The 278,767-nt window shown below is 43.1% G+C and overlaps 25 protein-coding genes across 41 annotated transcripts in view; 17 read left to right on the top strand and 8 right to left on the bottom strand.

The window, feature by feature from the left end:
- Positions 1-788, top strand: part of cacna1c (calcium channel, voltage-dependent, L type, alpha 1C subunit) — a 252,518-nt gene extending 251,730 nt beyond the window's left edge. Inside the window, exons 47-49 of the mRNA XM_061252517.1 lie at positions 1-108; positions 348-589; positions 671-788. The exon at positions 1-108 is cut by the window's left edge and continues 231 nt beyond it. Coding sequence (XP_061108501.1) covers positions 1-108; positions 348-589; positions 671-788 — 468 coding nt within the window. The remainder of the gene's footprint in view (positions 109-347; positions 590-670) is intronic.
- A 9,411-nt stretch (positions 789-10,199) lies between these two features.
- On the top strand, positions 10,200-16,912 carry ccdc77 (coiled-coil domain containing 77). Of its 2 annotated transcripts, none has more exons than XM_061252571.1 (12): positions 10,200-10,381; positions 11,025-11,077; positions 11,531-11,717; positions 11,915-12,057; positions 12,614-12,710; positions 13,167-13,230; positions 13,392-13,486; positions 13,574-13,722; positions 14,000-14,237; positions 14,744-14,869; positions 15,306-15,458; positions 15,747-16,912. In XM_061252571.1, exons 2-12 carry the CDS (start codon positions 11,040-11,042, stop codon positions 15,891-15,893), a joined length of 1,437 nt encoding a protein of 478 aa, XP_061108555.1. In that variant the 5' UTR covers positions 10,200-10,381; positions 11,025-11,039; the 3' UTR covers positions 15,894-16,912. The 2 variants fall into 2 exon arrangements, with proteins under 2 accessions (XP_061108555.1, XP_061108554.1); XM_061252570.1 differs by having other exon boundaries at positions 11,022-11,077.
- Positions 16,913-17,477: 565 nt separating this feature from the next.
- On the top strand, positions 17,478-26,416 carry hdhd5 (haloacid dehalogenase like hydrolase domain containing 5). The gene is made up of 8 exons (XM_061251786.1): positions 17,478-18,045; positions 19,083-19,286; positions 19,558-19,670; positions 20,246-20,339; positions 21,953-21,986; positions 22,111-22,285; positions 22,698-22,886; positions 23,435-26,416. Exons 1-8 carry the CDS (start codon positions 17,929-17,931, stop codon positions 23,847-23,849), a joined length of 1,341 nt encoding a protein of 446 aa, XP_061107770.1. The 5' UTR covers positions 17,478-17,928; the 3' UTR covers positions 23,850-26,416.
- A 422-nt stretch (positions 26,417-26,838) lies between these two features.
- Positions 26,839-32,753, bottom strand: LOC133135038 (ras-related protein Rab-19). The gene is made up of 5 exons (XM_061251787.1): positions 32,560-32,753; positions 32,089-32,180; positions 31,163-31,351; positions 28,116-28,299; positions 26,839-27,986 (listed from the first exon to the last, which is right to left on the bottom strand). The coding sequence occupies exons 2-5, from the start codon at positions 32,143-32,145 to the stop codon at positions 27,712-27,714; spliced, it is 705 nt and encodes a 234-aa protein (XP_061107771.1). The 5' UTR covers positions 32,146-32,180; positions 32,560-32,753; the 3' UTR covers positions 26,839-27,711.
- A 950-nt stretch (positions 32,754-33,703) lies between these two features.
- Positions 33,704-45,024, top strand: slc37a3 (solute carrier family 37 member 3). Its single transcript, XM_061251784.1, has 15 exons — positions 33,704-33,809; positions 35,074-35,255; positions 36,036-36,150; positions 36,576-36,668; positions 37,081-37,164; positions 37,360-37,505; positions 37,798-37,894; positions 38,198-38,282; positions 38,465-38,664; positions 39,536-39,677; positions 40,169-40,270; positions 40,502-40,549; positions 41,122-41,273; positions 41,683-41,748; positions 42,205-45,024. The coding sequence occupies exons 2-15, from the start codon at positions 35,179-35,181 to the stop codon at positions 42,295-42,297; spliced, it is 1,500 nt and encodes a 499-aa protein (XP_061107768.1). The 5' UTR covers positions 33,704-33,809; positions 35,074-35,178; the 3' UTR covers positions 42,298-45,024.
- Positions 45,025-45,823: 799 nt separating this feature from the next.
- On the bottom strand, positions 45,824-52,816 carry cdkn1d (cyclin-dependent kinase inhibitor 1D). 2 transcript variants are annotated; one of them, XM_061251789.1, is made up of 3 exons: positions 52,684-52,816; positions 49,715-50,151; positions 45,824-49,457 (listed from the first exon to the last, which is right to left on the bottom strand). In XM_061251789.1, the coding sequence occupies exons 2-3, from the start codon at positions 50,139-50,141 to the stop codon at positions 49,402-49,404; spliced, it is 483 nt and encodes a 160-aa protein (XP_061107773.1). In that variant the 5' UTR covers positions 50,142-50,151; positions 52,684-52,816; the 3' UTR covers positions 45,824-49,401. The 2 variants fall into 2 exon arrangements, with proteins under 2 accessions (XP_061107773.1, XP_061107772.1); XM_061251788.1 differs by lacking the exon at positions 52,684-52,816 and adding an exon at positions 52,199-52,356.
- Positions 52,817-56,363: 3,547 nt separating this feature from the next.
- On the top strand, positions 56,364-76,368 carry smc1b (structural maintenance of chromosomes 1B). The gene is made up of 25 exons (XM_061251783.1): positions 56,364-56,472; positions 56,691-56,879; positions 57,393-57,505; positions 58,016-58,219; positions 59,210-59,448; positions 59,847-60,105; positions 61,987-62,127; positions 62,690-62,772; positions 63,407-63,614; positions 64,501-64,686; positions 65,678-65,863; positions 67,326-67,472; positions 69,229-69,366; positions 69,939-70,055; positions 70,339-70,445; positions 70,595-70,736; positions 71,230-71,375; positions 72,084-72,237; positions 72,331-72,429; positions 72,739-72,895; positions 73,370-73,524; positions 74,253-74,404; positions 74,665-74,734; positions 74,966-75,076; positions 75,454-76,368. Exons 1-25 carry the CDS (start codon positions 56,364-56,366, stop codon positions 75,541-75,543), a joined length of 3,702 nt encoding a protein of 1,233 aa, XP_061107767.1. The 3' UTR covers positions 75,544-76,368.
- Positions 76,369-77,578: 1,210 nt separating this feature from the next.
- On the top strand, positions 77,579-82,615 carry sapcd1 (suppressor APC domain containing 1). Its single transcript, XM_061253132.1, has 4 exons — positions 77,579-77,980; positions 79,858-80,100; positions 80,804-80,965; positions 81,648-82,615. The coding sequence occupies exons 1-4, from the start codon at positions 77,900-77,902 to the stop codon at positions 81,735-81,737; spliced, it is 576 nt and encodes a 191-aa protein (XP_061109116.1). The 5' UTR covers positions 77,579-77,899; the 3' UTR covers positions 81,738-82,615.
- A 7,933-nt stretch (positions 82,616-90,548) lies between these two features.
- prdm4 (PR domain containing 4) lies at positions 90,549-98,689 on the top strand. Its single transcript, XM_061252280.1, has 12 exons — positions 90,549-90,630; positions 91,645-91,696; positions 91,835-91,950; positions 92,060-92,248; positions 92,355-93,125; positions 93,316-93,465; positions 93,856-93,974; positions 94,432-94,517; positions 94,844-94,971; positions 95,359-95,763; positions 96,100-96,268; positions 96,822-98,689. Exons 3-12 carry the CDS (start codon positions 91,836-91,838, stop codon positions 97,183-97,185), a joined length of 2,496 nt encoding a protein of 831 aa, XP_061108264.1. The 5' UTR covers positions 90,549-90,630; positions 91,645-91,696; position 91,835; the 3' UTR covers positions 97,186-98,689.
- Positions 98,690-103,336: 4,647 nt separating this feature from the next.
- On the bottom strand, positions 103,337-109,356 carry LOC133134849 (aldo-keto reductase family 1 member B1-like). Its single transcript, XM_061251346.1, has 10 exons — positions 109,069-109,356; positions 107,754-107,921; positions 106,725-106,841; positions 106,307-106,387; positions 105,908-106,030; positions 105,193-105,299; positions 105,022-105,103; positions 104,194-104,277; positions 103,819-103,901; positions 103,337-103,685 (listed from the first exon to the last, which is right to left on the bottom strand). The coding sequence occupies exons 1-10, from the start codon at positions 109,126-109,128 to the stop codon at positions 103,643-103,645; spliced, it is 948 nt and encodes a 315-aa protein (XP_061107330.1). The 5' UTR covers positions 109,129-109,356; the 3' UTR covers positions 103,337-103,642.
- Positions 109,357-114,587: 5,231 nt separating this feature from the next.
- On the top strand, positions 114,588-121,943 carry LOC133134966 (aldo-keto reductase family 1 member B1-like). The gene is given in 7 exon segments (XM_061251629.1): positions 114,588-114,668; positions 115,292-115,459; positions 115,746-115,862; positions 116,953-117,030; positions 117,116-117,238; positions 118,979-119,085; positions 121,620-121,943. Coding segments are annotated over 7 exon segments (702 nt in total). The 5' UTR covers positions 114,588-114,602; the 3' UTR covers positions 121,663-121,943.
- Positions 121,944-122,401: 458 nt separating this feature from the next.
- On the bottom strand, positions 122,402-128,749 carry LOC133134841 (aldo-keto reductase family 1 member B1-like). The gene is made up of 11 exons (XM_061251324.1): positions 128,622-128,749; positions 128,470-128,531; positions 127,158-127,325; positions 126,144-126,260; positions 125,266-125,346; positions 124,876-124,998; positions 124,209-124,315; positions 124,038-124,119; positions 123,195-123,278; positions 122,814-122,896; positions 122,402-122,681 (listed from the first exon to the last, which is right to left on the bottom strand). The coding sequence occupies exons 2-11, from the start codon at positions 128,527-128,529 to the stop codon at positions 122,639-122,641; spliced, it is 948 nt and encodes a 315-aa protein (XP_061107308.1). The 5' UTR covers positions 128,530-128,531; positions 128,622-128,749; the 3' UTR covers positions 122,402-122,638.
- Positions 128,750-133,910: 5,161 nt separating this feature from the next.
- LOC133134963 (aldo-keto reductase family 1 member B1-like) lies at positions 133,911-142,433 on the top strand. Of its 5 annotated transcripts, XM_061251622.1 has the most exons (10): positions 134,062-134,192; positions 134,822-134,989; positions 135,276-135,392; positions 136,586-136,663; positions 136,749-136,871; positions 138,619-138,725; positions 140,945-141,026; positions 141,122-141,205; positions 141,489-141,571; positions 142,114-142,433. In XM_061251622.1, the coding sequence occupies exons 1-10, from the start codon at positions 134,127-134,129 to the stop codon at positions 142,154-142,156; spliced, it is 951 nt and encodes a 316-aa protein (XP_061107606.1). In that variant the 5' UTR covers positions 134,062-134,126; the 3' UTR covers positions 142,157-142,433. The 5 variants fall into 5 exon arrangements, with proteins under 5 accessions (XP_061107607.1, XP_061107609.1, XP_061107608.1 ...); XM_061251623.1 differs by lacking the exons at positions 134,062-134,192; positions 141,489-141,571 and adding an exon at positions 133,911-134,031; XM_061251625.1 differs by lacking the exons at positions 134,062-134,192; positions 141,489-141,571 and adding an exon at positions 133,939-134,011.
- A 521-nt stretch (positions 142,434-142,954) lies between these two features.
- Positions 142,955-148,494, bottom strand: LOC133134819 (aldo-keto reductase family 1 member B1-like). Of its 2 annotated transcripts, XM_061251268.1 has the most exons (11): positions 148,459-148,490; positions 148,305-148,366; positions 147,548-147,715; positions 146,668-146,784; positions 145,790-145,870; positions 145,400-145,522; positions 144,730-144,836; positions 144,559-144,640; positions 143,730-143,813; positions 143,349-143,431; positions 142,955-143,216 (listed from the first exon to the last, which is right to left on the bottom strand). In XM_061251268.1, the coding sequence occupies exons 2-11, from the start codon at positions 148,362-148,364 to the stop codon at positions 143,174-143,176; spliced, it is 948 nt and encodes a 315-aa protein (XP_061107252.1). In that variant the 5' UTR covers positions 148,365-148,366; positions 148,459-148,490; the 3' UTR covers positions 142,955-143,173. The 2 variants fall into 2 exon arrangements, with proteins under 2 accessions (XP_061107252.1, XP_061107251.1); XM_061251267.1 differs by having other exon boundaries at positions 148,305-148,494.
- A 1,092-nt stretch (positions 148,495-149,586) lies between these two features.
- On the top strand, positions 149,587-158,231 carry LOC133134964 (aldo-keto reductase family 1 member B1-like). 4 transcript variants are annotated; one of them, XM_061251626.1, is made up of 9 exons: positions 149,587-149,686; positions 150,471-150,638; positions 150,927-151,043; positions 152,230-152,307; positions 152,393-152,515; positions 154,263-154,369; positions 156,720-156,801; positions 156,897-156,980; positions 157,913-158,231. In XM_061251626.1, the coding sequence occupies exons 2-9, from the start codon at positions 150,588-150,590 to the stop codon at positions 158,051-158,053; spliced, it is 783 nt and encodes a 260-aa protein (XP_061107610.1). In that variant the 5' UTR covers positions 149,587-149,686; positions 150,471-150,587; the 3' UTR covers positions 158,054-158,231. The 4 variants fall into 4 exon arrangements, 3 of the variants coding, with proteins under 3 accessions (XP_061107610.1, XP_061107612.1, XP_061107611.1); XM_061251628.1 differs by lacking the exon at positions 149,587-149,686 and adding an exon at positions 149,726-149,851; XM_061251627.1 differs by lacking the exon at positions 149,587-149,686 and adding an exon at positions 149,734-149,847.
- Positions 158,232-158,645: 414 nt separating this feature from the next.
- LOC133134826 (aldo-keto reductase family 1 member B1-like) lies at positions 158,646-167,041 on the bottom strand. Its single transcript, XM_061251292.1, has 11 exons — positions 167,034-167,041; positions 166,882-166,943; positions 163,135-163,302; positions 162,581-162,697; positions 161,603-161,683; positions 161,213-161,335; positions 160,546-160,652; positions 160,375-160,456; positions 159,530-159,613; positions 159,149-159,231; positions 158,646-159,016 (listed from the first exon to the last, which is right to left on the bottom strand). The coding sequence occupies exons 2-11, from the start codon at positions 166,939-166,941 to the stop codon at positions 158,974-158,976; spliced, it is 948 nt and encodes a 315-aa protein (XP_061107276.1). The 5' UTR covers positions 166,942-166,943; positions 167,034-167,041; the 3' UTR covers positions 158,646-158,973.
- Positions 167,042-171,254: 4,213 nt separating this feature from the next.
- Positions 171,255-178,472, top strand: LOC133135618 (aldo-keto reductase family 1 member B1-like). 4 transcript variants are annotated; one of them, XR_009709419.1, is made up of 11 exons: positions 171,826-172,229; positions 172,491-172,658; positions 172,947-173,063; positions 174,151-174,228; positions 174,314-174,436; positions 175,643-175,749; positions 176,283-176,364; positions 176,460-176,543; positions 176,817-176,899; positions 177,318-177,459; positions 178,114-178,472. XR_009709419.1 is itself a non-coding variant. In XM_061252772.1 (10 exons), exons 1-10 carry the CDS (start codon positions 171,385-171,387, stop codon positions 177,358-177,360), a joined length of 951 nt encoding a protein of 316 aa, XP_061108756.1. In that variant the 5' UTR covers positions 171,255-171,384; the 3' UTR covers positions 177,361-177,645. The 4 variants fall into 4 exon arrangements, 2 of the variants coding, with proteins under 2 accessions (XP_061108756.1, XP_061108755.1); XR_009709418.1 differs by having other exon boundaries at positions 178,028-178,472; XM_061252772.1 differs by lacking the exons at positions 171,826-172,229; positions 178,114-178,472 and adding an exon at positions 171,255-171,450 and having other exon boundaries at positions 177,318-177,645.
- LOC133135619 (aldo-keto reductase family 1 member B1-like) lies at positions 178,173-187,410 on the bottom strand. 2 transcript variants are annotated; one of them, XM_061252773.1, is made up of 10 exons: positions 187,244-187,410; positions 185,787-185,954; positions 184,754-184,870; positions 181,807-181,887; positions 181,436-181,558; positions 180,745-180,851; positions 180,574-180,655; positions 179,745-179,828; positions 179,308-179,390; positions 178,173-179,175 (listed from the first exon to the last, which is right to left on the bottom strand). In XM_061252773.1, exons 1-10 carry the CDS (start codon positions 187,364-187,366, stop codon positions 179,133-179,135), a joined length of 1,011 nt encoding a protein of 336 aa, XP_061108757.1. In that variant the 5' UTR covers positions 187,367-187,410; the 3' UTR covers positions 178,173-179,132. The 2 variants fall into 2 exon arrangements, with proteins under 2 accessions (XP_061108757.1, XP_061108758.1); XM_061252774.1 differs by lacking the exon at positions 181,436-181,558.
- A 1,152-nt stretch (positions 187,411-188,562) lies between these two features.
- Positions 188,563-190,799, top strand: stmp1 (short transmembrane mitochondrial protein 1). The gene is made up of 3 exons (XM_061252790.1): positions 188,563-188,918; positions 189,544-189,597; positions 190,197-190,799. Exons 1-3 carry the CDS (start codon positions 188,904-188,906, stop codon positions 190,266-190,268), a joined length of 141 nt encoding a protein of 46 aa, XP_061108774.1. The 5' UTR covers positions 188,563-188,903; the 3' UTR covers positions 190,269-190,799.
- Positions 190,800-193,716: 2,917 nt separating this feature from the next.
- On the top strand, positions 193,717-195,511 carry LOC133134844 (cytochrome c oxidase assembly factor 6 homolog). 2 transcript variants are annotated; one of them, XM_061251333.1, is made up of 3 exons: positions 193,717-193,839; positions 194,129-194,300; positions 194,797-195,511. In XM_061251333.1, exons 2-3 carry the CDS (start codon positions 194,157-194,159, stop codon positions 194,890-194,892), a joined length of 240 nt encoding a protein of 79 aa, XP_061107317.1. In that variant the 5' UTR covers positions 193,717-193,839; positions 194,129-194,156; the 3' UTR covers positions 194,893-195,511. The 2 variants fall into 2 exon arrangements, with proteins under 2 accessions (XP_061107317.1, XP_061107316.1); XM_061251332.1 differs by having other exon boundaries at positions 193,727-193,945.
- Positions 195,245-214,905, bottom strand: slc13a4 (solute carrier family 13 member 4). The gene is made up of 16 exons (XM_061251334.1): positions 214,456-214,905; positions 207,784-207,912; positions 205,035-205,171; positions 204,094-204,272; positions 203,441-203,495; positions 203,011-203,044; positions 202,395-202,469; positions 201,713-201,894; positions 199,325-199,444; positions 198,756-198,857; positions 198,380-198,481; positions 198,156-198,268; positions 197,777-197,913; positions 197,415-197,576; positions 196,868-197,005; positions 195,245-196,446 (listed from the first exon to the last, which is right to left on the bottom strand). Exons 1-16 carry the CDS (start codon positions 214,573-214,575, stop codon positions 196,309-196,311), a joined length of 1,923 nt encoding a protein of 640 aa, XP_061107318.1. The 5' UTR covers positions 214,576-214,905; the 3' UTR covers positions 195,245-196,308.
- Positions 214,906-219,091: 4,186 nt separating this feature from the next.
- On the top strand, positions 219,092-227,006 carry zgc:162331 (uncharacterized protein LOC793007 homolog). Its single transcript, XM_061250702.1, has 5 exons — positions 219,092-219,559; positions 223,928-224,119; positions 224,565-224,721; positions 226,269-226,445; positions 226,778-227,006. The coding sequence occupies exons 1-5, from the start codon at positions 219,403-219,405 to the stop codon at positions 227,004-227,006; spliced, it is 912 nt and encodes a 303-aa protein (XP_061106686.1). The 5' UTR covers positions 219,092-219,402.
- A 6,746-nt stretch (positions 227,007-233,752) lies between these two features.
- Positions 233,753-250,406, top strand: c8h12orf56 (chromosome 8 C12orf56 homolog). The gene is given in 14 exon segments (XM_061252589.1): positions 233,753-234,252; positions 235,313-235,511; positions 237,462-237,543; positions 242,331-242,715; positions 242,801-242,886; positions 244,870-245,014; positions 245,155-245,261; positions 245,815-245,904; positions 246,176-246,284; positions 247,528-247,596; positions 248,010-248,087; positions 249,343-249,460; positions 249,463-249,520; positions 249,772-250,406. Coding segments are annotated over 14 exon segments (1,905 nt in total). The 5' UTR covers positions 233,753-233,988; the 3' UTR covers positions 249,887-250,406.
- Positions 250,407-252,803: 2,397 nt separating this feature from the next.
- Positions 252,804-256,526, top strand: ssbp1 (single-stranded DNA binding protein 1). Of its 2 annotated transcripts, none has more exons than XM_061252475.1 (7): positions 252,804-252,872; positions 253,575-253,656; positions 253,990-254,047; positions 254,402-254,533; positions 254,845-254,932; positions 255,206-255,294; positions 256,253-256,526. In XM_061252475.1, exons 2-7 carry the CDS (start codon positions 253,633-253,635, stop codon positions 256,294-256,296), a joined length of 435 nt encoding a protein of 144 aa, XP_061108459.1. In that variant the 5' UTR covers positions 252,804-252,872; positions 253,575-253,632; the 3' UTR covers positions 256,297-256,526. The 2 variants fall into 2 exon arrangements, with proteins under 2 accessions (XP_061108459.1, XP_061108460.1); XM_061252476.1 differs by lacking the exon at positions 252,804-252,872 and adding an exon at positions 252,896-253,129.
- A 638-nt stretch (positions 256,527-257,164) lies between these two features.
- Positions 257,165-278,221, top strand: creb3l2 (cAMP responsive element binding protein 3-like 2). The gene is made up of 12 exons (XM_061251947.1): positions 257,165-257,770; positions 268,895-269,123; positions 270,930-271,132; positions 271,421-271,505; positions 272,693-272,880; positions 273,007-273,153; positions 273,908-273,966; positions 274,226-274,294; positions 274,546-274,645; positions 274,734-274,857; positions 275,762-276,017; positions 276,472-278,221. The coding sequence occupies exons 1-12, from the start codon at positions 257,672-257,674 to the stop codon at positions 276,542-276,544; spliced, it is 1,632 nt and encodes a 543-aa protein (XP_061107931.1). The 5' UTR covers positions 257,165-257,671; the 3' UTR covers positions 276,545-278,221.
- Positions 278,222-278,767: the final 546 nt, after the last annotated feature.

Raw genomic sequence — 278,767 nt, 5'->3', positions numbered from 1 at the left:
GGCTCCAGCCAGCGGCCCCCCAGGCCTGTTTCACTCACCGTGCCCCCGGTGGTGAGGAGGGACTCTACCCTGCTGTCCCACGGCAGTGCCGGCAGTCTGGTAGAAGCGGTGAGGGAAGATGAGCCTTGTGCAGTTCACTCGAGTTGTGTTTTATTGCAGTTCATGTCACTTCAGTTAAATTGTGTTTTATTATTGTTGAATTGTGCACACAATTTATGTACGGGTACGTACAGTATGTCTTTTTGTACTATTGTGTCATCCATTTAGATATAAATCCTGTCTACGTGTCGTCAGTGCCCGCGGCTGTGTTTGTGTCTTCACTTGCTTGCTTTCTCTCACTTTTCCAGGTTTTGATATCTGAAGGTCTGGGTCGGTACGCGCAGGACCCATCGTTCATCGAGGTGACTAAGCAGGAGCTGGCGGACGCGTGCGACATGACCATCGAGGAAATGGAGAGCGCGGCCGACAACATCCTCAATGGCAACACCCAGCCCAGCGCCAACGGCAACCTGCTGCCCTATATGCACTGCAGAGACCAGGACGAACAGGGGCCCAGCCACAGCGAGGAGGCCGCAGGGGCCACTGGCGGGCAGACGGAGGAGCTTTTGGCTGACGTTCAGCAGGGCCTGGAGGAGGAGGAGGAGGAGAAGGAGGAGAAGGAGGAGGAGAGGGCGGGGGAGGAGGGGGAGGAGGAGGAGGAGGAGGAAGAGGACAGGGCCTCTTCCTCAGGCCATCGGGATTGTGGGTTATTGGACGACGATGACATGGATTGTGTCACTAGTTTGTAGGAACAGCAGCACAGAGGTCTCTCTTTCTCTCTTTCTCTCTCTCTTTCCCCCCTTCTCTCTCTCTGTAGTTCTGCCAGAGGCGTGACGGGATGTTGGCGGCCAATCGTTTTTAGCATTTTTATTTATTTATTTTAATTTAGCGTTAAATTTATCGTTTTTCTGTGAATTTGTGTATATGCATGTATGTGAGTGCGCATACGTGTGCATGCGAGTGTGTGTGTGGGTGTGTGTATCTGGTTGTGTTTCAAAAGTGCCTCACAGATTTTGTGCTCTTGAACGATGGTTTGGGGCAGAGATAGGAAAGCAAAAAAAAGGGGAGGAAGCAAAACGAATGTCTGTATTTGGCTTGTATATGTTTCGTTTGGTTTATTTTAGTTTTTTTGGATTTGTTGTTGGCCACCAGGCGGGACTATCTAGGGCAGGCTGAGCCCCTGGGAAACCTATGAGACTGTGCTGGTCAGTTTCCACCAGGTGTTCAGACGTCAGTGTGCCTCTTCATATGAGCTGCTGCCAGCGTTTCTGCTGAAGAACAGGAAAGCAACCTTTTCCTCTGCATCTTCTTCTTCTTCTTGTACTTCAGAGCTGCAGCACAATCAGCACCCAAAGGCTCTGTTGGCTGCTGGATGCAGACACAGGAAACAGGAAACGGAAAACACGGAGCAGGAGAGGCGGGCGAGGGCTGTGTTCTTCGGACCCTCCATTTTAGGAAGCGAAAGGCGCGAAAGACGTCGGACTGAACGGGGAGAACGCAAAAAGAGGAGACGCTGTGAAGAGGGAGCAGAGGGGTGCTGGGATTCAGGCTCTGTCTACCCTGATCTCTGTCCTCTTTCACCACGCTGTCCGTCACGGCAGCCACTTCCTGTCTCGAACAGGAAGCAGGAAGATTAAACTAAAGCTGGACCTTACAGGGACAGCACCATCTGCTGCCATATACCTCGACTATTCATCCCATTCTCCCACATTTCGGTTGTTTTTTTGGGTTTTATTTTATTTTTTATATTTTTTTTTTTAGGTATTTCTTAGACCTGCATTTGACCTGTCCTGCATTTGGAGAGCAGGTGGTTGGGGAGAAGGGAGGTGGCGGTAAAGTCCGGAAGCTGTGGTAGTCAATCTGAGCCCTCAGCTGGAGACTCCTCCACCCAAAACCACCTCTGTGCCAAGTGGGTGCAGGCTATCACACATGCGTGAAAATCCAAATTAGAGATTGTATATTTATACAGTGCAGTGTTGTGCAAAATTTAGAGACCAGCCTATATTTTTCACTGTTTCATTTGTTTTAATTTCCAAAAGGTTTTGGGTGTTGTCCATAATCAGTTCCTGCTTGATTTATTTAGGAGATTTAAGAAGTTAAGTAATCAACCTGTGGCCACAGGGTTTAGTGTTGTATTAAAGTGGGAATCATCTTTGTCAGTATACACCATACAGATTGTATTTATTAATTTTTTCCCCTGCAAAAAAGAAAAAAAAAGAAAAAGTTGGGAGTGTGTGAAATATTCTTGCTGTTAAAAGACGCACGTAAAGGTTTGCTGAGGGAGCTGAAGCCTGTTGTCTTTCACACCAGGGCAGAGACGGGGACTTTCAGAGCTGTGTACTCTGAAGAAGTTTTCACACTTTCTGAGTGTCCTTCTGCATAGTGAAGTACTGAGGTCACCCATAGGCAGCCACAGGAGCTGTGCAGTAGAGAGAGGATCTGAATGGAGGATGTCTATGAGGTGCGTCGTGTGAGCACTGCTGCCATTCTAACTTTTTCTGAGCTGGTCAATCTTTATTCAAATAATATTCTCTGTTATTTAATCGATTGTGAACGGGGGGCTATCCACATTGAGGGAAAACCAGTGCAGTGGCCCAGAAACCTATGCCTGTCAATTAGGTTGTCATCAGCAGGTAAAGTAGGAAACGCGCTAGGCTGGACGTTTTGACAATAGCCAAAGGGAAATGTCATTTTGTGCGTTTTGCATTGTGGGAAATTGCGTGCTTTGAGAAGAAGACCCATCAGGTACATATTATGAATTGGGTTGGGTTTGAAAAGCGGTCTAATGGAGTTTACAGGGCTAAATATATTATTGTGATTATTATTATTATTATTATTATTATTATTATTATTATTGTTATTATTATTATATTAACTTTTGTGTTGGGTTTCTCTGCTTTGTCCAACACTGTGTGTATACAACATACACACAAACACTGAAAACCAGTGGCATAGTACATGTGACCCAGAATGATTTATCAATTATGCAAATATGATATTCCAGTGTTATCGACAATACTGTTGTGTGATTGACATTATGTAATTAGGACCTGGATTTGCCATTTATATGAAGTATGTAATGGTGTTAAGCTTCCACTTGAAGAAATCACATTTTATACTTTGCATCATCAACATATGGAACACAGGTTTATTTTAAATTCAGCTGAAATTTTAGAATGAGTTTGCTATCATTGCAATCATAAAAAAAGATATTGCATGTTGGAGTGCAACAGTGTACGCTATGTGATTCTTGGACATTTCAACGTCTAATTTATGGATCGTTATTTTATTTGACTTATGATCATGTCAGTTATTAAACTGTCAGGATATTGGTTTATTTTTCTTTAATTCATCACATGTCCAATTTAGTTATGGGTGCAATACTGTCTGGTTCCCCCTGTGGATGATCTCTATAGCAGGCCTGTGAGTGGTCTCTGAGACTTTCCTTTCAAGTGACATACCATCTGTTTTGTTTTATAAGCTACAAATGTTCAATTGTAGTATGGTGTCTTCATATTGGGTTTCTTCTCAGTATTGCTATATACTGTACGTATAACAGTTGGTAAATGTTTACACAACGTAAGTCCAAAACTTATAGAATATCAAACATGTAGCCAGTTGTTGTTTCCCCCATTTTGTATAATTTTGTTTTGGATTTTTTTTTTTTTTTTTTTTTTTAAACGTGTGCCATGCTTCAAAGTTAAGTGGCATCCCTGATTGGCCTGGCTGAAATCACTGATCACTGATTGCAGTGTCTGTCTGATTCGTGTCTGTCTGTAGGTGTGAGTGTGGTTGTGGGGACGGTGTCCTATTGGGCGGGGAAGGGGGTGTGGGCGGGGCCTGTCCCTGCTTACCTGTGTGCATGGAGTCTGAGGAGGACTGTGTGGGTGCACACCTGCATTCCACAAGATATGCAAAAACAATGCAATAACGTGTATGAGTGTAAATGAGTCTCAAAAAAAGAACTAGCTGTATAAAAATGAAAAAGTGAAAAAAGATCAGATAATATATTCAGAGTTATTGTTTATTGAGTTTCAGATCTTTAAATTGAAGAAACCTGTTATACTTGAAATTGGGTGCATTTCAGTATTTAAAATATCTTGTGCCAGTTATTTTCTCCTGTTTTATCTTCTCTGACTGATAAATATTATACTGTTAATTGAACTCACTAGTTGTATATGCATGGGATTCATTTTGGTATTTTAGTGTGCCAAGTAGTGTGCCAAGTTACGATTTTAGTGCTTTTTAAACTGGGGATGGAACACAAATGAATGGAAAAGTCCAATTGTTTTATTTTTCTGTAAAATAAAGAAAAACTTGGAAATGTAAATAGCCTAGGTACTTGGGGGAGACGATGTATACATGCTTGATGTTAAATGGTTTTGCATATCTTGTGTTCATCCAGTTTGAAGATGGCTGTACATTTCTTTCATTTGAAACAGTCTCTCTTGATTTCTATTCTACACTGCATCTTCCTCTCTTTCTTTGGGTGAATCAAACATTGAAGGTAAAATCCCTATTTTATGCCTCCTTGTTTTCTCTCCCTTTCTCACACAAATACTGTGCACATGCACACTTATTTTAGAAAACAAATCCCCCTCCCACACACCCACCGACTCAACCTGCTTCTGGATTGGATTTAAGGCCTCGGAGGAGTTTTGTAAGGAGGGATAAATAAGTCTTATGATCAATGTGGTATTCTCTAACAATGTAGCTATGATGTATTATAGTATATACAATTGAATAAGAGAGGACATGGCATTTGTGGAGAGATTTTCTCACTATGCGATTTTGGTGTGAAACCATTCACTTATGAAAAAACAAAATTGAAACAAAGCATGACTGCAATTAGTGGCATTTAGTGCTGGATTGTCAAATTTTCCACTTGCTATTCAGAAAATGGTTACAATGACACAAGGTTACATTTAGCGTTTGTGCTTATATTTCCCATAAATGCAAAATAAAGTGTTTTCAGTTAATCGTTAGTTTCAGCAGTTGACTATTATGCTAATGATCTGATTCCACTCATTGCGACAAGAAACCTTGCTTCATTGTAACTGCTGTGCATTCAGGTGAAAAGTGTGGTCCATGTAAGCTTGGTTTTTTTGTTGTTGTTGTTGTACCTAATTATCTTGAACCCATCTCTCCCTAGAAGAGAAAGGCATACGTTTCTGAAGGGGCATAGTTTCTCACTGTAACAGGGTGGTTTAACATGCTTGGAGCTGTTATTTTTGCAGTGGTTTTTTCGCATACAGCAACAGTTACTGATTAGTCATCTTTGCCCTGCTTACACAAGAGTTTAATCTAGTGGGCTTTGATGTGCATGGCTAGAAATTTGAAGCAAAGTCAGTACTATTGATAGACAGAGGGGAACAAACTATGATGGCATGACTCCCTGGTAGGATGACTCAAGCCACTTGCTATTGTATTTGGTTTCCTCATTGAATTTTATGAAAAGGACAATCCAATAAGATTGTTAAATATGTGCATAATTGAATTATAGTGGAAGGAAAACTTGACTGGTGTAAAATGGTTATGAAAGTGTTCGGCACCCAATTTTAATTAGCGGGCAAATTCTCCAAACTTCTATTTGTGTGGAGTTGTCTGCTGGCAACGTTTTAGCTTTTGTGGGTCCTGTTGGAACAATTGCATCTGTCACTTTGAAACATTATCAGTCTCACTTAAGTAGCTAATGATTGTACATTTTTACAGAGTATATAAATTGATATGTATAAATGCAGTATATAATTGTTCTAAATGTCAGGATAAGAGGTGTGTCAGATTATTTTGAGAATGTACTAATTAGTGAAATCTCTGGATAATTATTGAAATGGATCAGGAAGTGAAAATGTTATTTATAATAGAAATATAGGATTACATTTTACTGTTTCTTATCCTTCTTTTCAAACTTTATCTTTCCCCTGGATCTTGTTTGATTGATTGAGAAATCAATAGGGAAGTGATTTGTGGCAATGATATATAATTAATATAACGAGCCTTTTGATGGTTTCATATGGCGGCTTTAACTTTGACCTTTTTCTTTTTCCTCTTGGAGGGACTGTGCGATTGAAGACCATACAGTGTATCTTCCAAAGCCATTGTGCTAATTGTAGTCTAGATATCTAGCCTTCTCCACCACCTAGCTTGCACAGAGCTTTCCGTATTGCCATACAGAATCCCTGCCCAAGGGTCGGTCCTGGCTGTGGAATTTCTCTGTGTGGAATGTCACGCATTCCGCTGTGATGCACATTCTGAGAATATTAAGAAGCCATTTCAAACATGCCTTTTCTATTTCAGTGAGTCACGGATGTTACCCAGTGGGCTTTTCATTATCTCTGTCAATTAGTCTATGGCACATTTGAGGAGGTATGTACAGATTTTGGTGGCAAAGGAAGTTATACATCTGAGATGTAATTAACGATTGGATCGCCAGAGAGAATAGACCAAAAATACAAATATTTTCACAAGCAAAAATCATCTCCATGCTATTTCCACTCACACACAGGAATGCTTAACTATAAATGCCCTGATGATGTAGGAGACTATAGCTTGGCTGCATCAGGGAACAGCATACATCATTCCTGTTTTCCCATTTTTAGAACGGGGCACAAATGCACAAATGAGTTAGGTTTTTAGATATTTATTTTCTAAAATTGCACCAAAAATCAGAGTAGTGGATGATTGTGACAGTGTGTCCCACTTCTTCTTCCACATTCTTTCCATGGTATGTTCTAGAGAGCCTAAATGTGTAGCTTTTTACGAGGGAGACATCAGACATTTGTCATTCAACTACCTATATGTTTGCCTTTTGGAGATCATGTTCATGTAGCTTAAAACGAAAGAAAAAGATTCATCTATTTCAAGTGGACAGAAAAGAAAATAACAGGATGGCCAATGCAGTGCAGAATGCTGTTCAAACCTAACTCATCTTGGGTTGTTCCAATTTATTTTCTGTCTTTTAATTGAGGTTCTTGGATGATGTTAACAAAGATGATCTTCTTGCTGTGGTATGGATACTCTAATAATATTTTGTCACAATATTTACATCACACTTTATCAGATGTGCATCTATCATAACAGAAATTTATTATTTTTCTTGTAAATGGATTGTTATTGATCATTTTGATCTGAACTAAAATATTTTAAGAAAATATTGAAAATATAAACTTTATTTTCATTTTTTAGCTGAATCAAAATGTAGTAGTGCGTACATGAGACCCGGACTTCCCTTTTTGAAAAACAAAAAAGAATGAAAGAATATCACATTCTTTAAATGTTTTCTTGTTTCTCATTGCTGTTGCACCTTCATTGTATTTTAACATTTAGGAGTGCATTATTTTATGGGGAAACAAGGCTAAAAATATCTTATGCATATTCATATTATTGATGTATATTATTATTTTTTAAATGGAGATGGGAATTTTGGATGACATGTTCATAAGTAGGAAAGGTTCATAAGTGGTTTGAAAGGTTTTAAATGAGTAACTTTTGACCCAAGATAAAAACTGCCAATTACAAATGAGAAACAACCCCAACTCTTCTTTATCTTGTTAAATAGGGGTTATGCTCCAGTGGGGTGCATCTAAACTCTCAAACAAACTTTAGTATGGGCATTTTTGTCAAGGGCATTCCCTTCTGGGACTTTATCAGACATTGCTTCTCTGCTTATTCAAGATTAATGTCTCCCATGTAAACGCCTGCTTTTACATTGTTTCTTACTTTGCTTGCATGTCTGTGTTTGGGTTTTATTGCTAGTTCACACTGTAGTGAAATCATTTGTGGTTGGATTTTTTCACTCAGGGTTGCTTGTGACTGGTCAGAAAAGACGCAGATTGTTGATGGGGAATGTTTGCATGTATAAATGGAAATGAAAGCATGCTCTGTCTCACTTCTAAAGTGCTTTAGAAAATAACCCTGATCTATAGAATCTGTATGGGACTATCATTTAGGCTAAACAAATGGAAATTCCACCCCATAACGACTCCATTATGAGACACATAGACTCTTTAAAAAGGTTGTATTTTACCCAATTCACACATTAGTATAAACCTAGTGTACCTTTCTGTATGTATTAATTCTAAAATGACTTATTATTATTATTATTATTATTATTATTATTATTATTTGCTGGTAATATTGTATACTGTTGTTGTTGGAGTGGAAAGAGCACTAGTAATGCAATAATCAGCATTTGCATAAATGAAAATGATTTGCACATCAACCATGCTAAATTGTTGCAGATGCTGGCTCTACATTTCCTTAGCCTCCATAAATGGGAGGTATATACTTTTCACCTACCTTTGACCCCTTTTTTTGTTTGTGTCCAACAAAATGTCACTTTAATGTTGGAATGTTCTGTTTCATTGTTTTTAAATAATATATTACATTTAAAATACTGTCATTGGACAAAATCCCTCATTTATGTAGCGATTTTGAAAGCTATATATTTATTTAAATATAATGCATTTGCACAATTACCAAGAATGCTTGACAACAAGCAGAAAACCGTCCACATATGTCCACATCTTATCATTTAATTGGGGTCTGCAGTTTATATATAAGCATTTAAAATTGAGTCATTTTGCGTTTATACCTCTTCATTTTTAGCGTTAGAACATATCCACACAGAGCTGATGAGTCGTTTTTAGATGTACATACAATTCCACGATAGGTTGAGATGAGGAATTATGGTTGTCGTATGGACAATGGCCCCATCCTCAGAAAAGGGTAATCTGTTGAAAGAAATGTTCCCATCACAGTTGTCAGACAGAAATGCATGCCATGTCATGGTTCTTGTCCAGGTTTCTTTCATTCTAAGCTCAGGCTCAGTAGCTCATGCAAAAAATGAAGAAAAAAAACTCAAATCCAAGAGTAGTTGTTGTATTTTAGCCTCAAATTTAGTTTGTTTCTAAACAGGCTTTTTTCAAAAGTACCACCACCAACACCCATGCATTGTGAATTTTTACTATTGAGTAGTGAGAGCAGTATTACACACGCATACAACGCCATATTGGAGAAAATCGTTGATAGGATAGTGTATTGTTCACGTGGTAGCTTTGGCATACAATCTTATGATCAGCTTTGTTGGGCTCAGTTGTCTGAATGTGTAATGGGTAAATTGTAGTTTTGAAGTTGCTACATTAACTTGACCTAACCCCACCTGCTCTCTCTTTCTCCTGCAAGAGAGGCCCTGCATGGTTTTTGCTCTCTTTCGAATTATTTTCATTCTCACTGTCCTTTTTCTTCTTTGTTTCTTCATTTTTTCATTCTTTCATTTAAATTTTAAAAAGGGAAAGAATAAAATTCAAAATCAGAAAATTCAATCACTTTTCTACTCTTGTTTTCAAAAAAAAGGAAAATTTTACAAAAAAAAGTTTATTTGTAAATAGGTGATGTACAGTTTGTATCTGTAACTGTCAGTCTGTCTTTGGTGACAGAGTCTGTCTTGCTTATAACGCACGCTACCAGTAAATAAAAAAGGAAAAAATATATTTAGACTGTATGGTCCTTGAAAGCAAGTTTTAAATTAATCTCTGATGTATATTCCTGTAACATTGCATTTTTATCTAAGGAATGATGTTATTAAAAAATGCAAATAAATTGAATTTCCTATTTTGTCTTGTTTCTCTGAATTTCTGTGACCATTGTTTGACTAGACCTGGTTGGGAAGCAATGTTAGATTTTTTTTTCCTGTCCAGGGGAATATTGTGAAGAGATGCAGTATCACTCATCTAATGAAAAACTAATTCTAGGCAATTATCGGCAATTATATCCTGTGACAGCTTACCTTACTTTTGTAAAAAAGCAACGGGTCACTTGAAGTCCCAGAGGAGATGAATTTGCCTGAATTTACAGAACATTACCTTGACCTGGACACATTGAAATATAATGTGGTATATTAGATTGCCATTTGTCATGTTATTGGCTACTATAAATACTATACGTAACTTAAATACTTTCTGGCCTATCCACGTTCTTCGTGGACTGTCTTTTAATCAGTCTGTTTCAAATAGATCACACACTTCACTGATACAATGTCCTGTTTCTGAACAATAAGCGATATGTTTAAAATACATTACCCAGAGAGCTGATCGCTTGTTCTTTGGAGTTCCTAAAGCGAATGGTGTCATGGGAAAGGTACACTTCCGGGTTATCATCGTTTGAAAGACATCTGTGGTAAATTACTCTTGGTTAGCTAACTAGCCAGTAGTAAGGCTGTAGGTCGATATCTAGCAAGTTGCAAATAAAATAGTTAATGGACAACCCGTTAACGGCCATTATTGTTTTCAGAACAGATTGAGTAGTTCGCGAACATTAGTCCGACATCAAAAAACGCTATTAGGTGAGTCAGTATTATATTTTGATTTGATTTTTATTAACTTATTGACCTCGGCTTCGATTTACTGTTTTCTTTTGGTGTGTGCAGGTTTGGTGTTTAATAATTCGGTTTGACTGTACTAGCTAACGGAAGCAGAAATTAAATCACATCTCTGCTGCATCGTCTAATCGGCAACTTTATGCCTCTTGCGTTTGGCAGTTTGAACAGCCCGCTGAAGGCGTCCCATAAACGCAAAGTTAATAAGTTACTTAGCAACACTTGTGGGAGAGACAAAATAATCTACCCCAGAGTAAATCGATGCACTTAATTTATCGGTGTTCAAAATGGATTAAAACCTGTTGCCTAATCCCTCGAGGTCATTAGATATTTGTGTTTTTATCAGTTAAACCCCCAAAAGATCAGATACTACTCTTGAATATGGTGTGAATAATTAATTTGGCATTCAAATACCCATTACATTGGTCTATAGATGATGTCAACCAGACATTAGCTTTTCAACTCACTCGTTCTCAATAATTATTTGTATACGTAAAATCCTGAGCCATGTCTGCAGATACTTAACCGAGACATAAATGCCTCTTTGTCTTTGTTCGAATCGCAGTATAAATCCGCATGTGTGACGTGATATTTATTTCACATTCAGAAGGATTTCTTTGCACTGATGGATTCTTCTCCAGGAAGAAGCAGCGGCCCTGAGCGGTTCGTCGTATATTTTCTATTTATTTTCTTTCATCGACAGAATTACGAATCAGCATAAATAATTTTCAATAATCTTTCTATATTAAAAGTAATCTTTCAATACCTTTGGTTTACTACAATATAATATATAAGCCCCAAGGCATAGACCAGGGGTGTCAAACTGAATTCCCAAGGGACCGCAGTGTCTGCTGGTTTTTGTGGCTTCCTTTCAATCAGCTGTCAATTAAGGCCTCTAGAACAAGGTGTGTCGATTGTTTAGCTAATCAATGACTTAAATGAACCACAGGTTCAAAACCAGCAGACACAGTGGCCCTCCAGGACTGGAGTTTGACACCTGTGGCATAGACTATGTACCAGTGCAGTCCTAAAACACAGCAAGTGGCTCCCAGTGCACACCTGTGCTAGGTGTGGGTGATGAGCCTGAAGCCATAACCACGGTTCCTCCTCCTCCAGGAGTGATTGCGACACCCCTGTCCCAGACAGTGACTCCCCGCTGCCCCCAGTGAAGGAGAGGCTGGCCTTCTTGCGCCCGTCGCGGGAGTTGCTGGAGTTTTACAGGCAGAAAGTTGCCCAGTTTGATGGGGAGCATGTGGAGCTCGTCGAGATGCTGGAGAAGTATAAGGCCACATCGGAGGACCAGGTACTGGGCTGGGACAGGTTTTGATTGACATCCCTATTCAAGTCATAGCTGTCTATTTGTGTGTGTGTGTGTGTGTGTGTGTGTGGTGGCAAAATTTACTATAACAGTTCACACAGCACTGGACATTTTGCAACCCTCCAGGCTTTGGGCCGGAGATCCCTGGGTTTGTTCTCCGCTTCATACGCGTCTCTTTCCAGCACAAGCTTCAGTGGGAGGTGCGTCAGCGGGAGAGCGAGATTGCGGAGCTGCAGAAGGCGCTGAGTGACATGCAGATCTACCTGTTCCAGGAGAGGGAGCAGGCTCTAAGGCTGTATGCTGAGAATGACAGACTCAAGATCAGGTGTGTTGGCTGTGTGAGCCCCATGCTCATTCATCCCGAGGTTCTTTTCTTGCGTGCACGCAAGCACAAACACACACACACACACTGCTGGGGTCAGGTTTATGGTTGTTAGCTGAAGTCCAAGGCTGGACTTGCTTGTGACATACAGTACTCTTACACCATCTGGGGGCATCTGTGGTCGTTCATATGAGGCAAATATTAACTAGTTGGCTGGCTGGTTAAAGGCTACGGTAATAAATAGAGGATCAAGAAATGGAACCAGTAAAAACCTTTTATAGGCCTTTTCCTCAATAGAATTAATTGCGTAGTTATCGAGCAGTGAGTCAGTGTTATCCTTTGAGTGCCTTTGCAAACTGGCAAAATTAATAAACTTGCTGTAGGCTTGTAGTTTAATTCACTTTAATGGCTAGTTTCTAACATAGCTAGCAACCAGAAGTAAATGTAAAATGGTCCCTTGAGAAGTTGGCAGAAGAATCACCTCGCATGTGCAGCTCTGTGAAAGGGTTTTGACTGTAGAGCTCACCCTGACTTTGGGACATCTGTGTCCCTGATCCAGGGAGCTAGAGGACAGAAAGAAGATACAGCACCTCCTGGCTCTGGTGGGTCCAGATGTTGGAGAGATCACTTACTTTTACCGGGAACCACCACACAAGGTGAAATATCTACTCTTTTATGACTTGCAACGTGTTGTCGTGCACAGTGCCGATTTATACAGTAGATGCTTATGTGAAACGGACATTTCAACCATAATTGTTTTGGATTCAAATACGTTTCTACGCTTTACTGAGCTTGTGTGGTGTATTGGAATCTGAATGAATCTCAGAAAGTGTGAACCCCTGGTACTCTTGGTTGGCGTAATTGCACCTGGCAAGATCAATCAAGCACAGTAAAGTATTTGAATCCAGCACAATTACGTAATAGACATAGGTCTGATCTCAACAGGGGAATGCATAGGCTGACTGCACAAGGCTAAGGATGTGTGTGCTTGTGTTGGGCTCTCTCAAATGAGTCGATGCTATCATGGCGACAGTAGAACCACCGGCATCGCTGGTATAAGTTCCATTTTTCTTTATGGAAAATGACTCCTGTTACTCTGGCTGGGTTTTTAGGTCACCATCCCTCAAAAGAAACTCCAGTCCAGCAGTCGAGACCAAACGAGGCCAGCAAGAACAGGTGACTCAACACTCATCTGCTGCAGAGATCAACAGCGAGTGAAATGTGATCTCTTTTGGAAGAGGGGGGCCTGTGCTGTCGTCCCAGTTACGATAGAATAATCCAGGAGTTGGTTTGTTCCTGGTCAGCACTTTTGCAATGTTTATCGCTCTGCCACTCAGCTCCACGCAAGAAAGTGGCCAAACCAGAAGCGGGACGAGAGACCGCAGAGTCCCCAGACCAATACAAGAGAGACAACCAGACCCTGATGCTGCAGGTATAAATACCCACACTCACTTTCTAATGAGCGTTTTGATGACCTCGGCGGTGTTGACAGCAGGGTGTCTCTCTGCCGTGTGTCCAGGTGGAGGCGCTGCAGGCCCAGATGGAGGAGCAGACGCGGCTGGCCAAGGAGCAAGCAGAGTCGCTCCTGGAGGACCGGCGCATCCAGGCAGAGGAGGCGCAGGTGCAGCGGAAGAGAGACGAAGACCGACTGGCAGCTCTCACCGACAAGTGTGTTCACACACCACCCCCCTGACCGTACCGTCAAATAAAGAGAATGACAGCTTATTAATGAGAAACTGACTCAACAACAGGGAGAGATGGCTGCAATCTGGATAGAAACTGGTAAACTGTAATGGTCAGTTGTTGTGTAAGCCAGGACTACCCCACACGTAACTAATTAATGGTTAATGAAACGAAATAGCCAGTGAAATGTTCCCACTAAAAGTCGCAGCACAGGGAAATCATTTGTGTCAAAATGGCCGCCTTTGCTGTGAACTCCCCTCAGGCTGCATCGCACGCAGAACCTGCTGTACGACAGCACCAAGGACTTCCTGCACCTGAAGTTCGAGACGCGGGCGCAGGAGAAGAGATGGATGGCCGAGAAGGACCAGCTGCTGCAGAAGCTCGACTCCTGTCAGGAGCGTCTGAGGGGGGGGCGGGGATTCGCGGTCGGAGACGGAACCTCCCTCATCGCACCTCCCGCCCCCAGGCAGTCCCACCAAGCCCGGCGGGAGGAAGTGAAGGTCGGTTTCAGTAAGGAATGCGAATATTGGACAATTTGACATTCAGACGTTCTGTTCAATTTGTACCTCAAAGGTAGAATGTTTAAAACCCCCTTTTTTTTTTTTCACCTCACGAAACGCTATGAAATTCATGCTTTCTGTGTAAATGATGACTCACTGCAGAGAGATCAGCATTCATTCTTTACCGGTATCAGCAAAGTGTAAATTCATGGAATTTTTGGGGTGTAGTGCAATTGTTTGAAATTGACAAGCATGTCGAGGCTGAACCAGGTGAGCACTGCGTCATCTCATGAAGATATTTCATCAGTCAAACGGTTCATCTCGCCTATTTTGTCCTCGAAGAACCCTGCGAGTGCCATCTCGATATTCTGCTCAGTCAATCATTTCTGTCGAGTTGCATTTAACAGGGAAATCGAGACATGATAAATGCTGATGCAATTTTTTTTTTTTCTCACTTTGATAATGCCTGGAGTGTTTGAGAGCAGGTAGTCCTGTCTTCCCCTCAGGCACTGGCGGAGGAGCTGAAGCAGGCCCACCGGCTGGCTGACATGTACAGGGAGCAGTGTGTCGGCCTGGAGGCTGACCTGTCGCTGATCCGGGAGGAGGGAGACGTGGGCAAGGAGCTCTTCAAGGTACGGCACACAGGAACCACTCCATTCACAGCGTGTACATGCCTGTATGTGCTTCCTTGCTGTACGGTCGTGTGGTGGTGCCAAAAGTGAGCATCATTTGGCGGCCTTCTCCCAGGCATTACCCCAGCCCACAGGGGTTCTCACGGGTCCTTTCCCACACAGTCAATGTTTGCATTCATGACAAACTCTGCCTTCGGCCATTATGGGCCCCTGCCTTTAGAACAGCCTGCCTGATGCCCTGAGGATGGCAGTGTGTGGACATTTTTTTTTTTTTTTTTGGAGGAAACTGACTTTTAAGTTAGGTTACATTTATTTAATGTTATAAAAGCAAATGTGATATATAAATAACTGGTGGCAAACCTGTCAAATTCTGACCACACGTTGTCTATTCATTTGCAATCGTTATGAGTTATAACATTGTCCTTTGTGACTCCAGGAGCGTTCGAGCAAGATCGCAAAAAGACTACAGCTGATGACCCAGCGGTACGAAGCCCTGGAGAAGCGGAGGGCCATGGAGGTGGAGGGCTTCAAGACGGACATCAAGCATCTGCGACAGAAGCTCAAAGATGTGGAGAAGCAGCTCTTCAAGGTGAGGCGGGTTCAGCATGCTGTAGAGCGCTGCTTCTCGTTCCACGTGCCCAAGCCACGTTGTTGACTGAGAGCTTACAGAAATGTGCGTGATTCATTTTATTAAATCTATCTACTCTCAGCAGTGGCAGTTTGTAATTAGATTTTTGTAGCAGAATGAATATATAATATGATTATACAATTTCGTTTTAAGGCATATTAGTCAATGCTAGGGGTGTTTTTTTTTGTGTGCGTCTGTGTGTAAAATAATGTGTTTTTGTTAGTGGCTGAAATCTTTATTTCTCTTTAGGTGGCACTGAACGTGGGGCCAGATCAGGACTTGGCAATTCTCCAAGAAGTGCGACAGACCAGCTCTCGCACCAGGAAGGTCCAGGGGGAGCTGAGGACACTGAAAGCCAAGATCTACGGACTGGAAAATGAGCTGAGATACTGCTGAGAGACCCCTGAAGCTCCATTTTAAGTCCTGCACTGTGCTCAGATATCCAGATCTGTTTTTCAAATGTTCAAAATGGCAGTTGCAATTTTTTTTTTTTTTAATGATTCCAAATTATGCTTTTGTACCAGCACAGTTTTACTAAATGCTATCTATTGTCACAAGACGAGTACTGGCCTGTGAGAAAGTATTTGGCCGCTTCCTGATTTCCTCCATTATTGCATATTTGTCACACTAAATGGTTTATGATATTTAGACAAAACGTAATACTACACAAAGGGAACCATGAGTAAACACAAAACACATTTTAAAATTCCATTTATTCCATGAAAAAGGTAAACAAACACCGAAATCCCCCCTGTGAAAATGTAATTAAACTTAGCTGGTTGCACAATCTTTTGCAGCATAAATGCATCTAAAATCAGTCCTTCACATTGCTGTGGAGGAATTTTAGCCCACTCTTTTTAGTACTGATTTAATTCAGACAAATCTGTTTGTTTTTCAGCATGAAATGCTTGTTTCAGGTCCTGCCACAGCATCTACAGTTACAGTCTACAGCGTGCCATTTTTTTCTCATGGGTGATTTGGGTGTTTGATAACTTTTTTCCTTTAACAAATGTAATGCATATATATTTCTTGTTACTCAGGTTTCCTTTGTCTATTATTACATTTTGTCTAAAGATTTGAATCCATTCAGTGTGACAAATATGCAAGAGGAAATTAGGAAGGGGGCAAATAACTTTTCATGCCACTGTACAAATGTATGGTAAGATCAGAAACCATCTAAGTTTAAGAAACACTAAGATATGTAATGCTATCTATGGTGTAGTAACATGTGTAGTTGTGATTTTGGCGCAAGAGAACATTTCCGGAAATCTGAAAATTCCAGCAAATGCACCTTTGAAACAATGTGGTTAAATTAAAAATGTGGCAGTAGATTTTGTACTACTATGCAATGTCATTAACTCGAATGTCCTTGTTTTTACTCTTAAGTTATTAATAAAAAAATATTTTTAAACATGGTTGTTTGATTGTTTCAAAAGAAGTACCTGTTGGATTGAAAGTGGGGTGTGTTTTTTAAAATTGCAATGGAACAGATTATTTCTACAGTTTATGTTTGTGGAAAATCTGTGGCATTAAGTGTCTAAATAGCAAAAATAAAACGAGTGACGCTGCTTTACACATTCTGCATAGATATTAAAATGATATTGTAATGTCACAACCAACCCCACATACTAGTTTAACACATCTCGATGCATAGATGGCTTCTTAACTATTCATACCACCCAAACGCTCTTACGATGTTCCCATCAGAAAATATTTAATTAAATCAAGGGACCAAAATGTTATGTAACAAGGTGGCTGTAGTATATTTGTATTGAACATATATCAACCTATATTGCCATTTAAAGTGCCTTTAAAGACAAAATCAAGGACAAGAAAGAAAGATTCTGCTGCTGTTGGCAGTACCCTTCAGTTATAGTACTTAAAGCATAGATCACAGCACTACTTCGCTTCCGGGGTCTAGGACTACAAACTGGAACCTTTGCGCTTGCGCTTTCTAGATATGAGCCGGCTGGCGCTTGTTGTTCAGCGCAACAGAAAGTGAGTGAATATGGCAGTCGCCTAAGCTCAATAACTTAAAATAAGCCGGCAGACCACGTTCTGCGTCCGATTGTCAGTACTCATTAGCAGGGCAGATATCTGGATGTATGATCGTACATGTATGATCGTAAATATTAGTCATGATGATTTGAACGGACTTTAGTTGAAGGTCGATAAGAAGTGTACGACTTGTTTTCAGTTTCACAGCTTCACAAAAGTGATTCCTAACGGGCCAGAGAAGGTAACTAAAAAGCTAGTAGTAGCATGCTAGCTGGCTGGCTTCTAGCTATTTTCATATCAAGCGAGTATCGACGGTAACAAGCCAGTGAAGTTAGAAGTCGCATCGATGCTATAACTAAACTAAAGCCGCTTGTTAGGTTTGTGTTATTGCCGCCAGTCCATTTCGTTATGCCAATTATTTTATCTGGAAGAAATGGCTTTTAGGCTGAACGCTTTTAAAGTTGGACGACAGGTCGTAAAGTCCATCTGTTTTGGAGAAAGGATTCCACACAGATGTTTGTCATCGACAGTTCCACGTCATCATAATCATGTAAGTTAATGTTGTCATTTACATTGATCTATTTGTTTAACTTACGTGGTCATATATCTAACGTTGCTTGTTTTATTATCTCCCACTTGTCTTATAACTTTACATTATCAAGGGGTTGTCCTTGTCTTGGAGGTTCACATGCCCTGCTGGTTTTCGTTGGTATTAAAGCACTTAATTTATTAATAACTCAGCTGGCTTCCCGGTCTGAATTGGTTGTTGAATTGGGTTCTGTCAGAATAGTAGAAAACGGTCCTATTTACGTAGTATGCCGTCAAACTATAAACTTAAATTGAAATGTTCCCTTCAAAACTGCAGGCCAAATTTCGAAAATGGTTTTGTACTGTTCGCATAAAAGGGCAATGTGTAGCCTGTCTCCGCTCTTTTACAGAAAGCTACATTTTTGTCTACATCGTGGCTACATCGTACCTACCAAGCTACAGACGAGCTATTCCCCAGTATTCAATTAGTCTACTGATTTTGTTGCAGCAGTTTCAGTCGGCAAAGTATTATCCGAAATTAAAATGCCTGAGCTATTTTCCCCTTTCCTCTTCAACCTTCTTTGCAACAGCTGAAGAAATGTAAACATTGCAATGCACTTGGCTTGGAAAATGCAATTAATTATTAATGTGTGTTTGAATTAATGTATAGATATTGCATGGGTGCTTCTTGCACGCATGGTTGTTTTGAACATTTTGTTTATGTGCCGTGTGTTTTCCATCTTGTTACAGTCTGTCAAAATGCTTTTGAAAATCACTGCTTTATGCAAAAATAAAATTAATTAAATAAGTAGCAGGGTTCATCCTTAACCTGACCCCTGCACACCCTGCTAATAGGTACTAGGAAGATAACACTCTAAATGTGAAACAAATCTAGTCTACTTGTCATTCAGTCTAAATTGTAACACCGTCAGGATTTTGGTGTACATGCTTTCTTTCTCCACTTTGTGTTTTTGTGTCTCTTCCCTTTAAAACTCTATATACTCATGTGTTTTTGCATGTGCGTGCACACTCGCACCCTTTTTATTGGGGTTTTGACAGGGCCAGCCCTCATTTGGACTGCTGTTTGACATCGATGGGGTTTTGGTCCGTGGCAAGACGCCTATTCCTGCTGCCAAGCAATGCTTCCAGAACTTGGTGGACAGGAACGGAAAGTACAGGGTTCCTGTGGTCTTTGTGACCAACGCCGGGAACTGCGTAAGGCAGACCAAGGCTGAGCAGCTGTCTGACCTGCTGGAGGTAGAGGTGAGCAGTACAATGGTGGGGGGGTTGGGGTGGGGGGAGAGGCACAGATGGTCACCAGATTCTCCAGATGTGCGTGTGCATCATCCAGGGTTCTTCACACGCGAATGAACGCCACGTATTTTTTTATGTTGAATTTTAGGTTCATTGTCAAGAAAATAAAATTGTACTTTTTTGGCGGCATTATATTTCTGATGGGACTTCTATCTACTGTTATTCTATTTACTATCTTCATTCGTATCAAGATGCGTTTCTTTCATGTTCCCTCGCCCAGGTGTCTCCAGACCAGGTTATGCTGTCGCACAGTCCCTTGCGAGTCTTCAGTCAGTTCCACAACATGTGTGTGCTGGTGTCAGGGCAAGGCCCGGTGCTGGAAGTGGCCCAAAAGTATCCTCCTCATTTATAGACCCCAGTGCTGATGCTGGAGAGCTCTCTTCCCACAGACTACTGCTCTTCTGCTACGAGCAGTCAGTCGTCCCACAGACTACTGCTCTTCTGCTACGAGCAGTCAGTCGTCCCACAGACTACTGCTCTTCTGCTACGAGCAGTCAGTCGTCCCACAGATTACTGCTCTTCTGCTCCTAGCAGTCAGTCTTCCCACAGACTACTGCTCTTCTGCTACGAGCAGTCAGTTGTCCCACAGACTACTGCTCTTCTGCTACGAGCAGTCAGTCATCCCGTGGGCTACTGCTCTTCTGCCCAGTCGTGTGTAATGTGCATTCCATGAAGTTCTGTGGTCTATTATTCCACATATTTTGCATTTGTTTTAGTCCCCCTCTTCAGTCTGTGTGGGCACCTGGATGTGATTATGCTAAGGTGGTTGCAGATGCATTCTTTCAGAGAATGTTGCCTCCCTTTTATCTTCGTTGCGTTCAAGGCTTGTTTAAACATTTTGCGTTTTATTGTTTCGGGAATGGTTTTTCCGCTTTGTGTTGTTTGAGACCTTAACTCAAGAATTCCAGTCTTGGGTTCCAAAATGTGGTCACCATTGATATGCTGCGGGAAGCCTACCCTCTCCTGGATGTTGTGGACCACCATCGCAGACCCAAAGACATGGTACTGTATTTTATCAGAATGGCTGGTGCTTGTGCTGTATAGAATTTAAAGGGGTAATAAACCATAAATCTGTCCAAAAAAAAAAAAAGATTTTAAGGCTGAGTGTCTTGCCTCCGTTTTATAGATAGCATTAATCCTATTGTTTTAAATACATATATTATATTTTTTATATGTGTATATAAACTCAGTGAGCACTTTATTAGGTATTTATTAGGCTTATTTTTTAGACTTCTATTGGTGTAGCCTATCCACTTAGATTTATGATGCGTTGTGGGTTCAGAGATACTCTTCGGCATACCACTGTTGTACTTCATTACACCTGTAACCTGTGTGATTATTTGCATTACTGTCACCTTCCTTTCAGCTTTGACCAGTCTGGCCATTCTCCTCTGTTATCTCGTATTAACAAGGTGTTTCTGTCTGCAGTACTGCTGCTCACTGGATTTTTTTATTTTTTTATTTCCACCATTCTTTGCAAACTCTATAGACCAGTGTGCGTGAGTGTGTGAGTCCCAGGAGATCAGCAGTTTCTGAGATACTCAAACCACCCTGTCTGCCACCAACAATCATTCCACAGTCACTTCTATCACATTTTGTCCTCATTCTGAGGGTTGATGTGAACATTAACTGAAGCTCCTGATCTATCTACATGATTGTATGCATTCCACTGCTGCCACACAATTGGCTGGTTAGATAGTCGCCTGAATAACTAGGTGTAATACAGTAAAACTGTTCCTAATAAAGTGCTCGGTGAGTGTATATAATTAAGCCGTGCCACTCCATTTTGTGCAAAAAAAAAAAAAAAGCAACCCTGACTGAAAAGTTTAGTTTGAGACACGCTCCAATCCGGTCCCAGGGTTAGAACCTGCATCAGTGTAAGCAAATTAACTTCCCCACTCCACCTCTCTTGTTGGTTGATGGGTAGGACGAGAGATCCAGTCAGCAAGAGCGGACACGCCCACAAAAACGTCATAATCTCTCAAGGCTCACACCCCGAGAGGGGAAGTCCGGCAGAGTTTCCACAGGAAATAAATGAACCGGTCAGTTACAAGTCTTTTAAATGAGCACAAAATGTAGTCATACTTATATTAAGATCATTTTCAAAACACCAGAAAACCGTTGTGTGGCTTACCACACAGAAAACGGGTTTAAAATTCATATTTGCATTTTTATTTCATTGGCAAGAAGCCTGTGGCTAACCGCTAACAGCATTTGCCTATAAAAAAAAAAAAAATTACATGTCACTGAATGCCAACCTCCTAACTGACACCCCCACCTTCTTTTAAAATTGTGCTATGGGCAAAGACTGGGCAAAAGCTGGGGTTTCATTACCCTTTAATACACGATCATTTTCAATACATTCTGGCTGCAGCCAGACTGATCGTGGAGCTGATCACACTCCAGTCCAGTAGGTGGCGGTAATGTATATTTGTTAAAATAGTATATTACATTCTTACAGACCTCATAGACAAGTCTGTAGGGTTACGCGTGAGTCAATGCTATTGCCATTTGTTGCATGTACAGTAAGTTCTCTGGTTGATTGCAACTGTAGGTTATACTTGCACATTGTTGTGTTTGACCTGTGTATTTAACACACGTCCTCATGTCCTCAGGTGACTCAAACTGAGGCCTTGCCTCCCATTGAAGGTAAGGGTTTCCTCAAACTCCTTGGTCACTAAAATGGCCAGCTATATTTATCGTTATATTGTTTAGTAAATTGTTCTGTAGTGTAACTGGTCAGTAGTGTAACCACTGTTCTGTATATCATCAGCTGTGGTTCTTGTTGGGGAGCCAGTCAGATGGGAGACCAACCTACAACTTATTGTGGATGTGCTTCTGACCAATGGGAAACCAGGGGAGGCTGTGACATCGCTGAACTACCCCCACATCCCTGTGCTGGCTTGTAACATGGACCTCATGTGGATGGCTGAGGCCAAGAACCCCAGGTCAGATTAGATCCCTGTCCACTGCATGGCCATAAAAAGAATACAAATGCATTCACTGCCTGCTTCATGTTAATAATATAGCATTTCTGAGATTAAATAAATAAAGCAACATTACATTTAAAAAACGAGTCTCATCAAATTGGGTGAATTATAGGGTGAATTCAGGTGATTGGGGACACTCAGTTTCTGCTTCTGCTTGTGTGGGCAGGCTCAGAAACTGAATTTACAAAGAAGTGTCCCAAATAACCTGAATTCACCCTCACAAATTTCCAAGTAAGCTGGTACACGAAGCACAAAATGCACTGCGCTGCCAAAGCTGGGCTGGATGCCAGGGCTAGGCTGGAGAGCACAGGACTCCTAATGATACACACAACACCCTGAACCCAAGTTGTTTGCCCGCGATCCTTCCCAGGTTTGGTCATGGAATGTTCCTTGTGTGTCTGGAGAACATCTACAAGAAGATCACAGGGTGCGAACTGAAGTACGAGGCTCTGATTGGGAAGCCGAGCGTGGTCACGTACAACTACGCAGAGCTGCTGGTCCAGCAGCAGGCAGAGAGTCTGGGCTGGACGGAGCCAGTGGAAAGGCTGTACGCCATTGGGTGAGTGGTGCCACTGGGGGGCAACATGCAGAGAAAGGCACGGATTCTGTCAACATTTGTCCTTTTACATTAGACTTGTGATTGAATGCAAGGAGTTACATTGTTTGGTGAGTTCAGCCATGATCATGATCAATTCGCCAAATGGTGTTTGTGAAGGAAAAATCTAATGCTTGCATTTAGTGACCTTTCGGAGGGCCACATTGGCTCAGGCGGTAAGAACAATCGTCTGGCAGTCGGGGGGTTGCCGGTTCGATCCCGCTCTGGGTGTGTCCCTGAGCAAGACACCTAACCTCCAAATTCTCCTGACAATCTCGTTTTGTGCCTTGCATGGCAGGCAATCATCGTTGGTGTGTGAGTGCGTGTATGAATGGGTGAATGAGAAGCATCAATTATACAGCGCTTTGGATAAAGGCGCCATATAAATGCCAACCATTTACAATTTACATAATTTAAGCATTAATGTCAATCATCATCAAGTCATACCTCTGCAGCCTTTTGTGAAGACCGGTTTCCCAATTAGCCCTGTTGTGTTCGCTTGCTTTTCAAAGGGACAACCCTATGGCAGATATCTACGGTGCCAACCTGTACAACCGGTACCTGGCCTCACAGCAGACCCAGAGACAGGCTCAGATGAAGGGTGGCCTGGGGCAGGCTGGAGCGCTGCCAAAGCAAGAGGCGGTGGAGGAGGAGGTAGGGGTGTCGAAAGACGTGGGCGGCAGGGTCCTGTGCGGGGAAGGCTGTCCGCCCAAGGCGTGTCACTCCATCCTGGTGTGCACCGGCGTCTACAACCACGACCAGCGGGACCTGCCCCCCGACCCTCTGCAGACCGTGACGGAGCGCATATTCCACGGCCACCGCGACTTCCGCTTCGACCCCAGCCTCATACAGCCATCCTTCGTGGTGCACGACGTCCGCGAGGCGGTGGAGCTGGTCTTTCAGCAGGAGGGCCGTCCTCTGGAATAGAGTCCACCGCTCGGTACCTCCCGGCGGTGGAGCGCAGTCACCCGGGCAGCCTGACCACCAGCCACTGTGCTGATGGTCAAATCCTCAACCTCGCCCACACCAACACCTTAATCTAACAGCATTTTGCGTTTGCGTACTGGGATACCTCTGACTGCTATCTTTTTTTAAATCTTTTTTTTTTTTTTTTTTAAGTGGTTTTATTTTTAGTGCTATGCTTACATTTTATCAGCACTTTTATGTTCTGATTCAAGTATGTTTTAAGCAGTATTTTGTCTGCCACTTATTTTGCCCAAGGAAATTCAGTGCTACCTCTCGTATGGGGCAAGTTCCAGCTGCCTTCTCACTTGTAGGCTCACTTCTCTACGAGCTTGTGAGGGAGGAATGTCTTGACTCACTCAGCTGTTACCTTCCAACAGGTCTGCAAATATACAGACCTCTTATCGAGAGAGCAAAACCTAACTGTCTATAATGGGGGAGACAGCATGTTAAATATAGATATGATATACACATATGCACAGTAGACAATTGCCTTATATTGTGTCTTCCATCAGCCTTTTTTGTACATTATGTACATTAATTATCTATAGCTTATAGTATTATGCAAAATGTCCTCTTTTGGAAAACAATGACTTGGCTGAGTAAAATACAGATAATGCATATGCACCAGCTGCCATAATAACTTGTAGTTATTATAATAGTAATGCCAATGGGCTGATTGTTTGCTCCAAAAATCGATTTGTCGATGTATGGGATGGCAAACTAACTAGGCATATAGGCTCATAGGTTTTCTTTGTTTGGTTTTCTGTGTTTTGTGGTACAGAAAGGTTTTCTTTTGCCTTACAACAGTCTAGGTGCTTAACACGGAAAGATTTTTTTCTGTTGTTATTATTCTCAATGTGATGAAATGGGAATAATCAGGACTGGGAATGTATCAGTTTGTCCCAGAGAAATGGCTTTAAACTTCCTGCACTATTTAACTCGGCCAGTGATGTTGGTTGAACCTCAGTGGACACATTGCTTTCAGTGTCCATACCATAAACCCCCCCCATTATAGATTTGATCTGTATCAGTCCTGTTGTGTCAGGGTAAGGTCCCATGGTCTTGTTATTTTTCCAGCTGATGGCCCTTACCATTTTACTGGAAAATGTCAGCTCCATGATACCCAATAAGAATTGATTAAGTGAATATGACCTCACAGGAGATTAGTCCATAAGCAAGGGACGCTGACCCTGTCCTTGAAAAGGATTAGAATTTGCCTCTTTAGAAATTCATATTGGATCCTTTGACACACAGAGAAACGTTGCAGGTTTTAACAATTGCATGTCATTTCAACAAGTGCAATTGGTGAAGGGCTATTTATGTAATTTGAGTATGGTAATGTCATTTATTTGTAGTTTTTACTATTTCTGTTTCTAAATTGATTATAGCGTTTTTTGATACTTTGTTGGCAACTTCCAGGGATATGTTTACCCAAGGTAACTTTTAATATCATGTAAAATTTGAGGCATGTTCAAGATTTTTTGAGTTATGCTTTGAAAGGCAAGTGCCTCATTTAGAGAACAAGCTATGTCTGTGGTTGTGAAAGACAAACTCCTTCCAGGTATACCAAAAACAAATAATATGATCAAAACCATGAATGCAAGAAGAAACTTTAGCAGTAAACATCCACAGGGTTTTGCATTTACATTGATGCCTGTCTCCTAAATACATTTTAGGAGACAGGCTCCCTTTTACATTTCCTTCTATTGTGGGTCTGCCTTTGGAGTGTGCAAATAGGATATGATATGAAGGGCAGACCTGGGTGAAACGGGTTTTAAAAACTTTGATTTGGGATGCTGATGAAATGTTAGAACACTCCTGCAGAGTCTTGAGACAAAACATGTTACTTAACGAAACAAAAGAATGTTGATGCTGATGAAAGTCGACGTTTCTTTTACATTCTGCAGGATTGTACTGGTTTATGGGTTAAACATTTCATCAGTATTTCACATAGGTTGGATGGAGGTATGTGGTTTTATAGGCATTGTAAAAATGCTTTCCATATTTCCATATCGTTGTTTAAGCAATGGTAGCAAATAAAATGACTTTCCAGTGTTTGCTGTTCTGTTTCATGTATGGAAAGTGTTTATTGTATTGACTCCTTTTACTGCCTGTCATTGTAACTGCTGAGATGCGTCTGACTCCTGAGCATTTATTTCACTGTAGACAATGGTGAATTCGCAATCGAAAAGATGCATTGAAAAATAGAACAACAATGCCAGTTACAGGTAAAGAAACCACGGACTCGAAGGATAGCTGGTCTAGAAAACTGGAAATGGATTTAGCGCTTCATGTTGGCATTTCTATGATTTAAACATGGGTTGTGCCGTGTCCATAAAATAATTTACATGAACAATGCTCTAAGCTACAGATCTTGTTTGTGTTGATATATTGCATTAGATATGTCAGACTAGCATATTGCTGCCAAATAATGGCCACTGCAGTTACTGTTGGTCTCTTGTTCTTCAGAACGTGTTCATTTAAGATAATTGGGTGGCATAAGGCTTCAAATAAAAATTATGGACTTATCAGTTTCCTCATAATTGATTGTAATATTGCCAAAACTGTTTGATAGTGTATATGAAATATAATGCAATTTTGGAACTTAATTAAAATTGTAATTTGTTCTGTAATGAAAATTTGTATTGCTGTATATGGGAAGCAGCAAATTTGTATAGGCACTCTACATTAAAGTGGCCGTTAACCCAAAAATGAGCTTTCATGAAGTAGTGAGCCGATTCAAATGCTTTCCTTTTCTGAAGAATAGGCAGATAAACCTTTCGGGAAGCTATTCACAAAGATGGAATTGTGAAACTCTTCATCTGAGAGCAGTAGGGAATTAAAATGGGGAGGGCTTGCTTTGCCACATGAAGATCCAGTCCAGTGTCTTGTTTTTGAGTGAATAGGAGATTAGGCCAACAGTGGAGGGGAAAAAAACCACAGGAACAAATCATTGTCATGTATTTATTGCAAATGAACAATGTTGTGATATGGCCATGTGGATGTAGTCTACAGCACAAATAAATAACCAAAATTGTGTAACCAAAAAATGTTTTTGACTGGACACAGTTCCAGTGTTATTGTGAATCTGTCTGCACAAATCATCACGAAGGGCATACAATAATGGGGGGGGGAGAGAATATGAGAGGAATCCACACCCAGTCTAAAATAAAGGCATTGAAACGGTTTCTGTTAGTAAGTAAAGCGTAACACATAAGTACACATCTGGCACTGAGAGAGTAACAGTCGTTCAGACAGAACGGAACATGCAACCAATAGTCCTGTCAGTGGGAGGACTTCTTCCATCTTGCCGCTCTTAGTAACACACATTCCACGTTTTCTCCTACTGTGTGTGTGTGATACCCGGCTTGTCACTAGGGCTGTGATCATGTGCAGTCGGCAAAACGGCATTGAGCCAAAGGGACAATGTCACCTTTAAAGCACGGGGTGACTTTAAAATAACACAGGAGCGGCAGTTTCCGTGTTCACAGCTTAAAATAAAATACACAAAAGTAATGGCTTGCACTTGCGGTAAAGGAGCTGAGTTTTACAGTACTTTCTGCTCTTGTAATTGCAACAACTCGAGCAGGCTTTGAATGACACCTTTCTTTTCCCCTTTCATATCACTATCAGTTGCATTCTTAAAGTCACGTGACCCACACTGGAGCCCAACTTGAGGGCTGGGCCATTTTTTGCGTCAAAGCAGCGACACCGGGCGAGGGTGAAGTGTCAGCCGCTGCAGGACAGTCACAGAAGGGCTCATTCTGGCCAGCGCTCCCCACACCCCTGGTCTCTCCCCTGCTCCCTTCCCCTCCCCGGCGTCTCAGCAGTCACATGACTTCTTCTCCGAAGGCCCCGGGCTGTTAATGGGGCGGGAGTTGGTGCGCAGGAGGACGTGGTCATGGGACCCCGGCTGATGTTGGACCATCATGCCGTTCCTGGCCATCAGCTCCCGGGCCATCAGCATGAAGGCCTCCTCCACGTTCTGGGACTCCTTGGCGGACGTCTCCAGGGCCGCCAGCACCCCCCGCTCCTCGGCCAGGTTGCACGCGTCCTCGAAAAGCACCTGCCGCTCGGACTCCAGGTCGGCCTTGTTCCCTGTGTGAGGGGCGAGGCGATGGGAGAGAGACGTTCAGACACGCGTGATACTCAGGGACGCCCGGTCTTAAGAGCGGACGGATGGACGGGACGGACGTCGTGTACGAACGCGCGGCCGGCGGCACTCACCGATGAGTATGAGCACCACGCTGGTGGCGCCGTACTGCTGCACCTCGCGGATCCAGTGCCTGACGGAGTCGAAGGTGCCGCGGCGGGTCAGGTCGTAGGTGATCATGGCGCCGTGGGCGCTGCGGTAGTAGCTCTGGGTGATGGTGCGGAACCGCTCCTGCCCCGCCGTGTCCCACACCTGCATCTGGGCGCCGCACAGACACAGACACGTCGTTAGGGTTTCAACAGCCCCCTAGCCCGCGGCAGAGACAAAGCACAGAGCCGACCCTGGGGTTTCGGTGGCCCCCGAAGAAGAATGGAGTTGCGATCCCAAAGTGCTCCAACCCGAAATCGCATCGCGAAAAAACCTGTGTGGCTCAGGGATGGTTGTGACTCAAAACAACTGCATGGGGTGTTAACATTTTATAATTTACAAGTCTTTTGTTGGGAGGGGTGTGTACCATTTTTCCATAATGGGGTTACGTTTATGTATAAGCAAAATTCCATAGAGTCGTTTCTTTATGACACTGGCTCTTTGGCAGACATGTTGGCAGCAAAGACACATGGAATACAGTCGATGCAGTGTCTGCTGGTATTTGTGATTTCCTTTCAATCAGCAGCCAATTAAGGCTTTGAGAACAAGGTGTGTGGACTTAGAAATGCGTCTCTCGTGCCGAAACACACCAAAAGCCAGCAGACACTGCGGCCTTCCAGGACTGGAGTTTGACACCCCTGCAGTAGACTATAAGATAGTACAAGTACAGTATTCTTAAACCATTATCCCCCTCCAATCAGGTTGCTGTTTAGATTGGTGACTGCAAAAGTACTAAATGATAAATGGCATTTGAATATGAGGTTGCCTACTGTGCCTCAATGACTATTTAAACTTTTGTGAGGGAAGGGAGGTTAGGACTGTTCTTCTAGCTAGGACTAAGAAAGAAAGGAATCCAGATCACTTGGGTCTAAGTAGGCCATAGTAAGTAGACAGGTGGAGGGTTATCAGTATCAGTTCTAACTTAATGTTTGCTTTCTTATCTTTTAACTTTCTTGTTTCCGAGGTTGATTATAATGAGAAAAAACAGTTCCTTCTTCTGTCAGCAGGGGAGGATATTTACATTGATTCTCTCTCTGGATGTGAAAGCCAGATTGTCTGACAATACAGTATCTGCGTACTTATTCCCATCGTGCCCAGATTTGAAACTAATACACATTATCCCTCTGAACTCCTTAACTTTTCACTCTTTCACTTCTGGTAGCCTCTAAGAGGCTATATTGTTCTCCAGGCAGATAAAACATGAAAATACGATACAAGGTACGATACGAAGAAACTGAAGGCCGTACGCTCTCGCCATTTTTTGCTTTAGGTCCACTGAGATTCCTCTCTGCCTCTCCCTGCTGCACTCTGCCTTAGTGAAGATATATTGCCATGGTGACCTACACACCTGACACCCTTGCATGCACTTATATTTGCACTTAGTAGGTGTCTGTCTGTCTCTCCCTCTCTCTCTCTCACACACACACACACACATACGGTTTACTCATTCCGTCAGCTCCTTGTGAAACCTAAAACAATGCACACTTAATCGCATTAATCTTTCACTAAAATGTAGAACAAATAATAAACATTCAATTGCCTCTAGTGATTAGATACTAAAGTTTACAGGATTATTTAAATACTATAATAATTATTGACTCAATCCATAATAAAAGGTGCATGGAGGCCCACAATCCAGCAATAACAACAAAACAACAAAACCAATAAAGATTAAACAGAAAAACAAAGACAATTGTTCAATTTTAATTTCGTTCAGTGTGGAGAATGTATTCGCCAATGTGACTGGGGAAAAAATCCAGAAGAACAGGATTGTTCTCTTGTGTTGAAGACGCATTCCTCGCGATCCACATCTCCTGCTACACCGACTGGTTCAGGAACAATACAGTGAACAGGCTATGGCACTGTGTGAGGAGTTACTTCAACACACACATGCACACACACCCACAATAGAAACTCACTACACTGAGACATAGACAGCAGTACTAGGTCCAGATACCGTATACTACAGAGATGGTTTCGCAGACATGGTGAGATTTGGAACAGGAAAGACAAGTGGGTCTAGTGTCAATGGGTGTGGGATCACAGGACAGATTTATTTCTGGTTTTACTGGATCATGCAGCCTCCTTGAGACGCCAGTGGCACCACTTAACTCATTCAAGTGTCATTCATACATGTGATGCCTCACTTTGCAATCTTTTGTCAAGGGCTTTATCCTGGATTTAGCTATTGTTTGTCCTTAACTTAATTTTAACAATAAAATGCAAGTATGACATTTTTTCCTTAACAAACACACTTTGGTGAGCTAATTTTGGTCATCAATGAATTTACCAAACTGTGAAGAAAAAAAGCTGAACTTGCATTTAATTAAATAAATGTTCAGGACAAATGTTGATTGAATCTTAGCCTAAGTCAGGCCTTTTTTTCGAATCTGTCCATTAACATGGGGCCACACTTGTATGTGTAAATATATACAGTAGATCATTTTCAATGATTCTCCCTTGTTAAATGGATCCAAAGGGGATTGATCCATCTTGTAAGGAGTATGGGGGGAAGAGTCCTCACCAATATGGGGAAAAAAACAAACCTTTTTTCAGAAATAAAAAAATAGTCATTTTTGGGTTTTTTTATTTTATATTTATAATTTATATTGTTCTAAATAGCTAGCTGTCTCATATAGACCCATCATTTAATGGCAGCAGGATTTGAACATTCTACTGTTTAGTACTGTGTTAAATTGCCGCTGTATTGCTGTCTGTAGTAGATGTTTCATAAAGGTGTGAAAATTTAATTGAGGGATATTTATTTTAGGGAATCATGAGATAAAAGTTTAAGGAACCTCAATCTTAAATAACATTCAACACTGGATCCAGTACTATAGCAGCACTCAAGCATAATTCATTCTCCTCACATGCGAAAGACAACAGTAAAGGGTCGTGGGGCAGAATGGATTATATAGGCAGGAGTAGGATAGCAGGAAAGAATAAACAAGGGGACAAAGAAGCTCAAGCTTACCTTAACCTTCTTTCCCTCAATGTCCAAGGTCCGAACAGTGAAGTCCACTCCAATGGTGTTCTGCTGTTTTTCGGTAAAGACCCCAGTCTTGAAGTTCTGGACCACGCATGTTTTTCCCACGTTGGAGTCTCCAATAAGGATGATCTTGAACAGGAAGTCGAAGGCATCGTCTTGCCCAGACCCTGTGGACTGCATAGTGAGGATAGGAAAGAAAGTCTAATGCTATGATTTTGCGTGCCTTCCCCTTCCTGGAAGCGAGACAATTTTTCTCTGTGAATGTAGCAAGAGCAACTACAATATTGTATGGCAACAGCACTTCTCAGTTCTTTCCAATTTCTTTATCGATGCAAAAAAGAAAACCAAATTCCTTTGCCTCAAGTCCTTGTGTCAGATTGCAGGAGGTAATTCAGAGGGGTGGGAGTCCTGTGACACAGCCACAGTAACCCTCAGGCCAGCTCAGGTGTCCCCAAAGAGCTGCGTAGCAGAACAAAAGACTCCAGAACCTCATACCATTCGCCAGCTCAAACGTTGACTGTTTGTTCACCCAGAAAGGTTAGTCAGTTTCTTCTCTTTTCCTTTCCTCCTGTGAATAACAAAGCTTAGCCCTGCACAAGGGGGAGGTTATTAGTCTCCCTCAGTAAGCCAGTGAAGTACAGGTCCAGTGAAAAGCTTCTTTCACCTCTAACACTCTCATTTGAGATCAGAGACTTAATCTCTCCCTCAAGTAAGGATGCCAAGTGCTGGCAGTGCTCGAAGACATACTCAGTGTCTCAATTCAAAATTGTATTTTTGTGTATCTCCTTTGCTCTCGTTCTTGTTGCTTTCTGCCTTTTCAACAGCTTCTTCAATGCACCTGTTGTCCTTACGCTCTCTTTCACCCTCCCCCACACATTCATTCACTCACAAACAATTGAGTCCCGCCCTACCTTTCCTGGCAGGTAAGACTGCTTCCTCCAACCCTCCGCCCACTGGCACCACTGCATTCTGGGAAGTGATGTTTCTGTACACCTTTCAGGTTCTGCCCAGACAGTATTAATGGAAAGTTAATCTGGGCCAATGATTAAGATTTTCTTTTCTGTGTTATCAGCAGCAGCTGGCGTGACAGCAAATAATTATGAAAGCAAGACTCACTATGTACACATAATTCAACAGGCAGAAGAGCCACTCCTAAGAACCCAACAGTCTCTAACCTGGTACACAACGATTGTGCCTGGAATGTTGCCCTTTTGGACTCCATAGGGCAGGGTTTCATACAAGCACGCCAGTCACAGAGACATATCACCCCCCTCCCACTATTTAACACTGACCTGAAAGGAAGCCCTAATGACATTCCATTATACTCCATTCCCTTATAGCAACTAAACTGACCACAGCCTCTGCATTGCAAATACACTCACCTCACACAATCCTCCATGGAGAGAACCTCCAGTAAAACACGGATCTTCAAAAAGGGGCTTTCTTTCAACAAAGTACTGGCTACGTTATATCATAAACACACACACATATCCACAACTCTCCCGTCATCTCTGCCCCAAATGCTCATCAGTGCACCAAGCAGAGCTGGACACAGAGAACAATGTGCATGGCTGCTGCCCTTGATTTATTCCTGTCTTCTGAGTGACTTTTTGTTCCCTGCAGTCAAAAGTCTGTAACAATGTCTGTAACTGAACAGTGCTGGGTTTGTTCCGTTAATACAGATGCATAGAATGATTTATTTGTGAGGGATAGGGACTGAGGTGGGGCTGTGGACAAGCCAATTGCCCTATGAATTATGACATACTTTATTGCATGAATATAATTTCACAAATATAACAATAAATATGCCATTTCTATTTTTGGGGATCATTCATTCTGATGAGGAAGAAAGTCAATCAAATGAAAGATGATAATCATCCAAAAAAGAAAACTAAAAACTGGGCACTTGAGCAAGGTACTAAAACCAAGTTGCTTCCATAAATATTGTAGAGTATGTATGTAAAATATAAGTTTCTCTGGACAGGAGTGTCCATAAAAAATATGAAAATAGTACTTGTTGCACAGCAATAATGCTAATATGATTTGTCACTGTTTGTGGTTAATCTCACCATTCTTAGTCCCAATTCTTTCCTAACAGCTATCCAGCTGACATATATGCAAGGGTGCTTGGCATCTCCAATTATCCTTCCGCAAAGCAATCGCACTGCACAGGGCATATGGGTATCAGACCTAAGCCTCTGCCCAATTGTATGTTGGTCAAAAGCACAGGAGTGGTTTTTTAATTTTCCATCTGTGAGATGAAAAAAGGACTCTACGCAAATGTACTTTGTTATTGATCCAGGGGCTGTTACATGTAAATGAGAATCGTTTGGACTGTGCTAAGAACGTAATGCAATTGAAATTGAAAGATTAAAAGTCTTAAAAATGAAAATATATTATTATTAAATATATCACAATATATTATTTCCTATTTTGTATTTTGCTTAGAAATTTATTCATTTTTGCATGCATGATACAAATTTAAGACCACAGTTCCCAATATGCATTGCGACATTGACCGGAAATATGATGAGTCGCTAACAAAACAATATCGTTAACGTGTTCCAATTCTGAAATGTTTGCAGCTAGCGATAGTAGGGTACATTCTATGAGATAAACCGAAGACCTTCTAGTAAGTGCAGACTGTTCGTTACATGCGTAATGCTTAAGGGCAATATGTACTCAAAAACAAATATATCTAAATATACCTGCGCTTTTGCCATGTTGGCAGTGGCAGATAGCTTGGTAGTTATCGGATACTAGCTTGTGAACCTTTGCTAGCTACCTAGCTAGCTGGGTACATCGACAACTGACCGTATGGCATAGCCCACTAACTACCCAGCTGAGGTTGGGCTCATTTTCTCTCAATTAAATTGAAATGACACTAGCTATGGCTTTTCCTTATATTGCTAGATAACTTTGCTAGCTAGCTACCTACCTATCTAACGTTACTTGCGAGGAACAGATCTGGCTAGCTAGCAATGTTCTTTGCTGTGTAATGTTAGGCTGATTGTATGTTACCAAGGCGCAAGGAGATGGGTACTGTGCTTTCAATTATGCCGTTATATTGTATTGAAGAATCCATGCAGAAAGTCGAATACTCCGCCGTCTAACTAGTAATTGGCTAACGTTAGCCTAATTAAATGGTAGCCAACATAGACAATAAACATGTGTGAATGATGAGTTTGTAGAGTGGTGTGGCGGTTCGTTCTAATATCACGAAAAATAGTTTTATTTCATATTGTATTTCTTCGAGGCATATAACCAGGCTAAGCAGCTTTACACACGCACATCAATACGTTGCCTGTAAATAAATGAAATGTTTGTCGATGGTAAACCATATATTTAGGCTAACAGTGGCTTGTTTACTCTTGCTGGATTGTTTGTGTTGTCCTGAAGCTTTGTCGCGGATTTGTTGTGACATTACAGCTGTGATTGTAACCAAGATGTTCTCTGACCAAGAACCTGTGAAATCATGTCAGTCGAGTGGTCGTATTCAATGAAACAAGTGAGACAACCAGTTATCCAGAAATGGACAAGTGCTTAGCCGTTTGAGGTGTTCTTACAGGAAGCAGGTGAACATAATCTCAAAAAATCTGGAATGACTCAGATTGCATCATTACTGATATTTATGTAATGTAACCTTGAAATAGCTCTCAAGCTGAGAGTCAAGTCTGTTGTTCTGAACCTCTGTGCGCACTGAGACTCTCCTCATTGAGTGTTGCCTCATTACAAATCAGTACAGTTTGTGCTTTTGGTACTTCTGTGCCAGGCCTCAATGCTTAATTTGTGATCTGCAGTAGTCTGGTTGGGCACTGATTTAATTTACTCCGATGCATATGTGAATTTTGTAGCTGGAGTAGGTGGGTGAATCCAGTGTGTTGTTCCCTCTGTAGCCCTGCTCTCTCTGCCTCCCCACCCCCTCCCTCTCCCTCTCCCGCCGCTGGTCCGTTCTCCCGTCCGAAGACCTGCACCCCCCTCCTTCTCCTTCAGACCCTGTGATGTCGCCCCTCTGTGATGGTTTCCTGTCACAGTACACCCACCACCACCTGGTTGCCTTCTTCCTCACTTTCTTTAGGTAAATACAAAGCCTGAATGGTCAAGACGCAGCCAGTTACTCACGGACACACATTACATTACATTACATTACATTAATGGCATTTGGCAGACGCTCTTATCCAGAGCGACGAACAACAAAGTGCATACCCATAACCAGGGATAAGTGCGCTGAAAGACCCTAGAGGGAAGTACAATTTCAACACACATCCTGGGTATTCATTAAATCGCTGATACCAGACTGTGCGGACTCCCATGGTGCAAGCTGTAACTAGGACAGATCTATGGGAAGATAAATGTTCTGGGGAAGACATTGTCACTGTAAGCCTTGGAGGCCCATGCACAGTGTCATAGGTCTTTCTTAAGGAAATAGAATTTGGAGGAGAAACAGGAGATGGCGGGCGCTTTAGTGAAGATTTCCTGTGTCTGCTCTTCTCATTTCCCCACATTACCCTTGAGACTGCCCTCGCCTAACCTTCTACTCTGACTTTTGACCCTTGACCCTGGCTCAGCCTTTCTGTGTGAGTGGTGTCATGAGGCAAAGTTACACAACTGTGAATAGCATTCCACTTGTTGGCTCTTTTTCCCATCATCCCCCCCAGTGTCCTTCATGCATTAAGCTGTGTTCCAGCACATAGCACTGTGTCATCCACACACAGAGTTTTCTACATTCCTTCAATTTATATCCACATTCTTTGGTAATGGGCTTCTCGGGCATGAATTCTCTGGCACATTGTGCAGGCTCGTACAGCAGAGGGCGCTGTTGTTTACAGTGTTTTGGTGGATTTCTCCCTGTCTCCAGCTATGTGCTTCTGCACTCCTCGAGGAAGACCTTCAGCAATGTGAAAGTTAGCATCTCGGCACAGTGGACGCCCTCTGTTAAGAATGACAGCAGCCCAGACTTCTCTCCTGCGGAGGTATGCGTACAGGATGGAGAGACACTTCCCGCGCTCGACTTCAGATGCCCTCTCCCTAGTTTCTCAATGCTAATGACGCTGCAATGGCCGACTTCCCCTGCAATATCTATCAACCGTGCTTTTTTTTTTTTTTTTTTGGAGCCCAGTCAAGCTGCCTTGTGCATATTTATATGGCTTGATCATAAGCAAACAAAAGAGAGGTGTGGTTCTGCACACTGGCCTTTTCAAGGGCAATTTAACTCTACGCAGGGTTATAAAGTAATGCCTCTGCACAGACTTTCTTCTTTCATTTTCAGTGTCTGTTGACAAGTTGATAAGGCATATTTTTTTCCTCTTTCCATTAAATGGCCAGTGTCTGTTCAGTTTACAGTTGCAATTTAAAGGTGACTTTAAGGGTGTGTGTGTGTCCGTGGTTGTTTTTACAGACCTGGGATGAGAATAAGCTGTTTGCAGACACTGAAGAGGCCACACTGTTCCTGGGGGCTCTGGACACAATTTTCCTCTTCTCCTACGCAGTTGTGAGTGCTGGCTCTGGGGTGACGGGGGAGGGGGGGAGACTTTCTATCTTTTTATCCCCAGATGTCGGCACCCCACACATGGACGTTGAACCATGTTTACACCTGAAACAAAAAGACCCATACGCATACAATGAGACCACCCTTCCACCCATGCCCACTCTAACTACACACAAACATGCTCTGCTTACACACAAACACAAACATACATACAGAGGGCACTGCTCCCTAAAACAGCATGAACAAACAGGAAACTTGGGTGCAGAATATGGTGTGTGTGTGTGTGTGTGTGTGTGTGTGTGTGTGTGTGTGTGTGTGTGTGTGTGTGTGTGTGTCTGTGTCTGTGTCTGTGTCTGTGTGTCTGTCTGTGTCTGTGTCTGTGTCTCTCCCTGTGCCTGACTGTGTTCCCCTGCAGGGCCTGTATGTGAGCGGGGTCATCGGGGATAGACTCAACCTGCGCTACGTCCTCTGCTTTGGACTGTGTGGCTCTGCCGTGGTGGTGAGTCAGAGCACCCTGCTGTGGTTTCTTTCCACAGTTGCCACATGGCTCACACACACGCGAATTAGTTGATAGCCATTAATTGACTGCAGTGATATTAACCATTTCCTCAAAATTACTTTATTGGAATCCCCCCTCTCTATCCCTCCCTTTATCTAATCTCTCTTCTCCTCTCTCTTGCTCTCTCGCTTTCAGGAGTTTGTATTTGGAACGCTAACCGAATGGCTGCACTTCTACAACATCTACTTCTACTGCTCAATGTGGGTCCTGAATGGCCTGCTGCAGTCGGCCGTCTGGCCCTGTGTGGTGGCCGTCATGGGAAACTGGTTTGGAAAATCCGGGTAAGTGCGCTGTGACCCTGCTTACACCATGTTGTGAGGAGGTGTGTGGGGGTATGTGGGGTTGTGAGGAGGTGTGTGGGGTTGTGAGGAGGTGTGTGGGGTTGTGTGGGGTTGTGTGGAGGTGTGTGGGGGTATGTGGGGTTGTGAGGAGGTGTGTGGAGGTGTGTGGGGGTATGTGGGGTTGTGAGGAGGTGTGTGGGGTTATGAGGAGGTATGTGGAGGTGTGTGGGGGTGTGTGGAGGTGTGTGGGGTTGTGAGAAGGTAGTGAGCAGTGTCTCTGCCCCCCACACAGCCGCGGGTTCGTGTTCGGCCTGTGGAGCGCCTGTGCGTCGGTGGGGAACATTCTGGGGGCCGTCCTGGCGTCCAGTGTGCTAATGTATGGGTACGAGGTGAGCACTGGGTCCACAGACACCGCCGCGTGCTGTGTGGTACCGCCGTGGCCAGACTCTGCAGCGTGCCGTGTGGTCCTGCTATGGCCAGACTCTGCAGCATGCTGTGTGGTCCTGCTATGGCCAGACTCTGCAGCATGCTGTGTGGTCCTGCCGGTGCTGTGTGGTCCTGCCATGGCGCAGTCGGGAGGGGACTGTGGATTTTGTGCGAAAGGGTCCTGCTATGATGCCAAGGACAACAGTAAACAATATTTATGCAGTATATGGAGCGCTGTGGAAAATGCCTGTTGTGTGCTCCTTTAGTACGCCTTCCTGGTGACCTCTTCCGTGCAGTTTGCGGGCGGAGTGGTGGTGTTCTTCGGCCTGCTCACCTCTCCAAAGGAAGTTGGTGAGTACACTGCACTGCTGCAGGGCGCACTGTGTGAGAGGCAACTTGATCGAGCCAAAACTTAAGTTTGAAGAAGCGTTTTTTCAGTCTGCATCAAAAGAGATGGCTTCCCTTAGAGTATGACTGTATGAGTGAGAGAGTGAGAGAGTTTTACTCTCATGGCCCCATGTCACCCCTCACAGGCCTGGTCATGACTGACCTGAAACCCGGGGAGCGGGACTCGGACAGCCACAAGCCTCTCATTAGTGACGATGAGGAGGAGGAGGAGGACGAGGGGTTGACTGGGGGTAACTACTCCATTCAGCAGCAGGAGGTGCAGATCGAGACCCCGCCCAGTGCCATAGGCTTCTGTCAGGCCTTCTGCCTCCCTGGGGTATTGCCAGTAAGTGTGGCCCGCTTCTCATAACTTATTTTATTGCTGGTCATAATGCAATAGATTCTACCCTCATCTGAGGTCTTCCTTTTACCTCGTGTTTGTACACCAGCCGTGTAAGACCTCTAATCCATAGCGGTACAGCGCCCTTCCAGTTTTAGCAGAAGCATGCTAGCTTCAGTATGAAAGACATTTGTTGGGAATATGTTAGCCTGTTTATGGTAAACACAAATGTATTTTGACTCGACCATCACCGGCACACAAGTTGAGCAAGTAAAATCATTGCGGAACTGTCATGGCTCAAAGTGCCATGCATTATGAGTCTTCTTTCAGCCCTGCCAAATGTCTGTCCTCATGTGGTATAACGTAAACAAAGTTGACTTCCGTTCAATGGTAGTTTTTCTCCTGAGGAATGTGGTTTATGATTATGGTTGCTTATTGACTATCTCAGATACTAAAACACTTGTGGATTGGTGTGAATTGGACCAATAATTATAGAGAAAGCAACAAATAACTGCACAACGTCCCTGTGTTCGGTAGACTGTTAGCTCACGATGGTCTGAACACCGCCATATAAGCCTGCCCGGGTCGTAGTCTCTCATTAGCAACAGCTTCCCCAACACAATGTCACAGTGGAGAACTATTACCATGCCACTTGTATGCTGAAATGGATCGTGTATGTGACTTGTGCAAAGTTTTTAGGGAAATTATACTTTACACCCACACAAAAACCAAAACCTCATCTGGTAGTAATTTTTGTGTTATTCGTCACGAAAGTTGTGCTGTTCGGAACATGGTGGGCTAACTTGGTGTTGGGAACACGGTGAGTTTACGTCGCTGTAATGACCTGCTCTTCTGTCCCTGCTCCCTCCCTGTGCAGTACTCCCTGGCCTATGCCTGTCTGAAGCTGGTCAACTACTCCTTCTTCTTCTGGCTGCCCTTCTATCTCAGCAGAACCTTCGGCTGGAAGGAGGCCCAGGCCGACCGGCTGTCGGTGTGGTACGACGTGGGCGGGATCCTGGGTGAGTGCCCTGCAGGGAAGTGACAATGCTGTGAGCTGGGTGGGCGGGGTTGCTTTGACAAATCACATGATCAATCAGCAGGAAAGGAAGAACAAAAACAGAAAGAGCTAAAATGAAAACGATGTGGAGAATGGAGAGAATGTTCTTACTCGGGAGTCGGGACGGATTCCTGTTTTCAGAGTTTTTATGGTTTCGTTGGCTTCTTTAATAGAAGTTTGAAGGTATATTTTCTTTTTGTCCTCCATTTCTGTCCTCCATTTCTGTCCCCTCTCTGTCTCGCTACCCTCTCGTTCCTTCATTCCCCTGCTCTCTGCCTTTCTCTTCCTGCTCTCCCCCTCTCTCCTCCTCCTCCTCCTCCTCTCTCTCTCCTCCTCCTCTCTCACTCTCCTCCTCCTCTCCCCCTCTTTCCTCCTGCTCTCCCTCTCTCTCCTCCTCTCCCCCTCTCTCCTCCTGCTCTCCCCCTCTCTCCTCCTCCGCTCCCCCTCTCTCAGGTGGCACAGTGCAGGGTCTGATCTCAGACTGTCTGGGGAAGCGGGCCCCGGTGTTGGCCGTCAGTCTGGTGCTGGCCATGGCCTCCCTGGTGGGCTTCAGCCGTGAGTACAGCCCCCTGCCCCGCTCCAGAGCAGCAGTGCTGCGTAGCATCAGGACACAGTGCTGCTGTTTCACAGTGCTGCTGTTTCACAGCGTTGTTAAGGCACGGTTCCAGCACTGCCCAGCAGGGTGCTGTTCCATTGCAGTCAGACCAAGGTCATGTGTTACTCTGATTATTGAACAGGCTTACGTATTATTTAACATGTATAATTATTATAATTATTATTTTTTAGATTCCCCAAATGATCGAGTGGTCAACGCGGTGCTTCTGGCTGTCACAGGTGGGTCACTACAGAGAGGTGTCTCTGTCAGCATTCAGACAGATAGGTTGTCACCTTTTGAGATAAAAGCTCAAAGATCTCGACGTAGATGTTATGACCGGAAAACTCTGTGGTGTGATGAGTCTGGCAGCCGGCCCTCCCTCATGGGGGGTCTCTGTGGTGTGGTGACTCTCTGGTAGCCCTCCCTCATGGGGGGTCTTTGTGGTGTGGTGAGTCTCTGGTAGCCCTCCCTCATGGGGGGTCTTTGTGGTGTGGTGACTCTCTGGTAGCCCTCCCTCATGGGGGGTCTTTGTGGTGTGGTGAGTCTCTGGTAGCCCTCCCTCATGGGGGGTCTCTGTGGTGTGGTGACTCTCTGGTAGCCCTCCCTCATGGGGGGTCTTTGTGGTGTGGTGAGTCTCTGGTAGCCCTCCCTCATGGGGGGTCTTTGTGGTGTGGTGACTCTCTGGTAGCCCTCCCTCATGGGGGGTCTTTGTGGTGTGGTGAGTCTCTGGTAGCCCTCCCTCATGGGGGGTCTCTGTGGTGTGGTGAGTCTCTGGTTGCCGTCCCTCATGGGGGGTCTCTGTGGGCTGCAGGGTTCTTCATTGGCGGCCCCTCTAACATGATCAGCTCGGCCATCTCTGCAGACCTGGGCAGACAGGAGGCCCTCCGGGGCAGCCAGGAGGCTCTGGCCACCGTCACCGGCATCGTGGATGGAACCGGGAGCATCGGAGCTGCTGCGGGACAGGTATCACAATGAGCCTGGGAGAGGAGGACTGTGTGTGTGTGTGTGTGTGTGTGTGTGTGTGTGTGTGTGTGTGTGTGTGTGTGTGTGTGTGTGTGTGTGTGTGTGTGTGTGTGTGAGAGAGAGAGAGAGGTGAACTGAATCTTGAACTGAAGCTACCTGATAATTCAGCAGAATTAAGAATTTTCTTAAAAAGTGAGTGAGTGAGTGAGTGAGTGAGTGAGTGAGTGAGTGAGTGAGTGAGTGAGTGAGTGAGTGAGTGAGTGAGTGAGTGAGTGAGTGAGTGAGTGAGTGAGTGAGGAATGGTAGAATTCTGAATTTTCTTTAAAAAATATGTGTCCCAGTGAACGTGTGTATATCTGTAAGAGAGTCAAGAAGACATGAAAAATCTTTGTGTGTCACTGTATTTCAGTACCTGGTGTCCCTGATTGCGAGCAAGCTGGGCTGGACGTGCGTGTTTTACTTCTTCGTCGTCATGGTAAGAGCAGTGTGTGTGTGTGTGAGTGTGTGAGTGTGTGAGTGTGTGTGTGTGTGTGTGTGTGTGTGTGTGTGTGTGTGTGAGTGTGTGAGTGTGTGAGTGTGTGAGTGTGTGAGTGTGTGTGTGTGTACGCCAGCTGGCGCTGATTTGATTCTTTTATTATTTCTGCAAACGGCCCTGAGCATGCTGGGATGAATTGCTTATATGACGCAGAATCCACACCTGTGTGGAAGCACCTGCTTTCAGTATACTTTGTGTCCCCCAATTTATCCAAGTGTTTCAACCATTTTGGCCACTGCCTGTACATATAAATATACATTTTATTTCCATATGTTGAGATATTCCTTGAAACAAATGGTTTTATCTGTGCAATGGTGGTGCCTTCATTACAATGACGCAAAACGCACATTTTGACACCTGCATGTCTGTGTCTGTGCTCTGTGCTCCGTCCTGCAGACAGGGGGCGGTATGGTGTTCATCCTTCCCCTGATCGTCAGCGAGGTGCGCTCCATGTGGAGGGACAGAGTGGCGCGGACGCACCAGCTGTGAGAGGCGGGCTGTCCCTGCCTCTGCTCAGGGCCCCCAGGGGGGACATGTCTCTCATGCGCTCTCCAAGGGTCCCCCCCTCGGCTGCCGGTGCGCAGACTGGCCCCAAACACCTGACCTGCCCTTTCACAGACGGCCACAGTACAGCAAACGCCTGCGGTGCCCGGTGCCTCGCTGCAAGGCGTGGATTGGAAGTTACGGTGTTGTTACGCAAGCTTGCGGGCAGTGAATTGCTGGAAATGCTAGACAAGGGACGGCCAAACGAGTTACGATAACCGAGCTGGGACTTTTGACCGTTCTTGTTTTTCTTTTGTCTAAAATGAAATGGAAGCTTGTTACTTCAAGGACCATGAGCCAAGTGAAAAGTCAAAGGCCTATTTTGGGTGAGGGGCAGGCCCCTCTCTAGAGTAAGCAGTGGCCAGCTTAGTGTCAGTCATTCCAGTCCTATAACCTGTGTCTCTGAGCATTTTGGCTTGTGATGGTTGATAGGAAAGTGTACCTTGGGGCCTTTTAGGACAAGAGAGCAGTTGCCTTTTGAAGTTTGTCATGTGTATATACACATCTGGAAACACACACATACACATACACACACACACACACACACACACACTCTTCTCACTATTTTCTTTTTGTCCTCAGTTACTGTCTGGGTATATGGTTACAATCGGTGCAGCATATGAGGTCTATTGTCAATGATTTTGCAGTTTAAAATGTCAAGCATTAATGGTTTCTTAAAACATATTGTGATGGTCATGCATGTAATACTTTTGTCAATCTGCATTTTCAATGTATTTGCATGATCTGATTGTCTGTTGTCAAATAGACGCATTGCATATGGTACTGTGAAGAAACAAAACCATTAATCTAGTGTGGCGATTCTTACAATGCAATCCCAGAAGTGCCAGGAAGGGGCTCTGTTTTGCTGCTCTGTCAAGGACTGAAATGTGCTTTTTATTTTTAAGATGATCGGTATTTCACATTTGCACTTTTAATTTAAAGCGGTTTTATTTCTCTATGTGATGGATGGAGACTTATTTGGCATTAGTGGTGATTAGTCTTAATCATTGTTGTCCATTTCCATTTCACAAAATGCTTTTTGGAATGAAGCATGTGGGCTCTAATGCAATCAGTGGGAGAAGTTAATGAACAATCCCAAAAGGGACAAGACTTCATGCAGTTTTTTTTATGTTCCATGTCAGGTTATGATATTCAGCTGGTATTTTAAATGATCATATTCTGTTCTTTCTTTTTTTAATTGATTCACAAATAGGAAAATCTAAGTGCAGGTAAAGGAATTGATTTCAGATCACTTGATTTCAGAATTACCATGGCTCCTAGAAATGGGTTCTACAGTTGGGTGTAAAAATTTGGGCACCCCTGGTTGCGATGTCTGTATGTTTGTATCATTTTTTACGGTTTATAAATTATAATAAATAAAAAAAACAAAGAAAAGGGTTCTGTGCCAAAAGTTTGGGAGCACTTTTGGATTGTTCTTTGTTTCTTTTTAAAAAGATGATTACTAAGGCCCAGACCCAGCTGATTTACTCTTCATTCAGTCAGCTGAGTATAATTCCAGGGCTGAACTTTCCTAGTATCCAACTGCAGTGGCTGTTCTGACTGGTGTTCGCAACCATGGGTTCCTCCAAACCAGGGGTGTCAAACTGAATCCCCAGGGGGCCGCAGTGTCTGCGGGTTTTTGCCAATTAAGGCCAATTAAGGCCTTGAGAACAAGGCGTGTAGATACTTTAATCAATCAGTGACTTGAATGAACCCAGAACACCCCAAAAACCAGCAGACCCTCCAGGACTGGAGTTTGACACCTGTGCTCTAAACAGTTGTCCAAGGATTTCAGAATGAAGGCGGTTCATTTCCACCAAGAAGGAGAAGGCAAGCTACCTATTTCTACTCTCAGAAACATTATTAGAAAATGGGAGGTAAATGGAACAGTGAAGTCAAGACAAAGAAAGATTGCTAATAGAATGGCCAGAGACCTGGTGAGAAATGCTCTGAAGAACACATATCACTGCCAAAGAGCTGAAAAAAAGAGCAGCAAACACAGGACAACAATACAACATACATTAAACAACAAAGACCTACATGGCAGAGTTGCCAGAAAGAAGGACGTCAACAGAACATTAAGCTTCTGAAGTATTCAAAATAAATCATTTAGGACCCTGGAGAACGTGGAGAAAAAGGGTGAAGTCTTCGGAGAGAAGAAAACTTTGCTGCGAAGCATGGATCCATTATGCTTTGGGATTGTGTGGCAGCTGGGGGCACAGGAAATAATATTTCTGAGCTGGAGGAATTCTGCCAGGTAAAATGGAGAAAAATTCCAAAAGCATGAATTCACTCTTTACAAGAAGCTCTTTACAAGCTGTATAGTTGCCTGAGGAGGAGTTACAAAGTACGGACTAACAGGGTTTCCAAACTTTTGCACAGGGCCTTTTTCCTTCTTTTTTTATTATTTAGAAAATAAAAAAATGAAAGTAATCTTGTTTTAAAATGTAAAGGAATGTGTCATGTTTAATGTTGTACCAATTAGAGGTCAGGTTTGCTTCTAAGGCTTTTTGACCAGGGGTACCCAAACCTTTGCACCCAACTGTACCTGTACCTGTGTCTTTGTTCATCAAAATGAAAACCAGGAATGAAACGCTGCAATAAATCCAATGTTCTTGAGGCTTATTTCTTTTTAGTTTTACATTGTCTTCAATGAATAAAGATTGGAGACGTTGCCGGATCAGGTCATTTGAAGCTGCTGGGTGCCTATTTAAATACGTTTGCATGATCCATATACTGACAAAGCAATGGCAGCACATCTCACCTATTATGTGCATTGCCCTTCAGGGTTCTGGTTAGTGTTTGTGTTGTACGGTTGGGGATTTACTCATTTGTGCATTAACTGAAAGTCCCACCCGAGAAGGCAGTTCAATATCTAGACCTCAACAGCTAAGAACCAACTGTAGTTCTACTGGTCAACTGCAGGGGGAGTTGGGTACACGCTGTGATTGCAGAGCAGGTATGAGCTGTCAGCTGACTCTGGAGGCATTTGAAGATGGAAAGCACTGCTGAGAAAATGCAAATGGAGTCTGGCAGAACAGAGGTTTCTTTTACTGTTGATCTAGATACAGACTAGTGCTTTCACAAATCTGGTTTAATGCAACAGAAAGCCAACTGTTGCTGCCAGGCATCTAGTGACAGATGTCCATACAACTTAAGTGTCCTGAAGTTATTGCTTTTAAATAGGTAAACGTCTGTTATTTCAATCTGATCCGGACCAGGGAACGATAGCATTGAAATAGTCTAAAAGTCTTACATGTAACAATTCTACACCTCTAAGATTTGTATTGTGATCATACACATATTTCACTTTAACTCCCAGGGCCCTCGTATATATTATGAACTGTTAAATCTCACATTATGAACTTTACTGTTGTGGGACAGCTTACTACCCATTATTATGTCGGTACTTGCCAAGTGGTCATTCTCCAGGAAGCAGTCAACAATGAGGAAAAGACTCAGGACACTCATATCCATAATTTTTTTTTTATTCAGCTGTTATAAAATGGAGACTTCATACAATGTACAATATCATTTTAAGAAATTGTAGGATTTGGTTCTCAAAAATTGTATATTCACAACTTCCAAGAAAATGGAGAAACAATTTGAATCACTGAATGGGCAAAAAAAGAAGTTGTTCCCCTATAAAACTAAGCAGTAGTAAATTATACTGTCAATTTAAACTGTATACAAGGGTATAATTAACTCATGCATATAAGGCACAAAATACTACAACAATATACCTGCAGCCGATTATTTGTTTTTAATATCGCTACACACCAATTGTGGTCTGGTAGAAACACAAGACTAGATTGGTTAGTATCCCACAGTGAGGTTAGTTAAACACTCCTCTCTAGCAAAAGGGCACTCCAGTCAAAATCTGTGGTTTGATACTGTATATTGTATAGCAGTATGTATGAAACATTGCCTTGATAACAAAAGTAAAGCAATAGCAAGGCCTGAGCCATGGCCCCCCTACACTACTCACAAAATCACTGGAAATAAAGGCATATTTCACCTGCTGCTATAAGTCAATTGGAGGAAACATTGGATGTTTTCACAAACAAGAAATATTTTTGAACAATGAAACATTCCTTCTGCAAAAAAAATCTTTGTACTTCAGACACAGTAAAGGCCCCATGGATGTATTTGACTAACAGGCAGGAACAATTCCATCCAAAGCATTTCTGCTTCCCCCAACTGGCCTACAGGGGCAGTGCAGAGCTGATGCCACTGATGGTAAGGAGAAGGGTCTGGCTCAGGGCTAACAGCACTTTGGAAAAAAAACATTTGTTTCATACATGCCACATGACGCATAAAGGGATACAAATTTTGCTTTTTTTTGTTTTGTGTATATTAACTGAAAATAATAGGGTGTATCAAAATCTAGATTTTGACAGCTGTCTTTACTCTTGCAGGAGGACAATAAGACTGTCAAGAGGCAAACAAAGCTGTGAAGTGAACTATAACCCTAGTCACCAAAACAATGCCAGAATCAGACCTTTTTTTCCTCTCAATGAGCTTTTAGTGAACATCGACTTCATGTCCGGTGGCCACACCCCCAGTCTCCAACACCATTGGAAAGAATATATTAACAAATCCGTGACACAAGTAGTGCAAAGACGGTACAAAACAATTAGTTAGTCTTATACAAAATGGCATTTATCATTATTTTCCTATACATGCAACAATGCATAATCAGAATAAGTTAAAATATACTTTTAAAGTTTGTTTTGAACACTCTGAAAAAAAAAGAAAAAAAAGATCGCATACAAAAAAAAAATAATCAAACAGCACATCCAAGCAAATTTTTGCTCATTCTTTGAGGTGAAGTGTGTAAACTTTTGAAGTACAGCATACGTGTTGATAACCATTAATTTCTTCAGTAAAAATACATATTTTACAAATAATGTGTGCAGACACTGAGGCAGATTGTGAGGATAAGAGGAGAGTTTAGATCACAAACATTTTTTTCTGAAATACCAACGGATGTTAGTCTCCTTTGATACAAGCCCAGATACTCTTACATTCTATTAGAAAACCCTTCCCCCTGTCCTCATTCTGACCGTTTCTGGGAAACTTGTCAAACAAAGGCAGGCAAATGAGCCAGAGACAACAGTCCTCAGATCTCCCACAGGATTTGGGTTTCCTCTGCAGTCCGGGACTGAAGTAGGCTTTCACACTGGCTCGCAGCGACGGCTGATATGCTCTGTAGCAAGGCCACCATACTGTTATACCCAAACAGAACAAAAACATGGAGAACCCAGAGTAGTCCTCCCTTGTGGCTTTCCTCCAGTAACATCTGAGACAGGTGTAGTGGAAGATTTTTACATATTTTCTGTCAGTTGTACAATATTGGTTGGTTGAGGTAGACAGTCCAGATTATGGCTATTAAATTATCTTATTTTAAAAATAAAAAAAACACAGTAAAAACCCACTCCAATGCAATAATTAGTCAATTTTAACCTTTGCACTAATACTGGCAAAAGACACAGTGAGCACTGTAATAACCATATGTCACACAAGTTCCTAATACAAAATAATGCATTAAGGATCTTATAATCTTCTGATTTCCTGATCATTTACCTGGTTGACTATAAAAGTACATCCCTTACAAAGTCTCTGTATAAACTGGCTGGTTCATTTCAGTGTCACTGTCTCATTTGCCACACAAGTCTAAATTAGTTTATTCAACTGCTGCCAATCTGGTTAATTTAAAGCTTAAGTAAAGCTTCTTTGGTCAACTGCTTAATCAAAATCTACAAAATCTATTTACAACATGTTACTCACACACACAATCCCTCAGACATGCACAGAAATGCAAATTTGATGCAGGTAGACTTATATACGGTTTGAAGTACTCTTCTAGATTTGTGTGCATTTTTGCACATGAACATGCACACAGCCTAAAACCTTTCACACATTAAAATAGGTGCCTACTCTGTTCTGAACAATCATAGGCACATCTAACACTATCAGTGCTACATTCCCTTTATTTACTAAAAGATTGCAATCAGAGCCTCTAATATGTTGCTACAATGAAAGGGAAGACAATATAATTTGCTACATTGTTAAAATAGTGTTACAAAAGCTACATGTAAACTATGAACCACTATCAGATATGTCGTACTTTAAGGTTTTATTTTGTGGAATATAATTGGTCAATCTATTTGCGATGCATTCTGGCAAACTAGGAATGTTGCACGTAGCTCACAGCTTGTCACCGTGTGATGATTTAATCTGGATGGTTGGGTTGGGCACACCAGCATACTGCCTGCAAAGGCACTATCCCACCAAACTGGCACAAACACAGGCCAATTTGATAAATTGCTACTGGTAAGCATGAGCTGAACATTGGCAGGGTGTCCATTTTGTTTAAATTTCATTTGTTTTGCAGACCACTAAAGAACTTTCCTTCTAATGTCTACACCTCGGTGACTCTCCGACTCTCGAAGCTAAGTTACAAATCCTGACATTTTCACCGACAAAATGCCTCTGGAGCAGTGCTTGAACTGAGCACTGCTTGCTGGGCAGGGAGGATTAAAACATACGGTGAAACCACACTGATCACGTAGCGTAAAGCCAGCAGGATTGAATGGCTGGTGGTCTGGGGAGTGTGTTATGAAAACAATCGAAGGTATTGTTTCTAATACCAGAAACAAGGAAAGGTCCTGACCTCTTCCAACAAAGGGTTTCTTTCCCCCGCTAAAATTAGAGTGCATTAGGGTTTTTCACAGTATACTTAAAATATATAGTGTAAGGTTACACAGCTACATATAATCAGCAATATATATCATTCCAAATTAAGGACTCATAGAGTGAACTGTCATGATTTTCTTGGGATTTTCAGCCTCCTTATACAAAAAGGTGTTGCAGGTTAAACAGACATATTTGTCTGAGGTTTTTAGGTTTTTATGACAAGTTTATAACCATCAAAATAATATTTAAGAAATTGTATATACAGATTTATATATACAGATAAAGATTACTTATTGTCCATGACCACTGCATTATCCACCATTTTGGTGTTGTCTGGAGCTTCTCTGTTTACTAGAAAGCAGGGCCTTTATGATGTGAAGACCTCTTCTTCTTCACACAAAAGAATTCTGAGGAGACAGAAAGAGAAAATAGCACAGCAACATTAGTATGGGCATCTGTGTACTGAACCCCACAAAATGACATACAGCGACAGAATATTTTTTTGTTTGTTTTTGCACTTTTGTCTGACCATTGCCTTCAACCCAACCATGCCGTATGGCCTGTTAGCGGTTCTGTAGTCAGCTTAATGAGCAAGAATCATACTTGAGCTCCATTTAATCGTATCATACCAAACAGTAATATGAGGCTGTAGTCGGTCCCTCACCTGTGATGGTGGCCTGTTTGCGTTTACGAGTGCTGGAGGCCAGTCGTTTCTCTGCCTTGCAGCTCCTGTACGTCTCCCTGGCTGTGATCTCCAGGTACTCTTGCGTTTCGGAGACGTCAGCAGCCCCTCCGCCTGGCACCCGCGCCTTGGGCCCGGCCCCGGCCTTCACCACGCAGCTGCGGTAGAACGCCGGCACATCCTGGCACCGTAGCTCCTCCCACTCGATGGAGCCCTGGCCAGGCCTGTCTCTCTGGAAGTCGAAGTTCCACCTCTTGTTGGCCACCTCCACGCTCATGCACAGCAGGCGCTCAAAGTCCTGTTGCAGCTGCTGGTGGTCGACCGGGCCAAACAGGTTCCTGCGAACCGGCCCTGCTCTCAGCCTCTCATTCATGTCCTCCTGCATGCTGTCCAATTCAAAAGACGCCATCTCCTTGTTCCTGAGAGAAACGGGAGAGACACCAACTTAGGTTAGAAATCAGGCTAGCCTTCACAAACTCCACACTGCCCATACGGATAGATTGCATTTGATTTCTTTGGGACTCAGTTTTTGGAGTTTATTTAACACTGAACATTTTACTGTGCGAGGAAACCATTCACTGCATGCATAAAAAGCTGTTGTATGCATGTATGTACAGAAGAGTTCATGTGATCATCCAGCCACGCCCACGTTTTGAATTGCCGGGTTTGCCGCCAGCTGCTCAACAGCAAAAGTAGGTCAACAACTTCCTGACACGAAAATGCCAGCCCCGTCAGTTTGGGAAAAAGCCCATTCACTTTGGAATCTTTGAAGCTTAATATCTCAAAAGTACTCAGACAGAAAGTTCGAACGTTAACTGTCGATGGGTATCACGTTGAAATAACAAAGTAACTTTTAAGGATAAGGTGGTTTATTCTCGGTTATCCTGATTATGTAACGCTCTTGCGTTTAGAATCGTTAAAACTGATCTTGCATATTATGCACTGGCACATCGTCCCAAATATCTGAAATATCAGGTACAAGAGTCAGACGGAGCTCGTTCCATTTCTGGCTGTGCGATAGAAAGAGGATTGCGAGACGACTCAATATTTCGCAATACCCCCCATACTATAAATACCTACCTATAAATAGGCTACATAACTTGAAACTAAAGTTTGGTTTGTTTGGTTTTTTTTGTAAATAGGATTATTAAAGAGGAGTTTGTTTTTAAAGAGGACAGGATCAGCCGTACGTAATGAACACAATACTAGTCTATTTGTTTGTTTATGTCTACAAGGAAGACACAACAGGAGACTTTTTAGGAATTTAGAAATCCCACTTGGGGCACAAAAAGAAGAAATGTCCAGGAAAAAAAGTAGCCTACATCGAGCAGAGTCTAAATCTGTTATCATCTGTTATCAACGAAATGTCTCCACAACCGTAGTCACGTTTCATGTGTGACGCAGTTTGTTTTTCGGTAGGCTACTACGGGGCTAGTAAGGCTGCTTTTCTCAACTATGTAAGTAGGCTACCTCATAGCCTAAACAGACCTCGAACATTAAGTTTATGAATACGATGCTACACCCAATATTGATCCGTATAACTGTTTTCAATCAGCGCGTAATAATAGCCCGTTAATTGGGTCAAGCCTTTTTCTAAATTCGAAGGTAGTAACATGCTTCAAGTTACCCTAATTAGGTTACCGTTATTTGTAGCTACACTTTTATTTTATCTGGCACATATGATATAGATTATTTACTAATTATATTTCTTGTTTTTCCTTTATTTAACGTTAGGTAACTTGTTTTATACATCGTTAAACATGTTTAAGCAGGGAAACGGGAGATTCCTTTCATTTAACCAATATGTTGGTATAGGTGTTTTTAATGTCATCCTTTATAAGAGATAACGACTCCATTGCTCGAAGCACCTCCAAATTTTGTCTTCGAGTGAAAGTTGTTTACGTAGAAAAAGTGGGCGCGGTACGGAGATCGCATTACTAGGCTACAGCACGCACTGCCTTTCACTGACAAACAGTACCTTCACTGTATACTGGTAACCTAGTTCAAAATATCCGCTTCCGAGAAAAATTAAAACTTTTAACATGCACAATCAGTGCACACTGTTTCCTTCATAAATTACTGAAATGTAACAAACAAGGGATTTTCAAGTTAACAGATCCAACCCGGCATAAATGACGCAGTAAAAAATACCACAACCAGTGGTACGTACGGCAATTTGGGCACTGGTCGTATAAGGAAAAGCAGAAATATCAAGTTTTCCAAAAAAATAAATGAACAATACAATACAGAATACATATGCTCATACCTTATTTTTGTAATGCAATTCCAAGCATGCAGTAAAACGCGAACGATAAAAGACTTGCATTTAATGCATAAATAAACAATAAGATTAACAGAGAAACTATATAGCCTTATATTGAATATTGCCTTAGCGATGGAGCGACACTATGACTATAGTACGACAGAGTATTATCCATAGGCTACTAAGTTAGGCTACCTACTTACCATCAGGGTGAAAACAATTTCTTTCAATCGTGAAATAGTTTAAACTGCCGGAGATTAAAGATGTACGACTTTGGTCCTGACGATATATCAGTGCTTCTGACAGCCTCAAAAAAATACACCTGAGGACGCAAGTACTGTGTTTGCGACTGTCTCGGATCTTATCCTCGTCTAGTTTGTTATGGACATTGGAAGTTCGGGACGTCCTTCAGTCAGTATAGTCACGTGATAACATTCACAACGATCTTTCTTCGGGCGCTGGATCAGTGCCAAAAAAAACTACTTCGATGGTCGTGCACAGATCATTCGAAAACAAGTAATCTGGTTAGTAGAAATTTCATGCAATAGTAGCACAAAGTGCAATCATTTCACATTTCCAAGCTTGTCAAAGCTTGTTTAAGCTTAATAATGTATTGTGGTAGTAGTTTTGTGTAAATAAATATGTTTATATAAAAGCATTGTACTGTTATATAATTGCTTTTTCTTACCAGTTTCGGATGGTCAAAACCGTTTCTTTGGGTTGTGGTCGGTCGCCGTTAAACTTGCAGAAGCGCAATAGCTGCTGTGAATTAACTTAAAATAGTATCTGCAATGCTCTACAAGAAGTAGGTCAGATTTCTTGGCATAGTGCAGTCCTCCCCCTTACGCGCCACTATTTGACACACATTCCCATGTTTTGCTTGCATCACATTTTGCCTTTCTTGGCACTGTTTCAGTACTCCAGTCACGTTGATGTGCAACGTGAGTGCGATTACTTCTAACTCCATTTTTCTTTCTCCCGCAATTTCTATTTTCTGACTGAATCGTCTCTTATTATGCTGAGGAATAAATTGTGCCTCAAAAATCTATAATTATAATAATAATAATAATTATTATTATTATTATTATTATTATTACTATTATTATTGTTAATAATAATAATAATTAGGCCTATTCATGTTTTAACAAGCAACATTAACACGATATTAGCAGCATTGACCGTTAACATACATTTTCTGCTCGTATATGAAATATGATGCATAGATACTTTCAGAAATATTTAATGCTATTTTTGATCAAACCATACATTCTTCTTACATTTTAATGTAAAATGGTAGCAACGTGTTGGCTATTGCTAATTCCATTGCTATTTTTTTTGCTATTCATTATATAGGTCAATAACTCCCACTTTTAACTTGTGGAAAAGCCTATATCCCTCGGGCATTGAAAATAATTTATTAACTTGTCCACTGTCTGCTCCCGATCAATATGTAAAATGAGCCTACTTGTTAGGCTACTATGTAGCCTACACTCAGTGAGCACTTTATTGGCTATTTATTAGACTTATTTTTTAGACTTATTAAGTATTCTGCTGCTGTAGCCTATCCACTTCGATAGTGCGTTCAGAGATGCTCTTAGATAGTGTGTTCAGGGATGCTCTTCTGCATACCTCTATTGTAATGCGTGGTTATTTGCGTTACTGTCACCTTCCTGTCAGCTTAGACTAGTCTGGCCCTTCTCATCTGACCTCTCTCATTAACAACTCGTGTGTGCCTGCAGAACTGCTGCTTTCTGGATGTTTTTTGTTTTATGCACCATTCTCTGAAGATTTTAGAGACTGTTTTGTGTGAAAATTCCTGGAGATCAACAGAGAGAGAGAGAGAAAGAGTGAAAGAGAAGAGTTTGTGTTTATGCCTAGACATGGATATGAAAGATAATAGAGTGACATTACGCTAACATTCCGTCATCACTGATCATCTCCCAGTGCTCAGCACCTTTATTTACATCGTGGATGACATCATATAATTGCACTCCACAAAATAATTGCTATGGCAAGAATGTATAGATCTCCACCCTGGGGCCTGTTGCTGTGTGGCATCTCAGCACGTTCTAAGAATTACACCTTTATGTGCTTTAAGTGCTTTTCCACCCACATACGAAAAACATTCTTCAGGTTCAAATAACTATGTAAGTTGGTGCCATTGAACTCGGCCTGTAGCCTAGTAGTTAAGGTACACGACTGGGACCCGCAAGGTCGGTGGTTCGATCCCCGGTGTAGCCACGATAAGACCCGCACAGCCGTTTGTCCCTTGAGCAAGGCCCTTAACCCTGCATTGCTCTAGGGGAGGATTGTCTCCTGCTTAGTCTAATCAAGTGTACGTTGCTCTGGATAAGTGCGTCTGCCAAATGCCATTAATGTAATGTAATGAATTCCTCCCATTTCTTGGTGATGCTAGAACCATTCTCAGTTGGCCCTGGCATGGGCCAGATTTGATACCAGTGAACAGTCCATGGTGTCCATTCACAATGGATAGCTGGTGATAGCACTGGCTTTTGCTCTTTTAATAAAGTTAATTGAACAATATGTATAAAAGGCATATATCCATCCATCCATTATCTGAACCCGCTTATCCTGATCAGGGTCGCAGGGGGGCTGGAGCCTATCCCAGCATACATTGGGCGAAAGGCAGGAATACACCCTGGACAGGTCGCCAGTCCATCGCAGGGCACACACACCATTCACTCACACACTCATACCTACGGGCAATTTAGACTCTCCAATCAGCCTAATGTGCATGTCTTTGGACTGTGGGAGGAAACCGGAGTACCCGGAGGAAACCCACGCAGACACGGGGAGAACATGCAAACTCCGCACAGAGAGGCCCCGGCCGACGGGGATTCGAACCCAGGACCTCCTTGCTGTGAGGCGGCAGTGCTACCCACTGCACCATCCGTGCCACCTAAAAGGCATATATAACTTTGGTTAACCTAAGAATTGTTTAAGCTATTTTCATTGCTTAAGGGAAGTTTTGGAGCAATAAATAAGTAAACAATAAGCAAATCTCTCTTATATAAAAGCAAAGTAATAATCATATGAAGGGGTGGTTTGTTATATTTTAAATTATTACTTAGTTTTTAAATAACACCTACTGCAGCATGACTGTCACTTTATTTTATTATTGATAATGTGTGTGTGTGTGTGTGTGTGTGTTTGTGTGCGCGCGCACGCGTCAAAGAGAGATAGATAGAGGGAGCGCAAGAAACTGGCAAATAATTCACGTAGGGTTTTCCCTGTGGCAATATTATGTCTGGTTTGGATCATTTATTGGACATTTTTATTAGCATGCTCTGAGAACGTGCCTGTGTCAGGGGGTTCCATAAACTCATAACAGTGTTTGACCTTTTCCCAAATTGTTTGTGCAACAACAGAAACAGAAACTGCAACAGAAATGACAAAGCATGCTATCAGTCATGTTTATGCTGCACTGGTGTTTTTAGGGCATTTGGTGAGGTGTAAAAGTGCTTTTAGAACACTTTCTATTTATATTTCTTTCTCATTTCTGAGACAGTTCTATTGTTTGAAATATCAGTGATTGGTTCTTGTTTGTGGACATTAAGTTGACCTTTGTCTTCTTTCTCCTGTATTTTTATTCTGTTTTGGCAATGCTCAGGACATGTTGATGTAAACATGGTTATTTTCTGTTGTGGGGTGTACCAACTTGCAGAAGCGCAATACCTGTAACCTGCGCAGAAACCTGTAGTTTCATGCTAGTCAGGGAGTGGTAAAAACCATTAAAACTAACGTTCATAAAAACCCTACACTAAACATTTAAATATATTTTTCTCTTTGAGCCAATTGTTCTATAATTATATTAAAAAATAATTCAAGAAACGCGTCGGATTAAAAATAAAAATTGAGTATCAATTAAAATCGTGTTTATTTTCCCTATAAGAAGAGTTGTTGGAGTTCAGCGATCATGAAAGTTGAGTTTGTGACGTTATTGACTTTTTGTTGATTGTGTACATGCCTCTAGATGGCAGCACTTTGCACGAATAGCTGGGACAGCTAGTTAAGGTAGCATTAGCTACCTCGTAATTTAAGGATTTCGTGGAATCATTAATGTGAACCTGTACTTTTCATTTATATTACTGAGGATAATATAGCATCTGTATACGCAAGTTGTATTTTCCCTCTTTGCTAACTTCAGTGGACAGTGTACTGGCTGTAGGCATTGTTACAGCCTCGTTCTGATATGAGCCTTGCCTTCTACCACTAACGTTAAACTACCAGAATAACGGTCAAGCTATTAGTAGGCAGCCGGGAACATCCATAAATTGAACGAAACTTCGTTGAAAACTAAGTAGGTTGCTTTCCGGATTAAAACACAAATTGGTTAACGTTAACGAAATGGGCTATCTTAAGCAGCTGGACGTGGAGAATTTCAAGTCTTGGCGTGGAAAGCAAGTCATTGGGCCATTTAATAGGTTCAATTGTATCATTGGTACCAACGGGTCAGGTGAGTTTTCGGACTAGTAAGTTAATGTAAGGTTAACTTTTAAGGTTTAAGCAACAGCAAGTTTTCTGGTTCGCTAAATTTTCTACTTTCAAATTTTGAATACAGGTTTAAGGTTATACAGGCTTAGCTAGCTCACTAATATTTTAGTAGCCAACATATGCTGAGAAGCTAATAAGCTAGCTAGCTAACTGCAGACACGATCGCCATTTCCCCTACAGGGAAGTCTAATGTAATGGATGCTCTGAGCTTCGTGATGGGAGAAAGAGCCTCCAGCCTCCGAGTGAAGCATACTAAGGACCTCATTCATGGGGCCCACATCGGCAAGCCTGTGGCGGCCACAGCCAGCGTCACCATGTGGTACTGCGAGGACAACGGAGAGGAGCTCTCATTCTGCAGGAGGATTGCAGGTCCTAGCTTAGACCTAAGGCCACGTTCAGAATAGCGATATACTAATGTAACATTAGCTAGGTAGTTAAGTTAGCAGTAAAAAAAATCTACTGTCATTGCTCCATGATTAAAAATAACTCCTGCTTGGCTGCCACCAACTCCTAGCTCTAGTAAACGAATGTAACTTTAACTAATGATTGATGTTAGCTTCATAAGCCGGTGGGTGGTGGCCTGCTTGTCTTTTTTCTCTCAGTATGGTCCCTACTGTAAGATCCAGCTATGCCAGCCTGGCCAGTTCGAAAACTGAGCTGGCCAAGCTGGTCGTAAAATGGCCTAGCTCGGTATGAGCTGGTCAACCAGCTAGTGCTGGTAGCTTATTTGAGCAAAAGGTACTAGTTTAAAAAGCTGGTCAAACCAGATTAACTGTTCACCCAGCTACCAGCTGTTTCAAAATGTATCTTTAGCTGTTTTTTGTTTTAGTTTTTTTGCAGCGGGGTGTGCAGTGGTAATTTGCTTATTTGCGTCTCCTTTAGGAACATCGTCTGAGTACCGCATAAATGACAAACAGATTACACATGCCAAGTATAACGCACAACTGGAGAGGATTGGCGTTGTAGTCAAAGCGAGGAACTGCCTCATATTTCAGGCAAGTTACTGCTAAGCACACCTGATGTACAGCTTTGAGGTATGGTAGGTTACAATAGTCCCCTTGGTTTGCTCTCAAAAAACTGCACAATTTAGATAAGGTTCAGCATATGGGCAATTCCACAGTAATGTCAACCTGAGCATTAAAAAATTAACTTACTTCCCAATTTAATTTATTATGTCCCAAACAGTCAATTGTGACCATTTCGAAATCTGATAAAATGTAGGCTAACAACAGGAAAATGCTTAAAAATTGATTCATTAGTCCCATTACCATTGAAATCTATGCTAATTGGCGGCCATCTTGAAAACAATCAAAACCATTTCAGATGGTTTTCTCAATGTCAAAACTGATATTCAGAACCATTTCAGATGACAACAAATGTGTCATATAAAAATTTGATTGGGAAGTAGATCGAATATGATTTCCTGCCAGGTAAGCTTAGTTGCCGATAAATGCTTAGATCTGCGGCGGTAAGCATGTTGGTGTATCTGCTCCTGCTTTGGACAGGGGGCCGTGGAGTCCATCTCCATGAAGAACCCCAGAGAACGGGCGCGCATGTTTGAGCTCATCAGCGGCTCGCAGGAGTTGGCCGAGGAGTATGACCAGAAGAAGGAGCTGCTCCAGCAAGCCAAGGAGGACACGCAGTTCCACTTCAACAAGAAGAGGACGGCCACAGCTGAAAAAAAGCAGATCTCCCTGGAGAAAGTGGAGGTGAACCCCACGGGGGAGAGGAGGAGCAGCGTTCATGTGGCTTTTGTCTTCATGCTCTGCTAATATCCTACATGAGGGCTACATAACAGTGTTTTTTTTTTTTTGTTCAACATTTTACATTACGTTACATTACGTGTCATTTGGCTGACGCTTTTGTCCAAAGCAACCGTTTAATGCTATTGTTTCTGTTTTGGAAACCAATCTTGATACATACATACCTGTACACTCTGTGATCACTTTATTAGGTAGGCCTGTACACCAGCTTGTTAATGCAAATATTTAGTCAGGCCAGTTGAATAAAGAAATGCAGAATTAGAATGGTGGACGAAATGTGATCTAAGTGACTGTGGAATGATTGTTGGTGCCAGACAGGGTGATTTGAGTATCTCAGAAACTGCTGATCTCCTGGGATTTTCACGCAAAACAGTCTCTAGTGTTTGTTGAGAATGGTGCAAAAAATAATATCCAGTGAGCAGCAGTTCTGCGAGCAGAAACGCATTGTTAATGAGAGAGGTCCAAGGAGAAGGGCCAAACTGGTCAAAGCTGACAGGAAGGTTACAGCAATGCAAATAACCACGTATTACGACAGTAGTATGCCGAAGAGCATCTCTGAACACACAATGCGTCAAACCTCTTAAGTGGATAGGATACAGCTGCAGAAGACTAATATGTCAAAAAAAATCGGTAATAAATACCAAATAAAGTGCTCCCTGAGTATATACTCACCTCATTCTTTCCTCCAAAGTTCCATCTGCCAGCCACTACTTAATTTTATCTTTCTAGGCCACCAGCTGTGCCGCACTATCATTGCATCACGGTACACTTCATGCTCAGGTTAGACAGGCCCTTGATTGATAAGAAGAGATGAGTAAGATAGAGAGCCCGGCTCCTGCAGTCAACTATTTGCTGCAGGGCTGCCGGTGCCTCCTGTGCAGCGGAGCTTTGAACACTTTATGAATTCGCCTTCTTCCTGGCACTCTTCCCGCCCAGGCCTTGAAGTACCAGACTCTAGTGGACGACCTGAGTGAGGCCAGGACACAGCTCAGCCTGTGCCAGCTGTTCCACAACGAGCGGGCCACGGGCGCGCAGTGGGACTCCCTGCGGGGGCGGCAGGTGGAGGTGGCCGGGAGGAAGAGCGGGATGGAGGTCTGGGAGGTGGCGGTCAAAGCCCAGAAGAAGGAGCACGGCCGCCTGACGCGGGACCTGCAGCAGGTCGAGAAGGAGATCACGTGGGTCGCCGCGCCGACTCACATTTTCCACTGTGGGCAAACGGGATGATGATGTGTCTGCATTTTTTTAAGCGCCCAGTCTGCTGTTTGTGTCTGTGTTTTTCTTTGTGTGTGTATGGTTATGCGCAATTTTTGCATCCCTGTGTGTGTGTGTGTTCGTGTGTGTGTGTGTGTTCATGTATTTCTGTGCGTGTGTGTATGTACATGTATTTTTGTACGTGTGTGTAAGTTTGTGTGTATGTGTTCATGTATATATGTATGTGTGTGTACGGTTGTCTGTGTGTATACATTTGCGTGCATGTGTTCATGTATTTGTGTACGTATGTGTGTGTGCGTCTACATTTGTTTATGTACGTGTGTGTGTGTGTGTGTGTGACTCCCTTCCCCTCCCCCGGCAGGGCCCAGGAGAAGACTCTGGGCCTGCAGAGGCCCCAGTACATCAAGGCGAAGGTGAACACGTCTCACCACCAGCGCAAGGCCGAGGAGGCGCGCGCCTCCCTGCTGAAGGGCCGCAAGCAGGAGCGCCACAAGGAGCAGGAGCTGGGGGAGCTGGCTGAGGAGCTGGCCGAGCTGGAGCACGCCTGGAGCAGCTTCCAGAGGAGGGCAGAGGAGGAGGAAGCTACCCGGGACGTCACCGTGCAGCTGGGGGCGGCGCAGGTGGGGGCCTGGGAGAGAATCCAGTTACAGGATGGAGGGGGGGGCGGTCACGGGCGCGGGGGCACGGAGAGAAGGGCAGAGGGGGAGAGACGCCAGCTGGATATTGTCAACAGTGCGCGGGGGGATATTTTTTTTTTCTGTCAGGGTGAACGGGTTTATGATGAAATGTTGCTGGGGGGTTGTAGGAGTGTTTTTTTTGGGGGACTGGGAGGTGTGGGGCTGGGCACAGCCCAGGGGATAATTTACTCTTCGTGTGTAGAGGGGGACAGAGAGGCCCGTTATTCACAAAATGTGTTTGAGATTTCAGGCGATAATGTCCCCCCTTTTTGAAATGTTGGTTTTGGGTCAGGGTTTCGGGGGGAGCGTGGAGTGGAGGTGAGTGCCGGTTGGAGGGTGGGAGTCGGAGGTAAATCAGTCTTTTGTTTGGGCCCACCGTCTATGCGATAATGACCAGGAGTGAGCTTGTGAGAACAGCCATTCAGAAAATATACATCTTAAATGACCATGAGAGGACAAATGCACCCAATTTTCCACATCTTAAGAAACACATTACAAATCACACCCAGAAGCATTCTTCAGATTGCATAATTCTCAAGACATAATTCTCCCAGAAATTCTCACAGCACACAGAGACGATGGCTTATTTATTTATCTAGTTTGTTTATTTATTGTTTGTATTTCTGGTGTTCCATCTGGGACCCATTTGGACTGTGTGTGGAGTCCATGCGGTGAGGAGTACTGTATGCCCCAGTGCATGCGTGTGTGAAAGGGGAGAGAGGCGTGGGCAGGGGCCCAGCCTGCAGCTGGAGACGAAGTTAGCGTGCAACTGGACACTGTTTTTTGGGACCTGGTAGTGAGGCATGGCGGGGCAGTGGGGGTGGGCAGCAGGTCCACAGGGAGAGGGGAGGGGATTCTGGGTGTTTTTGTGCTACGCACGTTCATCATGACCTGCCCTGTGTCACGGCCTGGTTCAGTCGTCTGGAAACAGGACTGCGTTGCCAAGGCCAGGTACGGAGGGCTGGAAATGCTTTAAATTCCAGGAACCTGCGCCCCGGAATGGAACACCTTGTTGCGGGGCCGGGGGAGACATCTGTGACCTACCAGCAGCTGCCGGAACAATGGGTTTCCTTGTTGAAAGAAAATACACGCAAAGCATGATTAGGAGGTTGATATTTCATGGAGAAATAACCTAGAAGTTCATATTTGAGTGAGTTTTGCTCTGAGGGTTCATTCAAATGTACATGTCGAGTTGGAAAGGGAGCTGTTACTCTTGAATACTGTGGCATAAGAGGCGAATTTGTGTCTTTGCTGGAGGTTCACAATCCCGATTTTGAGCTCTGTCCTGGTGCGGAAATTTCACCCTCGCTTGCTTCTCTCACAACAGGTAAAATCTGTGATAAGATAACCACGTCCACACCCTACTGATGAAGTTTAAAGCAAGCAACAGACCATCACACACAGTACTGACGGAGTATGGTGTGTCAAAACAAACAACAGATGCATTCGCACACAATGTGAGATAAGCATGCTTTTCCAGTAACAAGTCAGAAAGGCTAGCGTTGTATAGACGTGAACGTGAACACACCTTGGGGCTACAGTCTTGAGAGTGCTACAACCAAGCACCACCCGTACCCCTGGGGGTAAATCCTGACGTGTTTCTTCCACCCACTGATTTATCTAATTAGTTCTACCTCCTGGCTGAAGTGTTGCACTACGTAACCAGTGCAGGTGATTGAAACTAAATACTGCCAAATGACAAAAAATACTGGGAAGGACTTTCACTTTCTGAACCTAAATTTTCCACCTCTACCCCAAAATGAGCACAAAAAGCCATGCAAGTGTTTTTGAGCTGAGATGATGTAACTGTGTTTGTGTCTGCAGTTGGAGCGTTATAAGGAGCTGAAGGAGATGGCCAGGAGACAAGGTGCTGTTCTGAGCCAGCAGGCTGAGAAACTGCGCTGGGAGGTCAAGGCTGACTATGAAAAGCTGGACTTTGACCAGAGACGGAGGAAGGAAGTGGAGGTACCCTGTGTGTGTGTGTGTGTGTGTGTGTGTGTCTGCGCACGTACGTGCATGTGTGCGTGAAAAGCGGTTATTCTTAGGAAGTTGTACAGTTTAGAAGAATCAAATATTTTAAAGCAATAAGAGATTGCATTTCGGTCCTGGAAGCTGTTCTTGGAAAGTCATGGACAAGTTAAGCAAAAGTAAATTTTAGAGTTATTATTTATTTATTTTATTTTATTATTTTTTCCTTTATAGGGTGGCATGTCATCCTTTCACACATGGATCTTTTTGGTATATCCCTACTGACTTTAATCTGTTTTTAATTTCTATTCCACTATGAGCACCATTAATGTGTCCCGACAGGGGGAAAGAATGTGTCTCAAAAGTATTTCCCACTAGAGTTGTTTCCCAATGGGAACCTTGCAATAGTATTTGCATGCATGGAAATAAGATGATGCTGCACAAATTTCTTTCCACAAATTGTTCCATTTCTATGTGACTGAATGTGATACAGATGTGGAATTTCATTTATTCTTTAAAATATATTCCTTGTTTTTTCTCTATTGATATGTATGTGTAGGCGAATGTTAAGTGTACTCAGACTCAGCTGGAGTCCTGCACCACTCGAGTGGAGAAGCTGGAGGAATACGCCAACACCTGCAAGTGAGTCTACAATGATCCCCACTTCAGGAGCAAGGGACAAAGAACAAAACAGGATTTGTGATGTGTGCATGTGTGTGTGTGTGTGTGTGCGTATGTGTGTGTCTGTGTGTTTGTTTGTATGTATGTATGTATGTATGTATGAGAGTTGGGCCTGTGCTTACAGTACCTGTGTGTGTTTGTATGTATGTATGTATGAGAGATGGGCATATGCTTACAGTACCTGTGTGTGTATGTATGTATGTATGTGTGAGAGCTGTGCTTACTGTACCTGTGTGTGTATGTATGTATGTATGTGTGAGAGATGGGCATATGCTTACAGTACCTGTGTGTGTATGTATGTATGTATGTGTGAGAGCTGTGCTTACTGTACCTGTGTGTGTATGTATGTATGTATGTGTGAGAGATGGGCATATGCTTACAGTACCTGTGTGTGTTTGTATGTATGTATGTATGTATGTATGTGTGAGAGTTGGGCATATGCTTACAGTACCTGTGTGTGTGTATGTATGTATGTATGTATGTGTGAGAGATGGGCATATGCTTACAGTACCTGTGTGTGTGTGTGTGTATGTATGTATGTATGTATGTATGTGTGAGAGTTGGGCATATGCTTACTGTACCTGTATCTGTGTAGCTCCACCCTGGCGCAGCTCCAGCAGCAGGAGGAGAGCCTGGTGACTCAGCTGGAGGAGGGCCGCGTGCGCAGCGAGGAGGTGAAACAGGAGCTGGGGGAGGTGATGGGGGTGCTGCAGAACGCCCGCATCGACAACCAGGAGAGCCGGCGGCAGCAACGCCGCCAGGAGGCCCTGGACAGCCTGAAGAGGCTCTACCCTGAGACCCTGGTAATGCTGCCTGTGCTCACGCTGTGCTCTCCGGGCGCTATGCCAAAGCTTCACTGTGGAGTACATTTCACATCACGGCTTCACTAGCGGCACGGGTGGTGCAGTGGGTAGCACTGCCGCCTCACAGCAAGGAGGTCCTGAGTTCGAATCCCCGTCCGCCGGGGCCTCTCTGTGCGGAGTTTGCATGTTTTCCCCTTTTTTGCGTGGGTTTCCTCCGGGTACTCCGGTTTCCTCCCACAGTCCAAAGACATGCACGTTAGGCTGATTGGCGAGTCTAAATTGCCCGTAGGTATGAGTGTGTGAGTGAATGGTGTGTGTGCCCTGCGATGGACTGGCGACCTGTGTGTTCCTGCCTTTCGCCCAATGTATGCTGGGATGGGCTCCAGCCCCCCTGCGACCCTATTCAGGATAAGCGGGTTAAGATAATGGATGGATGGATGGATAAAGGCTTCGATAGCTTTGGTGTCAGCATTTCAAGTAATGTTACTTAACACTGCATCTGTGGGCTAAGCCGTGCAGTTTAGAGCAGTGAACATGTCTTTGATACAGTGGCAATAAAAAAATTTATAATAAAATATTAATAATTACACTGCAGTCAGTGTTACAGTTAACGCATTGATGGGTGCAGCGCTGCGTCATACAGTGTGGAAGGCCTCTCGTGTTGTTCTCTTTGTGGGACTTGGAGCATAATTGGATCCAGCTGTGAAGTTTCCTATACTCTCCTATAACTGCCTGTGCATATCTCTGTTACCCACGTGTTCCGCAACGTTGTGGCTTTCCAAGATGAGATGTTTAAGTTGTACTATATGTAAACAGTAAGAATTTAAATGTCCAATTAACTCCTGGAAACATGTGTTCATGTATTTATTTTTTTCCCCGTCCCTAGTATGGGCGCCTGTTTGACCTCTGCGACCCCATTCATAAAAAGTACCAGCTTGCTGTGGCCAAGGTGTTTGGCCGCTACATGAATGCCATCGTGGTGGCGTCAGAGAAGGTGGCACGCGATTGCATCACGTTCCTGAAGGAGGAGCGGGCTGAGCCAGAAACATTCCTCCCCATTGACTACCTCGAAGTGAGTCCATGCCTCGCTCGTTCGCAAACCTCAACTGCCCTCCCGTTGAGAAGCGCCCTGGCCTGATTCTACATACACACTCCTCATCTTACTCCTCTACTTCAGTCAGACCTTTTTTTATTATCTGTCCAAACCTCCGCAGGTTTCTTGTTCCCTGAACTTTGACCTCTTCAGTTTGGTCAAAGGCAAAAGTGGTCTGTACCTTTGTTAGAGGTGCAGAGGTGGTCACTGCATACACTCGCATGAAACAAAATGTGTTCTCCGTTTCCTGAGCGACCCTACACCTGGTGTAACACTTTTTACTGCGAGAACAGGGGCAATGAAGGGATTGCACAGTCTCAGCCCTTTCATTTAACCTCTGCTTTTTTCTGGTGACTCACTCCTGCCTCCCTTTAATGCAAACAGACAGAATAGACATAACAAGCCAAAAGCGATACCCTCAGGACCGTAAATATTTGTTGTCCCAGAAATAACAATGTGATTCCAATGGAAGATGTTTACATTAGAAAAGGTAAAGAGAATGTTAGATACTGAACACATAGAGAAGTTCTACACATTATGCCTCGTAGACTAAACACTATCAAATTAAATTCATATGACGGTATGTGGTAAAATGGTAGGATACACTTCATTTAACCATCAAAACTGAGAAAGTTGTATGTCTGAGCAGCAAATGGCATCTGTTGATAGCATTAATTGGCAGTAATACTGTGCACTCTTAACCTCTCATCAAAAAAAGATGTTTTGAAGAAGTTTTTAGCTTTATTATAATTTGGTGCTAGCTTTGATGTGGTACTTTTCTGTGGTATTGACTTTATTTTGTCTGTACATGACCCTAGACAAACCTCGCTGGGGGTCGTTTTGAGTTCTGTCCCGGACAGAGAAACACTGCCCTGATTATAGCCTCAACGGGGGACCCAGAAAAACCAGCCCGCTGAGAGGTGCTGGCCTCGCTGGCCCGACTCACGCGGTTTTGCGGCCCCCCGCACAGGTGACCCCCCTGAATGAGCGCCTGAGGGAGATTCGGGGGGCCAAGCTGGTGGCGGACGTGGTGCAGAGCGCCACCAACATGCCGCTGCTGAAGAAGGTGGTGCAGTTCGTCTGCGGAAACGCCCTGGTGTGCGAGACGCTGAAGGAGGCCCGGCAGATCGCTTTCGGAGGACCCGCGCGACACAAAGTACGCACTCGCACTTCTGGAAATCACCCGGGGCGAACACTTAACCCCATCCGACCTCTGGATTAATACGTGCCAGTGTCCCAAAAAAAAACAAAAGAATGGGCCTAGAAAGTCTTACAGCGCACGTCGGTAGACTACACAGACTGCTGTCGCTAAAGTCGCTAACTTTCCAAAATCAGTGTAAAAGCATGACGTATATGTGTGTTTTCTTTGCAGGGTCATACAGGGTTTCATAATGGAACATGACTTTTTAATCATGGTTTACAACCCGCAGAATCAATTAAACTAAGCAGTCTTCATACTCCACAAGCGAAAAGAATACGAACGCAAACTTGCTATCTCTGATTTCATTTCTTATTTATTCTGTTTTTTTCCTCCTACACGGGAATAGCAGAAAAAAAGAGATGATGTTTTGGCTATTGCTTGCATCCACTTTTTTCAACTCTGGTTGAGGGTAGAGGCCCCTCAAGGCTTCGGTTCATTCATCTGTATTTCATTAGAGCTGTGCCAACTATTTGGACACAACTTATCCAAGGTAAAGAAGAAATGAAATGTAAAACCAGCGGAGTTTACCACTGGTGTTCATTACCAAGTGATTATCCATTGTTATTCAATTTTTATTCAGTGTAATGGAACACAGTTCTACCACAGTGCCCAACATTTTTTTCTCGCTGATCTCTTTCACTGTAGTAGAGATTGAGGCATATAGCTTGCATTCTTTTTAGAGAAAATCCCACTGGGGATACCAGGAAAGAGAGCTTTCCTATTGGACCTATGTGCTGATTTTGTATGTTTCAAATATGTCATGTAGTGTGGTGCAAGGACCAGGTGCGGTTTTTGTTTCATTATTGAGTGCCCTGGGTGTTTTCCTGCTGGGTTGTATAAAGGTTGTGTGACATTTAAGTCAAGCTACATAACCTTTTTCACATTTCATTTTCACAGACTCATACCACTGTTAGCTGTTTCTATACAGTTTTGGTACCAATACCATTTTATAGTAATTCAATCTCAACAAAACATTTTCCTAATGAAACGTATCCAAGTTACCCTCAGAAAGCCTTCATTCTGTACATAACTTGGTTTGTGGTCTTAGAGTGGAATTACAACAGGAACAGGATGAACATAAAAGGGCAGAAGTGTGAAAGTTTGGAATATATAGCTTTGATGGATCTGGATGGGTTCCCCTGACTCTACCCCTGCTTATAGTTGGCTATAATAAGTTCTGGTAATTTTAGTGATGAGAATTTTAATAATGATGACAATGACGTCGGTCGAGCGCATAATGAAGATGGCGTGTTGAGTTGATCGTCATTGCGATGGCGATGAACATGGCGTGTGTCGGTAACGCTGATGATGCTCATGACGATGGCCTTGAGGAGGTCACGTTGTGTTGAGAACGATGATGAAAGCGATGCTGATGGCAATGATGAAGGTTAAAGGCGGTGCGCTGTGACCTGAACAGACCGTGGCCCTGGACGGCACCATGTTCTCCAAGTCGGGGGAGATCTCGGGAGGCTCCTTCAACCTGCGGAGCAAGGCCCGGCGCTGGGAGGAGAAGGAGGTGAGCCAGCTGAAGGAGCGCAAGGAGCGGCTGACCACCGAGATGCGCGTGAGTACCTTTCAGCCCCCTCACAGTCATCCCATCCCGTAAGGGGGCGACATGGCTCAGGCAGTAAGAGCAGTCGGAGGGTTGCCGGTTCGATCCCCCGCCCGGGCTGTGTCAAAGTGTCCCTGAGCAAGACACCTAACCCCCCAAATGCTCCTGACGAGCTGGTCGGCGCCTTGCATGGCAGCCAATCGCTGTTGGTGTGTGAGTGTGTATGAATGGGTGAATGAGAAGCATCAATTGTACAGCGCTTTGGATAAAGGCGCTATATAAATGCCAACCATTTACCATCCCACTCCCTGTAATACGGTCTCATCTGGCAGCATTTCCTTCATGTCAGGCTGAAGAACTTAAAGGAGAGAACAGGGTTGAATTAAGTAAACCGTCAGTTTAATTGAGTCTTAACCAAGAAGAACAAACTAGGCCGAGGGAAATTTACATTTATGGTGAAAATGGGGCTTCTTCTACTTATAACCCTTCCAAACATGTAACATACAGGAACTGGTGCTTTTTGTAGTACCCATTGCAGAGAACACCATTTCCTAATGAAAATAACAACTTCTAAAAGTGAAGTGAATCTGCTTTAGGCAGGGCAGGACCACTACAGTACTTGTGTGAGCTCTGCCTTCTGCCTACCTCTCACAGTTAGCTGCTGCCCTCTAGTGGATGATACGTAGCAAGCCATTTGGAATCACTGTTTTTTTATTAATTTGGGGGACCAGCGTGGGGCAGTGCAGCTCCAATTCCCACCCCAATTTGGAATGGCTAATTGTTTGCAAACAGAGCTACATTCATGCTGCAATTCCCACTGCCGATTCAGGACAGTATAATCATCATCCGCTCTTCTCCACCCAGACTGCTGCCTGCTGCTTTCACACCACAGACTACAGCTAAGCTCATACAGAGCTAAGTCCGAGTAAGACCTTACATGTGCCCCTCTTTACAGGGTCGGTAGCAGTGAATGTGGTTCCCTAACTGACTGAACCCCCCCCCTGGGTAATGCATTAGCTGATTATGTTTTGGCATATGGAGCTACGAGCCACAGTCAGCACTCACACCATCCATGTGAAATGTGGAGGCACTTATACTAAACTCCATGTTCTCACCATACCACCATGGGAAACTGGTTGGGTAAAAGTGCTAATGTGAAATAAAGGGTATAAAGTGGAATATATGCTTTGTTGCGGCAAAGCATATATTTTATGGCACTTTAATTCATATTTTCTCTCACCTTTTGACTAACCCTTATCTTTGATTCAAATCGTTCCTTTTCAAGATGAATATGTTTTGTAAGTAGAATAAATGTTTTTGAGTTACGGTACAGTGAAGGAATATTTTGAACATTGTGTTGACTATAACTTCAGTATCTCCTTAATAGAACCCGGAAGAATGCAGGTATTTCTCAGGATGTAGTGGTGTCAGCTGATTTCAGTTGAAGTGTGTGTAATGTGTGGGTTTGTGTGTGTGTGTGTGTGTGTGTGTGTGTGTGTGTGTGTGTGTGTTTCTGTTGGTGTGTGTGTGTGTAATGTGTGTGTGTGTGTGTGTGTGTGTGTGTATGTGTGTAATGTTTGTGTTTGTGTGTGTAATGTGTGTGTGTGTGTGTGTGTGTGTGTAATGTGTGTGTGTGTATGTGTGTAATGTGTGTGCATGTGTGTAATGTGTGTGTGTGTCTGTGTGTGTGTGAATGTGTGTGTGTGCGTGTGTGTGTAATGTGTGTGTGTGTATGTGTGTGTATGTGTGTGTGTGTCTAACGTGGCAGGACCTGATGAAGCTGAAGCGAAAGGAAGCAGAGCTGAAGCAGGTGCAAGCTCAGGTGCTGGGCATTCACACACGGCTCAAATACTCCAACAGCGAGCTGGAGACCATCCGCAAGAAGAACATCCCCGCCTGTCACACGGTACCTGCTCCCTGTAACCAGGACCTCTGGCATCAGGGATGGGCCAGCTGGGCCGTTTCTGCTTCTGCATTTGACAAACTTCTGCTCTTAATCGCTTAATTCATTCATTTATTTGCATGGTCTGTCATTTTCAGTCACATTCTGTGATATACGCAGCAGCTGGCAAGCGTACTTTCTTGTTGCATTTTATTGTGGTCTAATTTTACGAGTGACTCAGTCATGGTGCATATGGCGTATGCGACCACACATCACAATCAACCGGTCACATCCAGGTCACATCCAGGTCACATCCAGGGCTCACCCACTCGCTTTACGTACTGTACTTTTATCATGAAGAACATCAGCCATAACATTATGTATTATATGCTTGTGCATATAATGAACATGATTTCTAACAAGTATTCCCATCCAAATGAATGCCAGTGGTTTACATCAGAGCTCACAGCCTCACACCATTCACAAAAGCAGACCATTGCTTTCCACATTACTTGTTCATTTTATGGTGTAACATTAAGCACAGTGATTTGTTTGTGCATCAGTGTGCTGCTAATAGATTTTGTTCTTTCGCACAGGAGATATCAAGGCTGCAGAGTGAGATCACTAATTTGGACTCGCTTATTAAGATGCAGAAAGAGAATGCTGAGAATAAGGATGTCAGCATGACAGCAGTCTGTGACAGGGTTAAGCAGGTACAGTGAAGATGTCATTTTGGTCTTCAGCATTTCTTTTCTTTTGTCATTTGCTTAGCTTCTGCCTGTTTTTTTGGGTATATGTATTTTATGTGGAGGTTTGTACTGGTGCAAGTGAAAAAGGGAGTGCATTCCCACACTTCCTCCTAAGCGGGCAACTTCGTTACCATTCATGATAGACTGTCTTGACTCAATTGCTCTGACTAAGTTGTCGCAAGCAATTATTGCTTTGCGAGCTGCAAGCGATTGTGCTGTGCTCACGCCTTCCTGATTAACTCCCCAGATCGATGACACGGTGTTCTCAGAATTCTGTGCCGAGATTGGAGTCGACAACATCCGTGAGTACGAACAGGAACACCTCAAACACCAGCAGGAGGTGGACAAGAAACGGTGAGCGTTCGGCCTCTCCTGAACTCGTCTACGGCTGCCTTTTTTGGAGGGGAGCACCTCCTCTCAGCTGTTTGAGCTGAAAACCTGCCATTGAGTCCGTCCTAAACCTCGGTTTTCTGTGACCCTCTCTCCGCGTTTGGCTGTTCCAGCCTGGAGTTCGAGACCCAGAGGACCCGCCTGGGTGCCCAGCTGGAGTACGAGCAGGCCCAGCTGGAGAAGGACAGGAGGAAGAGTGAGAGCTGGGAAGAGGCCATCCACAAGGAGGAGGCGAAAGCTGCCGACCAGAAGAAGGTAAAGACACTAGAATATATTGCATTACTTCATTTTAAAAGATGCTCATCCATCCATCCATCCATTATCTTAATCAGCTTATCCTGAACAGGGTTGCAGGGGGGCTGGAGCCTATCCCAGCATACATTTGGTGAAATGCGGGAATACACCCTGGACAGGTCGCCAGTCCATCGCAGGGCACACACACCATTCACTCACACACTCATACCCACGGGCAATTTAGACTCTCCAATCAGCCAAACCTGCATGTCTTTGGACTGTGGGAGGAAACCGGAGTACCCGGAGGAAACCCACGCAAGCACGGGGAGAACATGCAAACTCCACACAGAGAGGCCCCGGCCGACCGGGATTCGAACCCAGGACCTCCTTGCTGTGCTGCCCACTGCACCATCCGTGCCGCCCAAAAGATGCTCATGTCAAGCACTATTTAGAAAAGTTAGTTTCAGATTGGTTTGTCGGGAGAAACAGCGGGTCACATGTCTGCTTCTGGCAGGAGGAGGACAAGCTGCTGAAGGCTGTGGATGAGACCATGTCCAAGATACAGGAACTGAAGAATCGACACCTGGGGAAGAAAGGGCAAGTCAGTGACTCCAAGGTTGAGGTGGACAAGAAGATGAAGAGCCTGCAGGAGAAGTCCAGGTGAGTGAAGGTCCCAGCTAAGATAGTTCTGCCTGATATATTTTAAATTGTGTCTGCCTTGCCTTGTTATTTTTATGACTTTCTACAGGACAATTATTCCATGTGACTAATCTGTCCTAAAATGTCAAACATTATAGGTCTTGTAAGGAGTGGATGTCAAACTGTCTAAAATATGGGTTTTTTCATTATATTTATTATCCGGTGTATTATTTGACTGGAAAGCACAGAATGGCCATGAAGACCATTCATAATTTAAAATATGTGTCTGGAGGAGGCAGCTTATGTAGGATTTAGTCGTTCATGTCAGCATCAGTCTGATTTTTAACCCTGTGCATTAAGATGTTACCCATGTATTCCCGTCCTCCGGATCATTTTGAAGATCAGCCCTCGAGAGACAGAACATATTACCTGATCATATTACCATTTTTAGCTCTTCACATCCACCATCTGACCTGATGGTCTCCTGTAGTATAGCATGACTGTTGCATGAGCATGATTACTGCCCACAATAACAAGGGCAGAGTTACATTACCCATTCACTTTGCAGGCACACCTTATCCAAAACAACTTAGTCAGCTTTCTTTATGCCATACAAACCACCGACCTTGCAGATCCCAGTTATGTACCTTAACCACTGAGCTATAGGCCGCTCTGTTGTGGTTGAGTGGGCTGCCTGTGAATTCTTACAGGACCGTTTCCTTCTTTCAGGGAGCTGGTAAAGCTTCAGAAAGAGGTAATCTCCCTGGAGACCGCTCTGGAACAGAAGAGGATGGAGAGGCACAACCTGCTGCTTGGCTGTAAGATTCAGGACCTGGCCATCACTCTGCTCTCTGGCTCACTGGATCAGATCACTGAGGTGCAGGTAAGGGTAGGGGAGTAGGGAGGGAGAGCGAGAGAGAGAGAGAGAGAGAGAGAGAGAGCTCCAGCCTTGACAGACAAGGATCTCCTTCCACAGCTGGATTCAGAGTCTCAGAGCACCAGTACCACTCTGGACATCTATGAGCGAGAGGCACAGATGCAGATTGATTACCGAGACCTGAAGGAAGAGACCAGGGTGCAGTATAATATCTCACCTGTTTTTATTCTATGAGTGAGAAGGATGCTTTCATTTATGTTTGTTCAAGGACAGGAGAGGCAAGCAAACGTTATTTCTGTGTACCGTGTAAACAAAACAAAGAGCAGTTCTTACCGTAGTCAGTTTCTGTTGCCAGCTCAGCAAAGCAGATGGCTTTTTATTGTGTGATTACCCGCAAACATTAACGGTAAAAGGAAACGACGCCCTGCTCTGTAGACAGAGGGAGAGATATGATGATAATTAGAGGTGGTGAAAGCTGGCGATGATCGTGGCTTTGTCCCGCCCCAGGATCTGGAAGGGGAGGAGGAGGTGGAGAGGGAGGTGGAGAGGCTTGGGGAGATGGTCTCCTCTCTGGAGACGGTGCTGCAGCGCTCCACAGCCCCGAACCTCAAGGCCCTGGAGAAGATAAAGGAGGTCAAGGACAAGTACCAGGGAGTTGTGGATGGTAGGAGCAGAGGAGGATTAGCTGTGAGCACGCACACACGTACAGCACTAAACAAATACCTGGAGAAGTGCATGAAACACAGAGCACCCAAGCCCATACGAGCCTCTCTTCCCCACCGTGAGACATCAGGATGAATTCCACCAAATACATTATATCCTCTTACAAAACAAATGCCTTGGCAGTTAATAAAGAAGGTGACCCATGTGGATGATTAGTGGGTAGAATCTAAAATTATACTAAAATTATTCTTGCCCTTATAATGAAATAGTCTAATATTTAAATTTCAGTAGATGTCAGCACTATTACCGATTGTGTTTCACAGGCTTCAGTTGGTTAGACAGTCCCCCGCTAGTCGATCAATCACCTCTGGACTGCATGTCAAAGGTCTTCCTCCGACTTTTTTTTATTAATGGGACATATGAATGATTTAGGGAGAAACCCTGACCCATTTCTTCCTGACCATCTGTACTGCAGCCTTTGAGGCCAGCACAAAGTTGGCCAGAAAGTGCAACCAGGAGTTTGAGCAGATCAAGGCTAAGCGCTTCCACCTCTTCAGCCAGTGCTTCGAGCACGTCGTCATCGTCATCGACCAGATCTACAAGGAGCTCTGCAGGAACACTAGCGCACAGGTAAGCCCTGATGCCCCCTTCCACCCCAGCCACCCACTGCTCTGTCAGGAACATGCTGTGCCGTTTGTAATTGCCCCAGTGTTCACCGAAGAGGGGCATGTTACATTACATTACATTATTGGCATTTGGCAGACGCTCTTATCCAGAGCGACGTACAACAAAGTGCATACCCATAACCAGGGATAAGTTCGCTGAAAGACCCTAGAGGTAAGTACAATTTCAACTGCTACCTGTACAACAAAGATAAGGACAAGGGCCATTTTTTTTTTTTTTTTTTTTTTTTTTTGAACAAACAAACAAACAAACAGAGCAAAAGTCACCAAAGTTAACTATCCAAGCACTGCTTACCTAGCCAACTAAAAATACCGATACACAAAGCAAGTCACAGAGACAACAATTTAGGTTCACAGGGAGGTAGGGAGGGATGGGGAGAGGTGCTGCTTGAAGAGGTGCGTCTTCAGCTTGCGCTTGAAGGTGGGGAGAGATTCTATAGTTCTGACCTCAACGGGGAGTTCGTTCCACCACCGTGGAGCCAGAACAGACAGTAGTCGTGAGCGTGAGGTGGAGGTTCTGAGAGGGGGAGGTGCCAAGCGGCCTGTGGAGGCTGAACGAAGAGGTCTGGCAGGGGTGTAGGGTCTGATGATTTTTTGCAGATAAGCTGGGGAAGACCCTTTAACTGCTTGGAAGGCTAGCACCAATGTTTTGATGTATGTATGTTCCCTCCCAAGGCCTTGCTTGGTGCTGAGAACCCAGACGAGCCCTACCTGGATGGGATCAACTACAACTGCGTTGCCCCAGGCAAGCGCTTCATGGCCATGGACAACCTCTCAGGGGGAGAGAAGTCTGTCGCTGCCCTGGCCCTGGTATTCGCCATTCACAGGTGATACTCTTGTCAGCGGTTAGAACATATACCTTAACGATGTGATTTGCATGCACCTACGGTCTACGGTTAGTTTCGTCTTGGTTCGAAACAGTTTCCGCTTTGAATTAAGGCTTCACTTGAAAGTTCTTCTCCAACAAGACCCACATTTTTCTCCCATCTTGTGTGTTGTTTTGGCTCCTGGGAGAGGGGATCGTGAGAAAATGTTTTTTTGGAAGTTGGTGTGCATTCCCCTGATTCTCTGCGGTTTTGTGTTGCAGTTTTCGACCCGCTCCCTTTCTCGTTATGGATGAGGTCGACGCGGCCTTGGATAATACAAACATCGGCAAGGCAAGCCTACTTGGAGGATTTTACCGTGCAATTACATTACTGCGCATTTAGTTTTATAGTATGATTACAGCACATGATTTGCTTTTAACTGAAAGTCTGATGGGCATTGATGCCAGAAATGGCATTGACTATTTGCTTAGCAAATCAGCTTAAACAGGGAACCTTACAATTCTGCCTGTGAATTAAAAATTCACTGAAGCACTTTAGGGTGATCACGCTGTTGTCTTGCAGGTGACCAGCTATATCAGGGAGAAGTCTCGAGAGCACTTCCAGATTGTTGTCATCTCTCTAAAGGAAGAGTTCTACTCTAAGGCTGATGCTTTGCTTGGTGTTTACTCCGAGGTTAAGTATCAAACTGTGGACGCTGTTACATTACATTAATGGCATTTGGCAGACGCTCTTATCCAGAACGACGTACAGTTTATTAGACTAAGCAGGAGACAATCCTCCCCTGGAGCAATGCAGTGTTAACGGCCTTGCTCAAGGGCCCAACGGCTGTGCAGATTTTATTGTGGCTACACTGGGGATCAAACTACCCTACAGGCCACCCTACCCAATGTTTTACATTCCCTAACCCTCTAAATTGTGGTATTTTGGTCCCTCAGGTTTACCATGCCTCTCTCCTCTATGAAGGCAACATTAAGCTGATGCATGTGCTCCTTCAAGGCGAGCCAGGCCGGTCTATGAATCACACTGACACTGGGTTTGTTCTCCCACAGTTCAAAGAGTGCATGTACAGCCGTCTCCTGACTCTGGACCTCACCCCCTACCCACTGAAAGAAGGGAATGAACAAGAAAAGGAGACATAGAGAGAAGAAAAATGAGTGGAAGGGAGATATCTTGTTCAGGACGTTTGATGTTCTTTCCACGATCAGTTCGTTAACACTTTACTTGAACTCCTCGCCATTAGGCTGACATACACATGACATAGCAGCTGTCACAAGATGGCATAACAGATGATGTCAGTTGTTGTCAAATTATATCAAACTGTCATACCAGATGTGACTGTCATAAAATTTACCAATAAACGTATGATGGTTTTATGTCATATATTTGACATTTATTATGCTATCTTGTGTTATGTCATGTGTATGACAGTGTTATGTCACCTTATGGCAAGGGGTTCAAGTAAAGTGTTACCATCAGTCAATTTGCCCATGTGGAATTCAGATGACTTTTGTTCAGTTACCTTTTTCACACATGGAAGATGTGCTATTGTTATGGTTTGTGAAATTCTGTAAGTTTATTATTGCTGTATTTTTATATGTGTTTTTGATCTTGTTTTTGATCCTTCAGTTTATAATGTTCTGATGATAAAATTCTAAGAAAAAAAGTTCATTTGTTACAGTGGTTATAATGTATAAAAGAACAGCATTATTTTAAAATAATTAGTTGTATATCTCCCTTATAATCTGACCTCAGGGTCTGTTGTCAGTATTACCAAAATAACTTGTATTCTAAGTGTGAGGTCTGGGAAAAGGAGTTTTTTGTTCTTTTCCAATTTCCTTTTGATATTAACATTTATTAAATTGTCAGAGTGACATTAAAAGTGTGATGCGTTTTTATTACCATTTTAGCTTGTCCGTAGGCTAAAGAGGACCGACTAAAATACAGATTTTGAAAGCCTCCAAAGAAGTGACTTTCAGTTATAGACTGGGTATACTGTGTATTTAACATATTATATACCTGTACTGTATATTCTAGATCAGTGGTCCTCACTCCTCGTTCTTGAGATCCACAGGGTGTGCTGGTTTGTTTGTTACTCTGCACTTAATTGATCAATTAAAGCAGATAATCTGGCTTTTTGGGTGTGAGTTGGTTGCTGATATTAAGGTTAAAACAAAAATTAGCCTGTGGCTCTCCAGGACCAGGAGTGAGGATCATTGTTCCTGATTGTTGATGGTTGTGTTTACAAGTCCTCCAACTTTTACGTTCATATTTTAGTAATTCTAGAGGTATGTTGATAAAATGCTAAGTAATTATATGTATCAATACAAATAGTGAGCAATTATCTGCAACACATGAGGCAGTAAAGACTGAAGATCTGAAATTCAATTATGATTTTATAGTAAAATGGTGAATATTGATTTAATGGCTTTCCATAGAACTACAGGAAGGAGGTAATTGTGTCAATATTAACCATCCATCCCTTGCAACCCCGCCCCCATGCAGAAGCCAACATGTGATTGGAGAGCAGCTGAAAAGTGGGTTTCTGTTTACCCCTGTGTCCCAGTGCAAGTCTGCTGCTCTGGTTATGTAAAGGACATTGTGTGGGGATGTCATACTGCTTACTCACTAACTGTACTGCGACCGCTGACATCTGCTTCTGTTATTGTTTGTGTGAGTGTGTTTATGGGAAACCACCAGCACGTGTATTGTATTTGTGAGCACGTCTGCATGCCTACGTACATGTTAGTATTGTGTTTATCTGTCGTGGGAAGCTTGACTGTTTACTGTAATGTTCGCACACAGGCCAGCTGTTCATTACCTGCCATTGCATTGTTCTGTTTACTGTATATTACCCAGAACTGTGAACCCTGTGAAAAGCAAACATTGATTCCTAGTGAAAGCAGATGCTGTTTTTTTCTTGTATTTGAAATTAATTGCCATTGACTTCAGAAGACCTCCTTCATTTTTTGGTTTCGGTCCAGGTTGAGTTGCATTCCAAAGCATGTTAAGACAGGCAGTGTTGCACTCATTTTTCCAGTTTGACTGACAGCCTGAACAGGAAGGTTTTCTGGCTCTCGTAAGAAGCAGAATTTTTTTTTTTTCCAGTGCCTGCCTCCTCTTCTCAGAACCGTTAGGGAACAGTGCCTGAGACCACCAACCCTTTTTTAAAATTCCTGTTTTCTGTCAGTGTTATTTTTTCCCTACTGAACCGTCTCACTCAGTCAATAAACCAGCCATCGCGACGACACGTGGAATTTTTCATTAGCTTGCCCTGCAGCTGGTTATTGCCTGTGCACTCTTTTCCGCCCTCTCTCTCTCTCTCTCTCTCCCTCTCATCTCCTCCCTTTCTCACGCTCTCTCTCTACTTCCCTAGCTCTCTCTCACACTCTTTTTCTCCCTCCCTCTGTCACGGTCTCTGCTGCCCGCTCACTCCTTCTCTCTGTCCCGTGTGCTGGTGTCTGGCTCTCCGTTTAACCGGAGCCCCCAGCCTGGCCAATGGCGGGCTCCTACACTGTGGTCATCCTCCCTCTGCACAGCAGTCTTCACAGTCTGGACGCTCTCCGCTTCTTCCTCTGGGTAAGACTGGCATCGGACCCGAGCTTGTGCGTGGGGAGCACCTGTGTGTTCATGTTTGAGGGTATGTGTCTATGCCTGTGTGTGTTTCCCAAGCGCTCTTTGGTTTTGGTTTTCATTTATTTTTTTATGGGCACTGCCTGCTGTTAGTGACTGTTTTGTAATGGGTGTAACTGCATTTTCATAATTATAGGTGTCTGCGTGACTGCTTTCCTGTCAGTGTTAGATCTGTCCAGTATGTGTTCGTAGAATGGGCCTACTGCACTGAGCTATTATAATTCAATAAAGGAAGTCTACAGTTTATTCAGCTAGAAGTAACCATACATGTTTGAAATCCACCCTGTTTGACATTTCAAGTTGAATGTTTTCCCTGTCTTGTTTTGCTCAATCTCCTTCTGCATATTTACCTTGTGGAACACACCTCAACATAGCATTAAGTATGAGTAATGCTTACATTATGTCATGCAAGGACTGTCATGCAAGCAGGGCATTTGGGATAGCAAAAGCTTTTTGGAGGAGATCAAATCTTTCAGATTTTAATTGAAATGTCTGTTTTGTTGAGTGTCTGTATGTGCAGTGCGTGAGGATGAGCATGAGGATCTTAATGGCAGAAGAGTCTGAGTGTATATGTTTAAATTGGAGCACAGGTGCAGTGTCTGTGGGGGAGAGGGGCTGTCATTCGCACCTAAATGCAGGGCCTCCTTTAATCCACACAAAGCCTGTGGTCACCTCTAGAGGTCTTCACACTTGCAGTTCAGCGTGCGTGCTGTCAACTGCAGTGGTTTGGATTGAACATTCCTGTCATTTTAAAACAACACTTTAATCACTGAATTCTACATCACCTCTCAGTTTAGTTGGTTTCCGTGTCCCACGTCCCTCTTTTCTCCCTCTGATATCTCAGTGTTGAGTTCCTATTACCAGTGTGTTCAAAACATGGATGGGCGCTGAATTTTAAACACATTCAAAATTTAACCACCTCAAAAACAGCTTTGAGGTGAATTTTGACGTGTCTTCCTTGCACCTCGTAAGAATAGTGATATTCTTAACAGAATGTTATTATTTTGACAAATATCAGCTGAAACACAATGATCCAGACAATCCCAGCATTCACATAAAAATGTTAATTTCAGAAACAGTGAAAGGGATGTGATTAAATGCATTGTGTGTTTCATATGAACCTAATACTGCTTTTGAGATGGTTACAGCACCACAAAAGAAGTTCAAAGGACCTTGTTTTACCTCTTAAAACTGGCTCCTCAGTGTGAACACCTTATTACTGAATTACGCCTGTGCTGTAATCCTCTCTTATTACAGCGCAGTATTAATCTTTAATTTTCACTGGTTTACAATATGTGCCCACCTCCTGCGACTCGCTCTCTATTCCTGTGGCCACTTCAGTGGCAGATTCTTCATTGTTTAGCCTTCCCATTCACAGCAACTTGTCAAAAACTCAAAGGGCCATTTTTCATTAATTTGTTCCCTGTGCCACTGCGCTGTACTCACCGGCTCATTAACTCGATCGTGTGACCTGTTCAGAAAGTCAGGGTCTACTCTTTCACCCACAGCCTCCTTGTTCTAATGACTAGCATTTCATTCAGTTTCCCGTTAGCTACCTAAAAACATAAATATAGCGGTGTGTGGATAGATGTGTGTAAGTATGTTGCTAGTTGGTAAGTTGATGTACTTTTCAAGGGTTTAAAGTTGTATCCATGTGATCACTCTCAGAATCGGAACTGTACTTTCCTCTCGGGTCTCAATGCACTTGTCGCTGGGTTTGATTTGCACTTTTCTTTGGTATTGTACGTGGCTCTGGATAAGAGCGTCTGTTAAATGCCCGTAATGTAATGCGATATGTTTAACGCCGGTCTGGTCTCTCATAGCTGAAGAGGCTGAAGGAGCTGGAGCGGGAGAAGGACTGCCTGTGGACCGGACTGCAGGTCCTGGAGCAGGGCCGGCTGTGGTACGAGGACCGGCTGCTGGAGAACCGGGAGAGGCAGGGCTTCGCCGGAGAGGGCACGCGCGACGAGGCGCTTCCCGCTGAGTGCTGCTGGCACCAGAGTGGCCACGGGGGGTGCCAGACACGCAGCGCTCCGTGGCTGCATCGGAGTCTTCCAACGTTCAATGTAATTGCTGGCCTGTTTTTAAAGCAGTGGACTTACTGCACTACTGACGGATTATATTTCACCATCTCTCGTCGTTCTCTTATTGTTATACTGGTATCATGCAAGGAGGTCCTGGGTTCGAATCCCTGTCGGCCGTGGGCCTCTCTGTGCGGAGTTTGCATGTTCTCCCCGTGTTCGCGTGGGTTTCCTCCGGGTACTCCGGTTTCCTCCCACATTCTAAAGACATGCAGGTTAGGCTGATTGGAGAGTCTAAATTGGCCATAGATATGAGTGTGTGAGTGAATGGTGTGTGTGCCCTGCGATGGACTGGCGACCTGTCCAGGGTGTATTCCCGCCTTTCGCCCAATGTATGCTGGGATAGGCTCCAGCCCCCCTGCAACCCTGTTCAGGATAAGCGGGTTAGGATAATGGATGAATTAATGAATTAATTTTCACATTATGTTAATGGCATTTGGCAGACGCTCTTATCTAGAGCGACGTACAGCTTATTAGACTAAGCAGGAGACAATCCTCCCCTGGAGCAATGCAGGGTTAAGGGCCTTGCTCAAGGGCCCAATGGCTGTGCGGACCTTCTTGTGGCTACACCGGGGATCAAACCACCAACCTTGCGGGTCCCAGTCATGTACCTTAACCACTACACTACAGACCGCCCGGTATGTAAATTGAACACTGAAGCTCATTATCCCTCCCCTTCTCTGACTAGGAGGACCCTTCCCGATCGTGTCTCCTCAGGTCTCGTATGCAGAGGGTGAACGGAAGTCTGGGGAATCTCATGTGTGACCCCAAAGTGGCTGCTGGCCCATGCCCAGAAGAGAGCTGGGACTCTGTGTCTAACCTGCGATGGCAGAACACGCTGCTAATACAGGTAACATTTACTCCATCCACACGGTCGATCCCTCTCTCCCTCTCTGCCTGGGAGTGTTCAGTCAGCAGGATCTTGGCTCTCACCATGCAATCATCGCTACTCTCCTCAATTAGACGCCTTTAGTCTAAATGTCAGTTTTAGTCTTCTGATGCGAAGTATGACTAGCGGAGTTCAAAGATAGAGATGTGATTCAGCCGCTGCAGAGTGTGGTGGCACACCTGGAATAGCAGTAAAGGTATTATTGCTTCCCTTAGATGGGGACCATTGGTCTATATCTCAGTGGCTTAATCATATCTCTTGTACAGAACTGCTATGGTTCTATCCCCACTACAATTGACATTTACAAATTCCGAGAAAGGAAAACTGTATACAAAATTATTTAAAATAAACCCATATGGAAAAGCCACATGGAAAACCCACAAAGAACCCACATGTCTGTTCCCACATGGAACTCACATAAACCCACATGTATGTAAATATATGATGTAAAATAGTATGTGTAATAAACAATATAAGAACAGATATTAAAGTACAGGTAATTCCCACATATGATTCACATTTTTTTTCCACATGGGACTGTTTTCTGTGACACAGTATAAAAACACATTGAATGAAGTGTCTGCAACATTGAGCTTAAACAGGAAAAGAGGAATGCTGTAATAATTTCATGTCTGTTTCTCAGGAGGTGAGTGAGAAGAGCCGTGAGATCTCCCGGCTGGAGCAGGAGAGAGACGGCCTGCTCCAACAGCTCGATGAGCTGGAGGCTTCCTGACTGACCAGCCCACTCTGGAACATAAAAACCCACTGCTCACACTTGTTTATACTCCAATGCACATTTTTTCATCACCAGTTCTTCACTCTCAGATGGTGAGAACAGCTATTAATGTGTACTACTGGCAAGCAATGAGTCACATTTCTGTCAGAATTTTCAGTACTCATTGTAAATATGTATGGAAGAAATATTATTTGATTACATACTGTGTATACAAAGATTTTCATTAATATAACTGGGTGCTTACTAAATGTAAAAATAAATACCAAATGTTTGAGGGCCTATTAAAGTTTATTTATGAAAGCTATAAATTAGATATAAGCTAAAAGTTGGATACTATATCAGCACAGGTTTTTCTTGCCGGTTTAGACAAAACACTGTACCAAGTAGATTCTCGTTTGGGAATCAGAAATTTGTCTTATTTTGTACCTCCAGTGGTATCAGTTTCCATAGTTTTGTCTGACTGGTGATTTCGATGTTTTTCACATTCTGATCATATAGCAGCCCTGTAGGAGAGAAGTGTTGAAGTTGTCTGTCCCTAAACGCTGCTAGAGAATCACTATTAATACTAAATAGCGGTTAGGCCTGGAGGCAGATGTTGGGTCTGTTAGTAGCAACTCCAGGTCAACAACAGAATAGATGCATTGTGAGAAATGAAATGTCAGTAATGGTGAATCGCACAGTAGATGGCAGCACTTGCCCAGTTTGATGCACGCAACCTGTGATGCCTGAGTATATGCTAAAAGAAAAATTCACACACACATATCCTCCTAGATAAATTCAATTTATATGTAAATAAATGTAAAATGGACAGTGTTTTGATGTTTATCATGTACAGGATTTTATTCTAATGCACAAATAAAATTGGGTACATCACATATATCGATTCTATGCATTTTCTTCTGAAGATGCATGTTTATTTGCCGATTTGTTTTGCTTTATTATTTGTGGAATGTTGTGAGTTCTAGTCTCCATCTCTGTTCTTCAGGTAAAGCGATCAATATGTAAAAAATCAGGCATAGTACACTCATGCCCTTGTAGTTTGGCATTGCATTTTGAGTGTGCCAGTGCCTGCTGTGTTCTGTAGCCCAGCAGGGTGCCAGATTAACCGTGGCAGGAGCACTGGCCAGGCAGTGGTGGAAAGAACTCTGAAAGTGGCCATGTTTGTGCTTCTTTTCATAGGGCTTTTGGTTGTCTGTATGTGTTTAGGATTTGTACTTTGGTTCATCGTTACCATAGTTATCTTGGGCTAGTCTCGAGCTTCAGTGATGCTGCATCTTTACTCACTGCTCTGGGAATGCTGTTAGCCAGGTCTGGCCCTATTGTGCATTTTTATCCGGTGAATGCACTTCTGGTTCTCCTATTATAGTAAGCCGCTCTTCATTAGAGCCTCTGCTGAATTTAATGTAATGAATGAACACTACTGCTCTACTCCACTACAATGAACTGTGTGTCAGGCACTATGAACTGCTTTATACAGGGATTGACAGTACTGGCAACCATTAATTGAGTAGTAGTAGTAGTACTACTATTAGTAGTAGTAGACATCTTAAATATATACAGTGGTGTGAAAAAGTGTTTGGCCCCCTTCCTGATTTCTTATTTTTTTGCATGTTTGTCACACTTAAATGTTTCAGATCATCAAACAAATTCAAATATTAGTCAAAGACAACACAAGTAAACACAAAATGCAGTTTTTAAATGAAGGTTTTTATTATTAAGGGAGAAAAAAAAAAATCCAAACCTACATGGCCCTGTGTGAAAAAGTGAAAAAGAAATCAGGAAGGGGGCAAACACTTTTTCACACCACTGTACATATTACAGATTTCAGTAGCCACAGTGAATGAATTGCAGCCTGAAGTTGGAAACAGTCAGCGATGCAGAAATGATTGAAGTAATCTACATCGGACATCTTATAAAAAAAAGCCTGTATGGATGTTGTGCTTCTGCTGTGGCGCAGAGCTAGTGTACCAGCACTGGGAGTGCAGCGCTTACCTGGCTGTTTTCCTCTGCACGTTTCCGCCCGCCTCTCCGGGTTTCTGTCGCGACTCGTAGCGGCTCCGTCCCTGGTGGTCCCGCACTGACGCTGCCTCACCTGATAAGGCTTATCTGCCCTGTGCATCACTGACAGGGCGCTGGCTCAGAGGCGCACTCCACCTCTCTGTGACCAGCTTTGTTCCTGCCTGAAGCGTAAACACACTTAACCAGGAGTGCGTGGCCCTGTGTTCGCTCAGTACACTATCAGGGTGAATATTACTGTAACGTGTGGCTGCATGATATGCCAAGGCTAGTCACATTTGGGCATAACAGAATCAATTTCAAAAAAATACATAATTATATATACATACAATAGTATACAAAAAATATATCTATATAAAATATATCTAAATATTTTGTATGTTATATATTACATGAATTATATTGTAATATATATATAACAATTCTTTCTGGTCATATTTGCCATTTGAACTGTTATCACTACTATGTTTCATTTTTTGTTTTGCTTTCTTGTTATTTAATTTCATTTATATCAAATTGTTTTATTTCTTCATTTCCTTCTGCTGGAAAACATTATTACAGTTTCTGGTTAAAGTAATCTTCTCCAGACCATAGGAATGGCATTGTTCTCAAAGTGCATGTTTACCCTTATCACATGCTGGCTCTCTGTATCAGCTTGCTTGTCATGTTGTTTGTTTGTTTGTTTGCTTGGTGAGGAACAGCCTTGTTATGTCTGCTTGTCTGCCCCAAACACCTATAATTTCCCCCTTTCCCCTATCCAGAGAACTTACGAATCCTACTTTTTTTTTTAATACATACTGTCCTCTAATGAAGCTGGGTGTTTACTGAGGTAAATCAGGTGAGTTCCTTACTCAGGAGTATACCAGCGGTGACTGTGAAACCAGCAGCCTGTAGGGTGGAGCACCTTCTTTACCTGAGCAGTACACTTAAATCAGGGGTCTCCAATGCACTGCCATAATGTGTAGGCAGCCCCAGATCTTGGTTATATAATTGGTTCAATTATTTGCTGAATTAGGGCCAGTATGTTTACACAAAATGTATCTAAAGTGACATGTGTTGTTTGTGTTGCCTAAATGACAATTGTTGCTGATATTCTGTGATTCTATGCAGTTAAATGCATATGACTGAATGAGTCATTGGAGTAAATTAAGGCAGTCAATTAAGGCATTGGTTGGCTGTAATAAAAACCTACATATACACGGACCTCTGTGGAAACAGGTTTGAGACTTAAATAGAATGCCTGTGTCTGTAGATCAGGGCTGCCCAACTCTGTTTGTGGAGATCTGCCATCCTGTAGGATTTTCACTTCAACCCTAATAAAGCACACCTCATTCAACAGCTAGAAATCTTGTTAAGATGCTAATTTAGTATAAACAAGTGTGCCAAATTAGGGTTGAAATGAAAACCTACGAGACAGTAGCTCTCAGGGAAAAGGGTTGGGCAGCCCCAGTGGAGATTGTACTTTCAGGCTCCTACAGGTTACCAGCTTGAGATGCTTCTGTTCTCTTATCAACATTAGTCACTGTCTAAGGGGAAACTGTATCAGAGGAAACACACTATAGAGTGCTCTTTGAAGTCTAGACATGGTCAAAATGTTGTCTATGGAAACATAAAATACAGTATATTACAATAGGCACATATGAGCAGTGTGTGGATATTTCTTTTGTAGTCTGGTTTTTATTACCCAGCATGTGTAAAATATGGATGTCGGTATGGCTCTTTCAGGGTGTTGAATCTGGCCATAACTGAAAACGAAGTATAGTAACCTAAAATGTGAACTTCTATTCCTCTTCTGTAATTAATTTTGGATAAGACATTACTAGGTGCTGTAGTTAAAGAAGGGCATATGGAGAAATGTTTACTTTTGTGTAAACTAACAACATTGGAAAGTTTTTTTGTTGCTAGGATCTCACCTTTTGTGTTACTCTTCACAGTAATGTTCATTCTGTTCATTCTGTGTTTCTAAGGATTAAATATATTCTTATCTGTAAAAGTCCATGCACTCGCATTCAAAAACACATTTTTTGAAAAAGTTTTTGGAGTGAGATGCAACTGAGGAATTTGTTTTTGTGTCCGATTATAATCTCGGAGAGCAGCCATTATGGAAGCAGCCTTTCATGTAAGTAGCTCCTGTTTTCTTTCCAAAGTCTGTCACTGAACCATCAAGACCAGGGTACCTGCACAGCATTAATTACCGGGTCTAATTCACACTGTAGAGGCAAGCATTCTTTGTAGAGATTTCATGGTTTTCTGACAGTGAAAGCCATTCCTCCTTACCTGCATGGTTCACTGGTAATCAGCCCTGCTGGCTTCCACCTCTGTCTTTCTGCTGTGTTTTATTATTATTATTTTGCAGATACTTTTCTATTAGAAAAATTAGGATCAGCATCCTGCTTCCCTGCTTGCCAAATCTTTTGAGACATGAAGCCAAAACAGATAGATAGATGGAGGTTGCTGGTTCTGTGGGGTTTTTTATATTTTTTATATCTAGGGGTTGTGTGATCTTTATTGAAATGCATTCCTCAATGTACGAGGAAGGACAGCTACACTTCCACTTCCTGGTTGCCACGGGGTTAACTAACCAAGTCTTTGTAAGTTATTGAGTTAATGAGTAATGAGTGCTCCAACAATTTGGGGATGTCTCCCTCCTTAACATTCTCAGAAAGGAAAGGTTTTGTTTAAATATGAGAACAAAGTGAAAATGTTTTTGGTTGCATTTGTCTGTAAGTGGTGTTGATTTTGGTGCCCTATTTATAAGATTGTGGCAGTGGAGGCAGTGTAGTATAACAATAAGGAATTGACCCTTATACAAGGTAGTTAACCTGCATTGCTTCAACATCTAGCTTTATAAAAGATCATGCCAAAAAAATGCTGTATGGTTCTGGATGAGCATCTACTAAATTCCTGTCATGTAAATGCATTGTAAGAATGATGCAGTGGTGCCATGATTAGCACTGTTGCCTTGCAAGGAAGAGGAAGTTCCAGGTTTGAGTCCTGTATGCCCTGGTTCCTCTCTCTCTCTCTCTGTAGAATTTGTGCAGGTTTCCTCCCACACCAAAGACATGTATGTCAGGCTAGGTGTACTCCTTCCATTGCTTTTGACCAAGGAGGTCCCTGGGTGCTGCACTGTGGCTGTGCCTAAGTAGTTAGGATGGGTCAAATGCTGGGGATAAATTATCCCACAGGTTCGTCAGGTTTTAAAATGGCCTTTTTTTTAAAGTTGCTTTTCTCTGTGCAATGAGGTTTTTTTGCAATGAATGTGGTTTTAATTGTTGAACTCTCTTGGTATTTAATATAATAGCAGAAATGGTTCAAAAGTTCCTGTATTAACTCAATTCGGCAAATAAGCGAATACGTTTAGTTTTTTTTATGCAGTTCATTAGATTTGTTTTTAAAGGAAAATTGGTTTTAATTCTTCATATAAAATCATTGTGTTTCATATAGGAGTGGTAAGAGATAAATCTTTTCATTACAGAAACATAAAATGTTTTTGCACTTCTCGAAATTAAAAAATGGTTCACACACAAATGCTACCCAACATGAAGAAAATAATTCTGAAGCAATGACCATTATTGCACAGCCTACATAAACTCAGTGACACTTTATTAGGTATTTATTAGAGTATTTATTTATTATTTTGCAGCTGTAGCCTATCCATTTAGTGGTTTGATATGTTGTGTGTTCAGAGATGATCTTCTGCATACCACTGTTGGTTATTTGTATTACTGTCAGCTTCGACCAGTCTGTCTCTTCTCCTCTAACAACGCGTTTCTGTCCGCAGAACTGCTGCTCGCTCGATGTCTTTTTTAAATTAATTTTTTTAACATAATTCTCTGCAAACTGTAGATCCCAGGAGATTAGCAGTTTCTTAGATGCTCAAACCACTCTGTCTGGCAGATCACATTTCTTCCCCATTCAAACAGCTGAACCTCTTGACCGCATCTGCATGCTTTTATGCATTTAGTTGCTGCCTTATGATTGGCTGATTAGATATTTGCATTAACAAGCAGGTGTACAAGTCTACCTAATAAAGTTTTCACTGCGTGTATATAGGCCGACTGAGCTTCTAAAGAAAAGGAGATAGGCGATAAAGACAAAGGAAGGAAGCTTTTATTAAACTCGTCGCTGATAGTTTTTTGGCATAGACTTTCATTTACATGACGTGTTTCAAACCACTATTCAAATACAATAAACCATTCGAAGTCAAACTGTTATTTAAGCCAAATGCAAGTCAGTATTCCTACACAGGCTACACTTTAATCAGTTTTAGCAGCTCAGGTCCCCACAATCGCTAAAACTATTTTTTGACTCTCCGTCGCTGTTGCATTCTGTCCGCTGTGGCGTAGCTCCAGAACTTCTCACCTTTCCAGGTGATAGTGCCCTTTCTCCTTTCTCCGTGTTGGTTACCTGTTCATCTAACATACTTTGCATGTGTTTGATATAGTTAACGGCCGCACGCAGAGTCTCAACTTTACTCAGTCTCTTGTCCTCAAACTCCTGGGGCAGGTGTTCCCGGAGTCGCGCATAACCTTCATTCACACATCGAACCCTCTGTCTCTCCCGTTCATTTCGTTTCCGTATGAACGCCGGCTCAAATGAGTAGTCATATACCCCCATATGGCTGGAGAAGGGTATATAAGAGAATCGGCTTGTGTACCGGTGCCTGTATGATGAATTCAGGTAAGTGGTGTCAAAGTGGAGAGGCAGTCCAAACGCATCTTTAAAAGATGCTCCCTGGTGGTCCACAGGGAAACCGAGTGCCATGGACCGCGCGTAGGGAAGTCTCTCCAGAAAACCGTGGTCAGTTGTCATATTCCTGCGATGTGGGGGAACATCTATTAGCTTTTGTAGAATCAGGAGTGCCAAATTAGGGTTGAGATTGAAAATTAGGGGCAGCATATATAATTCATAATAACATATACTCACTTATGCCGGGGAAATGTTACAATCATCAGTAAAATGATTTCCATATAAGCAAACAAATACCACGACTTAAAATTCAAAATCTCAATATTCCATTTGTTACATTATTAGCCTGTCCAGACTATGGCAATAATTGCAGGCTCATGCAAGTGACTCACTAGCCTCAGCAGGTCATAACGCATTCCTTTGAATGTATTAAATATAGTCAGGAAGAAGCTTTATAAGATCTCCACGCTGTAAACTAACCCGTTTTCTTAAGACACCAATTTTTGTTCAAACTTCACTGCAAGTGCACATTGAAATCAATTTCAAAAGGCTTATAAATGACATAACTTTCGAACGCGTAGAACACTCAAATATATAGTTAGATCAATGAAATAAAGATGACTCAGCAAACCCTTAAACATTAACGTCAAAAGCGGAATAGGCTACTATTGCCAATGGTTTTTATTGATTTTTTTATTTATCTCAATTTCATTGTAGGCTTTACATTTTGAAGAATAGTAGGTTAATCGTTGCATTAAATCCCTGGGCATTAGACGAAATCTACAACACTGTAAGCTTTTATAATTTAGATAAAATTGTATTCATTTTATTCATAACTCATAGATGACGCAATGTATGAATAAGCTATGATATAAAATGATTGCCTCTGATGTAGAGCCTAGCAAGTTTCGTTGCTCTGGTCCACAAAATATAATGACATAGCTTATCTAATAATAATAATAATAATAATAATAATAATAATAATAATAATATACTATAAACTATAGTGCATCTCGACGGTTTTGCGCATTAATTCACACAGTGTGCAAACAACACAATTTTCTTTTAGTTCAGCGGAGAAGGTTTTACCTTCTTAGCTAGCCTGTCCACAGTTTCTGCATTATCTTCAACATGACATGACAGCAGATAATATTTTTAGTAGACGAAAACTACGACGAAGGATGCAGAGGATGATCGCAACGGACATATCTCTTGAACTGAAAGTATTTTTATAACCATGCCACTTACTGTATGCGCGCGTGGCCAACCTCACCCGTGGCCGATCTGTGTGCGTGTGATCTTTTGGGGACGGGTGGAAGGAGGCATGTCGAACTGTCTAAGACAAATGAGATGAGATCAAAAGCGCAATCACTGTAAGATCTCAAATTCAACCCACGCCCTCCCTTTATGATGGTTACATCGTGTGTCTAGCATATGACACTTGAAGACATAGCCCGTATTTTAATTTTGAGGAAATCAGGGGAAAGAAATGTGTGGTTCTGTAGCTAAGGGGTTTGTACCCTAGCACAATTTGAACCTGATATTCTGATAAATTTCAAAATATGAATTAATGTGAATAACGCACCTTATTGATTTATATGTGTTGTTTCAGACATACGCTATATACATTATTACAAAATGTAAAATGCCTATCGCTATATTTCACCATGTTAGCTGCACACTACGAATTTTAACCAGTTTCCATAATTTGGGGAATTTGTATTTGGAGAAATATGTAGTATGTAGGCCTACACTGTGTGTTTGCTGCACGCATAATATGATATTTAGCTTGTTTGTGGCGTGGGCTACATTTTACACGGATTGGTACAGCGACTTCAAATTGCAACTGTTTCCCACCAACATGCGAGTAGTGGGTTGGGATCATCTTGCTAGAGATATTCTAAATTTTGTTACTTTTTATTAAATGTAAAACAGGTTAACAGTGGTTTGGATTTGATTGGTTTAATGAAATGAATGTAATAATTCACACACAATTAGTGCCCATAGCTCATGATTTTATGTGACGCAGCTGTAACATTGTTAGTCGTATGAGAGCCATTTCTTTGTTTCGTTTTTGAGTGTATAGATTTATTGTAAGGTCCCTATTCTTGCACATGCTCAGTAGAACAAGGGTTATCGCCACAGCAATGGACCTGGAAAGAAGGGATAGCTACGAGCTAATAAGGTTCTCTTTTGTAAACAAATTGTCAAATACTTAATTGTTTTTCTGTCTCTTATGGGTTAATTATTGTCGATATTACCGTTAAATCCCTTATTTTAAGGAGCAATCCGTTTCGCGAAAGCTGTCTGTTTTGTTTTTGCAATTCAGTGCTTTTGTTGTAGGCTACCTTAGCTAAGTTACCTTGCTAGCTAATCAAATGCTCGTGATGATTGTCGAGCTGCAGATCAGTCGCATATTGCTATTTGACACTAGCTCCATATTTATGTATTATTAGTTAGCTAACATTACCTTCTTATAACTGGATTGTTGTACGATGTCCTTGTTAGCAGGGTGATTGAAAGTTAAGTGGTTAGCTTACAAGCTTGCTGCAGGTTTGCGATGCTAACTATTTATCTGTCAGGATCGTATCGTGTTGATACTAGAACGAAATTAACTAGCTAACAGGGACCGAATGGACTGATCAAAGGTTAGAAATGCGTCATGTTCACAGAATAGTACTTTTAACAGGTAAAGGTAGCTAACCGCGTAACCAGCTAGCTCGCTAAGAAGCAAATTGCAAGCTAACATCAACAAACATCACATCGGCTCTAGTCTAGCGCCAGGGGGAATTGCAATTTGAACTTGGGTTTGTACGGAACCTATTTAATACATTAGGTAGGAAAATGATAATACTTGCCCGTGAAAGTTCTATAAATTCGACAATGAATAGCCAGCCAGTTAGCTGCCCATGAATGGAAAGGTTGGATCAATTATAAGTTACCTTTGCCATGTATCAAATGGAAGTAGTTTATTAATGCAAGCAGTGTTAGTTAAGCTGCTGGAGCCTATTGCATTATTTAAGTTATTAATTTAAGTTTGAAACTACCGTGCCAATTTGTATTATGATCCTGTGCATTGTTTGGACCCAAACCCCAAGATTTAGTTTATTGTAATGCATATAGAAGACATTCCAGTCTGATCAGATCCACTGAGCACACGTGAGTGAATCATTTCCCCTTTTTCCCTTTTCCACCTTAGCCGTGAAGAATGCCCCATTCACACTGTCATGAAGAAAAACACCTAGTGTCAGGTAATTTGGAATTCTGAGGGTCCAGCTTCATCCCTTCCTAGACTGCTTTGATGGCAGCTGGCTGTTGGTTAGTCACGGTAGGCAAGTGAGCCAAATGTTATATTGTGTTTTTTTTTGTTTTTGTTTCTAACCTTCCAGAATGAATGACATCAATCTGAGTCCTGTGGGGATGGACCAGTTGAATGTGCCCTCAGTGAGTGGCAGCCACCTGGGTCTACCCACCTCCCCCACCCACAATCCCATCACTGCTCCAGGTCAGCCAGGCTACTCTCATGTTTTCATTTTTGCACCTGTCTGTTGTAAAATGGACAATGGACGCTATGTCTTGATTTTCTGTTATTTTAAATCTCTCTTCCCTGTTAGGCATGCCAGTGGCCATTCCAAACCTAGGGCCCTCCCTGGGGTCTCTGCCCTCCGCCTTGTCCCTCATGCTGCCCATGGGTCCAATCGGAGACAGGGGGGTGATGTGTAGCCTGCCAGAGAGGAACTACCCACTGCCTCCTCCCCCATACCCCCACCTGGAGAGCAGTTACTTCCGACACATCCTCCCAGGTAAACGTGGGAGGTCGCCTCACCTGGCAGCGCTGATTCCCTGAGTTCTGTGCCTGTGTAGTACCCATCTGTGACCCTCTCCACTTCTCTGCGCTTGTCCCTGCAGGTATTCTGTCCTACCTTGCAGACCGCCCACCACCCCAGTACATTCATCCCAGTAGCCTTAACATGGATGGTACCCTCTCGGTGGCCAGCAACAACCCCTCTGGCATGGACCCCTATAGCGGCCCCGGGGGCCCTCTGGAGCAGGGCCTGGTGTCCCTGGACTCTCGGCAGGTGGGCGGTCAGGGGGGGCTCCACCAGGGTGCGGCTCACGAGGTGCAGCTGGACGCCGGCCTGACCATGGAGTCCCGCGTGAGCAGCCCCATATCCCCGGAGAGGATGGGCGAGGAGCTGGCCTCCATGGAGGGCGTGGTGCCCGAGACGCAGCCGCTGAGCGGGAGGCCGCGGAACCACGAGGGCCTGGGGGGTGTGGACGGGTCCGGAGGGGTGATCCCCCTGCACGGGCCGGGGCTGGAGCTCCCTGTGGTGATGGAGCAGGAGCACCTGACCGGCAGGGTGGGTGGCGCTGGAGCAGCTGGAGGGGGAGCCGGGGGCCTGGGGGAGCCATTACACTCCTCCGGGGGTCTGAACTCTGGGGCTGTTAGCGTGGTGCTAACCGGCGCGCACTCGCACCCGTCCATGGCACCCCCGTCCCAGCTGGAGGTTGTGTCCCTCCACGGGCCCCCCACCATGGGGCTGGAGCCGGTCAGTGTGTCCCCCATCACCGCTGAGGTGTCCCTGGGCCCAGACAGCAGCCTGGTGTTGGTCAACTCCTCCCTGCAGCTGGAGGACTCCACGTCTAACAAGGAGAACATGGCTACCGCCTTCACCATATGTGAGTGCTCACTGCTATATTTAGACTATTCATTTTTGTTTTCTTGCTCCTTATCTGCAGTATTCATGAACAAATAAATGGATAAGGCTGTCTGGCTAGGCTTTGTACATTCTGCAGACTTGCTCTTAGTCCTTCACGGCGACACTGGTATTTCCGGTAAATTGTGTGCTGTCTCCATGCACGTGAACAGGGTGCACACTGTGTGAACGCTCCTATCCCTCCGACTGCCCAGAGCACGGCCCGGTCACCTTCGTCCCCGACACGCCCATCGAGAGCCGCGCCCGCCTGTCCCTCGCGCGCCCGCTGTGCCTCAGGGTCTCCGTGGCTGACGAGCCCCTCGGTAGGCCGAGCTGCAGTCCTGACACAGGCCTGGCCTCAGTCGCCCTTTTCCCTCAATGTTGAAAAATAAACGCATGTTTTTGCTCGTACATTTACTTTGCAGAACGCACGGTTTGCAATTGCCAAATTGAAATAAAAATAAATAGTCTCTGGTGAACAGTTTCGAAATTCCTTGATGAAAAGTTAACATTTGTAAACTTTTCAAGGATGAGTCATGGTCAAATTATTATTGAATCCAGGACTCGGGTGCTAGAAAGAACCAACGGTTCACGAGTAGTAGCAAGTCTGATTTTAATTTCTAGCGAGTTTTTATCTTTAGCTGTCTGTAATAGGTTCTGTATTTTTTCCTCATGCTGAGGTTCTGACTGGGTGTCCTCACGTCTCTGTACAGGTGTATTTGCGAGGGAGGTCATACCTGTCAGGACCTGCTTTGGGCCTATGGTGGGCCAGCACTGCAGCTCTGTCGACCTGACAGACTGGTCAGACAAGAACACTCCTCATGTCTGGAAGGTGAGAAACTGGAAAGTCACGGAAGTCAAAATTATAATTTGACTATGACCCATACTTGAAGTTTATTTCGTGAAATATCCCACCGAAATATCTTGGAAATATATTCAAAATCATTCAAAAAATGTAATTGTTTTCTTTTTGTTCAAAATACAAAATACACAAAATTCTTGTATCTCCAAGGAAAGAATCTAATGTCAGAAAAGGGCATTTTGGTGTTTTTTCTGCCACTAGATGGCACAGTTATTTAAAAAATCACATTTCGTACGTTTCGTACATCCAAGATGCTGTTATTGTTATCAAGCTAACCAGCGTATGCAGAAACAACATGTAGATAGATGGTATTACACCTATTATATTAGCTGAAAAAGAATTTCAGGAATTGTGATTGATTTCCCTGCATCACACATGACTGTACTGAGTAGATGTGTTGTTTTTACTTTGCCTGTGTGTATCTCAGATGTTCCACAATAATGTTCTGGAGTTCTGCATTGTGACGACAGATGAGAATGAGTGCAACTGGATGATGTTTGTTCGTAAGGCAAGGCAAGTCACATTTTCTGTTATATCACGTAACATTCAGCACTCACAATGCCTGGCATTCTGAAAACAGTACTGTAATTTATTTTCACTGTAGTCCTATCTCAGCTCTGGTTTCTTAAATTTGGTATTAAATTACATTTTGGAGTTCCTGTCCTAAACTGAATGTCATATTACCATTTATGGTGTTGCTTTTACATGTATGTGTGACAATTGTGATTGTTCGGTAAAAAAATGGAATGGAGCAACAGATTTCCCCTGATCCCACATGAGAGATTGTGTGTGTGTGTGTGTGTGTGTGTGTGTGTGTGTGTGTGTGTGTGTGTTTGCAGGACTGGAGAGGAGCAGAACCTGGTGGCCTACCCTGACAATGGCAAGCTGTACTTCTGCTCATCCAGGGAGATTCTGCCCGACCAGGAGCTGCTCTTCTACTATAGCAGGGACTACAGCAGGCAGATGGGTGAGACATTGGGCACTGCAAGGCCTCTTTTCAACATCACTCTCTTCTAGATTATATTCTTGTGCCATATCTGCAGCCTCCTTCAGACCGTGCATTGTCAGTTGCTGATTCTTTTCACTCTAAGCCACGCTGTTACATCACTGGGGGACTGTGCCCTGCCAAATAATTATGTGCCGCTACTTCCAGTTTTATTATGGGCAGTGGAGGCATCACTGCATCAACAGGTGGTACTTTAACTGGAAACACCTAAGGAGCCCACTAAACACAGAGTGCTTCAAATACAATTTTCAGTGTATGTAGAAAGCTGCAGGAGCCAGTGGTCAGAACGAAGAACAGTTGAAAATGTCATTCCCGTGTAACGGGCGTGTCGTTGTCGGGGGTCGACAGGTGTCCCGGAGCTTCCGGAGGGCCAGGTGTGCCACTGTGGCAAAGAGTGCGCCTCCTTCGCAGAGCTGAAATCCCACCTGAACAGCCACTCGCACGGACACCCTCACGGGCACGCCCACAGCCCCACGCAGGCCCACTCGGGGCTGCACGCCCACCACCCGCACCACGAGGGCAAGCCCCCCAGCCTCAGCTCCAGCGCCGCCTCGTCCTGGACCGGCCACGCGCACGGCCACGCCCGCGAGCGGAAGTTCAAGTGCAGCATGTGCTCCCGGGCGTTCACGTCCTCCACCAAGCTCAACGTGCACTTCATGGGCCACGTGGGCATGAAGCCGCACAAGTGCGAGTACTGCAGCAAGGCCTTCAGCGACCCCAGCAACCTGCGGACCCACCTCAAGATCCACACGGGTAGGGCCGCGCGGTTAGGGTACATCCGTGGGGCTGGATGCAACCAGAAGGTTGCTGGTTCAAGCCCTGGTGTAGCCATCAGATCTGCGCAGCTTATTGGGCCCCTGAACCAGGCTCTTAGCCCTGCATGGCTCCAGGGGGGATTGTCCACTGCTTAGTCTAATCAACTGTATGTCACTTTGAATAAATGTGCCGGCTAAATCACGGTAATGTCATGTAATGATGTATGCTTGGGTACTCAATCAAGTACTTTGTGCTTGCATTGATGTTAAGTATAATTGGGCTGAGATTAGTTGATTTTTGTTTTTATGAATTGGAAAACGTAATTGCCCGCAGGTCAGAAGAATTACAGGTGCAGTGTGTGCGAGAAGTCCTTCACGCAGAAAGCCCACCTGGCGTCCCACATGGTGATTCACACGGGGGCCAAGAACCTGAAATGTGACCACTGCGACAGGATGTTTATGAGGAGACAGGACCTGAAGCAGCACATGCTCACCCACACGCAGTAAGAACATGCACCGATTGACCACAACGTCACGTAACGCCACGTAACGCCTCGTAACGTCACGTAACGCCACATAACGTCATGTAACGCCACATAACGTCACATAACGTCACATAACACCACAACTTCACATTCAAACGTATTCATTCCATTCCACCCAGCTTTGGTTTTCATTTTGTTAGCTGAGGGTCTACATTTGTAATGTGGACTGTAATTCTCCTGGGTTGTGCATTCAGCTGGGGAACTAGGCTAGTATAGCAAGGTGCCTCATGGACTGGATCAAAACCTGAGGCCATACGGACTACGGTACAGTGAGGCAGTGGGTACTTGAGCGTAGCGTCATCCAAAGTAGGAGGGTTTTGGTATGCATTCAGTCGGCATATTCCAGGTGTTGGGGAATAGCTGGGCAGCTCTGCTAGTGGTTGAGAACACACAGCATCTGGCTCCACCTGTGCATATGTGAAGAACACTTCTCTGGTTCTCTGGTCTTTCTCTCTCATTTTCTAACCGATTACTCTCCTGTCCTTCCAATACCCTCCACCCACCTCTGCAGAGAGCGTCAGATCCGTTGCCCAAAGTGTGACAAGCTGTTCTGGAGGTCGAACCACCTGAAGAAGCACCTGAACTCCCACGAGGGCCGACGGGACTACATCTGCGAGAAATGCAGCAAGGCCTTCCTCACCAAATACCATCTCACCCGACACCTGAAGATATGCAAGGGCCCCAAGTCTTCTGGGGAGGCCCTCCAGGAGGAGGACGAGGACGAGGAGGAGGAGGAGGACGACGAAGACGAGGAGGATGAAGAGGAGGATGAGGAGGGGGAGGTAGAGGGCCTGATTGATCCAGTGAGCAGGGAGGACTGTGGTCTTGGCGTGGCAGGGTACGCCTCGGACAAAGCGCTGTCTCCACACCACTGACTGTGGCAGCAGGGAATGACCGTTATGTGTGTGCCCTCATATTTATCCTATTTATTTACATTTCTATCTTTTGCGGGTTATTTTTATTTTTTATTTTTTATTTTCTACTCGCCAAAATCGTTTCTGCATGGTAAGATTTACAGATTGGGCACTTCCAACTTTCCGAGATCTGTTCTCTAGCCTTTGACAAGGAAGGCGGAATACGTGGAACGAACACGGAAGACTTTGAGTGAAAGTGAGGAGACCCGTGTGCTGAAGTGGCTCTGGTTGTACTGAAAAGGGCACAGGCAGTCCCTGCTTATAGCTTGTGTCGTATAGCTATTACAGTGGTTGCTAAAACATTCATGGTTCTTTTAGAAGCAAATCAAAGCAATTTCCACCAGTTCAATTAAGCTAATGTTCCGTTTCCATTTGTTCCGCAAACCGTGTCCCCCGTTGGCAAAATTGAGGATCTCAACATAGAATGATTTTATTTTGGCACAAGCTATTTATGACATTATTTAATTTGTAAGCAGCTATTACAAAAGGAGCTTGATAAAGTAAACTAGCCTCTACAGGAGTGGGGTAGCGATTGAGTTTTTAAATTGTAAGCACTTGTGTTACAGAAATTAATTTCTTACTAAGATCATTCCAATTAGGCGCCTTGTTGACAGTGTACTTAAAATTACAGGATCATTCTTAAATTGGGCTGTTAATTTCATTTTGTTGCAAAAGACTAAAAAATATGCTCTTTATGATCCTTTGCTCTTTTTCTGGTAATAGAATCGTAATACTTGAATGAAGAACTGCTACATGAGTGTAAAATACAGAGAGAAAGCCCTTGCAGTTGTGAAAGGGGGATTTGGTTGTCTATTTTTCAACTGAATGCATAACGGCACCCTGCAAAGAACAACATAATGTGTAAATATGGTGTAAAATCTTTAGTACTGTAGCTTTTTCAATTACTTCATGGTGCCAGAGGACTCATCCAATAAGCTACTTCCTTGTGTCTCTCACTTTTTAGTGGGAGAAATTTGTCGTTTTGTCACCAACATAGCTGATGAAGCTAACAAACCTTATGAAATTGTATTTGACTTTCTGCCTACATTTGATCCACGATTACCCCTTTTGATGTTGCTTTCTACAAAGTAGCCAAAGTGCTTAAATTGTCTTTTTATATTTTCTTTCCCAGTTGCCTTCTAATAATCCACTGGTGAAGATGTTGAATCTTCCTGTTCTTGAATATAGGTACTGGAATGCTCATGAATACTTATTTTCAAAACCCCAGAATGAGAGTGACAAAAGCTAGCCATTCTCTGCCATCATGGTAATCTACCAGATTATGTGTAAAAAAAAAAAAAAAAGAAGAAAAAAAGCAAACGTGTTAAGGGGTTACAGTTAAGCATTGCAAAATGTAAGTTATAATGTGTACTGAGTTTTGCGGGACCTGCTGGGTGACCAGGATAAAATCATGCAATCACTAAATTCTAATGTGCAAATAAATTAAAAACGTGCACATTCATAAGCAGTGGTGCTTTTTCTGGATGCTTTTTCTGGGCATTTTTTTCCCGGAATATTGTCAGATTTTTTGCTGTTGGCAGTCATAAGTCGCTGTGCATGCGTGCGTGCGTGCGTGCGTGCGTGCGTGCATGCGTGCATGCTTCTCTTTCTCCTCCTCAAAAGTATTTTTGTATGAAGTTCTGCCCCCTCTTCATGCAGATACTCTCACTCACTCTCACTCTCTCTCTCTCTCTCTCTCTCTCTCTCTCTCTCTCTCTCTCACACACACACATTTACCTTGCTGCTGCTAACTACATGGATTACAGTTTCTTGTTCCCCACAATAATCACAGCTTCAATCTACATGCTCATTAATAGAGTACTGTTTACATGTTTTTCCTAATCTTAACATTCTCCTCCTTCCTGTTTTCCCCTCCAGATTGTGTATTCACAACCAATGCAGTAATTCTAAACCAATAACCACCCTTACTTTCCCTGATCCATTCTTCTTGCAATCTGTAGTTAATTTTACTTTTAATGACCCTTTTAACCTCTGTTTCACAGATATTTTCATCATTATGAATATTCTTTTTTTTTTTTCCCAGATTTTTCCCTTTTTCTCCCAATTTGGTAGCCAATTGTAGCTCGTCTGATTCAATTGGAGGTAGTCGTATTAGATGTACCGCCCGTACCCCGTCACTCGGCGGCCCGAATGAGAGCGACACGCCTTCTTCAAGCCGTCTCGTCTCGTGCCCGTTGCCGTGATTCCGAGGCGCCCGAGGTGCTTATTGTGCGGCGATCTAATAACCCTGCCAAGTCCCTCCCTCTGGAGCAGCGAGCCAATTATTGCTGCCCCAGGTGAGCCGGCCAAACTTGGCTTTTGGCAGGACCGAGAATCGAACCCCGGTTCCCGGTGTGCAACTGCAGCAAACCGCAACCGCAAGCCTCGCTCTCTTAAAGGCCTTTTTAGTTATCAGCTTCCTCATTCACCACAACTCGTACATGAACATGTATCCATGAACTTTCTCTACCCATTGTAAAGCCATTGCCTTAGCCATCACTTCACACAGGCTCAATTCACTGTAAAATACAGGCATTAGATGATATTTTGCAAAAGCAGCTGTATATATTTGAAAGAAGTGAAATAATGAAAGTAATAACTTGCACTAGGAGGTTCCCGTCTCGCTCACCTCCACATTCTATTCCACCCGAAAGTTGTAGATCTGGCCCTGTACAAACTGATCGAAATGAAAAAAAACGAAGATTAGATTCAAGGGCAGACTGTAAGCTCGAATAAAACCCAATAAAGGCGTCATATTTAGTATGTGCCTGCAAATCACCGATCACTAGAGGGCGTTCACGGCCAAATAGTCAAAATCTCGTCGCGCACTGCGTAAAGTGACGGTAGAAGCCGTCTACCAATCAAAACCAGCGATGCGAATGAAGGGTAGTCACGGCAGACGGGAAGATTTTTGACCATTGGCTGTGGGGGCCTCAGATATAAAAGGGGTGTGTTCCGGCGCGATCACGTAAGTGTATAAGAACAGTTCTGGAGCTGTTTTCGGTTCATTTGAGTGTTATCTTTCCCGAGTATTTGGAGTTTCAGTTATAGTTTTAATAATGGCTACCTTCGTGACATTGAATATATGTCTTGGAAAATATACAATGGTATATTGTAAACAAGTGTATACAATTGACAAAATGAATCAAGAGCCATTGGAATAGGCTGGAATGGAAATTATTCTACATGTAGCCCCTTCAAACTAGCTTTAAAGGACCCAAACAATTAAAAGGGCTTCAATCTGTCCTTTGTTGCCATGCTGTTTAACAATGTTTCAACCTGCAACTGATAATGGGTGGTTCCTAGTGAGGATTACTCGTAAAACATTGAGATCAAGAAAACTCCAACCCAAAAGTTACAATAATGCAAATAAACGTCAGATGCACACAAACCCTCTAAAAGTATACATTTATTTGACATTAATTACAAGCATGACATTTAATTAAAGCAAAAAAAATAAACATTTTGTCCTAAACCATTACAGAGAAAGATTGGATGCCAGCCTTTGAACAAGGTTATCTGTGTGTAGGCAGCACTGTGGTTAAACACGTCAGTTGCTTTGAATTTGTTGTACTCACATTAAAAATGGGACAACATTTCAAGAGTGAGATTAGCACGGAGAAACAAAAGGAGAGCAGATGTGGAGAAAGACCAATTATTTGATGCTCCCATTGGCCTCAAAATTCTGCATTGAAGGGAAAGTCCTTGTGATTCACACTCCTGAGAAAAAAAAAGAAAAAAAGAGGAATCTGATGTCACCGTCTGACACAGTACTGCCCACTGAACGCTTTCCCAACTAGACCACACAACAGTTACTTAAAATGACTAAGCAAAACTATAAAGAGCCTGTTTCATCTTCATATTGTGAAAAGACCTCAAATTGATGCCTTGTGTCTAAAGACTGGCCAATTTACCGGTTTACTGACATTCTCACCCCTGAATTGGTATTTGATAGTACTAGCATTTGTCCCAATATATAATGATACTATACTGTAGATTTTCTTCCTTGCTTGGTAACTGAATGTCAAATTCTTCTGAAACATCATATTTCAGAAAACTGGAAGTTAATGGAAATTTTTGTAAAAAGCTTTGACATCATTAGTCAGGCCCAAAGAAATATGGCATTAGTCAGGTTGTGTATTCCAGGCCTCAGCTAACAATTCACATGCAAGGAGCACCGTCTATAAGGAATAAGAAACAATATAAAGAGTTGAGAAAAGGATGCTTTTAATGAGAAAATGTAACAGTTTATTAAGAAATAGTAGAAAGTATTTCTAGTTGTATGAAATTAAAATAATGTTTTACTGACTTCATTGTAGCCTATGCCCAGCCTACTTTAAAACTCATGAGCATTTATTCATTGTAAGTAATTCTGCAGCTTATGACATCCATATGCAGTGTAGGCAAAGTACAATTAAATTGACATGTTTATTAGCCTACCTACACTATGTTATAGTAACCTTTTCATTACCACAGACGCACATAGTCAGGACTTAGATAATAGGCTACTGTTTATTTGGCTAGGCACACTAAATAGGCAACACTACATTCTCTCAAATTATAAGCTCCACCTCAGGCACAGAGAGGCAGGCACAGAGAAATGCGCACGCACTTCGGAGCAGTCTAAGCGGTGTGAGTCGTGTCGACTGTAACCAGAGAATGGGCTAGAGAGACGGGACGGGACGTAGACGGGCTCTGCTGTAACGCAAAAAATCTTGAGCAAAAGCAGTGGGGGATGCTGGCGGGACTATTGCAATGCAACAATAAGGGAATTAGCTGCCATATATTTGATTATTCCTAAATTAGACTGAAAGTTATTTGTGTTTACCGTATGGAAGGGCAAAATGAGTGCAGCAGGACTAAAATATCCACTCCGAATAGACGTCAGGGGCAGTCTACTTCGGCAGTGGCTTCCTTCCGCGGTTGGAAGCTAGACTACCGTAAATCCTCAAATTGTGTCCGGGGTCTTTTATTTACTTAGGCTGCACAAAGCACAGGTCTTTATTTGGGGCAGGCTTGTATTCGAGGCAGGCCTTCATTTCTTATTAGGCGAGTCCAAGAGTCCAAGCGAACCTCCTGAAACTTCCGGATACATCCGTCTTTATATCCAGGGTGCCCCAACACTCCCCCTGCCCAGTGGCCTGCTTTCACACAGAGGCCTTGAAGTAGCAGCACCTGCCTGCGCATTTCATCATTGACATCATGTAACTTTGACAAAAATAAATATTGGACATCATTTTCATGGTGATCTCAAACAATGCAAGTAGACATTGTATGGAAATAAATGCAAAGCAATGGGAGGGTAAGAAATTAATTCAACAATTTAAAGAAAGCTACAGCAAGATCTCTCATTCTGTGTGTGCGTCAATCTGATCACAAAATTGGACGAAACGGAGTCTTCTTGCCTCAAATGTAGCATGAGATTTGGTACAGTCTGAACAACCTCTTGAGCTCCTGTCCTGCCTAGCACCAACCCTTATTGAATTTATTGGCCCGTGCACACACACACAGAATGTGCACACCACAGCCAATTGTTAAGATGGGATAACAGGTTAATGGATAAACAGTATATATAGTGAGTTCCACAATGTTTGGGACAACACATTGTTTTCTTGATTTGGCTCTGTATCGTATACATTTAGATTTAACCAGGTAGAAATGACAGCACTTTTTATGCATCACCACCTCATTTCAGGACACCACAATTCAGTTGCTAAATCAAGAAAAATGTCAGTCCAAAACATTATGGATGTCACTGTAAACACTTTGAGTCATTTTTTGCTTGTAACATCAATGTTTGAAAATTAATTTATGATGAGGTGTCATTTAGTCGTGGGAGTAAAGTAGTAAGCGGTCACAACCGAAACGACTGTTTTTTGGTTAGAATTTTTAGTAAAATGAATAGTCAATCATAAATCCAAGATATTGTGTTGGTGAGGGTGTATATGGTCTCATAAATAAGTCAAATTAATATCATATTTGTCAGTTTTTACAGAGAAAATGTGTATAGAGTTTTCAGTAAATTTCATTAATTAAAATTTTTATATAGAATAATTGATTAATCAACAAGTCAAGAATCAAAAAAATGTTTTATTTATTGTTTTTAATGAATGTATCTTGTATGAAGTGTAATGTGTAATAAGATTTTTGGAAAAAGAATACACATTTCCACTTCTGTAAAATGGCCCATATAATTGGTAAGCAGCTATATGGTAAGCAGATCCTATTGTAGCTATATGGATATGCTTCCAAAGACAAATAATATTGAATATATTTGGAAGAAAGAAATATTCATTTAAAACACAGAACATTGTATTTGTACTCAGGAACATCCCTGCCCAAGCAATGTTTAGAGACGGCAATGAGATCAGCTCAATGGTACTGATCCTTCTTCCTCCTTCAAAGCCAAACAGAGTGCTCAGTACTCCGCATGGAAAGGATAGTCTTTGTGGTTTGTCCACCTGAAATAAATGCAATACACATGAGATGGGCAGCAGAGAAAGTCAAGGACCTGCAGGGTTTCTGAACAGATTTGGTTCATAGAAATGTGAATCAGTAAGAGGTGGCTGTTTGCCATACTGTTTCCATACTCACAAAGGTAAGGGAAAGAATCTCCAGTTCCTGTTGAAGCTCGTGAGAATTGCCATGTCATCTTCGCTAAGCTCAAAGTCAAAGACCTGTAAATGTAGTACACTGGATAGGGAACTGGGCTTGTAACCTAAAGGTTGTAAGTTTGATTCCAAAACAGGCTGCTTAAGCAAGCTCTGCTCAGTGTGAAAACTCCACATAACTGCAATACATTCTGGCCTTTCTGGCCCTCTGACTTTTCAGAATCTAAATCTTCTTCTTTCTCTTTCCTCAACTGTTGAGCAACACCTCATTCGGAACTGTAATACCTCTTTTCACTCGGTATAGGCTTTCCTGTACACTAAATTGTGCCTCGCGCTTTGGTGTCACAGCAACTTTTACCTGGAAGTTCTCCTTTATGCGTTGAGGTGTGGCAGACTTGGGAATAACAATCACATTCCTCTGGACATGAAAACGAATCAGGACCTGTTTTGAGGAATAAGCAGTTTAGAAGACTGTGGGACTAAACTTGTCTCAGTATGTTGTGCGATACTAGACACGCTTCCTTCCGAAAAGAGTTTCAGTATGCCTAAATGAGTAAGGAGTACGACTGAGGTTTCCGTGTCCTGATAATTCTTAAACCAAAACAATTAATACAATCCAATGCATCCAGTATAGAGAAATAATGACTTTTATATTAAGTGTAAAAAATGTTTGTAGAAAGATTTTAAATATGATAATCAAGGTGTGGCCAACACAAAGATTCCATACTGAAACCAGAAACCAAAAAATCTAATGACAAATTAACTAACAAACAGCACCATTAACTTATAAACTACTGCACTCCATTTGCACAAGCAGATTTTGCATATGGCTGCTTAACTCGGCATATAATTCAAACAATTACGTTTTGCGTCAGAGATGAGATTCAAGATCATTTTTGCATACATTCACATCGATTAGATTGGGAAGAAAACAAGATTTCAAGTGTGGTGAAAGGTTTCTTAAGCCAATTTTTGATGTCTATTGAAGCATTGGCTTGCTCTTGTTTGATGTAGCTAAACACAAATCTAACTCTAGGTACGATATGTATAAATGTAATGTATGCTGAGGTCTTATTATTCTGCATAAAATTATGAAATGCCAATATTCTCCTGGGCAGACTTAGTACCATGACCTGAGCACTGTGTATTTGTTAGCCTAGCAGTACATCGTTAGCATTTACTCTACCTGTGCTGTGGTCTTCTTGTACTTGTCAGCTATGGCCTTGATCCTTAGGTCCTCCAGTAGAGTTGGCTCTCCAGCTGGTGCACTGCAGAAACGGAGAATGTTATATACTGTGTGTATTTAACCCAAAGCCTGGGCTCAGGATAGGATACGTCTCCCAAAATGTCTGCTCACAAAGGTCTATCCGGAGAGCCCAGGGGGCTGTATGCCGTCACAGAGATGCCTTTGGAGTGACAGTAATCGATCAGTTTCTCCTGGGTCAGGTAAGGGTGGCACTCAATCTGAAGAGGAAACGGGTAGCATGAGGTGAGCACCACTCTGACACTGCACCGCTGGTCGTGCTATTGTTACTGGTCGACTGCCATCATGACATCAAAACCACAAGCTGTGAGAAATAGTTTTTTCATAACATTGGTAATTCTTAGTAAAACACAGACCAGGCCTTAACTGTACTCCCATGACAATTTACTGTACTGTCTCTCACTCTCAGATGCACATTTAATAATCAGATCTGCTTTATTGGTATGGCAGGTTAATGCAATAAAAATTGAAATAAATATTTGTGTTGGAGAAAGTGCATTCGCCTCATGCACCTTTTTTTTTTACCGTACCTCATTTACGTCATGCACTCATGCAGAAATCTAAGCAGGAATAAGTTGAGGGAACGTGCAGGAGAGTTGTTACTGTTGAAACCAACAGTAACAAGACAGCAGTAGAATAATTATCTCGTATTCAATTATAACACTGCCACCGGGAAACAGGTGACAGAATGACTGAGGTCCTGTGCTGATAATAACATTAAGGTCCTGGGCTAAAGCTGAGAGGACCTATAGATCAATAGAAAAAGAGGAAGCCTGAGGAACTGTGCCCTTTTGACTTCAGACTCTACCTGGTTATTGGCAGGCTTGTGCTTGAGGCCCGGTTTGTTCAGTATGGCCTCAATCTGTTCATGGTTGAAGTTTGAGACTCCAATGGCTTTGACCATCTTTAAATCTACCAGCTCTTCCATACCCTATACAACAAAATAACATTACCTTTGGTTTAATTCACTGCAATAATAATAATATGAATGACTTTCAGTATTTCAGAGACATAGATTAAAATCTTGGACCTAGTTTACATACATACTTTACACAATAATAATAGCATCTCGAGTCTCAAATCTGAAATCTTGTATTTATATAGAAGGCATGTTTTATTTTCATTAGAAATATATATATTTTTTTAAATAAAAAAAATAAAAAAAATAAATAAAAACAAGATGACTGATAAGGGTGAATTGCTTTACCTCCCATGTGTCTAAGAAGTCAGTATTGCTGGGTAGTGCTTTTTTATTGTCATCCAGAGGAAACAGCTCATCTCCAACCTCCTGTGATACAAGAGTTAATTATTTTTAAAACATTTTCCCCATAATAATAATAATATTTTCCAAGGGAGTACTGCCTTTGGAAGGAAGCTTCAGAAGCCGCATGGTTGTTTGCCTTCTCCCAAGAAAGAAATCACAAAAATGGTTTTGGCCTTACATGTAATGAGTTGTGTTAGGAAGCCTGACCAGAGTGGCAAGAAGTTTGGTAGGAGGCAGACGACAGAGACTTGTCCCGGCATCACAAAAGGTGTTTTATTTACAAAAACAAGTGACACCGCTACATGTGCAACCAAAAAAAAAAATATATATATATATATATATATATATTTTGTGTGATTACCTTCACACCCATTGGGAGGTGCATGAGGTAGAGGTCCAGGTAGTCCAGCTTCAGGTCATTCAGGGTCTTCTGACAGGCAGCCTTCACCTTGAACTTTTCATGGAAGGTGCACCACAGCTGTGTAGAATAACAGTGCTGTGACCATTCATTTACAATAATTAACTGACAAATGCAGGAGAAAACCAACAAAGGAGTTTCAACAAAATCAACTCCAAGGCTACAGCACCAACTCATCTAGAAAGTCACAAATGATTCCCAGAACATCCAAATAACTGCAGGCCTCTCTAGCCTCAGCTAAGGTCAATGTTCATGACTCCACAGCAGTGACATCATCAATGAACACAAGTGAGCCAGTTCCAGTGGCAGCCACACACCCAAGCCATAACACTACCTCCACCATCTTTGACAGATGCAGTGGTATGCTTTGGATCAAGAGCTGTTGTCTTTTTGTCTCCACTTCACTCTTTCCATCACTCTGGTACAGGTTGATCTTCATCGCATCTGTCCATAACACTTTGCTCCAGAACAAAGTCCGTTTTTGTGAACTGAAACCTAGCCATTCTATTCTTGAAGCATGCTAGGGGTTTGCGTCTTGTATTGAATATGCTGGTGCAGTCTTCTCTTGATGATTGTCTTTAACACACCTACGTCTACATCTGGGAGAGTGTTCTTCATCTGTTGAAGAGTTACACCGGGATTTTTCTTCAAAGGATTCTTCTGTCATCCATACTATAATGGCTTTCTGTGGCCTATCAGGTCGTTTGAGCTCACCAGTGTGTTCTTGTTTCTTAACAATACCAAAAAAAAATTCTTTTTTCTATGTCCCTGGCATCGCCTGTGGTCATGACACACACCCTGTAGAGGAAACATGAGCCTTTTGATGCAGTGAGAGATTTATTCCCCAATCTGTCATAGAAATCTACTTTTTTTCAATCAAAGCAAAATCAAAAACAAAGATTATTCTAATAGATCCTCTGATCAGCACAATTTACCCAGAAGCCTCATCCTTCCAGAAGTTACCATACCTACCTTACTGACAATGAAGAGGTCTTCCCTTGTCACCACTCCTTCCTTTATCATGGCACAGAGGGCAGCCCCAACCTCACCTTCATTTTGGTAGACATAGGCCCCATCTATGTGACGGTACCCCGTCGCAATGGCTACTTTCAGGGCTTCAGCCAACTGTCCAGGAGATACCTTGACATTGAGGTGGAGGGAGAGAAAAATGAAAGAAAAATATTTTCAGAGAAATGGGGAGGGAGATCAATGGTTTTCATGTGTTTTGGATTGTAAAAATTCGGATTAATTTCCCAAATCATCAGATTATCAGTGCTCCATAACAAATCAGACACAAGGTTTGTCACACTCTTTGGTAGTGTTAATTTAATTATTTTTTTACATTTACTGTATTTTTTAAGTCAAATACATAGAGCCCGGCTGCAAGTGGAGTAGCTCGCTCATTCACACTCAGAATACAAAACATAGGGAAATCTACATTGAGCACTGGATAGGGATTCAATGTATTAAGGTTATTGTTTTGTTTTTTTTTCTTTCTGTTTCTCAGAATCTTTTTTCATCTTACAATTTACAGTTTTTTGTTTTTTTTGTCATTGGCATTGTCTTTAAATTGCTTCAATTTGCTTGGGTATATTAATATTCATATTATTATTATTCTGCAACTTGAACCCAGTCCCGATAGTTCAATACTTGTCACCTGCCAAATCCAAGTTCACCGGGTCAACAAATCCTGACCAAGGCAATCACGGATAATGGGGGTTATAAACTTGCTCTGTCGGCCCGTGGTACTTCCCTTCCCTCAGTGACGCCTTGAAGGCAGGCGTTGCCTCCAAGACTATCGCAGACCTATCTGCGCTTTCATATACAAGTGGCGGTGTTTGTAAAAATGAGCCAGTCACACAGAATCATGGAGAGAGCAACTGTAAGGTATTGCCATACATAAGCAATATTTTTTTTGTAGGATTAGTTTAGTATGTTTATTGCAGTTGTACGGACAAGCTGTCCACCAGCATAGCGGATGGGTCAAGACCACATCATTTGTGACGTGTATTAAGAATATGCTGTTGCTGCATTTATCAAACCTATCATGCATTTTGAGCTGCAGGCACTTGAAAAACCAGTGAGGCAAATTAACATACTTTATTTCATAATAGCTTCGGAAAACTAAAAGTTTTCAGAATGGGTTTTCGTAGGATAACTACTGTAATGAACATAATGTATTTAATAATAGTTTCGAGAATTAGCCTAACTGTGGATTATGTAGGCTACAGTAGCCAGTTACAGCGACTTTGACACTTTCTTTTTCGTGAGGACGGAATTCACTTACCCTCCACGTCCCCAAGCCCACGATAGGCATGGCTGCATTGTTGATTAACTTGATAGACATTTCTGTAGATGACAAGCCACCAGCTAGGTGTTATGTACGGCACTGAGGACCCAGACACAGACCATCGGATAATCCAAAAACGTAGTTTATTCGTCCGATTTCGTCACCAGGAGATGCAATACAAAGACAAAGACAGAAGGCAAAAGAATGGTCGAGAAAATATCCAGAAAATCAAAAGTACAAAAGGGCGAAAGTACAAAAGGGCGTAGGCAAAAATCTAAGTCAAAACAAAGCAGATAAAACTGTTTATCGAAAATGGTACCCCGCCCCCCGTCCCATCTGGAGGTTGTGTCACTCCACGGCCCCCCCCGCCCTACATTTTTGTCATTTGGCAGACGCTTTTAATCCAAAGCGATTTACAAGTGTATCATATCCACAAAAGTATCATATCCATAACTATACACATGGAATGCTGTTCTAAACATATAGTCGTCATCATCAAGTGCAATTTATTTATTTTTTTATTTTTTTTTGCTTTTGTTTTTTTTGTGGGGTTAGACAAGGATAGGGATATCAGAAGGGAGGTCTAAGGTAGAGTTTGAAAAGGTGTGTTTTGAGTCTGTGTCGAAATAGGGGGAGGGATTCCGCTGTCCTGACAGTGGTAGGCAAGTCATTCCACCACTGAGGAACCAGAACGGAAAACAGGCGTGAGCGTGCAGCTCGACCGCCAGGTGCTCGTAGAGAGGGAACCATAAGGCGACCAGAGCTGGCAGACCGGAGTGGTCTAGCTGGGGAGTAGGGTGTGATCAAGGATTGTATGTAAGGTGGGCCAGTCCCCTTAGCAGCCTGAAATGCCAACACTAGGGCCTTGAATCGGATGCGTGCGGCAATAGGAAGCCAGTGGAGGCCAATGAGAAGCGGGGTGACATGAGCCGACCTGGGCTGACTGGGGATCAGGCGGGCTGCAGCATTCTGAACCAGCTGGAGGGGCTTGATGGCACACGCTGGGAGACCGGCTAGGAGGGAGGTGCAGTAATCCAGGCGGGAAATGACGAGTGCCTGGACTAGGAGCTGTGTGGCTTTCTCCGTCAGGAGATGACGGATACGGCGTACATTATCCAGAAAGAACCTGCAGGTTCTGGCAGTGGAGGATACTTGTGGAGCCAGGGTGAGGCAGTTATCAAGAGTCACCCCAAGATTCTTTGCCGTACAGGAGGAGGAAACTACAAAGTCCTCAACAGACAGTGAGAGGTTGATTGACGGAGAGGACTTAGCAGGGATGTAGAGAAGCTCAGTTTTGGCAAGGTTGAGCTTCAGGTGATGGTCATCCACGCAGAGATATCAGCCAAGCAGGCAGAGATTTGTGTGGTGACTTGGGTGTTGGGGGGAAAGGAAATAAAGAGTTGGGTGTCATCAGCGTAAGAATGGTAAGAAAAGCCATGGGAAGAGATAACAGAACTAAGAGACATGGTGTATAGCGAGAAGAGGAGAGGCCCAAGAACTGAGCCCTGCGGGACTGTAGGGGGTGAGGGTCAGAGACTGAGCCCCTCCAAGTCACCTGGTAGGAGCGACCAGAGAGGTAGGAGGAAAACCAAGCGAGTGCAGACCCTGTGACACCCATCCCAGACAGCGATGAGAGCAGAATCTAATGGTTGACTGTATCAAAGGCGGCCGACAGGTCGAGGAAGATGAGGACAGAGGAGAGGGATTTGGCTTTAGCAGAGTGGAGTGCCTCAGTGACCGCGAGCAGGGCGGTCTCAGTGGAGTGGCCACTCTTGAACCCAGACTGGTTGGGGTCATGGAGATTGTTCTGGAGAAGATAAGTGGACAGTTGGGAGCAGACCGCCCATTCCAGAGTTTTAGCGAGAAAGGGAAGAAGAGAGACAGGCCGGTAGTTGTTCAGGCCAGAGGGGTCAAGAGTAGGTTTTTTGAGCAGGGGAGTGACTCTGGCCCTCTTCAGGGAAGAGGGCATGGTGCCGGAAGAGAGGGAGATGTTGATTAGAGAGGAGAGAAAAGGGAGAATGTCATTGGATATAGATTGTAGGAGGGGAGAGGGGATGGGGTCAAGAGGACAGGTGGTCGGGCGGTGGGATGTAAGGAGTTTCAATGTGTCGGCGTCAGAGAGTGGAGAAAAGGAGGCTAGGGAGTTGGGGAAGGTAGGAGGGTCAGCAGGGGGAGAGGGTTGAGAGAAGGAATTGTGAATGGCTTCAACCTTCTTTTCAAAGAAGGAGACAACTGTGGCAGCAGGGAATGACCGTTATGTGTGTGCCCTCATATTTATCCTATTTATTTACATTTCTATCTTTTGCGGGTTATTTTTATTTTTTATTTTTTATTTTTTACTCAGCAAAATCGTTTCTGCATGGTAAGATTTACAGATTTGGCACTTCCAACTTTCCGAGATCTGTTCTCTAGCCTTTGACAAGGAAGGCAGAATACATGGTTGGGAACGAACACGGAAGATTTTGAGTGAAAGTGAGGAGACCTGTGTGCTCAAGTGGCTCTGGTTGTACTGAAAAGGGCACAGGCAGTCCCTGCTTATAGCTTGTGTCATACAGCTATTACATGACATTATTGGCATTTGGCAGACGCTCTTATCCAGAGCGACTTACAACAAAGTGCATACCCATAACCAGGGCTAAGTGCGCTGAAAGACCCTAGAGGGAAGTACAATTTCAATTGCTACCCATACAACAAAGATAAGGACCAGGGCCTATTTTTTATTTTTATTTTTATTTTTTATCAACAAATAAGCAAACAACAAAGAAAAAGTGACCAAACTTAACTATCCAAATACTGCTTACCTAGCCAACTAAAAATACCAAAACACAAAATAAATCACAAAGACAACAATTAAGGTTCACAGGGAGGTAGGGAGGGATGGGGAGAGGTGCTGCTTGAAGAGGTGCGTCTTCAGTTTGCGCTTGAAGGTGGGGAGAGATTCTACAGTTCTGACCTCAACGGGGAGTTCGTTCCATCACCGTGGAGCCAGAACAGACAGTAGTCGTGAGCGTGAGGTGGAGGTTCGAAGAGGGGGAGGTGCCAAGCGGCCTGTGGAGGCTGAATGAAGAGGTCTGGCAGGGGTGTAGGGTCTGATGATTTTTTGTAGGTATTACAGTGGTTGCTAGAACATTCATGGTTCTTTTAGAAGCAAATCAAAGCAATTTCCACCAGTTCAATTAAGCTCATTTCCATTTGTTCCGCAACCGTGTCCCCCATTGGCAAAATTGAGGATCTCAACATAGAATGATTTTATTTTGGCACAAGCTATTTATGACATTATTTAATTTGTAAGCAGCTATTACAAAAGGAGCTTGATAAAGTAAACTATCCTCTACAGGAGTGGGGTAGCGATTGAGTTTTTAAATTGTAAGCACTCGTGTTACTGAAATTCATTTATTACTTAGATCATTCCAATTAGGCGCCTTGTTGACAGTGTACTTCAAATTACAGGATCATTTTTAAGTTGGGCTGTTAATTTCATTTTGTTGCAAAAGACTCAAAAATATGCTCTTTATGATCCTTCACTCTTTTTCTGGTAATAGAATCGTAATACTTGAATGAAGAACTGCTACATGAGTGTAAAATACAGAGAGAAAGCCCTTGCAGTTGTGAAAGGGGGATTTGGTTGTCTATTTTTCAACTGAATGCATAACGGCACCCTGCAAAGAACAACATAATGTGTAAATATGGTGTAAAATCTTTAGTACTGTAGCTTTTTCAATTACTTCATGGTGCCAGAGGACTCATCCAATAAGCTACTTCCTTGTGTCTCTCACTTTTTAGTGGGAGAATTTTGTCATTTTGTCACCAACATAGCTGATGAAGCTAACAAACCTTATGAAATTATATTTGACTTTCTGCCTATATTTGATCCACAATTACCCCTTTTGATGTTGCTTTCTACAAAGTAGCCAACTTGCTTAAATTGTCTTTTTATATTTTCTTTCCCAGTTGCCTTCTAATAATCCACTGGTGAAGATGTTGAATCTTCCTGTTCTTGAACATAGGTACTGGAATGCTCATGAATACTTATTTTCAAAACCCCAGAATGAGAGTGACAAAAGCTAGCCATTCTCTGCCATCATGGTAATCTACCAGATTATATGTAAAAAAAAAAAGCAAACGTGTTAAGGGGTTACAGTTAAGCATTGCAAAATGTAAGTTATAATGTGTACTGAGTTTTGCGGGACCTGCTGGGTGACCAGGATAAAATCATGCAATCGCTAAATTCTAATGTGCAAATAAATTAAAAACGTGCACATTCATAAGCAGTGGTGCTTTTTCTGGATGCTTTTTCTGGGCATTTTTTTCCCGGAACATTGTCAGATTTTTTGCTGTTGGCAGTCATAGGTCACTGCGTGCGTGCGTGCGTGCGTGCGTGCTTCTCTTTCTCCTCCTCAAAAGTATTTTTGTATGAAGTTCTGCCCCCTCTTCATGTAGATACTGCTGCTAACTAGATGGATTACGGTTTCTTGTTCCCCACAATAATTACAGCTTCAATCTACATGCTTATTAATAGAGTACTGTTTACATGTTTTTCCTAATCTTAACGTTCTCCTCCTTCCTATTTTCCCCTCCAGATTGTGTATTCACAACCAATGCAGTAATTCTAAACCAATAACAACCCTTACTTTCCCTGATCCATTCTTCTTGCAATCTGTAGTTAATTTTACTTTTAATGACCCTTTTAACCTCTGTTTCACAGATATTTTCATCATTCTGAATATTCTCCAATTAGCCTAGCTCTCTTAAAGGCCTTTTTAGCTATCAGCTTCCTCATTCACCACAACTCGTACATTAACATGTATCCGTATCCATGTATCCATAGAAACACTTTGGAATAATAACTGAAGACTCAGAAATGAAATGTTACTGTAATCAACAGAATCTGCACTCACTAATGCCACATATGAGGAAGAACTGATCCCTCTCAGGTCAAACTTTCTCTACCCATTGTAAAGCCATTGCCTTAGCCATCACTTCACACAGGCTCAATTCACTGTAAAATACAGGCATTAGATAATATTTTGCAAAAGCAGCTGTATATATTTGAAAGAAGTGAAGTAATAAAAGTAATAATTTGCACTAGGAGGTTCCCGTCTCGCTCACCTTCACATTCTATTCCACCCGAAAGTTGTAGATCTGGCCCTGTACAAACTGATCGAAATGAAAAAAACGAAGATTAGATTCAAGTGCAGACTCAGCTCTAATAAAACCCAATAAAGGCGTCATATCTAGTATGTGCCTGCACATCACCGATCACTAGAGGGCGTTCACGGCCAAATAGTCAAAATCTCTGCATAAAGTAACGGTAGAAGCCGTCTACCAATCAAAACCAGCGATGCGAATGAAGGGTAGTCACGGCAGACAGGAAGATCTTTGACCATTAGCTGTGGGGGCCTCAGATATAAAAGGGGTGCGTTCCGGCGCGATCACGTAAGTGTATAAAAACAGTTCTGGAGCCGTTTTCGGTTCATTTGAGTGTTATCTTTCCCGAGTATTTGGAGTTTCAGTTATAGACTATTTTAATAATGGCAACCTTCGTGACATTGAATACCGGAGCAAAAATGCCGCTTGTCGGTCTCGGAACTTGGAGGGTTGGTCTCATTTAGATAACATGTAAACTATTGTTGTAGCCTAATAGCAGCTTTGATAAGATAAATTGTAGCTACATAATTGAGGAAAGTAGATAACGATACAATACGTTACATATTAGCCTTGTTCGCACACGGGACCGTACCTATTACTGTTAAGATTTTAATCCCGCAAACCAATGGGGATAGTAGAAATTCCAGTCTGAATTGCTATTCAGATGAGATAGTCTCTCCATAATAGTCTTTTCTTTACTCCATATACTGAACCGCCTCAGCGTGGAGAACCGTTTACACTCTCAGCTCTCAGAACAGAGTCGATCTCGTGTCCTGTTTGATGTGGTAATTTTCATATTTTTTGGGTTGCATGATCGTTGCCAAACTTTAAAGTGCACTGTGGCTTTTACATTTTTTTATTTTATAGGTTTTTATTGATTTAAAAATAATATTTATTATTATTATTATGGTTCACTCATTCTCAGATCACTGGGGCTATAGTGTAGTGGTCAGATTTTACTCCATCTCTCTGAGGATATTTTCTGTGCAACTTATTTCCTATGGCAAGTCGGTCTGTGCATGCTGCGCCTTGGCTCGACAGTCTAATTCAATTTCCTCTTTCTGTTCGTCAGTCCTCCCCGGGCCAAGTGGCTGGGGCAGTGAAGGCAGCCATTTCAGCTGGATACCGCCACATTGATGGGGCTTATCTCTAAAAGAATGAGACCGAGGTTGGGGAGGGGATTCATGCCATGATCAAGGAGGGCGTGGTGAAGAGAGAGGACCTGTTTGTGGTCAGCAAGGTGCAAAAACATGTCTGTGTGCTTGCTATGACTCTTACAGTGACTGTTGTTTGCCCATGCATACCAGGTACATGTCTGCCTCAAGATGAGTTTGTGTGATAGACTGCTAGTGGCTGTTGACATGGAGCTTGTGAATTGAAATCCCAGGTGGGACCAATGAGCAGTATGTTTTTCATCCCGAGCAGGGGTCTTATCCTGATTGCCTGTTTGTAAATGTTTTCACATTCGTTTTGGCATTAGAGGCAGGATAACTGGAAGCCACTGTTAACAGAGCCTCTGTCTGCAGCTGTGGTGCACCTTCCATGAGAAGTCCATGGTGAAGGCTGCCTGTCAGAAGACCCTGACTGACCTGAAGCTGGACTACCTGGACCTCTACCTAATTCACTGGCCAATGGGTCTGACGGTGAGCTCATTATTTCAAGGAACTCCCTTGTAATACATTCAGAGTGATGTACATACTGTATCGATCAAAGGACTGTTTGTATTAAAACCAGACACGTATAACTACATTTACATTTTACATTTTTTGTCATTTGGCAGGCACTTTTAATCCAAAGTGCATAGGTTCTTCCACAAGTTAAAGCTTCACATCCATAACTAGTAAAATACACATGAAGTGTTGTGCTAAACATATAGTCATGATAAGTGCAAATTTATTTTTGTTCTTTCTTTTTTTTTTGGGGGGGGGGTTGGACAAGAGGGATAGGGATATCAGAAAGGGGGGTGGGGGGGACTAAGGTACAGTTTGAAAAGGTGTGTTTTTAGTCTGCGTCGAAATAGGGGGAGGGATTCTGCTGTCCTGACAGTGGTAGGCAAGTCATTCCACCACTGAGGAACCAGAACGGAAAACAGGCGTGAACATGCAGCTCGACTGCCAGGTGCTCATAGAGAGGGAACCATAAGGCGACCAGAGCTGGCAGACCAGAGTGGTCTAGCTGGGAAGTAGGGGATGATTAAGGATTGTCTGTAAGGTGGGGCAGTCCCCTTAGCAGGGCCTTGAATCGGATGCGTGCGGCAATAGGAAGCCAGTGGAGGCCAATGAGGAGCGGGGTGACATGAGCCGACCTGGGCTGACTGGTGATCAGGCGGGCTGCAGCATTCTGGACCAGGTGGAGGGGCTTGATGGCACAAGCTGGGAGACCGGCTAGGAGGGAGTTGCAGTAATCCAGGCGGGAAATGAAGAGCGCCTGGACTAGGAGCTGGGTGGCTTTCTCTGTGAGGAGATGACGGATACAGCGTATATTGTAACTGAGGGTATGCAATAGCCTATACAGTGTTGACTTTATTCTACCGCAAAGAGAAATCCTGACCAGAATAGAATATGGCTCTGGGTGCAATTGAAAACCCAGGTGTTTTTGGATTTATGGTTATTCACCTGGTTTATCTAAAGTGCGTGTGTACGCATCCATAGTTTATACAGTAAATTAGTCAAGATTTTGCCTCTCCCCTATTCAAAATTAATTTGTAATAATGACATTGCTGTAATTCTTTAGGCTGAGACAGAGGAATTTCCTCTAGACAGCGAGGGGCTCACCGTGTCAGATGGCACCAGCTTTTTGGATACTTGGGAGGTGAGTGAGAGATGAGTCAACAGCAATGTTACATTACTTTTGGGAGTTTTTGCAGAATAAGATGCTGCTGCTGTTTATGTCCCAGGGTATGGAGGAGCTGGTAGATGCTGGGATGGTCAAGGCCATTGGAGTCTCCAACTTCAACCATGAACAGATTGAGGCCTTATTGAACAAACCGGGCCTGAAGTACAAACCTGCCAACAACCAGGTAGAGACACATTATTCTTTTAACATTACAGAATTTGAGAACGGTTATTTGTAAATTTGCTATCATTTTTTTTTCCCAGCAGCAAGACATGAGGTTGTATGTGCAAATATATCAATATATCACAGGGCCAGTCCCTACTAGGCCTTTATAATCACTTCACATGGGCTTTATTTCTTAATTTTCTGTGAGTGATTTTGATCTTTATGTGTGTGAGATATGTGTGTATGTATAAACTACTGGATGCCTAAAATTTCCCTTGGGATGAATAAAGTATCTATCTATCTATCTATCTATCTATCAAATACAGACATGTGCACACATCTGATTCCTGGAATTTTACTACAGCTGATTCGTGCCTCTTAAGCTGATTATTCAATGTCCATGCCACCATCTTGTTCACGCAGACCATAAAGCAATTCATCCATGACTCGTATGCGTTTACCACTTGGTAAGGCTGATTTGGGGTAGGTGAACAACACTTCAAGTGACTCTTAACACTCCCTGAAAATTGGGCAATATAGCAAAATAGGAATATTCTGCTGGTAGTAGTGTTAAGGAAAAAAAATAGGTTCACAAGATAATAGTCATTGCACTTATTTGCCTCTAAGGAAGGCTTCAGAAAAACTAAAATCCTTGCAGCGCACTAGAAATTCAGCAGTGGCAGTGCGCTGTGGCAGCCTCTTTGTAGCTCGAATGTTGGGTCATACTGCATTTTGGCTTGCGGTATAGCTGGAGCCAGGCTTACTGAAGGGAAATGAGCCTGTCTTCACAGTGCAGTGACCCATTTCAAACGAGTCTCACTATACCTCAAAGTATTCATGTTTGTGTAGATTCGTTTTTTTGTTTTATTTAGTGCGTATTTTTTGATCAACTCATATTGCAAAGAGGGCCTGATGATCCTCTCCATACCATCCATCCATTCATCCATTATCCTAATCCGCTTGTCCTGAACAGGGTCACAGGGGGGCTGGAGCCTATCCCAGCATACATTGGGGCGAAAGGCAGGAATACACCCTGGCCATGTCGCCAGTCCATCGCAGGGCACACACATCATTCACTCACACACTCATACCTACGGGCAATTTAGACTCTCCAATCAGCCTATCCTGCATGTCTTTGGACTGTGGGAGGAAACTGGAATACCCGGAGGAAACCCACGCAGACACGGGGAGAACATGGAAACTCCGCACAGAGAGGCCCCGGCCGACGGGGATTCGAACCCAGGACCTCCTTGCTGTGAGGCGGCAGTGCTACCCACTGCACCGTGCTATCCATACCAAATGACTAAATTCAGTTGCCTAGCTCAGAGGCACAAGGGCCTTATTGACAGTGGCAGACCAGCGCCAGTAAAAGCCACCATGTCTCCCACAGTAATGCAGGGGTGTGATTATAAAACAATGTCTCCATTAAATCAGGTTAGTGTTTTTCTTATCCTTTACACACTATATTGATAGTATTAGACTTTTATTGATCTATATCCAATAATGTTGGACTCTAGCTGGATTAGGGTTGAGCTATAATTAGATTACATTTTTCTTAATATCTTGTACCCGAGTGCTTATTATTCTTAGTTTGGTCTTTTGCTTGTTTCTGTTTTTTGCGATAATTAAATTTACAGGGTTGCATATGAGCCCATTGCATTATATTTTGTATTATATGTTGGTTTCCCAATACTGGCATCAGAGTGAACAGAGGTGACAGAGGAGAGGCATCAGCTTGTGCTGTGTGTTCTCTGTTCAGATTGAATGCCACCCCTACCTGACCCAGGAGAAGCTGATCAACTACTGTCACTCCAAAGGCATCTCTGTCACAGCATACAGCCCCCTGGGCTCTCCAGACAGACCATGGTGAGCTGGCTGTGTATTGCAGTGCCAGTCTAGGGAGAGAGAGTGATGGTGATCTTGTGCTAGATTTCCTGTGTTTGTGGTCAAAAGGTTTTGTATGGAAATTTGAGTGTACTATTATATGAATCAAAGTTTCAGCTCAGCCTTTTCAACATCTTACAATTTTTATTTCTGATTTGGTGCTTTTTCCATCCATGCCATCCCATGTTAAAGAGTTTACTAAGCATACTTGACATTAATTTTAGTTTTACTTCAAGCAAAATGGTATACCTCTGCATACTATACTATGTTTTCACATGGGATTAGACTTTGCTGAGAGTCTTTGTGAACCTCCGGTCGTGCCGATATATCGGCCTTTTTTTTTTTTTAAACCCATTTTTACCTTATCGGTCCATATCATATCATTGCCACCCAACCTATTAATTTCAGACGTGTCTTAACCCAACCAGAAATAAATTAATGAAATGCAGACTTATTTTGTTCGTACAATTAAGCACGATCCAGTAGAGAATACAGTAAATAGCTCAAATTGTGTCCGGGATTCTATTTGAAGCCGGGCCTCGGATAATAGCCGGGGGCGTGGTCGATTCGGACAAATAAAGGCCGGCCCCCAAATACAAGCCGGGGTAATATTGCCTACAAGTAGGACTATCAGTCCATGAGCACTAGAAGACATTGTTTCGATTTAACTCAATCAAATAAAAGAGCTCTTCTTAATATTTCATATTGTTGGTTGGTTTCATACTGTTGCCAATGAAAAGTTGTTGTCCTACACCATGGGTCTCCAACACGTTGCTCTCAAGCTACCAGTCGCTTGCCGCCCGCCCGCCCCCAAGGCTGAAGCAGTATACATCTAAACACAATTGTTGCCGCAAGGCATTCCAGCCTACGAATTTAATAAAAAGTAAATCAGGCAAAATTAAAAATTAACTCAATTTAGGCTACTTGGCTACGCAATAAGGTTTCCATGTATTTACAGCACAGCGCACGTTCAATGAATGAATGAAAGCGGCTCCCTTGGCTCGCAATAAACAGACGGGAGGAAATCCCGACACTCTTTCAACTACATAAAAGTTAACAGTTTCAGTGCCCATCAGTCCCAACGTTTAGTAATAGAATCAAACAGTAAATTAAATCCCAAACCAAAGCGAAAATCATTTGATAGCCTACCGGTATGCTGCTCCAAACGAAACGCATGTCTCACAATAAAACGCACTTTAGGAAAAAAAGATCGTTAACTTGCTGTTATCTACGCTAATTTGTTATTGTTCATGAAGGCGTGTCTGGAAAGTTGTTATTTTATGGATTCTGGACTTGTATGTGATTTATTGTTTTTGAGAATATCTGCAATAAACTAAGTCTGTTAAGACTGACACTATGACTTACCAAACGGTGTTTCCTGATTAGCCTACACTAATTGATTTCTGAACGGTTAGAGGAAGTGTTGAACAGTGTTGGCCCACTTTAAGTGTAGCCTTTTACTTTATTTCTAAGAATAAAATTCTACACCAGAAGCCTAATAAGAAATAAAGGCCTGCCTCGAATACAAGCCTGCCCCAAATAAAGACCTGTGCTTTGTGCAGCATAAGTAAATAAAAGACCCCGGACACAATTTGAAGATTTACGGTAGTCTAGCTTCCAACCACGGAAGGAAGCCACTGCCGAAGTAGACTGCCCCTGACGTCTACTCGGAGTGGATATTTTAGTCCTGCTTGCCCTTCCATACGGTAAACACAAATAACTTTCAGTCTAATTTAGGAAGTAGGAACATCAAATATATGGCAGCGAATTCCCTTATTGTTGCATTGCAATAGTCCCGCCAGCATCCCCCCACTGCTTTTGCTCAAGCTTTTTTGCGTTACAGCAGAGCCCGTCTACGTCCCGTCCCGTCTCTCTAGCCCATTCTCTGGTTACAGTCGACATGATTCACACCGCTTAGACTGCTCCGAAGTGCGTGCGCATTTCTCTGTGCCTGCCTCTCTGTGCCGGAGGTGGAGCTTATCGTTGGAGAGAATGTAGTGTCGCCTATTTAGTATAATAGAAATTCAATATCCTTAATTATTTTATGTTATTGAAAAAGTCAAATATGATAAATTAATATCGGCCAAATATCGGTATCGGCCACTCTAGGCCATCAGATATCAGAGATCCCATATGGCCAATGCTTTTTACAAAAATTTCCATTAACTTCCAGTTTTCTGAAATATGATGTTTGAGAACATTTTGGCAAAAGAATTTGACATTCAGTTACCAAGCAAGGAAGAAAATCTATAGTATAGTATCATTATATAGTGGGACAAATGCTAGTACTATCAAATACCAATTCAGGGGCGACAATGTCAGTAAACTGGTAAATTGGCCAGCCTTTAGACACAAGGCATCAATTTGAGGTCTTTTCACAATATGAAGATGAAACAGGCTCTTTATAGTTTTGCTTAGTCATTTTAAGGAACTGTTGTGTGGTGTAAGCGTTCAGTGGGCAGTACTGTGTCAGACGGTGACATCAGATTCCTCTTTTTTTTCTTTTTTTTTCTCAGGAGTGTGAATCACAAGGACTTTCCCTTCAATGCAGAATTCTGAGGCCAATGAGAGCATCAAATAATTGGTCTTTCTCCACATCTGCTCTCCTTTTGTTTCTCCGTGCTAATCTCACTCTTGAAATGTTGTCCCATTTTTAATGTGAGTACAACAAATTGAAAGCAACTGATGTGTTTAACCACAGTGCAGCCTACACGCAGATAACCTTGGCTGGCATCCAATCTTTCTCTGTAATGGTTTAGGACAAAATGCTTCTTTTTTTTGCTTTAATTAAATGTCATGCTTTTAATTAATGTCAAATAAATGTATACTTTTAGAGGGTTTGTGTGCATCTGACATTTATTTGCATGATTGTAACTTTTGGGTTGGAGTTTTCTTGATCTCAATGTTTTGCTACTAATCCTCACTAGGAACCACCTGTTATCAGTTGCAGGTTGAAACATTGTTAAACAGCATGGCAACAAAGGATTGAAGCCCTTTTAATTATTTAGGTCCTTTAAAGCTAGTTTGAAGGGGCTACATGTAGAATGATTTCCATTCCAGCCTATTCCAATGGCTCTTGATTAATTTTGTCAATTGTATACACTTGTTTACAATATACAATTGTATATTTTCCACCCTAATTTCAGTGTCTTTGTTTTTAGATAATGAATCAAATATGAATCCAAGTAATATCTGCTTACTTTATTTATTGGGCCCTCTTTGAAACTCTTGGAACTGGACACTCCTGCAATCATGCTAAAACACTGTCACTTTAAACCAAAAATTTCCACTTCTGTAAAATGGCCCATATAATTGGTAACCAGTTATATGGTAAGCAGATCCTATTGTAGCTACATGGATATGCTTCCAAAGACAAATAATATTGAATATATTTGGAAGAAAGAAATATTCATTTAAAACACAGAACATTGTATTTGTACTTGGGACATCCCTGCCCAAGCAATGTTTAGAGACGGCAATGAGATCAGCTCAATGGTACTGATCCTTCTTCCTCCTTCAAAGCCAAACGGAGTGCTCAGTACTCCGCATGGAAAGGATAGTCTTTGTGGGTTGTTCCCCTGAAATAAATGGAATACACATGTGATGGGCAGCAGAGAAAGTCAAGGACCTGCAGGGTTTCTGAACAGATTTGGTGCATAGAGATGTGAATCAGTTAGAGGTGGCTGTTTGCCCCATCTATCCATACTCACCAAGGAAAGGCAAAGAATCTCCAGTTCCTGTTGAAGCTCGTGAGAATTGCCATGTCATCCTCGCTAAGCTCAAAGTCAAAGACCTGTAAATGTAGTACACTGGATAGGGAACTGGGCTTGTAACCCAAAGGTTGTAAGTTTGATTCCAAAACAGGCTGCTTAAGCAAGCTCTGCTCAGTGTGAAAACTCCACATAACTGCAATACACGCTGGCCTTTCTGGCCCTCTGACTTTTCAGAATCTAAATCTAAACTCTTCTTCTTTCTCTTTCCTCACCTGTTGAGCAACACCTCATTCAGAACTGTAATACCTCTTTTCAGACACATAGGCTTTCCTGTACACTAAATTGTGCCTCGCGCTTTGGTGTCACAGCAACTTTTACCTGGAAGTTCTCCTTTATGCGTTGAGGTGTGGCAGACTTGGGAATAACAATCACTTTCCTCTGGACATGAAAACGAATCAGGACCTGTTTTGAGGAATAAGCAGTTTAGAAGACTGTGGGACTAAACTTGGCCAACTTGTCTCAGTATGTTGGGCGATACTAGACATGCTTCCTTCCGAAAAGAGTTTCAGTATGCCTAAATGAGTAAATGACTGAGGTTTCCGTGTCCTGATCATTCTTAAACCAAAACAATACAATCCAATGCATCCAGTATAGAGAAATAATGACTTTTATATTAAGTGTAAAAAATGTTTGTAGAAAGATTTGAAATCAGATGATAATCAAGGTGTGGCCAACACAAATATTCCATATTGAAACCAGAAACAAAAAAATCAAATGACAAATTAACCAACAAACAGCAACATTAACTTATAAACTACTGGACTCCATTTGCACAAGCAGATTTTGCATATGCCTGCTTAACTAGGCAGATAATTCAAACAATTACGTTTTGCGTCAGAGATGAGATTCTAGATCATTTTTGCATACATTCACATCGATTAGATTGGGAAGAACACAAGATTTCAAAGTGTGGTGAAAGGTTTCTTAAGCATATTTTGGTATCTATTGAAGCATTGGCTTGTTCTTGTTTGATGTAGCTAAACACAAATCTAACTCTAGGTACGATATGTATAAATGTAATGTATGCTGAGGTCTTGTGAATTTAAATTATTCTGTATAAAATTATGAAATGCCAATATTCTCCTGGGCAGACTCTTAGTACCATGACCTGAGCACTGTGTATTTGTTAGCCTAGCAGTACATCGTTAGCATTTACTCTACCTGTGCTGTGGTCTTCTTGTACTTGTCAGCTATGGCCTTGATCCTTAGGTCCTCCAGTAGAGTTGGCTCTCCAGCTGTTGCACTGCAGAAACGGAGAATGTTATATACTGTGTGTATTTAACCCAAAGCCTGGGCTCAGGATAGGATACGTCTCCCAAAATGTCTGCTCACAAAGGTCTATCTGGAGAGCCCAGGGGGCTGTATGCCGTCACAGAGATGTCTTTGGAGTGACAGTAATCGATCAGTTTCTCCTGGGTCAGGTAAGGGTGGCACTCAATCTGAACAGGGAAACAGGTAGCATGAGGTGAGCACCATCGCTGGTCGTGCTATTGTTACTGGTCGACTGCCATCATGAGCAAAACCACAAGCTGTGAGAAATTGTTTTTTCATAACATTGGTAATTCTTAGTAAATCACAGACCAGGCCTTAACTGTACTCCCATGACAATTTACGGTACTGTCTCACTCTCAGATGCACATTTAATAATCAGATCTGCTTTATTGGTATGGCAGGTTAATGCGATAAAAATTGAAATAAATATTTGTGTTGGAGAAAGTGCATTCACCTCATGCACTCACTCATGCAGAAATCTTAGCAGGAATAAGTTGAGGGAACGTGCAGGAGAGTTGTTACTGTTGAAACCAACAGTAACAAGACAGCAGTAGAATAATTATCTCGTATTCAATTATAACACTGCCACCGGGAAGCAGGTGACAGAATGACTGAGGTCTTGTGCTGATAATAACATTAAGGTCCTGGGCTAAAGCTGGGAGGACCTATAGATCAATAGAAAAAGAGGAAGCCTGAGGAACTGTGCCCTTTTGACTTCAGACTCTACCTGGTTATTGGCAGGCTTGTGCTTGAGGCCCGGTTTGTTCAGTATGGCCTCAATCTGTTCATGGTTGAAGTTTGAGACTCCAATGGCTTTGACCATCTTTAAGTCTACCAGCTCTTCCATACCCTATACAACAAAATAACATTACCTTTGGTTTAATTCACTGCAATAATATAATATGAATGACTTTCAGTATTTCAGAGACATAGATTAAAATCTTGGACCTAGTTTACATACATACTTTACACAATAATAATAGCATCTCGAGTCTCAAATCTGAAATCTTGTATTTATATAGAAGGCATGTTTTATTTTCATTAGAAATATATATTTAAAAATTAAAAATTAAAAAAATTAAAAAACAAGATGACTGATAAGGGTGAATTGTTTTACCTCCCATGTGTCTAAGAAGTCAGTATTGCTGGGTAGTACTTTTTCATTGTCATCCAGAGGAAGCAGCTCATCTCCAACCTCCTGTGATACAAGAGTTAATTGTTTTTAATACATTTTCCCTGTGATAATATTTTCCAAGGGAGTACTGCCTTTGGAAGGAAGCTTCAGAAGACGCATGGTTGTTTGCCTTCTCCCAAGAAAGAAATCGCAAAAATGGTTTTGGCCTTACATGTAATGAGTTGTAAATTTCAGAAAAAAGGCCCTGCCTGCCATCCATGACCTCAGCCTGCTGTTTTCACCAATTACTGATACCTCCTGGCTGAAGATATGTGGTAATGAGCAAATCCTTTTCCTTTCCTTGTAACTGTTCTAATGCAACCTGGACCTCTGCCATCACTTTCACCGTCTATTTTAATCATTGCAGTACAATGAAAAAGATTGTGCATCAACCCAAAGTAATCGGTGAGGAAAGCTGGGCCCAAATAAATCCCATCTTCACGCTGGCACTCAGAACAAAAAACAGAATACTTACATTTCCAAGCATTTTATTTTGGCAAATGCTAAGTGCTTGGAAAGGAAAGTTTACTTTCTCAATCTGATTATTTACAGCAAGGTTTCTGATGCAGCAGATTGAGGCACTCCCTCCAACAGGAGTCTCATCTATGGAAGATCATGAATTGCATTGTATCAGAAATAATTAGCTATAGGTTTACTAGCAAAGCATATCGTCAGATACTGGGCAGACTCATCATATTAGCCAGGCTCACAGTATCATTATACTATTGGTACCTGACAAGTGAAGCTACTCAAATTATAGCAGTTCTCTGAGATAGATAGTGGGACTGCTGCTGGTTACTGACAAGCAGCAGTGTGATTACCTTCACACCCATTGGGATGTGCATGAGGTAGAGGTCCAGGTAGTCCAGCTTCAGGTCATTCAGGGTCTTCTGACAGGCAGCCTTCACTTTGAACTTTTCATGGAAGGTGCACCACAGCTGTGTAGAATAACAGTGCTGTGACCATTCATTCACAATAATTAGCTGACAAATGCAGGAGAAAACCAACGAAGGCGTTTCAACAAAATCAACCTCAAGGCTACAGCGCCAACTCATCTAGAAAGTCACAAATGATTCCCAGAACATCCAAATAACTGCAGGCCTCTCTAGCCTCAGCTAAGGTCAATGTTCATGACTCCACAGCAGTGACATCATCAATGAACACAAGTGAGCCAGTTCCACACCCAAGCCATAACACTACCTCCACCATCTTTGACAGATGCAGTGGTATGCTTTGGATCAAGAGCTGTTGTCTTTTTGTCTCCACTTCACTCTTTCCATCACTCTGGTACAGGTTGATCTTCATCGCATCTGTCCATAACACTTTGCTCCAGAACAAAGTCCGTTTTTGTGAACTGAAACCTAGCCATTCTATTCTTGAAGCATGCTAGGGGTTTGCGTCTTGTATTGAATATGCTGGTGCAGTCTTCTCTTGATGATTGTCTTTAACACACCTACGTCTACATCTGGGAGAGTGTTCTTCATCTGTTGAAGAGTTACACCGGGATTTTTCTTCAAAGGATTCTTCTGTCATCCACTACAATGGCTTTCTGTGGCCTATCAGGTCGTTTGAGCTCACCAGTGTGTTCTTGTTTCTTAACAATACCAAAAAAAAAATCTTTTTTCTATGTCCCTGGCATCGCCTGTGGTCATGACACACACCCTGTAGAGGAAACATGAGCCTTTTGATGCAGTGAGAGATTTATTCCCCAATCTGTCATAGAAATCTACTTTTTTCAATCAAAGCAAAATCAAAAACAATGATTATTCTAATAGATCCTCTGATCACCACAATTTACCCAGAAGCCTCAATCTTCCAGAAGTTACCATACCTACCTTACTGACAATGAAGAGGTCTTCCCTTGTCACCACTCCTTCCTTTATCATGGCACAGAGGGCAGCCCCAACCTCACCTTCATTTTGGTAGACATAGGCCCCATCTATGTGACGGTACCCCGTCGCAATGGCTACTTTGAGGGCTTCAGCCAACTGTCCAGGAGATGCCTTGACATTGAGGTGGAGGGAGAGAAAAATGAAAGAAAAATATTTTCAGAGAAATGGGGAGGGAGATCAATGGTTTTTGTGTTTTGGATTGTAAAAATTCGGATTAATTTCCCAAATCATCAGATTATCAATGCTCCATAACAAATCAGACACAAGGTTTGTCACACTCTTTGGTAGTGTTAATTTAATTATTTTTTTACATTTACTGTATTTTTTAAGTCAAATACATAGAGCCCAGCTGCAAGTGGAGTAGCTTGCTCATTCACACTCAGAATACAAAACATAGGGAAATCTACATTGAGCACTGGATAGGGATTCAATGTATTAAGGTTATTGTTTTTTTTTTTTTTTTTCTGTTTCTCAGAATCTTTTTTCATCTTACAATTTACAGTTGTTGTTTTTTTTTGTCATTGGCATTGTCTTTAAATTGCTTCAATTTGCTTGGGTATATTAATATTCATATTATTATTATTCTGCAACTTGAACCCAGTCCCGATAGTTCAATACTTGTCACCTGCCAAATCCAAGTTCACCGGGTCAACAAATCCTGACCAAGGCAATCACGGATAATGGGGGTTATAAACTTGCTCTGTCGGCCCGTGGTACTTCCTTTCCCTCAGTGACGCCTTGAAGGCAGGCGTTGCCTCCAAGACTATCGCAGACCTATCTGCGCTTTCATATACAAGTGGCGGTGTTTGTAAAAATGAGCCAGTCACACAGAATCATGGAGAGAGCAACTGTAAGGTATTGCCATACATAAGCAATATTTTTTTTGTAGGATTAGTTTAGTAGGTTTATTGCAGTTGTACGGACAAGCTGTCCACCAGCATAGCGGATGGGTCAAGACCACATCATTTGTGACGTGTATTAAGAATATGCTGTTGCTGCATTTATCAAACCTATCATGCATTTTGAGCTGCAGGCACTTGAAAAACCAGTGAGGCAAATTAACATACTTTATTTCATAATAGCTTCGGAAAACTAAAAGTTTTCAGAATGGGTTTTCGTAGGATAACTACTGTAATGAACATAATGTATTTAATAATAGTTTCGAGAATTAGCCTAACTGTGGATTATGTAGACTACAGTAGCCAGTTACAGCGACTTTGACACTTTCTTTTTCGTGAGGACGGAATTCACTTACCCTCCACGTCCCCAAGCCCACGATAGGCATGGCTGCATTGTTGATTAACTTGATAGACATTTCTGTAGATGACAAGCCACAATATTTCATTTATGTTTGCTGTCGTGGTTAAAATGTCAGCGAGAGAGAGAGCGAGAGAGATAGAGACCCACCAGCTAGGTGTTATGTACGGCACTGAGGACCCAGACACAGACCATCGGATAATCCAAAAACGTAGTTTATTCGTCCGATTTCGTCACCAGGAGATGCAATACACAGACAAAGACAGAAGGCAAAAGAATGGTCGAGAAAAAATCCAGAAAATCAAAAGTACAAAAGGGCGAAAGTACAAAAGGGCGTAGGCAAAAATCGATGTCACAAACGAAGCAGATAAAACTGTTTATCGAAAAAAATGGTACCCCGCCCCCCGTCCCATCTGGAGGTTGTGTCACTCCACGCCCCCCCCCCCCCCCCCTACATTTTTGTCATTTGGCAGACGCTTTTAATCCAAAGCGATTTACAAGTCTATCATATCCACAAAAGTATCATATCCATAACTATACACATGGAATGCTGTTCTAAACATATAGTCGTCATCATCAAGTGCAATTTTTTTTTTTTTTTTTTTTTTTGCTTTTTTTTTTTTGTGGGGTCAGACAAGGATAGGGATATCAGAAAGGAGGTCTAAGGTACAGTTTGAAAAGGTGTGTTTTGAGTCTGTGTCGAAATAGGGGGAGGGATTCCGCTGTCCTGACAGTGGTAGGCAAGTCATTCCACCACTGAGGAACCAGAACGGAAAACAGGCGTGAGCGTGCAGCTCGACCGCCAGGTGCACGTAGAGAGGGAACCATAAGGCGACCAGAGCTGGCAGACCGGAGTGGTCTAGCTGGGGAGTAGGGTGTGATCAAGGATTGTATGTAAGGTGGGGCAGTCCCCTTAGCAGCCTGAAATGCCAACACTAGGGCCTTGAATCGGATGCGTGCGGCAATAGGAAGCCAGTGGAGGCCAATGAGAAGCGGGGTGACATGAGCCGACCTGGGCTGACTGGGGATCAGGCGAGCTGCAGCATTCTGAACCAGCTGGAGGGGCTTGATGGCACACGCTGGGAGACCGGCTAGGAGGGAGGTGCAGTAATCCAGGCGGGAAATGACGAGTGCCTGGACTAGGAGCTGGGTGGCTTTCTCCGTCAGGAGATGACGGATACGGCGTACATTATCCAGAAAGAACCTGCAGGTTCTGGCAGTGGAGGATACTTGTGGAGCCAGGGTGAGGCAGTTATCAAGAGTCACCCCAAGATTCTTTGCCGTACAGGAGGAGGAAACTACAAAGTCCTCAACAGACAGTGAGAGGTTGATTGACGGAGAGGACTTAGCAGGGATGAAGAGAAGCTCAGTTTTGGCAAGGTTGAGCTTCAGGTGATGGTCATCCACGCAGAGATATCAGCCAAGCAGGCAGAGATTTGTGTGGTGACTTGGGTGTTGGGGGGAAAGGAAATAAAGAGTTGGGTGTCATCAGCGTAAGAATGGTAAGAAAAGCCATGGGAAGAGATAACAGAACCAAGAGACATGGTGTATAGCAAGAAGAGGAGAGGCCCAAGAACTGAGCCCTGCGGGACTGTAGGGGGTGAGGGTCAGAGACTGAGCCCCTCCAAGTCACCTGGTAGGAGCGACCAGAGAGGTAGGAGGAAAACCAAGCGAGTGCAGACCCTGTGACACCCATCCCAGACAGCGATGAGAGCAGAATCTCATGGTTGACTGTATCAAAGGCGGCCGACAGGTCGAGGAAGATGAGGACAGAGGAGAGGGATTTGGCTTTAGCAGAGTGGAGTGCCTCAGTGACCGCGAGCAGGGCGGTCTCAGTGGAGTGGCCACTCTTGAACCCAGACTGGTTGGGGTCATGGAGATTGTTCTGGAGAAGACCGCCCATTCCAGAGTTTTAGCGAGAAAGGGAAGAAGAGAGACAGGCCGGTAGTTGTTCAGGCCAGAGGGGTCAAGAGTAGGTTTTTTGAGCAGGGGAGTGACTCTGGCCCTCTTCAGGGAAGAGGGCATGGTGCCGGAAGAGAGGGAGATGTTGATTAGAGAGGAGAGAAAAGGGAGAATGTCATTGGATTTAGATTGTAGGAGGGGAGAGGGGATGGGGTCAAGAGGACAGGTGGTCGGGCGGTGGGATGTAAGGAGTTTCAATGTGTCGGCGTCAGAGAGTGGAGAAAAGGAGGCTAGGGAGTTGGGGAAGGTAGGAGGGTCAGCAGGGGGAGAGGGTTGAGAGAAGGAATTGTGAATGGCTTCAACCTTCTTTTCAAAGAAGGAGACAACTGTGGCAGCAGGGAATGACCGTTATGTGTGTGCCCTCATATTTATCCTATTTATTTACATTTCTATCTTTTGCGGGTTATTTTTATTTTTTATTTTTTATTTTTTACTCAGCAAAATCGTTTCTGCATGGTAAGATTTACAGATTTGGCACTTCCAACTTTCCGAGATCTGTTCTCTAACCTTTGACAAGGAAGGCAGAATACATGGTTGGGAATGAACACAGAAGATTTTGAGTGAAAGTCAGGAGACCTGTGTGCTGAAGTGGCTCTGGTTGTACTGAAAAGGGCACAGGCAGTCCCTGCTTATAGCTTGTGTCATACAGCTATTACATTACATTATTGGCATTTGGCAGACACTCTTATCCAGAGCAACTTACAACAAAGTGCATACCCATAACCAGGGCTAAGTGCGCTGAAAGACCCTAGAGGGAAGTACAATTTCAATTGCTACACATACAACAAAGATAAGGACCAGGGCCTATTTTTTATTTTTATTTTAATTTTTTATCAACAAATAAGCAAACAACAAAGCAAAAGTGACCAAACTTAACTATCCAAATACTGCTAGCCAACTAAAAATACCAAAACACAAAATAAATCACAAAGACAACAATTAAGGTTCACAGGGAGGTAGGGAGGGATGGGGAGAGGTGCTGCTTGAAGAGGTGCGTCTTCAGTTTGCGCTTGAAGGTGGGGAGAGATTCTACAGTTCTGACCTCAACGGGGAGTTTGTTCCATCACCGTGGAGCCAGAACAGGCAGTAGTCGTGAGCGTGAGGTGGAGGTTCGAAGAGGGGGAGGTGCCAAGCGGCCTGTGGAGGCTGAATGAAGAGGTCTGGCAGGGGTGTAGGGTCTGATGATTTTTTGTAGGTATTACAGTGGTTGCTAGAACATTCATGGTTCTTTTAGAAGCAAATCAAAGCAATTTCCACCAGTTCAATTAAGCTCATTTCCATTTGTTCCGCAAACCGTGTCCCCCGTTGGCAAAATTGAGGATCTCAACATAGAATGATTTTATTTTGGCACAAGCTATTTATGACATTATTTAATTTGTAAGCAGCTATTACAAAAGGAGCTTGATAAAGTAAACTATCCTCTACAGGAGTGGGGTAGCGATTGAGTTTTTAAATTGTAAGCACTCGTGTTACTGAAATTCATTTATTACTAAGATCATTCCAATTAGGCGCCTTGATGACAGTGTACTTCAAATTACAGGATCATTTTTAAGTTGGGCTGTTAATTTCATTTTGTTGCAAAAGACTCAAAAATATGCTCTTTATGATCCTTCACTCTTTTTCTGGTAATAGAATCGTAATACTTGAATGAAGAAAAGCTACATGAGTGTAAAATACAGAGAAAGCCCTTGCAGTTATGAAAGGGGGATTTGGTTGTCTATTTTTCAACTGAATGCATAACGGCACCCTGCAAAGAACAACATAATGTGTAAATATGGTGTAAAATCTTTAGTACTGTAGCTTTTTCAATTACTTCATGGTGCCAGAGGACTCATCCAATAAGCTACTTCCTTGTGTCTCTCACTTTTTAGTGGGAGAATTTTGTCATTTTGTCACCAACATAGCTGATGAAGCTAACAAACCTTATGAAATTATATTTGACTTTCTGCCTACATTTGATCCACCATTACCCCTTTTGATGTTGCTTTCTACAAAGTAGCCAACTTGCTTAAATTGTCTTTTTATATTTTCTTTCCCAGTTGCCTTCTAATAATCCACTGGTGAACATGTTGAATCTTCCTGTTCTTGAACATAGGTACTGGAATGCTCATGAATACTTATTTTCAAAACCCCAGAATGAGAGTGACAAAAGCTAGCCATTCTCTGCCATCATGGTAATCTACCAGATTATGTGTAAAAAAAAAAAAAAGCAAAAAAGCAAACGTGTTAAGGGGTTACAGTTAAGCATTGCAAAATGTAAGTTATAATGTGTACTGAGTTTTGCGGGACCTGCTGGGTGACCAGGATAAAATCATGCAATCGCTAAATTCTAATGTGCAAATAAATTAAAAACGTGCACATTCATAAGCAGTGGTGCTTTTTCTGGATGCTTTTTCTGGGCATTTTTTTCCCGGAACATTGTCAGATTTTTTGCTGTTGGCAGTCATAGGTCGCTGTGCGTGCGTGCGTGCGTGCATGCTTCTCTTTCTCCTCCTCAAAAGTATTTTTATATGAAGTTCTGCCCCCTCTTCATGCAGATACTCACTCTCTCTCTCTCTCTCTCTCTCTCTCTCTCTCTCTCTCTCTCTCACACACACACACACACACATTTACCATGCTGCTGCTAACTACATGGATTACGGTTTCTTGTTCCCCACAATAATTACAGCTTCAATCTACATGCTTATTAATAGAGTACTGTTTACATGTTTTTCCTAATCTTAACATTCTCCTCCCTGTTTTCCCCTCCAGATTGTGTATTCACAACCAATGCAGTAATTCTAAACCAATAACAACCCTTACTTTCCCTGATCCATTCTTCTTGCAATCTGTAGTTAATTTTACTTTTAATTACCCTTTTAACCTCTGTTTCACAGATATTTTCATCATTCTGAATATTCTCCAATTAGCCTAGCTCTCTTAAAGACTCTCTCGTTCACCACAACTCGTACATGAACATGTATCCGTACCCACGTATCCATAGAAACACTTTGGAATAATAACTGAAGACTCAGAAATGAAATGTTACTGTAATCAACAGAATCTGCACTCACTAATGCCACATATGAGGAAGAACTGATCCCTCTCAGGTCAAACTTTCTCTACCCATTGTAAAGCCATTGCCTTAGCCATCACTTCACACGGGCTCAATTCACTGTAAAATACAGGCATTAGATAATATTTTGCAAAAGCAGCTGTATATATTTGAAAGAAGTGAAGTAATAAAAGTAATAATTTGCACTAGGAGGTTCCCGTCTCGCTCACCTTCACATTCTATTCCACCCGAAAGTTGTAGATCTGGCCCTGTACAAACTGATCGAAATGAAAAAAACGAAGATTAGATTCAAGTGCAGACTCAGCTCTAATAAAACCCAATAAAGGCGTCATATCTAGTATGTGCCTGCACATCACCGATCACTAGAGGGCGTTCACGGCCAAATAGTCAATCTCGTCGCGCACTGCATAAAGTGACGGTAGAAGCCGTCTACCGATCAAAACCAGCGATGCGAATGAAGGGTAGTCACGACAGACGGGAAGATCTTTGACCATTGGCTGTGGGGGCCTCAGATATAAAAGGGGTGCGTTCCGGCGCGATCACGTAAGTGTATAAAAACAGTTCTGGAGCCGTTTTCGGTTCATTTGAGTGTTATCTTTCCCGAGTATTTGGAGTTTCAGTTATAGACTATTTTAATAATGGCAACCTTCGTGACATTGAATACCGGAGCAAAAATGCCGCTTGTCGGTCTCGGAAGTTGGAGGGTTGGTAAATGGTCTCATTTAGATAACATGTAAACTATTGTTGTAGGCTAATAGCAGCTTTGATAAGATAAATTGTAGCTACATAATTGAGGAAAGTAGATAACGATACAATACGTTACATATTAGCCTTGTTCGCACACGGGGCCGTACCTATTACTGTTAATATTTTAATCCCGCAAACCAATGGGGATAGTAGAAATTCCAGTCTGAATTGCTATTCAGATGAGATAGTCTCTCCATAATAGTCTTTTCTTTACTCCATATACTGAACCGCCTCAGCGTGGAGAACCGTTTACACTCTCAGCTCTCAGAACAGAGTCGATCTCGTGTCTTGTTTGATGTGGTCATTTCATATTTTTTGGGTTGCATGATCGTTGCCAAACTTTAAAGTGCACTGTGGCTTTTACATTTTTTTATTTTATAGGTTTTTATTGATTTAAAAATAATATTTATTATTATTATTATGGTTCACTCATTCTCAGATCACTGGGGCTATAGTGTAGTGGTCAGATTTTACTCCATCTCTCTGAGGATATTTTCTGTGCAACTTATTTCCTATGGCAAGTCGGTCTGTGCATGCTGCGCCTTGGCTCGACAGTCTAATTCAATTTCCTCTTTCTGTTTGTCAGTCCTCCCCGGGCCAAGTGGCTGGGGCAGTGAAGGCAGCCATTTCAGCAGGATACTGCCACATTGATGGGGCTTATCTCTACAAGAATGAGACCGAGGTTGGGGAGGGGATTCATGCCATGATCAAGGAGGGCGTGGTGAAGAGAGAGGACCTGTTTGTGGTCAGCAAGGTGCAAAAACATGTCTGTGTGCTTGCTATGACTCTTACAGTGACTGTTGTTTGCCCATGCATACCAGGTACATGTCTGCCTCAAGATGAGTTTGTGTGATAGACTGCTAGTGGCTGTTGACATGGAGCTTGTGAATTGAAATCCCAGGTGGAACCAATGAGCAGTATGTTTTTCATCCCGAGCAGGGGTCTTATCCTGATTGCCTGTTTGTAAATGTTTTCACATTCGTTTTGGCATTAGAGGCAGGATAACTGGAAGCCACTGTTAACAGAGCCTCTCTCTGCAGCTGTGGTGCACCTTCCATGAAAAGTCCATGGTGAAGGCTGCCTGTCAGAAGACCCTGACTGACCTGAAGCTGGACTACCTGGACCTCTACCTAATTCACTGGCCAATGGGTCTGACGGTGAGCTCATTATTTCAAGGAACTCCCTTGTAATACACTCAGAGTGATGTACATACTGTATCGATCAAAGGACTGTTTGTATTAAAACCAGACACGTATAACTACATTTACATTTTACATTTTTTGTCATTTGGCAGGCACTTTTAATCCAAAGTGCATAGGTTCTTCCACAAGTTAAAGCTTCACATCCATAAATAGTAAATTACACATGAAGTGTTGTGCTAAACATATAGTCATGATAAGTGCAAATTTATTTTTGTTCTTTCTTTTTTTGGGGGGGGGGGGGTTGGACAAGAGGGATAGGGATATCAGAAAGGGGGGTGGGGGGGACTAAGGTACAGTTTGAAAAGGTGTGTTTTTAGTCTGCGTCGAAATAGGGGGAGGGATTCTACTGTCCTGACAGTGGTAGGCAAGTCATTCCACCACTGAGGAACCAGAACGGAAAACAGGCGTGAACATGCAGCTCGACTGCCAGGTGCTCATAGAGAGGGAACCATAAGGCGACCAGAGCTGGCAGACCAGAGTGGTCTAGCTGGGGAGTAGGGGATGATTAAGGATTGTCTGTAAGGTGGGGCAGTCCCCTTAGCAGCCTGAAATTCCAACACTAGGGCCTTGAATCGGATGCGTGCGGCAATAGGAAGCCAGTGGAGGCCAATGAGGAGCGGGGTGACATGAGCCGACCTGGGCTGACTGGTGATCAGGCGGGCTGCAGCATTCTGGACCAGGTGGAGGGGCTTGATGGCACAAGCTGGGAGACCGGCTGGAGACCGGCTAGGAGGGAGTTGCAGTAATCCAGGCGGGAAATGAAGAGCGCCTGGACTAGGAGCTGGGTGGCTTTCTCTGTGAGGAGATGACGGATACAGCGTATATTGTAACTGAGGGTATGCAATAGCCTATACAGTGTTGACTTTATTCTACCGCAAAGAGAAATCCTGACCAGAATAGAATATGGCTCTGGGTGCAATTGAAAACCCAGGTGTTTTTGGATTTATGGTTATTCACCTGGTTTATCTAAAGTAACCTTTGTAATGTCATTGTGTGTGTGTGTGTGTGTGTGTGTGTGTGTGTGTGTGTGTGTGTGTGTGTGTGCGCGTGTGTGTATGGATCCATGTTTATACAGTAAATTAGTCAAGATTTTGCCTCTCCCCTATTCAAAATTAATTTGTAATAATGACATTGCTGTAATTCTTTAGGCTGAGACAGAGGAATTTCCTCTAGACAGCGAGGGGCTCACCGTGTCAGATGGCACCAGCTTTTTGGATACTTGGGAGGTGAGTGAGAGATGAGTCAACAGCAATGTTACATTACTTTTGGGAGTTTTTGCAGAATAAGATGCTGCTGCTGTTTATGTCCCAGGGTATGGAGGAGCTGGTAGATGCTGGGATGGTCAAGGCCATTGGAGTCTCCAACTTCAACCATGAACAGATTGAGGCCTTATTGAACAAACCGGGCCTGAAGTACAAACCTGCCAACAACCAGGTAGAGACACATTATTCTTTTAACATTACAGAATTTGAAAACGGTTATTTGTAAATTTGCTATCATTTTTTTTTCCCAGCAGCAGGACATGGGGTTGTATGTGCAAATATATCAATATATCACAGGGCCAGTCCCTACTAGGCCTTTATAATCACTTCACATGGGCTTTATTTCTTAATTTTCTGTGAGTGATTTTGATCTTTATGTGTGTGAGATATGTGTGTATGTATAAACTACTGGATGCCTAAAATTTCCCTTGGGATGAATAAAGTATCTATCTATCTATCTATCTATAAAATACAGACATGTGCACACATCTGATTCCTGGAATTTTACTACAGCTGATTCGTGCCTCTTAAGCTGATTATTCAATGTCCATGCCACCATCTTGTTCACGCATACCATAAAGCAATTCATCCATGATTCGTATGCGTTTACCACTTGGTAAGGCTGATTTGTGGTAGGTGAACAACACTTCAAGTGACTCTTAACACTCCCTGAAACCAAATTGGGCAATATAGCAAAATAGGAATATTCTGCTGGTAGTAGTGTTAAGGAAAAAAAATAGGTTCACAAGATAATAGTCATTGCACTTATTTGCCTCTAAGGAAGGCTTCAGAAAAACTCAAATCCTTGCAGCGCACTAGAAATTCAGCAGTGGCAGTGCGCTGTGGCAGCCTCTTCGTAGCTCGAATGTTGGGTCATACTGTATTTTGGCTTGCGGTATAGCTGGAGCCAGGCTTACTGAAGGGAAATGAGCCTGTCTTCACAGTGTAGTGACCCATTTCAAACGAGTCTCACTATACCTCAAAGTATTCATGTTTGTGTAGATTCGTTTTTTTGTTTTATTTAGTGCGTATTTTTTGATCAACTCATATTGCAAAGAGGGCCTGATGATCCTCTCCATACCATCCATCCATTCATCCATTATCCTAATCCGCTTGTCCTGAACAGGGTCACAGGGGGGCTGGAGCCTATCCCAGCATACATTGGGCGAAAGGCAGGAATACACCCTGGCCATGTCGCCAGTCCATCGCAGGGCACACACATCATTCACTCACACACTCATACCTACGGGCAATTTAGACTCTCCAATCAGCCTATCCTGCATGTCTTTGGACTGTGGGAGGAAACTGGAATACCCGGAGGGAACCCACGCAGACACGGGGAGAACATGGAAACTCCGCACAGAGAGGCCCCGGCCGACGGGGATTCGAACCCAGGACCTCCTTGCTGTGAGGCGGCAGTGCTACCCACTGCACCGTGCTATCCATACCAAATGACTAAATTCAGTTGCCTAGCTCAGAGGCACAAGGGCCTTATTGACAGTGGCAGACCAGCGCCAGTAAAAGCCACCATGTCCCCCAGGGCAACACAGTAATGCAGGGGTGTGATTATAAAACAATGTCTCCATTAAATCAGGTTAGTGTTTTTCTTATCCTTTACACACTATATTGATAGTATTAGACTTTTATTGATCTATATCCAATAATGTTGGACTCTAGCTGGATTAGGGTTGAGCTATAATTAGATTACATTTTTCTTAATATCTTGTACCCGAGTGCTTATTATTCTTAGTTTGGTCTTTTGCTTGTTTCTGTTTTTTGCGATAATTACATTTACAGGGTTGCATATGAGCCCAATGCATTATATTTTGTATTATATGTTGGTTTCCCAATACTGGCATCAGAGTGAACAGAGGTGACAGAGGAGAGGCATCAGCTTGTGCTGTGTGTTCTCTGTTCAGATTGAATGCCACCCCTACCTGACCCGGGAGAAGCTGATCAACTACTGTCACTCCAAAAGCATCTCTGTCACAGCATACAGCCCCCTGGGCTCTCCAGACAGACCATGGTGAGCTGCGTATTGCAGTGCCAGTCTAGGGAGAGAGAGTGCTGGTGATCTTGTGCTAGATTTCCTGTGTTTGTGGTCAAAAGGTTTTGTATGGAAATTTGAGTGTACTATTATATGAATCAAAGTTTCAGCTCAGCCTTTTCAACATCTTACAATTTTTTTATTATTTGGTGCTTTTTCCGTCCATGCCATCCCATGTTAAAGAGTTTACTAAGCATACTTGACATTAATTTTAGTTTTACTTCAAGCAAAATGGTATACCTCTACATATTATACTATGTTTTCACATGGGATGAGACTTTGCTGAGAGTCTTTGTGAACCTCCGGTCGTGCCGATATATCGGCCTTTTTTTTTTTTAAACCCATTTTTACCTTATCGGTCCATATCATATCATTGCCACCCAACCTATTAATTTCAGACGTGTCTTAACCCAACCAGAAATAAATTAATGAAATGCAGACTTATTTTGTTCGTACAATTAAGCACGATCCAGTAGAGAATACAGTAAATAGCTCAAATTGTGTCCGGGATTCTATTTGAAGCCGGGCCTCGGATAATAGCCGGGGGCGTGGTCGATTCGGACAAATAAAGGCCGGCCCCCAAATACAAGCCGGGGTAATATTGCCTACAAGTAGGGCTATCAGTCCATGAGCACTAGAAGACATTGTTTCGATTTAACTCAATCAAATAAAAGAGCTCTTCTTAATATTTCATATTGTTGGTTGGTTTCATACTGTTGCCAATGAAAAGTTGTTGTCCTACACCATGGGTCTCCAACACGTTGCTCTCAAGCTACCAGTCGCTTGCCGCCCGCCCACCCCCAAGGCTGAAGCAGTATACATCTAAACACAATTGTTGCCGCAAGGCATTCCAGCCTACGAATTTAATAAAAAGTAAATCAGGCAAAATTAAAAATTAACTCAATTTAGGCTACTTGGCTACGCAATGAGGTTTCCATGTATTTACAGCACAGCGCACGTTCAATGAATGAATGAAAGCGGCTTCCTTGGCTCGCAATAAACAGACGGGAGGAAATCCCGACACTCTTTCAACTACATAAAAGTTAACAGTGAACCATCAAATACCCCCCAGATTTCAGTGCCCATCAGTCCCAACGTTTAGTAATAGAATCAAACAGTAAATTAAATCCCAAACCAAAGCGAAAATCATTTGATAGCCTACCGGTATGCTGCTCCAAACGAAACGCATGTCTCACAATAAAACGCACTTTAGGAAAAAAAGATCGTTAACTTGCTGTTATCTACGCTAATTTGTTATTGTTCATGAAGGCGTGTCTGGAAAGTTGTTATTTTATGGATTCTGGACTTGTATGTGATTTATTGTTTTTGAGAATATCTGCAATAAACTAAGTCTGTTAAGACTGACACTATGACTTACCAAACGGTGTTTCCTGATTAGCCTACACTAATTGATTTCTGAACGGTTACAGGAAGTGTTGAACAGTGTTGGCCCACTTTAAGTGTAGCCTTTTACTTTATTTCTAAGAATAAAATTCTACATCAGAAGCCTAATAAGAAATAAAGGCCTGCCTCGAATACAAGCCTGCCCCAAACAAAGACCTGTGCTTTGTGCAGCATAAGTAAATAAAAGACCCCGGACACAATTTGAGGATTTACGGTAGTCTAGCTTCCAACCGCGGAAGGAAGCCACTGCCGAAGTAGACTGCCCCTGACGTCTATTCGGAGTGGATATTTTAGTCCTGCTTGCCCTTCCATACGGTAAACACAAATAACTTTCAGTCTAATTTAGGAAGTAGGAACATCAAATATATGGCAGCGAATTCCCTTAATGTTGCATTGCAATAGTCCCGCCAGCATCCCCCCACTGCTTTTGCTCAAGCTTTTTTGCGTTACAGCAGAGCCCGTCTACGTCCCGTCCCGTCTCTCTAGCCCATTCTCTGGTTACAGTCGACATGACTCACACCGCTTAGAAAAGTCAAATATGATAAATTAATATCGGCCAAATATCGGTATCGGCCACTCTAGGCCATCAGATATCGGTATCGGTATCGGTCGACCCCTACCTCCATGCGTGCACTTGCATATCTTTGGAGGTATCCATGGATATTGAACAGTGTCACCCCAATTCCCACATTCATTTGTTGTACACTGGGTGGGACTTTTCAAAGCTGTGAAATGGGTATCAGGCATTTAGAGTAACTTTAGAGTAAGCTTTTGCTGTTTTTTTCCTTCTTCAGGGCCAAACCAGAGGACCCCTCTCTGCTGAATGATCCAATTCTCAAGGCTATTGCTGAAAAGCACAACAAGAGCACAGCACAGGTAGTGCTCCTTGCATGTGAATTGTTAGCTGAGGCCTGGAATACACACGCCTGCATAGCATGACCTTTGACCTTTCCCCCTGCTTCCCACATCAGGGTTTGATCCGGTTCCAGGTTCAGAGGAATGTGATTGTCATTCCAAAGTCGATCACAGCTCACCGCATCCAGGCAAACTTACAGGTAACCGGACTGCAGAATGACACATTTATTAGGGAAACGAGCAAATGGCCTGCTCAGTATAATCAGCAATTGGGATTGTTATTTCACACAACTGACAGGACAGTATCTGAAGGGACCCCCAGTTAGTTTCCTCTCAGATATGGCTGCAACATGAATGTGTATAGGATTTATAACACATCTCAGAGTTTCAAATTCAGACTGAGCAGAAAAGGACGTAGATCGTCTTTTCCTCATAATCTCTTCATGTTTTTTTTGTTTTTTTTTCCCTCCCCCATCACTGCAGGTTTTTGATTTTGAACTAAGTGAGGAGGAAAGGAAGACCATCCTAGGGTTCAACAGGGACTTTAGATGCTTTCCCATGCTTTCGTGAGTCAGGGGGGACGCATCACAGAGTTGGGATTAAATGAAATGTTGTGATTTAAGAGAAAATGACCACTCATCTTTGATGATCCAGTGGCAGTGCTTGTGATGGCTCACAAGAAGTCCAGACTGCTCTTACAATCGGGGGGGGGGGGTCAGATCCCATATGGCCAATGCTTTTTACAAACATTTCCATTAACTTCCAGTTTTCTGAAATATGATGTTTGAGAACATTTTGGCAAAAGAATTTGACATTCAGTTACCAAGCAAGGAAGAAAATCTACAGTATAGTATCATTATATAGTGGGACAAATGCTAGTACTCAAATACCAATTCAGGGGCGAGAATGTCAGTAAACTGGTAAATTGGCCAGTCTTTAGACACAAGGCATCAATTTGAGGTCTTTTCACAATATGAAGATGAAACAGGCTCTTTATAGTTTTGCTTAGTCATTTTAAGGAACTGTTGTGTGGTGTAAGCGTTCAGTGGGCAGTACTGTGTCAGACGGTGACATCAGATTCCTCTTTTTTTTTCTTTTTTTTTCTCAGGAGTGTGAATCACAAGGACTTTCCCTTCAATGCAGAATTCTGAGGCCAATGAGAGAATCAAATAATTGGTCTTTCTCCACATCTGCTCTCCTTTTGTTTCTCCGTGCTAATCTCACTCTTGAAATGTTGTCCCATTTTTAATGTGAGTACAACAAATTCAAAGCAACTGACGTGTTTAACCACAGTGCAGCCTACACGCAGATAACCTTGGCTGGCATCCAATCTTTCTCTGTAATGGTTTAGGACAAAATGCTTCTTTTTTTTGCTTTAATTAAATGTCATGCTTTTAATTAATGTCAAATAAATGTATACTTTTAGAGGGTTTGTGTGCATCTGACATTTATTTGCATGATTGTAACTTTTGGGTTGGAGTTTTCTTGATCTCAATGTTTTGCTACTAATCCTCACTAGGAACCACCTGTTATCAGTTGCAGGTTGAAACATTGTTAAACAGCATGGCAACAAAGGATTGAAGCCCTTTTAATTATTTGGGTCCTATAACTGGTTACCAATTATATGGGCCATTTTACAGAAGTGGAAATGTGTATTCTTTTTCATACAACTAGCCTTAGCCTTCTTTTTTTTTTGGTTTAAAGTGACAGTGTTTTAGCATGATTGCAGGAGTGTCCAGTTCCAAGAGTTTCAAAGAGGGCCCAATAAATAAAGTAAGCAGATATTACTTGGATTCATATTTGATTCATTATCTAAAAACAAAGACACTGAAATTAGGGTGGAAAATATACAATTGTATATTGTAAACAAGTGTATACAATTGACAAAATTAATCAAGAGCCATTGGAATAGGCTGGAATGGAAATCATTCTACATGTAGCCCCTTCAAACTAGCTTTAAATGGTAAGCAGATCCTATTGTAGCTACATGGATATGCTTCCAAAGACAAATAATATTGAATATATTTGGAAGAAAGAAATATTCATTTAAAACACAGAACATTGTATTTGTACTTGGAACATCCCTGCCCAAGCAATGTTTAGAGACGGCAATGAGATCAGCTCAATGGTACTGATCATTCTTCCTCCTTCAAAGCCAAACAGAGTGCTCAGTACTCCGCATGGAAAGGATAGTCTTTGTGGGTTGTTCCCCTGAAATAAATGGAATACACATGAGATGGGCAGCAGAGAAAGTCAAGGACCTGCAGGGTTTCTGAACAGATTTGGTGCATAGAGATGTGAATCAGTTAGAGGTGGCTGTTTGCCCCATCTATCCATACTCACCAAGGAAAGGCAAAGAATCTCCAGTTCCTGTTGAAGCTCGTGAGAATTGCCATGTCATCCTCGCTAAGCTCAAAGTCAAAGACCTGTAAATGTAGTACACTGGATAGGGAACTGGGCTTGTAACCCAAAGGTTGTAAGTTTGATTCCAAAACAGGCTGCTTAAGCAAGCTCTGCTCAGTGTGAAAACTCCACATAACTGCAATACACGCTGGCCTTTCTGGCCCTCTGACTTTTCAGAATCTAAATCTAAACTCTTCTTCTTTCTCTTTCCTTATCTGTTGAGCAACACCTCATTCAGAACTGTAATACCTCTTTTCAGACACATAGGCTTTCCTGTACACTAAATTGTGCCTCGCGCTTTGGTGTCACAGCAACTTTTACCTGGAAGTTCTCCTTTATGCGTTGAGGTGTGGCAGACTTGGGAATAACAATCACATTCCTCTGGACATGAAAACGAATCAGGACCTGTTTTGAGGAATAAGCAGTTTAGAAGACTGTGGGACTAAACTTGGCCAACTTGTCTCAGTATGTTGGGCGATACTAGACATGCTTCCTTCCGAAAAGAGTTTCAGTATGCCTAAATGAGTAAATGACTGAGGTTTCCGTGTCCTGATCATTCTTAAACCAAAACAATACAATCCAATGCATCCAGTATAGAGAAATAATGACTTTTATATTAAGTGTAAAAAATGTTTGTAGAAAGATTTGAAATCAGATGATAATCAAGGTGTGGCCAACACAAATATTCCATATTGAAACCAGAAACAAAAAAATCAAATGACAAATTAACCAACAAACAGCAACATTAACTTATAAACTACTGGACTCCATTTGCACAAGCAGATTTTGCATATGCCTGCTTAACTAGGCAGATAATTCAAACAATTACGTTTTGCGTCAGAGATGAGATTCTAATTCATTTTTGCATACATTCACATCGATTAGATTGGGAAGAACACAAGATTTCAAAGTGTGGTGAAAGGTTTCTTAAGCCAATTTTGGTGTCTATTGAAGCATTGGCTTGTTCTTGTTTGATGTCTAACTCTAGGTACGATATGTATGAATGTTATGTATGCTGAGGTCTTGTGAATTTAAATTATTCTGTATAAAATTATGAAATGGTAACATTCTCGTGGGCAGACTATTAGTACCATGACCTGAGCACTGTGTATTTGTTAGCCTGGCAGTACATGGTTAGCATTTACTCTACCTGTGCTGTGGTCTTCTTGTACTTGTCAGCTATGGCCTTGATCCTTAGGTCCTCCAGTAGAGTTGGCTCTCCAGCTGTTGCACTGCAGAAATGGAGAATGTTATATACTGTGTGTATTTAACCCAAAGCCTGGGCTCAGGATAGGATACGTCTCCCAAAATGTCTGCTCACAAAGGTCTATCCGGAGAGCCCAGGGGGCTGTATGCCGTCACAGAGATGTCTTTGGAGTGACAGTAATCGATCAGTTTCTCCTGGGTCAGGTAAGGGTGGCACTCAATCTGAACGGGGAAACAGGTAGCATGAGGTGAGCACCATCGCTGGTCGTGCTATTGTTACTGGTCGACTGCCATCATGAGCAAAACCACAAGCTGTGAGAAATTGTTTTTTCATAACATTGGTAATTCTTAGTAAAAAAAAACAGACCAGGCCTTAACTGTACTCCCATGACAATTTACGGTACTGTCTCACTCTCAGATGCACATTTAATAATCAGATCTGCTTTATTGGTATGGCAGGTTAATACAATAAAAATTGAAATAAATATTTGTGTTGGAGAAAGTGCATTCACCTCATGCACTCACTCATGCAGAAATCTTAGCAGGAATAAGTTGAGGGAACGTGCAGGAGAGTTGTTACTGTTGAAACCAACAGTAACAAGACAACAGTAGAATAATTATCTCGTATTCAATTATAACACTGCCACCGGGAAGCAGGTGACAGAATGACTGAGGTCTTGTGCTGATAATAACATTAAGGTCCTGGGCTAAAGCTGGGAGGACCTATAGATCAATAGAAAAAGAGGAAGCCTGAGGAACTGTGCCCTTTTGACTTCAGACTCTACCTGGTTATTGGCAGGCTTGTGCTTGAGGCCCGGTTTGTTCAGTATGGCCTCAATCTGTTCATGGTTGAAGTTTGAGACTCCAATGGCTTTGACCATCTTTAAATCTACCAGCTCTTCCATACCCTATACAACAAAATAACATTACCTTTGGTTTAATTCACTGCAATAATATAATATGAATGACTTTCAGTATTTCAGAGACATAGATTAAAATCTTGGACCTAGTTTACATACATACTTTACACAATAATAATAGCATCTCGAGTCTCAAATCTGAAATCTTGTATTTATATAGAAGGCATGTTTTATTTTCATTAGAAATATATTTTAAAAAATTAAAAATTAAAAAAATTAAAAAACAAGATGACTGATGAGGGTGAATTGCTTTACCTCCCATGTGTCTAAGAAGTCAGTATTGCTGGGTAGTACTTTTTCATTGTCATCCAGAGGAAGCAGCTCATCTCCAACCTCCTGTGATACAAGAGTTAATTGTTTTTAAAACATTTTCCCTGTGATAATATTTTCCAAGGGAGTACTGCCTTTGGAAGGAAGCTTCAGAAGACGCATGGTTGTTTGCCTTCTCCCAAGAAAGAAATCGCAAAAATGGTTTTGGCCTTACATGTAATGAGTTGTAAATTTCAGAAAAAATGCCCTGCCTGCCATCCATGACCTCAGCCTGCTGTTTTCACCAATTACTGATACCTCCTGGCTGAAGATATGTGGTAATGAGCAAATCCTTTTCCTTTCCTTGTAACTGTTCTAATGCAACCTGGACCTCTGCCATCACTTTCACCGTCTATTTTAATCATTACAGTACAATGAAAAAGATTGTGCATCAACCCAAAGTAATCGGTGAGGAAAGCTGGGCCCAAATAAATCCCATCTTCACGCTGGCACTCAGAACAAAAAACAAAATACTTACATTTCCAAGCATTTTATTTTGGCAAATGCTAAGTGCTTGGAAAGGAAAGTTTACTTTCTCAATCTGATTATTTACAGCAAGGTTTCTGATGCAGCAGATTGAGGCACTCCCTCCAACAGGAGTCTCATCTATGGAAGACCATGAATTGCATTGTATCAGAAATAATTAGCTATAGGTTTACTAGCAAAGCATATCGTCAGATACTGGGCAGACTCATCATATTAGCCAGGCTCACAGTATCATTATACTATTGGTACCTGACAAGTGAAGCTACTCAAATTATAGCAGTTCTCTGAGATAGATAGTGGGACTGTTGCTGGTTACTGACAAGCAGCAGTGTGATTACCTTCACACCCATTGGGATGTGCATGAGGTAGAGGTCCAGGTAGTCCAGCTTCAGGTCATTCAGGGTCTTCTGACAGGCAGCCTTCACCTTGGACTTTTCATGGAAGGTGCACCACAGCTGTGTAGAATAACAGTGCTGTGACCATTCATTCACAATAATTAACTGACAAATGCAGGAGAAAACCAACGAAGGCGTTTCAACAAAATCAACCTCAAGGCTACAGCGCCAACTCATCTAGAAAGTCACAAATGATTCCCAGAACATCCAAATAACTGCAGGCCTCTCTAGCCTCAGCTAAGGTCAATGTTCATGACTCCACAGCAGTGACATCATCAATGAACACAAGTGAGCCAGTTCCAGTGGCAGCCACACACCCAAACCATAACACTACCTCCACCATCTTTGACAGATGCGGTGGTATGCTTTGGATCAAGAGCTGTTCTCTTTTTGTCTCCACTTCACTCTTTCCATCACTCTGTTACAGGTTGATCTTCATCTCATCTGTCCATAACACTTTGCTCCAGAACAAAGTCCGTTTTTGTGAACTGAAACCTAGCCATTCTATTCTTGAAGCATGCTAGGGGTTTGCATCTTGTATTGAATATGCTGGTGCAGTCTTCTCTTGATGATTGTCTTTAACAGACCTACGTCTACATCTGGGAGAGTGTTCTTCATCTGTTGAAGAGTTACACCGGGACTTTTCTTCAAAGGATTCTTCTGTCATCCACTACAATGGCTTTCTGTGGCCTATCAGGTCGTTTGAGCTCACCCGTGTGTTCTTGTTTCTTAGCAAAATCAAAAACAAAGATTATTCTAATAGAGCCTCTGATCATCACAATTTACCCAGAAGCCTCAATCTTCCAGAAGTTACCATACCTACCTTACTGACAATGAAGAGGTCTTCCCTTGTCACCACTCCTTCCTTTATCATGGCACAGAGGGCAGCCCCAACCTCATCTTCATTTTGGTAGACATAGGCCCCATCTATGTGACGGTACCCCGTCGCAATGGCTACTTTCAGGGCTTCAGCCAACTGTCCAGGAGATGCCTTGACATTGAGGTGGAGGGAGAGAAAAATGAAAGAAAAATATTTTCAGAGAAATGGGGAGGGAGATCAATGGTTTTCATGTGTTTTGGATTGTAAAAATTCGGATTAATTTCCCAATCATCAGATTATCAGTGCTCCATAACAAATCAGACACAAGGTTTGTCACACTCTTTGGCAGTGTTAATTTAATTCTTTTTTTACATTTATTGTATTTTTTAAGTCAAATACATAGAGCCCGGCTGCAAGTGGAGTAGCTCGCTCATTCACACTCATTATACAAAACATAGGGAAATCTACATTGAGCACTGGATAGGGATTTTCAAGGGCACTTGAAAAACCAGTGAGGCAAATTAACATACTTTATTTCATAATAGCTTCGGAAAACTAAAAGTTTTCAGAATGGGTTTTCGTAGGATAACTACTGTAATGAACATAATGTATTTAATAATAGTTTCGAGAATTAGCCTAACTGTGGATTATGTAGGCTACAGCAGCCAGTTACAGCGACTTTGACACTTTCTTTTTCGTGAGGACGGAATTCAGAATTGTTTGCAACTTTCGACTCGAAACCTTACGACTCGAAACTTACCCTCCACGTCCCCAAGCCCACGATAGGCATGGCTGCATTGTTGATTAACTTGATAGACATTTCTGTAGATGACAAGCCACAATATTTAATTTCTGTTTGCTGTCGTGGTTCAAATGTCTGCGAGAGAGAGCGAGCGAGAGAGATAGAGACCCACCAGCTAGGGTTATGGTATGCAGACAGCTGCTCAGCCCATCCCCCAAACCCCACCCCTCTCCTCCCTACTCCTCCTGTGGACTTCACCTCTTGGGACTCAAGGTTGTCTCCAATCCTCACCACCGATAGAGAACACTGTTGGCCTGGGCGGTGACGAAGTACAGAGGCTCACACATACACATACACAAAGACACACGCACACACACCCTTGGATTCAACGCCTTAGTCGGCCCCCTCGAGTCTTTCCCTATCATAGAGCAGTCTGCTGGGGAGTTGAGCGTTGCGCCATGTGGCTGCGCGCTCCCCCTAGTGTCTGAGCTGTGACACCTCCCCTCCCTGAGACCTTTCCCAATACCAAAATGTGCATATCCCGAGTTTTCTTGTTGTGATGTTTAATTGTTTGCTTATGTGCCGAGGTTTTTTTCCTAATCCCACACTGGGCCCCCCTAAAGGAGCCCAGTTTGGGGAGTTGTATTTTTTTCCCCTCATCTCCCCCCATTGTTTCTTTCTTATCTAATGATAGTTCTCCTGCTCCTGTCTCCCTCCCCATGTTGGCCACGAAATGGCCTCTGTATGTTTCTTGGACGGGATGAAACTGTCAACTGTAATTTCGTTGCTCTGTACTGTGCAATGACAATAAAGATATTCTATTCTATTCTATTCTATTCTATTCTATTCTATTCTATTCTATTCTATTATGTACGGCACTGAGGACCCAGACACAGACCATCGGATAATCCAAAAACGTAGTTTATTCATCCGATTTCGTAGCCAGGAGATGCAATACAAAGACAAAGACAGAAGGCAAAAGAATGGTCGAGAAAAAATCCAGAAAATCAATAGGCGAAAGTGCAAAAGGGTGAAGGCAAAAATCGAAGTCACAAACAAAGCAGATAATCCGAAAACTGATTATCGAAAAAAATGGCAACCCGCCCCCCGTCCCAGCTGGAGGTTGAAAAAAACGAAGATTAGATTCAAGTGCAGACTCAGCTCTAATAAAACCCAATAAAGGCGTCATATCTAGTATGTGCCTGCACATCACCGATCACTAGAGGGCGTTCACGGCCAAATAGTCAATCTCGTCGCGCACTGCATAAAGTAACGGTAGAAGCCGTCTACCAATCAAAACCAGCGATGCGAATGAAGGGTAGTCACGGCAGACAGGAAGATCTTTGACCATTGGCTGTGGGGGCCTCAGATATAAAAGGGGTGCGTTCCGGCGCGATCACGTAAGTGTATAAAAACAGTTCTGGAGCCGTTTTCGGTTCATTTGAGTGTTATCTTTCCCGAGTATTTGGAGTTTCAGTTATAGACTATTTTAATAATGGCAACCTTCGTGACATTGAATACCGGAGCAAAAATGCCGCTTGTCGGTCTCGGAACTTGGAGGGTTGGTCTCATTTAGATAACATGTAAACTATTGTTGTAGCCTAATAGCAGCTTTGATAAGATAAATTGTAGCTACATAATTGAGGAAAGTAGATAAGGATACAATACGTTACATATTAGCCTTGTTCGCACACGGGGCCGTACCTATTACTGTTAAGATTTTAATCCCGCAAACCAATGGGGATAGTAGAAATTCCAGTCTGAATTGCTATTCAGATGAGATAGTCTCTCCATAATAGTCTTTTCTTTACTCCATATACTGAACCGCCTCAGCGTGGAGAACCGTTTACACTCTCAGCTCTCAGAACAGAGTCGATCTCGTGTCTTGTTTGATGTGGTAATTTTCATATTTTTTGGGTTGCATGATCGTTGCCAAACTTTAAAGTGCACTGTGGCTTTTACATTTTTTTATTTTATAGGTTTTTATTGATTTAAAAATAATATTTATTATTATTATTATGGTTCACTCATTCTCAGATCACTGGGGCTATAGTGTAGTGGTCAGATTTTACTCCATCTCTCTGAGGATATTTTCTGTGCAACTTATTTCCTATGGCAAGTCGGTCTGTGCATGCTGCGCCTTGGCTCGACAGTCTAATTCAATTTCCTCTTTCTGTTCGTCAGTCCTCCCCGGGCCAAGTGGCTGGGGCAGTGAAGGCAGCCATTTCAGCAGGATACTGCCACATTGATGGGGCTTATCTCTAAAAGAATGAGACCGAGGTTGGGGAGGGGATTCATGCCATGATCAAGGAGGGCGTGGTGAAGAGAGAGGACCTGTTTGTGGTCAGCAAGGTGCAAAAACATGTCTGTGTGCTTGCTATGACTCTTACAGTGACTGTTGTTTGCCCATGCATACCAGGTACATGTCTGCCTCAAGATGAGTTTGTGTGTGATAGACTGCTAGTGGCTGTTGACATGGAGCTTGTGAATTGAAATCCCAGGTGGGACCAATGAACAGTATGTTTTTCATCCCGAGCAGGGGTCTTATCCTGATTGCCTGTTTGTAAATGTTTTCACATTCGTTTTGGCATTAGAGGCAGGATAACTGGAAGCCACTGTTAACAGAGCCTCTGTCTGCAGCTGTGGTGCACCTTCCATGAGAAGTCCATGGTGAAGGCTGCCTGTCAGAAGACCCTGACTGACCTGAAGCTGGACTACCTGGACCTCTACCTAATTCACTGGCCAATGGGTCTGACGGTGAGCTCATTATTTCAAGGAACTCCCTTGTAATACATTTAGAGTGATGTACATACTGTATCGATCAAAGGACTGTTTGTATTAAAACCAGACACGTATAACTACATTTACATTTTAAATTTTTTGTCATTTGGCAGGCACTTTTAATCCAAAGTGCATAGGTTCTTCCACAAGTTAAAGCTTCACATCCATAAATAGTAAATTACACATGAAGTGTTGTGCTAAACATATAGTCATGATAAGTGCAAATTTATTTTTGTTCTTTCTTTTTTTGGGGGGGGGGGGGGTTGGACAAGAGGGATAGGGATATCAGAAAGGGGGGTGGGGGGGACTAAGGTACAGTTTGAAAAGGTGTGTTTTTAGTCTGCGTCGAAATAGGGGGAGGGATTCTACTGTCCTGACAGTGGTAGGCAAGTCATTCCACCACTGAGGAACCAGAACGGAAAACAGGCGTGAACATGCAGCTCGACTGCCAGGTGCTCATAGAGAGGGAACCATAAGGCGACCAGAGCTGGCAGACCAGAGTGGTCTAGCTGGGGAGTAGGGGATGATTAAGGATTGTCTGTAAGGTGGGGCAGTCCCCTTAGCAGCCTGAAATTCCAACACTAGGGCCTTGAATCGGATGCGTGCGGCAATAGGAAGCCAGTGGAGGCCAATGAGGAGCGGGGTGACATGAGCCGACCTGGGCTGACTGGTGATCAGGCGGGCTGCAGCATTCTGGACCAGGTGGAGGGGCTTGATGGCACAAGCTGGGAGACCGGCTGGAGACCGGCTAGGAGGGAGTTGCAGTAATCCAGGCGGGAAATGAAGAGCGCCTGGACTAGGAGCTGGGTGGCTTTCTCTGTGAGGAGATGACGGATACAGCGTATATTGTAACTGAGGGTATGCAATAGCCTATACAGTGTTGACTTTATTCTACCGCAAAGAGAAATCCTGACCAGAATAGAATATGGCTCTGGGTGCAATTGAAAACCCAGGTGTTTTTGGATTTATGGTTATTCACCTGGTTTATCTAAAGTAACCTTTGTAATGTCATTGTGTGTGTGTGTGTGTGTGTGTGTGTGTGTGTGTGTGTGTGTGTGCGCGTGTGTGTATGGATCCATGTTTATACAGTAAATTAGTCAAGATTTTGCCTCTCCCCTATTCAAAATTAATTTGTAATAATGACATTGCTGTAATTCTTTAGGCTGAGACAGAGGAATTTCCTCTAGACAGCGAGGGGCTCACCGTGTCAGATGGCACCAGCTTTTTGGATACTTGGGAGGTGAGTGAGAGATGAGTCAACAGCAATGTTACATTACTTTTGGGAGTTTTTGCAGAATAAGATGCTGCTGCTGTTTATGTCCCAGGGTATGGAGGAGCTGGTAGATGCTGGGATGGTCAAGGCCATTGGAGTCTCCAACTTCAACCATGAACAGATTGAGGCCTTATTGAACAAACCGGGCCTGAAGTACAAACCTGCCAACAACCAGGTAGAGACACATTATTCTTTTAACATTACAGAATTTGAAAACGGTTATTTGTAAATTTGCTATCATTTTTTTTTCCCAGCAGCAGGACATGGGGTTGTATGTTCAAATATATCAATATATCACAGGGCCAGTCCCTACTAGGCCTTTATAATCACTTCACATGGGCTTTATTTCTTAATTTTCTGTGAGTGATTTTGATCTTTATGTGTGTGAGATATGTGTGTATGTATAAACTACTGGATGCCTAAAATTTCCCTTGGGATGAATAAAGTATCTATCTATCTATCTATCTATAAAATACAGACATGTGCACACATCTGATTCCTGGAATTTTACTACAGCTGATTCGTGCCTCTTAAGCTGATTATTCAATGTCCATGCCACCATCTTGTTCACGCATACCATAAAGCAATTCATCCATGACTCGTATGCGTTTACCACTTGGTAAGGCTGATTTGTGGTAGGTGAACAACACTTCAAGTGACTCTTAACACTCCCTGAAACCAAATTGGGCAATATAGCAAAATAGGAATATTCTGCTGGTAGTAGTGTTAAGGAAAAAAAATAGGTTCACAAGATAATAGTCATTGCACTTATTTGCCTCTAAGGAAGGCTTCAGAAAAACTCAAATCCTTGCAGCGCACTAGAAATTCAGCAGTGGCAGTGCGCTGTGGCAGCCTCTTCGTAGCTCGAATGTTGGGTCATACTGTATTTTGGCTTGCGGTATAGCTGGAGCCAGGCTTACTGAAGGGAAATGAGCCTGTCTTCACAGTGTAGTGACCCATTTCAAACGAGTCTCACTATACCTCAAAGTATTCATGTTTGTGTAGATTCGTTTTTTTGTTTTATTTAGTGCGTATTTTTTGATCAACTCATATTGCAAAGAGGGCCTGATGATCCTCTCCATACCATCCATCCATTCATCCATTATCCTAATCCGCTTGTCCTGAACAGGGTCACAGGGGGGCTGGAGCCTATCCCAGCATACATTGGGCGAAAGGCAGGAATACACCCTGGCCATGTCGCCAGTCCATCGCAGGGCACACACATCATTCACTCACACACTCATACCTACGGGCAATTTAGACTCTCCAATCAGCCTATCCTGCATGTCTTTGGACTGTGGGAGGAAACTGGAATACCCGGAGGAAACCCACGCAGACACGGGGAGAACATGGAAACTCCGCACAGAGAGGCCCCGGCCGACAGGGATTCGAACCCAGGACCTCCTTGCTGTGAGGCGGCAGTGCTACCCACTGCACCGTGCTATCCATACCAAATGACTAAATTCAGTTGCCTAGCTCAGAGGCACAAGGGCCTTATTGACAGTGGCAGACCAGCGCCAGTAAAAGCCACCATGTCCCCCAGGGCAACACAGTAATGCAGGGGTGTGATTATAAAACAATGTCTCCATTAAATCAGGTTAGTGTTTTTCTTATCCTTTACACACTATATTGATAGTATTAGACTTTTATTGATCTATATCCAATAATGTTGGACTCTAGCTGGATTAGGGTTGAGCTATAATTAGATTACATTTTTCTTAATATCTTGTACCCGAGTGCTTATTATTCTTAGTTTGGTCTTTTGCTTGTTTCTGTTTTTTGCGATAATTAAATTTACAGGGTTGCATATGAGCCCATTGCATTATATTTTGTATTATATGTTGGTTTCCCAATACTGGCATCAGAGTGAACAGAGGTGACAGAGGAGAGGCATCAGCTTGTGCTGTGTGTTCTCTGTTCAGATTGAATGCCACCCCTACCTGACCCGGGAGAAGCTGATCAACTACTGTCACTCCAAAAGCATCTCTGTCACAGCATACAGCCCCCTGGGCTCTCCAGACAGACCATGGTGAGCTGCGTATTGCAGTGCCAGTCTAGGGAGAGAGAGTGCTGGTGATCTTGTGCTAGATTTCCTGTGTTTGTGGTCAAAAGGTTTTGTATGGAAATTTGAGTGTACTATTATATGAATCAAAGTTTCAGCTCAGCCTTTTCAACATCTTACAATTTTTTTATTATTTGGTGCTTTTTCCGTCCATGCCATCCCATGTTAAAGAGTTTACTAAGCATACTTGACATTAATTTTAGTTTTACTTCAAGCAAAATGGTATACCTCTACATATTATACTATGTTTTCACATGGGATGAGACTTTGCTGAGAGTCTTTGTGAACCTCCGGTCGTGCCGATATATCGGCCTTTTTTTTTTTTAAACCCATTTTTACCTTATCGGTCCATATCATATCATTGCCACCCAACCTATTAATTTCAGACGTGTCTTAACCCAACCAGAAATAAATTAATGAAATGCAGACTTATTTTGTTCGTACAATTAAGCACGATCCAGTAGAGAATACAGTAAATAGCTCAAATTGTGTCCGGGATTCTATTTGAAGCCGGGCCTCGGATAATAGCCGGGGACGTGGTCGATTCGGACAAATAAAGGCCGGCCCCCAAATACAAGCCGGGGTAATATTGCCTACAAGTAGGGCTATCAGTCCATGAGCACTAGAAGACATTGTTTCGATTTAACTCAATCAAATAAAAGAGCTCTTCTTAATATTTCATATTGTTGGTTGGTTTCATACTGTTGCCAATGAAAAGTTGTTGTCCTACACCATGGGTCTCCAACACGTTGCTCTCAAGCTACCAGTCGCTTGCCGCCCGCCCGCCCCCAAGGCTGAAGCAGTATACATCTAAACACAATTGTTGCCGCAAGGCATTCCAGCCTACGAATTTAATAAAAAGTAAATCAGGCAAAATTAAAAATTAACTCAATTTAGGCTACTTGGCTACGCAATAAGGTTTCCATGTATTTACAGCACAGCGCACGTTCAATGAATGAATGAAAGCGGCTTCCTTGGCTCGCAATAAACAGACGGGAGGAAATCCCGACACTCTTTCAACTAAATAAAAGTTAACAGTGAACCATCAAATACCCCCCAGATTTCAGTGCCCATCAGTCCCAACGTTTAGTAATAGAATGAAACAGTAAATTAAATCCCAAACCAAAGCGAAAATCATTTGATAGCCTACCGGTATGCTGCTCCAAACGAAACGCATGTCTCACAATAAAACGCACTTTAGGAAAAAAAAGATCGTTAACTTGCTGTTATCTACGCTAATTTGTTATTGTTCATGAAGGCGTGTCTGGAAAGTTGTTATTTTATGGATTCTGGACTTGTATGTGATTTATTGTTTTTGAGAATATCTGCAATAAACTAAGTCTGTTAAGACTGACACTATGACTTACCAAACGGTGTTTCCTGATTAGCCTACACTAATTGATTTCTGAACGGTTACAGGAAGTGTTGAACAGTGTTGGCCCACTTTAAGTGTAGCCTTTTACTTTATTTCTAAGAATAAAATTCTACACCAGAAGCCTAATAAGAAATAAAGGCCTGCCTCGAATACAAGCCTGCCCCAAATAAAGACCTGTGCTTTGTGCAGCATAAGTAAATAAAAGACCCCGGACACAATTTGAGGATTTACGGTAGTCTAGCTTCCAACCACGGAAGGAAGCCACTGCCGAAGTAGACTGCCCCTGACGTCTACTCGGAGTGGATATTTTAGTCCTGCTTGCCCTTCCATACGGTAAACACAAATAACTTTCAGTCTAATTTAGGAAGTAGGAACATCAAATATATGGCAGCGAATTCCCTTATTGTTGCATTGCAATAGTCCCGCCAGCATCCCCCCACTGCTTTTGCTCAAGCTTTTTTGCGTTACAGCAGAGCCCGTCTACGTCCCGTCCCGTCTCTCTAGCCCATTCTCTGGTTACAGTCGACATGATTCACACCGCTTAGACTGCTCCGAAGTGCGTGCGCATTTCTCTGTGCCTGCCTCTCTGTGCCTGAGGTGGAGCTTATCGTTGGAGAGAATGTAGTGTCGCCTATTTAGTATAATAGAAATTCAATATCCTTAATTATTTTATGTTATTGAAAAAGTCAAATATGATAAATTAATATCGGCCAAATATCGGTATCGGCCACTCTAGGCCATCAGATATCGGTATCGGTCGACCCCTACCTCCATGCGTGCACTTGCATATCTTTGGAGGTATCCATGGATATTGAACAGTGTCACCCCAATTCCCACATTCATTTGTTGTACACTGGGTGGGACTTTTCAAAGCTGTGAAATGGGTATCAGGCATTTAGAGTAACTTTAGAGTAAGCTTTTGCAGTTTTTTTACTTCTTCAGGGCCAAACCAGAGGACCCCTCTCTGCTGAATGATCCAATTCTCAAGGCTATTGCTGAAAAGCACAACAAGAGCACAGCACAGGTAGTGCTCCTTGCATGTGAATTGTTAGCTGAGGCCTGGAATACACACGCCTGCATAGCATGACCTTTGACCTTTCCCCCTGCTTTCCACATCAGGTTTTGATCCGGTTCCAGGTTCAGAGGAATGTGATTGTCATTCCAAAGTCGATCACAGCTCACCGCATCCAGGCAAACTTCCAGGTAACCGGACCGCAGAATGACACATTTATTAGGGAAACGAGCAAATGGCCTGCTCAGTATAATCAGCAATTGGGATTGTTATTTCACACAACTGACAGGACAGTATCTGAAGGGACCCCCAGTTAGTTTCCTCTCAGATATGGCTGCAACATGAATGTGTATAGGATGTAGAACGCATCTCAGAGTTTCAAATTCAGACTGAGCAGAAAAGGACGTAGATCGTCTTTTCCTCATAATCTCTTGATGTTTTTTTTGTTTTTTTTCCCCTCCCCCATCACTGCAGGTTTTTGATTTTGAACTAAGTGAGGAGGAAAGGAAGACCATCCTAGGGTTCAACAGGGACTTTAGATGCTTTCCCATGCTTTCGTGAGTCAGGGGGGACGCATCACAGAGTTGGGATTAAATGAAATGTTGTGATTTAAGAGAAAATGACCACTCATCTTTGATGATCCAGTGGCAGTGCTTGTGATGGCTCACAAGAAGTCCAGACTGCTCTTACAATCGGGGGGGGGGGGGGGGGGGTCAAAGATCCAGATCCCATATGGCCAATGCTTTTTACAAAAATGTCCATTAACTTCCAGTTTTCTGAAATATGATGTTTGAGAACATTTTGGCAAAAGAATTTGACATTCAGTTACCAAGCAAGGAAGAAAATCCACAGTATAGTATCATTATATAGTGGGACAAATGCTAGTACTATCAAATACCAATTCAGGGGCGACAATGTCAGTAAACTGGTAAATTGGCCAGCCTTTAGACACAAGGCATCAATTTGAGGTCTTTTCACAATATGAAGATGAAACAGGCTCTTTATAGTTTTGCTTAGTCATTTTAAGGAACTGTTGTGTGGTCTAGTTGGGAAAGCGTTCAGTGGGCAGTACTGTGTCAGATGGTGACATCAGATTCCTCTTTTTTTTCTTTTTTTTTCTCAGGAGTGTGAATCACAAGGACTTTCCCTTCAATGCAGAATTCTGAGGCCAATGAGAGCATCAAATAATTGGTCTTTCTCCACATCTGCTCTCCTTTTGTTTCTCCGTGCTAATCTCACTCTTGAAATGTTGTCCCATTTTTAATGTGAGTACAACAAATTGAAAGCAACTGACGTGTTTAACCACAGTGCAGCCTACACGCAGATAACCTTGGCTGGCATCCAATCTTTCTCTGTAATGGTTTAGGACAAAATGCTTCTTTTTTTTGCTTTAATTAAATGTCATGCTTTTAATTAATGTCAAATAAATGTATACTTTTAGAGGGTTTGTGTGCATCTGACATTTATTTGCATGATTGTAACTTTTGGGTTGGAGTTTTCTTGATCTCAATGTTTTGCTACTAATCCTCACTAGGAACCACCTGTTATCAGTTGCAGGTTGAAACATTGTTAAACAGCATGGCAACAAAGGATTGAAGCCCTTTTAATTATTTGGGTCCTTTAAAGCTAGTTTGAAGGGGCTACATGTAGAATGATTTCCATTCCAGCCTATTCCAATGGCTCTTGATTAATTTTGTCAATTGTATACACTTGTTTACAATATACAATTGTATATTTTCCACCCTAATTTCAGTGTCTTTGTTTTTAGATAATGAATCAAATATGAATCCAAGTAATATCTGCTTACTTTATTTATTGGGCCCTCTTTGAAACTCTTGGAACTGGACACTCCTGCAATCATGCTAAAACACTGTCACTTTAAACCAAAAAAAAAAAGAAGGCTAAGGCTAGTTGTATTAAAAAGAATACACATTTCCACTTCTGTAAAATGGCCCATATAATTGGTAACCAGTTATATGGTGAGCAGATCCTATTGTAGCTACATGGATATGCTTCCAAAGACAAATAATATTGAATATATTTGGAAGAAAGAAATATTCATTTAAAACACAGAACATTGTATTTGTACTTGGAACATCCCTGCCCAAGCAATGTTTAGAGACGGCAATGAGATCAGCTCAATGGTACTGATCCTTCTTCCTCCTTCAAAGCCAAACAGAGTGCTCAGTACTCCGCATGGAAAGGATAGTCTTTGTGGGTTGTTCCCCTGAAATAAATGGAATACACATGTGATGGGCAGCAGAGAAAGTCAAGGACCTGCAGGATTTCTGAACAGATTTGGTGCATAGAGATGTGAATCAGTTAGAGGTGGCTGTTTGCCCCATCTATCCATACTCACCAAGGAAAGGCAAAGAATCTCCAGTTCCTGTTGAAGCTCGTGAGAATTGCCATGTCATCCTCGCTAAGCTCAAAGTCAAAGACCTGTAAATGTAGTACACTGGATAGGGAACTGGGCTTGTAACCCAAAGGTTGTAAGTTTGATTCCAAAACAGGCTGCTTAAGCAAGCTCTGCTCAGTGTGAAAACTCCACATAACTGCAATACACGCTGGCCTTTCTGGCCCTCTGACTTTTCAGAATCTAAATCTAAACTCTTCTTCTTTCTCTTTCCTTATCTGTTGAGCAACACCTCATTCAGAACTGTAATACCTCTTTTCAGACACATAGGCTTTCCTGTACACTAAATTGTGCCTCGCGCTTTGGTGTCACAGCAACTTTTACCTGGAAGTTCTCCTTTATGCGTTGAGGTGTGGCAGACTTGGGAATAACAATCACATTCCTCTGGACATGAAAACGAATCAGGACCTGTTTTGAGGAATAAGCAGTTTAGAAGACTGTGGGACTAAACTTGGCCAACTTGTCTCAGTATGTTGGGCGATACTAGACATGCTTCCTTCCGAAAAGAGTTTCAGTATGCCTAAATGAGTAAATGACTGAGGTTTCCGTGTCCTGATCATTCTTAAACCAAAACAATACAATCCAATGCATCCAGTATAGAGAAATAATGACTTTTATATTAAGTGTAAAAAATGTTTGTAGAAAGATTTGAAATCAGATGACAATCAAGGTGTGGCCAACACAAATATTCCATATTGAAACCAGAAACAAAAAAATCAAATGACAAATTAACCAACAAACAGCAACATTAACTTATAAACTACTGGACTCCATTTGCACAAGCAGATTTTGCGTATGCCTGCTTAACTAGGCAGATAATTCAAACAATTACGTTTTGCGTCAGAGATGAGATTCTAGATCATTTTTGCATACATTCACATCGATTAGATTGGGAAGAACACAAGATTTCAAAGTGTGGTGAAAGGTTTCTTAAGCATATTTTGGTATCTATTGAAGCATTGGCTTGTTCTTGTTTGATGTAGCTAAACACAAATCTAAAACTCTAGGTACGATATGTATAAATGTAATGTATGCTGAGGTCTTGTGAATTTAAATTATTCTTTATAAAATTATGAAATGCCAATATTCTCCTGGGCAGACTCTTAGTACCATGACCTGAGCACTGTGTATTTGTTAGCCTAGCAGTACATGGTTAGCATTTACTCTACCTGTGCTGTGGTCTTCTTGTACTTGTCAGCTATGGCCTTGATCCTTAGGTCCTCCAGTAGAGTTGGTTCTCCAGCTGTTGCACTGCAGAAACGGAGAATGTTATATACTGTGTGTATTTAACCCAAAGCCTGGGCTCAGGATAGGATACGTCTCCCAAAATGTCTGCTCACAAAGGTCTATCTGGAGAGCCCAGGGGGCTGTATGCCGTCACAGAGATGTCTTTGGAGTGACAGTAATCGATCAGTTTCTCCTGGGTCAGGTAAGGGTGGCACTCAATCTGAACGGGGAAACAGGTAGCATGAGGTGAGCACCATCGCTGGTGGTGCTATTGTTACTGGTCGACTGCCATCATGAGCAAAACCACAAGCTGTGAGAAATTGTTTTTTCATAACATTGGTAATTCTTAGTAAATCACAGACCAGGCCTTAACTGTACTCCCATGACAATTTACGGTACTGTCTCACTCTCAGATGCACATTTAATAATCAGATCTGCTTTATTGGTATGGCAGGTTAATGCAATAAAAATTGAAATAAATATTTGTGTTGGAGAAAGTGCATTCACCTCATGCACTCACTCATGCAGAAATCTTAGCAGGAATAAGTTGAGGGAACGTGCAGGAGAGTTGTTACTGTTGAAACCAACAGTAACAAGACAGCAGTAGAATAATTATCTCGTATTCAATTATAACACTGCCACCGGGAAGCAGGTGACAGAATGACTGAGGTCTTGTGCTGATAATAACATTAAGGTCCTGGGCTAAAGCTGGGAGGACCTATAGATCAATAGAAAAAGAGGAAGCCTGAGGAACTGTGCCCTTTTGACTTCAGACTCTACCTGGTTATTAGCAGGCTTGTGCTTGAGGCCCGGTTTGTTCAGTATGGCCTCAATCTGTTCATGGTTGAAGTTTGAGACTCCAATGGCTTTGACCATCTTTAAATCTACCAGCTCTTCCATACCCTATACAACAAAATAACATTACCTTTGGTTTAATTCACTGCAATAATATAATATGAATGACTTTCAGTATTTCAGAGACATAGATAAAAATCTTGGACCTAGTTTACATACATACTTTACACAATAATAATAGCATCTCGAGTCTCAAATCTGAAATCTTGTATTTATATAGAAGGCATGTTTTATTGTCATTAGAAATATATTTTAAAAAATTAAAAATTAAAAAAATTAAAAAACAAGATGACTGATGAGGGTGAATTGCTTTACCTCCCATGTGTCTAAGAAGTCAGTATTGCTGGGTAGTACTTTTTCATTGTCATCCAGAGGAAGCAGCTCATCTCCAACCTCCTGTGAGTTAATTGTTAATTAACAAGAGTTAATTGTTTTTAAAACATTTTCCCCGTGATAATATTTTCCAAGGGAGTACTGCCTTTGGAAGGAAGCTTCAGAAGACGCATGGTTGTTTGCCTTCTCCCAAGAAAGAAATCGCAAAAATGGTTTTGGCCTTACATGTAATGAGTTGTAAATTTCAGAAAAAAGGCCCTGCCTGCCATCCATGACCTCAGCCTGCTGTTTTCACCAATTACTGATATGTCCTGGCTGAAGATATGTGGTAATGAGCAAATCCTTTTCCTTTCCTTGTAACTGTTCTAATGCAACCTGGACCTCTGCCATCACTTTCACCGTCTATTTTAATCATTGCAGTACAATGAAAAAGATTGTGCATCAACCCAAAGTAATCGGTGAGGAAAGCTGGGCCCAAATAAATCCCATCTTCACGCTGGCACTCAGAACAGCGCACATCCCCGAAGTAGAACAAAAAACAGAATACTTATATTTCCAAGCATTTTATTTTGGCAAATGCTAAAACGTTTCAGCTAAGAATTTCAATGGGGAAATGTACACAGCTTGGTCTTTCCATCGAACATTCCATTCTCAAGTGCTTGGAAAGGAAAGTTTACTTTCTCAATCTGATTATTTACAGCAAGGTTTCTGATGCAGCAGATTGAGGCACTCCCTCCAACAGGAGTCTCATCAATGAATTGCATTGTATCAGAAATAATTAGCTATAGGTTTACTAGCAAAGCATATCGTCAGATACTGGGCAGACTCATCATATTAGCCAGGCTCACAGTATCATTATACTATTGGTACCTGACAAGTGAAGCTACTCAAATTATAGCAGTTCTCTGAGATAGATAGTGGGACTGCTGCTCTGTTACTGACAAGCAGCAGTGTGATTACCTTCACACCCATTGGGATGTGCATGAGGTAGAGGTCCAGGTAGTCCAGCTTCAGGTCATTCAGGGTCTTCTGACAGGCAGCCTTCACCTTGAACTTTTCATGGAAGGTGCACCACAGCTGTGTAGAATAACAGCGCTGTGACCATTCATTCACAATAATTAACTGACAAATGCAGGAGAAAACCAACAAAGGAGTTTCAACAAAATCAACCTCAAGGCTACAGCGCCAACTCATCTAGAAAGTCACAAATGATTCCCAGAACATCCAAATAACTGCAGGCCTCTCTAGCCTCAGCTAAGGTCAATGTTCATGACTCCACAGCAGCGACATCATCAATGAACACAAGTGAGCCAGTTCCAGTGGCAGCCACACACCCAAGCCATAACACTACCTCCACCATCTTTGACAGATGTGGTGGTATGCTTTGGATCAAGAGCTGTTGTCTTTTTGTCTCCACTTCACACTTTGTTCCAGAACAAAGTCCGTTTTTGTGAACTGAAACCCAGCCACAATTTACCCAGAAGCCTCAATTTTCCAGAAGTTACCATACCTACCTTACTGACAATGAAGAGGTCTTCCCTTGTCACCACTCCTTCCTTTATCATGGCACAGAGGGCAGCCCCAACCTCACCTTCATTTTGGTAGACATAGGCCCCATCTATGTGACGGTACCCCGTCGCAATGGCTACTTTCAGGGCTTCAGCCAACTGTCCAGGAGATGCCTTGACATTGAGGTGGAGGGAGAGAAAAATGAAAGAAAAATATTTTCAGAGAAATGGGGAGGGAGATCAATGGTTTTCATGTGTTTTGGATTGTAAAAATTCTGATTAATTTCCCAAACATCAGATTATCAGTGCTCCAAACAAATTTACATTACATTACATTATTTGGCATTTATCCAGAGCGACGTACAACAAAGTGCATACCCATAACCAGGGATAAGTTCGCTGAAAGACCCTAGAGGTAAGTACAATTTCAACTGCTACCTGTACAACAAAGATAAGGACAAGGGCCATTTTTTTTTTTTTTTTTTTTTTTTTTTGAACAAACAAACAGAGCAAAAGTCACCAAAGTTAACTATCCAAACACTGCTTACCTAGCCAACTAAAATACTGATACACAAGTCACAGAGACAACAATTAAGGTTCACAGGGAGGTAGGGAGGGATGGGGAGAGGTGCTGTTTGAAGAGGTGTGTCTTCAGCTTGCGCTTGAAGGTGGGGAGGGATTCTATAGTTCTGACCTCAACGGGGAGTTCGTTCCACCACCGTGGAGCCAGAACAGACAGTAGTCGTGAGCGTGAGGTGGAGGTTCTGAGAGGGGGAGGTGCCAAGCGGCCTGTGGAGGCTGAACGAAGAGGTCTGGCAGGGGTGTAGGGTCTGATGATTTTTTGCAGATAAGCTGGGGAAGACCCTTTAACTGCTTGGAAGGCTAGCACCAATGTTTTGAATTTGATGCGAGCCATGACAGGCAGCCAGTGGAGGGAAGTAAGCAGGGGGGTGACGTGTGAGTATTTGGGAAGGTTGAAGACCAGACGAGCTGCTGCATTCTGGATGAGTTGGAGGGGTCTGATGGCAGACGCTGGGAGGCCAGCCAAGAGGGAATTGCAGTAGTCCAGGCGGGACAGAACCATCGCTTGGACCAGGAGCTGGGTCGAGTAGGGGGTGAGAAAGGGGCGGATTCTCCGTATGTTGTATAGGAAGAACCTGCAAGACCGGGTCACCGCCGCAATGTTCTCGGAAAGGGACAGTCTGCTGTCCATCACCACGCCGAGGTTCCTTGCACTGGGTGACGGCGTGAGTGTGGTATCCCCGAGGGAAATGGAGAGATCCAGATGGGGAGAGGTATTAGCAGGGATGAATATCATTTCAGTTTTACCTGGGTTGAGCTTTAGATGGTGGTTGTCCATCCAGCTCTGGATGTCCCTCAGGCAAGCAGAGATACGGGCTGAAACCTGCGTATCAGACGGCGGGAACGAGACGAAGAGTTGGGTATCGTCCGCATAGCAGTGGTAGGATAGCCCATGTGCAGTGATCACAGGGCCAAGGGAGCGAGTGTAGAGAGAAAAAAGAAGTGGGCCAAGGACTGAGCCCTGGGGAACTCCTGTGGCGAGGGGCTGAGGTGTCGATACCGAACCAGCCCAGGCAACCTGGAAGGAGCGACCAGAGAGGTAGGACTCAATCCAGTCCAGGGCTGTGCCACAGATGCCCGTTGCTGACAGGGCAGACAGGAGGATGGAGTGATCCACAGTGTCGAAGGCAGCAGAGAGATCTAGAAGAATGAGGACAGAGGAGAGGGAGGCTGCTCGTGCGGCATGAAGTGACTCACTGACGGAGAGGAGCGCAGTCTCTGTCGAGTGGCCCGATCTGAAGCCAGACTGATGGGGGTCTAGCAGGTTGTTGTTAGAAAAGAAGGAAGAAAGTTGAGTAGAAGCGGCTCGTTCTATAGTTTTAGAAAGGAAAGGAAGAAGGGATACCGGGCGGTAGTTCTGGATGATGGAGGGATCCAGGGTAGGCTTTTTTAGCAGCGGAGTGATGTGGGCCCTCTTGGAGGATGCCGGAAAACAGCCGGAAGACAGGGAGGAGTTGACAAGGGAGGTGACAAATGGGAGAATGTCAGGTGTGATAGTTTGGAGAAGAGAAGAGGGGATAGGGTCAAGGGCACAGGTTGTAGGGCGGTGGCAGAGCAGGAGTTGAGAAACATCAGAGTCTGTAAGGGGGGAGAAAGTGGAAAAGGAAGGGATGGGCCTAGAGGGGGGGAAGGGCACAGTGAGGGGGGCGGTGGTTGTAAAGGATCTGCGGATGACTGCGACCTTCTCATCGAAGAAATCAGCAAAGTCATCAGCAGCGAAGGAGGACTGAGGAGGAGGAGGCGGTGCGTTGAGGAGAGAGGAGAAAATGGAGAAAAGTTTCCGGGGGTTAGAAGCAGAGTTCTGAATTTGCGTTTGATAGTATTTTGCTTTGGCGGCAGTGACATCGGAAGAGAATGCCGCCAGGAGAGACTGGTAAGTCATGAGGTCGGAAGCGTCTCTGGATTTCCCCCACTTCCTCTCCGCTGCGCGGAGGCTGGCCCTGGAGGTACGGAGGGTGTCAGATATCCAAGGACTGGGAGGGGATGTGCGAGGTGGCTTTGAGACAGGGGGACAGAGAGAGTCAAAGGCGGAGGAGAGAGATGAAAGGAGGGTGGCAGATGCAGAGTCAGCGGGGAGTTTGGAGAAGGATTCGAGAGGGGGGAGTGAGGCGGTGACGGTGCTGGCAAAGGAAGAGGGTGAGAGGGAGCGGAGGTTACGGCGGGCTGAGGAAGTGTGGGAGGGAGGAGGGAGAGGAGGATGGGGAGGAAGAGGGAGGGAGAATGAGATGAAGTGGTGATCAGATGTATGCAGAGGGGTAACCGTGAAATTGGAGCATGAGCAGTTCCTTACAAAGACAAGGTCTAGGACATTGCCCGCCTTGTGGGTTGGAGGAGAGTGTTGCAGGGAGAGGCCGAAGGAGTGGATTAGCGGTAGGAAGGCAGCAGACTGGGAGGCTTCTAGGTGGATGTTGAAGTCTCCAAGGAGAATCAGTGGGGTGCCATCCTCAGGGAAGGAGCTGAGAAGGGTGTCTAGCTCATCAAGGAAGTTTCCCAGGGGCCCTGGAGGACGGTAGATAACTGCAATGAAAAGGTTAGTAGGGTAGGATACTGCAACAGAATGGAATTCAAAAGTGGATATGGACAGGTCAGAGAGGGGGAGAACAGAGAATTTCCACGAGGGGGAAATTAAAAGACCAGTACCACCGCCACGGCCGGAAGGCCGGGGAGTGTGCGAGAAGGAGAAGGAGGATGAGAGGGCAGCGGGAGTGGCGGTGTTGTCAGGTGTGATCCAGACACAAGGTTTGTCACACTCTTTGGCAGTGTTAATTTAATTATTTTTTTACATTTATTGTATTTTTTAAGTCAAATACATAGAGCCCGGCTGCAAGTGGAGTAGCTCGCTCATTCACACTCATTATACAAAACATAGGGAAATCTACATTGACCACTGGATAGGGATTTTCAAGGGCACTTGAAAAACCAGTGAGGCAAATTAACATACTTTATTTCATAATAGCTTCGGAAAACTAAAAGTTTTCAGAATGGGTTTTCGTAGGATAACTACTGTAATGAACATAATGTATTTAATAATAGTTTCGAGAATTAGCCTAACTGTGGATTATGTAGGCTACAGCAGCCAGTTACAGCGACTTTGACACTTTCTTTTTCGTGAGGACGGAATTCAGAATTGTTTGCAACTTTCGACTCGAAACCTTACGACTTGAAACTTACCCTCCACGTACCCAAGCCCACGATAGGCATGGCTGCATTGTTGATTAACTTGATAGACATTTCTGTAGATGACAAGCCACAATATTTAATTTCTGTTTGCTGTCGTGGTTCAAATGTCAGCGAGAGAGAGAGCGAGAGAGATAGAGACCCACCAGCTAGGTGTTATGGTATGCAGACAGCTGCTCAGCCCATCCCCCAAACCCCACCCCTCTCCTCCCTACTCCTCCGTTGGACTTCACCTCTTGGGACTCAAGGTTGTCTCCAATCCTCACCACCGATAGAGAACACTGTTGGCCATACACAAAGACACACGCACACACACCCTTGGATTCAACGCCTTAGTCGGCCCCCTCAAGTCTTTCCCTATCATAGAGCAGTCTGCTGGGGAGTTGAGCGTTGCGCCATGTGGCTGCGCGCTCCCCCTAGTGTCTGAGCTGTGACACCTCCTCTCCCTGAGACCTTTCCCAATACCAAAATGTGCATGTCTCGAGTTTTCTTGTTGTGATGTTTAATTGTTTGCTTATGTGCCGAGGTTTTTTCCTAATCCCACACTGGGCCCCCCTAAAGGAGCCCAGTTCGGGGAGTTGTATTTTTTTCCCCTCATGTCCCCCCATTGTTTCTTTCTTATCTAATGATAGTTCTCCTGCTCCTGTCTCCCTCCCCATGTTGGCCACGAAATGGCCTCTGTATGTTTCTTGGACAGGATGAAACTGTCAACTGTAATTTCGTTGCTCTGTACTGTGCAATGACAATAAAGCTATTCTATTCTATTCTATTATGTACGGCACTGAGGACCCAGACACAGACCATCGGATAATCCAAAAACGTAGTTTATTCGTCCGATTTCGTAGCCAGGAGATGCAATACAAAGACAAAGACAGAAGGCAAAAGAATGGTCGAGAAAAAATCCAGAAAATCAATAGGCGAAAGTACAAAAGGTTGAAGGCAAAAACCGAAGTCACAAACAAAGCAGATAATCCGAAAACTGATTATCGAAAAAAATGGCAACCCGCCCCCCGTCCCAGCTGGAGGTTGTGTCACTCCACGCCCCCCCCCCCCCACATTTTTGTAATTTGGCAGACGCTTTTAATCCAAAGCGATTTACAAGTGCATAGGTTCTACCACAAGTCAAAGCATCATATCCATAACTAGGAAAATACACATGGAATGCTGAAGATATACAAGGGCCCCAAGACTTCTGGGGAGGCCCTCCAGGAGGAGGACGAGGACGAGGAGGAGGAGGAGGACGACGAAGACGAGGAGGATGACGAAGACGAGGAGGATGAAGACGAGGATGAGGAGGGGGAGGTAGAGGGTCTGATTGATCCAGTGAGCAAGGAGAACTGTGGTCTTGGCGTGGCAGGGTACGCCTCGGACAAAGCGCTGTCTCCACACCACTGACTGTGGCAGCAGGGAATGACCGTTATGTGTTATGTGTTATCCTATTTATTTACATTTCTATCTTTTGCAGGTTATTTATTTTTTTTATTTTTTATTATTTACTCGCCAAAATCGTTTCTGCATGGTAAGATTTACAGATTTGGCACTTCCAACTTTCCGAGATCTGTTCTCTAGCCTTTGACAAGGAAGGCGGAATACATGGTTGGGAATAAACACGGAAGATTTTGAGTGAAAGTGAGGAGACCCGTGTGCTCAAGTGGCTCTGGTTGTACTGAAAAGGGCACAGGCAGTCCCTGCTTATAGCTTGTGTCATACAGCTATTACATGACATTATTGGCATTTGGCAGACGCTCTTATCCAGAGCGACTTACAACAAAGTGCATACCCATAACCAGGGCTAAGCGTGCTGAAAGACCCTAGAGGGAAGTACAATTTCAATTGCTACCCATACAACAAAGATAAGGACCAGGGCCTATTTTTTATTTTATTATTTTTTTAAATCAACAAATAAGCAAACAACAAAGCAAAAGTGACCAAACTTAACTATCCAAATACTGCTTACCTAGCCAACTAAAAATACCAAAACACAAAGTAAATCACAAAGACAACAATTAAGGTTCACAGGGAGGTAGGGAGGGATGGGGAGAGGTGCTGCTTGAAGAGGTGCGTCTTCAGTTTGCGCTTGAAGGTGGGGAGAGATTCTACAGTTCTGACCTCAACGGGGAGTTTGTTCCATCACCGTGGAGCCAGAACAGACAGTAGTCGTGAGCGTGAGGTGGAGGTTCGAAGAGGGGGAGGTGCCAAGCGGCCTGTGGAGGCTGAATGAAGAGGTCTGGCAGGGGTGTAGGGTCTGATGATTTTTTGTAGGTATTACAGTGGTTGCTAGAACATTCATGGTTCTTTTAGAAGCAAATCAAAGCAATTTCCACCAGTTCAATTAAGCTAATTTCCATTTGTTCCGCAAACCGTGTCCCCCGTTGGCAAAATTGAGGATCTCAACATAGAATGATTTTATTTTGGCACAAGCTATTTATGACATTATTTAATTTGTAAGCAGCTATTACAAAAGGAGCTTGATAAAGTAAACTAGCCTCTACAGGAGTGGGGTAGCGATTGAGTTTTTAAATTGTAAGCACTTGTGTTACTGAAATTAATTTATTACTAAGATCATTCCAATTAGGCGCCTTGTTGACAGTGTATTTCAAATTACAGGATCATTTTTAAGTTGGGCTGTTAATTTCATTTTGTTGCAAAAGACTCAAAAATATGCTCTTTATGATCCTTCACTCTTTTTCTGGTAATAGAATCGTAATACTTGAATGAAGAACTGCTACATGAGTGTAAAATACAGAGAGAAAGCCCTTGCAGTTGTGAAAGGGGGATTTGGTTGTCTATTTTTCAACTGAATGCATAACGGCACCCTGCAAAGAACAACATAATGTGTAAATATGGTGTAAAATCTTTAGTACTGTAGCTTTTTCAATTACTTCATGGTGCCAGAGGACTCATCCAATAAGCTACTTCCTTGTGTCTCTCACTTTTTAGTGGGAGAAATTTGTCGTTTTGTCACCAACATAGCTGATGAAGCTAACAAACCTTATGAAATTATATTTGACTTTCTGCCTACATTTGATCCACGATTACCCCTTTTGATGTTGCTTTCTACAAAGTAGCCAACTTGCTTAAATTGTCTTTTTATATTTTCTTTCCCAGTTGCCTTCTAATAATCCACTGGTGAAGATGTTGAATCTTCCTGTTCTTGAACATAGGTACTGGAATGCTCATGAATACTTATTTTCAAAACCCCAGAATGAGAGTGACAAAAGCTAGCCATTCTCTGCCATCATGGTAATCTACCAGATTATGTGTAAAAAAAAAAGCAAACGTGTTAAGGGGTTACAGTTAAGCATTGCAAAATGTAAGTTATAATGTGTACTGAGTTTTGCGGGACCTGCTGGGTGACCAGGATAAAATCATGCAATCGCTAAATTCTAATGTGCAAATAAATGAAAAACGTGCACATTCATAAGCAGTCGTGCTTTTTCTGGGCATTTTTTTCCCGGAACATTGTCTGATTTTTTGCTGTTGGCAGTCATAGGTCACTGCGTGCGTGCGTGCGTGCGTGCGTGCGTGCGTGCGTGCGTGCGTGCGTGCGTGCATGCTTCTCTTTCTCCTCCTCCTCAAAAGTATTTTTATATGAAGTTCTGCCCCCTCTTCATGCAGATACTCTCACTCTCTTTCTCTCTCTCTCGCTCTCTCTCTCTCTCTCCCTCACACACACATTTACCTTGCTGCTGCTAACTACATGGATTACGGTTTCTTGTTCCCCACAATAATCACAGCTTCAATCTACATGCTTATTAATAGGGTACTGTTTACATGTTTTTCCTAATCTTAACGTTCTCCTCCTTCCTATTTTCCCCTCCAGATTGTGTATTCACAACCAATGCAGTAATTCTAAACCAATAACAACCCTTACTTTCCCTGATCCATTCTTCTTGCAATCTGTAGTTAATTTTACTTTGAATGACCCTTTTAACCTCTGTTTCACAGATATTTTCATCATTCTGAATATTCTCCAATTAGCCTAGCTCTCTTAAAGGCCTTTTTAGCTATCAGCTTCCTCATTTCTCATTCAACTCGTACATGAACATGTATCCATAGAAACACTTTGGAATAATAACTGAAGACTCAAAATGAAATGTTACTGTAATTAACAGAATCTGCACTCACTAATGCCACATATGAGGAAGAACTGATCCCTCTCAGGTCAAACTTTCTCTATCCATTGTAAAGCCATTGCCTTAGCCATCACTTCACACACACTAGAGGGCGTTCACGGCCAAATAGACAAAATCTTGTCGCGCACTGTATAAAGTAACGTTAGAAGCCGTCTACCAATCAAAACCAGCGATGCGAATGAAAGGTAGTCACGGCAGACAGGAAGAGCTTTGGCCATTGGCTGTGGGGGCCTCATAGATATAAAAGGGGTGTGTTCCGGCGCGATCACATAAGTGTGTAAGAACAGTTCTGTTTCCGTTTAATTTGAGTGTTATAATCTTTCCCAAGTATTTGGAGTTTCAGTTATAGGCTATTTTGATAATGGCAACCTTCGTGACATTGAATACCGGAGCAAAAATGCCACTTGTCGGTCTCGGAACTTGGAAGGTTGGTCTCATTTAGATAACATGTAAACTATTGTTGTAACCTAATAGCAGCTCTGAAAAGATAAATTGTAGCTAAATAATTGAGGAAAGTAGATAACGTTACAATACGTTACATATTAGCCTTGTTCGCACACGGGGCCGCACCCATTACTGTTTAGATTTTAATCTCGCATACCAATGGGGATAGTAGAGATTCCAGTCTGAATTGCCTACTGTTTTATTTTCAGCCATAGTGTTAATCTATGTAATAATTGTTATGCTCTCATGCAGTGGTCTAGTTTATGTTGATGACGTGACGTCAACGTTTCACGTATGTTTAATGACGTCACTGTTTTACGTGAGGTTATATATGTGAGTGCGTGAATAATAAAACGTTTCTTCTTCCCGGTAAATGAGACCGACGGCGAGCGTGTGTTTCATTTCCGTATACAACTAACTTGTAAACCGGTTATCCTGCCCTAAAATGACAACGTCAACAGGTTATGGGCCCAGGAGGGACGTTGGAAACCGATGGAGCAGGTTGTGTTTCGACGGAGATGAAAAGAATTACGAGTTATGGGAGACAAAGTTGTCCATAATAGTATACTAATCCCATATGAATAGCCTGGACCTCTCCATAAATGCTATTTGTTCGGGGACATGCAAGCTGTTATGGAGAGACTATCGATGAGAGAGTCTCTCCATAATAGTCTTTTCTTTACCGCCTCAGCGTGGAGAACTGTTTACAGAAGAATCTCGAAGCTCTCAGAACAGAGTCGATCTCGTGTCTTGTTTGATATGGTAATTTTCATCTTTTGGGTTGCATGATCGTTGCCAAACTTTAAAGTGCACCGTGGCTTTTTTATTTATTTTATAGGTTTTTATTGATTTAAAATTATATTTATTATTATTATTATTATTATGGCTATAGTATAGTGGTCAGATTTTACTCCATCTCTCTGAGGATATTTTCTGTGCAACTTATTTTCTAAGGCAAGTCGGTCTGTGCATGCGGCGCCTTAGGTCGACAGTCTAATTCAATTTCCTCTTTCTGTTCATCAGTCCTCCCCGGGCCAAGTGGCTGAGGCAGTGAAGGCAGCCATTTCAGCTGGATACCGCCATATTGATGGGGCTTACATCTACACGAATGAGACTGAGGTTGGGGAGGGGATTCATGCCATGATCAAGGAAGGCGTGGTGAAGAGAGAGGACCTGTTTGTGGTCAGCAAGGTGCAAAAACATGTCTGTGTGCTTGCTATGACTCTTACAGTGACTGTTGTTTGCCCATGCATACCAGGTACATGTCTGCCTCAAGATGAGTTTGTGTGTGATAGACTGCTAGTGGCTGTTGACATGGAGCTTGTGAATTGAAATCCCAGGTGGGACCAATGAGCAGTATGTTTTTCATCCCGAGCAGGGGTCTTATCCTGATTGCCTGTTTGTAAATGTTTTCACATTCGTTTTGGCATTAGAGGCAGGATAACTGGAAGCCACTGTTAACAGAGCCTCTGTCTGCAGCTGTGGTGCACCTTCCATGAGAAGTCCATGGTGAAGGCTGCCTGTCAGAAGACCCTGACTGACCTGAAGCTGGACTACCTGGACCTCTACCTAATTCACTGGCCAATGGGTCTGACGGTGAGCTCATTATTTCAAGGAACTCCCTTGTAATACATTTAGAGTGATGTACATACTGTATCGATCAAAGGACTGTTTGTATTAAAACTGGACACGTATAACTACATTTACATTTTACATTTTTTGTCATTTGGCAGACGCTTTTAATCAGACTTACGAGTGCTTAGGTTCTTCCACAAGTTAAAGCATCACATCCATAACTAGAACTTTTTTTTTTTGGGGGGGGGGGGCGGGGGGTTGGACAAGAGGGTAGGGATATCAGAAAGGGGGGTGGGGGAAATCAGGAGAGAGGACTAAGGTACAGTTTGAAAAGGTGGGTTTTGAGTCTGCGTCGAAATAGGGGGAGGGATTCTGCTGTCCTGACAGTGGTAGGCAAGTCATTCCACCACTGAGGAACCAGAACGGAAAACAGGCGTGAACGTGCAGCTCAACTGCCAGGTGCTCATAGAGAGGGAACCATAAGGCGACCAGAGCTGGCAGACCGGAGTGGTCTAGCTGGGGAGTTAGGGGGTGATTAAGGATTGTATGTAAGGTGGGGCAATCCCCTTAACAGCCTGAAATGCCAACACTAGGGTCTTAGGAAATAGGAAGCCAGTGGAGGCCAATGAGGAGCGGGGTGACATGAGCCGACCTGGGCTGACTGGTGATCAGGCGGGCTGCAGCATTCTGAACCAGCTGGAGGGGCTTGATGGCACACGCTAGGAGACCGGCTATTACCTGCAGTAATCCAGGCGGGAAATGACGAGCGCCTGGACTAGGAGCTGGGTGGCTTTCTCTTTGAGGAGATGACGGATACGGCGTATATTGTAACTAAGGTTAGGCAATAGCCTATACAGTGTTGACTTTATTCTACCGCAAAGAGAAATCCTGACCAGAATAGAATATGGCTCTGGGTGCAATTGAAAACCCAGGTGTTTTTAATCTTGGATTTATGGTTATTCACCTGGTTTATCTAATGTAATGTCATTGTGTGTGTGTGTGTGTTTGTCTGTGTGTGGCTCCATGTTTATACAGTAAATGAGTCAAGATTTTGCCTCTCCCCTATTCAAAATGAACTTGTAATAATGACATTGCTGTAATTCTTTAGCCTGGGGCAGAGGACTTTCCTCTAGACAGCGAGGGGCTCACCGTGTCAGATGCCACCAGCTTTTTGGATACTTGGGAGGTGAGTGAAAGATGAATCAACAGCAATGTTACATTACTTTTGGCAGTGCTTGCAGAATAAGATGCTGCTGCTGTTTATGTCCCAGGGTATGGAGGAGCTGGTAGATGCTGGGATGGTCAAGGCCATTGGAGTCTCCAACTTCAACCATGAACAGATTGAGGCCTTATTGAACAAACCGGGCCTGAAGTACAAACCTGCCAACAACCAGGTAGAGACACATTTTTATTCTTTTAATATTACAGAATTTGAGAACGGTTATTAGTAAATTTGCTAGAATTTTTTTCCAGCAGCAGGACATGGGTTTGTAAGGGTTGTATGCGCAAACACAGACATGTGCCCACATCTGATTCCTGGAATTTTACTCCAGCTGATTCATGCCTCTTAAGCTGATTATTCAATGTCCATGCCACCATCTTGTTCACGCATACCATAAAGCAGGTCATCCATGACTTGTATGTGTTTACCACTTGGTAAGGCTGATTTGGGGTAGGTGAACAACACTGCAAGTGACTCTTAACACTCCCTGAAACCAAATTGGGCAATATAGCAAAATAGGAATATTCTGCTGATAGTAGTGTTAAGGAAAAAAAGATAATAGTCATTGCACTCATTTGCCTCTAAGGAAGGCTTCAGAAAAACTAAAATCCTTGCAGCGCACTAGAAATTCAGCAGTGGCAGTGCGCTGTGGCAGCCTCTTTGTAGCTCAAACACTGGGTCATACTGTATTTTAAGAATGTATTTTGGCTTGCGGTATAGCTGGAGCCAGGCTTACTGAAGGGAAATGAGTCTGTCTTCACAGTGCAGTGACCCATTTCAAACGATTCTCACTATACCTCAAAGTATTCATGTTTGTGTAGATTCCTTTTTTTTGTTGTATTTTGTGCGTATTTTTTGATCAACACATATTGCAAAGAGGGCCTGAAGATCCTCTCCATACCAAATGACTAAATTCAGTTGCCTAGCTCAGAGGCACAATGGCCTTATTGACAGTGGCAGACCAGCGCCAGTAAAAGCCACCATGTCTCCCAAGGCACAGTAATGCAGGGGTGTGATTATAAAACAATGTCTCCATTAAATCAGGTTAGTGTTTTTCTTATCCTTTACACACTATATTGATAGTATTAGACTTTTATTGATCTATATCCAATAGTGTTGGACTCTAGTTGGATTAGGGTTCAGCTATAATTAGATTACATTTTTCTTAATATCCTGTTCCCGAGTGCTTATTATTCTTAGTTTGGTCTTTTGCTTGTTTCTGTTTTTTTTTTGTGATAATTAAATTTACAGGGTTGCATATGAGCCCATTGCATTATATTTTGTATTATATGTTGGTTTCCCAATACTGGCATCAGAGTGAACAGAGATATAATGACAGAGGAGAGGCATCAGCTTGTGCTGTGTGTTCTCTGTTCAGATTGAATGCCACCCCTACCTGACCCAGGAGAAGCTGATCAACTACTGTCACTCCAAAGGCATCTCTGTCACAGCATACAGCCCCCTGGGCTCTCCAGACAGACCATGGTGAGCTGTGTATTGCAGTGCCAGTCTAGGGAGAGAGAGGGCTGGTGATTCTTGTGCTAGATTTCCTGTGTTTGTGGTCAAAAGGTTTTGTTTGGAAATTTGAGTGTACTATTATATGAATCAAAGTTTCAGCTCAGCCTTTTCAACATCTTACAATTTTTATTTCTGATTTGGTGCCATCCCATGTGAAAGAGTTTACTAAGCATACTTGATATAATTTTAGTTTTGGTATACAATACTATGTTTTCACATGGGATGAGACTTTGCTGAGAGTCTTTGTGAACCTCCATGCGTGCACTTGCTTATCTTTGGAGGTATCCATGGATATTGGACATTTGTCCCATTGTTTTTACTGAGACCTGGGGAGGTGACACCCTACATGATTTCCTTGTTTGAAAACTTGTGTGGAGTGTCACCCCAATTCCCACATTCATTTGTTGTACACTGGGTGGGACTTTTTTCAAAGCTGTGAAATGGGTATCAGGCTTTAGAGTAACTTTAGAGTAAGCTTTTGCTGTTTGTTCCTTCTTCAGGGCCAAACCAGAGGACCCCTCTCTGCTGAATGATCCAATTCTCAAGGCTATTGCTGAAAAGCACAACAAGAGCGCAGCACAGGTAGTGCTCCTTGCATGTGAATTGTTAGCTGAGGCCTGGAATACGCACGCCTGCATAGCATGACCTTTGACCTTTCCCCCTGCTTCCCACATCAGGTTTTGATCCGGTTCCAGGTTCAGAGGAATGTGATTGTCATTCCAAAGTCGATCACAGCTCACCGCATCCAGGCAAACTTCCAGGTAACCGGACCGCAGAATAACACATTTATTAGGGAAACGAGCAAATGGCCTGCTCAGTATAATCAGCAATTGGGATTGTTATGTCACACAACTGACAGGACAGTATCTGAAGGGACCCCCAATTAGTTTCCTCTCAGATATGGCTGCAACATGAATGTGTAGAGGATGTAGAACACATCTCAGAGTTTCAAATTCAGACTGAGCAGAAAAGGACGTAGATCGTCTTTTCCTCATAATCTCTTCATGTTTTTTTTCCCTCCCCCATCACTGCAGGTTTTTGATTTTGAACTAAGTGAGGAGGAAATGAAGACCATCCTAGGGTTCAACAGGGACTTTAGATGCTGTCCCATGCTTTCGTGAGTCAGGGGGGATGCATCACAGAGTTGGGATTAAATGAAATGTTGTGATTAAATGAAATGTTGTGATTTAAGAGAAAATGACCAGTCATCTTTGATCCAGTGGCAGTGCTTGTGATGGCTCACAGGAAGTCCAAACTGCTCTTAAAATCCACAGTATAGTATCATTATATAGTGGGACAAATGCTAGTACTATCAAATACCAATTTAGGGACGAGAATATCAGTAAACCGGTAAATTGGCCAGTCTTTAGACACAAGGCATCAATTTGAGGTCTTTTCACAATATGAAGATGAAACAGGCTCTGTATAGTTTTGCTTAGTCATTTTAAGGAACTGTTGTGTGGTTTAGTTGGGAAAGCGTTCAGTGGGCAGTACTGTGTCAGATGGTGACATCAGATTCCTCTTTTTTTTCTCAGGAGTGTGAATCACAAGGACTTTCCCTTCAATGCAGAATTTTGAGGCCAATGGGAGCATCAAATAATTGGTCTTTCTCCACATCTGCTCTCCGTTTGTTTCTCCGTGCTAATCTCACTCTTGAAATGTTGTCCCATTTTTAATGTGAGTACAACAAATTCAAAGCAACTGACGTGTTTAACCACAGTGCAGCCTACACGCAGATAACCTTGTTCAAAGGCTGGCATCCAATCTTTCTCTGTAATGGTTTAGGACAAATGCTTCTTTTTTTTGCTTTAATTAAATGTCATGCTTTTAATTAATGTCAAATAAATGTATACTTTTAGAGGGTTTGTGTGCATCTGACATTTATTTGCATGATTGTAACTTTTGGGTTGGAGTTTTCTTGATCTCAATGTTTTGCTACTAATCCTCACTAGGAACCACCTGTTATCAGTTGCAGGTTGAAACATTGTTAAACAGCATGGCAACAAAGGAGAGATTGAAGCCCTTTTAATTATTTGGGTCCTTTAAAGCTCGTTTGAAGGGGCTACATGTAGAATGATTTCCATTCCAGCCTATTCCAATGGCTCTTGATTCATTTAGTCAATTGTATACACTTATTTACAATATACAATTGTATATTTTCCACCCTAATTTCAGTGTCTTTGTTTTTATGTAATGAATCCAATATGAATCCAAGTAATATCTGCTTACTTTATTTATTGTGCAGAATATGAATTTGTGGCCCTCTTTGAAACTCTTGGAACTGGACACTCCTGCAATCATGCTAAAACACTGTCACTTTAAACCAAGCAGAATTCAAACTGGCCCCGCCATGAATCCGGAACCCCAAAGGATGAGTTGGCAACAGCAGGTCCAATCTGCGACATTTTATTAACAAATGTGCACATGGGGAGAGCATTTCAAGGGCAGTCCAAGCGAACCTCCTGAAACTTCCGGATACATCCGTCTTTATATCCAGGGTGCCCCAACACTCCCCCTGCCCAGTGGCCTGCTTTCACACAGAGGCCTTGAAGTAGCAGCACCTGCCTGCGCATTTCATCATTGACATCATGTAACTTTGACAAAAATAAATATTGGACATCATTTTCATGGTGATCTCAAACAATGCAAGTAGACATTGTATGAAAATAAATGCAAGGAGAAGAAAGCTACAGCAAGATCTCTCATTCTGTGTGTGCGTCAATCTGATCACAAAATTGGCTCAAATGTAGCACAAGATTTGGTACAGTCTGAACAATGTTGTTACTTGAATTCACCCACCTCTTGAGCTCCTGTCCTGCCTAGCACCAACCCTTATTGAATTTATTGGCCTGTGCACACACACAGAATGCGCACACCACAGCCAATTGTTAAGATGTGATAACAGGTTAATGGATAAAGGGTATATATAGTGAGCTCCACAATGTTTGGGACAACACACTGTTTTCTTGATTTGGCTCTGTATCGTATACATTTAGATTTAACCAGGTAGAAATGACAGCACTTTTTATGCATCACCACCTCATTTCAGGACACCACATTTCAGTTGATAAATCAAGACAAATGTCAGTCCAAAACATTATGGAGGTCACTGTAAACACTTCAATTTTTGCTTGTGACATCGATGTTTGCAAGTTTATTTATGATGTGTTATTTAGTCGTGGGATTAAAGTAGTAAGCGGTCACAACCGAAACTATTTGGAAGAAAAATATTAATATAAAACACAGAACATTGTATTGGAACATCCCTGCCCAAGCAATGTTTAGAGACGGCAATGAGATCAGCTCAATGGTACTGATCCTTCTTCCTCCTTCAAAGCCAAACAGAGTGCTCAGTACTCCGCATGGAAAGGATAGTCTTTGTGGGTTGTTCCCCTGAAATAAATGGAATACACATGTGATGGGCAGCAGAGAAAATCAAGGACCTGCAGGGTTTCTGAACAGATTTGGTTAATAGAGATGTGAATCAGTGAGAGGTGGCTGTTTGCTCCATCTATCCATACTCACCAAGGAATAGCAAAGAATCTCCAGTTCCTGTTGAAGCTCATGAGAGTTGCCATGTCATCCTCGCTAAGCTCAAAGTCAAAGACCTGTAAATGTAGTACACTGGATAGGGAACTGGGCTTGTAACCCAAAGGTTGTAAGCCTAGTACACTGGATAGGGAACTGGGCTTGTAACCCAAAGGTTATAAGTTTGATTCCAAAACAGGATGCTTAAGCAAGCTCTGCTCAATGTGAAAACTCCACATACCTGCAATACATTCTGGCCTTTCTGGCCCTCGTGACTTTTCAGAATCTAAATCTAAACTATTTCTTTCTCTTTCCTCACCTGTTGAGCAACACCTAATTCAGAACTGTAATACCTCTTTTCACTCGGTATAGGCTTTCCTGTACACTAAATTGTGCCTCGCGCTTTGGTGTCACAGCAACTTGGGTCTTTTTACCTGGAAGTTCTCCTTTATGCGTTGAGGTGTGGCAGACTTGGGAATAACAATCACATTCCTCTGGATATGAAAACGAATCAGGACCTGTTTTGAAGAACAAGCAGTTTAGAAGACTGTGGGACTAAACTTGGCCAACTTGTCTCAGTATGTTGTGCGATACTAGACATGCTTCCTTCCGAAAAGAGTTTCAGTATGACTAAATGAGGTTTCCGTGTCCCGATAATTCTTAAACCAAAACAATTAATACAATCCCATGCATCCAGTATAGATAAATAATTATACAAAAATGTTTGTAGAAAGATTTTAAATAAGATGATAACCGAGGTGCGGCCAACACAAAGGTTCCACATTGAAACCAGAAACAAAAAAATCAAATGACAAATGAACCAACGAACAGCTGCATTAACTTATAAACTAATGGAATCCATTTGCACAAGCAGATTTTGCATATGGCTCCTTAACTGGGAATATAATTCAAACAATGACATTTTGCATCAGAGCTGAGATTCTAGATTATTTTTGCATACCATATACACAGATTACATTGAGAAGAACACAAGATTTCAAAGTGTGGTGAAAAGTTTCTTAAGCCAATTTTGGTGTTTATTGAAGCACTGGCTATTGGGTTGTTCTTGCTTGATGTAGCTAAACACAAATCAAACTGTAGGTACGATATGTATAAATGTAATGTATGCTGAGGTCTTGTGAATTTAAATTATTCTGTATAAAATTATGAAATGCCAATATTCTCCTGGGCAGAATCTTAGTACCATGACCTGAGCACTGTGTATTTGTTAGCCTAGCAGTACATGGTTAGCATTTACTCTACCTGTGCTGTGGTCTTCTTGTACTTGTCAGCTATGGCCTTGATCCTTAGGTCCTCCAGTAGAGTTGGTTCTCCAGCTGTTGCACTGCAGAAACGGAGAATGTTATATACTGTGTGTATTTAACCCAAAGCCTGGGCTCAGGATAGGATACGTCTCCCAAAATGTCTGCTCACAAAGGTCTATCCGGAGAGCCCAGGGGGCTGTATGCCGTCACAGAGATGTCTTTGGAGTGACAGTAATCGATCAGTTTCTCCTGGGTCAGGTAAGGGTGGCACTCAATCTGAACGGGGAAACAGGTAGGATGAGGTGAGCACCACTCTGACACTGCATCGCTGGTCGTGCTATTGTTACTGGTCGACTGCCATAATGAGCAAAACCACAAGCTGTGAGAAATTGTTTTTTCATAACATTGGTCATTCTTAGTAAAAGAAAAACAGACCAGGCCTTAACTGTACTCCCATGACAATTTACTGTACTGTCTCTCACTCTCAGATGCACATTTAATAATCAGATCTGCTTTATTGGTATGGCAGGTTAATGTAATAAAAATTGAAATAAATATTTGTGTTGGAGTAAGTGAATTCACCTCAAGCACTCACTCATACAGAAATCTTAGCAGGAGTAAGTTGAAAAGGTAACGTGCAGGAGAGTTGTCATATAAGAGAAACCAACAGTAACAAGACAGCATTAAAATAATGATCTATTATTCAATTATAACACTGCCACCGGGAAGCAGGTGACAGAATGACTGAGGTCTTCTGCTGATAATAACATTAAGGTCCTGGGCTAAAGCTGAGAGGACCTATAGATCAATAGAAGAAGATGAAGCCTGAGGAACTGTGCCCTTTCCACTTCAGACTCTACCTGGTTATTGGCAGGCTTGTGCTTGAGGCCCGGTTTGTTCAGTATGGCCTCAATTTGTTCATGGTTGAAGTTTGAGACTCCAATGGCTTTGACCATCTTTAAATCTACCAGCTCTTCCATACCCTATACAACAAAATAACATTACCTTTGGTTTAATTCACTGCAATAATATAATATGAATGACCCTCAGTATTTCAGAGACATAGATTAAAATCTTGGACCTACTTTACCTACATACTTTACACAATAATAATAGCATCTTGAGTCTCAAATCTGAAATCTTGTATTTATATAGAAGGCATGTTTTATTTTCATTAGAAATATTGAAAAAAACAAAAAACAAGATTACTGATAAGCGTGAATTGCTTTACCTCCCACGTGTCTAAGAAGTCAGTATTGCTGGGTAGTACTTTTCCATTGTCATCCTGAGGAAGCAGCTCATCTCCAACCTCCTGTGATACAAGAGTTAATTCTTTTTAAAACATTTTCCCTGTAATAATAATATTCTCCAAGGGAGTACTGCCTTTGGAAGGAAGCTTCAGAAGACGCTTTAAAAGTAATAAGTAAAATTTTAAAATTGACTCTAAATTCAATAGGAAGCCAGTGTAACATCGCTAGAACTGGGGTAATATGGGCCCTTCTATTTGTCAAAAGTCTGGCTGCTGCATTCTGCACCTGTATCTGTATCGTCTGCATAACAATGAAATGATATGTGGTGATCTTGAATAACTCTGCCCAGAGGTAACATATAAATAGAAAATAAAATGGGTCCGAGGATAGATCCTTGAGGAACACCGCAAGTTAAAATAGCAGACGAGGAAACTGAATTACCTATGGAGACAGAAAAGGTTCTATTCGACAGATAAGAGGAGAACCATTCCAGTGCAATCCCAGAAATGCCAACCCAGTTTTTAAGTCTATCGATGAGGATTGAGTGGTCAACCGTATCGAATGCTGCACTAAGATCAAGAAGAACTAAAATGGATGTTTCACCAGAGTCTGCATTCAGCAGTAGATCATTAACTACCTTTAAAAGGGCAGTCTCTGTGCTATGACATGCCCGAAAACTCGATTTTTCGATTTTTGTTCATAAATGCTATCAATTGTTTAGAGACCACCTTTTCTAGAAGTTTTGAAATAGGCCTAAAATTATTTAAAAGTGAAGCATCTAAATTTGTTTTTTTAAGAAGAGGCTGGATTGAAGCGCATTTAAAATGAGAGGGTACACACCCTGAGGCCAATGAGCTATTTATAATCAAAACAATGTCTGGACCTATAGTTCCTAGAACATCCTTCAAGAGTTTAGCCGGGATGACATCCATAGGACTGGCGGAAGGCTTCATATCAGAAATAATATCATTAAGGTCTACCTTTGCAATGGATTCAAATGAGCTAAGTGTAGCAGAAGTATGGCAAGAAACATTCATAATGTGAGCAGAGGGAGTGATTCTAATCCTGATATTATCGATCTTTTCAATAAAAAATATTAAAAACCTCTGGCAGAGCTCAGATGAGGATTCAGAAAAAACATTCGGAGAGGTATTTAAAATGTAGTCGATAGTTTGAAACAAACATCTTGGCTTACGGCTATTGACAGATATCAAGTTCGAAAAATACTTCTCCCTTGCATTTTTAACTTTCATATGAAGATAGTCAACATGTAAATTAGATGTCTTCCATTTTCGTTCTGCTTGCCTTCGTTCTCTCTTTAAATTTTGTAAATCATTATCGTAAAGCCAAGGGTCTCTTTATGGTTGACTTTGACCTAATTTTAAAAGGAGAGATATCATCTAGTATGCCCAAGCATACACTATTCAAATGATTTACTAATTCCTCTGTGTCTAATAGCGGGGTACAATTAACTATACGGTTTTCAAATGCTGAAGAAAACATTTCAGCTGTTTGTAAGTTGATGAATCGAGAACGAAAAACACATTTATCATTTGTACATATAACTGGAAGTTGGACATCAAATAAAATGCTGAGATGATCCGAGACACAAATGTCTTTCTTCTCAAGGCTATTTAGTTCCAGACCAAGCGTAAACACTAAATCTAGCGTGTGCCCTTTATTGTGCGTTGCACCTGACACGTGTTGCACTAGGTTAAAAGAATCTGTTAGTTCCAAGAATTCGGTGGAAGCCGAATCTGATATGTCATCCACGTGAAGATTGAAATCTCCAGCAATAATCAATTTGTCATATTTTAACACCAAAAAAGATAAAAGATCTGAGAATTCTAAAATCCTTGTTTCCACACACGGAACAGGAGCATTGCAATACATAGTAAACATGAGCACTTCAAAAGAAGAGAAATCATTCACCGATACAGTGTTACATTTGAACGGACTTTTGTATAACACAGCTAAGCCTCCGCCCCAGTCATTGGATCTGGGCTTATTAAAAAAATTATATTCGGGCGGGCATGCCTCAATAAATTTACACTGATCATTAGAATTCACCCATGTTTCTGTAAGCAATAGTCACAGTCACAGTTAAACGATGTAATATAATCATTAATTATAAAAGTTTTGTTAGATAGTGATCTGATATTCAGTAGACTGCAGGTAATATGATCACTAGAAGCGACATCAGTCTTTTCCAGCGGAGACGCGCGATTCACGGGACGAAGATTTCGATAGTCAATTTGAGGGAAATGGCACAGTCTAGGACGGCAGCTGGACCAAAATGAACATATATTCGTGCCCGCATGTTTGTGCACATTTTTATGCCGCCTTGATCCTCTGTGCGTATATAAATTGTGATAAATCTATAAATGTGAAGAAAAAGATTGTGCATCAACCCAAAGTAATCAGGGAGGAAAGCTGGGCCTCAGAACTGAGCACATCCCCGAAGTAGAACAAACAGAATACTTACATTTCCAAGCATTTTATTTTGCCACACATTAAAGGTAACTGAACGCTAACGCGTTTCAGCTAAGAATTTCAATGGGGAAATGTACACATCTGCTAAAGCTTGGTCTTTCCATCGAACATTCCATCTCAAGTGCTTGGAAAGGAAAGTTTACTTTCTCAATCTGATTATTTACAGCAAGATTTATGATGCAGCAGATTGAGGCACTCCCTCCAACAGGAGTCTCATCTATGGAAGACCATGAATTGCATTGTATCAGAAATAATTAGCTATAGGTTTACTAGCAAAGCATATCCTCAGAAACTGGGCAGACGGATCATATTAGCCAGGCTCACAGTACCATTATACTATTGGTACCTGACAAGTGAAGCTACTCAAGTTACAGCAGTCCTCTGAGATAGATAGTGGGACTGTTGCTGGTTACTGACAAGCAGCAGTGTGATTACCTTCACACCCATTGGGATGTGCATGAGGTAGAGGTCCAGGTAGTCCAGCTTCAGGTCATTCAGGGTCTTCTGACAGGCAGCCTTCACCTTGGACTTTTCATGGAAGGTGCACCACAGCTGTGTAGAATAACAGCGCTGTGACCATTAATTCACAATAATTAGCTGACAAATGCAGGAGAAAACCAATGAAGGCGTTTCAACAAAATCTACCTCAAGGCTACAGCGCCAACTCATCTAGAAAGTCACAAATGATTCCCAGAACATCCAAATAACTGCAGGCCTCTCTAGCCTCAGCTAAGGTCAATGTTCATGACTTCACAGCAGTGACATCATCAATGAACACAAGTGAGCCAGTTCCAGTGGCAGCCACACACCCAAGCCATAACACTACCTCCACCATGTTTGACAGATGTGGTGGTATGCTTTGGATCAAGAGCTGTTGTCTTTTTGTCTCCACTTCACTCTTTCCATCACTCTGGTACAGGTTGATCTTCATCTCATCTGTCCATAACACTTTACAAAGTCCATTTTTGTGAACTGAAACCTGGCCATTCTATTCTTGAAGCTTGCCAGGGGTTTGCATCTTGTATTGAATATGCTGGTGTAGTCTTCTCTTGATGATTGTCTTTAACACACCTACGTCTACATCCGGGAGAGTGTTCGTCATCTGTTGAAGAGTTACACCGGGATTTTTCTTCACCATTCAAAGGATTCTTCTGTCATCCACGACAATGGCTTTCTGTGGCCTATCAGGTCGTTTGAGCTCACCAGTGTGTTCCTGTTTCTTAACAATACCAAAATTTTGACAAATCACTTTTTCTTTTTTGCTATGTCCCTGGCATCGCCTGCAGTCATGACACACACCCTGTGGAGGAAACATGAGCCTTTTGATGCAGTGAGAGATTTATTCACCTATCTGTCATAGAAATCTACTTTTTTTTAATCAAAGCTCTAACAAAGATTATTCTAATAGAGCCTCTGATCACCACAATTTACCCAGAAGCCTCATTCTTCCAGAAGTTACCATACCTACCTTACTGACAATGAAGAGGTCTTCCCTTGTCACCACTCCTTCCTTTATCATGGCACAGAGGGCAGCCCCAACCTCACCTTCATTTTTGTAGACATAGGCCCCATCTATGTGACGGTACCCCGTCGCAATGGCTACTTTCAGGGCTTCAGCCAACTGTCCAGGAGATGCCTTGACATTGAGGTGGAGGGAGAGAAAAATTAAAGAAAAATATTTTCAGAGAAATGGGGAGGGAGATCAATGGTTTTCATGTGTTTTAGATTGTAAATCATCAGATTATCAGTGCTCCATAACAAATCAGACACAAGGTTTGTCACACTCTTTGGCAGTGTTAATTTAATTACTTTTTTACATTTACTGTATTTTTTAAGTCAAATACATAGAGCCCGGCTGCAAGTGGAGTAGCTTGCTCATTCACACTCAGAATACAAAACATAGGGAAATCTACATTGAGCACTGGATAGGGATTCAGTGTATTAAGGTTATTGTTTTTTTGTTTTTTTTCTGTTTCTCAGAACCTTTTTTCATCTTACAATTTACAGTTTATTTTGTTTGTCATTGGCATTGTCTTTAAATTGCTTCAATTTGCTTGGGTATATTAATATTCAAATCCTGAGCAAGGCAATCACGGTTAATGGGGGTTTTAAACTTGCTCTGTCGGCCCGTAGTACTTCCCTTCCCTCAGTGACGCCTGGAAGGCAGGTGTTGTCTCCAAGACTATCGCAGACCTATCTGCGCTTTCATATACAAGGGGCGGTGTTTGTAAAAATGAGCCAGTCACACAGAATCATGGAGAGAGCAACTGTAAGGTATTGCCATACATAAGCAATATTTTTTTCGAAGGATTAGTTTAGTAGGTTTATTGCAGTTGTACGGACAAGCTGTCCACCAGCATGGCGGATGGGTCAAGGCCACATGATTTGTGACGCGTATTAAGAATATGCTGTTGCTGCATTTTTCAAACCTATCATGCATTTTGAGCTGCAGGCACTTGAAAAACCAGAATTTGCACATTTTTGCCTAATATGTGATTAAAGTTAGGCAAATTAACATACTTTATTTCATAATAGCTTCGGAAAACTAAAAGGTTCCAGAATGGGTTTTCGTAGGATAACTACTGTAATGAACATAATGTATTTAATAATAGTTTCGAGAATTAGCCTAACTGTGGATTATGTAGGCAACAGTAGCCAGGTACAGCGACTTTCTGACTTAAATTGTGACTTTCCCAAACTTAAAACGCAGAAAGTGGGCGTTAAGTTAACGAGTCTACTTTCGACTCTGTCAGAATCGCTAACATAACCACGGAGCGTCTATGAACGTAACACACTGCAAAAGTTATTTGTGCTTCCATGACTAAATCTCATGACAGAAAGTGAACTCAAAACACTGGTTTAAACTGGATTTGACACTGTATTTCCCTCATAAACATTAAGGAAAAGTGGATGCTTCCGCCTTACCCTCCACGTCCCCAAGCCCACGATAGGCATGGCTGCATTGTTGATTAACTTGATAGACATTTCTGTAGATGACAAGCCACAATATCTGATTTCTGTTTGCTGTCGTGGTTCAAATGTCAGCATTCACTACATCGCAACAGACGACCAGTGAGCTTAAATAGGACAGAACTCAAGCTTTTCATTGGTTAGGCTACGTCATTATGTGCGCATCGATACAACTGTGCTGTAAGAGGAATGCAGGGACTGCTGTTAAGTGGTTGCAGAAAAGCCTAGAAGTTTGGGTTTTTATAGCATTTAGTCTCGTTTGTTAAATATTATATATAATGTCCTAACTAGTCATGAACTGCTCTATCAAAATCACAAAAGTCACACTGACCACAAAACAAATTTTGCATTTTAGAGAGAGAGAGAGAGAGAGAGAGAGAGAGAGAGAGAGAGAGGCCCACCAGCTAGGGACGAGTTTTCTTTCAAAAAAGAGAGTAAGGAATTAATATGAACCAGCTGAAGAAGTGCAGTTCTCACTGGAAGACAAAAAAAAAGTATTCAGTAACATCACAACATGCTCTTTGGGACATGCTGGGATAACATGGATCATTTCTTTTTTTGCCCAAATTTGTGGAGACCATGCTAGCTGGAGTGTATGTTGCCATTACAGCAAAAGGGGGACATAACAAATGAAATTCATATACATTTTTCACAGATTCACTTTTCACTCAAATTGTTATGCTGATAATATATTTATATGCTGATAATATTTTCAGACATTTTCCATATTGGATCACTACTCAGCATAAATTTTGTGTAAGAGACTTGAACACATTCATAATCTATAGCAAGTTCATTTTATATAAAACAAATGGTAGTAAATATTTAATTTCCTGAGCACTATATCCTTGTTGATCTCACCTTGAATATTTACTGGTTATTTTGTGGTAATGAACGCAAAAAAAAATAGAAATATTTCACTGCCCCATAAATTAAAACATGTCCAGCTGTAACCAGAATTAGGAAAATACTGTTCAGAAACAGAATGTCCACTGTCTTCCATTTTAACATCTGGTAATCAGAGGAACTCAAGTTACAGTCTGTAGCTCATTCAATGATCATGGGTCATAATTTAAGGCATTATGCTATGCCTTGTGCACAACTAAGTAAATAAAATAACAATCATTATTATTTTTGTATTATTTATTTTCGGTGTTATGTATTCTGGGGTTACGGAAATATGTCAAGTCATGTAGCGTGTTTTGCTGCGTCATCGCGCTGCTTTGAGAACGATAAACTGAATGTCACAATCTGCAATTTTCCTTCAAGTGGGCTATGCGATTTGCAGCAAGGGTCTGGTGTATCTTCTTGTTCGTAGAGACCGAAGCTCATTACAGTATTTTCCGAGGACGGCTTTAGCCTAAAACCAAACTTCGTCAGAGGTACCTTGGAGCAGTAGCAGCGTCCACTAGAGGGCAATATATTTAAATCCCTTGTTTGTGCGGCTCACTGTCAGTTGTGAGGCTTGTTCTTCTTGCCACAGACAAGTGTTAAAAGAACGCGAGTTTTTAGAGAGCTAGGTGGCACCATAGAGTGTTTTGGAATCATATAGTAGAATTCAGTGGGTGGCACACTAGGTCAAAATTAACTTGGACAATAAATATCAGGCTACAGAATGTTCCAGTTTCTGGTGAGTTGATGCTATGTCAATTGAAAGTATAGCTAACGTTTGTGACACATTTGTCCATTTGTCATATTCTCGTAGGTTGCCGCTAAGGTTAGTTGGCAAGGAACCTGTTCTTGAAGCTAGCCTAGCTGAAACACAACGCAGTATTCCCAATGACCTGCTAACACGCTACGTGTTCGCTAACTTGCCACCTCACTGACATCTTATGGAAACATTGTTTAAACTCTGTTTAGATACTATGTGCTGACCCACGATGGATATTTAGCTAACGTTAGCTAGTTATTGAACATAATCGGTGGGAAGACTGATCGGGATTAAGGCAATTTCGTTTACAAGTTTTCCGAACAGGAAGTCGTCAGGTTCCCCTCAAACATTAGCTAGCCTAGTTGGGTCGAGTGTTACTGTGCTAATAATAATATTATATATTTATTAGTTGTAGTATTGATATTATTTATTACTATAAAGAAAGTCTCAAAGAAAAATTGACCAGGGACCTCTTGATTACGGAGTTGTAACTGGCAAACCAGTTAATATTGCGATTGTATAGGCTATTGTTTTGTTATAAAATAGTGATGGTTCAGAAGTTGGCAAATGATCATGCTTTATGTATTTTGTCATCCCTTTTCAGGTTGGTTTCACATTTGGAAATTTAGTCGGAATGTATCTTGCACAGAACTATGAGGTAATGTACAATAAATGAAGTCCTGCTGCTAATAAAATACAAATTTTAACCTAGACTACACCTACTTATTGTTGGCCTTGCTTTTGTAATTATCTAGTTTTTCTGCATATTCCCTACTTTATTCTAAGAATTGCATATACCTCAGTGAGCACTTTGTTAGGTATTTATTCGATTTATTTTTTCCACTTCTTAAGTCTTCTGCTGCTGTAGCCTATCCACTTAGAGGTTTGACTCCCTGTTTGACTCCCTTCTGCTCAACACTGTTGTAATGGGTGGTTGCTGTCACCTTCCTGTCAGCTTTGACCAGTCTGGCCCTTCTCCTCTGAACTCTCACAGACAACACCTAGGATTGTGATATCATTAACATGCTGCATCAAGCAAATTGGACTAAATAAATGACTTAAAATATAGTCAAAAGATATGTGCACTATTCCACTTTTTAAACGGGGTAGAAAATATTATTAATATTACATACATCCTTAATCAACTTCAACAAAAGAGTCCTCTCTGGTCTTTATGATTTGGAAATCTTAAGGTTTAAGCAGAAACTGAATGTAGAATGTAGCTCTTTATTTTGTAACATAATTTTTGTTTTTTAGCTCCCGAATATTTCAAAGAAGATCGAATACTTCAAAAAAGACCTGGAAGCAAAGAGAAAACCCCCAGAGTGATGGAGAAAGGAGAACATATTTAAGGCACTTGTATCAACACTCAGGAGGGAGCGGAATGAAGGAGGACACCTAGTGTGCAGGATATGGTTTTTGCCTAATGTTCGACCATCTGAGTCTATGGCTGAAACACGGCTTTCATAGGGAAAAAGTAACTAAAGATGGAACACTGAGGTCTAATTTGTATTATATGGACCATTTCTTACAGACCTAGCTGCTGTAAGTGTTCTGTCATAACTTTTATATGGCCTTCAAATGTAAAAGTAAATTAAAGAAATGATATAAAATGGGGTACGACAACATTTTTCAGATTTGTGGTTGCTATTAGAAGCTATGCGGAGTAAATTGGGAAAATTGTGGGGTTATTTTTTATATTTGCTTTTGCACAATTTAAAAGTTAATATTGTACTGCCAAGGAGATGAGCTGATGTTTAAAGTAATTGCCAAAATCTTATTTTAAACCTCTTATTTGGATAAACAGTTTTGCTGCTGTCAGTTGTTTTGCTATTAGTGGAATAAAGCATTTAACCTGCATCGGTGTCGTATTCCATGGATAAGAAAATGGTTTTCCTAGCAGGGTATGAACAATTATGTTTTTGAGTAAAAAAAAAAAAAAATCCTTACACAGGGCAAAGTTTCAGAAACACAGATTGACGCATTTCGCTGGCTGTGTAATGTTGAAATGAACCACCCCCCCAGACAACGCACCAAACCTCTAAGTGGATAGGCTACAGCGACAGAATACTCAAGTAAAACAAAAACAAAAAAAGGAAAGTGCTCACTGAGTATAATTTATAGTAAAAGTGGCGTAGCTATCATTTGCAGCTCGGCAGTCTTTCAATAAACGCCACTGTGACTCATCAAAACACACTCAGGAATGCAGGAATTCATGTCCTCATTGCTTGACATTATATATATATATATATATATATATATATATATATATAAACATTAAAAGGATTCGGTGCAATCAAATCGTTCATTTGAAATCATTGCAGTATTTGTAGTACACTGGTGCTTGCAATAGTCCAGGTTCAACACATTAGGGTTAAGTTCTTAATTATATAGAGAAGTAGGAGGGAATGTACTACTACTTGTTTTAAACAAATGCAGGTGTCTGTCTTCATTAATTCATACTTCCATTAGGTATTAAGACCACACAATGTATTCGGATTGATGAGTATTCGCAGATGATTATTCTTACAGTTTTTTACAATCGTTTTCACACTTGTCTCAATACCATGTCCACTTTTTCAAAACACTTAACACATTCACCATATCATTAGACTATGTGAACTAAACTGGATATTTTTGCATTGCTTTCATACTGAAGGCATTCAATCACCACTTCTTCCAAAGTTCATGAATACCTCTCTCAGTCAGTGTTCACTACCAGCAAATGTTTGTACAAATACAGCAAATTTTGCAGACATTTAGATACTAAAAAACAAAACAGTTAACTTTCAGTTCAAAACCCAATAAAATTCTAATCGTTGTGGAAGGAAATATGCTGCATTTTGATAGAAAAATGAAACTGTATGCTTGAAATACGTAAAACAGATCATTCTGATTTGAGCAGAAAGTTTATTCCGTTTATTCAATTTTTTTGGTTTGCAGCCTTGTTACCATCTATACAAAAGTGATCATACTCATATATAGGGTAAATATAGATGTAGTTGTCACTGAAGACATTTTTCCACTATTACTGCTGTATATGTACCGCTGAATCACCTGGCTGTCATTTCAGTGAACTACCTACCCAGGTCTTTTTTGTTTGTGCACCGTTACCACATATACAAAAGGGGCCATCTTTGGATTTGCATTTGCATTCTTTAGCCTGGGTGGGGGAAATGGATGCAGCCAGAGGCAGAGGAAGAAGACGTCACGGAAGAGCAAGAACAGTTGTGTCTGATGAAATCAGAGCCACAGTCATTGATCATGTGGTAAATCATGGTCTGTCCCTGAGGGAAGCAGGTTGAGGGTTCAACCAAACTTGCCTAGATCCACAGTGCCTTCAATAGTGAGGATTGTCAGGCAAACCAACAGGTACTATACAGTATTTACAGCATTCTGAGTTCAATTGATGTGTATATTATAGCAGTACTGTGATTTGGGAAGTCTCCAGAAAAAGCTGATGTATCACTGCACATTTGTCTTTGACTCACTACAGGACCCAGCGGTTACCTCACACAGGGGGAAGGGGAAGAATATTTACACCCCAACAGGAGGATACAATAGTTGGGATGGTCATTGTCAACAACAGCATCAGGCTAAGAGAAATATGCAACAACATAATCGCAGACAACAACATATTTCCAAACACTGACAGTGTAAGCACTACAACCATTTCAAGAGTGCTACAATAACATCAGATCAGGATGAAATAGTTGTACACTGTCCCATATGACAGGAACTCTGAGGGTGTCAAGGAACTCAGATACCAATATGAAGTTTATGAAGGTATATGTGAAGGTTTAGGACTACCACCCACCTGAACAGATGTCACTTCTAGATGCAATGGCTGCTGGGTGTATGGACATAACAGTGGAACACATCCAGGGCTGGTGTATAGCAAGAGATAACATTCGGAGTGATGTTGATGAAAATCTATGGCCAAATGCAGAGGACAGGATGGATGGGCCAGGCCAACAGTAGACTTCTGATACTGACAGGCAGACAATATATGTGCGAATTACTGTATATAGTGAAAATATTGCTTTTTGGTATGTATTTGTTATTGATTGTAATGTATTTTGAGTAATTGATTGTATTGTTTTTTTTTCTTTTTTCTGAATTACAGTATATTGCATTGTGAGAGCAAATGCCAAATACTGTAAACCCTCTGAAGAATACTGTTGCTTTTGTGATTTGTTTCTTTATCATATATTGTTTTACATTACACAGTAAAAATAGTTATTCTGGGTTTCCAATATAGTATAACATTAATTAATTTACAGTTTACTGTAAATTTACCACACTCAGTCATGACATCTATTGTGAGAGGCAAACCAACAGATCAAATGTTTCTTTAGCTACTTGGCTTGAAATATTTGTGGATGCAAAAATAGAGGAAAGGGAAACACATAATATATGTATTTAGCAATGCTCCAAGTTGTTTGTGTTTTGTAGTTCATTGAACATTGAGTGACAAAGTGGTCTTATGGAAGAAAGCATGTGCTATAGTTATGGCAGCAAGAGTCACTTTTGGGTGAAATATTAAGTGTTTTGGTGGTTGAAGTGCATTTTGAACCAAATGTTAACTGATCTGCTCAGGTGTGTGTTTCAAAAGCACACTGTGTGAAGAGTTTTGAAAAAGTGGACATGGTATTGAGACAAGTGTGAAAACGATTGTTAAAAACTGTAACATTTTTGCAATATGGTTTCGTAGTTGTTTTTTGTATACAGTGTATCCACCAGGGAGCGCTATGTTTTTATAATGAAACACTTCCTGTGTCGTTTCTATGACGTATTTTAAAGCGACCGATGATGCCTTCGTATTTGCCATGCATTAGTGTAAAATATTTATTCTAGATCATGCCACGTTATTTGTGACCCGAATAACTATAGTTTGTAGGTAAGAACTAAGGTTACTTTAACTTGCTATGAAAATATGCGATTATTGTTTCACGGACATTTAGCAAGCTAGCCACTTGGTTGGAAGCTTACCAGTAAATCTAAGGGTACGTAGCTTCCTACTGGCACAAGTTGTCACCTTGACATCTGCAAAGTATCGAAGCATGTTCACTGACCATGGTGTTGCCATGGCAATATTGTGGATATTAAGAAGGAGATTTGTTGATTTTAACATAGTTAATTATGAAACCCGTAAAGTTTAGCGAACACCACTGTCTTGTTGTTTTCAGCGACGAAGCTGAAACTACAGAGGAGACGATGACTGCTCCGAATTCTGATCAGAGGCGCGCTTGCTGGGATGCAAGGGACGCGTTGTGGAAATGCCTGGATGACAATAAAGACGACGGTACTGCGTGCGAGAAATTCAACAGAGACTTCGAGGCAAACTGTCCTGCTCAGTGGGTAAGTTCAGTTCCCAATAACGCCGGTGAAGGGTGTCCCTACATGCCCCTACCAACTGCTGTAATGACTTCGTGTCTGCGACAGGTTGTGCTATACTTGGCCTACTGTCCAGTAATAATGTGTACTGTACACTCACCTCTCTGAACTTACGGATCAGCGCTTTGGTGCATGAGTTGGTCTGACATGCTCTGCGCACGAGGGTTCTGTCCGCTTTTCTGCTTGTGTCTTTGGTCTGTTTATGAGCTTTTCTAAAACCTTTCTAATCTTCGTGTCTTTCGCGGCTCAACAAAGAGCTTTGGCACTGCACTGACTGCTTTCTGTGAGCTGATTTAGCCTCGTGCATATACGAATATTAACTTTAATGATAACCCTAACATATATGTACTTGATTTAGCAATTGATTTAACAATTTCACAATATCCTGCTTAAGCCACATTTATATTTTATAGTATACCTTGTTGGAAGGTGGCCATTTGTCTCACCTTTGTGATTGCAGGTGAAGTACTTTGTCAAAAGAAGAGACTTCTTGAAGTACAAGGAGAAGATTGATACGGACGGATACGAGTCTTCTGAACAGTCATCAAAACTATAGTTGTAGCTGCTGCTTATTCTTTGAAGGTGTTTCAGATGAGGGGCTTGCACATCAGGAGTTCACAAGGTGAATTTTGAATGTCTTTTTAAAGTCTGATTCCAGCGCGTTTTGACTTGACTTGAGTAGTGTGTGAACCCTTCAGGATGGTTTTGGACATACCATAAAAAAAAGACTTGATTTAAAAATAATTGAATCTGTGCAGCACTAAGAAGAGAGGTAAAGTCACTCTGCTCATTCATAATTTTTTTTTAAGAGAAGAAAATCACTTTGGAGGTTGTACCCTGGCCACAATTCAGTAAAATACTCTGTGAAGAACATTTTAAGCATTGAGGAAAAGAGTGAAGCTAAGGGGTACTTTTTTGAGTCCTTTATTAGTTGTCATTATTGTAACATATGTAGCTTCTCGGATGTGTGTTACAAACATTGTTAAATTGTCAGTGATTCAAGTGTTCAAAAAAGTCATTATACATGGCAACAACACGAAAGGTACATTATTCTCTAACTCTGTATTTTTTTCTTTGTATTAACATAGATTTGTGTCCAGCTAGCAGATATGTTTTGTTCTGTGCAGAGAAGAGAAAGGATTTCAAACACACTTAATAAATAGTACAATATTCCATTTGAGTGCTTTCTGTTACATCTGTTATTTTTGCAAAACAAAAAAGTACAAACATGGATATAATTAGCACTGAGTTCATACATATTTATTTTATGTCCCCACAAGTTGTACTGCCTGTATTGTTTGGAACTTGATGCACTAATTAATTGATATAATAATGTAGGCTATGTGCCAATGTATTTACTGTCAATGACAGCATACATTTGCATTGATTGCAATGAAATGCAGTTACATGGTTAGTTTTCTTTCCCCCAAATATTGATCCTTTGTGTACTCTTACATGAATCTTTTAATATAAAAACCTATATACCTATACTAAATGAGAAAGTATTTACTAAGTTTACTTGTGTGCAAAAGCTATTGCTCTAATATAGAAACATACTTGAATTTACAAGTGAGATGGGATAAACTTAGGTCCTCCATGGTAATCACAGTGTACATTTCCATCTGAGATGATAGCAATCGCTTCATTCAGCCATTCCATCACCAAATGAAGCCAGAGGTGACATCATCCAGATATGTCTTTTGTCCTCTTTTCTTTATCCTTCCTTGCTGCCCCTGTGGTCTCTGTATCCCACCCTCTGCACCCTCTCCCCATCCTGGCAATCATCAATTCTGGTCAAGCAATCAATGTGAGGACTAAGCAGTGAAGCATTTCAGAGGGTGGGTGATGTGAGTCTTATCCAATTTGGAATCTGCTGTAAGAGATGTGGCTTCCGCATGCAGATGTCTTCCTCCTTTACCTTTCCTGTTACATCGTTAAGTCCGTTTCTTCTCTCCGTTGCCCCCTTGTGGAGCTACAAGCCGTCGGTGACATTTCTCGATATGGCCCAGTCTGGAAACTCTGTCAGCTGGAAGAGTGGGACTCCCCATGTCATGATGGCCAGCATGACTACCAGAATCCCAATCAAGTTGACCCCAAAACCTGCCTTCACCTGCAGGAGGAATGGAAAGGAAATGACAGGTGGTGAAGGACCAGCACCTAACCCAATGGCCTAATGCCTAATCTACACTGGTAGATCTCCTCTCCACCAAAATAAATAGTATCATTCTCTTCTCTGTTAGTACTGTGTCTCACTGTCAATCAGCTTCAATAAGCAAGAGCATTGATCTTCATTCCAGGTCCTGGAGAGCTGCAGGGTCTGCTGGTTTTTGCCCTAATAACAGCAACCAACTCAGACCCAAGAAGCCAGGCGTGGTGAGTTAACTGTGTAATCAGCTGCTTTCATTGATCAGTGAAGTGCCCGGTAACAACGAAAGCCAGCAGACCCTGCAGCTCTCCAGGACCAGCAAGGAAGACCGCTAAAGCATTGTTAAGAGTGTCGACGCGTTAACTTGCGATGGGCTTCGCCTCACCATGTCGCTTATCTGCACGTGTCCGTAGCTGAAGACGATGGCGTTGGGGGGGTTCCCCACGGGCAGCATGACCCCGAAGGACACGCACATGGTGGAAGGGATGAGTGTGTGCAGAGGGTTAATCCGCAGGGTCTCGGACTGACAAACAGAGAGGGGGTGGGTGCACATCAGAAGAGGGGTCACAGAGGGGGTCTGCTTCAGGCTCAGTTTACAGTGTTGTTGTAGCACGGCAGTGACACTGCGATTATTCATGTCGGAGTAGACGCGCGGAAATCGAGGTGTTTGCGCTGGGTTATCCCGCGGGGGGAGACGGTGCTTGTTGAACGTGATTCATCAGGGCCGTTACAGTACATGTTTATTTTACACCATGATGCACTGCAGGCCCATTTTATATATTAGCATTCTTTACACATTCAAAGTTTCTAGAGCAGAATATTTGCTGGGGTGGCAGCCGCCTTCTCCAGCTCCCTGGAATCAAACCTGCAATTTTTTTTAGCAATATCCCCAGGCTCTTAAGCACTACAGCACACCGCAGCGTGTGCCTTACCAGCGTTGACAGGATGGGCAGGAAGACGGTGAGTGTGGCGGGGTTGCTGGCGAACTCCGTGACGGTGGACACAAGCAGACAGGCCAGCAGGGTGACGGCCCAGGGAGGGAGGCCGCTCATGGGCTCCAGCTGTCGCCCAATCCACACAGACAGCCCTGATACCTGGGAGGGTCGGAGAGTTCATGTCTGTCATATTGTCTCTGTTGCATGTTCTCGTAAATATGTATGGTAAACGGCACATGCATAATTGAAGGGGGAAAAAAATGTGCCATTCAGAAAAATGCAACAGCTTGATTATACAAAGTTCAGGCTCAGAGAAAGTCTCTGTTTTACATAATTCATTTAATAATTCAGAGCTTTACCTTACACCCAGCTGCCAGGGCATAACCTCCACCCACCAGGATAACAATCTCCCAGGGCATCAGTCTCTGGAAGTCCTTCCATGTGATCATGGGGGCCAGAGGGTCTGAGTCCTGCTGTTTCACTGAGCTCTCATCTGCTTGCAAACACCACAGATTCATTACTCACTAGCACCAGCAGAGGGCAGTAGCACAAAGCAAAAGAATAAAATAAAATAAAAGGTTCTGGGAGTGTATTATTGCTGCTCAATAATAATAATTTTTTTGTTGTTGCTGTGTTTAATTTTCTGTGTTTAATTTTTACTTTGTGTGGACACAGTGATACTGACCAAAGCACTACTCGACTAACTGGTAAAAGGTGTTTATATTAGTCCCCCAGGACCACGGAATTTGCCTTTGTCTGCGGAGGCCGATGGCCAGGGCTTGCGGGCGGGGATGAGGAAGAGCAGGAAGCCCAGCAGCACGGACACGGTGGCATCGGACCGGTAGCCCTTCCTGTCAACACACAAAATCAGCAAGGCCCTCAGAATATCCAAGCAAAGCGCCCACGGCCAGAATCTCTGCTCTCTTGCTCAAACGAGACCGCAACCGCACGGCATGACTCACTTCTCGAACAGCGAGGTCCAGCCGGGCACAAAGCCAGGCTCCCGAGTGAACCAGAGCAGGGTCATCAGGATGAAGAAGATGCCCGTCACCACCTCAGGGTAGCTGTGCCAACGGGGAGAGAAAAATAATATCTTACTATGTGCATACTTTCCGTTAAGTACTTAGTAATGACCGGCAATATGTGACAATACTACACAATTCATAAATCATCCCCAGTTATACACCTGGGGTACTTTGTTCAAGAGCGCAATTGCAGTGCCAAACCTGGGATCTGAACCCGAAAAACATCCAGGCTCAGCTCCCCCAGCAGTAAGGTGCAATGCCCGTGCCCCCCATATTTATTTCCCTCCCGGGCCACTCTCCCCCCACAGCCTACCTGATGGGCCCCAGCTTCACGTACTCCTCGTGGATCCTCCTCTCCGACAGCGCCTCCCTCCGGGTCCTGCGCTTCTTGCTCAGGGAGCAGGTCTCGCGGAAACTGTGGTGCGCAGGAGCGGTGTCACATGCGAGCTAGTGTCCCAACTTTTTTCCTAGGTGCACACTGAGCCCATTGCTTGTTTAAATTTTATTGAAGTGGCCAGCGGGTGTTTTGTCTGTATTGAATTTCACAACATTTTCATTGCTTTGGTCCGGTTTCCTGATTTAACCTAAGCGTAAAATATTTTTTCAGGTTTCTATTGAATTTCGCAACATTGTCTTTGTTTTGGTCTGGTTTCCTGATTTAACCTAAGCGTAAAACATTTTGTCATGTTTGTATTGAATTTCACATTTCTTTGTTTTGCACTTGTTCGCAGATCAATCTCAGCTAAGCGTAACACATTTTGTCAGGTTTGTATTGAATTTTAAAAAATGTCTTTGTTTTGGTCTTGTTGGCTGACCTAAGCTAAGTGTAAGACGTTTTCTCATCACTGAATGGTATTTCCTGACAGAGCGCACAGCCCTTACTTGCAGCCCAGGAATAAGCAGTGGAGCCACACCCAGGTCAGCACCAACATGATGATGGAGATGGGCAGGCTGAAGATGAACCAGGTGCCAAAGTTGATGACCTTTGCTTCAGGGTAGCGGCTGCAAAACCAAGGCAGGCAGGGGTGAAGGAGAGGAGGGGGGATAAAAAAAATAAAAAGAATTTGTTAGATGGAAGGAACAAAACATACTGCTTAGTAATCATAAAATTGTGCCATTATTACATTAATGGCATTTGGCAGATGCTCTTATCCAGAGCGATGTACAGTTGATTAGACTAAGCAGGAGACAATCCTCCCCTGGAGCAATGCAGGGTTAAGGGCCTTGCTCAAGGGCCCAACAGCTGTGCAGATCTTATTGTGGCTACCTGTGGCTACCAGGGATCGAACCGCCGACCTTGCGGGTCCCAGTCATGTACCTTAACCACCGACGCTACAGGCTGCCCTTTGCAATTGCAATTGCAGTTCACCACTGCTGCAATATCCTCTGTTCCAGACGGGGAACTCGCTTCCTCTAAACCTTTCGCACTGTTCTTTCTTGGCACAGGCAACCCTCCCTCCCTGGGTGATGCTTTGGGCAATTATGACCCCCCCCCCCCGCCCCTTCTGTGATACAGGATTTCATTCAGGGCCACGGGGGATGTCACCAGCACAATTGTCGCCAGGAAAAATGGTAAAGTATGTACCTGAGAGCATGCTTCTCTTGCTCCCAGATTATATCACTTTAGCCTGAGAGGAGGCTGTGAAGGAGCTAAACTGTGAGATTCAGGCTCTGGTTCTGTGGGCCTTATCTGTCAGGATTTGTATGTTATTGATTCATCTTTTCTTTTCAATGTGTCACACAAACAAAATGGTGCAAAAAAGAGGTGCAAAAAGGTGAAGAGTGTCAGAAGAAGCATGGATCGGCACAGGGTTGTTGTCTGCATCAGCACTAAAGGATGAGCTCGAGGACAGAGTCAGGGCAGGGGAGGGACTTGAGCTGAAAGAGATGACTGGACAGGCCAGTAAATGAACGCACTGCCTTCTAACACTTGTCTCCAGCACTTGTCTGGGCAGAGACTGGAGAGTTAATGGTTAATGGGCAAAATCAATGGACAGATAGGAGATGCAGTGGAGTCCCCCTTTGGAATTGGTGACATTTAAAGTTGAGAGAAAAAGACCTGAAAGGTAAAAACGTCATGTGATCACAAGTCTCCGTGTGTGCATAATCCAAACCACAAAAGCCAGCTTGAGTGAAATTTTTGCACGGAGGACTTGAGGTCCCATGGTGTGAGTATTTTTGGGGTAACACAGCTGTCTCTTTTAACTCAGCTGCCGAAATACCTCTCTGGCCCTTGTTTCCAGGAAACCCCCTGAACTACGCGCTCCATGGACCAGCATCTGTGGGGTCACAGAGTTGAACCCCCTCTTCCCATGCAGGGGAAGGGCCAGGGGCCGTGGAGGAACAGGGGGGGACAGTCTGTTTGTACACATTCTCAGATGAAAAAACAGTACCAGACTTATGTCTAACACTATTTCTACCCAACTTGTGTTGCCTATCTATCAATATATCGATCTATCTATCTATCATAGGCTGACACATCAACTGGATATGTCTGAAACTGAGTGGGGTATTGGAGTGGTGATGTGTTCATGGAACACATGATGTGTTGAGGAAAACCATGAACATGAAATGTTCACATTCTTGGAGATGGGTGAAAAAAGTGTTTGTTTTAGCTTTGCTTTTGTTCTTTTGAATCTTGTGAATTTGGGCTTTTGGCTCTCTTCTTCATATTCATACAGCTTGTTGCAAATGGAGGCAACTCGTTGCCACACTAAAAAGGTTAAGGTTAACTGGCCTAGGCTAGTTTTAGCCCAGGGGACAGTAAATCTTGGTTGTGGCTGTGAGTGCCACTCCAGAAAAGCATTGCACACCAACCCACTGACCCGCAGGATGGTGTTTTCTGAACAGAGTTCAACTGACCAGTTCAACTGATCAGTTGAAGCCGTGCTCACAGGCTGAGCCAGTCAGAATTTGGAAAGGCATGAAGTGAGATAAACAGCAACCTTTGCCCTACATTTTCTGCTGCACAAAAGCACCCTTTCCTTAATGCAATAAAAGAGCTTGTTGATCAAAGCTGTATTTTCGCTTACCATACAGTATGTAACATGCTCAACTGAAATCTGAGCCTTCACCTATTGGTTGTGCATTCAATTGAGCTTTTAGCTGCAAAAAAAAAAAAAGTTAATATTCACATGACATCTGTTGCAATCTGTCACCCACTCTGGAGAAACGGGGGTGACACCTGAGCAAAGGGTTCTGCTTGTTTCCTACCCTCTGAACCAAGAAAAGAGGGTGTTTGTGTTCTGTATAGTGGCTTTGGCTTCTAACCTGTTGAACTGCTCAGCAAAAATGAGGTTGGTGGAGGTGCCAGTGATGGTTATGAGGCCCCCGATGGTGGCGGCGTACGTGATGCTGAGGGAGAGGCACTTGCAGATCATGTGGTCCCTCTTGGTGGGGTAGCGAGAGGTCTTCTCCGCTGGCTTCTGTGGCTCTGGGATGTCTACTGTTGTCTGAGAGGGTCGAGAAGAAAGCAGGCAAGCTTCTGTTGGTGACCCGCATAAGTAGCCATGACTGCTAGTAAACCGTGACCACATGCAAAACCACGTTCTTACTCCTCACAATTCGTGGGACACATCTGGACCTTGACAGAAATGGAGAGCGGAGGAGAACACACTGGAACAATGAGCACAAGCACACCTGATACAGCTTATCAAGCCCATGGTTAGTTGTATCAGGTGGGCTTGAGATGGAACACATCAAATACAGTACCTGGGTCTGACTGGGAGTCCCTGAGAAGAGATTTAGGTTTTGAGTTTAGAACAAACAGCATGGAACAGATGTATCCGTGGATGCTGTATGAGGAGTTCTATGCTGTGCTCTAAACTCAATTTATTTATGTGCTCCAAACTCAGTATTTGTGACCTAACTCCCAATAAATGCATAATAAATATATTTTTAGCATGCTTTGTTGCTATACTGCTTTTGAGTAAATAATTGGAGATGCTGTTACCTGTGGCAGATGTCCATTGCTCTGTTTGAGACCATTCTGGCCTTCACTGAGTTTGTCTGCCAGGCCATTGGGCTCCTGAAAGATGAGAGGAAGTGGCACCTGTTTTAGGAAGTGCTTCAACCTTCTAGAGAAAGATGAGGACAGGTGAATATCCCTTGCAGTTGATCCCTTTGCATGCAAAAAATGATTATCTGGTGTATTACAGTGTGCCTGTCATTTGGATGAGATGGTAAACTGACTTACTGTGGTCACAAAATGTCCCGTGGTGCTTAGACCAATGAGTAGAGGACCCTTTTGTCTAGAGTCTCCCAAACTGGTTAGTTTATCATGCCCCAGGTTAACTAAAAATGACTTCCCTCTTTTTAACCCAACATATGCTGAGAAATCTGACTTAAAAATAACTGCTATGCATTACTTAGATGTGTGCTTAGTGGTGCCTGAGGCAACTTTCCCCTATTCACTGTAAAGCAACCATCATCATCATGAAGTCCATGTCACAGTCAGCTAAATGATGCAGCGTCAATCACGCACTGTTTGACTGAGCACAGCTGGGAGTCCTGTGAGTCCACACCCAGAAATCCCAGGTTGGATTGGTGTATAGGATAGCCACTCTTACCTCAGACAGGGTGCACAGCTCCTGTTTCCCGCAGCTGCTGAAACACAACGCAGGAAGACCACCTTAGTAACCTTTCTAACGGACATTGATGTTGACATTGATTGATTGAATAGATATGAATGTTGTATGTGTTCTGGATATATTGAATCCAAGACAAATAGTCAAATGGACAGATTGATTTCCCAATAATGGTCTTCAGCCCTAGTCATGGAGACCCACAAGCTCTGTTAGTTTGTATTGTTACTCAGCATGTAATACATGGATAAAAGCATTTCTTTTCACATTTAACATGCACCAGGTACTTTTGGAATGAATGAAAGCTGCTGGTCATGTGGCTATCCAGAGCCAGTGTTAAGGACCGCTGCATGAGAGTGAGTGACTAAGACAGTAAGTAAGACTTGATGGCTGAGATTGCTGTTGCTTACAGTACCTTTCTCTGCAATATAGAAGCTCAAGCTGGTTCTTGTCCAGATTCTCTTCCTTGTCTGGAAAGACAAATTCAACAATGATTTTCATAACTGCCACAATGGTAGTGTGATGTTTATTTCAGTTCTTCTGGCCCATGGCAGCTGGTCTCTTGTTTGTGACCTGTGATGTGACCTGTGATGTGACCTTGTGACCTATGATCAATTTTTTTTATGGAATGTGCTTCTTGCTGGCAAATTTGAAAGAATGTGCTCTATCAGGCATTCAAACAGCAACACACAAAAATATTTGAACAAGCAACAAACAGTGATAACCTGATTGTGGAATTGCCCATTACATAACCACTGGGGGTTTATTTAACCACCTGGGGTGTGTTCCACTATCACAATCAAGCTGAACTAAGAACAGGGCCTGGATTCACTCAAGAACTTAAACTGATTCACAGTGTGAAGTAAAGAAACACTCGCGTTCAACAGCCAGTCTGGTTAAGGAGAAATGTTAACTGTTGTACTGTCTCTTTTGTAAGCTGCAAAAGAAATGGCTTCAGTGAGGGCACCACAGTTTAAAGTAAGCTGTAAGTTAGCTTGGGCCCTTGTCTGCTGGGGTATTCAGCGGCGACGTGTGTTTGTGTTCGGGCAGCGACGGGGGCAGCCCTACCGCTGTCGTCGTCATCGGGGGCCTCGGCGGTGTCGGAGTCCTCCTGGGCGTCGGCCACGCCGGTGCTGATGAGCTGCTGCAGGACGGCCTCGGCGATGGGCATCACCATGGCGGTGGTGGACGTGTTACTCAGCCACATGGACAGGAACACGGTGCAGCACATGAATCCCAGCACCAGCCTGAGGCAGTCATTCATGAGACACCAGATGCATCATGTAATACCGCAGGCGTTATAGCTGTTTTATATACAGCGTGTCACACGTTTAAAAAAATGTGGGATTGCTAGTACATTACATTAATGGCATTTGGCTGACGCTTTTCTGCAACGCGACTTACAGTTGATTAGACTAAGCAGGAGACAATCCTCCCCTGGAGCAATGCAGGGTTAAGGGCCTTCCTCAAGGGCCCAACAGCTGTGCGGATCTTATTGTGGCTACCTGTGGCTACCAGGGATCGAACCACCGACCTTGCGGGTCCCAGTCATGTACCTTAACCACCTACACTACAGGCTGACCTTTGTGATGCGGATCTCATTGTGGCTGCACCAGGGATGGAACGATCAACCTTGCGGCTCCCAGTCATGTACCTTAACCACTATGCTACAGGCCGCCCTTGCAGCCTGCTCCCCATGCTATGGTTGCTGAGGCTGAACTGTGCAGTCCACCAAAGCAGCAGTGTCTATTTTCCACACTGCAGGTCATGCAGTGTTATAGCAAAGCTACCGTAACACCATCGATAGGTGTTCGTCACTTGCACACTTTCAGCTCTATACAATCCTGCCTGTGCTCTTTTTGCGACCTAAGTGAGCTGTTTTGGAGCACGCGTTATGTCGGAATATGGAGTTGGTTTGTATTTGTGCGTGTGTTTATGCGCGTGTGTGTTGTGTGTTTGTGCGTTTGTGCGTGTGTGCGTGTGTGTGTATGCTTGCAGGTAATACTAACATGCCAGGCTTTGCGCCAGCGATCATGACCATTCGCAGGGCGATGCGCTTGTGGAGGTTCCATTTCTCGATGGAGGCAGCCAGACAGATCACACCAATCAGCAGCAGTGTGGTGTCTTTGCAGTACTCTGCAGCCACCTAAAGCACGGGCAGCATGTTAACACACAGAGCACTTATACATACGCATTTACACAACCATACTGTAGCAGTTTCACACTGTTTTCTATTTAAAGTAATGTCACCTTGTCCAGGTTTTGTCTGTATTTATCATTTCATCTCCCACCAGAAAAATCCCATGAATTGACCCCCTTATTAAAGAATGAACTTGGATGCTGTGTAGCTCATCTTGTAAAAACAGCGTTCTGGTTTGTGGATAGGCTCTGTATGAAATCCAGACTAGGCAATGTTGACAACCTGCTGGTGTATAATTGGCTGTGATATTGTGTGGGAAATTCCATCGGCGGTACTCTATTTCCATGTATGAATGAACTTTGTGTTTTTTTCTACTTTTCTCATTGGCTTAGACAATGCGCTTGCAGTATGTGCTGCTGATTAGTAGTATTCTGAGCTTACTGCATTCATATAAAACAGTTGGATAATAAATCCAACCTTAATTCAGTTCCTGAAACTCGGGAATCAGGCCATGTGATTGAACAGGCATGTAATTCATTGGGGAAGTTGGTGTGAACTCAGCTGCCCCACATTTGTACCAGACTCAAGAGGATATAACAGGGAGCCATGTTAAAGAATTAAAGCCATCAGATGTATAGGTTTGGAAAGCATGGTATAAACATTCCACAATAAGCACAACAGCGTGCAAAGTATTTGCACTACTGTATTTACAAAACATTATTATATAAAGCTTACATTAGGCACTTTAAGGCACTCAACTACTGTGAAGTAGGTTGAGTCAGGGAAGTTTTGGATCATATGGGTATGCTTTTCTCTCTGACACTGCATTTGATGATTTGGGATAAGTTAATTTATTATGAATATCTATCCTGTCCAGCACAACTTAACTTACTTTTCTGATAAAGTGATGCAAAACTTGCTGTTCATTGCACAGATTATGAGGGAAAAGTGCAGAAAAACAGTGCCAAGATGTGTCTTGACGGAGGCACGGTTAACAACACTCACTATTAATTACGTAAGATGCCTCAAGTATTTCTCATATCAAGTGAATGAGTCAGGGAAGGAGGGGTGGCTGGCAGCTTAAACCCCAGTTTGGTCATTGTCATTCACTGAGTGTACAATACTCGTTAGACCAAGGGCATTTTACTGAATGTAATTTATGGTCTCCAACCCTCAGCATAAGCCAATGTTTTTTTTTAAACGGCAAACAACAGAAAGAACTAGCACCACATTTTGATAGTGAAAGCAGACTTGCAAATGTGCTCCTGTAGTTAGTATCTGCTTGGTGCAACTTGTTTTGAGCTTGGTAGGTTGTTGTTATTAAAAAAAAAAAAAAAAAAACTTAACAAAAGCCTTGTTAAGAGATTAGTTCATTCTTTGTTCAAGTTAGTTAATGTATTCACTCGTGTTGGTTAATTGAACTTTAATATAAAGTGTAACCACCTGTACTTATACACACCTGACAGGATGTGTACTCTCACATACAAACACCTGTCAGGCACACTCTGAAATACATACACATACATACTGTATATCCGAACATACGCACATGTGAGACGAACTCTGTGTCTCACATACAGTACAGCAGTTGGTTTGGGTAACAGGGTTTGTATGAGTGGTGATTCATCAACCCCCTGTGAATTGCGCAACAACATGCATATTGAGTGCAAGCCTTTAAAAACAAATACATAGAAACAGCAGCCTGGTTCCTAGTACAAAGTGCTAGAGATCTTAAAATCCCTATCTGACCTCCAAATGATCCCTGACCCTATGTGACTTGATACTATGTCATTCAGTGTCGGTCTCTGATCCAATGCATAATGAAAACACTTGAACACTCATGCCTAAACAAATAAGTCTAATTTCTGCAACATACACAACACAAAACAAATTCACAGACAAAACAAAATCTCACACACTCTTTCATAATCGCATTCAATGCAAATAAACCCATGCACACATGTTACTTTAACATGTGTGAGTGGGTTTACTTTAACACATGTACACACACACACACACACACTACTATGTAAGATAACTGATTAAGATTGCTTATTTCTATCTAATATATATCTATATCTAATATAGGAAAATAAGGTTTTCTCTTAAATTATGCATTTTCTTCCAAGTTAATCGGCCATAATAAATATTCTTCTCATGACCACCTCTTTTATGAAAAATCAAGAATACCTCCTATTTCTATTCTTTTCCTGTGTTTTCAGTATTGATTTTATGTGAGATCATTTTTGCATTTATTCTAGGTTATTTGAATCTGATGGCCACACACTACTGTACAGGAACACTGAAGGTAATCTCCTCCTCATGCATTCAGGGAAAAGCAGCTCAGTGGCCTGAGAAGGACCTAAATCGGCCAGTGAATCACATGTGACAGACCAATAGTATACAATGGGAATTAGCATAAAAGAGCACAGTAAAATAATCACAGAAAATCAGTCAAACAAAACAGTCACTTTAATGTGCAGAATGGCTGTTAAATTAAATGCCACAACAGTCTGTATGTTACTTGCAACCTCTCAAAATATAGCATTAATTACAAAGCTGCATCATGCCGCTCATGTATCTCCGGAGATGGAAGTGCACACAAAATGTTAGCTTACCTCACTTGACTTGAGGACCCCGAACAGTGGGTACAGGAAAGCAGGGACCAAAGCTGCCGCACCCAGGGGCACCGCCTCTGACACCCAGTACACCGCTGTCACGATAAGCACGTACGCGCATGATGCCTCCTGCAGGGGGCGACAAACAGCACCGCAGCGTGAGAGTGAGACAGCGTTTCCACTATGGACCCGTGTGACAGTTTACCTGCTGTGCACCTATCTAACTGTATACCCAGTGTGGGCCTATATAACAGGAGGCCTGCTGTCCACCTATGTAACTATATACCCAGTGTGGGCCTATATAACAGTAGACCTGCTGTCCACCTATGTAACTATATACCCAGTGTGGGCCTATATAACCTACTGTCCACCTATGTGACTGTATATGTAGGGGTGACATTGCCTCAGGTGGTAAGAGCAGTCGTCTGGCAGTTGGAGGGTTGCCGGTTCTATCCCGCCCAGGGTGTGTTGAAGTGTCCCTGAGCAAGACACCTAACCCCCCAAATTCTCCTGACGTGCTGGTTGGTGCCTTTAGTCAATCGCTGGTTGGTGTGTGAGTTTGTGTATGAATGAGTGAATGAGAAACATCAATTGTACAACGCTTTGGATAAAGGCGCTATATGGATGCCAACCAGTAGACTTGCGGTGCACCTATGTAACTGTATACCCACTGTGGGCCTATAGAACAGTAGACCTGCTGTGCACCTATGTAGCTGTATATACGCTGTGTGCTGGTGTAACAGTAGACCTACTGTGCACCTTTGTAACAGTGTCGTAACTGTGTGCTGGTGTAACAGTAGACCTGCTGTATACCTGCTGTGGACCTGTGTAATTGTGCCACCAGCTCTAAAGATTGCTTGTGGTTGCACAAAGTGGACAGGAGTGTGACCCCTAGCATGGGCTACTTCTGGTACAATACACTCGTCAAGTGAATTATATCACTTCAATCATCTGGCTTTTGGAGTTGCATAACAGCTTAAGAATAAAGCATCTGCCCTCCTTATAATTGGGAAACACCAAAAAAAGATTGGCTGGGTTTATTGAAATAAAAACAGAAGAATTAAATACAAAACATAGCAGATGTTGTTGTTATGAAGAAACCTGAAATGTCACATCATGTCCAGCTGTACAACACAAGACATAAGTGTTGACGGGAAATTAAATGAACATTGCTTGGTCTGGAGAAAATCGGATCTTTAGAGGATCAAGGCAAGAAATCTGCCTGAAATTGCCGGATTTAATGACTAAACTCCTTGTGCATAAATCAACACTATGGGAATTGTTTTATACTCAGTTGCAGTCCGTGAACAGCATAAAAAAAAGATAACCTTTGCATGCAAACATTAGGATACACTTCCATTTATCCCCTCCGGGTCAGAACGTAGTAACACATGAATACACGTTTTCTGATGGTCAGAGCTAGAGGATCATGCTGAGAAAACAACAGTCCCAATAGTTTCTGTGATACAGAAAAATCCAAGTGCAAAATTTCCCACTATCTGTTCCACAAGATTGGCCCCTGGCAGAAACACAGCGAGGAAATGCTCAAGGGCAGATAGAGCTATCAGAGAATAATGTAGGGATTTTTTTGTATGTCCCCAGAAATATGTGGCTGGACCTGAACACCACGTGGCCAAGGCCCCCATCCTCTAACCCCACAGCAGACTACCTCTGCCTCTTTATTCAGCATTAGTTCTGAATTAGTTCCCAACATTTCATTGTTCCTGTACAAAATGTTTAATTTTGTACAATATTTCTAATGTGACCAACTGTGGAGTGATTGGCCTTAATACAGTATAACTTAAGGCAGATTAACTGGGGTGAATGCAACTTAATATAACACGCAGCAGATTATCTGGTGAGGGGGTTTTACTCTTGTGGAGTTGGTCGCTTAATGAAGAGGGCATGTGGGGTTTATTGTAACCTGTTTCCATTTTAAAGTGCACCGAGGTCATTCTCTGAAAGATATAATACCACATATGAGTACATATTAAATACTCTGTACAGTATGGGCTACTTGCTTACTCTATGTTTATCAGATGCAACCAGGGTTTCCAAGATCTTTGGCCAGGACCTTACAAACGTTCGTACCAGGCAGGGGCTACCCCTGAAAAAATCTACTAAATGTTTTCTTGTCCAAAAATAATCAAACCAGACCTACAGTACAGTGACCTCCATGTTTGGGACAAAGACCCATTATGTCTTGATTTGCCTCTAATTTGCCACAATATTTATATTTGGAATCAAGCAATTAATGTGGTTCAAGTGCACATTCTCAGATTTTATTACAGGGTATTTTAATATTCGGTTAGAGACACTGCCCAAACCGTAGGCTTACCAAAATCAATTGTTTGGAACATAATTTAGAAGAAAGAGAGCACTGGTGAGCTTACTAATTGCAAAGGGACTGGCAGCCCTAGGAAGACCTCCACAGCTGATGACAGAAGAATTCTCTCCATTATGAAGAAAAGTCCCCAAATATCTGTCTGACGGATCAGAAACACTATTCAAGAGTCAGGTGTGGATTCATCAGGGACCACTGTCTTCAGAAAACTTCATGAACAGAAATACAGAGGCTACACTGCAAGATGCAAACCACTGGTTAGCCGCAAAAACAGGATAGCCAGGTTACTGCTTGCCAAGAAGTACTTAAAAGAGCAACCACAGTTCTGAAAAAAGGTCTTGTGGACAGATGAGACAAAGATCAACTTATATCATACTAGTGGCAAGAGCAAAATATGGAAGAGCGAAGGAACTTCTCTGATGATTTAACTGCTGATGGTAGTAGCAAATTAATTCTGAAGTGGATAGACACATCCTATCTGCTCAAGTTCAAGGGAATACCTCAAAACTCATTGGCCAGCAGATCATTCTACAGCCAATGATCCCAAACATACTGCTAATGCAACAAAGGAGTTTTTCAAAGCAGAGAAGCGACTTAAAACGTGAGTTGAACATAATGCTGATCCAGGGACAGACACTTGAGCCAGCATACCTAAACTGCAGTCAAATTGAAACAGAAAGGAATTTGCCTTGACTGCTATGGTTTACTATGCATTTCTAAGGGCACTGAAGAAGGAATCCTGCAGTGCATTTACTCCTTCTGGCTTCCTTTGAGCATCTTAATGACACGTACACCCTGGCAGGGGTGAAGCATGAAATTCTGGCCACTGTACAAATGATGTCCCTTCCCAAAGCAAGCATGTTTTTAGTCCAGGCCTTTTGGGACCCCTTGGGGGCCCTGGTTTAGTCAGTTCCACTATTCCCCCACTATGATGACTCCATTGCTTGTTTCCTGTCTAATGACGAAAATATAGATTTGGGAGTGAATGAGCTCAACAGCTTGATTCCGCTCAGGAAAAGTCCATGAAAGAGTCATGTAGCACACCAACCTTTTTTAATAGGAAGGTGCCAGCATATTCAAAGCGTGACTCCTAATTGCTGGCAGGACTCCCGGTAATCCCCAAGAATGTGTCCAAACCAAAATTCACCTGCTTTGAAGGGACTGACGCAAGCACTGCTCTCTGGTTTCACAGCATGGTAAATCACAAAAGGAAGTCCATGCATGGCATGCTTCAGAGAGAGAGAGAAAGCGAGAGAGAATGACACACTTAATAAATGAATATATTTTCTGTGGCACAGGCCTTGTTAAGGAATTGGTCTATAGTACAGCACACTGCTCACTGAAACTATACTGCAATTTTGAAACAATGCACACTGCATGTACACTGCAACAAGTGTCATGTTTAATTTGGCTGACCTGAATATCATTGCTGTGAGTATTGTGTAACTGTGTAATTTTTTTAACACCTCACGCTTAATATACTACCTCATCTCCTCTCATTACTCACCAGTGGGTCCCAGCCCACAGTGTGTAAAACCAGCACCATAAGGCACAGGCTCCTGATGTCACCTGTGGATCTCTCTTTCCTATATTGTAATAGAAATGAAATTGTACATCTAATGAAAAAAATATTATCTTATCTATTATCCCCATCCCTCCCTATTATGCCCATCCCTCCCTACCTTCCCCATCCCTCCCTACCTCCCTGTGATCCTTCATTGTTGTCTTTGTGATTTACTTTGTGTTTTGGTATTTTTAGTTGGCTAGGTAAGCAGTATTTGGATAGTTAAGTTTGGTCACTTTTGCTTTGTTGTTTGTTCATTTGTTGTTTAAAAAAAATAAAAAAATAAAAAAAATAAAAAATAGGCCCTGGTCCTTATCTTTGTTGTACGGGTAGCAATTGAAATTGTACTTCCCTCTAGGGTCTTTCTGCGCACTTAGCCCTGGTTATGGGTATGCACTTTGTTGTACGTCGCTCTGGATAAGAGCGTCTGCCAAATGCCAATAATGTAATGTAATGTATTATCTTCGGGAAAGTATGACTGATTTCCCAATGAGGTTAATTTTTTATGTAAATTATTATTTTGTAGTTTCTGGATGTTAGAGTAGCCTGGAGAACATAATGATTGGTTTGGGCATTTCTTAGAATTATAGCCAAATAAAACGGTTGTTTTTATATGTTTTGTTCATGTGGACTCTTCCTGCAGATGTTTGCCTTACACTGGCAAGAATGTAGTAAACTTCTGGATCCAATAATGATTACAACACAACCTGAATCACCAGACTACCACCCAATTCATGATCCAGATTCTTTAAAAATCTGGATCAAAAATAAATATTTAAATCTCTTCTACTTATTTTTAAAAACCTGCAAATGAATGCAGAATGGATTACATTACCCTAGAGACTGTTGTGTGTGAACAATTTCTGAGATACTCAAACCACCCTCTCTGGCACCAACAATCATTCAACCGTCAAAATCACTTAGATCAAATGTATTCCCCATTCTGACATTTGGTCTGAAAAACATCTGAACCTCTTGACCATGTCTATGCTTTTATGCATTTAATTGCTGCCACATGATTGGCCAATTAAATATTTACATTAACAAGCTGGTGTACTGGTCTACCGAATAAAGTGCTCACTGAGTGTATGATAGGAAAAGGATGAGACTCAGATTAATGCTTTCCATAACCATTCAATTAATGTGTTAACATACCCAGTGTAGCATATCCAAGCCTGCACAAGTAGGCTGTACCTAAACCTTAGCTTTTGGCCTCTTAAGAGTCAGAGGATTATATTTAATTAAAAGGCAAATTCCACTTTTAATGAAGGGATTGGTTATATAACTGAACATCACGAAAACAAAAGCACAGCGGTAACCTCAGGGGTCAAGGGTCAGAACCATTAATTGCTCACAATGTAATCAAGTGTCAGGAACATTCCCAATGAAGTCATACAACTTGTGTATGAATGCCAATCCACCTGTAAAATCTGAGTAAACATAAGACATTATTTGGATTTGCAATTCTTTTGAATCTTTTGTATGTTAATGGATGAACCTTGTCAAACCAAATAATATAATGCACATTATTATTTATATATTTCAGGTAGTTCGCAGCTGCTTTTATCTAGAGCAACTTACATTATTGTATATACAACTGAACCCACATATACATATACACATATACAATTACCAAAACAATTAAAGTACCTTGCTCAAGTACAACAGCAGTACCCCACGTGACTGGGTAAACCCAGTTCCCTGGGCTACGCTCTCTACGTACTATTCATTATTCTAATGAGAGGGATGGTTGTTAATTTGGGTGTGGTTGGCTCAATTATTAACAGTCATTCCCAAATTTTCAGTGTCTTTTGTGATTGTGATATGTGTGATCAAAGATTATTTATACAGTAGGCTATGTGCAAATACATCAGTTGTATCAGTATTTCCCAACCCCCATGTGGATGATGTGGAAAAATCCGCTACCTTTGAATATAATAACAAAATGTAACCGCCAAGACAAACAATCATCTTTGTAATTACAGGTTAAAAAAAAACCTGAGGCTCAGCAGATCTTGAGAGGTCAGAGTTCATTTCAATATGATCAGTTTCCCCTTGATGTATTGATCATCGAACAATCGTTTGAAATGTAGGTGAATTGGCCGCACTACGTGGAAATCTGGCTGAAGAGCCCCATGCCCAATTTGCAACATTAATCCTAAACCCCGTGCGCCGTCGTTTTACCAATATATACCAACGTGAAATTCGAACAGCGCCATGGCAACATCCTGTCTACACGTCTCGACTTAAATTGGCTGAATATATTTGTAATAAGGTACGTAATTAGTGAGAAAGCCTCCACTGACTAAACTATAGACTTTTTAGACGTTCTTTTCCATTTCACCTAAAGAACATAATTATGACAGCTGAGATTTTTTATTATTTATTCTTTGCTCATTGCACTACTAGCGCCTTGCAAGCTATGTAAAATGTTAACGTGTATAAAACACGTGCTATGTGCTAAATTTGCGCCTTTTGATGCGTAGAAGGCTTTATAAATTTAAGGCGAAGGGAAAGCCTACCCATAACCACTATAAAAAAGATGTCTATGTTGGCTACAACATCAATTATTGTCTATATCTATACAAATTAAGTTTGCGTGTGATGTTTCACCAAAGTATTCTAACCTTTAATAATGGTTTTTTTTAAGTTTCCAGTATACTGCAATCTGATGGACCGTAGGACAGTTGACAGGCAGCGCGAGCTGGAAATAGTGTGACAGACACATGGCAAAACCAGAGCAAATTCAGACGGAGTTACTTACACTGGTCGGGTGGATAAGTGGAAGTGGAAGCAGGGACAGTGGGATCAGGACGACCAAAATCAGTTTCCGCGCCGTCCACACTTTCCCCAACACGTCCATTCTGTCAGATTTCAGCCACATCCGACTTTCCCTCCTTTATTTCACCTATCCAAGTCGTTCAATCCAAATGTCGCTCCGTACCGACTTTCGTGGAAAGTTTCGTTCTTTTCAAACGGTTGTTTTTTTCTTTACAAAAAAATGACCCTTGAAATTTTAATTTATCTCATTATATATTTTTCCCAGAGTGTATTGTTTCCCTTTGTAATTGCTCTCTTTCTTTCTAACGCCAAAAAAGCATTTGTCATTGATTATTTTCGTCGGCTTTTAGTATATTTGGTTTAAATGAGCATGTAATGTGTAGTGTAATTGTTTTGTCTTCTTTGGTTCTGTATATATCCTAGGTATGCTGTATGTGATGATCCCACCGTTATGTGCTTGCTGGCCCCTTTACTCCGCCCGAGTCTCCGGTTACCTTCCTTTTTAACTAGTCAGGGGTCTCCCTTATTGACAAAGTAGATACAAGTAGATGATTAATTGTTTTCCTTTTGGTTTCTTATCTCTCACTCAGTCTGTTTAGTGCGTACCCATGCAATAATATAATGCAATCTGTGTATTTCTACTTTTGTGCGCCAGAATGGTGTTGGACTACCGCTTGTGGTGGTAAAAATAAGCCTTCCCCACGTTGTACTTAGAATTTATGAACCTCGAAGAATGTTGACTGAATAGGTAATCTTTCGTAATTCCCCCTTCCACTTATTCCATGGCCAATCAGGGTACAGTAGTTGTGCGTACAGATTCATGGTCCAATCATTCTTCTGTGTGATGAAAGGTGACTGACTCAAAGGTTTGAAGGCGGCACTGTTTTCAGCTTGGGAATATTCACATTACAATGAAGTTTAATGGTGTGGTAACACATTTGTATGTAGAAGTAATATAACCTTATCGTTACTTATTCGCATTAAGAAATAGAGTAGTCTTGCAATAGCTATATTTTAACACATTGAGAATGTTAAACAGAAGGCTATCGACATACGTTACCATACCAAAATTCTGTTGCGTCATAATGCTGTGAGCATGGTCGTGATCCGCCATCTAGTGGACTAATGCAAAAACGTTGGACTCACGACTTCATTATTGTAATTAAACAATATCATAGTCTCTCATATTCACGGCAGATAATTGACGTATTACTTGTTTATTTTATTTATTTATTTATTTATTTATTTATTTATTTATTTATTTATTTTACAAAATGCACTTAGAATTGTATCTGTTGTGCTCCTATTAATATAAAAGGCAGTTTTACCAAATGTGAGAATTGATTCAATACTTTTTAAACTTTTTACATACAATGTCGGTGTATTTCATCGTAGTTGAATTGCTTTTTAAATTGTCCAAAGGGAACTGATGGGATATTCACTGATTTGCATCAGAATCACTCGCAGAAATATGTACACTGCAATGGCAGTGCCCTGCGGTAGAGGGCACGGGGAAGACCGAATTCATCAGAGGCGTGGCCAGGCTCTGTGTGTGGAGGAGGAGGGGTGGGGTGAAAGATACAAATGCATACAAATGACATAATTTGATAGTTTAAAGGAAACCTTGAACTGGAAAGCAATGTCACAAGGTACTATACAGACAGATTCAAAGAACAAAAACTTTATTTTTCAGATCACTGCTCTTGCGTGACCTGGCTAAATTCCCTACATTTATTTTTGAAAAAGCAACCATTAATCTGGGAACTGTGTGTGCTTCTGCGTGTGCACGCATATGAGAGAAAGACAGACATAGAGAATGGGAGATAAAACGGAGTGAAAGGAAGGGGGTGCATGACGTGTGTATGTGGTGCGGACGGAATATTAATGGAAAGGAGATGCAAAAATAGTCCATGTCCTACAGTAATAGAGACATCATCAGAAGAACTATAGACTGTAGAATGTATTTGATCTCACAATGAAAATTAGTCACTCAGTATTGGTCAGTACTTGTATCTCGTGCTTTGATCAGAATTGTTGACATTAAACAGACTTATCTGAAGAAATGTGAAGCAGAAGTGAAGCAGTCATGCCAGCCCATTGCTGGTCTGTGTATGACCTGACCCAAGGGTCCATATCTTTGTTTTCCTATGTGGCAAATGTCACATATGTCACCCCTCTGGGCGGAATTCAGAATAATGAATGAATAATATTACATAAACACTCTTTACTCCTTGTTGCCTAACTTCCCCTAAACCTCTTTCAATCTTAAAATCTGAATAGGGTGTGAGCTGTGGCACTTTTTTTTCTCTCTCTTTCCTGGGGAATGGCATAGGGGGTAGTTTGGATTGATATAAGGTGGATAGCATGTATCTGGATAGCCTGTTGGAGGGGGAGGTCGTGGGGGGTCGGGGTGCTGTTATTGCTGTTGATAATAAAATAAAATGAAATCACCAAAATATCTTTGTATATGTGAGTTTAATGCACACCAAGTAAACATATTAACCACAAAGACAATGTTGTACACGTATGTCTTCTTTAAGGTCTGATCCAGGATGTTTTGTCTGGTTATCTGAGGACATTCATCTTGAACGACATGACACTGCTTCCTGTATTGAGTCAGCACTTCCCTCGATTCACCGCGTTTTTTTTAGGTGTCTATTTGGCATTGGCTTTGTGGGGCGGGGCGAATGTGACAATGCGCTTCGTCTCTGCGAGGACGTTGCGTTGCATTACGCGGGCCTTTCATTACCGTAAGCGGCTCTTTTTCACTGTGAGATGAATGAAGGATGTAAAAGGTTCCGATGGGCTTGTCGGCAGGGGTGCGAGGTTCTCAGGCACTGCTGAACGGGACAGGCGCAGAGTAATCGTCCTGACAGCCCCCTCCCTGGAGAGATGCTGATGCCCAGGCTTTGGCAGAGAGCAGTGTCCGTCATCAAAAAGATTCCCCTCTCCTCTCTGCTCCCAGCAGCTCCATCCGAGCTGTGCACAGTTGTGATCCAACCCTTGGGGTTTTATATTACTTGTGCATATTGGACATTAGGAGCCTGGTTAATATTGTAGGGAGATAATGGGGGGCACACGTACACACATAAATAGTGTGCGTACACTTTCTGGGGAACACTTTCGTTCTGTAAGTAAATCAAAAGTAAATTTTACAGTAAAGCAGACAAAGTATATATCGTGATACAGACAGTAACAAGCCTTTGTACCTTTGCAGGCATTTTTTAAATTTACTTTGTTAGTGTGCGGGGTTAAGAATAGCTGTTTTTGTCTGCATACATCCTTTAAAAATATCTACTCTACGGCAAGACACTGCCATGTCTGTCTGCAAAGCCCCCTGGCCTGGTGATGCCTGAATTAGCTTTGCGTGTGAGCGGCATTGCGTGTTCACATATTCTCACACTACAGACTGTATTCACACTGTAGTACTGTTGGTAAACAACCTCTTGCCACTTGTACGTTGATGTTCCATGCAGATCCTTACAGTCCATATCTGCTGTTGCACTGAGCTCAGCTACGTTATATAATACCGCATAGTAATGTAGCTCCGTAAAATAATTTGGGGATTATCTCACTGCCGAAAACGTGTTTCAGGCTGGTTTGACCTGTCTTTTTAATACAAAGCATTATTGTATAACCGCGGACACTATAAATATGTACTCCCTAAACAGAGGAGTACATTAGTGAGGCATTGGGTTGCAGGTATATTCCGTGCGTAAAATTAGATTGTAGTGAATCTTATCTTAAGTTTCCTCGTTTCACTATTTTACCCTCTTGATGTTAGCCTACCTTAAAATAAAACTGACTGAGTCAAACAAGATACAAGCTCCTCCGAGGTCCAGTCTAATACGTTTTACTGCCATTTACGCGTTGGATTACGTGCATATTTTTAGAACTAAATTGCAGTATGATAATGCTAATCCGTAGAACTCGCAACTGTATGTTTCCAGGTTGCTAAATAATTTATACGCACTTCTAAAATAAGATAGAATGGCAGGGACAGCACCTCTTCGTGTCAGTTAAATTTACAGATCGAGTCACAGAACCCATTTCAGAAAAACTGAAGTCGCTTACGACTAGTTATGTGTCAGTTTCTTAATCTAAGGTTGTATGTATTGAATAAACAACTTCGTAGTTAATTTAGGCAAAAACAACATATATTTCGAGTTAAACACATAGGTCTATTGACAATATTAATTATTTGCGTCCATCATTTATACGTTCAATTGCTTTTTAAAGATTACTCCCTCAAGGTGTTATGAAGTTTTGTTGAATTTATGTTATTTTTACATGTATATTAATTTGTAGACCTTATATTTACAAATCTAAAAAGTCCCAAATTCAGCGCACTCCTTGTCCGTGTTACGCGCTCGCACACACGAGTACACGCGCGCACACAAACGCACACGCACATACACAGTATGCTTCCACATGCACTGCACACACGCTCTTCTCTGCCTCGCAAGAAGGAAAAAAAACACCCGTGAGGTCAGGATTTAAGAGTGCATAAATTACTTGCTACAAGAGCGGGTGGTATTACGTAAGACTTCTCGTCCGCTACAGCTGCGAATAACAGTGACAGTGGCGGAGTTGCGGAACGCCAGCTGGAAAGACCACTACAGTAAGCGAAGAGGAGACGCCAGAGAGTTCTGGGGGGAAATAAAACCCTGAAAATGCAGGAATTTCGCTCCTTGTTTTGAGAATAAATTGAAGGGGAACATCAGTAGGGAGCTGGAGATTTTGCGAGAACAGGAAGAAACGACAAATCCTCCTCATCCCCAGTGCCAATCGGCTTCTTGCAGCTGACTGGGAAGTAATCGTTAGAAAATAACAGGACCTGGGCATGCAGGAGTGAAGGCTACTCTCCACATTGCGGGCACCCCAAAAAACTGGTTGTGGCCCCACAACAGTTGGAACGGGGCCAGGGAATATGAGCCCACTGTGGCCCTTTGTGTGGACGGTGTGGGGACTTAGGGTCACGACGGTCTGGGGGTCATCAGTCAGTCCCATCCTCCTCAAGATGACTCCTGTCCCATCTGTGGAAGATGCACATAATATCACCGATGCGGTGACCAGTAACTACACAGGTGAGATACAAACATTTATACTTCAAGTGCTGTTTTCTGGTTCCCCTTAAAGTAATGAATGCATATCAGATGAACAGTGAGCATCTTGTGTGATACTGTACTTGTCTACTTGCATTTTGTTTACACATCATCATTTCCGCTTTGGGTTAAGGCCTTTGGTGTAAGACTTGATGTTATGGTTTATGCTATATGAGCATGCCTTGGAGAGTGGGGTGCACTGATTGTGACTTGTGTGATGTCTATATGAGTGCGGTTGGATGGTGCACACACGTACAGACATGCGCATATAGAGTACTGCATAAAACATGTGCATGCAAAGACACACACACACACACACACACACACAGCAAACCAGCACACAGTCACGTGTCTGCATGCACATATAAGACAAAAGCTCAGAGAAACAAAGTTATACAAATCTCCTTAAGGGTTTAAAACACACACACACACAGTTGATTCATAACAGAACAATGTGAGAATGAAGGCTTCAGTGCTGTTGCTCTGGTCAGCAGGATTTTCCATAAAGCCTGTTCTGCTGATTGACTGAATGCACTGAACCACTGGACCACACAGTTATTTTTCTCATGGTCCACTGCTACGCTGGAAACTTTCTAACATGAAATGCTTAGTCTGTTTCATTCACATTAATTAAATGAACACTTGAACACTTATATCAATATTCAAATATGTATGGTTTCATTGACCATTTTGCAGGTACTGTAACTTAAATGGCTATTACCTGGCATTCTTTTATGGCTACATATTTTAAAACTGTTCTACCAGCTGTGAAACAAGTTATATACTGCTATGCCGAATCGCAGATCGTGTTGGTCCTTCCTTTTTTTCTTATCTGTATGTATTCAGATATTAGGCCCAGATGAAAAGAAAGCTGTCTGTATGAGTTCTACTTTAGCTTTGGGGATAATTGATTAAGAAAGTTGTGCTCTACATGTGGATTAATAGAATAATGCAACCCTTAAATTAAGTTAAATTAATTATTCACTGTTAAAGACAGGGTGCATTGTATGGTAGAGCAGAGTGGAGTCATTCATTAGACACACAGAGAAAGACAGTGCTTATTGTAGTGTTCAGGGTTTTGACAGCAACAGGGATGCCACATCACATGACGTGAGCTTGTGTTATTGATGTCTTCCTCTCTTTCTCAGCACCATCCTTACAAATCTACATTGAAGTATTTCATTATGGATATTCTGTACCTGTTAGTGGGTTGCGTGGCTTGTACTACTGATGCATTGGTTTCAGTTTTCCCCTCTAGTGCATTGACTTTGAATTGGCTGTAGTATTGATCAAGGATGAAAGGTTTAATTTGGCAGGGTGGTCGGCATTAACACAAGATTCTGATGGACAATCTGTTTCACTTCCCATTGGGTTAGCACAACGGGTGCTTTCTTGTAGTGTAGAGATAAGCATCTTTGGGAATAGGAGTGTTTGATGACAAAAAGGCCTTTCAGCCAACCAAGGCTCATCTGTTTACTTGCAAGATCTATCTAGATTTGATCTGGAACTTCTCATTAACTACTCATTTGGAACTATGGGTTTACTGTTTGTGCCAACACAGATTATGGGCACACGGGTTCTCTGGTTACCACAGCCTCTATGTTACAGGGGTCTTGCAAGAGTATTGAGACTTTCTGGATTTCATCAAGTGCCTTGGTTTGAGCATAATGATTTAAGTCCCCGTCCTGTGAATAAGCTCAATTAAAGTGCCTAATGACAGAGTACTTTATTTTCACTGACCACTCACCGCCATACACCAACTGACTCCAACCAGATACTGACTCCATTCATAGACTGACTCCAACCAGAGACTTGACTCTCCCAAATGCACAGCCCTGTGCTGCTGGCTTCTTCAGGGGATGTACGCAGGTAAAGGGGATTACTTAAGTACTTATGTCACAGAGCAGGAGCAGGGAGCAGGGGATAACAGGAATACCCGTTTCCTTCGGCCCTGGAGATGCGCTCTGTTGGATTAACACTCCTCCAGTGACGTGTTTCACCAGGAAACAGGGTCAACACCCGCACCAAATTAAACAAACAGCCAGTGAATGGCTGCAGTTGAAGAAACTTAAAAAAAGGGCTGTTTTTGAGTCAAACTGTTTGCTCGCCACCACTTCTCAGCCAGCTGAAGTATATTTTTAACAGCTCAAATTATTGCAACTTTAGAAATAATTTCCTTTGCTGTATGTCCAGTATGTTTGCAGAAAGATGACTTTAAGGCCAGCATTTGAGCAGCATTGCTTAACACTAATTTACCCGTGTTGCTTTTCCCCATTCCTCAGCCTTGTATCAGACCAGGATGAAAAGGGTTATGAGAATGTTTACTGCACATTACTGCACATGAAATGAACAATTTTACTCAGTGAAGTGTGACTGACATTGACCAAAGGCTATAGTGCCACACGCACTTGGTCAGGCACGTGCCCATTATATTTTTCACTCTCAGCCTTCGCTGTGGCGAACAGTGAACTCTAGAGAAACCCGCGCGTGCTGCCCGCGCACGTGGCGAGCAGAGCGTACGTCATCGCCAGCAGAGTCACGTACGGCTGCTTCGCCCCGCAGGCCTTCGGGAAGGGAGCGAGAGCGGTGCGCGCGGAGGACGCGGGTATCATCAGCCCGCTCCGTTTCACCGCCTTCCCTTCGCCCTCGGCTCGGGGACCGACGTTCCCGTCGAGCGGCCGTGCGGTTCTTCTGGAGCGGGCTCTCGCGTTCGATCCCCCATCGCCCGCCTCGCCGTCAGTGACGGCTTCGCGGGGATAAATCTTTAATAGACGGTCTAATCTTTATTTAATCACACTTCGCTCTGAGAGCCTTCGGTGGTAGGCCCCTGAGGGGGAGAGAGAGAGAGAGAGAGGGAGGGAAAGAGAGAAGGAAAGAGAAGTAGAGAGAGGGGAAAGGGGGGGTGGGGGAAGAAGAATGAGAGAGTTGTTCTACTGCAGAGTCAGGTTTCTTCATGTCATCAAAGTTCTTTGGCAGTGCACGCCATCGCCATGCCAGTTAATCTCTTCTGAATGAGCCTGGCACATAAGCCCTGCTCCTGTCAGTGGTCTCTGTCTCTTAGACTGGTGGCTCCATACTTCTGCGGATCATGTCAGATAATAGTGATGAGAACCCCAGTATGGATGAGAGACAGACGCATTGAGAAAATCTCAGAGGTTAAGTTATACATGCCAGCCCTTTTATTGAGGAACACAGATTAGGTCCATTGGAGAGTCTAAATTGCCCATAGGAATGAGTGTGTGAGTGAAAGGTGGGTGTGTCCTGCGGTGGATGGGCGACCAGTTCAGGGTGTAGTCCAGCCCCCCCCCCCCTCCCCCCCCATGACCCTGACCAGGAACAAGTTCAGGAAAGATCATTGATTTGATGGATGTATGGGAATTCAAATGTGAAGCTGTTCTAACTATTCCTAAATTAAAAACACCCTATACCATTCCATGTTCCATATACCATGGAAAAACACACTGTGAATGTGTCCTCCTGTGTATTTCATCAGAGTCACCTCTGCAGTAACTGCCTCTAACAAACCTCCCAGATCTGTCACAGGCCAGCAGCACATTGCTTGTCCTAATTTGCTAATGCAGCAGAGCAGAGCTGCGAGGGAAAGTTAGATCAGGGAAAATCACCAAAATGGGGGCTCATCAGCTCCTGCATGGGTCTTATGGAGATTTTGGATGTAGAATTTGTTACAGAATACTGCTCAGCTCCTTGGACTGAGGTAGATGCGGTGTGCGAGATAGACAGAGAGACGTATTTGGTTTATTTAATGAGTATTTTGTAATCTTATTGTGGGAAGTTTCTGCATAGGGTCCTGGTCTGGGGGGTATCAATGTGGGGGCTCACTGCAATGAACAGGAAACTAAAGTTTAGACAACGAAAGCGATAAAAAACCCCAGCAAGAGCAGGGAACACTTAATTTGCATCTTCCTCCTTTTCCAAGGCTAATGTTAACATTGTTCTACAATAGAAGCATTGTCACTGACTGCACATAGTGTGTATGTGTGTATTGTTTGCACTAATTTTGTGTATGTGTGTATTGTTTGCTGTTTGCTGCTTTGCATGTGTGTGTGTGTGTATGTGTATGTGTGTGCGTGTGTGTTGTTGTGTGTGTGTGTGTGTGTGTGTGTGTGTGCGGGCGCGTGACAGATCAGAAAAGCCCTCTCTGTCAGCATAGCTCATGCTCTCATTGCGTCTCTCCGGGCTGCTGTAGAAACCCTGCCCATCTGTCTCCTCTAATCTGGGCAGAGCGTGGAGCAGCCTGCTCTTAGCCCCTCTCCATGTGACAGGCTTGCACCACTGCCCCTCTCCCCGGGCGGATTTACGCTCTGTGTGTCCGTCTCTCCGGCCGTGCAGGGCAGAGCTGCGTGTCCCTGCTGCCTCCACGCCGCGGCTCCTTCTACGTGGAGACCGGCACCGGCGTGTCGCTGGGCTCTGTGCTGGTGTTCTGGTGCCGGGAGGGCTACCAGCTGGTTGGCAGCGAGAAGATCACCTGCATCATCAGAGCTAGCAGTCCCCAGTGGAGCAACTACCTCCCCGTCTGTGAGGGTGTGTGTCTTTAAACTTCAGCACGGCCTGTCTCTCTTTCTCTTCCTCTTCCTCTTTCTCTCTCGCTTGCTCACACTTTTATTTAAACTCCACACAAACAGAATCCCCAAGGAAAAGGCCCCATTTTACAGTACAGAGAGATCCAAGCAGTTCTGCTGACAGAACATCCAAATCCCCATTGTGCTTTCACTAAATACACTTTGGCTCTGAGCTGAGGTAAATTGTGAACCACTGGCTAATCCCTAATACCAGTGTCAAAGGCTGAAGGCGAAGGATGAGGTGGGGGTGGGGGGTTAGGGGTTAAGCGGTCACTCAGAGGATGAGGTCAAAGGGCACCAACACCTGGGAGTGAAAGAGTGGCCCAGCCCACAATCCCATCAGTTCCAGACCTCCTCTCTGTTCTTCTGTGAGTTTTGTAAACGTGATCACCCTCCATCCCTCTCAGCCATCCCCAGGCCTGAGGACCGGGGCCTGCGTGTGGCCGTGCTGGTGTCTGTGGTCAGTGGCATCGTGATCCTGGCCATGTCTGTGTCCTTCATCGTCTGCTGCCTGCAGGAGCGACTCAGTAAGGAGAGAGAGTACCGCCAGGAGAGCAGGGCCAGGTACACAAATAACTCACCTAACCTTACACACCTGTACTATAGAGCCGGGTACAGAAATAACTCACCTAACCTTACACACCTGTACTGTAGAGCCAGGTACACAAATAACTCACCTAACCTTACACACTTGTACTGTAGAGCCAGGTACACAAATAACTCACCTAACCTTACACACCTGTACTATAGAGCCAGGTACAGAAATAACTCACCTAACCTTACACACCTGTACTGTAGAGCCAGGTACACAAATAACTCACCTAACCTTACACACTTGTACTGTAGAGCCAGGTACACAAATAACTAACCTAACCTTACACACCTGTACTATAGAGCCAGGTACAGAAATAACTCACCTAACCTTACACACCTGTACTATAGAGCCAGGTACAGAAATAACTCACCTAACCTTACACACCTGTACTGTAGAGCCAGGTACACAAATAACTCACCTAAACTTACACACCTGTACTGTAGAGCCAGGTACACAAATAACTCACCTAACCTTACACACCTGTACTGTAGAGCCAGGTTTACAAATAACTCACCTGAACTTACACACCTGTACTGTAGAGCCAGGTACACACTGGACATAACTCACCTAACCTTATTGTACACACCTGTACTGTAGAGCCAGGTACACACTGGACATAACTCACCTAACCTTATTGTACACACCTGTACTGTAGAGCCAGGTACACACTGCACCAGTTCACCTTACCTGCACATATCTACATTGAATTGCCATACTTGCGCATATGAGAGAACCAGGTACACACCTGCACTGTAAAATACCTTAACTTCGCTTAAGTGAGTCTTCACAGTACTTGTATAGACAGCAGGTGGAATCATTACTTGACATGAATTACAATCTTTATTTCCTCACAGAGCTGAATATTTCATTTAATTTTATATTGTATGTACTGCCACAGTTCAATGTAATGTACAAATATGTGCCAGTATAAGGAATTTAAACATCCATCTTTGTATATATAAGCTAAATTCCTAGTGCTCAGTGCTGCTGCCCCATGTTCATACTGGAACCTGTTTTGCGCGCAGCCCAGATATGGGGGCTTTCAGCGCGCCCCAGCCTCGAGATCGCAGCACATTTTCTACCTGAGCTAACGGCGTCCCTTCTCACGTGCTCTCGCATGTTTTTGGCTTTATCACACGCGTGACATCACTCCCATTATAGTAATTCGCTTTTTACAGCGAGCATTAATATTTCAGCCGCCATCACGTTGATGAGCGTCTTAATGATGATTGCGATGTTGATGATGAGGATAACGGAGAAGTCAAAGCGAGCAATAACGCCGTAGAGTGCCTCGTGACACGGGGGGGGGGGGGGGGGAGGGGGGCTGTGAGTTCAAATCCAGATAAAGCAGCGGCATGGTGAAACGGTGTTTAATAATGTGTGAGATTAAAGCAGAAGCCATTTGAAATTCCCTGGTGAGATACACTTTCTCTGCCTCATTTTTTGTGATCTGAAGCAGGTAACAGTCTTATGGCAGAGTGAACGAGCTGGTGCTCCTCTGATCTCTTCCACGCAGGAAGAGGGAGAAGCAACGGTCCGCGTCTCGGAGGGGGGTGTGCTGGCTGGAGCAGGAGAACGGAGACTGGGAAGCTTTCCCCCCACCCAGAATCTTCCACCTGTCCCACCGCCTGCCCCCTGAGAGCCCACTCTACCCGGGCGGCTACAGAGGCTACGATAACCGCGGATATTACAGGTGGGCTTCTGGTACTGTCCATAGGACGAGGCACAGGAGCTTGACCTCCACATTCACTGTAGAAAATACTCTGACCATGCTGTATATCCAGGCCTTTGCATGTACCGGCCAGATTATGTTATGATTGGCTCGGTTAGGGGTTCCTCAGGAACTGTGGTCTCGGGAACCCAAGTGAAAATATTTCATTTGATGTATTTACATTTCTTACATTTCATGTAAAGTAAAATATCTTGTGCTAAGTCGCTACACATCTAAATCAATGTATAACATTAAAAAATGGTGGCGGATGGAGCTGAGAGCTTAATTTGTCTGCCCCCCCCCCCCTGAAACAGGAGCCAGGAGAGTCTGCTGAAGGCTTCTGTCCCGGGGCTGTACTGCTCCGACAACCAGGTGTACCCTCAGATGGTGCTGCAGAGAGTTCCCACCCCCACCGCTCCCCTGTACCTGCACCTCCCCGCCCAGCCCGCGGAGGCCCCTCCCCCGCCGCAGGTCATGTCCGCCTACTCCAACCCCGCCTACCACAGCAGCCCCCACGACACCCCGCATAGGCCGTGGCCATAGCAACCCCCAACCCCCCCCCCCCGTTCCACAGCACCTCCCCACCTTCTGGGGGCTGCGCTCAGTAGCCACGGTGACGGCTACAGGACTCTGCTGTGCCAGCGCGCATCCACTGCAGATCATGCAAAGACACTCCGGGGTGGCGTGACGATGGAAATGCTCCTTTCCTCGCGTGTTTACACGTTTAACACATTCAGAATACCCCCCCCCCCCCGGTTGTTTCCTTTCAGAGATGAGTGGAAGAACAATCTTTTTAACATCTATTTATAGTTTCTCTTAGTAGTGGTATCGTCAGGTGTCGATCCTCCCTCTTCGCCCCCCAGGGGTCACCTGATCAGGGTGTGTTAGCATAAAGCCCATGGCTGCTCCCTGTGTGGCTTCTTATGGCAGGAAAGTCACTCCAGAAGAAACACGAAGCTGTGTATGTAAGTGATTGCATCCTTAAGTACTGCCAGTGTGTAGGTCTCTTTGTGCTGGCAATGGCCAACCATGTCAGCTGATCAGACTTACTGTGCAAAGGCAGAGGATGCCAGGCTCAGTTGCAACGGCTGACTGTTTTCAGGCTACCAGCCTGCCGTGATTTACATAGGGGTTCTCTTAACCCCGATACGTGCAACCATAGCCATGCTCTTATGAAAATATGGCAGATTTTTCATTTCTTATGCTTTTATTTGAAGGATTTGAAATTCTGTATTAAGCACTTTTTTGTTGTCATTGCTCTATTGATTATTTCTCTGCCACAGATAAATAGCAAAGAAATACAGTCACAATAAAATATGTGTGCACACAGTACAGAGTAATGGAGTTTCAGAAGGCCTCAGAACCTATTGTCATCCCAGCATATTTTTATAGAAATGTATAAAGTTTCCTTAAAATAATAAATAGATTTTATTACATCTGGTGTCCGTTTGTTTTTTCTGCATGTTCGACCGATTTAAGATTCATCTCTCATCTACATCTCAAATGTGATCTAAGTGACTTTGACTTTGGAATTATTGTTGATTCCAGGGTGGTCTGGGTATCTCAGAAGCTGCTGATCTCCTGCGATTTCCATGCATAACAACCTCTAGAGTTTTCAGAGAATGGTGTGAAGAACAAAAAAAAACCATGCAGTGGGCAGCAGTTCTGTGGGCAAAAACTTTGGAGTCACTGACCAGCTGGACAATCTACCTACGACCAAGTCTCAGCTTCCAAGCAGAGATGACCAGATTGTCTGCTAAAATTTCCTAGTACTTTTTCATTATGCCATTAAGCCTTAAATAGTGTCCGCAGACCAATTGCAGCAAAACATCCCAAAAACATCAATGACCCACCTCCATATTTGATAGTAGGTATGTTGATGGCGTGTATGACCAAGAAGTTCAACCTTGGTCTCATGTGACTATAGCACTTTCCTCCGGTCATAATTCCAATGAAGTTTGGGAAACTTCAGATGATTTGTTTAGTTTATTATGCTCAGTAAGGGCTTGCTTCATGCCACCCTTTCAAAGAGTGTATTGGTATGGAGGTGGCATTTTCTGGTTCTTTTTGAGACTTGGTGACCCCAAGATGCAACCAATCTCTGCAATAGTTAAACCGCAATCCTTCATCATCTTCCTCACTATCCATGAGGACAGCGTGAACTTGATTCCTCTTCCAGGCAAGTTTGCAACCACTCCATATTTTTTTATTATTGCCCTTAGTGCTATGTGGTATGTTTAAACGTTAATGTTTTGTTGTACCCATTACCAGGTGAATTACCATCTGTCTCTTTTGAATTGACAGTTCTTTGGTTTTTCCTATGCTGATGGATGACAAATGGATTTTTCATGCTTGTTACCTTATTTTGAACTCAAGTGAAACAGAAAGTGATGAACTGGCACAATTAAATTCCTTTAGACTGAGTTTAACTAAATTAATTAAAATGTTATTGCCAATTTAACCTTTTTATTGAAAAAATAATTATTTACAATAATTGTTAGGGGTGCCAATAATTACTTTTACTTTTCCCATGTTGGCACCCATGGCACCAGTACGATATATAATACATAATATTTCCATAATATACCTGCCAAGGGTAAATCGAGAACAATTACTTCCAAATATGAGGTTTTTTTTAAGACCAGCACTTCTTTGTATCCAGATTAGTATATTCCATGCTAATATGTATTTTTGTGTATGTCACCTCCATGGTTTCATTTACGTCCACCATCACCTAAACTTGAAGTAGGTAACTTTAACTATTGTGCATTTCAGGCCCTTAAGTGACAAAGTCCAATACTAGAGTTGCCAAGTGCAGCTAATTTACATTTGGACCTCACACTGAACGCCAGGCCTGGTCCTGAAGGGCAAAGCCTGTTACCTATTGCTTCAACCAGGAACGGTGGTCCATTGTTGTACTGAATGAGCACAATTTTAGCTTCAAACTCCTGGACATGACATACTGCAAGTTGTATCTCTGCCCCAAGGGAGCATGGAAAATGTGAGAATTTGATAGACAAATGTGTCTTTGAGGCACTTTGATAAGTGACCATTAAAAAAAAGGTGTGTTTACCTTTTGGGATGGGTTCCATTTGCTATGTAAAGCTCAGATGCAGATGTAAAATCTGACTCTTATTTGGTTCCTGCCAGATTCGTTCCGATTGTCCTTCGTTGGGTTTTGCAAATGTTTTCTTGTTTATTTAACATGCGAAGAGGTGACGTGGAAATCTGGCCGGGGGATGCAGCAGTGCTATCTGACCTCTCAGTCCATCGTCGTTCTGTCCCGCTCAGTCCACAGATTTCACATCTGTCCTGTTCCGACAAGAATAACGAGCAAAAGGTGAGTGTAGCATGGAATTATTTCAGAAATATTTCAGCGGCTTTTGTATTGTTGAGGATTGTGAGGATTGCAGATTGGGAAAGTAAAGGCCTGATATGTCTGTGTGTCCACAATCAAAGCAGGACAAATCCAATGTCAATGCTATGGAACTTGATTGGTTGAAAAAATGTTTTGCAACATAACCAAAATATTATGGAGAGAAATTAATAATCAGCTGCAGCAGCAATTGAAGTACATTTTTTGGCTACTTTGGAGTGGCAGAAGTTCCCAGATGGTATCTCTACAGTGCTTCAACATTCTCTAGATTATGGATAATGAAATCTGGCCATCAAATTAGGCTTTTCTCTTTGGTAATTAACTGAACAATTAGTGCTATTGATTGGCCAGACTCCCAGGTAAAGGGAGGGTGGAAAACCAGCAGTTCTCAGCCCTCAAGAACCATAATTTGATGATCCTTGCACCAGATGGAATCATGAATATATTAGGAATGCTCATAAAAAATATGCCAACAATAATGATGTTGTATAAATTGTGTAACTGTGATTGTAACTGAATACACAGTTTATACAAGGCTGTGCAGTTCATTGTAAAAGTTGTACTCATACTTTGTTCACAGTAGAATATGTGGAGTGATGGTACCTACTATGTATTCCTCAGGTTGTGTCCTTGTGAGTGAGGGTGTTGTCTGGGTCAACAGCAGGGGTGTCCCAATGGAGCACTCTGATGGGAGGATGTCCACGAGGGATCCCTTTGAGAACCATTTAAACTCATCGCTGCTCCTCCTCAACTATAAGTCGGCGGTCTTTGACGTGGGTGAAATGGTGTACAAGTGTCACAACCTCTCTGCCGCGAACGTGTGGCTGGGCATCAAGGTGGCCTCCCTGGCACTGGGCTTGCCTCTCAACATCGCCCTTTTCTGGCTCCTGATGCTGAGCAAGAGTGCGCTGTCCACCTACGAGGTGCTGTGCTTCAACCTCGCCCTGACCAACGTCGTCCACAGCCTCAGCCTGCCCATCGACATCTACAGCGTCTTCCAACGGCCCACCGAGGAGTCCCTCTCCGCAGCTGAAGCCATCTCCACGTTCAACCTCTTCAGCTGCCCGGTGCTGCTCGCTAGCATGTGCGTGGAGCGCTACATGGCTGTGGCCAGGCGGGAGAGTCACCAGACCTACCTGGGCAGCTCCAAGTACCGCATGTGGTACTCGGTGTTGGTGTGGCTGCTGACGGCGATCGTGGGCTTTGTGGTGTACTTCCACGGCCTCCTCACCAGCGTGCTGCCGCTGGCGGTGGTGATCGGTATCCTCGTTGGGCTGGGAGTGCTGAGCCTGCTGGGCTTGGTCTGCGCCGCGTTCTCTAAAGGCGGCGAGCCGGCGGAGGCGGACGAGGCCCCCGAGCCGAAGGCGGCCCTGCTGAACGTGCTGGCCCTGCTGCTGCCCTTCGCCGCCTTCTACGTGCCCTTCCTGGCCCTCGACCACTTCCTGACGCGGCTCCACGACAAGAGGCAGCTGGCCGACCTGACGCACTGCACCGTCCTGCAGGTGTTCATCGCCATTCCGAATTTCGGGATCTTGATCGGACCTGTCCTCTACCTGCCCGGCGCCGTGAAACGGGTCTGTTGTGCAAAAAAAGAGGAGACAGACCAGACTGACTGAGGAAAAAGCACCGTAGTCCTCTCTGGACGCCAGAGTGTGACGCAAAAGAAAATATATTCTAGAACTCTCCACCTCACACACATTTTGTCAGAAGTAGAGATCTGAAGGCACTTATTTTTTTCAGGAGAGTGTGCTTTCTTTTAACATGACAACATGACGTGGGAATCTAACCGCTAAGAATAACATAACTTCTTTAGGATAGGGAACATAGCCAGCACAACCACTGGTTGGCAACAGAACCATCTTACCTGTATGTATAATAGGAGTGCCAACAAGAAAGCACAGACCATTGGAAATTACACTATGCAACCACTGAAAAGTTAACATCAGGTAGGTGCTCCAGAACTCCAAAATCACGGCATTTTACTGTGAAATGTACATATAGTGTCAGTTAGCACTTTCTTAGGTAGACCTATTCACCAGCTTGTTAATGCAAATATGTGGCAGTAACTAAATGCATGAGAGCATGCAGACATGGTTTCAGCTGTTTTTCAGACCGAATGTCAGAACGGGGAAGAAATGTGATCTTAGTGACTTTGACCGTGCTATGATTATTGGTGCCAGACAGGGTGGTTTGAGCTTCTCTGAAACCGCTGATCTCCTGGGATTTTCACGCACAACAGTCTCTAGAGTTGGTAGAGAATGGTGAGAAAAACAAAAAACATTCGGTGAGCAGAAGTTCAGAGGGCAAAAATGTGTTGTTAATGAGAGAGGTCAGAGGAGAAGGGCCGATGGAAGGTGTCAGTAACTCAGATAACCACACATTACAACAGTGGTATGCAGAAGAGCATCTCTGAACACACAACACATCAAACCCCTAAGTGGATAGGCTACAGCAGCAGCAGACCAATAAGGCAAAATAATAAGTCTAATAAATGCCTAATAAAGTGCTCAGAGAGTGTATATATTCTGTATGAGTGAATCAAAGGGGGAATTTCCACTTTGTGGCCAATAATGATATTCTGATCTATACTATTCTATTGTAATTATGTTCTGTTCTCTTCCATGTCTTGTTTTTTCTTTTTTCTTACATTCCATACTTATCACTTTGTCCTTTTGTAAAAAAAAAAGAGATTTTCAGGATTACAGATGAAAATGAAACTACAATAAATAATACAAAATAAATAAACAAAAAATGACACTGTAACAATTTATTTTTATTTTGCTTCATTTCTCAAAGCCAGTACTTCTATTCTGATGGAGAAAATTTGCCTCCAGGTTAAGGTTAACCCTATAACTCCAATGTAAAATGTTTTTAATTATGCTCTTAAATAAAGCATTATACCAACACACACTAGAGACTTGGATGATGGCAGTATTTACATGAACATAAACATTTTTTTAAAGGGTTTGACGGCAACAGGCCATTCAACCCACAGGGGTCTTTCCATTTTTTGGGGGGGAAAACTTTATCATTAGAAGGGCACAAGACAAAAGTATTAATAACTATGAAAAATAAGAGGAATTATTCATGGTACACACAGAATGTACTTAAATGCACTTAGAAAATTGCCTATTAATTTACTTGTTTTACTGTTTATTTCTTCAAATCCCCATCAGGCATTGGCACAATTCTGGGTCCCAGAAAATCTTCAACATGTTTCCCACCGCTGGAAAAAAGTGCATATACATAGAAAATCTGTGAAATACAACACGGGTTTCTCAGGAAAAACTATACTTTTCGCATAGAAATGCCTTTTTTAAAAGTTTTTCATCGTCGTTAAGCTTATCAATAATAATCATGTATTATTTACGCATCACAGCATCTCATCCATCGAGATATAGATCTCACCACAGGTCAGAAAACTTCACCTGCCAATCAACATTACAGTTGTATATCTAAATTAGGGACGGGAATACCGTCCACCAGATGGCGCAATATAACTGACTAAAATGAAGTAGGCGCGCAAATAAAATCGACCTGCATATGTTTTATTGCTTATGTTTATAAAATACTTTTGGAATTGTTTTGAATTCACATTCTTTCTTTTTTTAACAAAGAGAAAAAGCAAGACAGTATGACAAGCAAATATACGCAGGGAAAGCACCACTCGTGTGTAAAACGATTCTAGATAAATTCTGCACTGCTTCTTGTGTCTGGTTTACATCCGTGGGCGTGTCACGCGTGCAGGTCCAGGTCTGCAGTCGTCCTAAACATTCACCTTAGATTTCAACCTACAAGTATCCCCGAAAATATACAAAAGTGATCAATGGACGAAGTTGATCTGCCCAGCCTGCCCTGTCTGGAGTTACTCCTTTCTTTCGGATGGAGCATTTGAGCCAATCGGAGAGCCTATGCGTCAGTCAATGTACCTTTGCTTTATATGGGGACGAACAGTCCACCGGCGTAAGAATGAGTCTTTTTAAAGTAATTCATCAAATCGTTATTTTTTCCAAAATTGGTCAAATTTTAATATGATGTTGTTATATTTGCAAAAAGGCAACTCTGAACCAAAGAAAACGGAGAGCGCTTCCGAAGATGTATTTTTTCCTTTCTCTTGTAATTTGATGGCAGCGACAAGTGTCTCATTGCATGCTGGATTTCATGGCCAGGACTGACACAGACGGTTTGCAGTGCAGTCGGAACAGTAAACTGGATACTTTTCTCAGAAGGAACACAGAGCGCAGTGTTTATGAGCGGATTCGGGCATACGAACCGTGTGTTGTCATTTCTGAGACAGTCAACAAGGTGTTCATGTATGTCGTCTTGAGCGACGATACCGTGTACCTGGCCGAGTACCCGCCACGCACTGTCCGGCAGGCTGTCAATTTCAGCGATGTACTTGACATCGAGTTGGTAAGTAATATCTTTTAGACGCGTAGGATATAAAATATGAAAATGTATTATAACCAGTTGGGAACCGTGGAAAATATCAGCAATTCTGCCGTTGGGATTGTGTGCCACACAACGATAATAAGAAACTGTGAACATGAATGGCAACTGCCAATTTGATTATTTTTATTTTTAATTACACAATACTACACAACAGTATTGAAGCGTGGTCCACGTGGTCACAATAATGTGCCGAGCAATTGCCTAGAAATTCACCGCGTGTGTCTGGCACCAGTGTTTTAAGTGTCCCCAACGAATTCCAAGACTTCCATACAAACTCTGTCAGACTGACAGGGACCATCGCAGTCTCTACATTGCTTGTGTTACTATGCCCAAGTCTAGCTAAAAGCTAATCATGCCTGTTGGTTTTGCCGCGGTATACACTGAATCACTTTGGAAAAAAACCCCGACATTTTATTATTTTAATTCATGAGATTGCGCCCCCAAAATTGGTCCCATCTGTGAAAGTTACACAAGTTAAAGAAAGTTAACCCCCTACTGAGTGGTGGGTCTAAAGATAGACAATTGACAAGGACAGGCTTAATCGTCCACACTTCTGTGTTCTGTAAGGTGGGGGGTATGCAGCATGTTGATTTGTATTTTTCAGTTATTCTGCATACTGCATACTGTTCCCTCAAGTGATTCAAAAGGGTAGCAAAGTCATGAGTAGGAAATTGGATAGGGATGGACAGTGTGAGCTCAGTCATGGCTCTGGTTTTGTGCTGGTGTCTGCATATTCCTGGAGTATTCCTGGATTGTCCATTTCATCTGGAAACTTTTTGTTGGATTTCTTTGACCTAAAGGCAATGTTTTCGTAGTGTCCCTGAGTGAACAATTACGGTTTTTGTTTTCATGAAAATATCCATTTAGGGTACATCTTAATCATAATCATTATCAGCCCAGCAAATATTGCAGTCCCAGACTCCCCATATTCACCAAAGGCCAAAGAAAAGCGCATGTGAGCATTGATGAAGATTATAGTCATTTACCAATTCAAATTCATGTTTCAATTATGTCTTGAAAGGTAAACGATTTACCAGATTTTCTCAGTGGCCGTGACCGCGAACTTTCGCAGCACATCCGTGTCGTCTATGCCACTGCCAAGCATGCTGGGAAAAAAGGCGGAGGCCTGGGAAGAGAGAAAGCTGGGAGACGCCCATCCCTCTCCGCCTCCCCTTCTCCTTTCCATCACAGCAACAGGAGTGTCTCTCCATCTCTCCCAGGTGAGGCCCGCACACAAACCTGCTTCTCAGGATCTATATGAGGACATCCATCACCAAATGACTACCTGTGGCCAATTCTATTTTCTCTATGGTAAATTCAGTAAATACACTGAAATTCAGTCTGAATTTCTGTAACAAACGGGCATTTTCAACACGGACACTACCGACCATTGAAACCATTTAAGGACTTAAATCAGTTTGAACTGAAATTCAACGTGTTAATTGTAAATTTAACTGACCCCAGTCCATCAACTTCTACGCATACTTGGATTTCCCATTTATTTGATGCGTCTCTCATGTCAGCTCCGTTATGCAGTTTAAAATTGCTTAAAAAACAGTGTTGGTGTGCTGTGCTGTTCTGATGCACTGTGAGTGACTGTGATAATGTCCCTTCTCCATCACAGTCCAGCCTTCCCCCAGCTGGTCTCCATGAGCAGCCAAGCTGCGGTGTGAGCTGCTGTTTGAATGTGTGAAAGAAGCCCTTGACCATCAGGCTTACCTCTTTTGTGTCATAAACCCCTGCAATCTAACTATCCCCCCATTACCTTGCTCTCCGAACTTCCTCAGTTCGGAGGTCAGTTAATTTGCATGGCCTGCACTCAGGAAGTTGGCATCTGACACCTCTTGATGAATGATGAATGATGAGTGGAATCAGCGTTGTTTGTACTGCCAGAGAGAAATGCAAACTACCCGTTTACTTTCAGCTTTTCACAGCACTTTTCCATTGTCCAGGAATTGACTCCATGGCCATGGTAAAGGCCATGTCAACAGCTCATTATGACCAAGAGTTGGAAACAGCACACCAGGCCTCACAGCCTACCAAATGTTACCAATGGGAGATCTATTACTCCTCTGCTTGGCTTCTTGTATTACTCATTACATTACATTACATTACATTACATTACATTAATGGCATTTGGCAGACACTCTTATCCAGCACGACGTACAACAAAGTACAAAGTGCATACCCATAACCAAGGAAAGAGGGAAGTACAATTTCAACTGCTAACAGTACAACAAAGATAAAATCTAGGGCCTATTTGATTAATGGATTTTACAGCACCGCGCAAATATATGAACAAGCTATATACTCGGTATATATATATATAGTCGGTAGCTTTAGGCTTGTCACTGATGCACATTTGAAGAGTGTCCATGCCTTGGCTGCTGAGGTCCTTGTGCAGGTGTGGTTGGAACAGTGATGACCCGAGAGCCATGCACAGAAATGTTCCTTAGTAGTGTCTGTGTTTGTAATGTGTCGGTGCCTGACTGTCAGTGGCCTGTCTGTTAATCGTTCCAGCCCTGTTGACCTGAAGCATTCCTCTGCCGGGCTCACTCGTGGTTAATCGGGACTTTCTGGGAACTCTTGAGCTGTGACACTTGTACGTCTGCTCAGTGTCTAAAAGCTGCTTATGCGGGTTGGGGGCGAGGGTAAAGCTGGAGCTCATCCCTGCCGCTCAGGGACACAGAAACAGGGTGAGGGCCCGGGGGCGGTGCCCGCCTCCACCGGCAGCCCACGGTAGGCTCGGTGGTGAGTCAGCACAGCACCAAGCTCAGCTGACTGTGGGTGGTCTTTCTGAGGGCCTGCTTACGAAGAAGCACAAATAACGCCGCACAAGCAAACTAAATGCAGAACATTAAACCGCCAGGCACTAGGTCCTGTTGACCCATTGACCGTGGAACCCACCTCCTGAATAGCGTATGTGTGAGAATGTTCTCAGCTTGGATTTCTCACCCGAGTCCAAGGTGAGCACTCACTGTACTGGCCACCCAGACAGAATGTTCTCTCTATTTCTAATTATTTTGCTCATGTCAATGCCGCCCGCGTACATTGTAGCTTTCAAAATATGCCAATGAACAGTGCTCAATGAATCAAGTTATTTACCTGTTGCCTTTCAATACCTGTTGTGTCTCTTTTCTAACCCCCCCCCCACCCTCTCTCTTAACCAGCAGGGCTCAGCAGTGTTCTCCTGTCTACCCGTTCAGCCCCCTCCGAGTCGGTCAGATGGAGAGCCGCTCCCTCATCTCTGAGGTAATGTAATGAAATGTCAATCCTGGATGGGAAGATTACTGACTCCAGATCACGTTTTGCTGCCATCTAGATCATCGGGGAGGCTCTAGCTAATCACACGTTAATCCCAGTAGGAAGCAAACCTCAGCACATGGTGCCAGATTCAAGCACGTGAAACTCGCAGCGCAAAATGCAACCTGACGAGAGCATGTTGATGCGGTTGCAGTCTGCCTGAAATTAACTTTGTTACAGAAGTCTTTCCCCGTTTATTTTCTGAACAAATAGAAACAAACACACAACCCTGTTTTTATTATTTTGGCAATGCCAGTTGAGCACGGTCTGTTTCTAACAATGTTCTGTTAAAGGCAAAAAGCATTTATTTCCGCGATGGACAAAAGTGATTAAAAGCAGCATATCAATGCATTCAGCCCACTCATATTTTTTTACTAGCGGCAACAATTTTTATTTGCCACCCTTAAATGCATATGCATTAAGGACAGACGCGCAGCTTGCGATGACTCGCCTAGAATCTAGATCACATACATACTGCAGTTCCAGCCCCGTGTGCCAGTTTGAAACATACAACGCTTCCTGGGCAGAATGCTTCATATGTGTGCCTGAAAATCAGCGCAAAATGCTTAGTACATCCGGCCCATGGTGTCACTGTTGCCCCGCTGGGGGATGGGTTGGTGTTCATAAAATGTCCTTCTATTTAATGTGAGCACAGGTGGTAGTTTTAGTGCTAACCCTAAGCGCCATAAATATTTATCGATGCGGAGTGTGCAGCATTAACGGGAGGCCGTTTCTGCCGCTCCATTCAGGATGTTATCAGTGTGTCACAGGCTGCTCCGTATGCAGGCGCTGTGAATGGGAAACTCACCCATCCAGGTCACTACTGCAGGCCTAGGGACGCATTACGTACCGCGTCCTGGATCTAGATCTCTTACAGTACATCTGTGATTCACATCATCGGGCCAACAGAAATGCCATGAATTTTTGTCCCCTGTAGGGGACATGACTCTCTGGTCTTTATCTCCAGAAATGTATATTCTATTATGCTGAAATCTACACTGCAAAGGACGTTAAATAAAAATCTAATAATATTTTTGAAAAATCGCATGCTTTTTGTCATCCAAGACTAAAAGTACTGAACTTTTTTTGCCAGGAGTTTAAAGGGAAAATTAGTGTCTCGTGACTGTCCTTCAGTACTGTAAGGGTTATTTTTGTGGCTTATAGATGTACACCAAAATAACAACTCGCATGAGCCAACTGTGTTGTTTTTAGTGGTTGCTGCTCTGGTGTTCTGTAAACACTTGCATCATTTGGAAGTCCTTTGTGCCAGCAGTGATGTGTTCTGCTTGTACTGAGGCTGAGTAATACGGGTGTGGCCTCTCAGCTTTGAAATCTTACAGGAATATTAACAACAAAACATGCTGCCTTCTCCCACAGCTAGCTGTTGATGTAGGCGTCCATCTCACACTTTGAAGTCCTTTGAGTGTTACACAGTAGTTGCCTAGGAACTAAAGAATTTATGCAAACAACATAAAACCAGCCAGTACCTGAATATACTGCATGTATGTGGAAAGACAGAAATAATCGTGCGCTTTAAATGCCAGCTTTTTTATACTGCTTAGATTTGAAATTGCTTGTGGTTTGAACTATATTGAAATTAGTTATTGTTGTCAAGAGTCATGTACTTCCTCTGTGTCGTGTTCAGGAGAGATATCTTTTGATTATTCTTTTCATATAGCGCAGCTGATGTTATGATTAAAAGAATACAATGAACTAGTCTGTATTCTTTGTTTTCTGTTCCTTTCAGTGCTTCATTCAGTCAGATTGTATGAAGATTAGTTTTGCAGGGTATGTAGGGCTGATGTGCCTGGAACAAAAGAGGGTATGTGGAAAACAAATCTTGAATCACGTTCATATTTCTGTATAATCTCTCTTTCTCACAGTCATACTCCTCATCTCTCTCCCCCTCGCCGCTCTCTGTCTCTCGCTCATTCTCTCTTTCTCTCACTCCCTCCCACTCCCTCATTCTCTTACTGCTTCCAGCCCTCTCCGATGTCTGTTTTCTTTCTCTTCGCCTTCCCTTTACTGGTGCGGAGAGACAATGAATCTTTTCACTGGTTTGGCTTACTGGGCTCGCAGCTGCCTCCGTTATTGGTCTCTCACTTGGGCTCCTGGGGAGAATTCCTCAGACAGTCGCAGGAGTCTGGGGACAGGGTAGGTGTGGAGGCAGGGAGGGAGGATTTAGCAAGCGCCCTACGGCGATGCAGATACTCAAAGACGTGAGGCAACACAAAGAAGTAGAGTAAAAAAGGAAGGTGGTTATAGTGTTTCTCTCCGGGATGGGATCAGATCTCAGTGCCTGTGTGTCGGTGTGTCTGCTGTAGCCTCTTTGTTATTGACTGGGGTGAAAGGCCTGCCCTGTGATGCTTCAGTAGAGGATGGTGTTTCTTTCATGTTGAAATGTCAGGCTGCAACATGAGCTGCTTTTGGGCAGCAGTTCATGTTTCTCATGCGAAACTGACCGGGGGTGTGTAGGACAGTAGGATACACACACACACACACACACACACACACACACACACATCCCTCCCACATGTATGTGTATGCATGAATACACACAACTGCCTCTCCATTGGCCACACACACACACACACACACATTTAGACACATAAACTACCTTCCCAAACATGCATACAATATACACATATACAACATGCAGTGTACTCATGCACCTGTGTTTTCAGTGTGAATTTCTTGATCCAAGCCTGTATTTAAAAGCCTATACAAAAAAAAGTCTCCCTGTTGTGCAGAGGGGATAGAAAAAAATATTTCTGCAGACAGAGCCATTGGTCTTTCAGACACTATGTTCTTGGTGAGCCCTCTGGAAACTTGCCCTTTGACCATAACTGTTTTTGTTTTTTTGTGGTTCAAATTTGTACTTTTTTTAAATGAGCAAACTTCTGTTTTCAGAAACACAGCGCTGTTTAACATATTAATCTGACTGGGAGTGGGAAATGCTTGCTTTTTGATGTCTTTGTTTTGCAATATGTTTGTTTCTGTCTGCTCTTGAATGTCAATAGCGGGTAATTGGGTGGGGTGTGAGGGGCGTAAGGGTCCAGCCTGAAAGAAACAAGAGGGAGCAGTCACTTGTTAACATTCGGCTGTTGCTAGGGTACGAGACGAGGCAGTAACCACCTGGCAATAAACATCCAATTAAAACACGCTGTTCGTGTGTGTGTGTGTGTGTGTGCGTGTGCATGTGTACATGTGAATGAGTGAGTGAGTGTGTGAGTGTGTGGGTGCACGTGTGTGTGTGTGTGTGTGTGTGAATGTGTGAGTGTGTGTGTGTGTGTGTGTGTGTGTGTGTGTGTGTGAATGTGTGAGTGTGTGTGTGTGTGTGTGTTTGGGAAGTGAAAAGAACAGACTGTTGAGAGAGAGAGAGCTCTTTCAGTGGGAGGCCAGGTTGTTCTGTGTGTCCTTTGCTGCTGTAAAAGGCATCATGTTAATAACCCCACTCAGGAAATGAACCATGAGTTGGGCATCCTGTCTAATGTTCACCCTGGGGGCAAATTAAATCCATCCAGGTTGCCATTTCCTTATTAGGCTGGGTGATTACATTTTGCTTTTACATTTTAGATATTTAACACTCTTTCCCAGATCAACCTACAGAGCTTATTTTGTTTTTATATAATGTACAATCCCATTTATACAGCTGGTTATTTTAATGTATACTTAAGTATCTTGCTCTCTTGGGAAATATGGATATGGGGATATAACTACTACTCAGTACAGATGAATGATATGAGTAAACTGTAATTATCTAAATAACTTATGAACTCTTTGGGTATGACACTGTTGATTGTGACTTCATTGTTTAGAATATTTTTATTTTATTTCCTGCACGTAATTGGGGATAATAACACCAAAGATCATCTTGATTCGGAAAGATTTGTTCAACAGAATCTCACTAGAGTGGGAGGAGGTCTGCAAGTGTTGTAAAGATTTCAAATCCAGGATTAGACTGCAATATCAGCAAGGGTTTCTCCTCTCTTCCCGTTCTGCTCAGTACTGCCCCCTGCAGACGCTCTGTCTGTATTGCATTTTATTCATGGTCTCGGCATATGGTGTTCACTCTGCAGCGTGCTTGGTTTTTGTTTCCGCAATAAATTCAGACCTGTGAAGCCAACTGTGGTGATTACACTTAATTGTGTAATCAAGTGCTTTGATGAATGGAGTGCTGATTAGTAATTAATACCTGCAGGCCCCTGGGGCTTTCCACGGGCATGCCAAACCTCATTATCCAGGGCAGTTTTTAGTGTGCTAGATTCTAGATTCAACACAGTCACATTTCTAAAAACATTCACATTTTCACATTTTCACATTTGACATCTTAAACTGATCAGCATATGTCCGAGTTTTTACCATTTACCGTTTTTGCTGTGAGCATTGTTCAAACGAGGGATTCAACCCTGCTGCCTTCTACCTTTTAAGTGTTGTAATGCCACACGGTCTCATTCAATGTCTCAGTGCTGTTTTCTTTTTGAATTCTATAATTGGTACCATAATGGACCACAGATTACAGTACATTACACAATGAGTATTACCGCAGTGTGTGCAGGTTGGAGATTAACAGCAGAGCATCTCTTTCTGAAGTCCCTGCACTTGACAACAGTGATAATTCAGGGTTTTAATTACCCTTTTTCTGTAGTATTGTAGTCCTTATTAACCCATCTAAGTGTACGTATGCGTTTTTGCTCTAAATGTAATGTAATATGACTGCTCTTCTTTTGTCATAGGAGTGGCAGGGAGGAAGTAGGGGTGGACCACACCCTCAAACAGATGAGATCTGCTTCCTGTCCCAGCCCCAGCCTGCAGGATCTCAGACTGCCTCAGTCTTTATCTCAGCACCTCTCGCCCCTCCTCTCCCCCTCCTCCTCTTCCTCGTCGTCGTCCTCATCTTCCCCGCTCCCATCCTCCGTCTCCGCTTGGGCCGTGGGCCGGGGGGAGACGGCCGAGGAGCAGGAGTCGGCCAGAAGGGGCTCCATTTTGTCCAGGCTGATGAAGCGGGTGCTGGTGGAGAAGGCCGAGGCGGAGAAGGAGGCTGAGCTGCACTTGTACGCCGTGTCCCCGACCTCGCGCATCTACCTGCACCTGCTGAGCTCCTGGAACAGCTACATGATCGTAAGAGCCTCCCGAGCTACACCTGACTCCCTGCGATGGCTGTGTCGGCTCTGTGTGACGGCCCTGCTTCTTCTGGTTGTTTCAGAGGTCCACGCTCATGTTGGACCCCCTCTACAGGAAGAGATGCAGTGTGAATTCGAGTTCGCTCTCTCAGAAAGAGTGCCAGATCAGGTACCCTTTCCCCTTCATTCCCGTTCTCTACATCCAGCTGTAGGCTCTGTGGACTGCAGCCATATAATTTACCTAGACAGTAGCACTCACTTGCTGGTAACCTTGGAAATCAAAGGTTCTTGCCAAGGTTAAACACCTTTTGTAAATTGTGTAGGCTAAAATATTCTGTTGGCTAAATGACTCAGTTGTAAATGTGTAACCTGAATTTAAAGTACATATAAGTGTATCTGTGGTCCTATGGGAATATTTATCTATATATGTATAGTTTAGTGTGTCAATGAGTGGTTATATCCCTGTGTGTATATGCTTGCATATGGTCCTCTGTGTATATTTCCATGTGTATATGGTCCTGTGTGTAAATGTGTATAAATGGGTCTGTGTATATGTGTATCTATGGTTCTGTGCGTATCTGTGTGTATGTGTGTATGTGGTTCTGCGTGTAAATGTGTATCTATGGTTCTGTGCGTATCTGTGTGTATGTGTGTATGTGTGTATGTAGTTCTATGTGTAAATGTGTATCTATGGTTCTGTGTGTATCTGTGTGTATGTGGTTCTGCGTGTAAATGTGTATCTATGGTTCTGTGTGTATCTGTGTGTATGTGGTTCTGCGTGTAAATGTGTATCTATGGTTCTGTGCGTATCTGTGTGTATGTGTGTATGTGGTTCTGCGTGTAAATGTGTATCTATGGTTCTGTGCGTATCTGTGTGTATGTGTGTATGTGTGTATGTAGTTCTATGTGTAAATGTGTATCTATGGTTCTGTGTGTATCTGTGTGTATGTGGTTCTGCGTGTAAATGTGTATCTATGGTTCTGTGTGTATCTGTGTGTATGTGGTTCTGCGTGTAAATGTGTATCTATGGTTCTGTGTGTATCTGTGTGTATGTGTGTATGTGGTTCTGTGTGTAAATGTGTATCTATGGTCCAGGGTGTATATGTGTATCTATGGTCCTGGGTGTATATGTGTATCTGTGGTTCTGTGCGTATGTGATTCTGTGTGTAAATGTGTATCTATGGTTCGGTGCGTATGTGATTCTGTGTGTAAATGTGTATCTATGGTTCGGTGCGTATGTGATTCTGTGTGTAAATGTGTATCTATGGTTGTGTGGGTATGTGATTCTGTGTGTAAATGTGTATCTATGGTTGTGTGCGTATGTGATTCTGTGTGTAAATGTGTATCTATGGTTCTGTGCGTATGTGATTCTGTGTGTAAATGTGTATCTATGGTTCTGTGCGTATGTGATTCTGTGTGTAAATGTGTATCTATGGTTGTGTGCGTATGTGATTCTGTGTGTAAATGTGTATCTATGGTTGTGTGCGTATGTGATTCTGTGTGTAAATGTGTATCTATGGTTGTGTGCGTATGTGATTCTGTGTGTAAATGTGTATCTATGGTTCTGTGCGTATGTGATTCTGTGTGTAAATGTGTATCTATGGTTGTGTGCGTATGTGATTCTGTGTGTAAATGTGTATCTATGGTTGTGTGCGTATGTGATTCTGTGTGTAAATGTGTATCTATGGTTCTGTGCGTATGTGATTCTGTGTGTAAATGTGTATCTATGGTTGTGTGCGTATGTGATTCTGTGTGTAAATGTGTATCTATGGTTCTGTGCGTATGTGATTCTGTGTGTAAATGTGTATCTATGGTTCTGTGCGTATGTGATTCTGTGTGTAAATGTGTATCTATGGTTCTGTGCGTATGTGATTCTGTGTGTAAATGTGTATCTATGGTTGTGTGCATATGTGATTCTGTGTGTAAATGTGTATCTATGGTTCTGTGCGTATGTGATTCTGTGTGTAAATGTGTATCTATGGTTCTGTGCGTATGTGATTCTGTGTGTAAATATGTATCTATGGTTCTGTGCGTATGTGATTCTGTGTGTAAATGTGTATCTATGGTTCTGTGCGTATGTGATTCTGTGTGTAAATGTGTATCTATGGTTCTGTGCGTATGGTAACTCATATGGTGGCTCCTGCTCCTGCAGCTGGGAGCGCACAGCCTGTCTGTTCGGTCAGCTGAGCGGAGAGCTCCTCCAGGAGGGCATTGGCCTGGAGTCTCTGTACCTGCTGCTGCAGGAACTGCACACAGCTGCCCATCGCAACATCGCCGTCAAGAAGCTCTTCTGGAGGGTGAGGACCACATATCTCTCCTACCATCTTGCCTGCAACATTCCCCACGCTGCTCCCTGTGTCTCGACCTGTCTTCCTTTTAAAATACTTTTCTGTTTTGAATGTGAATACCTGTGTGGATTCTTTGTGTTGCGTGCCAGTCCGGAGACCTGTGTCCCTTCCTGGTGAAGACCCTGGAGGAGGCACTGCGGAGATTCCAGGATCTTGCTAATGAGGACAGCCCAGCTCAGAGAGCAGACAGACTGCTGTGAGTCACAGGGGTACAGAGAGGATTGGATGAGGACCCCTCTCATGTGACCTAATAAAAATGAATGAGTATTACTGTGATGTTGACTGAACACTTCGTAAATCTATTTTCTTCATGAAATTATACCTACTTGATGCTGTGGGGTCAGGTCTTTCAAATTAATCACTTGAATTCATCACGAAAAGTACATTATAAAAATTGTTGTACCCACTGTCTCATATTGAGATAGTGGGTTATAGTATTCTGTATTGAGTTTATATTTCCTAAAACACACGTATTGATTAGGTAAAAGAAACGTGGAAAGCTGCAGTGATACACTTCTTATCTCAGAGCTTACTTATCATCAGCATCACAGCTTCGCACAAACACACACACACTCACACACACACAGACACACCCTCACACAAACACACACACACACACACACACACACTCACACACACACAGACACACCCTCACACAGACACACACACACACTTGTTTAAACATTCAGTGTGCCAGTGGACGATAATGTCACGGATTGGGAAGAGACAGGCCATCTCTGTGTCCCTAGACTGTGTACTCTGGTGGCCGAAACCCTGAGCCTAATGATCCGGGAAATGGAGGTGGAGCCAGCACGCGATCACATGCTGACAGCCAAGCAGTGAGTACCTTTCCCTCAGTGTGACACGCCATTGGCTACAATACGGGCGTCACTGTGCCCCCTGTATTTAAACCAATGTCGGGGGTGTCCTTGCTGAGGAGGAGAAATGTTGATTCCATATTGATGGAGTCGCCTCGGATGTAATTATGAGGTGACTGATACTGCCTGGAGGTTATATTGATCTCAGTAACACCTTCAGTGTGTTCCTTTGTCGTGTTTCACCAGATGTGTGAGATGGACTTACTCACCACGTTTTGTCTGTTACACACAGGGGTGCACTGACTGAGAGGCTGCTGCTAGCCTTGGTTTGTGACCCTGAGGTTGTGCTTCAAGACCCGGCAGGGGTGGAGGACTCAGGCCAAAGGTCCCCGCATGCAGAGGTAAGTGCCCTTTCTGATGACATCATCACCTGGAGGGGAGGGGGAAGTCACATGGCTCCTGTAGCCCTTTCATGGTAGAACTTCAGTGTGTCATGGAAAAATCATTTTGTTCAAAACAAAAACTAAACAAAATAGTGAGTGTGTATGTGTGTGTGTCTGAGTGTTTGCATCAGTATTTGTTTATCTACTTGGCAGATACTGTATTTCTGTGCAGAAAAGGTCTTAGATGAGTTCAGAAACATTTGTAGTCTGCTTAGTGGTTGTTTTTTCTTCAGCTTCTACAGAGGGGAGGGGGGAAACTTTTGGAACCTAATGTAGATCAATGAGAATTGGCTATTTTCTCCTAAATTCAGTCTTTATTTAAACCTCAATACTCACTGACCATTAGGAACATCTAACTACATATTCAGGCAAATTATCTAATCAGCCCATTGTGTGCAGCAGTGCAATGCATAAAATCATGCAGATACAGGTCAGGAGTTTCATTAATGATCAGAATGGGGAAATGGAGAAATATGATCAAAGTGACTTTGACCGTGTGATGATTGCTGGTGCCAGACAGAGTGGTTTGAGTATCTCAGAAACTGCTGTTCTCCTGGGATTTTCACACACAACAGTCTCTAGATGTTTTAGAGAATGGTGCGAAAAACAAAAAACCTCCAGTGAGCAGCAGTTCTGCAGACAGAAACGCCTTGTTAATGAGAGACGTGAGGAGAATGTGAAGAGAATGGCAAGACTGGTCGAAGCTGGCAGGAAGGTGACAGTAATGCAAATTACCACACATTACAACAGTGGTATGCGGAAAAGCATCTCTGAACGCATCAAACCTCTAAGAAAATGGGCTGCAGCAGCAGAAGACTTAATACGTCTAAAAAATAAGCCTAATAAATACCTAATAAAGTGGGATTTGTGTAATTCACTGCCATGTTCCCTAGACTCTACAAAGACAACAGTAATCATTACATCCGCCAGAGTCCCCTGTTGGCTTCTGACAATATCGCGGTCTTGTTACTCTAGAATGCTATTGACTTTAGCTTTAGGTTACAAACCAAACAGCAGTGCAAACATCGAAATGCCTGCAACAGATGTGGCGATGTGATTACAAGCAGCGTTTCTTATTTACAGTCAGGGAGCCCTCCCCCCTCCCCCCCTCGGGGGCGCCCGCCTTCCGCTGATGAATGGGCCTGTTATTTGTGCGGAATGTGCCGGTAACGCTTGCTGCTATTTGACCCCCCGGCTACAGGGCCTGCTGGGAGACTATTTGGATGCTGCGAGTGCGCTCCTCTTCGAGGTGGTGGCGCTGTCCCAGCAGGTTAGTGCCGTCCCTGCTCTCTGAGAGCAGATTAGAGACAGAGCCAGCGTCCTCTCGGGTTTATTACCGCGTTCCCACTGGGCATCACAGGGCTAAACAGACATCGACTGTTGATGCCCATGGCTCACCCTTATTTTGGCATACACGTAATTCATATTTACACATGAATCAAAGCGTTATGTGGGAGGTTACCATGGCTCTTTTGTATATATAGGTCTCACTATACTCCTTTTAGGCTGTTTGAAATCTGCTAAGCATCTCTGTGTTTTTTAATCTGGTGATTATCTGATCCCTGTTTATTGAATATATTCTGGGAGAGGTTGGCTGTAGAGGAATATTCATCATGAGTATATTGTGACTTATTGTGTGTTAATGCCAGTGATTCTTTGACTGTGTGCTGTTTGTCTCCTCAGGCATGCTGTGCCCAAAATTTTGGGCAAACACTGACAGTTGGATGGGTACTGAAAACATTGCAGAGCCATAGTTCTACGGTAAGCTCCCTAATATGAATGATGTAAAGACATTTCAGCTTTACATATATTTAGCGCCACATACAGTACATTCCCTAATGTATGAACCAGTAAAACTATTGTAGCTGGTTATTAATACTCATTGTAGATTACTACGCATCATACGGTATATACTGTAGGTGAGTACAAGATGGAGGCAGCTGCAGGCAGATTTTATTGCAAGCATGTCTAAACAGCGGCACGGATGGTGCAGTGGGTAGCACTGCCGCCTCACAGCAAGGAGGTCCTGGGTTCGAATCCCCGTCAGCCTGGGCCTCTCTGTGCGGAGTTTGCATGTTCTCCCCGTGTCTGCGTGGGTTTCCTCCGGGTACTCCGGTTTCCTCCCACAGTCCAAAGACATGCAGGTTAGGCTGATTGGAGAGTCTAAATTGCCCATAGGTATGAGTGTGTGAGTGAATGGTGTGTGTGCCCTGCGATGGACTGGCGACCTGTCCAGGGTGTATTCCTGCCTTTCGCCCAATGTATGCTGGGATAGGCTCCAGCCCCCCCTGCGACCCTGTTCAGGATAAGCGGGTTAAGATAATGATGGATGGATGGATGGCATGTCTAAACAGAAATGTTGTAGAAACAGTTGCTTTAAATAAGTTGTGTTTCTGAGTGATTCCACTGAAACGCATGACGGAATAACTGTGTAAGTTTCACTTTCTTCCAGCAATGCCAGGGTCATATTTAGACTCATGTTGACGTGGACAAGGCCACCGTGAAAAGCAACACCGAGGGCAGAGAATAAGAAAAGCCGTAACAAGAGTTAACTGTAATACTCTAAATATTGAATGCCGGTGAGACTCAGCCACTCCAGAAGGGAATAAAATGAACTATTAAGCACATATACTTGACATAAACCTGAAGGAGCCAAAATAAAACAGATTTTAAACTGTGCTATAGCTGTGACTGTAACCCTTGGTTTTGTGAATAGGAAAGCTGCTGTGAATAGCAGTGGGCTGAGATACAAGAGGTTAGATGACAATAAAGTCTCTCCAATTTGTGCACTGTAAAAAACAAAACAATAAGACAGTCTTAACAAGGATTCTGTCTTATATTTAAACTTAATCTTATTTAAGTCAATTTCACTCGACAAGCAAAGAGTCACTTAAACAAGTCCTAATACTACTTGAGGGAAAACATATGATTTTAAATCTCATCACATGACTAAAACACTTATTAAGGTATTTTTTTTTGCCAGTCCATGATTGAGTTTCTCTTCTTTCTTCCGCAGTTTCCCTTTGTGAGTAACCTGGTCCGGCAGGTGATCTCGGTGCTGTCCGGTTCCCAGCTGGTTCTGAGCCCGGCCCAGTCGGTGCTGCTGTATCAGCGGTGCCGGATCCTGATGGCCTGCTGCAGCACAGCGCCGACCTGGCCCAGTACATCAGGACACAGTTTGCGGAGGAGTTCAGGTCAGACAGGCAGAATGCAAAGCCCGACTGCTGATCAGGACCCGTATTCATGAAGTGTCTGAGGTGGGGTGCTGGTCTGGGATCAGGTTTCTCCAGCCATATCCAAACCCTGTCCTTTATGAGCTGAAAGGGCTACGCTGATCTGAGATCAGCGCTCCTACTCTGAGGGGCTTTGTGAATATGAACCCAGTTCTTTCACCCCACATCTTGGCGATGACACTAAGCCATGTCCTTGTGCTCCTTGTTATCAGGTACTACGTGGTGATGCCGTGGGTGGAGGAGAAGCTGCCCCCTCATTACCCCATCAGCCAGTCCACCCTGAGGCTCATCCCTCTGCTCCAGCACCTGGTGCTCAGAAAGCCCTGACCTGGGAGCACCCTGTCTCTCTCTCTCTCTCTCTTTTCCCTCACACACACATGTACACACACACACACACACACATCTTACTTGTTCTCTGTCTCTCAATCCCACAGCTCGCACACAGTCACACGCACAAGCATATGTTATCCGATAAATTCATGTGATGTAATCGATGATAGGTGCATATGCACATGCAAAACACATGTGTGCAAATACATGTACATCTCTTTCCAACACACACAGCCCCACCGTGCACATGTGCACAGGGCTTGGGGGTTTGATGGTGGGGTGTCAGGACATGCTGCTATGTTTGTCTGTATACACTGTCGCTGTCAGAATGGGTACACTGTAGATGTGACAGTTTTTCATCGTTCCCTGTGTGTGCCTTGGAACGCAGAATGTTTTGGGCTCAAATCCCAAGCACCCTTGCTACACCTACAGTCACGTTCTTCAGTCCTAGAAAATCTGCCTTCTTTTTCAAGGGGGATTTTCAGCTTTGGACTCAGCGTAAGCAATCCCTCTCATATGTGGAGGGGTGATGTGGAGCAGTGGATGCTGGGAAATGAGTCTCTGTCCCTGGTGTGAAGCTGTGGTTTGGACCACACACTCAACATCTCCTCACATATAAATACAATGTTCGGGGAGAACAGAGGAAAATTACTTGTATGCACTGTACAGTTCTGTGTGTCTTTTGTTACATAATTGTACAAGCCCAGGGCTGTACATAAGCACTTTAAGGTAGAGTTTTGAAGTTGCAGAATTTGTGACCACTACTATCACATGTGCTTCTGTTCAAGTTTGCTGAATGTCCAGGATGCCTTTATCTGATGGACTAACATTACTGACCGCTGATTAATGAATGTAAAATGTAAAGATGGAGGAGACTGAAAGAGATACTATTCTTCCTCCCTCACATCCAACATTGGGCCTGGTTTCAGGTCAGGATGAAATAAAACAACAGGTATTACAGTATGTTTATGGCACACTAACCTGAACTACAAAAAAGGCATTTCTGGTTCTGTGAAAATATATTCTCTATTACCAGAGCTTTCAGGGAAATTACTTGAATTATGAAATCCTGTCGCCTCACAGCAAGGAGGTCCTGGGTTCGAATCCCCGTCGGCCGGGGCCTCTCTGTGCGGAGTTTGCATGTTCTCCCCGTGTCTGCGTGGGTTTCCTCCGGGTACTCCGGTTTCCTCCCACAGTCCAAAGACATGCAGGTTAGGCTGATTGGAGAGTCTAAATTGCCCGTAGGTATGAGTGTGTGAGTGAATGGTGTGTGTGCCCTGCGATGGACTGACGACCTGTCCAGGGTGTATTCCTGCCTTTCGCCCAATGTATGCTGGGATAGGCTCCAGCCCCCTGCGACCCTGTTCAGGATAAGCGGGTTCAGATAATGGATGGATGGATGGATGAAATCCTGTTAGATTATGATAGTATGCACTCAGTGAGCGCTTTATTAGGTAAACTATACATCAGCTTGCTAATGCAAATATTTAATCAGCCAATCATATGGCAGCAACTAAATGCATAAAATCATGCAGACATGGTCAAGAGGTTAATTTGTTTTTTCATACCAAATGTCAGAATGGGGAAGAAATGTGATCTATGTGACTTTGACCGTGAAATGATTATTGGTGCCAGACAGGGTGGTTTGAGTATCTCAGAAATGGCTGTTCTCCTGGTATTTTTACGCACAACAGTCTCTAGAGTTTGCAGTGAATGGTGTGAAAAACAAAAAACATCCAGTGAGCAGCAGTTCTGCAGTCAGAAACGCCTTGTTAATGAGAGAGGTCAGAGGAGAAGGGCCAGACTGGTCAAAGGAAGGTGACAGTAACACAAATAACCACACATTACAACAGTGTATTGCAGAAGAGCATCTCTGAACATGCAATGCATGTGGATAGGCTACAGCAGCAGAAGACCAATAAGTAAAAAAATAAAGTAATACCTAATAAAGTGCTCAGTGTGTGTATGTTGTAGTATAGAATTCCATTGTGCACTTAGACTGTTGTTGAATTTATGGTAGATTTAATAATAGGCTTTTAACTGCACACATCCAACTATGTACACTGAATATCAGTAGTTTCAGCTTGATGAATGTTATCGTTAAAGCCAACAGGATAACCTGTAACTATCAAGGGATGTAGGAAGGAACATCCTAGCATCTGCAAGGTTTTTATTTAGATGTTTATCACTGCAAGTAATACATGCTGTCTATTTCCACTGCTGCATCTCATGGCTACTGTTACAGAAAATATATCACTGCTTATTTAGTTTCTGTTTCATGCATTGTGCTTGTTTGCATGTTATCTTGCCATTCGCTATAAAACTATGGGGATCATGAGGAAAATTATAAAAACTTTTTTCAGGATTTGGCACACAATAAAATAAATGTTTTCTTAAAAGTAGATTGTGATTTTCTTGCACAGCATGGGATAAACATGTCATGTCATTGCAAATATAGCAAACACGTATTACCTGTAGATATACTTTTTCCAACAAATATGTTATCACTATAAAATGGCAAACACTATATAATTGCTACGAGCAGAGAAGGGGCCAAGTGTTTTATCACAGAAAGACTACAGGAGTGGAGGGAAAAAATATTAACATTTTCAGTGTCAGCAGTGAGAATGAGTTTGCCTTGCAGATGGGTGCCCTGCTGAAAAATACAGGTCAACTTAGATTTTATAACAGCTGATAGCTGTTTGACCAATTCAGACTAACTCCATACACAACATGGTTTGACCAGCTCAAGTTTTATTTTGAAACAGCTGGTAAATTCAAGCTGGTCATAATATGTATATATAATTAAACCAACAATAGTATTAATCAACATTACAATGTGATGGTCCAATATATTATGAACTCAAATGTTTTCCAGACAATAGGTGGCAGTAGAGATAGCTATTTGATGCATGCAGGAGTGGGGAAATATTTGACCGACGGACCGGAAGCAGCATGAGGTTTTTGGAGGGTCAATAATTGTGTAAGTTTCAATTGGACTTCTTGTTCAGTTTTACTATAATTAACGACGTAGCAATTTGATTTTAATACAGGCTACGAATTGAACGTAAACTGATATGCCACGGTTTTCATGAATTAATCGTGAAGTGTACAAATATTTGAAAACAAGTATACCTTGCTAGATCGGTAACATGCTAAAACTGTTCGTATCTGTTTGATGGTACTGCATCTGATGGTAACCAGATGCAGTACGATGCATCATCTCGCTTAGCTAAACAGGTTAGCGTATTATTACTGTATAACTGATAGTGTGATAATAGTGTGGTTGTTCGAAATTTCATATACATACTTGTAAAAGTAGTACCGTTATATTTTGGTGTAATACTGTGGCTGGAACTGTCGGTTACAAAAGAAAAGTAACGAGGTGCTTGGAGTTTGTTTCTTTATTATATTTACTTAACTTTTATTTAGGCATGAGCGTCAAGTAGAGAAACGTTGTACGAAACATCAAGGGTAACATTATCTTGTCCTGGTGATGAACGGATGAAAGGATAATAATTACTCAAATGAAGTTCAATATTTGCCGGATGGTCAAACGTGATGTATGTATCCTGAAGGGGTGCATTATTGGCCTGTTCTATGGGTGGAATTGATGGCAACGCCACACACAAAAGTAACTGAACGACCTGTATTGAATAACCGAGAGTACGGTATTCCCTTTCAGAGAATAATTGGTGTCATATCATCTCCCTCCCAAGAGTCCTTCAACACACCAGGGGAAAATGTTGAGGAGTGCATCAGCACAGGTAAGAATTGAATTAGAAGGTGCTTGCACTCAACCGCCAAATATATGAACAATAATAAGCAAATACCTAGAACTGCAAATACTTGATTGGTGTGCATACGGCTGCTGTTATGAAACATTCTACTTCCCATGCATTTTGTTGATTCACTTTGTTGCTAACTGGCACCAATCGCTTTGCTCAGCACAGCTGCAAAAAGTTAATCCAGTTAGGATTCAAAGCAGTGGCTGGCACCCCAGCTGTTACATAACTGTTAACATGGCAAACACTGCTGTGTGCTGTGTACACACTGTTGGATACTGCATGTGATGAAAGTGTGATTTCCTGTCATACCAGGTGCTCAGACAGTGTTTGAGGTACACGAGCACGGACGCAAGCCTCATACTTGAGAAATGTGAGTATGGCACCTATTCTCCGTGTGCTGTGAAGATGAGAAGTGTCAGCCATTCCCCCCCTGCCTAACTGCTGTTTGTTCTCCCACTTCCACAATCCTGATGCAGTATTTTCAGTCATTTCCAAAATGAGTGCTATTGTGATGCTTGTCTGTGTGTGTCATTTTTACTGACGCTTCTATCATTATGTACCTCTTTGTTAACTTTGAATGAAAGTTGTCTGAAAGTAGTATGTAGCGGTTGTGTTCACTGCCCAAAAAATCTTATTGGGGCTAAATAAGGGTGAATTGCTCTAGTTACCGTGTTCCTGGAGTTGGATGAGGTAAAATAATGCCCCGTCATTCCCTTCCTTTCAGCAATGAACCGGGTGCAGATCCTGGGTCGGGTGGGGCAGGACCCAGTCATGCGACAGGCGGACGGCAAGAACCCTGTCACCATCTTCTCTGTGGCAACCAATGAGATGTGGCGCTCGGGGGAGGCAGCGACAGGCAAGAGCCCCGCCCCCTGCTGAGATTGCACTTAAAAAAAACGACAGTTTCGAAATCATACATATATCTGGGTTTTTTGTTTTTCTTTTCTTATTAAGCACAGTTTTAAACGTTTAAAGTGCTAATATTTTGGTCATTTCTTGTTGTGCCTACAAGTAAACTGCCAAACTGAAGGAAATGACAATGGAGCATTAGGCCAGCATGAGCTGCCAGAACAGCCTCAGTGCTCCTCTGAAATTCTCTATTGATTGTTCTTGATGAGATTATGTGCATGTGCGTGAATTTAGAAATGTAAGTGTTTCTGTTGTTAGGAGATATCAGTCAGAAAACCACCTGGCACCGCATCTCCGTATTCAGGCCTGGCCTGCGCGACGTGGCGTACCAGTACGTGAAGAAGGGGTGAGTGAGCAGCAATTAAAGGGCCTTTCATTCTTCTCCTGCAGTCACACACTGTACATTGAGCATAATGTTCATAACCAACAGAAGCTTTGCCTCTGAAAAGCGGCTGATTGGTAATGAGCCAACGTCTGTGAGTGTGAGTGTGCGTGTGCTTGTGTGGGCGGGCGTGTGTGCGTGCGAGCAAGTGTGTGTTTGTTCACGCATGCATGTGTGTGTGTGCGCTCCAGATGCTACCATTTTGTGTTCATACTTCTCTCATCTCTGGGCCTTCAGGTCCCGCGTGTTTGTGGAGGGGAAACTGGACTATGGGGAGTATTTGGACAAGAACAGTGTCAGGCGCCAAGCAACCACCATCATTGCCGGTGTGTGAGTGCCCTTCACTGCACTGCGATCCACAGCACACACCTGCACTCCGGGTTCTTGTGTCCAACTGAAGAACTGCCTGTTGGAGCAGTCGCATGCCAGGGATTTAGAATCGGGTATTGACCACGGCAAGTGGAAATCCAGCAAGGTGCAGCATTGGCCGTTGTGACCCTTGGGGATAGAGGATTGTACTTGTCTACTTTGTGTTCTAACTTCTCCGGTTGATTGGGAATTGCGAATCTGTGTCTGTTTGCCAAGATCCCAGCCCACCTGCACAGTGTCTGCACTGCCAAAGATTAAAAATAGCTTTGCTACTAAAATAAGAAATGCAAAAAATCCTCGGGTGTCCTACAGAAACCGGTAGACCCTTTTAAAACTTAGGGGTCATCCTCATGTCTTCTTAGATCTGAATTCTGCATCTTCTGTGATTAGTCAACACATATAAAAGCATAATTATTCTGCAGCAAATGTATTTATGTATACTAGTTAATTGAAGTGATTGGACTCTTGATTGCAGACCCATACTAGCAAGAAAATATGTTCACAATCTCTGTTTGAGCCTTGAAAGTACGTTTATTTTGACTGCCCTGGTATAATTAAATTGTGTTTATTGTTTAAAAGGAAGGTATTATTTTAGCACATTTTGGTGTAGTTCCCAGCATGCACCTCGTGCTCCATTGTGAGCACGTTATTCAGTCCAGAATCAGAGGGGGAGGTGGCAAAAGGCATGTGGTGTCAGTATTTCCATGGAGTTGCTTACAGAACCGTGAAAGAATTTCAGATTAGCATGTTTTATTGCATCATAAAGAAATGACACCTTAGTTGGGTTTCATACTTCAGTAAAGGTTAGAAACCTCCAGCTACGCTTGTGCACCTTTTAATAGCATTACATTTCTTTCCTCCACCATTTACATGTATGCTAAAATGTAATCTAATTTCTTCTGTTCCATCCCACAGATAACATTATCTTTTTAAGTGACACTACACGAGAGCCAATGTGAAGTCATAACCTCGAGGACTGACTGAAGAAGTTTTTTTTTTTTTTAACGACACTTGTCCTCCCTTTTTGTGACCGTTTCAGTTCCCGTTGTAACCATTTTCATAAAACCAAGAGTCCGCTACTTTTTTTCAGTAAGTCCATTGTATTAATTTGTTTTCTCTTGTATAACCATAATGTAAAATGCGCCTTTGTATTCATTTTTGTTAATAAAACGAAACATATTCCCAATAACGTATTCTACCTCTTTTTAGATAACATTTGTTATTTAAATACAAGAAGATGGCTTTGTGCAATGTGTCATTTGTGTGAAACGCCACAAGGGGGACAGATCGACAAGTTATTGGTGTACGGTACTTTGTTAAATGTATCAACGTAGGCGGGACACTACAGTTAGGTATTCTTGTCTCAATTCGATTCGTCGTAAGAGCGTGGCAAATTAAGTTCGATTGGACCGCTCGTTTGTCATACATTGTAGGCGGCATCATTTTTACGTGATTGGTGTCTCCGTCTGTCATTCATGGGTGGGTTTTAGCTTTTTTTTTTACGTACACACAGTGGTGCGTTTTCACTGTTTTGACCACAACGCGGGGTTAAGAAGACCATTCTGATGAAAACCTAGCACTGGCCAATGGACGTGGCTGTAAAGTTTAAACACTCCCCTTAATGTCCAAAGCATTGGAACGCGACCGTGTACTGAATGCCTCATTGCGATTGGTTGCAATTTGTTATGAAAGGCAGAAGCTTTAAATATGTTATTTTGTACATTCATAGCGACTACTGCTGCATACAATTAATGATATAAATAGTTTGAAAGTGTTTGAAAGAACAAACGACAAGTTAAGAGGAAAAGTAAAGACTAAGGCACGCTTTATGGGTGTGACAGGGAATATCTGCTCTTTAATCCTATTGGATGACTGACTCAAACAAACTCCGCATCTCATTACTCCCTCCTCTTTCCCCACCCTCGAATTCCTGTCTGTCTGGATGTGGGTATTGAGCGTTTGCGGGGAAAAATAGCCAATTAAACGGAACATTTGAGGAGGATAAACAAAGACATTATCGGGGGACAATTTCAAAACATTTTTATATTTATATCCAGAGGAAAATACTCAAGTGGAATCTGTTTACGCCTTGGATCGTGACCGTGGAATTAGAAAACCTAGCCTGCTTGCTAACTAAAGATACTCACAAGTAGCTATTTTGACAAACTTTTTCGCAGACGTTCGAAAAAGTAACAGCTCTAGGTTTGATTTGAACGGTCAGCGGACTGTCAGGAGTCGAATTATTCTTGCTCGTACTTTGATTGATACTGTACAACAACAGAAAGCTGCTTTTGTTGACCGCACACATTTTTGTCTCATATCACGTCTTGGAGCATGGAAATATTAGACAGCGGTGAGCCATTTTTACACTGGGAACGAAATCTGAGCGAATTGTCTGAGCCCGGAGAAAACGACAATGTTGTGTACAACACAGTAAGTGGACACCTCTACCTTTCTGTCGTTGATCTTTCTCGATGTGTATACAGACTTTATATGCAATTAACGCGCATTTTGGTTTCGTAGGCTATGTTGTGTAACTTATTGTGTGCAGGTTAACTTTTAGCTCCACTTGGGGTATTTAATAAGCAAAGTTTTTAAGCAAAACCAGACCAACTTCAGATTAACACGTATATTACGTATAACTAGTCCGCGCAAGTGTAAACCACCAGGACAATTTCTATAGCCACAGGTTCTCGCATCAATAGGCTGTTCCACGTGTTTATTTCTGTATCTATTTAAACTTTGAGTAGTAGTAGGTCTATGGAGTAGTTTACCCCTTCGGCTCTTCAGACATTTTGAACATGACCCTATTGCTTCCGCAGCAATACCTGCGAGTAATAAGTAGGCTACGGTAGACTTGCAGACAGTGGCGTTCTAATGAATCCCCTTGCGTATCTGATCAGCCCAACCATAGGGAATTCTACTGTGAAGCATTGCTCTGTAATCGCATTGTGCTGATTATAATGACACATTCCGGTTTGATTGGATAGCCTGCGACATTTTGAAACGTTTTCAATCAGCGGATAATCATACATCCTTGTATTTATTATTTATTCATTGTTAAAAGATCTTAAGATCCCGTTGTTACACATGGAAAGTTGCCAACGATATTTAGTGATATTTTGTTTAATGGAATGCTGGAGATAGAATATTCAGTGATCCAATGGATGCATCTCAGGTATCTGCATCTCACACCTGCAACCCTCGGGTGTAGATGCTGTTAGGTGCTTTAAGAAACTTCACGTCTCCATGCAATACACCATTTTCTGAGGCACAGATGTTGGTCACAATTGGAAAAACTGAAGTTATTCACAGCATGGCACTTGATTGTGTTGTGAAGCAATGATTGTATTGTGCTGGGTTGAGAGAAGATCATCCTGAGACTGGGAACAAACTGGTCAAATGTTTTTACTCTGGCAGACTTCTCTACCTCTCAGGTTTTAGCTCCTCCAATTAGCCTATACAGACCCCCCACCACCACCGACACCCGCACTTCCATCTCTTTCTCGCTCCCTGTCTCTCCGTGTTTTGTTGACATGGAATTCCTCACAGCAATGCAAACTGACCACAGCTGCACTGCCAACATCTCCTGTTTACTGGATGCATTCAGATTTAAACATGCTTTTTACACATGAGCCATGGGGTTCTGTCTGGGAAAGTTCAATGTTTTTTGTTTTTCTCAGGCTTTGGATATCTATAGTAGTAAATCTGCAAAGCATGCATGCTGCGTAATGCTATCTTTTAAAGATAGGCCTCGAGCACTTTTGCTGTCACTGTGGGCATGCTCAGGGCCATATAAAACGCTTATTCAGCAGTGGCTCACCTCCTCCTTAACACATTTCTTTTGTCTCAGAGTGATTTTTTTTTGGAACCTGTTGAATGCAAGTTATTTGAATTTTGTGTGCCTTTCAATTGACCAGGTCAAATAGTTTTGGCATTGATGATGTAAATTCAGATGACACTATAGTAAGAAAGCCATGCTTAGTAATAGTATGCTTGGTAAAATATTATATTGCTGGCCTGGGAGAAAATTTTTAGCTGCACTTTTTTTGGTTTGAACCCAGATAAATAACATAGGCACTGTAATTTGGCGATTTTAATAGTATGCACCGGAAATTATGTAACATGGAGACTGCAAGGTTCTGTTGGCTGAAAGCACACTCGGTAGCCTCATATAAGCATTTTCACTTTTTAACCGATGGGTTATTTGTCCAGGTAGTTTACACGCAACAAGAAAGGAAATCGTATTAACTAACACCGATTTTTAAAATCATCTTGCCCTGTGAACTTCGTGGGAAATGCGTAACAGCTTCTGCCTCCTAAAGAGCGATTAGATTGTCAGTGTGTAGCACAGGCTTCATGGAGCGTAGAACCCCACAATCTTTATTGCTCTCATGGAATAAAAACAAACTGTACGTAACATAGACCAGTTGCCCATGATCTCTGGTGGATTTGCAGCGCAAGGCTCGTGTACACTCAAAAGGTTTTGAGGCTTGTGACTGTACCTAGCATACAGTGGGTATAGCACAGCATGTCTGAGAAAAATAAACATTTGTCATTACCTCAGATGTGTTTGTGTATTGAGTTGAGACACGGAATGTGTCTTCAACACGGTTTTCCTTGGATCATTAGGTGTTCAAATATTAGATGTGCACGAGAATAGCAAATGCAGACTCAAATCTTCAAACTAACAACAAAGTCAAGTTGTTCTTTTTTTTTTTTCCTGCTGATGACTGGCACTATTTCATTTGTAGGTGTGAGGGTGAATAGCTCACAGTACAACGCACACTTTGTCCAGACAGTAGCACTTCCCTGCTATGGGGTTTCCCACGAGCACACTCGGAACGGGTCTCAGAAGCTGTCATGACACCGTCGACTTCTCAGTGGAAAAGCAGCATGGCTAAACTATCACCTGTGACGGCTGCATATGGACATTTGAGAAATTTTCATTCCCTTTTTTGCATGAGATGCAAAGGGTTTAGTACATTCTGGGGTGTTTTCTTGTCTTGTTCTCCAGGTAGAGGCTTGGCTTAAAGCTTCACAGCTCCTGTGTGGCATTGTGGTCCATGTATGTCTCATGGTGGGATGTCAATAATTCAAAATGGGTGGCTATTAAGTTTAACATGAATTTAGTTACTGAAACCTGAGGAAAAATAAAAACCCCAAAACTTAGTACAGTCTGTACTGAGGGGCGGCCTGTAGCATAGTGGTTAAGGTACATGACTGGGACCCGCAAGGTCGGTGGTTTGATCCTCGGTGTAGCCACAATAAGATCTGCACAGCCGTTGGGCCCTTGAGCAATGCCCTTAACCCTGCATTGCTACAGGGGAGGATCGTCTCCTGCTTAGTCTGATCAGCTGTACATCGCTCTGGATCAGCCAAATACCATTAATGTAATGTAATGTAATGTAGTCTGTATGTATTTTAATATTTGAGTGTTAATGTGTAAATGTTGGACATTAGTGCTGTATGCACCAATAGATCAGCCACTGTCACATTGATTGTTGCTGTTTCCACAGGAGCCAGATTCAGTTGAGAACCCTTCCTTGTTGGGAAACGTTTGGCTTGATTGGCTCTCTTATCTGTTTGACCAAAGTGCTTGAGTGACATTACTCGCTTCTGACCCCTGTGCGCCGATCATTTTGACATTTTGAATTGAGTTTCCTGCCAGAGATCATGGTGGTCTGGTCATCTTTGTCATGCACATTTAGACAGTTTTTACACAATCTTCACAAAGTTGAAGGTAAGGCTGCACCAGGGAAAATACAAGTGTCAGATAAAGTCAACAAGAGAATGGTATTTCAGTGGGCAGAGAAACGTTCAGACCGCCAGGCAGATGACCCTGAGGGCCTTTGTGCGTGTCATGCTGTGACGAGAAGTTTGAGAGGTGTTGTTGCTCAGCTATCGATAGCCACAGTGCGACAGTGGTCAGGCAACATCGTGACACTTGTCAATGAAGAACATGCTGACGCATTTCACACCAGTAAAAAAAAAAAAAAAAAAAAAAAACTCATGCATTCACATGCACAACCACATTCCATTGTAGTCAGCGGTGACGTTCTTGTCATACAAGAATACCAGCCTCATAACCCGCCGGCGTAAGAATCCTGTCTGCGGTGTTGCGGACGCACTTTCTGGACGTGTCCCAGAGGTGGTGTGCTCTGCGCGGTGCTGGACTGGAGCAGGGTGTGAGGCCGGCGCTGTGCTGGGTGAGCTGTGGCATGCGGGCCTGGCTTAGGGAGACCAGAAAGGCCTGTTCCACAGGCGGGGCCGCCCTGCAACAGAGCCCACTTTCTTCTGCCCACGAACCATGTGTACAGAGCCTGGCTCTGTTCTCACTTTCTCCCTCTCTCTCCCTCTCTCTCCCTCTCTCTCTCTCTCTCTCTCTCTCTCTCTCATTCTTACTCTCACTCACTCTCTGTCTCACTCCCTCACTCTAACTCACTCCCTCACTCTCACTATCTCTCCCTCTCCCTCACTCCTTATCGCTCTCCCTCTCTTGCTCCTTCTCTCACTTCCTCCCCATCACTTTCTCCTTGTCAAGTCTTAAAAGCCTGTCAAACGAACGCAAATATAAGTGGCCACCGAGATGGGATGTCCAGACACACACACCTCTGTCTCCCAACTTTCTTATTTCCTTTCTTTCCATATTTTTATATTTTTCCATATTGCTATATTCATGGTTTAATTTGCCTGATGTTATAATCTTTCAAGGTTTGTCGGTGGCTTGTTGGCTGAACTTGGTTTACATGGAATTCAAGTTCAATGCTTTCCTTTTGGATGCTCTCAACAGATTTAAGAAGCCATTTAGGCTTAGCTTCATATTTCGGATCTCAGATTTAGCCTATAAGAGTTGTATGTATGTAGGCTTAATTTGTAAACTTTACACATTTTCAAGTGAGCGTTATTTTTCACATATATTCTTTAGCCTACAGAAATGATACAGGATACGGTCCAACAAAAACACACAGTGTATCTCAACCCTGTAATCTGTAAATGGTTTCTAATATGTAGTTTTAACCTAAGGAGTTGATATGTGTAGTTTATGTAAATATTAATTCAGGAAAATGACACTAGAGAGCATTAAAGCTTTAGTCGAGCAGTTCTGTAGCACATGGTCTCACAAGGTTAAAATATCCTCTGTGGTCTTCTGGAGTAGTCCAACTCTGTACAGGTTCATATCCTCCAAGGAGTCTCAACAAGACATTTCCATCTGATACCGGTGAAATACCCACAGGGCTGCAGGTTGATGGATATCTAGCGCTAAAAGTCACTGTGATTTAGATGTAGTAACTCATGGAAATATTACAAACGTTTAGAAATGACATAATAAAACGTCGACGCGGAGCTGTAATGTTCTGTGACACACAGCACAATAAAATTGTCTGTTGTGATTAACAGCACTGTAGCTGCCTGGATTCTAAAAATATGTTGCATATTTGCATTTCCCATGCAATTTCTCTTCAAAAGTATCTCCTGTAGTGTTACAGGAGCATTTGTATCTAGAGGTAGGCTACCTTGTTTGTCCAAAAGCAATGAACCGAGTTATTTATGACAAGGAACTGGAAACATTAAGGCAATACAGTTGGCCAGGCGTGACGACAGTCAAGGTGTAACCAAACATTTACTTGGTTGTATATCATTTAGCTTTCATCTTCGCCTCAATATTTATGCATATCTTGGCCTCCTCGCATTGTTCTAAATTACGCACGATTCCAGTCTATTCCAGAGGTGTTTTCTGTGAAGGAATGCGTGTAGGGTCGTGTTTGCTCTTGCTGCCATAAGCCATGGGGAAGATGAGAAATGGCATTCTCACCCAGAGACCTTTCCGGAAAAGGGCACAGGCTGTAATGGGTTGAGTGTCCTCCCATGTCCCCCAGTGAAGGCATTAGTGTGCTGCCCCTGAAACGGAGCCTGGAAGGGTGAGCTGGCAGCACCTGGCAGGATCAGGTGGTGGAATCGCTGCTTATAATCCCCTCTTAATTACATTTCTAGTTAATGTTGCACAGAGGCCCTGCTTATTCACGCGTCTTTAGTTACCCTCTGGACTCGGGAGTCTACAACACGACACTAGTTTTCCCCTTCTTTTTCTTGCTGTTGTGATGTTTGCGGTACCATATGAACAATGGATACGTCCTGTATGGACATTAAAATCTGTACCACGTGGACAGGGGTACATCTTGCACGCACATGAAATGTTGAGGGAGAGGGAGTTTAATCTCTCATCGCGCTCTGTCGCTCGGCGTGGGGGTGGGGAGACGGGGGAAACTGTCGGTCCGAGCTGTACTCCGCTTCCATGCAGTCTGTCCGTCCAGCCTTCCTCTCTCTCTCCCTCTCTCTCCCTCTCTCTCTCTCCCTCTCTCTCCCTCTATCGCTCTCTCTCCCTCTCCCTCTATCTCCCTCTCTCTCTCTCTATCTCCCTCTCTCTCTCTCTCCCTCTCTCTCTATCTCCCTCTCCCTCTCTCTCTCTTCCTTTTCTTTCCTCTCTCTCTCACTCTCCCTCTATCTCCCTCTCTCCCTCTCTTCCTTTTCTTTCCTCTTTTCCACTCCCGTCTTTCTGCCGGTGACCCACATTTCTCCGCCTGGGCGTGCGCACAGCTGCTGGCAGGCCGGGTGCAGCAGTCACCGGCTGGAAAAAGTGACTGAGCGGGACTCACAGAGAAGGAGAAAGGAATTCTGGGAGGGGGAGGGGGTGGGGGGGGGGGGGGGGTGGGAGGCGGCTGGCTTCCAGGTTTTCTCAGATTGACGTCATCTCTCCGAGGGGCTGGGGGAAGGGGTTTGGGGGGATGGAGTTCAGGGGGGTGGGCGATTGGATAAGACGGCAAGATGTTTTCCAGAGACTCGAAGCCCGACTTCTTTCGACTGTACCAGACTTCCTGTCCTATTTTGGTTCCTCCCTTGCAGTCCCGACGCCGGGCTGTCCTTGACTGTCAGTCACAGATCTGAAAAGGGCTGTAATTGTCATTCCGCTTTCATGTGCCGAGTACAGCTTCGTACATATTCATTAAATATCTCATTTTACATCTCTAGTTTCATGCCATTATCTACACTATTTTTATCGACTGTGTTTTTTTGTCCGTGAGAGATCTGCGGAAATTCATTAGGTTCCTGTCATGTTTTATATTTTATGAAGTCATTGCTTAAATTCATCTGCAATTCTATGGCAATTCAATGTGGATTGTACAGTCACAAAATATGTGGATGAAATCGCTTCAACCCCATGGTGGAATTATTGTTTTCTGTGCTCAGCCCAAAGGCACATTCCATCATCCTGTAGTCAGTGGTGCCCTCTAAAATTCCCTCTTTGGGTAAAAATACATTCTGTGCCCGTGGGCCATCCCTGCCCCTGTACATCACTCCGGTGTGGAAAAATGTGTCCGTCACAGAAGCGTTGCAGGAGAATAAGCGACTGGCCGAAGCAGTTGGTCCACACGATTTCCCAACAGGCAGCTCCCTCCCCTCTCCAATCCTATCAGAGAGCTTGACCGGGCCCTTTGACCCCACCTATGGGGCCAGGGAAACTGGGTCAGTCAGTGCTGGGGCAGGGGTGTTGTACTTACAGACTTGTAGGTACAGATAGTGAAGGCTAACCCTCCCTGTCACAGTTAGGGGTCTCCTCGTCATGATGAAAGGGAAGCAGGCAGGCGGGGCCTGTCCTGGTGCGGATAAAGCCATCCATCGCCCACAAATAGGAGGGGAGAGGAACCAGATGGGAGACGCCGACTCGTATGGTTTTGGTATTTGAAACCTGTGATTTGTTAGGCTGGCTTTGGCCTGCTTCCTTTCTGCAGTGACTTTGGTCTTTATTGATGCCCCCGTTGCACGGGGGGTTTGGGATGATGCAACAGGGCTTATCCCTGGAGCCGGTGTGCTGCAGTGGGAGAGATGTGCAGCCGGTCCTGCGGGTCCAGCCCCATGCAGAGCATGTTCTCATCCTCCCCTCCAGTCCAGGGGGGGCATGGGGCAAAGCTGGCTGCGTGCGAGACTTTGAACCCCCGGAGCGGATCATAAATCTCCACACAGGAGACTGTGCGAGGCACGTTGTGTGTGTGTGTGTGTCTGTGTGTGTGTGCGCACACGTGTGTACGCGTGTGTGTGCGCACTCTGGCCCTTTACGTTACTCTCCGCAATCACATCTGTTTTGAGTCCTGGGAGTCGTACGTCAACACTCACGGTGGGTCCGCTGTCCCTCCTCCTTTTCGGTTGGTCAAGCCTCTTCTTGTGTTGCGCCCCCCAACAAAAAGAAAGAAACTGTCCCTCCGTCTTTAGCTCGACGCCTCTGCCTCCAGCCACACACGCCTTCTCACAAACCTTTCATTCCCACAGGGGCCCCGAGATTACAGACCCCCGTCAAAATTCCGTCAGACCCCCTTCAGAGTCGTCACCGCTCTGCCCTGTTACCGTGTCCCAGCTGGAGGGGGCTCGGAGGGCGTCGAGTTACAGACCCTCACACCCCCCACCCCCAACACTGCCTGGAGCCTGGGAAACAAAGGGCCATTTACTGGGAGACCCAACTCTCTCAGCGCATAAACAGCTCCACACATAGCAGAGCTCCAGAGAACCCACCCCCCGTATTCTTCACCCAGAGTAACGGCCTCACCGACGGGTGTGCCCCTTTGAGACGACCCCCCAGTCTCAGCCTCTCCTCTGCATATCCTCAATGGGACTGTTTACAGTATTGCCTGCGGGCAATAAAACCTCAACCTGTTTAAATGCCTCTATTCTTGGTCCCCATGGGAAAGTCTTGCCCCCTCTCCCTGCGTCTACAGTTCCTCTCTACACTGCTCTCAGAACTTGGCCAGTTATAACTACGCCTCCACCCAGGCTCCTCAAGCAGTCCAAACCTAACTTAATATCATAGGGGAGTAGCGGCCACCATCTTAGATCTGTGGGTTCTCATCAGCGCTGCTGTAAGCTGTGCGTTTTCTTTCCTCAGGGGAAATCTGAGGGAGCCGATGCTGTGACATGCAGGAAAGAGGGTGTTTGTGTTCAAAAATAGTGACTAATCGAGCAGCTGGCCCAGTCTACAGACGGAGCCCTGACTGTTTGCGAGCGCATTCTCGGCACGCCCCGCGTCTCCCGTCGGGGTAATGACCCTCGGTAATGACCCATGGTGCGGTGGGTGTTGCTTGGCTAGGCCGCTGGCATGTAACCGTGGTCACGGTGGGACCGTGAAATCGGGAGGAGCAGCAGAGGAGCCGGCCCTGTGTTAAGCTCGAAAAGAGAAGTGTGAGAAATGGAACACCAGGCCTTGTCTAAGCTACGTTAACAGAAATGACGAATTAGCAACACTAATAGCGTGGAATGCCTCCCAACCCTTAACTCACCGATGCGGTGTTGTGAAGGCTGTGTTCCATCTGTCCGTATGCCAGGCGTTTGATCTTTACCCCCCTTTTAAGAGGAACTAGGTTCGATTTGAAAGCCCGTTTGCGTGGGGATGAACAAAATGAATAGGAAGAATTTACTCCATTTAGTTCACCATGAATTTCTCAGTGTTTGAATGTGCTGGACATCTGGATGTGGGAGAGTGGCTTTTCTGTGGAACTGGCACACATCTGTAATGGGCCTGCAGGTCCAGAGTGGGTGTGGAACACAGAGCCAGTGAACACAGTGTCCTTCTCTCTCTCTCTCTCTTTCTCTCACTCTCTTGCTCTCGTTTTCTCTGGATCATAACCACCTCCTCAATCTGCCAAAAAAAAAGCAGGCCCTCATGCCTGGCCCTGTTCCCTCCCTCCTTCTCTCCCACCCTTTTTCCCTCCCTCCCTCCCTCTCTCTCCCCCTCCCTCCCTCCCTCTCCTGCCGCTTACTCACTCCACTGTTCAGTGCTCTACATTCCTCTTCCCTTCTCTTACTTTTCCTCATACCACAGCTCTCTATCTGGCTGCCACATTTCCAGACTGAAATACTCTTATTAGTGTGTTCCGCAGTCCTGAAAATAGAATCCCTGAAATTACACCCAGTAAGTGTTTTCCCACATCACTGTTTATAGTTCCCCTTGTTTTGCAGTTCTATTTAACATTTCGTCAAAGGAGCAATTCTTTTTTGTGTTTTAAGTATGAGCTGGTGTTCGGTATGGCTACACTAGTGTGTGTGTGTGTGTGTGTGTGTGTGTGTGTGTGTGAGGGAGGGAGGGAGTATTTGCTTCTCCACTCCACTAAGAACAGGAAAGCTCAGTTCACTGTGGACTGAGAACTCTGTTGCCTGTGTTGGTACACATGGCCAATAGATTTGTCTCTGCAGCATTGGATTGAACCGGCGCAAACATTTCACTCTGCAGAGTAACACTCTACAGTATAACACAGACTCCACAGTACCACCGATTCCACACAGTGGCACAGACTTAAGATTGACAGTTGTTATATGCGCAATAATGAATTGATGCCTTTAGGTGTCTTGCATTTGCAAGTCTTCATGAAAGAGCCATTGTTTCGAGCTGTGCAGGAGATGGTTTCCAAGCTTGTCTTTCTATGGGGGCCTTTGTTAATGTCCAGACGTTCACTCCTGTGCCCTCTCCAACCTGGATATGGATACGACCCCTGCAGCGTGCACCTGTACCAGCTACGCACACTGCCCCTGTTCAGCGCTCAGGTGTGCTCAGGTGACCAGCTCTGGTACTGCTCAGGATAGATGATTCTCCTCTGCTTCCCTGTGGAGTTCCCCTCAGTGTGTCTCGTTGCTGCTGAAAGGGGCCAGGGCTCTGAAGGCGGTCTCAGTGGAGCGTGTTGTATGAGCGCCACACAGTGTTTGTAGTGTCTGGGCACAGCTAGCGGTGCGGAGGGCCAGTCTTTGAGGTCGCTGGATGGCGGCGCTGTCCGATCGAGTGCCTGTAAAAGAGCGCCGTTCAGCCTGAACGCTAGTCCCTTCTCAGCCTGTATCTCTGTCCTGAGGCCGCTGGAGAGATTTGCGAAGTAAAACTGTGAATAGGGTGCAGTGCAAACAGCTGCAGTTTGAGTGTGAACACGCTCCCAGCCAATGGAGGAAAAAATGCTGGGGAAAAAATGCCCAACCTAACCCTCCCCACCCTCTACCCCCAACCCCCCACCCTTCTATCCCCTGCTTTCTTGACGGCAAGATCTTGCAAAGATGAAAACTGTGCTGGAGGCGGGGGAGGGACCGCTCCAGGTCGTGCTGCAGATGCGTAGGAGGGCTTTGCCCCTACTTGCAACAGCCAAAACAGGGCAGCTGTCTCAGAGCAGGGGAGAAGGGCCACGATTCAGGCATGTTCAGACAAGAACTTTAAATTGGGAGTTTGGGGGCACTGAAAGTCAGGGCTGGGCTTTGTTCAAACGCCCACACTGCCGTGTGAGGCTGTTTCAGGCCCCGCCTCCCTCGCCGTGCCAGCTGTGTGGTTAAGGAAATGGGTCATCCGTATTTACAGTTCTCTGTGGGGTGTAATTATAGCGTCCGGCATGAGACGACACATCTGGATCTGTCTCTGTCGGAGGGCCTTTGGTGTGCGCGCGGCACGCCTCCTGTCTGCTTGTGTTTTATCCTTCTTTCATCCCTCTCTCATCCCTCTCTCATTCTCTCTCTTGTCCCCCCCTCTTCCGTCTCCAGCACTTCACAGACCTCTTGGAGGACCTGTCCCAGGAGGCTTTGCTGGGCCAGCTGCTGAGCGACCCCTTCCTGTCGGGGCGGGGCGAGGCCATGGACACGGAGGAGGAGCTGACCCCCACCTCCCCGGTGCCCCCCCACATCCAGGCGGAGCACAGTTACTCCCTTAGCGGGGACTCCCGCCCCCAGTCCCCCCTCTCACACCTGCCCGGGGAACGAGAGAGCGATGCAGGTGAGCTGGGCAGGAGGGGATGGATGCATCCATGGATGGGTGGATGGATGGGAATGAGTGGATGGATGGATGGATGGAGGGAAGGGTGGATGGATGGAGGGATGAATGGATGGATGGATGGATGGATGGAGGGATGGAGGGATGGAAGGTTGGATGGGTGGATTGATGGATGGATGGATGGATGGTCGAGTGAAGTGGAGGAGAGGTGAAAACATGCCATGGAGGAGGTAAATTACATGTATTAGGTGGGGTATGTTTTCACAGGGGCACCCCTGTCAGCAGTCAGTTACGCAGGAGAGACTAGACTCCTCTGGACTCATCCCAGTGTTACGCAGTGTTGCACTCATCCCAGTGTTACGCAGTGTTGCACTCATCCCAGTGTTAAGCAGTGTTGCACTCATCCCAGTGTTACGCAGTGTTGCACTCATCCCAGTGTTAAGCAGTGTTGCACTCATCCCAGTGTTAAGCAGTGTTGCACTCATCCCAGTGTTAAGCAGTGTTGCACTCATCCCAGTGTTACGCAGTGTTGCACTCATCCCAGTGTTAAGCAGTGTTGCACTCATCCCAGTGTTAAGCAGTGTTGTACTCATCCCAGTGTTAAGCAGTGTTGCACTCATCCCAGTGTTAAGCAGTGTTGTACTCATCCCAGTGTTAAGCAGTGTTGCACTCATCCCAGTGTTACGCAGTCGATGCGCAGTGCCTGGGGATGAGTGTCTGGATGAGTACAGCCATAGCTGCTCATCGGACATTAAGCATTAAACCCCAGGAGCAGTGGCAAAGCTGTCTGGAGAGGATGTGAGTACAAGGCCACAGCCAGAGATCAGCGAAGCTTGTCTCCAGATCTACCATCAAATTCCACCTCCATGCCAAAATAGTCACCAAAATAAGCACGTGGAATTTGCTTAATGCCATTAAGAGACAGGTCTTATGGTAAGAGGAGACAAAAACATTGAGCTTTTTGGCCATGCTCATGTGTTTGGCATTAGAAAAAACATGCCTCTATCGAAAAGTGCATGTATGCATAGTGTGGCGGTCCTTTGATGTTATTCAGTTGTTTTGCATCCACTGGTCCTGGGGCTTTTGATAAAGTGAATGGAATCATGAGCTCCAGCAATTAACCAAATATTTTGACAAAATGTTTCAACTTTGCAAGATCACTTGTGTGATCAAACTGAAATGGGTGGGGGCTGACAGCTTTAAAGGGTTTAGATTATGGTGTGGGAAATGAGAGACTCAAACAGACAGAGACAGTGTGGGCGTGTGTTTACGTCCGTCTGTTCGTATGCGTGTGCGCATTTGTATGTAGATTTTGGATGCTGAAATGCTCTTGGTAGAGGGTGCTGTTTGCCAAGTCCGCCTCTGTGATGGCAGCACCTCTAACCCCTTTTTACCAAACTCTAAAACAAATATCTGAAACGCATATGTGCATTCAGCCTCCACAGAGTTTACTCTCGTGACAAAATCGAATGTCTTTTAACTCATTTTTGAACTTTGGTTTGAACTTTTGTTTTCTCTTACACAACTATTGTTTTGTTTTCTCTTATGCAAGTTCATTTATTGGATTTGATATATTTATTGTAGCGCTTCACCCTTCACCTTCAGATGTGTGGAAGCCCGGTCATCTGTTTAATGTTAAGTAACTGTTCCTGAGAAATCGTGCTGCCTTCCCAGGAAAGCAGCCCGGCCGCTCGTCAGAAACCCTGTTCAGCAAATTTAGCAGGAGAAGCCTGGAGTCTCACTGAGGCCTGTGGGTAGGGGGTTGCGTAAGACTGTTTGTTTAAGCCCTGCTCTCTCCGGGTCCTCCAGGCGAGTCGGATGGGGAGGACTGGCTCATGGAGCCAGAGGAGAAGAGCATGAAGATGGACCCTCTGCTCTGCGACCCGCCATCCCTGCTGCCCGCGCTGTCCCTCAGCCTGGCCCCTGAGGGCCCCGCGACCCAGCCCGCGGCCCCCCAGGCCCTGGCCATCCCCGTCCTGATCTCCCAGCCCCCACAAGTCAAGATCATCAAGGTGAGGGAGGCGTTTGAGCCAAGTTCAGAGAGAGGGGGGGGGTCACAGCCAGGTCACTGCTCTTACACATCCCAGATGAATGAACATTAATAATGGAGGCCATTCTGGAAGGGAAAATTACTTGTGTGGTGAAGACGGTAGCCGTCTTGCTTTTAATTACTTTGTAATTTATGTGCTGTTTAATAATCCCTAGGGGAATGTGCTGTATGTCAGGAGGATACATTAATAAAACAAGAAATATGAATGGATTGAATGCCCATTTAAAATGATTGCCTTTTGATTGGACAGGTTAAGGAGGACAGCGAGAGCTTCAGTCCCAAAATCAAGCTGGAACCCCATGAGGTGGATCAGTTCCTCAACCTGTCCCCCAGAGGTGAGGCCGACACCGTCCACAGTGCAAGATGGGACTTGTGTCCTCCTGTAGAGCTGAACCAGGCTGGCTCAGGGTGGCCCTCTCCCACTAGAGCTAGAACCAGGCTGGTTCATTATACCCCTCTCCCACTGTAGAGCTCAGTATGGCCCTTTGTCACTGTAGAGCTGAACCAGAGTGCCTCAGTAGGGCCCTTTGCCACTGTAGAGCTGGAACCAGAGTGCCTCAGTATGCCCCTTTGCCACTGTAGAGCTGGAACCAGAGTGCCTCAGTATGCCCCTTTGCCACTGTAGAGCTGAACCAGAGTGCCTCAGTAGGGCCCTTTGCCACTACAGACCTTGAACTAGGCTAACATGAGCTGGAGCCAGTGCTGGCTTGCCCAATTCAGTGGTGATTCCATTGCATCACCCCCTGCCAGAGCTGCAGCACATGACATGACCAGCTACACAGATGAAGATGATTGGGTGCCTTTTCCTCTGAAACACAAGGCTGACGAAAAATAAACAAACTTGATCTACTACTCAGATTGGCGATGGTGCCATGGTTAAAAAAAACAAAACAAAAAAACAAGGTAAAATGGATTGCATTTATATAGTTTTTTATCAAAAGTATTTAACAATGAATGCCTCTCATTCGCCCATAGGCAGCCCTCCATTCTGTAGCTCAGTGGTGCCCCCTGGTGAAGGCGTAGCCTAATAACAAGTACCTTACATAACCATAAGCAAAGATTGAGGGAAAAAAAAATACAAATACTTTTTTCTACACTTGGTTGCAGCATGGTCATATTCCTTTTACTGCAGTGTGGTCTGGTCGTATTCCCTTTGCTAGTGTGGTCTGGTCATATTCCCTTTGCTACAGTGTGGTTATATTCCCTTTGCTCCATAATTCTCTTTGCTGTGAGAAGTTTATTGAGCGGTGTGTGGTCATACTCCCTGTGCTGTGAGGTGTATTGAGTGGTGTGTGGTAATATTCTCTGTGCTGTGAGAGGTTTATTGAGTAGTGTGTGGTCATACTCCCTGTGCTGTGAGGTGTATTGAGTGGTGTGTGGTAATATTCTCTGTGCTGTGAGAGGTTTATTGAGTAGTGTGTGGTCATATTCTCTTTGCTGTGAGAGGTTTATTGAGTAGTGTGTGGTCATATTCTCTGTGCTGTGAGAGGTTTATTGAGTAGTGTGTGGTCTTGTTTTCCAGGCCTGGAGTCCCTGCAGCTCCCTCCCACACCCCCCAGCTCTCATGGCAGCGATTCGGAGGGCAGCCAGAGCCCCACCCGGCCGTGCGAGCCCCCCAGCCCCACCCAGGCGCAGTCACAGGCCGTCCTGAAGGTGGCGCCCCGCGCCCCCTCCTCCCTCTCCAACTCCCCCCTGCTCACCGCCCCCCATGTGAGTCACAGACTGATCCTAACTTTGTTATGGTGCATTCTGGGAGCCACACTTCTGCCTGTGTGATCGGGATTGGTTACCTGCCTCCTAACTCGGGCCTGTGTTTCCCCCCTCGCCCCCCTCCAGAAACTGCAGGGCTCAGGACCCCTCCTGCTGACCGAGGAGGAGAAGCGGACGCTCATCGCTGAGGGGTACCCCGTCCCGACCAAGCTGCCCCTCTCCAAGGCTGAGGAGAAGGCCCTGAAGAAGATCCGCAGGAAGATCAAGAACAAGGTGAGGACGAGGAGAAGGGACCTGCTTAACTGGTCTTACCTGACCTGCAGGGGTCTCGGGCTAATGGGATATACTAAGACTGCCCAACCCTGTTCCTGGAGATCTACCATCCGTAGGTGAATAACTATAGGCTTTCATTTAAACCAGGGGTTCCCAAACTGTCAGTCGGGACCCCATGTTGGGTGGCCAAATTTCAGGATGGGGTCACCTGAAAAATCTTTTAAAAGATCTTTAAATCTTTAAAATATGTGAATGTAGGCCACTACATGTTTAACATTACAACAACCTAACTACAATAAAGCAATGAGGCAGGAGAGGTTGTGATATATTTCCAGTATAGTTGTGACTAAAGGGTGTTGTTAGACACAAGATGTGTGTGGGTGGGAGGTTGGGGTCACGTAAGTTTGTGAGCATTCATTTGGGATCACATCAGAATAATATTTGGGAACCCCTGATTTAAACTCTTAATTTGGTAGACTTGATTCTACTAATTAGCAGTTCAACAGGATCTATAGCTGAGGTGTGTATTGTTAGGGTTGGAGTGAAAGCCGTCAAGATAGTAGATCTGCAGAAAGAGGGTTGGGCAGTTGGGATATACAGTACTTTTTTGGATCGCTATTGACCACTCAGACATTTTTCTGCTGACGTGCTTTCATTTAGTTAATTTAGCCTGAAACCACCTCTAACACGTTTAGTCGTTGGCTGTCCCCTTTCAGACCTCTGACACGTTTAGTTGTTGGCTGTCCCCTTTCAGATCTCTGCCCAGGAAAGCCGAAGGAAGAAGAAGGAGTACATGGATACCCTGGAGAAAAAGTGAGTTCATGCAGAGTTCATGTTGTGTTTACGTAGTCTTGTTTATAAGAAGGCCTCTTTGTGAGAGGAACATTTCATTTTCGAATCCCTGATTGCCTCTGGCCCCAATCCCTGAATGATTACTTCATTATTCAGTTTAGGTCATTATGTAGACTTTGCTCTCTGGCTTAGTTACTAAGGTCACAAGCAGGCAGCTTAATAAATGTCTTCCTCTCTGGGGGTGAGGTGGGTGACCATGCAGTTCTCCTTGTGTCCACAGGGTGGAGACATGCTCCAATGAGAACAACGAGTTGCGCAGGAAAGTGGAGACTCTGGAGTGCACCAACAAGTGAGTGGACAAAGCAGCCTGGCACCTTTTATTATGGGTCTCATTTAAGCAGTAACGTCAGTATAATTCTCAGAAAGATTTCTGCCAGTTCAGAAACAGATTTTCGTATGTCAGGTATCAGTGAAACTGTAGAACTCACCTCAGAAAAAGATCGTAAGTGACTCATAGAGCTGTGTGTTTGTGTGTGTGAGTGTGTTGGGTGTTGGGTACTGTAAGGGACGGGCCCTGACCGTGATGTCCGTCTCTCCCAGGTCGCTCCTGCAGCAGCTGCATTCTCTGCAGGCGGTGGTGGCGGGGAAGGTCCCTCGGTCCTGTCGGGTGACGGGCACGCAGACCTCCACCTGCCTCATGGTGAGCACTCACCACCAGGGTGAACCCGGAGACCGGAGCCTCAGCTGCCGCGCTGCCTGTCTCTGACTGTCCGTGTCGTCTCCCCCAGGTGGTGGTGCTGTGCTTCGCCATGTTCCTGGGCAGTTTCTACCAGGGCCTGGGGCCCTGCTCCTCCCTCACTAAAACAGGCCTGTCCAAAGAGCCCAGGATGGAGGAGTCCTACACAGCAACCGGTGAGTACAGCACCCACCTGACCCGAGTGGGAGAGAGGCACAGTGACTAAAGGAGGGAGAGAGAGAGATAGAGAAGGAGAGAGAGAGAGAAGGAGAGAGATTGCGAGAGAGGGTGAAAGAGAGAGAAGGAGAGAGAAAAAAGGGGGAAAGAAATGCAGATGCAGAGATTGAGAGGGAAAGGAAAGGAAAGGTGGTGGATAATCCTTCAGGATTATGAAGTTATTTTTTTCTTCCTGATATTTCAGTGCTGCAAAAAAAATATATCCTCACAAGTTCAACCCCCACTCAGATCTGGCCATGTTACATAATGGATAAATTTCAATAATTTTAGAACTGCAGTTCCAACATGCAGTCACGACTCCACTACTTATGCTCAGAGAATATGTATATATCTGTTTGTGTGTGTGTTTAAGGAGTGGGGGCGTTTGCATGTGAGAGTCTGAAACATTCAGAACTTATCGGGCTGGGCTTTGCTCCTCTCCCTCTCTCCCTTACCGTATGTTCAGTTATCTTATTCCAAAGAGTCTTTTTTTTTTTTTTTTTTGGTAGTTGATATTTTGACTGTGGGGGCTTTTATCAGCACCCCGCCCCCCTCCCCACTTCAAATCATCTGAACGATATTGATGAGGAGGAAACGCCACAATCCTAAACAAATAAACAGCCCTCCAATTAACAGAGCTAGCCACCAAAGTGTCTGCACTCCAAAGCCATTATCTGTCATTTGGTGTGATTATCGTTATCATGACTAAAAAGGATAATGGTTATTTCATTATAGTCGATCTCTGCACTCGCCTGCGCCTTCCTCCCACACGGGCCTGGTGGATGTGCTGGTGGGAGTGCAGACGGTCCGTTTTAAAGCGCGGGGTCCTAATGGAGGTGTCTGTCTCTCTGCCCGCGTCCGCAGTGAAGTCCAGGAGTCTGCTGGGGTACGAGGAGCACAGCGGCCTGGAGGAGGCGCACCCCTCCGGGCTGGGAGGGGAGTACCCGGAGGCGTGGGACAGACAGATGGACGCCATGGCGACCTGGCGCTCCCTGCAGGAGCAGCGGCAGGAGCAGCAGGAGCAGGCCGAGAGGCTCAGGGCGGAGTCCCAGCCGCCGTTCACCCACAGCAACGAATCACACGTGCAGAAACCAATACTCATAGACCTGCACCCGCACAGGTACTGAGGCTCTGTGGTTTGTCCTTAATGTCCTGCCCCCAATAATATGGCATGAAGATGAGAAGAATAACTTATCATAAAGTTGTGTGTGCATATTAAATCTCTAATAAAGATTTCATGTCGTGATTAAGATATGCTGATAAGTATTTTCCCATTGAAATTCAGCATAAATTACTATTATACAGCTGTACTTAAAAGAACAAAAAAACAAAAACATAGCATTTTAGAGCATTTTTATGCATTTTAACCCATATTCAAACTAATGTTACCCCTTTGGCATGTTGTTATTGTTGATACAGTAGCTGCTATCATATTACTGTAACACATTTGGTTTGTTTGTGCGCTACTTGTATTTTTGCTATAAGTAGTAACCTTGGCAACAAACTTTTATCATTTGAAAATGGGTCTTTAGTTTCCTCTGTTGTGTAAAGGGGCTCCTTCCTCTCGTTTACAGATCACTGGAGCTCCGGAGTAATGAAAGCACCAAAGTGGTAGAACTGGAGAGGACAGTGAACGAGACGTTCTGAGGTCTGAACCCCCTCCTACCCGCTTCCCCCCTCCACAGTGTCAGAGGCTTGAAAACGCACCCTTTGTATTTATATATTCTGTTTAAATATTGTTTTACATATGTAGTTTGTTTTTTTATGTATTTCTATTCCATTCCAACATTATTCGGTAGTCTTTGTTAATATTTTATTTTGTTAATATTTCTGTTTTTATTTTTTTTCCATTTCTAAATGTATTATATATATTCTTTACTTTCTTCCACCCGTACCTTCTTATTTGCAGGAGGCTTGGAAGCCTTTTCAGTCGGAAATAATATTGTTAACCCTGGCCGCGTGGATTTTTAAAAGCCATTCAAATTCATGTCCAAATAACGATTTGAATGCAGGTGTCTACAATATGGGTTTTAAAGAAAACCAAAGAGTCACACAGGAGTCAGGTGATATATCACAAAGGTATTCTGTTCAACAGATTTTGGATGTCATTAAGTGTATACAGGACTGGGATAAAAAGTTGGTTGTCCTCCACATGTGCTACTGAACAGCCGGTCTACAGGGACTGGGGAGAGATAAACATAATCTCCCAGGCAGGATGACATGCTTATGTGGACATCAACCTTGCCTTTTAAAGTTCACCTAGATTTATTCTTCTCTAGTGAACTTGTGGGGCATAGGAGACAAGAGTCTGATTTGGTATATGGGATATTCAAAGCGGCTAAATCTAATTGTGGCCCTGTGACATCATGCTAGCACTATACTTGGAATGAAAAATCTCATTCTTTCCCTGTAGTGCCAGGCTTGGTCTCTTCTTGGAATAAGAAAATGTAATCCTATTTCTGCATCCCTGTACACTTGTTCTATGCATATAATGAAAAAGAAAGAAAAAAGAATCTCAGTTGCATTTTCTAGAACTATTAAGTACATGAGGCTTAGAGGTTGTATCAAGTGCCATATATTTTAGTGCACTTTTAGATTTTTGGGGAGGATGGGGGCAAGGGGGTAGACCTGGCTTGTATTCTACGGCAGTGTTAAAATGGACCGGAAGTAGGAATTGCCCTGACTGTGCCCCCATTGGCTGCCTTCAGTTTCCATGTCTGAACTGTAATGCAGTAGTGGAAAGAAGTCACTGCTGTTTTGACTGGAATACGTGTCTGTAAAGCCCTGCTCTATTTCTGCAGAATTCCCAGTGAAGCCACTTTCTTGGTTTCTTACTAATTTGTGGTTTTTACATCATGGATTAAACCTACTTCTAGAAAATAAAACAAACAACAACACATCTGCTGTGAGCGAACATGCACTGTGTCCAAAGAATGAATCTTATTTATTTATTAAATGTAGCATTGTATTAATTTTCAGCACCAACAGCAGCATTTTGATTTGTCATATCACGTCTGGCTATAACCCAGAAATACATTTTTAATGTGCTCTTAAAAATAATGGCAAATAAATTTGTCGATGGTAATGGGCCGTACATTTTTACACTGTTTCAACAGTCATGCAGACTGCCTGCGTGTGGTTTCCCAGCTCTTTATCGGGCTGGTGGCCCTGTCTGCAATGGTCTTGTCATTGAGATTAATGTCATATGCTTTTGGTTGTAAAAATGCTTTACTGTCTTGTTCACAGTTCAAACAGGGGAAATATGTTCCTGCTCTTTTTTTCTTTTTTTTCCAAATCAAATAAATATTTTCCTTAGTAAAAGCATGCCCGGTCTTGTGATCGTCTTTCTTTTAATGCTGTTCCGTTTCCTGTATCCTGCTGTGTTTGGAATGTGCAGGAGAATTGTAGTCTCTCCTATCCATAAGCAAGTTGACACTGGTTTTGAGGGAAGACTTTCAAGGGAAGAGCCTTGGGAAAGCTGGGATACAAAATGGGGTCATGTGTGCTTAAAGTTATCAAAGGAAGGCATTCACTATTTGGACTGTATTTAAGTCCTATTTTTCTATAGCATTTTATGAAGGTTGAAACTTCATACAGTTATTGTAGCATTGCTGCTCTATCCCACTTCTATGAACCACAGATCACTGGCAGGTTATTGTTTGCACGGTTTCCAAATCCTTCAGCGTTTAAGAAATGCTGTTTTTTCCCCCGAAATACCTATGCTTTCACCTATCTGCTTGATGTATACAAGTGCCCAATTCAGGGTTGGGGAATCCCCCAATCCCCCAAAACAAAATCTTTACGATGGATGCAATGACCTTTCCAAGGCAAGTTCACTGCACCGTCAAGAAAAATAAAAGCATGCACAGG

This window comes from Conger conger, chromosome 8, assembly GCF_963514075.1.
Source record: "Conger conger chromosome 8, fConCon1.1, whole genome shotgun sequence".
Taxonomy (NCBI): domain Eukaryota; kingdom Metazoa; phylum Chordata; class Actinopteri; order Anguilliformes; family Congridae; genus Conger; species Conger conger.
Note: the sequence above shows the minus strand (reverse complement) of the source record. Positions and strands in the feature narration are given on the sequence as shown.

Excerpts from the sequence above, each read along its gene's own strand:
- LOC133134849 (XM_061251346.1), bottom strand. The coding sequence starts at position 109,128 with ATGTCTATCAAGTTAATCAACAATGCAGCCATGCCTATCGTGGGCTTG. Across the intron at positions 105,104-105,192 it reads GGCTCTCCGGATAGACCTTT|TGCACCAGCTGGAGAGCCAA; the intron begins GTGAGCAGACAT and ends CCGTTTCTGCAG. Across the intron at positions 103,686-103,818 it reads AGATTCTTTCCCTTACCTTT|GTGGACAAACCACAAAGACT; the intron begins GTGAGTATGGAA and ends CATTTATTTCAG.
- creb3l2 (XM_061251947.1), top strand. The coding sequence starts at position 257,672 with ATGGAAATATTAGACAGCGGTGAGCCATTTTTACACTGGGAACGAAAT. Across the intron at positions 271,133-271,420 it reads CACAAGTCAAGATCATCAAG|GTTAAGGAGGACAGCGAGAG; the intron begins GTGAGGGAGGCG and ends TTGATTGGACAG. Across the intron at positions 276,018-276,471 it reads ATAGACCTGCACCCGCACAG|ATCACTGGAGCTCCGGAGTA; the intron begins GTACTGAGGCTC and ends TCTCGTTTACAG.
- slc13a4 (XM_061251334.1), bottom strand. The coding sequence starts at position 214,575 with ATGTGGCTGAAATCTGACAGAATGGACGTGTTGGGGAAAGTGTGGACG. Across the intron at positions 203,496-204,093 it reads CCCCGATGACGACGACAGCG|ACAAGGAAGAGAATCTGGAC; the intron begins GTAGGGCTGCCC and ends TTGTCTTTCCAG. Across the intron at positions 196,447-196,867 it reads ACGTGCAGATAAGCGACATG|GTGAAGGCAGGTTTTGGGGT; the intron begins GTGAGGCGAAGC and ends TTCCTCCTGCAG.
- LOC133134841 (XM_061251324.1), bottom strand. The coding sequence starts at position 128,529 with ATGTCTATCAAGTTAATCAACAATGCAGCCATGCCTATCGTGGGCTTG. Across the intron at positions 127,326-128,469 it reads TGGGCTTGGGGACGTGGAGG|GCATCTCCTGGACAGTTGGC; the intron begins GTAAGTGAATTC and ends CTCAATGTCAAG. Across the intron at positions 124,999-125,265 it reads ACTTCTTAGACACATGGGAG|GGTATGGAAGAGCTGGTAGA; the intron begins GTAAAACAATTC and ends TTTGTTGTATAG.
- LOC133134963 (XM_061251621.1), top strand. The coding sequence starts at position 134,127 with ATGGCAACCTTCGTGACATTGAATACCGGAGCAAAAATGCCGCTTGTC. Across the intron at positions 136,872-138,618 it reads ACAAACCTGCCAACAACCAG|ATTGAATGCCACCCCTACCT; the intron begins GTAGAGACACAT and ends TTCTCTGTTCAG. Across the intron at positions 141,206-142,113 it reads GCATCCAGGCAAACTTACAG|GAGTGTGAATCACAAGGACT; the intron begins GTAACCGGACTG and ends TTTTTTTCTCAG.
- LOC133134826 (XM_061251292.1), bottom strand. The coding sequence starts at position 166,941 with ATGTCTATCAAGTTAATCAACAATGCAGCCATGCCTATCGTGGGCTTG. Across the intron at positions 160,653-161,212 it reads ACAAGCCTGCTAATAACCAG|ATTGAGTGCCACCCTTACCT; the intron begins GTAGAGTCTGAA and ends TTCCCCGTTCAG. Across the intron at positions 159,017-159,148 it reads AGATTCTTTGCCTTTCCTTG|GGGAACAACCCACAAAGACT; the intron begins GTGAGTATGGAT and ends CATTTATTTCAG.
- LOC133134844 (XM_061251333.1), top strand. The coding sequence starts at position 194,157 with ATGACTGCTCCGAATTCTGATCAGAGGCGCGCTTGCTGGGATGCAAGG. Across the intron at positions 194,301-194,796 it reads CAAACTGTCCTGCTCAGTGG|GTGAAGTACTTTGTCAAAAG; the intron begins GTAAGTTCAGTT and ends TTGTGATTGCAG.
- sapcd1 (XM_061253132.1), top strand. The coding sequence starts at position 77,900 with ATGGCGGGCTCCTACACTGTGGTCATCCTCCCTCTGCACAGCAGTCTT. Across the intron at positions 80,101-80,803 it reads GGAGTCTTCCAACGTTCAAT|GAGGACCCTTCCCGATCGTG; the intron begins GTAATTGCTGGC and ends TTCTCTGACTAG. Across the intron at positions 80,966-81,647 it reads AGAACACGCTGCTAATACAG|GAGGTGAGTGAGAAGAGCCG; the intron begins GTAACATTTACT and ends TCTGTTTCTCAG.
- ccdc77 (XM_061252571.1), top strand. The coding sequence starts at position 11,040 with ATGGATTCTTCTCCAGGAAGAAGCAGCGGCCCTGAGCG. Across the intron at positions 12,058-12,613 it reads AATGACAGACTCAAGATCAG|GGAGCTAGAGGACAGAAAGA; the intron begins GTGTGTTGGCTG and ends TCCCTGATCCAG. Across the intron at positions 13,487-13,573 it reads ACCAGACCCTGATGCTGCAG|GTGGAGGCGCTGCAGGCCCA; the intron begins GTATAAATACCC and ends CCGTGTGTCCAG.
- ssbp1 (XM_061252475.1), top strand. The coding sequence starts at position 253,633 with ATGTTGAGGAGTGCATCAGCACAG. Across the intron at positions 254,048-254,401 it reads AAGCCTCATACTTGAGAAAT|CAATGAACCGGGTGCAGATC; the intron begins GTGAGTATGGCA and ends CCTTCCTTTCAG. Across the intron at positions 254,933-255,205 it reads TACCAGTACGTGAAGAAGGG|GTCCCGCGTGTTTGTGGAGG; the intron begins GTGAGTGAGCAG and ends CTGGGCCTTCAG.
- LOC133134819 (XM_061251267.1), bottom strand. The coding sequence starts at position 148,364 with ATGTCTATCAAGTTAATCAACAATGCAGCCATGCCTATCGTGGGCTTG. Across the intron at positions 147,716-148,304 it reads TGGGCTTGGGGACGTGGAGG|GCATCTCCTGGACAGTTGGC; the intron begins GTAAGTTTCGAG and ends CTCAATGTCAAG. Across the intron at positions 143,432-143,729 it reads GCATAAAGGAGAACTTCCAG|GTCTTTGACTTTGAGCTTAG; the intron begins GTAAAAGTTGCT and ends CTACATTTACAG.
- LOC133135619 (XM_061252773.1), bottom strand. The coding sequence starts at position 187,366 with ATGCTGACATTTGAACCACGACAGCAAACAGAAATCAGATATTGTGGC. Across the intron at positions 181,888-184,753 it reads ACATCCCAATGGGTGTGAAG|GAGGTTGGAGATGAGCTGCT; the intron begins GTAATCACACTG and ends CTTGTATCACAG. Across the intron at positions 179,391-179,744 it reads GCATAAAGGAGAACTTCCAG|GTCTTTGACTTTGAGCTTAG; the intron begins GTAAAAAGACCC and ends CTACATTTACAG.
- zgc:162331 (XM_061250702.1), top strand. The coding sequence starts at position 219,403 with ATGAGCCCACTGTGGCCCTTTGTGTGGACGGTGTGGGGACTTAGGGTC. Across the intron at positions 219,560-223,927 it reads GGTGACCAGTAACTACACAG|GGCAGAGCTGCGTGTCCCTG; the intron begins GTGAGATACAAA and ends CCGGCCGTGCAG. Across the intron at positions 224,120-224,564 it reads CTACCTCCCCGTCTGTGAGG|CCATCCCCAGGCCTGAGGAC; the intron begins GTGTGTGTCTTT and ends CATCCCTCTCAG.
- smc1b (XM_061251783.1), top strand. The coding sequence starts at position 56,364 with ATGGGCTATCTTAAGCAGCTGGACGTGGAGAATTTCAAGTCTTGGCGT. Across the intron at positions 58,220-59,209 it reads TCTCCCTGGAGAAAGTGGAG|GCCTTGAAGTACCAGACTCT; the intron begins GTGAACCCCACG and ends CTTCCCGCCCAG. Across the intron at positions 71,376-72,083 it reads AGCCTGCAGGAGAAGTCCAG|GGAGCTGGTAAAGCTTCAGA; the intron begins GTGAGTGAAGGT and ends TCCTTCTTTCAG.
- LOC133135618 (XM_061252771.1), top strand. The coding sequence starts at position 172,089 with ATGCAAGCTGTTATGGAGAGACTATCGATGAGAGAGTCTCTCCATAAT. Across the intron at positions 173,064-174,150 it reads ACTGGCCAATGGGTCTGACG|CCTGGGGCAGAGGACTTTCC; the intron begins GTGAGCTCATTA and ends GTAATTCTTTAG. Across the intron at positions 174,229-174,313 it reads GCTTTTTGGATACTTGGGAG|GGTATGGAGGAGCTGGTAGA; the intron begins GTGAGTGAAAGA and ends TTTATGTCCCAG.
- LOC133134964 (XM_061251626.1), top strand. The coding sequence starts at position 150,588 with ATGATCAAGGAGGGCGTGGTGAAGAGAGAGGACCTGTTTGTGGTCAGC. Across the intron at positions 151,044-152,229 it reads ACTGGCCAATGGGTCTGACG|GCTGAGACAGAGGAATTTCC; the intron begins GTGAGCTCATTA and ends GTAATTCTTTAG. Across the intron at positions 152,516-154,262 it reads ACAAACCTGCCAACAACCAG|ATTGAATGCCACCCCTACCT; the intron begins GTAGAGACACAT and ends TTCTCTGTTCAG.
- prdm4 (XM_061252280.1), top strand. The coding sequence starts at position 91,836 with ATGAATGACATCAATCTGAGTCCTGTGGGGATGGACCAGTTGAATGTG. Across the intron at positions 93,126-93,315 it reads GGCTACCGCCTTCACCATAT|GGTGCACACTGTGTGAACGC; the intron begins GTGAGTGCTCAC and ends GCACGTGAACAG. Across the intron at positions 94,972-95,358 it reads GGACTACAGCAGGCAGATGG|GTGTCCCGGAGCTTCCGGAG; the intron begins GTGAGACATTGG and ends GGGGGTCGACAG.
- LOC133135038 (XM_061251787.1), bottom strand. The coding sequence starts at position 32,145 with ATGCAGTGGTGCCAGTGGGCGGAGGGTTGGAGGAAGCAGTCTTACCTG. Across the intron at positions 28,300-31,162 it reads TTGAGGGAAAGAAGGTTAAG|ATGCAGGTGTGGGACACGGC; the intron begins GTAAGCTTGAGC and ends TGCGGCGCCCAG. Across the intron at positions 27,987-28,115 it reads CGTGGTGCTCATACTCATCG|GGAACAAGGCCGACCTGGAG; the intron begins GTGAGTGCCGCC and ends CCCCTCACACAG.
- slc37a3 (XM_061251784.1), top strand. The coding sequence starts at position 35,179 with ATGTCGCCCCTCTGTGATGGTTTCCTGTCACAGTACACCCACCACCAC. Across the intron at positions 40,271-40,501 it reads CTCCCTGGTGGGCTTCAGCC|ATTCCCCAAATGATCGAGTG; the intron begins GTGAGTACAGCC and ends ATTATTTTTTAG. Across the intron at positions 40,550-41,121 it reads GGTGCTTCTGGCTGTCACAG|GGTTCTTCATTGGCGGCCCC; the intron begins GTGGGTCACTAC and ends TGTGGGCTGCAG.
- stmp1 (XM_061252790.1), top strand. Across the intron at positions 189,598-190,196 it reads ATCTTGCACAGAACTATGAG|CTCCCGAATATTTCAAAGAA; the intron begins GTAATGTACAAT and ends TTTGTTTTTTAG.
- cdkn1d (XM_061251789.1), bottom strand. The coding sequence starts at position 50,141 with ATGGCGTCTTTTGAATTGGACAGCATGCAGGAGGACATGAATGAGAGG. Across the intron at positions 49,458-49,714 it reads CAAACAGGCCACCATCACAG|AATTCTTTTGTGTGAAGAAG; the intron begins GTGAGGGACCGA and ends CTGTCTCCTCAG.
- hdhd5 (XM_061251786.1), top strand. The coding sequence starts at position 17,929 with ATGGCTTTTAGGCTGAACGCTTTTAAAGTTGGACGACAGGTCGTAAAG. Across the intron at positions 20,340-21,952 it reads ATCGCAGACCCAAAGACATG|GTGACTCAAACTGAGGCCTT; the intron begins GTACTGTATTTT and ends TCATGTCCTCAG. Across the intron at positions 21,987-22,110 it reads GGCCTTGCCTCCCATTGAAG|CTGTGGTTCTTGTTGGGGAG; the intron begins GTAAGGGTTTCC and ends GTATATCATCAG.